This window comes from Lissotriton vulgaris, chromosome 5, assembly GCF_964263255.1.
Source record: "Lissotriton vulgaris chromosome 5, aLisVul1.2, whole genome shotgun sequence".
Lineage (NCBI taxonomy): Eukaryota > Metazoa > Chordata > Amphibia > Caudata > Salamandridae > Lissotriton > Lissotriton vulgaris.
The window spans coordinates 1,582,701,832-1,582,990,189 of NC_141693.1; the positions used below are offsets into that span (position 1 = coordinate 1,582,701,832).

Sequence of the window (288,358 nt, forward strand, 5' to 3'; positions counted from 1 at the left end):
GTCTTTCTCTCCTGCCACATAGTCAGGAGAAGGATGATGAAAATAACACTCAGGTGATAAAAAACCTATTGTATTTGTTACTGAGCAGTAGCGTTAATTGTTCTGATGAAGCAGCAGGATACCCTTTGGCTCCGTCTAGTCTGCAGAAACATGTTGACCTAACACACTCAATAGAAGTTATTTGTTTACACTACTATCTTCGCACTCTTTTATTGGTTTGGAAGTGAAGAGGTGCACATTAAAGCCTTCTTACCCCTTCACTATCCAATTTTATCTGCTGAATACACACTTTTTCACTTATTGTTTTTTCCACGTTCTTTTGCACTGCTTTACAGTTGTCACCTCATACACCATAGCAATCACTGGGCCTCACAGGCCAGATTAGGTTTATACATCTGCCAATCTGCTGTGGGTATTCAATCTTACCTTCATGGTGTGAAGGGTCCCAGATGATGAAGGGCATTTGGGTCGATGACTGATGGGATTTTTTTCACATAGAAGGAATACCCTAGGCGTGATTTCACTAGTTTATATTATTAGTTGAGATCTCTTCTCTTGCACAGATACATAGTTAGTTGTTTGCCCTTTTTCTGACCCATTGCTACTTTTTGTTGGTGTAATTGTTACGTTAGGGGCGGTAGCAATGTTTGGTCGTTAAACTTCCCCTAGGACCCTCATCTTCCCTGTTGTGTTCAGGATCTTTGTTTCCACATTATTCCTCTTTTGACTTTTCTCAATTGCTATGGCTGTTACTGGAGTTGGTTTGAACTAGGAAAAGGGAAGTGCGATCTAGGGTATGTATGTGGTTGGTTCTGTTTGATGGATTCAGGGCATGAATAGATGGTGATGTCTATAACCTCTGCTTTTGTTTATAGGGCGTGTTTGACCCATGCAATAAGAGAAGCATCTTATTACACAGAGAAGCAGAGGAAGGGTCCATCTCCGGATCTCATCGCTAGAGGTGTGTGTCATCTACTTAGCAAGAATTAATGAGAGCAACTAGTAATTTCCCATATGCTTAACCCTTGTATTTTCTCTATATAGGTATCCCTTACTTTGCTGCTCCCTCCCTTTCCTATCCCTCGCTTGATTACCTCTATGCTCTGTGCAGGTACTATTAGTCAAAGTATGGGGAAATCAGGAGGTGGACCCCTTTAAGCATCACCCTGATCCTGAGGAGTTCGACATCGTGACATTAAGGTTGTATGTGGACTACAGAGGTTTGAATGCAGTCACAAAGACTGATGCTCACCCTATACCTAGAGCTGATGAGCTAATTGGTAGGTTAGGGGCTGCTAAGTACCTGAGTACTTTTGATTTGACTTCAGGTTACAGGCAGATTGCCCTCACTGGTGGTGCAAAGTAGAGGTCAGCCCTCTCCATACCATAGGGTCAGTATCAGTTCTAGGTAATGTGCTTTGGATTAAAGAATGCACATGCCACTTTCCAAAGGTTGGCGAACAGGGTCTTGTCTGGATTGGAACAGTTCAGTGCAACTTACCTGGACGATATAGCTGTATACAGTTCTACCTAGGGGGATCACTTAAACGACCTAATGGAAGTGCTTCAGGCCATGCAGCAGGCAGCTCTGACTATTATGGCAAGCAAGGGCCGAATAGGGTCGAGTTTTGTAGTGTACCTGGGCCACCTGGTAGGTGGGGGCTAGCCTCTCCAAGCTAAAAACCAAACTATTTTGGATTGGACAGCTACTGTTACCCAGACTCAGGTCAGGGCATTCCTTGGACTGACAGGGTACTATAGAAGGTGTGTTCAAAATTATGGGACCATTGTGGGGCCCCTAACAGAACTGACTTCTAAAAAGAGGCCCAAAAGGGTGATTTGGCCCCCAGATTGTCAGAAGGCTTTTGACACTCTGAAAGCTGCTATGTGTTCAGCACCAGTATTACTGGCCCCTGACTACACAAAAGAATTTGTAGTTCAGACTGATGCTTCAGAGCAAGGGATTGGGGCAGTGTTGTCACAGCTAAATGAAGGGAGCCTTGATCAGCCAGTTGCCTTTATTAGCAGGATGCTTCTTCTTTACAGAGAGCAGAGGTGGAGTGCCATTGAGAGAGAGGCTTTTGCTGTGGTGTGGTCCCTGAAAAGTTGAGACCATATTTGTTTGGGACTCACTTTTGTGCTCAAACTTACCACGGGCCTCTCAGGTGGCTCATGCAGATGAGAGGAGAGAAACCCAAGCTGTTAAGGTGGTCCATTTCCCTACAGGGAATGGACTTTACAGTGGAACACAGACCTGGGGTTGCCCATGCCGATGCACTTTCCAGGTTTTTCCACTTAGCCGATGAGGACTACCAGGGTTTAGGTTAGTAACCCATCACCTTTCGTTTGGGGGGAGCTATGTTGCAAAGTCACCCTGTGCTCTGGGAACACCCCAACTTTTTGCTGACTGGAACTGGTGGTAACTGACTCTGACTGAGCCTGGACTCTGTTTAGCCAGGCCCAGGGCCTGTGCCAAGTTGAAAGGAACACATTAGAATACAATTAAGACACCCAACATACACTAGGGTACACCTTTGAGTGCAACCATAGATGCCTCTCAAGCTCTCTACAACTCCCTTGCAAATTTCTTCGAAGGAAAGGCAAATCAATTTTATTCTAATTTCTCAACCCAGGTCAGAATCAACCGCCCTAAATACAACACCATCACCAACGCCCCCACCACTGCACTTTCTGAATTTAGTCAAGTTTTGCCTATGCAGATAGCAGAAATAATCTCATCCATTAAATCAGGATCCCCCTTGATCCTTGCCCCCCTTCTATCCTTAAACCCATTTCAGACTTAATAGGACCTGCTCTTACTAATATCTGCAACTCAGTGTTCCACTCAGGTTCCTACCTATCAGTCTGGAAAAAGGCCATTATCAAACCCCTACTAAAAAACACCCAACCTCGATCCCTCAGAATCAGAAAACTACAGACCCATTGCATGCCTACCCTTCCCATCAAAAATCTTTGAGAAAATCATGAATATTCAACTATCCCAATTCATTGACCACAATAACCTCTTTGATGACACCGAATTTGGGTTTAGGAAGGGCCATGGGACCGAAACAACCCTTATTAAGGCATCAGATGAGATCAGGATGATCCTTGACCAAGGCGGCGTGGCAGTCCTGATGTTACTGGACTTGTCCGCGGCCTTTGACACGGTCGATCACACCATCTTTATCAACCGTTTATCTTCCATTGGCATTCATCACAAGGCTAAATCCCTTCTAACCTCCTTCCTCTCTGGCCGTACCCAGTCAGTTAAACTCGGCGACTTTTACTCCCTCATTTTCACCTTTCCCTGTGGAGTACCCCAAGGATCCTCGCTAAGTCTGACTTTATTTAACATCTATGTGTCGGACTTGGTCAGGGTGATCAAAGCTCATGGGATAAGACTAACCTTGTACGCCGATGACACCCAATTGGTGTTGGCAGTACATAACGATGGAGGAGCAGTTGCCGCCAGCTTCCAGGAGGGAATGCTAGCCATCAGCTCCTGGATGGCAAACATCTGCCTAAAACTTAATTTAGATAAGACAGAGATCATGATCTTTGGTAGTCTTACCCCTTTATGGTCCCCAACCTGGTGGCCTACCAACCTGAGTCCCCCTCCAGTATCTGGAACGAAGGTTAGGAACCTAGGTGTAATGTTTGATTACAAACTTTCGTTCAACAACCATGCGAATGCAGTCGTTTCCTCTTCCTTTTACACCCTCAGAATGGTTAGGAAACTTCTGCCTTTCCTTCCACCTAGCGCCGGCAAGACCCTCATGTGCACCTTAGTTTTGTCCAAGGTGGACTATTGCAACGGACTCCTCCTGAATGCTCAGGAGAAAGTCCTTAACAAATTGCAGTTCGTTCAGAATGCAGCAGCAAGAATTTGTCCTGCACTCCTAAGTTCACATCAATCTCCCATATCATTCGTCAACTGCACTGGCTGCCTAACAGAAACCGTACTAAATTCAAGGCATTGTGCATTGCATATAAAGCTATCAACAATATAGGGCCTGAGTTCCTAAAAAAGTATTGCGCACATACACTCCCGAAAGATCCTTGCGCTCCTCCTCGGCTCACCTGCTCACCATTCCCCGCACCAAGAAAGCTTCCTGGGGAGACAGACGTTTCACAGTTGCCACAGCCAGCAGATTTACTGCACTAGCATGTGTGCAGTGCTGAAGCCTGAGGTCAGTTTAAAACCAGCACTGGTTGCCAGGACTGCTTTTAAAAAGTAAATTGTGCCCAAACTCGACTTTGGTGGAAGGGGCACTTAAAAATGGAAAACCTGCAATGTGTTGGCATATTAAGGATCCCCTGGGTATCCCAGGGGTGGGGATCGGTTATCTATGAGGTACACCCTTATAAAATGAGTTTTTATATGCCTGGGTAAAGTGAAATTTCACATTTCACTCCCCACATTGTTTTAAAGTGGTGATCAAATTCGACTTTGATGCTAGGGGCACTGGTAAGGAGGATCTGCAATATTTCTCCAGATTCAGAACCCCTGAAGTCTCCCTTAGTTGCACAGGGGGTGGAGGCCATGGAAATAATCCATCCCAGGGGGTGTGTTTAGCCAGCTCTTACCTCCTTGCTGGAGAATCAGCCATTATGGATTTGGAAGATTGGTGTACTCTGGGACAAAATAATGACACACTCAACAAGATGTGGTCATAACAATGAGGAGTTGCCCTGCTCTCATTGGTCAGAAGTGACCTAGTGCTTGACCCAGAGAATTTTGAATAAGTATCTTGGAGGGGCAGAGCTCTCCAGATCATCTGCTTGAAACTTACTGAAGCAAGAAGTGCCCTGCTCAGAAGTGTTGCTGTGCAAAGATTTCTAAGGCCTGACCTCTGAAGATTGCACCAAGGGAAACTGCAGCCCTGTGGATTACCTTGCTGCAAAAGGACTCGGTAGACTCCCTGCAAACTACAGGTTAACAGAGCTCACCTGGACAGCCCCACAAGGAATTCCCAGCCTGGAGTACCAGTGGATTTGTCAGGATTTTGTTCAAGTGGATCGCGGAATTGTAGTTTCACATTTTCAAGGACCCTCTTGGAGATTCCAGAACCTTGGACTGTGTGTTGGATACTGTAGGATCTGCAAGCAGAACTTCAGGAAGGAGTTCTAACTGGACCAAGCCTGCTGGAGAAGGCTGCACAAGAGTGGTGAGAAATTCTCCAGAACCATTTTTAAAGGTGTGTCCCTGTCACCGAAAATGAAATGACTGAAAGGGGCACTGTTGGTTTCTAAGAACTAGAAAGTGACTAATCTTTCACAATTCATATCTCTGGTTCCCTACAGTGGATTTTTTTTGTTTTGGTGTCATTTAAAAGATACAAATATTACCTATTATTATAAATTGGTGTTGGGTTTTTATTTTGTGTTGTGTCATAATTATTTACTGATATTGTGTTTTTAAATGCTTTACATACCTGTCTTTGAAGTTAAGCCTGTCTGATCGCAGCCACGTTACCAAGGGTTGAGCATAGGAATAATTTTCTAAGACGTATGCTGAGTCCTGTCATGTGTTAGTGGTCTTATTGCCAGTGGCAGACCTACATTTGCCCCTACCAATAACCCAGTTTCCAACACAATCCATAACAATTTATTTGTTTACTGACCTCAAATCAATTCACATTCTAAGTTTTCTATTCTGTTTCTTAACTAAAACAATCAGAGAAACCCACAACTTTTTGATCATTTCTGCCAAATCATTTCTCACAGACAGGGGTTAATTCCTCAACTTGTGTTTAGAGGGAATAGAATCTTGAAAACAAATATTTTATGAGAACAACCTTTGACTTTTCCTAACCTAGCTTATGATACTTAGGATCACTTTCTGTTATAAAAACAATGGTATTATCAAAAGAAGGTTCATTGTTCATCTCCTCTACAACTCCCCCATCAGCAAGACTAGCAACTCTCCTATTGGTTTGATATAAGGCCCTAAAATGGCCTAATTATTTGCATTTACAACACTCTTTACTTCTGGCAGGACAATGTTTGAACTGGAACGAATGTGATATGGATCCATAACGAGTGCAGAATAGTTTACTTGAAGAATTGTGAGAAAATGTATTAACTGGACTGTATGATGTAGCAGGTTCATTAGATTTTCCTTTGGAAATGCCAGTTTTAATATTGGAATCTTTTACACCAAGGGCCGCTGCACTAGAAGACAAGCAATCTACATTAATGGTATTGAATGGCCTCTTGTAAGGATCGATTACATTGTCTCAATAGTTGCTCTTGAATTCTCTTGTTGGAGAAACAAATTAATAATTTATCACGAATATGCTTGTCTACTCAAGCCCCAAAGTCACACTCTGCTGCTAACACTCTTAAAGAAGAAACATAAGCATCAACTGATTCATTTATCAATTGGTGTTGAGTGTAAACATTACATCTTTCCATGACAATGTGAGGTTGTTCTGTGAATCTATTTTTCACTCTGTCTACTGCTTCTGTTAAACAATCATAATCACCACTAACCATACCCACTGGAGTAGGAGATGGAGGTAGATGTTCAAAAACATCTTCTGCATGAGTTCCCATCATATTGAGTAATAGGGCTTTCTTTTAGTTAGCATTAAAGCCATCACCATTTATGGCTAATAAATAATTATTAAAGTGCCAGAAACATTTTTCCCATTTCATGCTAGGTTGATTGGGACCAGAATAAAAGGGAGGATTTCCACAGACATTGCTCATTTTAAAATGTGTTAATTCACAAAGAAATTACTCAAGAAAGTTAAAAATAAAAATAAAATAAAACAGAAGATAAACTAAAATTGTGTCAACATTAGAATAATAATGGATAAAATATGAAGTTTAAAGAGAGAAAACTATTTTAGCCTTAGCATAAGTTAGACATTGTGAAAGAAATGAACTGAATACTGTGTATATGTGAAAGATACACAAAACAGGAGCAATAAAGTTAATCAGGTATGCGTGCCACCGAGGCACGCAGTGTTAATACGAAACAATCCCATTTCAAAATGAATTAAACAATGTGTATCTTAAACTTAAAGAAATAGGAGCAATACAGTTAATAAGGTGTGCATTTCTTCGAGGCACACAGTGTTAAATACAAACCGATCCCAATACAATATGGTGGGATGTGCTGATTTAACAGCGTAGCTGCAACGTGATGCACATATAATCCTGATTGACGCGGTGGAAGATTCACTTGGAGGCAGTGCGCGGGCATTCTTCACGAGATGGGTGTCTTCAAATGGGTGACCCTGCACTGGTTTCACCGCGAGTCAAAGTCACAGCTGAGGCACCTAAATTTACAGGACAAAAGCAGGGAAGAGCCAAACTATTCCACTAGAACAGCCAAACATGCATAGGTGCTCACCAGCCGGCAGATTACCACAGTGTACCTTCAGAACCAGAAATGCCGCTTTCACATAGAAAAGGGGAGGCAAACAAAGTTCTCGATATTCCTTTCCAACAAAGTCTCCTCGAAGCTGGTGCAGAGAAGAAAAGGCAGCGAGGCAATCCAAAAAGGCGAAGTATCACGGAAGGCAAACAGCAGGAAGTCGAAATTAAAAGTAAAATTTGCTTGTGTGGATGCTCCGGGGTTTTTATACAAAAAATCCCAGTAATCGTCGCCAATATGTAGTAGTAATAAATCCACATAGAGGATAAAGTTTAAGAGTAGTTTAACCCCTTTGCTGCAGGCGGCTATTCCGCGAAGCGCTAAGGGGGCGGGGGGTCAGCACGGCGCGCCCATGCCGGTGACGGAACCGCTTCGTCACCAGCCGCGGTCGCGCTCTGCTCATGGCGGAGCGGTTCCGTCACGGCCCCGCCCGCTTGATGGAAAGCTCAGCGCAGGCGCGGAATCCGCGCGGCGCAGGCGTGGAATCCGTGCCGTGCAGGCCTGCCGAGCGGACCGTGACGGAACCGCTCCGTCATCAGCACAGCGCGACCGCGGCTGATGACGGAGCGGTTCCGTCACCAGCAGTGGAGGGGTTAATGGAGCATCCACCTTCTGAAGAGCAGCAGAGTTACTGAATAGAAACTGCTCTCTAGAATGTGGAACAAATAACAGATTCGAAAGGATACAGACCATGCATTACAGATACAGAGAGAATGCTGTCATGGCAATAGAATACAGAAGAAAGAAACATTCTATTACCACACCTTTGCTTTGTTGGGAAACCCAATAAAAAGAAATAAAGAAAAAAACGTTCCCCAAAACATTTCAGGAGCACAGTTAGAAAAGTAAGTACGTTTGCCAGCATATTTTGGGAAACGATACACTTTTCCCTAAACATTCTAGGACTGGAGTCACAATAATACATTTGCCTTCCTATCGTGCGCAAAGATCTCTGCACTTTTACGAGCTCAGTGCGAGGCTAGCTGTATTAGTCTTCTTTCTTTGTCTACTACTCTTAGGTGGTGGTCCCTTTCCATATCGACACTAGTGTTGTCAGTCCGTTTTCCATGTCGTCAGCTGTCGCTTCATTCCAGTTTATGAGCGTCCTGCCCTGGCCGGAGTTAGGTAGAGGTGAGCAGGGACAGAGTTATGAATGAAGTAGAGACGATATTAATTAACCAATCTAATTGGTGACTGCAGCAGGACCGTGGGAATGATAAGCGACGCTGGGAACAAGTAACAGGGGGTAGGTGATGCTTCCGTGTAGTGGCTTCTGTTGATTGGCCAGGAGAAGGAGGGAAGTAATTGGCGTGGAGTGTAGGTTATAGTTAACGCTATGTAGTTTGTAGATACAAATGCCCCTTGTGGTTACCGTCGAAATTGTGAGGGAGGACGTTGTCTGTTTATGGATTTAGCTATGGAGGAGCCATCTCATGTTTTAAGGGGGTTTCAGGGTAATTGGGAACGGCTGTGCTAGTAACAAGAGGTTAGTCAGTGACAGTCATCCCATATGGTCAAGTTAGTGTACCTTCATTATGTGCTTAGATTTTGTTCCCGCACAAAAAAATACTTAGAAGGAGAAATGGTATAGAGAAGTTATTCTTCCATTCTTTTTGCTACATACAGATCGAGATTTACAAACATTGCAGTGCTTTTCCACTCCGTTTAAAACAAATAGCAAAATTACACAGTTTATGACTTATTATTTCACAGCAGCTTGTGTGAAGTCAGGCGTCATGTCATTTATCACACATGATACTACTTATTGTGACTTTACTTGACTTGACCCTGATGACACCACAGGAAGCGGCGTATTTGACCCTATGACGCCATAGGAAGCGGCTGAAACAACAAAATATTCTGTAGCTATTTTGTTTGTTCATCTTCAAGTAACTACCAATGAAATGACCTTAAATGAAAAATAATTGCACGTTAAAAACCCGTAAACAGTGCACAATTTAACATTGTAAAACCTTTATTGATTAATAAAATCACTGCAGATATATATGTGTGTATAACCAGAGAGAATCGAATTCTGGTTGGTGCAGTGGGGGGCATGTGTTTTTAGTGTTACGAGGACCCAGGCTGTGATATAAAACACCTTGAATATGTATCATTATTTTAAAGGTGCTTTAATTACACTTTTTAGAAGATAGGCTGCTACAAAGTGCACAAAAGATTTAGGTTAAAGATTTTAAAAGTGCTTCCAAAATATAGATCTGAGCAACGTGTAGACTGTAATTGTGCAAACATTTTTTACAACTCCATTAAAAGTACACACTCCACAGCTCATCGGGTCACCTTACAGTACTTTCCAAAAAGAATACACTTCAAATTTCTCTATCAATTAAAGCCAATACCGGCTTCTAAGCAACTCTTTAAATGTGCAAATTAACCAAGGGCGCACATTTGCATTTCTTTCAGGTAGCAGACACACTGGTAAGAAGGCCTGTTTCTTGTTCAGGTGGCTCTCTTCCCACCACTGCAGCAGAGTCATCTTAAATGTCAGAATTTACCTCCCCCTGGCAGTGTTGCATTTTAACCCTTTGGATGCGTGCGAAATTCGGGCGGCTCCGGCCGTCTGACGCACACGCCACGCGTAGCGTCGGACTGCCGGGAGTGGTCTGACGAATCCAAAGGGTTGAATTAAAGTTGGGAAACTGATTTTGTCAAATGAAAAAAGAATGAGCACCTCGTGCCCCTCAGACACGCCCACTTTTATCTCTGCTTATGGTCTGTGTCAGCACAGCAAGTTTCGCGACACATGCTATGCAACTAATCCTGCTTTGGCGGAACAGGTAGATATCGTTATCTTTTTTGATGGGAAATGTCACATTTTATTTAGGACACACAAACTATGGTTTGGTGGAAGGGGTTCCTCTGGCTGATTAGTGTCGGGCGCAAGGTGGCTTGTATATGAGAACGCAACATCCTCCCACATTTAAAATGAAAACTGGAATAATGCCTGGTTACTTACCGGTAATCTTCATTACTCCGAGTATTGTCTTGCTTGCCACATAAGTTACAAAGTGAGCTTCAGCTCCAGACCAAAACCCTCCAAAGCACAGTCAGCATTCCATGTCTCCCATCCCTCCCAACATGGCCGACCACTGTCACCCATGACCCAGTATAAGGGGCGGGTCGGCACACCCCACTTCCTGTAGAACTACCAAGCCCAAGAACCAAAGAAGCTGATAGAAAAACAGGGCGGGAGGGATGGATACTCATGTGGTGAGGAAGACAGTACTCGGAGTAATGAAGATTACAGGTAGGTAACCAGGTTATTACCACTTCCTAAGTCTTCCTCGCCACTAGAGTTGCAAAGTAAGCACCTATCCAAGCCCAGCGGCTTCATGGAAACATGCAAAAAACCACAGACAACGACGGCATGATGCAAAACAGAAGGTTTAATCCAAAATTTAAAACAATTGGAAAACAACCAAGAAGAAGCACAGAAGGCAGGGACATCTAGAGTCCGAAGAACCGCCTCAGAAAAATCCCATCTGAAGGACCACCCAACACCACCCGGTAGGTTTCTATTTACATGTGTGGAGAGGACCAGGTCGCGGCCCTACAGATATCTTCAGTAGACACCCCCTTGAAGGAGGCCCAGGAGACAAACAGACCCCTGGTAGACTGAACCTGCACCCGGGCCAACACCTCAGAACCCACTGCATCGTAGGCCAATAAGACAGCCTGCTTGATCCACCTTCTGAGGGTGGAGAGGAAAGGTTTATGAACAGACTGCACCAAAAGTGACAAACAAGTTGTCACAGCAGCAGAAAGACGCCGTCCGCTCCAAATACAAAACAGGATGCCGGATATCCAACAGCGAGAGAGCAGAATCCACCCCAGACCCAATGACCGGAGGGAAAGTAGGCAACACCACCTCACTGGAATGGTTGACAACTGTGGGTATCTTGGGCAGAAACTTAGGATCTGGGCGCAACACAATGGGGTCCGGCAGGGCCCGCAAGAACGGAAGAGAGCGCAGAAAGGAACCAGCTTCCTGATCCAGCCAGCAAAGACGATGGCCACTAAAAAAAAACACCTTCTTGGTGAGGAGTTTGATATACAACAACCCGAGGGGGTCAAAAATACCCTCCTGAAGGGCCTGTATCAACAATGGAAGATCCCAAGATAGCGCAAGGCAATAATCCTAGGACATGGCAAAAAGCAACTCCGAAGTAGCCGGGCCACCAAAAGATCCAACCCGTCCAAAAGACGACTGTGGAAAGCCCGCAAGGCCGCCCACTCAGCCTGCAGAGTAGAAGGAGCCAGGCCCAAGGCAAAGCTGTCGGAAAGGAAATCAAGCACCCTTATTTGATCCACAGACACAGAGTCCAATCCTTTCTAAACACACCACAGAGAAAAAGACCCCCAATGGAGAGAATAAGAAAGAAGAGTAGCCGGACGGCAGGAGCCCTGAAGTAACTCCACCACCTCCAGGGAGCAGCCCCGAGACAGCAGGCTCATCCTTTCAAGAGCCAGGCCTGAAGATCGAAGTCAATGCAAAACCCCCACAGGAAGTGGAGGGCCCAGCAATGGGAACAGAAGATCCTGGATCGCCCAGCACTTCTGGACTGCTATCTCCATCAGAAGAGGAAACCAAGGGCGGCAAACCTAGCCGGGTATCACCAACAGAAGAAACGCCCTGTCCTGGCGAATCTTACAAAGAACTTGTGCATTCAGAGGTATCGGAGGAAAGGCGTAAAGCAGGGAGCCCGGCCAACAGAATGGCAATGCATCCAGCTGTCACACCCTTGTGCACCGGGGAGTGCGCAGAAGCAAGGCAGGTGAGCATTGTACTTGTTCGCAAACAGATCTACCATTGGGTACCCAAACCGGTCCTGCAACAGATGGAACACAGCCACCGTCAGGGAGATGGAAGCCATGTGAGGAAAGACCCTGCTCAGGCCACTGCCACGCAGTTCTCCTTCCCCGGGAAATAGACCGCCCTAAGTGACAACACTGACATTTCTGCCCAGGACAGGAACTCCTGTGCCAGGAGCCAATGGGAGTGAACCCTGCAACCCCACTTATGATTGAGGTAGCCCATTACCACATGGTTGTCCGTTCAGACTAGAACATGATGCACCTGAAGGGCTGGGGCAAACTCCAGACAAGCCAGAGGGATGGCCTTCATCTCCCGGAAGTTGGACGAGCGATCCAAGGTCGCCCCCAGCCCAGGAGGCCAACCTAGATCAGAACGAATCTGCAGAGACACAACCAATGGCAGATCATAATTCCCGGAACAAGGAGCCCACCGAGACAAAAGATGGTTCACCAATGGGTAAAGATGGAGACCTGCCCAGAGAAGCACCTTGATAGAGTCCGACATCAACCCCTGCACCATCAACCACTGATGGACAGGGGCATAATCCAAGGCCAGGAGACAACCCAGGTCCCTCCACAAGGTTGGCCTCTGTTCCGCAGGCAAGAAGGCCATCCCCTTGACCATATCCAGGTCACCCATGAAGAACACCCAGTCCTGGGTAGTCGCCAGATGGGATTTCTTGTGGTTGATCTGGAACCCGTGACCCACCAGTACCTCACAGACCTTCTGGATGAGAAGAGTCCCCTTAGAAAAAGAAGAGGCAGAGATCAGCCCATCATCAAGGTATGGGAATACCCGAATCCCTTCCTTGTGGGTGACCCCGACTAAGGGTGCCAGCACCTTTTGTGAAAACCCTTTGGGCAAAAGACAAACCAAAGGGGAGTACCTTTTAATTGGAAGTGCTTGTCTCCCATGCAAAACCGGAGAAAACGCGGAGATGATGGGTGGATGGGCACATGGAGCTAGGCATCTAGGAGATCCAAGGAAGCTACCACTTCCCCCTGAACCATAATGGAAGGATTCCCTGCAAAGAGAGCATCTTAAATTTAACACAAAGGATAGAGGAATTCACCCTCTTCAAATCCAATACTGGACGGAACTCCCCAGAAACAGTATGGAGTAAACTCCAAGACCCCTCTGACAAGCTGGAACTGGATGAATGGCCCCTTTGTCGAGAAGATCTTGAATGCCTGCCCACAATGCGTGGCTGAAGGCAGCGGAGTGGAAATGGAAGCGTCCGAAGGAAGGGAGTCGAAATCATTCAAGTTGCCTTCTTGCACATTCCTCAGAGCCCACTGATCTGACACTGAGCCTTCCCAGGACTTGCCGAAATTCAAAAGTCACAACCCCTCTACCGAAGCCCTGACAGCCGGGACCTGAGAATAGTCCGTATTTGAACATGAGGGTAGATTCAGCCTGCCAAGACTGGGATTTGTTGGAGAACAGGGCCTCGAAAGGACATGCCCCCCCTAGAAATGGAAGTAGGAGCATAAGCCCTCTTGGGTCAAAGAAATGGCCTCACGAAGAATGGACGGTGCCAGCAGCTTCCTTTCCTCAGCAGATTTTTTCACCATATCCTCCAGTTTGGTCCCTGAAAAAAGGATCTTCATCAGAAGGGCCTTCTGGGCAGCATCCGCCTCGCAATGATGCAGCAACACCTGACAACGAGCCTGAATAGTCGCACCCCCAGCCGCGGCCCCCAAGGTATCGAAGGAGCTATCTTATAACAGCCTTGTCTGTTGCTCCATGACCGCTAAAGTAGGCACGACATCAGCTCACTGCTCTTAACAGCTCGGCTAGAGATTGAAAGTCTTTCAACAGAGACTGGACAGTATAAGACAAATAAGAGGAATCCCTAATGGAGAAGTGTGCGGCCGCATAGGAATGCTTAACTGCCGCCTCGACTCTTATCTACAGGATGTGAGAGAGAGACATCCTCCGAAATGATGGACCCATGACATGCCAGTCCTGCCATTAAGGCATCAACCTTCATGGAAGATGGAAAATCCTTGGCGAAATCCTGAATGGCGTAGCGCTTAGAGAGGTAATGCAGGAAAGCCTGCTTGTCCACTTCCTGCCACTCATTGTTGATCACCCTTTTTACTGAAGGATGTAAGGGTAAGTACTTGGGCTCCCTCGTATGATACTGCATGAAGAAGTCCTACACTAGCTCCTCTGCAGAAGATACAGAAAAGGCCATGCTGTCCTTGATGTGCTGTAGGGCCTCCTTTAATTCTTGGCCCTGCACATATCTTCCCCAAAGATCCTCCTCCTCACCCTCAATGCAGGGGGGAGGATCCAGGTGCTGTTGTTTGGTGTAAGAGGAGCCATTGCGCTCCTTAAAGGCTGCTGCCACCGCAGCCTGAATCATGGACTGGGAATCGGCTGTTGCCTGAGAGCTGGGCCCAGCCTCCACCGGAGGATCATCACCAGGCTCCTTTGTTTAGGCACACAACAAGAAAAACATCAGGAAAAAATAACACACAAGCGCTAAAAGGCAGCCTGAAAGAGGATATTCTTCCACTGGCCATTTAAATACTCCACCATGTCGTGAAGAACATTAGGGAAGCGAGAACCAGCCAGCAGCACACGTTGCTAGGCAATCCAACTAAGCGGGAAGCCGACCGTGTGACTTTGCTTTGTTCTGGTGTGGAGCTGAAGCTCACTTTGTAACTCTGTGGTGAGGAAGACTTACGAGGAGGTAATGGCTGAGATCTCATGGAGTTTAACAGTGAAGAGGTGCAGTTAGGCTGGATTGGTGGCGGGGACCAGATTGCATCAAGAAGGAAACAGCATTGTGGTGCTATTTGGCATTCCCGGTCCGCTGTCTGTGGTGTGAGACGTTAAACAGAGAGACATTGTGGGTAGTGTGAGCATTGCCCCTGGAGGCAAGTATTTAGTTCCTTCAGCTTTGGTCCCCCCTCCAAACGCGTGTAGCCGTGCAGTGTGTGTTCTTGAGTCAGTTGACTTCAAGTTCTGCAGTTATGAGTGACCTATTACCAATGTCTCTGTTGTTGCACTTGCTATCATATAGAGTGTACATGATGCGCAGTTGTGGTTTAGTGTGGGTAGGATATGACCAGGCTTGTTGGCAGTGCAATGGTGATTTCTGTAGGACTGCGTTAGTGAGTGAACTGGCACTTGTGCAAGACGTAGATTATGGGATGGCCAGGTATGCGTTAATTGGGAGACCAAGTCAAGACTCATTGCATGTAATTTGCAACAATGGTGCAGTAGTTAACCATAAAGATAGAAGGCCATCCAGTGCAGGCACTTCACCTCCTCGTGCATTTGGGATTCATGGCACTTATCCGTAGCATGCAGTTTTAGGCTGGAATGCCAACGCAAGGTGTAGGGTGGCACCTCTGTCTAGTCAGCCTTGTCACGAGTGTTTTGCTTGTTGTAGTAAACCACACAAATGCAGCTGGTTTAAGTGAAATTCTTCCTTTATTCGATCATCCTAAATGTGCATCCCTTAGCACCGGAAACATCTATTCAACAGCCAGTGCTTCACAACATTGCAAACTCAGAATAAATACAGTGAATACAGAACTTAGAATGTTCAGCACAATAAATTCTGAAAGAGTACATAAGAATATATACATAAAAACAAAGAGGAAAAAAACAAAGCAATATATACAAACTCAATACAACACGATCCCCTTTTTTACAGCATAAAAACAAAGTGAAAAAAACGAACCACTATAGAGCAATAGAAACACAAAAAACCCACAATCCAAATATTTCAAAATAATTCTTTACAGTCTTTTCACTCTTCTCCTACAAGATGTTCTAATTTGAACCCAGGAGAAGTGTTCTCATACTCCCTGGTAAGAGGAGTTTTTTAATTACTTCAGTTGACTCATGATCATACGTGGCACTTATTCCATGTGATGGCATGGAACCATTTTCATCACCTGAATACATATTACCAGAGTCAAGCCATCAATAACTTCTTGTGACATCGCTATCCAATGCGCACTTCTTATCACATTTCCCATTCCTTGCTAAGGCAAGACAACTTGTGTCATACACAACATCTTCTAGCACTGCAGTGTTCCTCATTACTTTAACAGCTCTTTAAGGATCACTAATTTTGTTCTCCTTTGCAATTTTCTTTGTTTTTCACACACCCACTCATTTCCCCCGCAGTCTTAACGTCGTACTCCATGTTTCGAATCATATGTTTTGTTTTAAAGTCTCGCCTACGCAGCGTGCATGCGGTGCATATGAGGACCTTTAGCCGTTGCTCTGGTTATTTTCAAGCACACACGTGCTTTGTGCGGCATCCACTTTGCGGGAGCAAGCAGAGGAGCGCCACAAGCATTAGTGCAGTGCTTGAAAATGAGCAGACTGCTCTCTACACGTGCAGCAGCGTGCACAAACACATGCGCGTGCGCACCACTCCTGGGCTTCTTCTCTATGTAATGTTTGCATACGAGCACAAACAGTCCCCCTGAATCACACTCGCAGCCTTTCCCTTCTTCTCTGTCATATACACATCGTCGTCTTTTTTTTTTATTTTGGTATCTCCCGCTCTACCGGGTTCTCACGTCCTCGCTCACCGCTCGCACTCTTTTATGTCCCCTCACCTCCGCATTTATCACCCCTCGCTGTCTCTATTTGTTTCTTGTAATTTTTTTTATTCTCACTTTTTCCCCTCTTTCTTTTTCTCTCTCCCTACCACTGTTACTTTCTCTCGCACTTTTTTGGTCTCATTCACGGAGAATGAAGTCTAAATATATGTTCGAATACATAATCTAAAGCTGGCGCAGAGATAACCAAATGTTCTTTTTAGAATGAATTGCAGAGTTCATGTACAGAAGCTCTCCCGATGCAGCTCTTAATAAATGGAAGCCTTGTGTGGAGCTATTTCAAGGGAAGACACAGGATGCTGTTCAGATCGGAAAGGCACATGACATGCTCTATGGTGCAGAACCATGTGGCATATCTAGTAAAAGAAAGCATCTTCTCAATCCTTGGTAATGGAAATTGGTTAACCATAATATTATCATTTAAGCATCTTAGATCAACAAGTACACACATTTTACCCTTGGCCAGTCTAGCAACAACTACTGGTGAAGTCCATTACAATGCTTTAGTTGGATCAATAATGCCTGCATCCTGTAGTTTTTTTATTTAACTTCCATCTTAACCTAGTTTCTCACAATAATCCGAATATTACATGCTTTATGTATTTTCGAAATGGCTAAAGCTTTGACTCTTATTTGGTTTGTGAACCTTTTGAGTTTTCTAACCTTGCTGATGAACACATTTTTAATTCCTCTTTGTGTTGTCCCCATCTCAAGCAACTAAAACATGCCCTTTGGTCCCGTCCATCCACAACAGATGGATCATCAGTTGCCATATACAGTTTACATGTAGCTTGCCTGTTCTTGAATTTGAATGCAAAAAGTCCATATTCTAACACATCAATTTTATCGCCTGTAAAACTGTCTGGGTTCACATCAGTGGGTTTTAAATGAGAACGAATAACGTGTACAAATTTCTTCTTCCTACCCAAACATGCAATAATAATAAACGGGGGTTCCAGAGGAAACATGTAGGGAGGGCGGAGAGGGGGAGCCTCAACATGGACAGCGGGAGGGCGAGCAACAACACAGACTGCTGGAGGGAGAGCAACAAAATAGACAATGGGTAGAGACAAGCAACAACATGACAAGCAGGTTGGGGGGATGGAAGGGAGAGCAACAAAATGGACAGCGGGAGGGGTAAGCAATAAAATTGACAGTAAGAAGAAGCAAGCCATGACACCGACAGTGGGGGTTGGCAAGTAACACTGAGGATTAAATATAGAGGGTGGGGGCCGAAGCAAAATGGAGGAATTGTACACGAGGAAGACTACTGGAAAAGACACACAGTCTAGTTGAGTGCTTGGAAGGAAGAATAAAATGTAGCTTCCGATTAAGGGAGCAGTGGAAGGACACAAGTGCTTAGGGTATGGACAAACGCAAAAAGCAGAACTGAATGTCACACCGCCAGCTTATGAGAGTAACAATGAAACCAACCAGTGGTAAGCAATGGGTGGCCTCCATGTCCCTAGTAATGAAACAAAATGTCTTGCAAGTTACCGCACATGCGCTGTTTCAAATGAGACCCAAGATGCGCATGATGCAGCCTGCGCCGGCTGTGCCATATCGCTTTTTTTTCCCATATCCTCTTTTGTCTGTGTTGCCTCCCACACACCTGCCCTCGATCTGTGTTGCCTCCCACCTGCAGTTGCACTGCATTATCCCGGTAAGGCTGCTGCCCAAAACGCATTCTGTTACAAAAGCGCCACAAAATCGAATCAGGACTTATGGCACAGCATTCCCTGCTAATTGCACGTTGTTATTTTGCACATTAATCGAACCTTAGAGAAGTCTAGGACCTGTTTTTACTAACTTATTTTAAACTAGAGAGGAAACGATTTAGGCTTTCCTTCTTTAACTTACCTGTCTTCCTGAATTTCATTCTTGGCTGCCTACTCCCCAGCCCCGGTCCACCGCGGCAGTGTGCCGTTTGAGTGGAGGGCGACCGGTAGACAGGACGACCAATCGCTGCACACTTCCGGCGGGTCGGAGGGCGGAGCCAGGCCCCCGCGATCACCACTATATCAGACCAATGTGCCAGCGACCGCGTGCAGCGGGCCCGCCGCTGGCGCGCCGAAGGTGCGCCAAAGGCGAGCCTGTCTGCGCCCGTCCGCGACCGGCCGGGGCCAGGGGCCAGAACCCCTGCACCTGCCGCTCCTGCCCAGATCAGCGCCATTCAATATTTACGAGAGGCGCTACTAACCCTTGCACATAACGCAGGCAACCACCTATCACGATGTGCCCTAGCCCACCCCGAAACCACATTCGGCCCGATCTCCTGTAAATGGACCAGCATGGGGCTCAACCAGGCAAGCAGCCAGGCTGCACCCAACCAACATTCCAAGGTCTCCTGTCTCTATTTCAACGCTAGGTCATTCCCCAAACACGCATCTGACATATGGGATCTCCTTTACGAAAGGAACCCCGATCTTGTCTTTATCACAGAAACCTGGTTGGATGACAACAACTTCCCTGATATTGCTAATGCATTACCAACCAATTACAAAATTACAAAGCAAGATAGGCATGGCCGCAGGGGCGGGGGGGGGTCGCAATTATATTCGAAGACCAGCTAACCTACCAACCAGTACAAGTGACTACACAGACAGAACTTGAAATTCTCCCCTTCCAAATACTTAACGAAGGCTTCAACATTCTGGCAGGCACAGTAATTTATAATCCTCCGGGTCATCAAACTGACCTAAGCTCCAGGTTACTCACTCAACTCCTCCCAATCTGCCTGAAACACAAAAACTACCTGGTGATAGGGGACTTCAATGTACACTATGAAAAAAAAGATAATCCGGTCGTCTCTCAACTAGAGAGTGACATGCAGATACTCCAACTCAAACAGTGGACTGAGGGGCCCACCCACATTGCTGGTCACACGCTTCACCTAATTTCTTCCAATATTGAAGCCACTTGCATCCATGAGATCAAGCCTCAAACCCCAATGATCGCAAAATTTACCAAACCCTGCATACTGAATACATGAGGAAAATAAAAGCGGCAAAAAAAACCCATATAGCTGAACGCATAAGTAAAGCTAAAAACTCGTCCAAAGAGCTCCATCACATACTAAAAGAACTTACGTCCGTTAAAAGTTCACAAGAGGCCCCTAAAACCCAAGAGTGGACGGAAGACCTTTCAATGTTCTTAGACGACAAAATCACAAAAATATGTCAACCATTCAATATAGAAAACACCTCTCTTCAACATCTTGAAAAAGAGCTACACATGAACCAAGTCGTCTCTTCCACAAATTGGTCCACTTTTGAATTGTTAAATGATGAAAAAATCTTACGTCTAGGGCATAAAATCAAATCCGGATCTCCTTGCGACCATCTAACATCCAAACTATTTTCAACCCTTGCCCCAGTGTTGGCCCATCCCCTCTCTTGCCTTCTAAACACATCCCTGATAGAAGCGGAATTCCCTCAAATCTGGAAAGCGGCTAGAGTTAGACCACTACTAAAAAAGCCTGGTGCGGATGCAAACACCTTTTCAAACTATCGCCCTATTTCCTTGCTACCCTTTCCAGGGAAAGTGTTGGAGGCATTCGTAAATGAGCAGCTGATAAGTTATCTTGAGAGGAACAATCTACTCGACACCTCACAGTCAGGCTTCCGCGCTGCACACAGCACGGAGACAGCCCTGATTGAGGTGACCGACAACATCAGAGGTGCCCTCGACAAACATCAGTCATGCATTCTGGTACTCTTAGACTTATCAGCTGCCTTTGACACCATCTCCCATCACATCTTAGTCAGACGACTGTGGGAGTATGGTGTCAAGGGGCAGGTTCTAAGGTGGTTCATCAGTTATCTGTCCGATCGAACTACCACACTACAAACTGATGAAACTCTGGCCAGTACACGGCCAGTTACCAGGGGTGTGCCTCAAGGCTCAATCCTCAGTCCCTCGCTTTTTAATGTTTATATGGCCCCTCTGGCCAAACTCATTAGGGCACATGGTTTTGACGTGTTATCATATGCGGATGACACGCAAATACTTATTACCCTTGACCATGATATCAATGATACAAAAAAACGTTTTAAAGAGTGTCTGATCAAGGTTAAAAACTGGATGAGTCTGAACCACTTACAACTAAATGGTGCAAAATCTGAAATAATGACCTTTGGTCAAGCGAGTGCACATTGGACTCAAGACTGGTGGCCCCCGGAATTGGGGGAATGTCCAGTCCCAAAAGAATCCGCCCGCAACCTCGGAATCCACATGGATAATAAATTATCCATGAAGGACCATGTGAACCATACTGTCGGGACCTGTTTTGGAATCATGCGAAGCCTCCGCAGAGTTTTCAAATGGATACCAAAAGAAGCTCGCAAAGTTCTAGTGCAGGGCCTCATAATAAATAGGTTAGACTACTGTAATTCCATCCTGCTTGCCATAAATGAGTGCCATATAAAGAGGCTACAAGTTGTTCAAAACACTGCTGCCCGTCTGATTCTTGGACTCCCAAAACGATCTCCTTCCTCTCCAAGCCTAAAAAATCTACACTGGCTCACAATAAAAAAGAGTCATTTTTAAAATCATGTGTCTAGTTCATAAACATATGCATGGCACTGGACCCAAATACTGGAACCAAAAATTGACCTGGTACCAGCCCGGACGAGAACTGAGATCCAGCTCCAAGTTCCTACTCACTCCATCTAGAGTACAAACAGTCAGAAATGGGGGACGTGCTTTTTCCCATATGGCACCCCTCCTATGGAACAAACTTCCTCTGAACATCCGTGCAACGATCGAGCACATGAGGTTCCGAAAATTGCTGAAAACATGGCTTTTCAGCTAGGTCTTGCCTTTTAGGATCTCTCCTATTTTTCTCTGGGACTGTCCGCATGCGCCATGAGACTCCCCCCCGGGACGTGATATGTTCTGCGCAATACAAATGTCCAGACTAGACTAGACTAGACTACCCTGGACAGACCACTCACTAATAGCCTTCACTCTGGGTCTACCAGCTAAGTCAACTAAACCCTACAAAACTCATCAGATATTTTATCGAGACTGGAAGCTTATCACTGAATCATCTTTTTTAGATTGCTTCACAAGCCCTAATGCACAAAACTTAGGAAACTCATCAGCATGCATAAGCGTAGACAATCTTGAGTCCGAGATCTGCACTACATTAAACAAATTGGCGCCAATACAGAAACGTAAGCAAATTCATAAACCTCATACAGAAAAATGGTACACCCCACAACTTAAAACACCTAAGAGGAAATGTCAAAACTTTGAACATCTGTGGAGGTCCTCTAAAAATGAGTTGGACAAACTAAGGTACAAATCCGAACTCAAATCTTACAATCTTGCCAAAAAAAATGCACAAAAATCTTACTATGCCCTCCAAATCAATGATGACTGCAAGTCCGTCAAAAAATTGTACAGAATAGTCAGAGAGCTCAGCAAACCAGCCAGCATGTCCCAAACCCTCCCTCTGTGGAAGCATGCGAAAGAATAAGTGACTTCTTTTTGGAGAAAATTAAGAAAATCTACTTCACCTTTAATACTCCCACAATCGCCAACTCACAAAATAAGGACCCCGTAATTCCCCATCCAGACGCCACATCTAATATGGACAGGTTCACCCCCTCACAGAAAATGAGGTCCTAAAGGCCATGGTTGAAATGAAATCTGGATCCCCACTAGATCCCTGCCCTCATTTTATCTTTTCCCGGCTTGCACCTATTTTGTGCCCACACATCACCCAGCTTTTCAATTACTCCCTCGAAACTGCCACCTTCCCCGACAAATGGAAACACGCTTCAGTAATCCCTCTGTTAAAAAAAGCGGGATCCGGCATCCTCAACCTAGAAAACTACCGCCCTATTTCGCAACTACCCTATCTCTCCAAAGCCCTTGAAAGATTGGTGAATAGGCAACTATCTACCTTCCTTGAAACCAACAGTCTCCTAGACTCTTCACAGACAGGATTTAAAACAAAAAACAGTACAGAAGCCACACTGCTGGCCGTATCAGACAACATTAGAGCCTGTACTGACCAAGGAGGAGCTATAGCACTGATACTGTTGGACCTGTCGGCAGCGTTCGATACGGTCTCACACAACAGCCTGCTTGAGACCCTTTATGCAAAAGGAATTCACTCAAAAGCACTGAAATGGCTCGGTTCTTTTTTAAAGAACCGAACACAATCAGTCCACCTCGGCCAATACCAATCCAAAATAAGGCATACTAACTGTGGCATCCCACAGGGAGCATCCCTAAGCCCCACATTATTTAATGCTTATATCTCCTCTCTGGCTAAAATCAGCAGGAAATGGGACATAGGCATCTACTCCTATGCTGATGATACGCAGCTGATGGTAACTCTGGATGAAAAACCTGAAGTCACTAAAACAAAACTACATAATTACCTCACCGAAATGGCTCAATGGATGCACGCGCTGTCTAAAACTGAACGCAGGGAAATCCGAGATCCTACTCTTTGGGGTGCCAAATTAGCCTGGGATGCCACATGGTGGCCACACACACTCGGCACTGCTCCAACTCCAAAACACTGTGTAAAAAACCTGGGCATCTTCATTGTGACACTTTATCCATGAAGTATCACGTAAGAGCTCTCTGCGGCAAAGGCTTTGCCATCCTGAAACTCCTGACCAGGCTTTTTCCCATGGATACCGCTAGATTGTAGAAGATCGGTCACACAAGCCTTGCTAGTTAGTCAGGTGGATTACGGTAATGCACTATTTGTAGGCATGAACGAACTCCTTCTGACATGACTGCAAGTGCTTCAGAACGCCGCCGCCAAGCTTGTCTGCAATAAAGACAGGCTTGGCTCGGCCTCTACATGCATGAAGACGCTGCACTGGCTACCAACACGACAGAGAGCCATATTCAAATTGCTCAGTCACGCACATATGGCCTTGTATCGTACCGGCCACTTCATACTCCAGGAGAAAATTGAGTTCTATGTCCCCACCAGGAGCCTTCGGTCACTCCACCTGGCCCTGGCAAGAACCAAACGCATCAAGAAAACGAGAACAGGTGGGCGATCATTCTCCTATCTAGCAGCGAAAAGATGGAACAAACTACCCTTGGACCTTCAGCTCACTTCCAACTACTTACTGTTCCGCAAAAAACTAAAGTCTCACCTGTTCCCCAAGTATTAGGCCCTAATTATTACACAGCTGAATCTGGATTCTCGCTATCAATGTCTTGATATCCCTTGGGATGAGTGTAGCGCTTAACAAATACAAATACAAATACAACATGATTAAAAAAAACATTGATAAAGCTAGTAGCTTTCATATATGGGAGACTTACTGGCTTTGCCAATGCTTGTTTTTACACAGTTGACACTGTCTGTGCAGAGGTTTTACGCGTGGCGAGCAGTGCATTATTATGTTTTGTTTGAGCTAGAAACTATTTTTTTTGTTCAAATATATAAATTATAAAGAAGATGATGGCTTATGTGGCAAATGCGCCACATTCATAATTATGTGGAAAGCACCACAAAATCACATCATTCTAGTGGCCATGGTTATGACCCCTTAGGTTAGCTCTGCTTACCATTGAAGACCTGCACTTATGTTTTACAAAATGCTAGTGAGTTAATAACCCACTTCTAGGAATATAGTGTGGCTAGCAGGTTACTGGTTCAAATCTTGGCATGGATAAAAACACAATATAAAGAACACGCTTAATCATAATGAATTGAGTTACTTTGTTTGTTATGAAGTATAATGGTTTTGTTCCTGCATGTATTTTTTTCTTGATTTAGTTGTAGTGCATTCACATTCAGTTTTTTAAGGTGTTGCCTACCAGACAGCACAGCTGTCAGGTGGCAAAAAGAATTCCTGGGCACATTATGAACGTTTTTCTGGGAATGCATTCTGGCCATTGCTTACCATTGGGTTTGAAACTCATATTTGCTTGCTTTCTCTTTGCTGGCTTCCTTTGTTTTAGGCTGTCCAGCATGTCTTGGCCCATCCCGTAAAAACAGCCTGTTTACCAGTGGTGCTTGTATTCTTCAGTGAGTGCTCACTTTCTGTAAACAGGTCTTCACATTTGGTACTTATCTTGTCACATTAAATATGCATTCAAAACAGAGGTCAAATGTCAGGCTTTGTCTACTAATGTAGCTTGGTGTTTACTTTTCTTTCCCAGACTGCAAATTGAGAGGATTCATGTGATTATCTTGCCGGATAATGGGGGTGGAAAATTACGTTTTTTTTTCTAGCACACAACGAACTTTAAATGTCTGTAAATGAACTGCACAAATATTTCAGAATATGTCAGAAATAAGAAAGTACAAATGAAGAACCATTTTTTTTGTATTTCAGAAGTGCGGTGGAAATGAATATTTTAATAAGATAAAACCAAATGAATACACTAGGTAATGCCGATTCTACGATGTATAGGTTTATCAGTAAAATTGTGTGTGCAAATGTAATGGTAATTTCAATTGAAAATCTATTGTCTGTAATGGCAGTGCGCTACCACATCATGCATACTCCACTTTACACCACTCCACGCCACTCTACGCTATGCCACTCTACAATGCTCCTCTCTACGTCCCTACACGTCACGCCACTCTACTCCATGCCACGACTTCTCTACGGCACTTTACTCTACTCTATGCCCCTCTACTCTAAACTACTCCATGACCCTCTGACACTCTACAACTCTATCATCCATTCTATGCCACTGTACAAAACTTCCTCTACGCCATTTTACTTCACTCTGTGCCGCACCACTGTACTCCCCTCCACTAAAACCATATTGGCAAAGCAAAAATGCGGTTGCATAGGTGAGAATTGTTGGCTCTACCAATGCTTGTTAGTTATTATCACTGATATGTTTGAGGTATTTTAATGTTTTTTAAGGCTACCCAAAATGCTCAATTTTACCTAATGTGTGTCATATTTAGGTCTAGCATATTAGGCAGCTCATATGCGGTCTGTTGCGAGTCTTATTGACAGTTTATATTGGGCTTAGAGCCCGCCCATTGCTTACCACTGGTTGGCTTAATTGTCATTCTCATTTGCTTGTTCTTTATTCGTTAGTGTGTGTGTGAGCTTTCCTTCCTCTTGTTTGTCTCTCCTCTGGAGCAAGGACATATTACACTGCTCACTTATTCAGGTACTACTTTTTATAAGCACTCTAGGAGAGTGCATGTGTTTTCAAGCTGTCACCGTGGGTTTCCTGGCGCTGATCTGGTGCTAAGGGAGGCAGGGGAGATTAGCCAGATTGTGGGAAGAGCCATGTTTTCAGAGATCTGCGAAATTGGATGAGCGAGTTGGAGGATTTAAGCAAGGGAGGAAGAGAGTTCCAGAATTTAGGGGCCAAATGTGCAAATCTCCGGCCTCCGATTCTGCAGAGTTTGAAAGAGGGAACAACCAGGAGGCGGAGGTGAGAAGATCTAAGGTTACGTGAAGGGCAATAGGGACTGATAAGGGATTTCAGGAAGGCAGGGCAGGGACCAGTTAAAGATTTGAAAGTGAGGCAGCCGATCTTAAAGGCTACCCTCGAAGTGACAGGAAGCCAATGCAAGTTGGTAAGAAGAGGTTTAGCGGATTGCCATTTCGGGATCCCGAAGGCCAATCTCGCCGCTTGGTTCTGGACGATCTGTAATCTAAAAAGAAGGCGCGAAGACGGCGCGCCCGCTGCGCCCGTCCGCTGCGCTCCCTGGGAGGGGGGACCATTTTGTAGAGCCGAGGGCGGGAGGGGCCGAGCGCTAGTCCGCTCGCCTGCTCCCTCACCCAAGGTGGAGGCACACTAGGTCACGACCCAGGCAGAGCCAATCTCGTCTGCAATGGGCGGGCCAGGAGGTGGGGCAGAGAAGTCCCGCACTGGAGTGCAGCGCGACCAGGAAGGGTCCCAGCGCGCACTTGGAAGCAAAGTGGGGGCGAGCAGGGTGATTGAATGAAATAAAATCCAATGTCAGCAGCTCCGGGACCTGCACAACAAAAGGGGTTAAAAGCATACAGAAATGCAAATACGGCAGGTAAGCGCGACTATGCTGCCGACTGTGTCAATGCGGCGCAAATTTTAAAAATAGCGTGCCCTAGTCCTGCTAGCGCCTGAGACACCCACTAGCACCTGATCTAGGACCCCACACAGTACTCTATGCTACATGTGATGGTACACTGCAGAAAACCAAAAACATGCACTGGCATGGCATCAGAGCACGCACAAAGCGCTTGTAAAACACTGCAACAATAGCAGTTGCAGCACTCTCTAAAGCATAGGCCTTTACGTGCCACATGTACAAAAGATGCATATTTTTGACACGTGTTGTTTTGAGGGTTTAATCTTATGTTTTGCTATTTTAATTTTGCTACAGATTATGTATGCAAACATTTTGCTCCGCCAAACACACATTTTACAAGTTGTCCAGTCAGACTGTTGGCAAGAGGAGCCAGCAGGAGGTTAGTGGAGGAGCATTTTGCCAAGGAAATTTTGGGAGCGTACGAGTAAATAACACCAGGTGTGTGAATTCGGCCAACAAATTATTCAAAAGTATTAAAATCGCTGATTTTAAAATCACCATCAGGGGCCTACGTGCACAGCACGATGATTACTTAGAGGCTTCTGGCTTAAAGTGTAAAAAAGAAATAACTGGGCCAAGTACAAGGGAAAGAAAATAACATTCATACATTGGGAGGATATTGGCAAAATAAAAATGTTATGCTTTGTAAACGGCCAAATGATCTCTGGTTTTCCGATAATGTCCGCTTTCCCATAATGACGCTTTCCCACATTAGGACTGGAAGTAAAAGGCGGAGATATATATATCACTGATGACCTCATCCAGCGGCTGTGTGTTTCTGTAAAGTTTCCTATGTAATAATAACGATGCAATAGTAATAATGTAAATGTGTTTGTATTATATAGCGCCTTCTACCCAGAGGTCTCGTAGCGCTGTATTCATACCGCTATGAAACCCTTCCTGGCTTTCCTGTGAGATGTCCACTCCTGGGCACCCCCAAGGTGAAGAAATTACTGTTTAATACTGTTTAATAATGTAAGTATTAAACAGTAAGACAGCCATCTCTATGTAATATTAATGATAATAATAATAATGTCATAGTAATGTATTAATATAAGTAATAAAGTAGTAATATAGAAGTCGTAAACTTAAACAAATGGCAGGATCAGGGAATACCAAACGTTCTCTACTGCACACACTATAATATACCGTCCAGTTACAAAGAACATCCTCTACTGCATACTATTGCAGGACCAGGGAAATTTACATATCCTCTAATGCACATACGGTAATGTTCCGTCTGCATACTAGTGCAGGACCAAACACGCATTAATACACAGTAACCTCCCAATAAGAGAACACATACCTCTTCGCTATGTTTATATATGTGTATACTATTTCATTTTGTTAAATATTATAAAGGGGAAGATGTGTAGTAATCTGCTTCTTATGTAATGCATATCCCTGGCCCTGGTTCTCTGTCACATTTTTAACAGCGGGGCTTGACGATTCTTTGAAAGCATGTGATCAAAATCAGCCCCCAATTATTTTCTACCATGTGCATCCACTTCTCATCAGGGCACACCGCAGCCTTGTCCGCATTCAAAACCGGGGCATGACCTCCGCCCTACCGGGGCTCGATGTGTGCCCCCGACATCACTACATCACAGTCCATTTCAACACTTTGAGGTTGATTTAGCACATACCTCTTCGTTGGGCTTCACAGTTTTAAAACAGGACTGCAGACACACTTTACAGTTTCATACACAGGTGGATCTGGCACCTAAAATGATTTAGGGCGACCGTTGTCAGGGTCACTGGTGGGGCGGGTGCCAGTAAGCTTAAATAGTTCAATGTCTTTAGTAATATTAATACCTTAAGTTCCAGTAGCCATCAAATAGCCTTCTTTTCTTCACGCGTAAGTTCTTTTACTTTTAAATCGTCGCCAATGTAGAAATGAATGAAGTCTGGTAGACAGCTCTTGTAGTTGTAGTTAATTCTTCAAGTTACAGCTTAGTAAGTTCCAATTTAAGTCTTAATATAGTCTTAATATAAGTCCCACCAGGAGCAGCCTCCGGCTGCTCAGCCCATCTTCTCCAACAGCTCCACCTTCAAGTACAAACATCCATAACATTCCAAATTACATCATATAGCTAGAGCATCAGGCAGAGAACCAGGGCCAGGGAGATGCATTACATAAGAAGCAGATTACTATACTATGTTATGGTGATTTCATCGAAAATGTGTTGTCTGTAATGGCAGTATGCTACTACACCATGCATACCCTACTCTACACCATTCCATTCTACAACACTACTCCACAACACACAACTTGCCTCTGTGCTATGCCACACAACTCCACAACACTGTATTCCACTCAACAATACTTTACTCCACTCCTTGATACTCCACTCTATGACCCACTACTCCATTTCACTTTACTCCACATTACAACACTCTAGGGTACTCCATTCTTAGCTACTTTACTTTATGGGCACTTTAATTCATTCTACCCTACGTTACTCCACTCTACAGCCCCCCTTTCAACAATAATGTATTCCACTCTGTGCTATGCCACTCCATTTGATGACAACTTACACCACTCTACGCTACTCTGTGTCACTCCACGATACTCTGCTCCACTTTAGGCCACCCTGCTCCACGACACTCCATACCACTCTACGCCACTCTGCTCAGTTCTATTCCACTCTGTGCTATGCCACTCCACTACACCATCAGCTCCAATCCTTGCTAAGTAACAGTACACCCCTCCACTGTACGACACTCTACTCCACTCCTGTATGTCACTCTCCTCCCTGCCATGCACTCTCCTGTATGCCACAAACTTTTAGCCATACTGAACTGCAGCAATGCTGGTGTACAGCATGGCTAAAATACATTTGCAATGCTAGTAGGGCTTGTATAGGTGAGATTGTTGCTTTGCCAGTGCTTGTTTGTCTTTCCTATGAAGCATACCATCATTATGTGTGTTCTCCCAATGCTTACTTTTTAGGCACTATTGCTTTTCATTTCTTTGTGGTTATTCTCTCCATGAGTGCTTGTGTTTTTCAGGTCTCTCCCTTGTGCACTTCTCTTCCTTGCTCTGTTTCTCTTTCGCCTGTGTTTGTGTCCCCACATTGCTTTCTCACTTGTGTGTTTTCCCTCGATTGCTGCTGCCCCTTCCAACCCTCCTCCTTCCCATTGCTGAAGTTCCCACACTCACACCCCCTTGCTGCACCCACCCCCACTGTCTTTTTTTCTTTTTTAAATATTTATGTTTTGCAGAGGACCAGGCTGCAAATTGTCTTACGGCCACATTTTTAAAAAACAATTTCCGTTCAATCTTGAAACGTTAAAAAAAAATGGCTTCCACATCATTTGGTAGAAACATATGCATAATAGAGCCGGCGCGCCTACAAAATGACATGCTATAGCTTTTTGCCATACTCCACAGCATCTTGCGAATGCTGTATAGCATAATAAAGGCATTGGGAAAGCCAATAGGACAAAAGGCAAGACTTGTTGACATTGCCAATGTTTGTTCGGTCTCGCGTTGGCCAAGGCCTTCTGTTTTTTCCTCAAAATCCTTAGAAGTATATATGTATACATACATATCTGGACCTTCAATCAGCCCTCTTTATCTGTTAGTCTATTGCAGTGTCCTTCACATTTTGTTTCCGACCTACAACATTTTACAGTATGGGGTATTTGGTCATGCCACTTCAGCCATTGGTTCTGTTCTCTGTGAGTAACAACGTTTTCCCAAGCACAATGTCGTCATCCACACAGATAATGGTCGTCCTTAGTGTTCCGCCCACTCTACGCCCAGCTTTTTCTTTGGCTTAGGTAGTGAATTCTGCCTTCCAATTGGTTTTAGGCTTGTTAGTCCCTCCTCATGATGACATGTCCTCATTTGTATCCTTCCACAGCTACTTGCCCCTTTACTCCAAACACTATTTTCTTCCCTGTCTTTCCGCCGCCGCCCTCTCTTGCAGTCTGTGACTTCTCGCCCCCCCCCCCCCCCCCCCAGCACCCCAACTCCTGTTTGTGCCTTCTTGCCTGCCCCCAGTGCCGTTTCCAATGCAATAGGTCTTGCGAAAATGCGAGTCCTATTGTATTGCAAATGCTTGTTCCTAGTCAGCATTTAATAGTCACATGAAGGAGTGAAACTGTAACTTTATGCAGCGTAGACGCTTCACACTTGAGAAAGAAATATTCAGCAATTTTCAGCAAGCACACATAATAGTGCGCTTCTGAAAACAGATCTTGCACAACGTAGCATGGAATTGAAGCTTAGCTTTCTGGGAGTTGTTGTGCTAGTGTGCCACTAAGTGAATTGCCAAAGAGTAGGAAAAAAATACATTTCCCAGGTATATTGCATTTGCAGTTTCCCAATACTAGGAGCTGTGTCTTCTTCCTGGTTTCATGCACAGTGGAAGGGAGAATGCGGGGATCCTGCACAGATATGTCAGCAGCTCGCAGCATGTTCTTCCCGTGCCCCCCCACCCGCCCTCCCGCAGTACGATGCCTTCTCGCATCTGCCTTCTTAAAGTGAAAGCGCGCACAGCGTGCCGCCAATTCAAACAAGTCACCGCTATTGCAGAAGGTGGTGTTCCCTTGTCTTACACTCCTGTTGTTTTGGTGGCTGCTTGTTTGTATTTGCAGCGCACCATGCCACTTTCACTTTAAAAATAGCTGACGTACCTCACAGCACTTGCCTCATCAAGTGGAAGTGCGCATGACGTGCTGCAGATAGAAACAAGCGGCTGCCAGACAGTGCCAGTGTTCAACAGGCGGGGAGCAAAAAAAAAGCAAAGCGGCTTCCGCCCCCTAGATTTGGGCTATATAAAATTGCATAAAGAAAAAAAACATACAGTACAGCTCCCTATTCTGCCATTGGTGATTTCAGGTGGTGGGCCTGCAGCTTTATTTTCCGCTGGAGAACGCCCAACGAGCAGTGGGAAGGCTTGCTTACATATGGGAGGCAGCTAATGGAAAGAAAATCGCTGAGGATCAAACAATAAGATTAAGGGAGACAACCTGGATCAGAAATCTTTTAACTTAATTCCGCAGGCACCAAATTAGCCACTAACTATAGCGTTGCGGTCTAGTCGTCCGTGATCACGTGACTCACCGCAAGGCATTGTGGGAGTGACGTGACGCGGACGACGGAGATCGGGTTGCCGCATGAAAACGCTTCCACCAGTATCTCACCTTTACAGAGAATAAACACAGTTTAGCATATACTGTGTCTTGTCATCATTGCGCCCCAGTGGGGCTAATTACCACACAACAGTGACGACAAGGGGACAGAACCGCGGAGTGCATCGGTCCGAGTGAGCAGGCAACCATGCAGCTGCCAGCGCGACCTACACACTACCTGCAACCATAGCTCCTTGAGGAGGGGGAGGGGCAACCATTTACATTGCGTGGGCCCCGAAGCGCATATCGGTGCGCGCCTCATTCCATCAACCCTGTTCTCCTTCAGCCATCAGTGTACTCCCCCCCTACCCAAGCCTGGTGATCCAGCCAAGTGCCTGCAGAAGCGTGCAGCCCACAAGACCACGTGGCGCCAAGACACTACAGCTGGGCACAAGAGCGCAGATTACTGACAAGGAACCACAAGGGCTTCCTGCCCAAGGAAGCATAAGGACTGCCCGCTCCGAACCGGGCACGCCTGTTACAAGGCCACTTACATCCTTCAGCACCCTGACACCTGCTCAAGGCATTTCGCCTCCCTTGCTTCTGCATCATGTGCGTGCAGACCTTCTTGCTCACCAACACGGTACCCTTCCTACCCAAACCGGGAGAACCAGCCATGAAGTGGGCCGACTGGAAGGCGTACTTCCTGAATTACTTATTGGCGCTGGAAGATGAGGGCGAGGAGGAGTTCTCAAGCAAACGCCGAAAGAAAATACTCCTACATAATCTTGGCCCGGAGGGCCTGCGTGTTTTCAAAAACATGGTGAAACAGACCAGAGCATCCACAGACAACGACGTGTTCCAACACGCCCTGGAAGACCTGGACAACCATTACCAGCCTGTAATATGCACAGCCATCGACGGGTACAATTTTTTTCCAGCGGAAGCAGACCGAGTCAGAATCAGTGGAGGACTATGTGGCATCCCTCAAGAAGCTCGCCATCAACTGCAAGTTCGGCACCCTACCTGATGATCTTATTCGCGACCAGATCATAATGCACACCACCCACTCCAGCATCCAGGAGAAGTTGAGGTCAGTGGGGAGGCGTCCCTCCCAGAGATCATCGCGATCGTCAAAAGGGCTGCACTGTCAAAACGGTGTGCACTCGCCGCCAAGAAAGAATCTTCCCAGCCACCTGTGGTATGCAAAGTGTTGGACCAAAGAAACCCGACAGCAAGATCGGCGTCCCACACTGGCACTGCCTCCAACAGACAGGCTACGTCAGATCCAAATGGCCCAGCCATGCCCACATAGACAATGCAGGGGCCCGGCTACAGATGCAGCAGCCTATCCCACTGTAACGGAGTTGCAGTACAGGATCACCCCGTATATATTGATGAGACATTGCAGGACGTTTTTCCACCTTCAACACCCCTCTTCTACCCTTCACAGAACGTCAAGGCCAAAGCCAGCACACAGGAGAACGAGGAGATACACTGGCCCTTTAACTAGGAGACAGCAGAGGAATGGGCGGGGCTGTATGATGAGGCGGAGACGTCTTATACAGAGGAACGCCAGCACCAGGTGTGCTTGTTCACACGGAGAGAAGAAGACGTGCGGAGAGAAGCTGACGAGGAGCGGAGGAGTACGGACGTGGAGGCAGAAAGGAAGGAAGGATCGGAGTGCGGCGAAGCTGTGGCATCAAGAACGGACGAGAAGCCAGGAGGCCAGCGTCTTTACGAGTCGCCCTGCCACACGCCCAGGGGAGGTGTGTGGCTAACTCAGGTACGCGAAACTATCCGGAACTGGGTGGGACATAAGGGAGGTTCGCCTAATTAATACTGATGTCGCAAAAAGTGTTACACAGGTTATTGTGTCCTCACTCCTTTTCCCCTTCACGTATATATATGTAAAGCACCCATCTCATGAAAGACTATTTCTGTCTGTTTAATCCGAGAGTCAAAACGGACCCAGACGTAAAGCCCCGACAGAGCCCCGACAGAGTCCCGAAGGGTTTCGCGGACTCGATCCATCTGAACGTCATCACAGGCGGCCCAGTAAAAGTAGATCTCCACGACGGAATACATCCTTAAGGAAAACGTGTACTGATCACCTGTACAACACAATAAAACCCGTTAAAACTAAGACCCGCCTATTGCCGATTCCTCTTGACCCCGTCACACCCACATGGCTAATGACAAGAAATGCCCCGCATTCCACGTAAAATGCTCATTCTGCGGCGTCACAGGACACTTTGGCAAAGTCTGAAGGCGGAAGCCCAGCGGTGCCGCAGTCAAGTATGTGCAAGATGACTCCGATAAACAAGAAGTCGCAGACCCTTCCGATCAAGAGAGCATACTCTGCACCGAGGAGCAAATCCTCGGCATCGGCGGTGTCGCCAAGAAGAAGCCATTGTGCAAGCTGTTGGTTGGGGGCATCCAGATCGTCATGGTGGCAGACTCCGGTTCGCCATACACCATCATCCAGAAAGAGACATGGGACAACGACTTTGCTCCCGTGATGGGGAACAACCTCCATCCCACCTACGTCCACCCAGTTATCTACACAGGGGAGCGAATCTCCATGGTGGGATACCGGCGACTCCTATTCGAATTTAAGGGCAAGCACACTACTGCAAAGTTGTATGTCGCACAGAAGGTTCCATCAGTCCTGGGGTGGGCAAACTAAGGAGAGTTGGGCATACAGCTCAACCCGGGCGGAGACACACAAGTGCTTTTGTTGGACGACCCATCCGCACCAGCCTCGTTAAAAGCAACATTTCCGTCAGTCTTCAGCGATCACATTGGGAAGATGTCCAAGTTCACCCACAAGATCAAGCTTAAAGAAGGAGCGGTGCACGTCCCCAACAAGGTCAGGAAAATCCTGTTCAACTGCAGGGAAGCAGTCCAGCTGCAGCTTCGACGGTTGGAAGACGACATTATCAAGCCATTATAGAGTGCAGAATGTCTCGCGCCCTTGGTGGTGGCGCGCAAACAGAGCGGGAAGATACACCTCTGTATAGAACTCTGCAAACTCAACAAAAACATAATTGTGGACAAGTTCCTGCTACCCAAGATCAGCGAACTGCTAGCCCATACCAAGGGGGTCAAATGGTTCTCCACTATCGACCTCAAAGCTGCTTACCACCAGGTGTCTCTCCATCCGTCATGCTGGAAACTCCCCTCCTTCATCACTCCCCTTGGCTGCTACAGGTTCAGACGGTTGCCCTTTGGTCTTGCGTCCGCGGCGGCCGTCTTCCAGAAGCTCATGCTCACGCTCTTCAAGGACGTCCATGGTGTCCTTTACTTCCAGGATGACATCCTCATCATTGGGAAGACCAAGAGGGCACACAATGACACCCTGCACACCGTTCTGCGCACGCGGGCGGTCAACTGCCTCACAGCTGAACTGGATAAGTGCAAATTCGGTTTACGCAAGGTGACCTATCTGAGTCACGAGATCAGCGACATGGGCATCTCTCCGAAGATGGCCAACATGGAAGCCATCATCTCCGCTCCTCCTCCCAAAAGCAAGTATGATGTTCGTTCCTTCCTGGGGATGGCGGAGTTCTATAGCAAGTTCGTCAGGAACTTCGCGTCCAAAACGCACAGCTTACGCCAACCGCCAAGACAGTATTCTTCTGGTCCGAGGAATCGGAAGCAGATTTTTCCGTCATCAAAAGAGACATTTGCGAAGCGATTCCCTTGCACGGGTTCGAAAGTTCTTCCCCCAGCATCCTGACCAAGAACGCCAGCGACAAAGGCCTAGGGGCGGTCCTCTCCCAGAGTGCAGCCGATGGCACAGAGACCACAGTGGGGTTTGCCTCGCAGTCCCTCACCACTAGTGAAAAGAAGTACAGTGTCATTGAGAAGGAAATACTAGCATCCATCTGGCCAATGGAGAAATTCCTACAATACCTGCGGGGATCTAGATTCACGCTCTGCACCGACCACAAACCTCTCATCAAGGTCCTTACATCTAGCGGCAACGTGACAGCCACCCCAGGCATTGCGAAGATGACACTGCGTCTGTTGGACTTCGTGTATGACGTGACATACATTCCCGGACCAAAGAACAAAGTCGCTGACTTCCTCAGCAGGGCAGCAGCTATGGAAGGGACGGTCACGCAGCGATTTTGCAGACAGCGACAGCACAACAGGGACAGGACCACCGACCACAGAACCTATGGGAGAAGACATGGAAGCCACCGGCTGGACTGATAACAGCACCACAGCGAAGGTGGAAAGACAGGCGGCCGAACGCGGAACACCGAGCTTGCTCCACCAGCACACGGTCATAGCGGGCTCCTCGCAAGAGACTTCCGATGCCCAAACCAGTGAACATATGGAGAGTACAAGGACGGCCGCAGGCAGCGGAGAAAGGGAGCATGACAGCAGAGCATCTGTCATGCACACCCGCAAGGGACGCCCAGTGAAGATCCCGGAACGCTTCAGCGGATTCCAGTTGTGAGATCTCTCTCTCTCTCACCCTATGATACAGTTCTCTTTGCCATTGTTGTTAAGGGGGAATATGTGTAGCGTCACGGTCTAGTCGTCTGTGATCTCGTGACTCACCACAAGGCATTGTGGGAGTGACGTGACGCCGACGACGGAGATCGGATTGCGACGCGAAAACGCTTCCACCAGGCTCTCCCCTTTACAGAGAATAAACACAGTTTAGCATATACTGTATCTTGTCATCATTGCTCCCCAGGGGGGCTAATTACCACACAACACTAACATGAATCATCTCACAGTTACAAGCTTTAAGCGCTTGTCCTTCCCCTTGCCGGACTCTCCCCTATACCCCCTCCCACCCCTCTCATCTCTGTAGGCACCCCGACTCAAGCCAACCTAACTTACTTTTTTATTTTATTTATAAGAGGATAGGAGCTGGAGGGCTCAGCCATGATGTAGGCCGTAACAGCAGGTGTTAGGACCCTGTTAGTCCGGTCCAAATACTCCCTCCCTCCACCTGCAGTCCCCATGCGTGTCCATCCACAACAGAAGTTTTCGAAGTTTCAAAAAGTCACAACAGAAGACGGCAGAGGGTCTCTGTTCACCTTGAGGGCACCCCCAATGCATTATCTATAGACTGGGCAAACATGTGTGACCCTAATAGCGTATCCTAAAGTGTGATGTATAAATTCCAGGCTACCTTGTCATACATTGTTTGTTTGTTATTATAGATATAGCACTCCACTGCAAGTAGTACTGAGTGGCACATGAGCGCTCCATGCCGATAATTCTCTGCATGATGACGTGTATGAAGTGGTATTGCCAAGTTTAATATCGCAATGCCACCTGTGTTACCGGTTTCACCTACGCAGAACATGTGAACTTCCTGGAAGGTACAGGGCCAAAGTATTGAAAAATGTAGCAAATATCCATGTAATACCGCACCCCTCCTGTTATTCCCCATTCCAGATCTCTAACTCGCGTGGACACGCCGGTGTGCGTAATCGCAGCGCTCTACAAATGTCCCAATAATAATAATAATAATAATAATAATAATAACTCGTATATGCCGGTAAATGGGTCATAATACTATATAATGGTCACACAGGCTCCATTTGACAGGCACTTGTGGTAAGAGCTCGGTACAGGCCGGTAATAAAACATTGCACCGTTCCCACACATCACAGTATTCCACTCTTCCTTTTTACCTCGGCTGTGTAAGAAGCAAAAGAACACTCAGAGCGGACTTGGTTCATAGAATCGCCCTGCTTGCGCTATTGACACATTCATTTGATTCTGGGCAAAACACTTAATCTCCCCATGCCTACCAAAAAATTAATGTGTCCTTGTGTAATGTAACTGGCGGTCACGTACAGCGCTCCACTACTTTCAGGTCGACTTCACGCTATATAAAGCTAGAAAAAAAACTGTGGACATTCTAGTACTCTCTTTTGCAAATAAAAGAAGAGCAGATAGTTAATGACAGCGTTTGACCATTTCAAATATTAATTGCACAGCTGGCCTGGTTACTCAGTGACTAATACATCCACAGCAGATGTCTGTGTTTAAATTGCCTGGATGGAGGTTCATAAAGTGGCAGGTTCCTTCATCCTTCTGATATATATAAAAGGAGCACTATTAAGGACTTCGTTACAAGGATGCTGGTAATCCCGTTTCAGACTGAAAGGGGACTTTCTGCCTGAATTTCGATAAGAGTTACTATAGTTTGGATGTTGGTTCACAGTCATTTCCAACCACAGAAAAAACAAGGAACATGGTTGAAACCTAAAGGTTTCTACAAATGCGGTAGTTGCAAAGTGTGCAGTATCGCCCAAGCCACCAAATAAATCATTATTGCCAACAAACAGGTGTGGAAAATTCAACAACTGATCAATTGCAAAAGTCAGTATGCCATATATATCATTGAATATCCATGCTCCTTGAAATATGTTGGGAGCACCAAATGCGAACTGAAAAAGCGCATTTTGGAACACGTTTGAGTGACCATCAACACTGACAGAAGCAACGCTGTTGCTAAACACATGGAAAAGGAACATGGGGGCAATTTGAAAGAACTTAAATTCTATGCAGTGGAGACTGTGGGAATACACCCCAGAGGGGGTGATCGTGAAAAAATACTGAGGCAAAAGAAATCAAAACATATCCTAAACTTCCGTACCTTAAGCCCGCATGGATTGAACCAGGATGAGGAGTTACATTACCACCTGTAATTTGAACCATTGTAGGCTCCCACAGATGTATTTTATAATTATGAGCGTGACAGTTTGACTTTCCTTTTGGTTTTATCACATAGTTTTGTTTTTTATTTTCACTAATTAGTTTCACACAATTACATTCCATAGGAGGGACAATAGTGAACACGAAGTTAGGGGTGATCATTCTCCCAATTAAAAAATGTTGGGATAGCAATGAAGGTTGCATTAATAGGAAGATTAAAAGGGTTAATAATCATACCATATTTTACAAACCCACCGGAGGGTCATCTAAGTGGACTAATGGACACACCAGAGGTTAATCAAAAAGCCCACCAGAGGGCTGGACTGAGGTACAATTTGATTACAATATTGGTTAGACAAATACCATGCTTCCTTATCGAAGAACCATAATGCATAATTGAATATAGATTAATGATTGAATTGCACATTGCACTACATGTCCCATATCACCCTCTGTTAGGAACAGGAAGTGACGTCATTGCTGAAATTTACTTTACTTTATTTATTCACTTAAAAAATGTGCTTGTTATTCTTCACCAATCCCGTGAGCAAGGTCTGTGTACAGACCGGAACGCCTAGGGTTCTGCTGGCTTGCTGGTATTAAAAAGCATATTTGGATTATACTTTCCGACTGGATACAATTATTTGTGTGCTTGGGAGTGCACGGGTAACAAACGCCCTTCGGGGCAAAACTGCATTAATGTGTGTGTATGTATGTATTTACATCCAATTATTCTAAATGGAACTCATTTACGTACTGAGGCGTTTTGGAAATCTGGCACAGATCTGGCCCTCCTGTATCTGTATTTGACAATCCTAGTTACCAGAGGTTAGACAGAAGGGGCACTTGGAGACCAAAGTTCATATTGGCCCGTGCTTTGATGAGCACAACTAAGTTCAGCACCCAGGCTAATATGCTGCATAGCTAAATACATACAAGGTTCCAAAGCCACGACTGGTTGCATTGCAAATGCTTGTTTGTTTTGCGAGGGCCCGGCAGCTCCCCAGATACTCCTAGTGGACCCTCATCAACGCCGTCATGCACGTGGTGCCCATCTTTGAACAGGCTTTAAAACTATTCAAAGATGGATGACTTCTTTGAGTATTTTTCATTGTTAGCTCAATTCCTGCCTCCATTCTTAACCTGCTAAAATAAACCTATTGTATATATTCAACCATGGTTCATTTTCTGCATGGCTTTTAGGTAATATCAAGAGCGGGACAACAATCTGAGCATTCACGACCATTGTTCATGCAACCCACTCTTTCATACTTTATTGGGAGACTGTCTTCAGCCCCATGTCAGTTCTGTGCAGCTCTTGAACCTAGTAACCCCTAAAGCTGTTGTCTTTCTCTACCGCAGGCCATGGCGCTGGCTCCGGGGGACACCGAACCCTATCATATGTCCTACATCACCTCCAATGAGATGAAGAGTGCCCTACACTGGTTCAACTGTTGGTCCCACTCTCAGAGGGAACGCTTTTTGCAAGACCTGGTGGCTAAGGCTGTACCAGGAAAGATCTGCCTGCTTTTGGAGGGTCTTGGGCGTCTGGGCATGGATGACCAAGCGCCCAACATTTTCCAGTGCCAGCTACGCCTCTGGGATCAGTGGTTTGCCAACTGGACAGAGGATGAGCGTAACGAATTTCTGCGGAAGCTGGAGGAATGTGATCCTAGCTTTGTTGCACGCTTCTATAAGGAGGTGGCAGGTACAGCTGGTAAGGACTGAACGGTTAAACTGCTATCTCCGTCAACAGAAGGGACAATTTACCAAACTGTGTGCCAGAGCACTTGATTAACTGTCTGTACAAACCATGTGTGAACATATTTGTGGAGTGTTCAGCAGCACGAAACCTCACAGTTTGAAGAGGCTACTCATGTAAAGACAGGAAAGGAACTCATCAATGACAAAGACAAGCAATTGCAATCTGTGGCACATTGGCCAGGAGGAGCAGAGCACTGGCCATATGGTCTGTTCCATTCGCAGTTTTCCCCTCAGCATTTTCCGGGATGTATTTTTTTTTTCTAAGGTGATTTAATAAATATTGTCTGTTTGAAATTACTGTTTCATTGAGCGTTTTACTTCATACATACATTAATAATCCCTGGACAGAGAGAGGCTGCAGAATAAAAGCCTATGGAATAAGTTCATGTGTGTTGAGTATTTAGCATACAGTAGATTAGATAATGAGACTTTTAGAAAACCCACCAAACACACTTTCTACACATGAAAATCAAAGCATTTTTTTGTGGTCGCCGGCCTTAGAGAAAAACAAATTTCCTCACCACTCAGACTCACGCACATTCTGGAAACCGCAAATGAAAATTTCCATTTTTATTTTTGCCATTTTCTGTATCACGGACAAAGTCTTTGTTGATGTCATGGTACTTTACAGACTAGTGCAATCAAAAGAAAACAGCAGCTTGCCATTAACCATTTATGAGATGAACATAATGTTTCTTTATGCACTACAGGCAATATTCTGTATGTATGTATGTATTTAATGCTTGTTAAGCGCGGCTGTCACCCGGGATGGTATCCTGGCGCTGAGACCGTATCTAACCATCAGGCGAGATGTATTTACATTGCTCTTGGAAACAGGTAGGTCTTGAGATCCCTTTTAATAGAAGGCAGATCTTGGCTGCTCCTCAATGCCAGAGGTAAAGTATTCCGTAGTGTGGCGGCCGTGAAACTAAAAGCACGGCCGCCCATCCTCACTCTATTAATCCTGGGAATTCTCACCAGGAACGCCGAGGAAGATCTCAAAGGTCTGGCAGCTTGATACCAAGAAAAAAGATTTTGAATTGGTATTGGTCCTAGTCCATGCAGGGCCCTGAATACAAGGCATAAAAACCTTGAAGGCAATCCTCTGCTGGACCGGCAGCCATTGCAAATCGGCTAGTGCTGCAGACGAAGAGGCAGATCGTGGCAAAGATAAAGCCAGTTTAGCAGCCATGTTTTGGATCCTCTGCAACTTTAGGATCAGGATCTTAGGAGCTCCCAGAAGTAGTGCGTTGCAGTAGTCTAACCTACTGAGGATAGAACTCCGCACTACCTCTGCTCTGGCTTCCCGGGGAAGTATTGGTAAGATCTTGCGTAGGGCGCGAAGCAGGCCCATGCAGGTCGCTGTAGTCCTATTTACAGAGGCATCAAGCTGTAAATTGGGTTCAAACAGAACTCCTAAATTGCGAGCCGATTCTGCAGCCTCCACCAAGCGCGGGATAGAGGTAGGCCAAAAGTTATCCGGTAACCCGCGGGGGAGACGGTCTAGGGAACAATGGAGTACTTCCGTTTTTGACCCATTGAATTGGAGTGAGTTAGCTCGCAGCCAAACTGCTGTAGCCGACATACAGCGGTGAAAGGTGTCCCTCGAAACTATCTCGGTGCCCTCAAATGAAAAAATCAATTGAGTGTCATCGGCATAATTGATGACTGATATGCCGAATGACTTGATTAGGTCTACCAGGGGTCGGAGATATAGGTTGAAAAGGATCGGGCTGACCGCTGACCCATGGGGGACACCTTGATTCACCTGTCGTGTGGCTGATCGAAATGGTGGTAATGCCACAGCTTGCTGTCTGTTGCTGAGGTAAGATGTTAACCAACTTAAAGCCAGACCGTTTACTCCCACGTTTTGAAGACGGGCCAAGAGGACCTCATGGTTCACCGTGTTGAACGCGGCCGACATGTCAAGCAGCACTAAAAATGCTGACTTGCCCCTGTCGACACACGTTCGTAGATCATCCAACACGGTAAACAATGCGGTCTCGGTGCCATGGGCCGGTCTGAAGCCAAATTGGGCTGCATCCAGACAGGAGTTTGTTTCCAGGAAGTTGGACAAGGCTCTCGTGACCCATCTCTCAAGAATTTTTACCGCAAATGGTAAAAGCGATATAGGCCTATAATTGGCCGAGCAAAGTGGGTCTAGAGAAGCCTTTTTTAGCAATGGAGTTACTATTGCCAGCTTCCAACTGTCTGGAACTGACGCTGTAGTCAATGACTGGCAATAGATGGAATGGAGTGGAGGAAACAACTCAACTTGAAATGCCTTCCAGATCTTATGAGGCATTGGATCGAGTAGTGAACCTGAGGATACGCCATTGTCCAAGACGCAGAATTCCTCTAACGAGGGAATGGGAAAACAAGATAACTGAGAGGAAACTGCCCTGTTATTATCCCATACGGGTACCGAGTGGCAGGGTGATTCCAAGGGGGGGGATAGAGACAGCGCAGACTGTCCGGACACTGAAAGTCCATTCAGGATGGTCCTAATTTTCTCCTCGAACGCGAGGGCCAAGTAATCACAGAGTTCCTGGGAAGCCGGAATGGCTGGCACTGTACAGGATGGATTAGATAAATTATTAACCAGCTTAAATAAAGTCTGCGATTTATTAGAAGCCTTTGCCAAGGTGTCTTCTAAAAATTTGGCTTCAGCGCTTCTTAGCTGGGTCTTATATACCTGCAGGGCCGTTTTATATGCTGCCCTGTCCAGCTCCTTATACCCTCTCCTCCAAGTACGCTCCGCCTGTTTGCAACGGAGCTTATGCTGTCCAAGATCATTAGTGAACCAAGCATTAGCTCCTCTTGGTCTGTCCTTCACCTTTCGCAAAGGGGCCAGCTCATCCAAGGAGGTCAAGATTTGTTGGCAAAGGACATCATAACTCTTGTCCACACTATCCTCCACCCGAAAAGTCCTGGGCAGTAGAGTGGGTCGGGTCGATTCCCTCAGAAGGCGGGACCATTGTCGATTAAACTTAGTGCCGCCCGAGTTACTTGATTTTAATGGAGCAGGCAAGACAAAAGACATATTGATCAGTAAATGATCGGTCCAGCACTGAGCCACGACCTCATTCACCACAACCAATTCCTTCTCAGCAAATACCAGGTCTAAGGTATGCCCCTTGTCATGAGTAGGTGACAAGACCAGCTGTACAAGTTGAATATTGCTACACGCTTGGCAAAGTACCCTATAGGCCAGATCATGAGGGCCAGAGGGCCAGAGATTGAAATCACCCAATACTAAAAATTTGGCATGGGAATTTGAGAGGTCGTAGATTAGATCGATCAATGACTGAAGGGCTGTTGTGGTCGACGAGGGAGGTCTATAGCATAAAAGGCCTGCTATCAAGGTACCGCTCTGGGCCATAATGGAGAAACCCATGAGCTCGAGTTCTATTAACTGTTATGAGTAAGGACGCTATGGTGGTAATACACCTTTCTAACTGAATTGTACTGCACATACAGTGTCTTCTGATTTTCTTCAAGAGGTTTTTGCCCCCCCTTCCCTGTCTAGAAGGTTGGCGAGAATTAATGTCCTTTTTAGGTCTCGCCTGTCAATGTGCTTGCGAGAGATATTGGGGCTTAACAAGAGCTTAACCATCGAGCGATTTCATGCTGTGCCCGTGAAAAGCAAGGCTCAATGCGCAAGCGCATTGACCTGAAAAGCGCGTGTACATGAAAGCCAGCCATCTCTGCCTCACTTCTCCTCCCCCCTAATTGCTTGCACTTTCACGGCCGCCAGGCCCTGAGCTACATCAAAGGGTTCCGCTGCCCCACCCCCTGCTTCATTGCCACCAGCTTTACTTGTTTTTACTTGATCCTAAGGCCAGCCCAAAGCCGAGCCATGCAATAAAAAAACATGTACTCCCACATCTCTTTACTGAAAACTGTTATGATCTCAGATTACAGGTTATTCCGAAGGTCTTCATAAGGGGTATTTCTTGGATTCGATGGGCACGCTTGTTTCTCTAAGACCTTCAAGAGGACAGGGAGTCGCAATATAAAACGAAAGTTGTTAAAATCATCTCTGTCCACAAAGGCTATTTTAGGTCTCGTCTACAGATGGCTTTAGATTTCTCACAAGCTTCTACAGTTTTCCAACGCATAATATATGCTTTTCGTCAGCATCGTCATCCTATGTCATGTTAAAGTGTCATTCACATTTCATTTTGTTTCTTCCCACCACATAAGGGAGCAGTGGTTCAGTACAATGAAACCATTGACACTTCACAGCGAGTTGTGCATTTCCACCTTGGCTGCCCTGTGTTGGTGCCCACTTGGCGCCCTTTGCCTCCCTCCAACTTGCTCACTTAGCACTGCCCCTCCCAAAGCTGCACTGCAACTCCAACCACTCCAACCACCCACCAATGGACACACCACACGCTCCCCCCCCCCCCAGACGCAGCCCTTTGACTCTCCTAGAGTCACCCCCGCTGCCCCATCCATCTCCTCACTTAATTCCGATCTCCGCCCACCCCATCTCAGCACCGCCTGCAACCCGCCTGTTCTGCTACACGCAAAACTTTATTTAATGATTTATTTTCTCTCCTCCCTGGATGTCTGCCAACCCCCCCACGTCCTGCGCAAGAGGGCACTGCGTTGGTGCCACAATCCCCCCACTCCCCTTTACCTCGCCCACTTCTTGCTCGCCTTGCACTGCACCATCCCCAGAGCCATCGGGAGCCCCTTAATGGCCGTAACGTTCTATATTCCAACACAATGCTCCAGAGCGGCCCATGCGGCTTACACCCCACCCCCATCTCACAACCTGTATCAGCAGCCCTCTCTTCTCAGACTGCACCACCATTCAAGCCGCCACGAGCACTGCAGCTGCCCGCATATCCCCCACCCTGGCACCTCGACTGCCCAGAATCAACCCCCAATCGCACCATGTCTGACACCTACCGTCCAGAGCAAGCAAACCAAGGATACCAACTCCCCCTCCCATCTTTCGATGGCCCCTTTCTGCCGTTGATAGTCAAGTGATAAATTACAAACGTTAAATCTAGTACCATTATAAATTACAACAAATATTATGTCAGTATTAATTATTTAGAAAAATTCTACGCCATTGGGAATTGTCAGATCAATACATGTAAGACAGGGAAAAACTAAACATGTACCTTTACTAATGCTATAGATGTCACATTTGCTAAATTTATAACTATTGCCATTTCAAAGAACAAAATTAATACTTTTATTATTGGAAAAACATAAACATAACTCAAAAAATAATTACATTTCCACAACACCAATAGCTCAAACTTTTCTAATGCGAGACCTATTGCATTTCCAATGCTGGTTATTGTGGTCAATTATTGCACTAAAATGAAAGAAACATGAGAATAAAGTTAGCCAGAACATGAATTCTCATGGACAAGCATTGATACAAAAAGCTTTTTTACTTTCAGCATCTCAACGTCTATAATATTAAGTGTGTTGTCTAGATATATCGTAAATCTTTACCATTCGATTATGACGGAAATACACTGAGCTTCTTGGTTTTATGACTTTCCCTCTTCCGTAGATGAGGTCTTCGGGGTTGGGTATTTTCTCTCCTTTCAGCTCAGACTTTACTTTCTTGAATGGTCAAGATTAAGTGATATCCTTCTTGATCAGGAAAAAGCAGGATGATGAAATCGAAGGGTAATGGCTAAAATTCCTGTTTTTGCAGATTTAAAAGGTTCTTTAGTGATAGTTTGCCCCTAAAGTCTGAATAGCATTCATAAATACACACTTTGAACAACCTGGTGGTGTATTTCATTAGCTAAATGGAGCTGCCTTCCATTAGGATAAAAACAAATGGAACTTCTCACTTGCCACCAAAGATTTAAAGAAACTGTTTTGATACCAAGGAGGGAAAGGTCTATTCCTTTAAGTCTAGTGACAAGATTTAGAGGCTTGCACAGAGATTATAGACCTTTGAAGTCATACTTGTTTGTTTTGTTCTGTAACTATTCATTTGTAGGCTCTTGGCCCTGCACACTGACTTCCTAGTTGTGCTTCAGAAGATGAAGTGCATTGTGACCGCTTTTTTTCCAGTCTTGTTGCTTGTCTCCTCTGTGCAGGCTAGGCACCGAAGGCAATTTTACAATTGTCTATGCACTTCCATGAGCTGCTGTGCATGCAGTTTTTGATGTTTCTCAAATTTAAATACAAACAGAAAGTGGGATGTCTGATTGTCTTCTTGCCTGTGTTTGTGTGGCTGGAACAATATTTGGTCTTAATCTAAGAAACAAAAGGGCCAATGACCTTGCAGGCTGCACACAAATGACCATTGCATCTGGCACCCAGGATCAGTCTGTGTAGATCAAGGAACTCCTATGATAACATCAGGAGAACTCTAGGCATCCTGTATCTGCGCTGTTATCCTGTGCTTGCGATACATGATGAAACCTGTGATCAGGAGGAAGGTGGAAGCCAATCCCAAGCTTATTAGGATAAGGGTGAGGTGACTCTGGTTGCCTGGTGTGAGTGTAGGGGGCAAGAGAGTAGCCTCAACAAGTCTGGAAAAGAGAAATGAAAGGTTAGTAAATCAAATCAAATCCTGACATATAATTAAGTCTTGCAACAAGTGGCAGAATTTCAGTGGGACAAATGGGTTACTTAGCTGTATCTATGATCTTTGAGCATTTTTGTCTTTTACGAGATTGCTATACATAATATGTAACAAATGTTGTATTCCATGTTTTATTAACATTTCAAATCTATAGAGGACATTCCTGGCAGCTCCCTCTTTGGTAAAGTCTCACACTTCATGGTTCTAACCTAAACCTTAGTGTACTCATCCTTGCCTCCCCAAACAACCGCATGCCGGGATAAACTTGTGTGGGGGTCATACACTTTGTAAACCTTCTCACCCACTAAAATATTTCTATTTGCATGGGCCTCAAAGGGATCACCATCCAAAAACACTAGACTTCATCCACCTTGAAGATTCAGTAGGTTGAGATGCATCACAGGTTGAGAGTACACGACCTTAAAGGTATAATCTTCCTAAATCAGTACTCTTCGGTGCAACAAAAACATACATCCTTTTAACACCTGAAGGAAGTGACCGGATTAGGGACACCCGGGTCACTCGCGACCACCTCTCAGCCTTCCATACAAATGAAGAGTACAACCAAAATACAGACCAAAGTGATTTATTAGTCATACACTCGAGCGGAGTCCATTCTGACCATTCTCCTTGGATTGCTGCAGAGGGAACTGACTTCAGACAACATGGTAAGGTGTAAAGTAAATTTCCAGCACCCCTAAAGACACGCCCAGACTGGATTATTTCAGTTGGGAGCTAATGAACAAAGGAGGTACAGAAAGATTAGTCCTGGTACAGGGCACACTTTATCTTGTATTCAAGGTTACTCTGCCTGCTATCACCGCTCTGCGCATTGGGAGCAAGCCTATCTAATCAGACAGGTTTTCGCTAACAAAACATTCTATTCATCAGCATAGCAAACTCAGCCTTAGAGAAATACATGAGGACACTTTGGCAGCTGCTTTTCGGAGAGGCAGACACAAAGTGAGACAGAAGTTAGTTTCGATCACGGCTCAAAATGGCAGCCAAGTACAAAATGGTGCAGCGAATGCTAACTTAAATCATACAGTGCACGGGAAATTCGGGAAAAGCAATTTTCTAATCCAACACACCCATTCTCACCCCACACCCTTATTTATCCTCTCTTTCACCAGTTGCCTCCATAAATTGACATGGGTTATTGGACTTCTGGCAAGAACTGCTCTGCACCATAGCAGTCAAAAATAGCTGTCCTTTCAAACTAAGTCAAGCTTCCTGTCCGCTTGCTTTCAGATATGTAGATCTACATATGATGAATATCCATCTGTGTCCATACCTGTTCCGCGGCCAACGCCAGCCATGCTATTCCTTTTTCCTCTGACTTCTCCACAAGAATTTTCTACTCTGCTCAAGAGCTTATGGCACTTCAGTTGCCCAATATGTGCATTAGGAAGTTGCCAGTATATTTTCTGGCAGGCCCCACTTCTTGCCTTCAGGTGCGTGCACAAGTTTGAGATACACTGAAGCAAGAGTGGCAAATTTTTATTCGTTTTAATTGCAATGTATGAGACATTGACCTAAACCATAGCAGTGGCACCGCCCACTTAAACCAGATCTCAGCAGATCTTTTGAGTTGTCAATCACCACCAAAGCATTTAGTGGGCATTTTTGATCTTATAACAGACTCTAGAGGCTGGACTTACTGTTACTCTTAGCAACTTAACTTGATGATTCAGCGAACCCAGACACTGCGCCCGCCCCCGTTAGGTATCCAATAGTTCATCAAGACTGACTTGACACAAAAAAGGGGGAGGGGGAGTGGATACGGTTATTTTTCACAACAACTTTAATGCTCCACCTTTCAGTTAAGCAATCTGTCTAATGCCAAAGGCCTTGGATTCTGCATCACACTGTACCCCAACTAGTCCTTTTCAAGGCGCCATGATTTATCAGCCACCAGGATATGCTAGGAACTTTGTCGACTCAATAGGGGAAGCTATTGCCCTCTACTGTGTTCAATTTTCTCTGGTCTGCGTGCTGGGAGACATTTGCTGCACTCAGCCTTGACTAACACAAAGAGATGATGGACCGAGCGCTGAAACTGTTCAGACACTGAACCCCAGGCACAGATCTGGGATGAATCCATCATCATTCTTTAGCTCACTTTGCTACCCCAGTTCAGACCCAGCCATATGCAAATCAGTCTTAACCCTATTCCTCATGGGAACAGTCCAGCCTGAACTGCCAAGCCAGTCCTTCCTTGGGACGGATTTTGAGGTATGCCCCTGACCAGCCAGGCTAGCTAGAATCCAGTGGCAAAGTGAGCAAGGGACCCATGTCTGGGCATACCCTGCTAACTTGGGGCAAACACAAGGAGATGATGGATGGAGCGCTGAAACGTTTATGACACCGCCTCGAAACAGCAAACTCCTCTTCAAAATGTCCAATTACCGAGACAGCGGCCATGTGCCCCTTGGTTCCTTCCGACCTTGGCGTCAGAAAAAAGGAAATGAAAATCCCTTGAAAGAAAATAACATAGAGGCTTTGTTGTAAATGACAATGAGACGTACAAAGCAGTGCTTAAGTTCTACCGCAAACTTATTAAAGAAGCCCAAGCGAATTTCTTTGCTCAGAAAATCAATGTTGCTAAAAACGAGCTGTAGCTCACGTTATTCACTAGCATTTTAGCCACTAGATTAAGCCCTCACATGTCATCTGTCATTGACCCAGTCCAGGTGGGATTAATTCCCCAGAGAAAAACTTGCAATAACCCGACTAAACGCATACTACATATAATAGAGAAGGCTTCGCGATCGATGGGAGAGCTTCTGTTCTTAGCGATCGACCCTGAAAAGTCCTTCAACAGAGTTCATTGGCCTTTTCTAGAGCAAGTCCTTCAACAGAGTTCATTGGCCTTTTCTAGAGCAAGTCCTTGCCCTGTTTGGAATTGGATAAAGATTTAGTACATGGTGTTAAACTGCTATCACCACCCCACAGCGACTGTTAGAGGAAATGGCCATGTATTCACTCCCTTCACTATTAGCAGGGGCACGAGACAGGGGTACCCATTGTCGCCCCTGCTATTTGCTTTCTTTATGGAGCCCTTAGCCCAAAGAGTTTGTGGCAAACCCAATATCACCGGGGCTACTTTTGGGGGTGGAACAGCACACTATTGGTTTATATGCAGACGATGTGCCGGTGGCCTTGGAAAAGCCCGCCACGGCGATCCCGGATTTTCTGACTGAACTGGAAACTTTTGGCCTGTCCTCAGGGTTTAGAGTTAACATGAGTAAGTTGCAGGCTCTTAATCTGTTGCTGTACTCCGCCCTGGTGGCACAGCTTGTGGCTCAATACCCTATCTAGTGGGCGTAGGTGGCGCTCCCTTCCCTGGGGATCCGACTAGCCTCTTCCACACAGATGACATTCACAATTAACTACCACACTCTACACAGACAAAAAAAAAACGGATTTATCCGCTGGAAACCCCACCAGATTTCATGTCTTTGGAGAATAGCGTCTCTTAAAATGGCTAATTTACATAACATTCTCTATCTTTTTCAAATGATTCAACTGACACACCCGAGAGGGGTGATCCCGAAATGACAAACCGAATTGCACCAGTTTGTTGGTTAGAGAAGAGACTGCGTATGAGGAAAGAGCTTAGCTACCTTCCGCCCCATGCTGGAGGCCTGGGTATCACAAACCTCCAATTATATTACCAAGCAATGGAATAGGGAGGAATACGAAAGACATTGGTAATTTCAGGACAGAGCGGTGGCTGGCACTACCCTATGGAAAATTCCCTTTTTGAAAAAAAGGCAACAACCCCCAAAAACTCTTCTCTATCCCCTGTCACGAAGGCGAACATAGACGTCTGTGATCAACCCAGTGTCAGGCACTGCCTCACGTCCTTTCCCTCTCCTTTAACAACGTTGTTCCACAACACAGACTTCTCCCCAGTGCTGGGATCAGGTACATTTGCTAAGTGGCGTCAGACCAGCTGTTGCTCAGAGGACCATATGAGTGACAAGGACGGAGTGATCTGCTTTACGCGACTACGCTCAGATTTTGTCCTTCCAGAGACCAAACTCTTACCTTACGTACAGCTTTGTCATTGGCTCTTGCACCCAGACAATAGAACCAATACTCAGAGACATCTCACTCCCTATGAGAGATGGCTGGTCACCAAGACTTCCGAAAAACGGCATATTTATGAATTATATGCCCTCTTGAATCAGCCCACTATGCACATGTTACGGCTAGACAAAACCGATGGGCAACAGAGCTCGATAGGCAGCTGACCACCAAGGATTAGGGAGAGATATTTTACAGAGCCAGTCAAACTGCTTGTAATACAGCTACTAATGAAATATTCACTAATGTGGTTACATGTTGGTACTTCTCTCTAGTTCACTGGGGGTCAATACACACGCCTACACATCTGTGGTATATTCTACAGTATCTCTTACCAATCGGGGCGCATCTTTTGGGGAATTATGGCGTCCTTACTTGCCTCTCCTCTTGCAAGACTTCCGGGATTGACGTGTCTGAGCTTGTCCCTACTACCCAATCACGGAATGACTCTTAGTGATTTGAATTGTGCTGAGCGAGAGTGCTATGAATTGTGCTGAGCGAGTTTGGGGAGGAGGGTAGGAGGAAATTCGGGGAGGGACTGGTTTTGTTTGTTATAATCCAATGCCAAGGATCGCATAACTCTGTTTTGTGCTGTGTAGTATGATGCACCTGTATTTCATTACTTGGCGTACTTGAATAAAAACATTTGAACCATAAAAATAAGTTGTGCAACATCTTTCACATTGCTAAATCTTTCTCCTACTCAGCTCATGCAGTCCTATAGTTCTGCCTTCTTGGAAACTTTGTGTGCAGTTTTTGGATTAGTTTGAATACAAAATTGTGAAAATCGGGAGGAATTTACAGACCTTCAACAGTTGACTTATAAGCAGGATTTGTGCTTTACCTCTTCGGACTGATTTAATCATATGCTCTCTGAATTCAGATTGCCTTACCATAGAGTCTAAGCAAGCTATCCTTCGCTGCAAGTCAGGATCTCCTTCTGACCCTTGCCTGCCCTGCATTTTAGCTGATGCCATAGATCTGATGGATCCAGTGCTGAACACCATATTTAAGACACCACTTAACTCCGCTGTGGTCGTCTGTGCATGGAAGCAAGATAAGGTTGTGCCATTGATTACAAAAATAAATAGAAATCTTATGTGGATTCGGCTATTCTGATCTATTTCTTTTCTTCTTGCTACCGCGAAAATGCTGGGGAAATTGTTCATCTAGTTACTGGAATACCGGGAACAGGATAGTTTTCCCCAACCAACTTAATCAGATTTTTGCGCCAGACCCATCCCTGAAACTGCTCTGCTTGAAGTAAATAAATCAATTAAAATCATAATAGACCAGAGTCAGAATGCTGCTTTGAACCTGTTGAACATGTTGACGGTGCTCAACACTGTAACTTATCCCATACTGATCCAATGGCTGGCGGATATGGGTGTTGGTGGATATGGGTGTTGGCGGATTAGCTCTTGGATGGTTACAACCCTTTCTTGAGGAGAGAGAGTAGTCAGAGGTGGTTTCCTTCAGGCTGTAAGCACCTTAATGTGGGGTTCTCACAGGGTACCTCACTAGGCCCACATTATTTAATGTGCGTAAGGCCCCTATGGTAGTACCTATTCAATCCTTCATGTCAGTTGTTTGATACGCCGTTGATATGCATCTGGGTCTGTCGACTGGGAAAGATACATTATTTCCTCACAAGCAACATTTAAAGCCAGTCTCAGGAGTGTCTTTGACTGGATGAAGCAAAATAGCCTCAAACGTGAAGCTGAAAAAAAGTATTGTTTTTCAGCTAGACTCATGCGGTTTGGTCCAACGATTGGTGGCCGGCTGACTTTAACACTGCGCTTCCACCCTAATGCCTTCTGTTGTAAGGAATCCGAGTGTCAATTTTGTTTTTGATTTGTCATCTGGTCCTCACAGTTGCTGGCTTATTTTTTGCACTACTTTGGTTGCTCAGGAAACTTCTAGATCTTTTTTTCGGTTACTTCACGAAAATTCATAGTGCATGCCCTAATTACCCCAAAGTTGGACTATGTGAATAGACTCTACCTAAGCCTGGTTATGGCTTAAGTGACTGCAAATCATGCATAATGTGACCGCTTGACTCGTTCTGAAGTTTCCTCCCCGTGTGTCTGTTTACAACTCGGCTAAAACAACTGCACTGGCTGCTGGAACCAAAGCGTTTCTTGCTCACATCCCTAGTCCTGGAGACAGGCCCTATCTAACTTAGAAAGGCTTCAGGTATATAGCCCCTCTAGAAAGTTGAGGTCACCTGAGATGCTCTTGCTTAAGATCCCGGAGTAAAACCATCAAGGGGGTTGCTCTTTAACCCTCCTGGAATCTAGAGCGTGGAAAAGCCTTCCTTTTTCTCTCCATCATACTGCTAATGTGATGCACGTTAGAGGAGCAGCATAAAATATGGTTGTTCACATCCAATTAACGCTGGCAGCTTCTGTTGTGGTTCCTCTTCGCCTTAGCGCCGGGAGGCCCTTCTGGGCATTCATGTGCGCCATATAAGTACCATCATTCATTCGTTATGTTGACCTTGTTTGTTCACACCCATCAAGTCTAACAAACATCGAGAGCGAAGTCTCCTAGAAAAGGTCAGCCATGTTAAACATAGTTGGTCCATTTCTGTGTGCTAGAAACAATAGCTTTTCTGCCCCTTTGGGGGCTGGTGGGGGGAGGGTTAAGGGTAATACCTCTAAATATGAGAATCCAATAGAGCGGCAAGCTTTCCGACTTAAGCTGTGTGCCTGTTAAATATATTTTTTTATTTGAATAGCATCTTCCAAGAAGTCTTATACGTAGGACATACATGCACATTAAACATTTGAAAGATTTCCTTCTATACCGTGTCCACTTCAATAACAAGCCAGAGAGTCACGTGCCAATGTTGCTGAGCCTTTCTCTGGAATGATACCATCTGAAAAGTCATGTGTTTACCCTCCTTTTTTTGTCTGAGTATTTCTAACCTGACTTGTTTATGGCTGTTATTTGACAACCATTGCCCTACTTAGCTTTTTCTCAAATCTTCAAGTGGGACCTACTCTTTTGAATATTCATACGGATATGCGTTTTATAAAGCACTGCCTAACACACTTCCTCTGCATCTAAGTCCTGTAAATAAACTATACTGCCGTAACCCAAGTTCATGGTACTGGATTAATAGTTCTCCCAAGGAAGGAAGGAATAGTTCGTCTTGCTAGGAATACAGCTTTTACCTTCCAAACCGCAGTGGCGGGCATTTACGTCACTAGCCATCCTACAGCAAGTAAAATCATGTGACCTGATCTAAAATGGCTTAGGGTTGTTACGTAAAACCATGACTAATTTTGATGGGAATTTTCACGTTTGAATATAGTTTTAAGAATTAAAACGCACGATTATGCAAAGAAACAATACAAACATCAAAGCTACCATCAAGAAAGCAAAGAGGCTATACTACATGACATACATTTGCAAAGCTACCTGCCTGTCTACAGAATTCACTGCGTAACTGAGATGCATGTAGGAAGCTAGCGGCCTGTCTGCAGAACTATTCAAATCACTAAATTCTGGAAATTGGAATGCACTTCCCCAGGCATCGTTCATTCTCAAGCCCTCTGTGATGTACTGCCAACTCGCTTTATCTCCACAGTTAGAGCCCTCTACAGACCCACATCTATCTAATAACGTCTATCACAGCCTCCACTATTCCAGATTTCTAACCTCAGTTCTACCTTTAGGTTTCTATCTTTCAGCCTGCTCCCCTTTGTTCTCCTCATAGACATTTTCAGTGACCAAGTAATATGGGATATTTTTCTTGACGCTTCTATAGCACTGTTGATCAAAGCAGTCATCAACCATTTCCTCACCACTGGAAACTTTCATAGTGACATTACTCCCCTCTTCAAACTACTAATTAAGAAACTAGCTACCAATCCTGCAGACTTCTCAAACCTTCTGTCGATCTACAATGGACCTGTACATGTACAAGGGAAAACTCGCTGAAAGATGAGTTTCTTTTAAGGAAATCACAACTTTTCGGACTACTAAACAATGGCATGGAATTAATCTTAATCACCACTTGGGACAAGAATCACTGCCATCCTATCACTTACTGGACCTCTTCTCTGCCTTTGACACAGTGCATCACCCAACCTTACAAAAGTGACTGAGCGATTCCAGAATCAAGCTAATGCTTAGGACTGGATCTCATCTTCTCTTTAAAAAATCTCATATCTTCATTTCCGTCTTTCTTGTCTCTGGGGTGTATCCATTCTCAATACTCGAATCACTTCTTTAAAACACTTACTTCTACCCCCTCCAGGACCTCAACAAATCAGTCCACACTCATGACGACAAAATCATCCAGAAACTTGAAAATTCTTCAGAAACGTGGAAACCGAAATCCCTTTTTGGGCATTCGATGGTGCTGAAGTGGCCTTCACATAAGACAAACTACACCCCTACCAACCAAGAAGGAATCCTTAATGTAGACTGTTCATGCTTCTGTCCTTCTACTGGTTCTGAAAGACCCCGACACCAGAGTCCTTTGTAATGTCAAACGTGGCTGTAGCTACTTTACACTCTACTACATCAATGATATACCTCACACAACCACCATCAAGAATGTGAAAATGCAATGAAAACAGAGTAACAAGCAATGCTTTGTAGTGATGATACTTGAAAGTGAAGTGTTTGTCAGCGTTTTTATAGAGAACCATTTCACAACAGTTATGTAATCATTTCAAGTTTCTATTTTCCCCCTGGATTAATATCTCCATCAGCACATCTATTTAGTGTGTGGGTTGTTTCAGGGTAGGCACTGCCAGTGCCCTCTCAAATTATTTTTTTAGATAGCCTGATGGGGGGGAAAAAGAATTGAAAAGGGAAGATCTCCTCACCTTACACGAACCAGTGCGAAGTTGGCGCCATTGAAAAGAAAAGTGTCTGGCATGTTATAGATGGCTTCCTGCAGTCTTTGTGAGAGTGTCTCCACCTTGGAGTCTAAACAGGTCACAGATTGCCACAACTCCACAGAGAATGCTAAACTAGGATCCAACTTCTGCCCCTCAAAGTGGCACCTACGGGGGAAACATAATTAATGAGACCTAGAAGGGCCCGAGAACCATCTTGATTTAAAAGTATAATTAAGTCCCTATCTTCATCCTGTCCTAGGCTTTTCCCCTCTTACACACAACGCTCCACCCATTGGGCTTAAGCCTGGAGGGTCCTCATATACCTGGAATTAGGCATAGAGTCTGTTTCCATGTTGATTTCGACCTGGGTATATGTCGACTACGATGACCACAACTCCCAACATTACAGCCAACTCCCTGCCCACCATAATAACTTCTAATAATATGAGCGATTAATTTAACCTCTATGTGTATGTCCTGGGAACTCGCTCTGCCCTTTGCTGCCCAAACACATACCCAAAACTCCAGAAATTAGGTTTAGTTCTTGTGTGTCCTCTTGAAGCTCTATCTTTGGAACACCAGTAGGCATCACTGTGAAAGAGAAACTAGTTTTGTCAACACTCACCTGGTGATTCCAGAAACGTTTGCCAGAGCCTGGACTGCCAGGTTTGCCAACAAAGATAGTGTTTTCTCTGAAATCTGCATGTGGCCTTCTCTTTGGTCTAGGTAACCCTGCAGGAATAGGAGTTTTGTTCTTTTCATGGCAGCCTTGGTTGGATAGCTTGAAGAATCATCTGCATCTTTAAAGATGTTGGTCACCGCCTGGCCAGGCTGGAAATCTTTGGTACGGGTGACATTCTGACAAAACAGACCATTTGGGCAGAGGATCAACCCTCTGTATCCTGGCACCTGCAGAGAACATCAGGATGATGACATTAATATATATGCTGGAGATTTAACAAATACTACAGCGCTAGAGTTATAACCAACCAACCTACAACATAGAATGGTTTAAAACCTTGTTGAGTGGGAGGCCTTTTGCACATCTTTAGGGAGCGAGTGTTCATGTAATGTGCATCAAGATATTCTGTGTGTGTGACGAGAGATTGGTATTTGCACATAATCTGAGTTATTTCTCTTAGTGCAGGTGTGTGTGTGGTAGAAGCGATTTGAGGTTCATGGACTTTTGAAAACTGGAAAAATGATGCAAGATGTCTTTTCTACCTTACATCCCACGTAGAATGCCTGCCTGTGTGCCTTTTATATTTCTCTGTGCCTTCACCACTCACAGCAAAACAGTCTGGTTCTCTCAGTGCATGCACCACGTGTGCTACTTCACATTAAGAACCGATTACTGGTACCCTACAACTCCTTGCCCCATATTGTCCACTGCATTCTTACAGGAAGACAAGCAGTGGTTGATATAGGTGGTGAAAGAAGACGTTTACAGGAAGGGAGAAGATTGGGTCAAGGTCAGCCTGGAGACCGAAGCTGTGGAATTTCAGCCTGAGATTCTGGGTTCTTCATACTTGCAACAAAACACACTATTTGAGGAAAACCCTGTCAAGGGTAAACGATACTGGCAGAGAAATTTATATTGACTAAGGTTAGTGCTGATAGTCAGCCAGGAGGCAGCTTAGCTAGAGTATTGGTCCTGTTGGAAAGTGGTTACAGTGAAGAGGCTTTAAGGTACTGTAGAGTCGTGTTGTGTTCCACAAGAGTAGGAGAGGGATATTTCATAGTGAGCAGCTTCAAGCTGTAGTATTGCCATCCATCAAGTGGTTGCAGTCATTTTGTTGTGAAATTAGTTTTATCACACCCACGTAGGAATGGCGAGGTTCCAACTAGCATCTTTTTTAGGTCTCCCCTGAGCCAGCGCATTTGCTACTCTGCGAGACATTTAGTAAATGGGTTTTCAAAGTGCTACCACAGGCTTTTGTTGACCTCAAGCTTGCGGTTACACGCGTGTGCACAGCCGCCATCTGTCTTTCCTCCGTCACGGGTCATTAAGTGCATCGCAATCACTTTCACGGCCACTTCACTTTCACGGTCGCGCAGCCAATGCTTGTTTCTCTTTGAACTATCGGTGCTGAAGTATTTGTCCCACTGCACCCTTTTGTCAATTTATTTTGCTATATTTACATGGCTGCTAATGTATAAAAGCAGAGAAGGGAATGCATTACTTTGCCTCGTGTCCCTAGTAGAACTGAAGATTTTTGTTCACGAAGAATTTGAGTCTTATGTAAACATGGTCGCTACAAGATCAAAACCAACTGCAGCCATTGCTTTTTTCATTTGATTGCTCTTATAAACAATTTCCAAGATAGGCGTTAATGTCTCAACCTAGTATCCTAGGGCGGGGCATGTGCCTGAGATAAGGATACTTACGCATTCCCACCAAATTCCCTTCTTGAGACGAGACACTTTGTGACGACAACTGTGGGACAATCTTCAAACGCTACATTCAAGATGGCATCCATTGTGACACCCCAGACGTCGGCAAGAGCCGCAGTGACCTTTCAAGATGGCCGCAAAAGTGACGCAAAAGGAGCGACGTTTTGACTGAAGTCAAGCCACCGCTACTTCTGATCATAGTCTCTTTTATACTTCTAGGGAGCGAAGCAGGCGCTGGGACACCTGTGGATACCGGCTACAGCGGGCGCTGGCGCTGTAGAGGCTCATGTGGCGGCACTGGTGGCTGCTCCTATGTACAGTGCGTGAAGCGACAGCCATGCCAAGCAAGAAGAAGTACAATGCGCGTTTCCCACCGGTGAGCCCCCGTGCTTTATCCGCTGCCTACCCCCTCCTCCAAACTTGTCTTAACCACGGGTAACCCACCCATCTCAAACCAGGTACTGCAAAATCAAGAGTTTCTCTCCCACAAACTTATCTTCTATACAGATTCCTCCCCATTTTAAGGAATCTCCCATACCACCCCTCAAATTGTTAGCTCTACTATAGCGTGATGTGCCCGGAAATTGGCCTAATTTACTGAGTTCCGTCTACTGCCTTTGTTGCCAGTAGAAATAACTTGGTGCCTTGAGAACAGTTACGGATCTCTGCATATGATTGATAACAAGGGTTTTTCCTGGTCCCTTTCCTGCGACTGTCTTCAGCACCCAATCTCCTTGAGAGCTTATGCCCTCTAAGAGACAAATCTTGTTTTCTAAGCATCCATCAATCGCTAGTCATCCTTCTTTTGAGACCCCCGCTACCATTTTTACCTCTAAAACCTTTCGACCACACCACATCATTTCCTCTTCTGAGACCGTCTCTCAGTCTCTTCTTGTGGACCTTCCCTCGCCAACCATACACCTCACTGTAGATTTGAGACTGGGGACCCAACTGACCCACTCTGTTGATCACCTCTAGCCCTGTTCCGTTTTAGGACACAAATTCTCAGTTCAAATGGTGCTGATTACTATACAAACCACTCTCTCACTGATAAACCTGTACTCATTGGATTACCCTTGGACATCTGAAGCTGGGCATATGACCGGGCCACCCGACTTGATCTATACATGTGACATCAGAGGACGTTAAGGGTTCGGGATATGCTTCCTAGTTGTTTTTTCCTTTAGGCAAGTATGGAAAGCTTGGCCATTACATTGTTAACTGTTTTTTTTGTTTAAAGCAATTATATGTGACTGGTAGCTCCCACAAATTGCCTGGCAGTAGGCTTGCTAAAGATTGGACTAAGTACTCTTTAAATTTATTGCTGTTAACACAGCCTGTGTTGGAAATTGTGGCCCACTGGATCGTATTCAGTGTATTGGCTTCTGAGTGTTTTAGCTTGAAGCAGCACTTTGCCTACTGATTTGTTTGCCTCAGAAGACCAAACTCTAAGAGTATCTGGCTGGGAGACAAACTGTGCTAAGTAAGACTTGCTGATGTGTCTTTTTATTGAAGTTTATCCAATAGGACCGCATCACGATCATGGAGGACCTCTTTGCTGTCTGTGAGGGTTGGCAGGACCTTTTCCAATATTGCCTTTAGTGGTGGATCAAACGTTGGGCCCTTAAAATATTTATCATACGTGTGGAAGGCTGTAATTAAGACACTGCACTTATTTGTGATTGCTTGCAGCTGTTGCTTAACGGATTCCTTGTTGTCCAGCAGGACACCTTGATATTTCTTTGCTTTTCTGTGTCCAGGGTGTGCATGCACAAGTGTCAGGAAGTGTTCTTAATGTCCTTACTGACTATCATCACCTTTGTTTTATTTCTGTTGATGGTTAGGTTGTTTTGGGTGGCGTACAGTTGCAGGGTGTTGATCAACCTCCGCAGGTCTACAACGTTGGTTTGACTGCACAAAACCACGTCGTCTGCATAAAGTTATTCAATACAGATGTTCCGAGGGGTGGGCCGTGGCTGTTAGTTGTATCGAAGGCTGGACAAAGGTCGACCATAAAAAGATTGAAAAGATATGGTGCCAACATACACCCCTGCTTTAGAGCTTGGTGTGGATAGATCTTTCGTGACAGAAGGGTACCACTTCCGACTATGATCCGCACCGAAGTACCGCTATTTAGTAACTGTATATCTCAGTTCTCTTCCGTATAGTGCCAATCCATGTGTAATATAAGCTAAGAGGGTTTCTGCAGGATCCCATTCTCTAAGTAATTGTGGTCCCGTTGGTATGCAGTAGTGTGTATTATGGTCAGAGGATAATTTACGAGTGGCCCTGGTCTAATTTTTAAGCGCTCTAAAGGCGTGCAAAAAATGGCAAAAGTGGTCGTTTGTGCTGTACATCAAATATGGTGGTGATCTTGAGTGAGGAAAGATCGATAGAAATGGGATCTTCAGGTTGTGAATTGCGTATAAAGCACATAAGAGGTCTGATGGTGACAATATAGGGAAGCCTGTGTTACAGGAAAATGGGGAAATGACAGTGTGGATTTGAAAATATGGGAGCGCCATGGGTGGGGGGGGGTACAATAGCGGAGGTAACCGTATGTCCTATGATGTCTGCTATCTTAGTGAGGAAATGGTATGCATGTTCAGGAACCAAGGGACATTAGTATTTATGACCACTAAAACAGGAAAAATAACGAATAATCAATGTTTATAATGTATGTTATTGAGAAGGTTAACATATGGTTTGCAACAGCTTAGGCTTGTCAAAGTTTATTATAAATAGTGAGTTGTCTAATTGGCAGCCATCTTGGAAAGGAATGACAGCCAGCCGTACAGGCTTCAATGGATGCGAGTAGTTGGGGAGCTATCAGATAATTCATAAAACTAAATGCACATGCAAGCAATTTTCTCAGGTTAGAAAACTATGTCACTGGCATGTCTCTGGGTGGTAGGTGTCCCCGTAGGGTTGGTTTATCAGGGGAAAAAAGCAAGTGATTTGTCGAACCAATCTAAAGCAATAGGTGTCCTAGTCTAGGTCACTGAATAGGAAAAAAGATGTGGTTGTATTAGGTGGATGATAAAGTTTGCTTCTTTGTGCCAGTATTTGTAAGGAAGTCACTAGAGTACTAAGATACGTTGCATTAGATGCATATCTCATATATTGAAGTCTGCTTAATGTGATCAGTGATAGTTAATTGATGTGACATCCGAATTTGTTAAGCAATGTGTCCAACTTTGTGATACATTATGAGGAAATGTTACACCAAATAGTATTTGGACAGTTTCCCAAAATAATAATAGTTTATGGTGTATTGTAGATAGGGTTAAGTATGCCCATAATTCTTAGTTGCAGAAAAGATATCATATATTTAATGATATTTCATAAAAGTGCCTAAAGACATTCTGGTTAGTGGCACATGGATTTGAAATGGAATTACACGTGAAGCACAGTAAAATAGACAAGCATAAGCATTTGATTTTGGGATGACATTTCATAGTTCCCCATGCTCAACTTGGCTTGTAGGGCCGGGGAGCTGGGACAGAGTTTATTGTGAGGCACAAAGAGTAAATAAATCAGTAAAAGCAATTTATAGAACCTATCATGATCTAGTCATCATTATCGTAATGGAAGGGAAGACATTACATGGGAGGTAAGAGAGATCTGAATAAGCAGTCCAATCTTGAAAGGGTATATACATATTCTTGTCGGGGTATTTTTCTGGGAATGTTAAGGATTCATATAGTTCATAGGAGAGGGGAGTCATGATGTGATCCAAATAAAGGTTAGTGGAGCCTGTAAAGAAAATAATTGGTGATGGGCTCTTGAAATCGATTTGTTTTTTAGGTCAAAAACGTGCACGCATTGCTGTGCTTTCAATGGCAACGTGTGTACGGTTGGAAATTCCCTTGCGGGAGCGAGATTTGGCGGCATCTGTTTGTAATTAACTTGCAAACAGATGGTGCCCCTGCTAGCTCCCGCTTGGGAAGCGCTGTGTGTGCTCTCGGCCTCACTCCCCACCTTACCATACACCCCTCCCACTTGTTTGATATACTTGACACTTTTGCTTCCGCGATCGCAACAATACATTTTTCTTGCCGATTTAACTTACATTTTCATGCTGTTTTTGCTGTTACAATATTAGGCTATTGTTTAGGGCAACTTACAGTACAGATTTGCTGGTGTTTGCTTTTACGTGTTTATAAGCAGCGCTCCCAAACGTGCACATATATTTCTGTATTGTTTGTTAATAAACATTTTACCAATGCACACATCAACACAAACACAGGCAACATATTCCTATATCTATGCGAAAACATTATTTTACAACCCTGCACAATACAAATAACAAAAACAACACAATTGCTCATTTTTAATATTACCTTCCCTTGGTGCTTTCCGTTGCGCTTGCTTAAAACAAACATAAAGCCATCGTACACAACCTTACCGATTTGTTTTGTACCCGCCATTATACACAACCTCATCATTTTGCTTTATAGCCGCAGTTAGCATATGCGCTTTACTATTCTCTCCTGGTTTTTACCAATCTGAATATGGGCAGTGCAGCCTGATGCATGATCACTGCTGATGTTGCGTCGCATAATTTTGTTAAGACGTTTTGAATATAGCGCTATTGTGCAAGGTAGATTAGTTGGTTAATGCATACAAGCGCTTCGACGCCTCGTCAGGGAGTTTAAGCGCTATATAAATGCAATTACAATACAACGTGTTTCAGGCGCTTGTGCAGTCTGGAGGTCCCAGGTTGGCTTCCAAGCAGGGCTGAGTTTGCTTTACCTCATTCCGAAGTCAGTAAAATTGAGCTCATAAATAGCATTACAAGAGCGTGGCGCCGCTGAATACTCTGCACGCTGAAGACACCTGTGGCGCTGTTAAAACGTTTGAAAAAATCTGTGTTCTTGCGGGTCAGATGACATGAGGTTTAATAAGCCGAAAGTGGCCTGCCTAAAAAATTTAGAAGTCGAACTTTTTCTCAGTTATACTCCCTTGTGGTTTTACCTTCCTCAGACCTTGCTTCCCCCACTTTGGCTATGTGAAAACAAATGTTTATACTTGGTGTCTTGGTTTGTACATTCCCAAAATAGTCAAATGCTGTTGCAGTTAACACTTGAAAAAAAGCCTTTCATACATTTCCGAAGACACCTGTGAATTCTGTGAAAGAGTTAAAATGATATTCCAAGTTTGTCACCACCCATCCCTAGCAGTTGTAAAAAAGAACACACATTGGCATAGCCAATAGGTCTCGCCTTTGGGACCTTAGTGTTTAGCCATGCACCAGTTGATGTTGTTGCACCAAGGATATTGTGCTGCATAACTAAATACTTATAAGGTACCAAAAGCGAGACTGATTGGCTATGCCAATGCTTGTTTAACAATGGATGGAGAAGAGAGGGAGGAGTGGTTGCTGGTCTACTCAACATTATTTAATGTTTAGTACTCCCTCACTATCTGGAACAACTAAATCAATTCACAGTCAATTCCGAGTAGTACTTTTCTTTTTAGGTTTCGCCTGGGGCCGGAGCTCCTAGCTCCGCCCAGGAGAAATCTATTGTCCCTACAGTGTGGAGCTTAGTCCCGCCCTCAGTTCCATTGGCTAGCTCCATAAATGGAGGCTAGCCATTGGAACAGAGATCTGTCCGTCAAGGCCGGACCAGATTCGTGGGCGTTCCCGAGATTTTTTCCCTCTCCACCCTTTTTGCATCATCATCGGGCGGTGGGCGTTTTTTTTTTTTTTTTTGGTGTTTGTTTGCGTCATTTCATGCCGACCACGGCCGCGGGAAGAAGTCCTGGTGAGTGCGTTCCTTTCCCGCCCCCCCCTCCCGCTGTCCGTGTCTTTCCCGCCCCCCCTCCCGCTGTCCGTTCCTTTCCCGCCCCCCTCCCGCTGTCCGTGTGCCTGCCCTCCACGTTTCTGCTGCTTGTTTCACTAAGTGTCCATATACCCTCGACTGTGGGGGTGGAGACTTGAAGAGACGGATCTTAACAAATGTGGAATATGACTTGTTTTGGGGTGCGAGTAATTCTCTAGCACTCCCCTATCGGCTTACCAGTCCGTGCCTACTGATGCGCGCTATATGAACTTCCGCCGATCTTCCGGTCCTTTCTCTCGACCCAAGGGCCTTCTTGGGCCGATCGTGATTAAATTATGCCTCATAAGGGAAACTTGAGGCGGAGCTTTTACGTTTCTCTGATCCAGCCCCGAGCTTTTTGTTTGTCCGCACGGTTACCGATCCAGCCCTGAGCTTATTGTGCACATGGGCCATGTGATCATTTACCAACAGGTAGACCACTCAGGAAGGTGTGGCCTATCTGCCTTTTTAAATCGGCAGTTCACTATCGGCGTATCTCTTTGTGAGAAGACGGGGCTAGGCTAGAGCCAGCACAATCTGCATTCGTTTGTACTCGGAGGTGAGTTTTGAAAAGAGAGGGAGTCTGACTGCGCAAACTTCAGATATGCAGCGGAAATATATGCATGTGTTCAAGTTTAGTCGTAGTTCCATCTCTACTCTTTTTGGAAAAGCTTAAGCGCCCTCGAGACCTACCCGCTGAGGGCTCACAAGCACTCCCCAGCCCCTCCTCCTCCTCTGTCCCGAGGAAGGCAGCTTGATTTTCTGGGCCCTCGTTAGAGGACTGTGGTTTTTGATTTACAACTAAACATTTCTTCCCTGGCAAGCGAGGCGAGACGCAGAGGTTCTTTCTCTATGTTGTTTTCGGGCTAAAAGATAAAAAAGAAGTCCACACTTGAGTTTATTTTTATGTCTTTTTTCGTTTCCATAGATAATATTGTGAAACCTGTGAACCCTCGACCTCTACCTTCGGGTCACATAATGAAAACGTCCTGAATAGAGTAACTCTGACTCGGGGAGATTAAACAATTATGCCTAAGTACTCTTGGTAAGCACGTGATTATGTTACGCCGTACCTTGATGTTTGGTTCGCTGTATACAACATGTGGTGCCCTTGTAGCGTCTCTAGTCATAAACGTTTGACTTATTACCATTGAGTATAGTGTTACATTTTGGCTATGTTCCTGGTTTGTATGGACGAGTATTATCCTCTTTTCTAAAAAACGACACAGTTGCCTGAAGCAACTAAGATGCATAAAGAATTACTGCTCGCCCTTTTCTTATTTCGATACCTGGTAATTCTGTTTACAAGTATTTACACGTAACTCGTTTTCACCGATTTTTTGAAAGGCATAGCTACTATCTGAACCCTCGCCCTGCGGGAACCCTTTCTCTTTGAGGCTCACGATGGTGTGCATCATCTCTTACCTGGATATTTAAGGTAGTTTTTATTTTGATCTGAAACAACCTAAACTAAATTGGCTGACACTGTGCATGCACTCGCGCGAGTGGACAAGACTTATCTGTCTGACATCTTTGGTTACTCATAGGCTTTTGGTCAGCACGAACTGAGAGAAGCTAGAGACAAGATAGTCCGATCTCGCCTGCAATGTGATTATTGATCGCAGAAAGTTTGAGGGAACTATCCAGTTCTCTACCTAAGAAGGTAAAATATGATGTGAACTGCTCGATGAGCACGAATAAGATACGAGGGATGGGCAGCTGGTTGAGGAGACCACCTGAGGGTGGAGGGTACTTGTTAGAGGTCACTTAAACCCCCCCCCCTTTTTTGTTTATCTTGGGGTCGACTAGCTTTAGATAGGTGAGATGGGTCTTGAAAAAATAAAACTATATGAATGTGATTGATATGAGGTGTGTGGGAATGAGTGGGTTCCACAGGTTGTTTTCTACTTATCTATTGACTTTTATCATTCTGTGCAAATGTTGAGCTCACGTTTTCTATGACCAAATGGACATGTAAAAACTGTTATAGATTGATTAGGAATTAGTAACTTCGTCTACTTCATATATTTAGAAAGGACGAAAATTTGAACTAGAAATGAAAGAAAAAGAAATTAATATTTGTTTGTGTAATGAAATCTTGCACTAGTATGATGTGTTAATGCGTTTTATTTTAATGTAGTCCATGTCGTAATGTGTTGTAATTTTGTCCATTACAGATTGGCCGTTGTGTATTAATGATTTGCCCCTCCCCCCACTGTCCTCTTATGAATGCCCTGATGAAGGTGCGGCAGTAGATCTGGCCGGTCACCGAAACGCGCGTTGGCGTTGTTTATCCTTGTCCTGTTTCTACCAACTGGGGTCTTCAGCACTGCACTGAGAAGACTCTACAGGATCAAGTCCATTTGTCACTCTGGAACCATCTAGAGGAGGGTGGATGATTGTGAAGTGTGTGGATTTAGATGAATGTAGACTGAATGAGTGAATGTTGATTGCATAGAGTGTGGGGTATAAGGGGTTGTTTTATAGACTTTATGAAAATTTAGTGTGTAGTGTATATCTCTGTTTTTTAAGTGTAATTTTCTAAAGATACAAGATGAAAACATTTATCGAAAGTTTAAATATATAAAAAATAAACTAAATAAAAAGACTGTTACTTGGCTGAATCTGATTTTTGGTTTCTGAATACTGTGAGCTCAACCTTGCTTAATATATGTGATGGACTCTGAGTGAGCCATAGCCTTATTTTGTTTGGCAGATATTTTGTTTGATTGTTGTTTTGCTTGTTTCACTAAGGCCAATGCATGCTGAACACTTCCTCTTTCATCAAGCTCAGTGCGGGTTCAACGCTTAGTGTGCACTCAAAGCAGTGTGTGTGTCCCAGCGCCGCACTTGCTGAGGAGAATCGCCAAAGAATTAAATAAAACTCTCCTGACACTGGACCTGCATTGCCGTAGAAACCGGCTTTCCCTTTACGATGCGGCTTTCCCTTTACGAAGTAACGTGTGATTTTCGGACTGTGTGGGCGTGTGCATGAGCAGTATGTTTACTTCCTAATGAGGGCTGTGTGCCTGTGTCTGTATCTGTGTGGGAGTGACGTGAGCAGTTCTGTTAGTACATGTTACTAAAGGCATGCGGAGTCGGTTCGGGACGTTATAGATGACCCATCCGTCCACTCATCTCTCGAAAGATATCAGGCACACCACCATCCCTTCATACTACACTGGAGTATATGGCAAGTACGTTTTTTTTTATAAACAGCGCAAACTCAACCTATCATGAGCACCAGTTACATTACAGGAGGACACATTCATTTTTGGTAGGCACGGGGAATTAAAGAGAGTTGCCCAGATTCACAGGATGTGGAGCCAGCGCCAAGAGTCCAAACTAGTTCCCAGCTCCAAAGTGGGCAGCTCTGGCCTAAGTCACCCCTTGAATATATAACGTGTTCCTTGTGTTTGTGATATGCTAATTGAACACCAGTACACTTTGTAAACAAAACATGCAGTTATTCGCATAGGGCCGGGCATATTTTAGTGGGGACGAGTTTATGATGTGTTTAAAGTGTCTGGGCGCTCAGCTTAAGTTTACTGCTCATTGGCCACTTTGGCTGCCAGTTCCTCTGAAGGAATGTGCACCGTAATAAAACCATTAATACAAATGCTGCGTGTGAATGCCTGTCACTAGCATCAAAGTGGACAGAAGCTTAAGAGGCGCTTTAGGTGTAAATACTGCAGTGTTGTGTTTGGTATAGGATTTAAGATGCAATATTAATATTTTTGTTTAAATCTTGTACAGATATTGTATTGTTTGCTAAGAGCTGATTTTCGATAATAATGTTTTGAATAAACACAACCTGTGTGATGAATCCAAATTAGAGATATTCAGTATTGTCAGTGACTCAGCTGAGTTGGAGGGTGCGGGATCCAAATTGGGTGTCTCCCTGGCCCAAGCAATACAGAGAGTGTTACTGATTCTTACTCAACTAGCTGGCTAACAGACATGTTGAAATGCAATCAACTTATCCCCAAACATCAGCTGATCAATTTTTGAAAATAGCCATATGTTGCTATCAAATACACATTTTCTTTTTGAAAAGAGCAAACAAAATGACAAAAGCTTATTAAGAAAAAATAAAATAAAATAAAACCTGTTTTGCCACAAATATCTTTTCATTTTTCGTAAATACACATTTGAGCAATCAAACTTCAATTTGTCATTTTCATCACATACTCACATGCATCACTGCCACACATGAATGCCATGTATCACTATCTCATGCCATGGAGGTCTACAATATGCCAAGAATCATCATGCTTGGATCAACATTAAACCAAGGGTCGGAATCCTGATGCCATGTGTGCCAACAACAAGAAGCAAGTAATTGCCACGGTTATACCTTGGCCACCACTATACTAGGTTGAGCAACATCATTCAGCGGTGGAAACCAATATTTCAAAAATTGACATCAACATGTCAGAGGTGGCATTTGCCAGCGGTTGCCATCATGAAATTGATTCTCACATTATGCAAAGCATTTCCACCTGTATGCCATGGCCACCAATACCAAAGGTGGGAACCATCAATACGCTAAGAATTCCAATCAATATGCCCGGGACAACATTTTGCCAGGAGTGGGAACCATCTTTTATATTGAAGCCCACAATATGCAAATAATGAGTGCTAGGGAGTGAGAGTGACTAGGCAGTGCTAGGGAGTGCAGAGTGACTAGGGAGTGCTAGGGAGAACTAGGGAGTGCAGAGTGACTAGGGAGTGCAGAGTGCTAGGGTGTGCTAGGGAGTGCAGAGTGACTGCAGAGTGCTAGGGAATGCAGAGTGACTGCAGAGTGCTAGGGAGTGCAGAGTGACTGCAGAGTGCTAGGGAGTGCAGAGTGACTGCAGAGTGCTAGGGAGTGCAGAGTGACTGCAGAGTGCTAGGGAGTGCAGAGTGACTAGGGAGTGCTAGGGAGTGCAGAGTGACTAGGGAGTGCTAGGGAGTGCAGAGTGACTAGGGAGTGCTATGGAGTGCTAGGGACTGCTGAGTGACTGCAGAGGCTAATGGCAATGTAAATGACAATGCCATTTATTTATCTGTTTTCAAACCAACACATAAATACAAATTTTGTCATTTACAATGCCAATAGCTCTAACTTTTCCAAAGGCGAAACCATTGCTTTGTAAATGCTTGTTATTATTAGTATAATTTTTTTTCCGCTTGCAATTCACAGTTTACAGATTACCAGAACAGTGTCCCAGCTATCATACATTGTCAGTATAGTATGCAATCATTTTTCATAATACAAAAACCAAACTTATCCCACCCCTCCCTCCCCTTCAACTTCCACGTTCTGCAATTGCTGTCCGTTGGACGTTTACATCTTACACAACACAGTTTTGGCATTTATCCCGGGCAGTATCTACAGGCAATCAGTCTTTCTGATGCAAACAGTTGTTCATTGCGTTTGATGCAGGTCCGGGTTACCAAGTAGAAACATGGAGAGTGGCGCCCAGAAGTTTCTAGGACGAGAGGCTTCAGGCAATTCCTCTACATAAACCCCCATCTGCTCTTTACAATACATTAAATCACTGACCCATTTCTGAATAGTTGGGCTGGCTCTCACTCCCCAACATTGTGCAACTGCACGTTTGGCGAACAGGGTTGAGATTGCGACATTTCATCTATTACTTGTCTTGAGCTCCTTCACCAGACCCAGCAAACACAATTCAGAAGTACAAGCAAGTCTCTGAAGAGCAACCTCAGTGAGCACGTCTGCAAAGCGCCTCCAAAACACATATATTTGAGCACATCCCCATGCCAAATGCATTAAGTCCGCTTCATCATGCCCACATCTTAGAAACCTCGCACATTCCCTTAAGCCAAATTTCTGCAATTGACTTAGCGTATAATACAGTTGGTGCAAGTCTTTAAAAGGAATAATGCGGAGATTGCAATTGACCAATAATCTACCCGTCAATTCACAGCAAAACGTCCACTGTTCCAATGACATTTGGGTCTCAAGCACATCATTCCACTTTTTGAGCGAAGGAAGTTCAAGCAGTTCGTTCTCCTTCAAGGAAGAATTATATAACCTTGTAATCAGACCTCTACTTTCTTCTCCCTCTAGCACGACTTGCCGTGCCTTCAATGCTTTCGGCTTTGCCGGATTGTCGGGAAATATAGACCTAATCGCCTGCCGTACCCTGATATATGTGAAGCCAAGCATTGCACTATAGTCCTCTCCTGCTAGCAGCTTTTCAAGAGATTTGAATGACCCTTCCTTATACATATCTCCCAGCTGCATGACCCCGGCAGCCTGCAGAGCCCTCACAGCCGCTTGCTACTCGGTCGCAGAAATACCTGGATGTGAGGCGATCGGCAGTGACTGGGCGTACAGATAGTCCAGTTGAGCCCGCTTGGCCAGAGTTTTCCATGCCCAAGCAGTGCATTTAACAGAGTTTATTTCATTTCTCGGGCCTCACCCCCTCCCGATAGTGCCACTGCCACAAGTGGGGCCGGATGCACAGTATCCGCCTCGATCGGAACATGCAGCAAATATCTCTGCGGGAAGTACCAGTAGTGCGTAAACTGAGCTTGGGCACATAAATTGTATACCCGCAGATCAGGCGCTTCAAAACCTCCTTGGTCAAATGGTAGCATTAGCGTGATCCAGCTACATCTTGGATGCTTACCAGCCCAAGCCAGAGACAATATAGCCATCTGGGGGGTATTGAATAGCGCCATGTTAAGTCTCGGATGGATATTTACAAATAAAGGAGTTTGGGCAATATTGACATTTTCACCACCGCAATTCTGTCTGGTCAAAAGGGCAGTCTAGTCCATCTAGCAGTTTACTCAGTGATGTGTGTGATAGCCCGTCCATAGTTCATGGAAAGTATAATTTGTGAAGCCATACCCCTAAATATTTTACTGGGTCAGTAGACCATGACAGTGGAAAATCTATCACCACCTCTCGTGTCCAATCAGTCAATGGGAAGACAGTAGATTTTGCCCAGTTAATCCCCAAGCCTGAGTATCTCTCAAATACCACATACTCTCGTACATATAGCATCATATCACCCGCGTATAATGAGACCACAAGAGGCCTCTGTCTGAATTGCAATGTGGCATTTGATTGCTTTTGACAGAGTTTACAAGCTAAGGGCTCAAGCCAAGAGAGAATAGCATCAGGACATGGGGCATCCCTGTCTTGTGCCTCTCTTAATTGGAAAGGCCTCCCATAGCCACCCGTTGACTCACACACAACCCACTGGCTCAATATACAGTAGTTTGATCCATTTGAGAAAGAGAAAGGGGGCATGCTCATTCTTTGCAGCACAGTAAACACATATCCCCATTGCAAGGAGTCAAAGGCCTTAGCTGCATCCAGCAATACTGCCACAGCCTGAAAATCCGACTCCAGGTTATGAAGCTCTGCAAAGATAGTGTGCAAGTTATGTGCCGTAGATCTCTTGGGCACAAACCCTGACTGGTCCGTGAGAACTAGTTTGGGCACTAGCGGTTGCAGCCTATTTGCAATTATTTTCACTAAAATCTTTGCTTCTATATTAAACAGGGATACCGCCCTATAAGACACACTTATTCACTTCTTTCTCAGGTTTGAGCAGTGTGACAATGAGTGCCTCTTTTAGTGTGGGAGGTAATATTTCTTTTTCATACACCTCCGCATATACATCTAATAATCTAGGTGCTAGCTCTTCTATGTATGCCTTACAAAACTCACTTGGGAGCCCGTCAAGGTCTTCTGATTTACACGTGTGGAGGGACATTAAAGCTGCCATCACGTCCTCTACGTCGAAGGGCTGCCTCAAATATTCTCTATGGACATCTGAGAGCCACCCTAGTGCAATATCATCCAGATATGAGCAGATTGCGGCCTCCAGCACAAGTGGCCTATACACATAGAATTCTGAGTAGAAATTCAGCAGGACCCCACTCATCTCTGGTGTAGAATCACGTGCAACATCTTCCCTATCTAAAAATTCAGTAATGTTTTCCGGACCCTTAGGTAGTGTTATCCTCTGAGCTAGAGAGCGACTGGGCCTTCCTCCCTCCCAATAATATTGCGCTTTGCACCGCCTAGATCTATGCTCCAATTCCTGATCTACAGTTTTGTTGTGCTCAGTCACAAGATCTCTGATGTTGGCTAGCATTTCAGGGGCTATGTTCCTTTCATATTCGCACTCCAAAGCTGTTATATGTGACACCATCTTATTTACTCTACGCCCAAGCTCTTTCAATACACCTGCTAGTGGACCTAGGCACTCCCCACGGATCGTCGCTTTAAACGCCTCCCTAAGTGTCCCCACACTTTCTTCTGTTCCCTTGTTCTCTGCAAAATAATTTCTGATTGCATTTCCAATTGTAGTCTTTAACTCCGGTTCTACCAAGGAGGACGGCTGTAAACTCCACTTAAATGGAGGTCTCGCACATTCAAAGATTAGCAGCTCCAGGGGCACCAGGGTGTGATCAGAGAGCGTCTTTGCTCGGTGACTAATTTGGACGACCCAGGGGTACGCTCCCTCAGATGCAAGCCAATAATCTAACCAGGACCATGACCCGTGCACCGAAGAAACAAAGGTGCTCTCCCTCAGCTCAGGGTGGTGAAGTCTCCAAATATCTTTAATACCCCCAGCGTCTAGCACTCCTGTCAAAGTTTCTGATGCCTGCTTCCCACGTGCGTCTGAGCAATCCGAGAGATCCGTATTCGCATCCAAGCAAATGTTAAAATCCCCACCCAGAGCACCTCCACCGGGGAATACATAGAGCTACATCGCCAAACATCATTGAACAATGCGGGGTCGTCACAATTTGGGCCATATAGGTTAAAAAGCAGCACCGTCACACCCCCAATTTGCCCAGAATCAATGCTACCCTGCCCTTCTCATCTATTTATGAGCTGATCATAGTAAATGGCACGCCCATTTTAATAAGGATCATCACCCCTCTGCTGTAAGAAGAGGTCACCCTCTAAAGGTTTCCCAAACAGCTGTTGGGCCTGCGGAGTCTTTATTTATATCAAAGAAGACTAAAGATTCAATTGAGAGAAAATTGACTTCTTCATCTTCTAATAGCAATGTTCGATCAAAAGACCAAGACGGGTGGTTGGCCAGTTAATTAGATTTTAAAGCGAATTTTATTGCAGAATGGTCTGAGAGGTGTGATGGTATATAGTCGATCGACTCTACTATATCGTTTAAACAATAGCTAAAAAAGACATAATCGATTCTTGATTTATGTTTGAATCGGCTGTTTCTTAGAGACACACGGGTTTGTTGCCGGCGCGTTCTCTCCATAAATCCGCCAGACCCAGATGTGTCATGATGTTTTTAAGAGTGTTCCTAGATTTGACAGAGCTAGGGATTCTAGATTTAGTAGATTTATCTAGTTTAGGGTCTAAAACGATGTTAAAGTCTCCCATCCAAATTATTGGTTCCTGTACTGATATTAATTGCTCTCTTACAGCGTCTAAGTGCGATGGGTCATCTGAGTTAGGGCCATAGTATCCTATCAATGTTCTCATTTGTCCATCAAGAGAGACTCTGACTATTAGCCACCTCCCTGTATTATCTTCTTTATATTCTTGTATTTGCGCCTTTACTGATTTTTTAAATATAAATATTACTCCCCTTATGTTTGCATTGTGATCTGTAGAACAAAATTTATCTATCCACCTTTGTTTTTTCATTATGTTAACTGCCTCTGACTTAAGAAGGTGTGTTTCCTGCAACACAATGACCTGCGCCTGAGAATCCCTTAGATATTGAAAAATTCGCTCTCTTCTTCCTTTCACGCGCAAGCCATTTACGTTCCAGGACATATAATTAACTGTTGTTAGGTTTTATATTTATTTCTTTATGACATCTCTCTTCCTTCCCTTTCTTTAAAACTTTGGTATTAGTTGTTTTTATTTTAAACGTATCACATATGTGATTAAAGGATTGAATAATGGTTAGATTTTTGACATTGTTTTCCAAATGAGGGCTTTTCATTTTTTCCCCCTCACCCCTCCCCCCACCCCCTTGGAAACCCTCCCTTATTTTTTCTGGCTTGGTGTTTAGCCAGATATACGTCACTCCGCAGTCTCCTTAACTCTTCACTGCTACCTCTGTTGCATAGATTGAGAAGGAAACGAAAGATGGGAGGCTTGATTTTATTATTAAGACTAAGGTATAGTTTTAGATCATAAGCTTAGCTCGAAGCTTGATCTATAAATTATTTCAGTAATATATATCAGTGTATATATACATTTCTTTTTTGTTTCTTTTTTATTTGGTTTTGTTTTACCCCTCCCTTCTCCTCCCCCTTTTTTTTAAAATATTTTTTTTATATTCTCTTTTCCTCTTTTTATTTATTGGTTTTAATTATTTAACCTGATTCCCCCCCCCTTCTTTTTTTTTTATATTCATTTGTTATTTATTTATTTATTTATTTATTTATTTTATTATTTCATTTCCGAGATTTGTTATATTAACTTGTCTGTTTATGAGCCAGAGCCTGAATTTGAGCGTGGTCTTTTATAGAATTTAACAGTTCATCAGTATCGTGTATAGACCTAACATTGTGCATCTTATTGTTGTACATAACTTTTAAGAATGCAGGGAATCTCATTTGTACTGTTGCTCCAAGTGATCTAAAAGAGTCCATGCGTCTTACAAGCTCCCACTGCCTATCTAGTGTGGTTTTGGATAGGTCCGATCGTATTTCAAATGAAAAATCCGGGCCTTTCATAGTACCTGCTTTCAAGGCTAGATTCAAAAAATGTTCTTTGAGCGTGTAGGTCAAAAAGTTAATTAAAATTTTCCTCGGCTTAGTTCTTGCTGGGTTTAGACAGAACGGATCTCTATGAATTCGCTGGATGTCTCTATCGAGCACCTCAGCCGATTCTTCCAATGTGAGAGAACTTTTTAATAACTGTACTATGAAAGATTTCAGATCGCTACCTTCTTTTCCTTCTGGAACTTTTAAGAGACGAATGTCACTAACAGAGCCTCCTATAGGCGGAAAATATATATTCAAAAAATAAAAAACTTAGAACAGGAAATGAAACTTTTGGAGCCTAAGATCGATCCGTCTCTAACAACTTCTGATGATCATGAAAAAATGGCTAAATTGAAATCTCAATTAGAAATTACTTTACAGGAAAGAATAAATAAAAGATGGGAAGCAAGTAAATCCTCTCAATTTGAATTCGGAGAAGCTGCAGGGAAGGTACTAGCGTGGAAAATAAGAGCTGAAAAAAATCTCAATTACATCAGAGAAATTAAGATACCTGGAGAAGCAGAAACAAGATCCACTAGCTTAGAGATAGGAAGAGCCTTCTTCGACTTTTTTGAGGAGATTTATAAAGAAAATCTCCCTAACGATCAGCAAGCAAGGGATAGTTGGCTAGAAGCCATAAATCTCCCGGCTCTATCAATAAGCCAGAGCAATTTTTTGGAGGCTGAGATCACTGAAGACGAGGTCAAGAAAGCAATTCGTCACTCAAAAAAAGGAAAGGCGGCCGGTCCAGATGGTCTGCCGGGAGAAATTTATAGAACTCTTGAAGATATAGTAGCCCCAGTGCTTACGTCACTTTTCAATGGCATTTTGATACAAGGGAAGCAGCCCCCAAAAACCTGGGGAGAAGCAACAATCATGCTTATCCCGAAACCAGGGAAATCAACACTAGACTGTGGGTCATACAGACCGATTTCATTACTAAACAATGACTACAAACTCTTCACAACTATAATAGCTACAAGACTGGCTAGTGTAATTGGAAAAATCGTTCACCCTGACCAAAAAGGTTTTATCAAGGGCAGACAACTAGGGGAGCTTACATATGAAGCTGTGGGAGCCATAGATCTTGCTACGGCGTTCTCGCTACCATTAGCCACATTAACCCTAGATGCTACTAAAGCATTTGACAGGGTTAACTGGCTATACCTTAACGCTGTCTTAAAAAAATTCAACTTCGGGGAGAACTTTTGTGGGATAATTAAACAGCTATACAGCACTGCTTCTGCCAGGTTACTGGTTAACGGATCTCTAACCGAACCATTCGAAATATCTAGAGGCACAAGACAGGGCTGCCCGCTTTCCCCTCTCCTATTTAATCTTTATATTGAACCATTCGCTCAGCTTTTAAGGGACGAGACTAATATTCCATCTTTTAGTTTCGGAGAGTGGGAAAGGCGAGTAGCAATGTATGCTGACGATATCATGATTTTTACATCTGACCCAGCTAGAGCATATCCAGTAGTTATTCACCGGGCAGAAGAATTTGGAAGAATATCGGGATATGACATCAATTCCAGCAAAAGTGAGATAATGGTTTGGAACATACCCAATATCCAGCTGGGGGCAAAAATATCCACATCAATGCGCTATTTGGGAATTAGAATAACTCAAGACGTGGCGAGAATTGGGCATATTAATTTGGAAAAGATACACACTGAGACCAAAAAGCTTCTAAAATCTTGGTCACATCTTCCACTCTCTACCATAGGTAGGGTGAACTTGGTTAAAATGTGTATCCTCCCAAAATTCACCTTTATGTTTAATGCTATCCCTACTGCCTTTGACTAAAAAATGATTGAAAAATCACAAAAAGAAATAAATTCCTTCATATGGAACTACAAAACCACAAGAATTGCGTGGAAAAAGCTAAGGAGAAGGAGAGAGAAAGGAGGCCTAGCACTGCCGGATCTACTGTACTATTCATGGGCATTCCAATTATCACACACACGAATGCTTTTAAAGATGCCATCTAATCTCGCAACTGACTCCATGTATAGGGCTATGCTAATCGGGGCTAATTTAACATCGGATAGTTTTATGTTTAAATTTGGATGTCAGAAATACTTCAAAAACATCAAATTAAAAATCGTACAATCATGGGCAGAAATATGGTATAACATCAGAAAGAAACTCGGTCTCTCATACTACTCCAACTACGCCCCCATTTGGGATTCACCAGGATTGCCACTTTGTCTGAGGGATAGTCTCTCCACCATAATTGAACAATCAGGTATTATAAGATGGGGTCAACTACTCAGAGAAGGCAGCCTTATAACCTGGGAAGAGTTATATGAACTGGTTGGTGTAGGATTGTCAAGATTTAAATATATTCAACTAAGTAGTTGGGTGAGATCTCAGACTCGCACTGATGCGAACCTAGGGAAAACGAGCTTAATAGAACAAAACTTGGTGGAAAGAGTTATGGGGGGAAAAGAAGTAACAACCTGGTATTGGCAGTTGCTAGAGGAAATTGACGGGGAATTTCAACTCCCAGACGACCTATGGAGAACGGTAATTGGTACCCCATGTGAGGAGAGATGGCAAAATTCTTTTTCCCTATTATACAAAACAGTAAAGCCTTCATGGCTAAGACGGAACCATCTATTCTCTATGCACCGTGCATACATAACCCCACTAAAACTATCTAAATTCTTACCAAATAAAAAATGCAATAAATGCAACTGGCCAGGGGCCTGTGACATACACATGTTTTTTGAATGTCCAGACATCCAGAATTTTTGGAGCAATGTGAAGGAAACTTTAAATTCTATCTTAAATACTTCTCTAGAAATAACTCTTTCTCTCGTAATTTTTGGATTGTAAGATAACATCAAAGGATTGGCAAGGTCCTTTCTCTTCTACGCAATTTTGCTGGCGAGAAGACAAATATGTATAAATTGGGTAGAGAAAACACCTCCATTACACTCTCGGTGGCTTTCCTCCTTATATGAAACATCTAAAATGGACCTTAAAAGAACAACTAGTAAGAGGCATATGGCTTTTTGGAACCTATTAATTAACTGGAGATAGACCTGGGTTTTTTTTTTTTCCCGGGTCCAATGATTATGCCTTCTATACTCCTGGACCAGGGTCAGGCAAGTCGTGTTAAAGGTCCTACAGGTTGAAAGACACCTAGATTGAGTAAAACATCTCCAATTCTTCTAATGGGACATCTCTACTACCAATATATCAAGTCACGTCTACAAGCCGTGCAAGATGGTTGGTATGCTCCTTATCGAAGAAAAGGCAAATGAGGACAAAAAAAAGAAAGAAAAAAAAAAAAGAAGAGACCACCCTCACCCCAGCACAACGCCCCCCTACATTTTTCTCAGAGAACTTAGTTAAGTCGGTTTCCTGTAAGAAAGCGACCTGTACATCCAACCTATCTAGATACGCCAAGGCAGATCGAATTTTCTTGGGGCTGTTGAGACCACGTACATTCCATGTAAGGAATTTTATATTACTCCCCGAACCTGCCATTCATCTCTGTCACTGTATACATTGCCCAGCCATATCGCACATGTCAACAGTATTGCACCAGAAGTAATGTCTTTACAGAAGTTTGATCTCCCTCTCCCTCCTTTACCCAACATCCCCCCACCCACTTCAGCACCCCCAACTTGCTAAAGCCATCCCTTATTAAAGAGAACAATCCCCCCTTAAACCAGAATAATGGAAGAAACATTCGGGGTACTCCCAGGAGGGATCGCCATAGTGCTATCTACCTCCCATGTAAGTAGGAGGTGGCTGATCTGTCCTATATCAAGTGCTGTATTGCCCCAATTGTATTTCTCGGAGACTGGTGTGACAAGAACAATAGTAGCTCAATGTGCGGCTAACCAGCCCGGTGCAGAGAGAAAACATCAAACCAATAAACAACCATCCTAAGCGTCCACAAATATATCAACACATATTGTTTCACAAACCAAGTCGTGTGCTCCAACGTTATTGTTCTTCATCATCTGGGTCATGTGAGGATTCATGCCGCTGCCGCCTTTTTAACGTTTCTAACATGTTCAAGCGCAGCTTTTGAGTTGGTGAAAACCTTGAATGCCCCTTCCGGGCCAATTTTAAATTGAGCGGGATACAGCATGGCATATGGGTTGCCCTCCGGCTGCAACAGTTTTTTTACCATTCCAAATTCTCTTCTCGCTGATTGCACCGCAACCGTGAAGTCCGGATAAAAGGCCAATGTGTGCCCTTTTCTCTTGCCATTCACAGAAAAGCATCACGGTCCCTATAGCTTAATAGACTGACAATAATGGGGCGTGGCATTGCTCCTGGGACTGGATGTGCGGTGGGCGAGCGGTGTGCTCTCTCATGTATCAATATGGGGAACAAGTTCTTAGTACCGAAGATATCTTTAATCAATGTCTCGACGTAGGTCTCCATTTTTCCTGTATTTGTCGACTCAGGTAGACCAGTAATTCTAAGGTTGTTTCGCCTTGACCTAGCCCCTAAATCATAATTTTTCGCCTGTATTAGCACTAAGACTTTTTCCATATTTAAGGCTTTATTCGTGACTTCACTTAGTTCGTCCTCAGTGTTGAAGATCTTTCGTTCAACCTCCCCAATTCTGGTATTTTGCTTTTCTAGCTTTGCAGACATATGGTTCATTCATTGATTTATAGCGTCAATCTTACCATCTATGGATGGTAGACTGCGCTGCATTGCTAGAAGCGTTGTTTCAAGTGAGGGGGTGGCCTTCCCCTGTGTATCCGCCTCCGAGCCTGAAGCCGCCTTTGATTGTGTCCTGCTAGGTTTCCGCATCTTGAATGTGAGGCAAGGTGGAGATTTATCTGTTTTACCTATGTTGTTATTCCAGACACGCTTAAACCACTATCTGGGGAGATACTCCTCTTCCTGCTTTCTGTATGTTCCACTCCTATTGCACCACTTTCCAGCCAATTCCACAGTTGAGCTTGTAATGCGTTGTTCCGTTATTTAGTGTTTGCAAATGGCCTGCCCGTACACCCTTACACCTGTAGCAGGGGCGGCTCTAGGCTCATGGTGGCCCTGGGCATGGAGCGTAGGTAGGGGGCCCCGGAAGAGGGGATTTGGGCTGGGCGGAGCGCGGAGGCCAGTGAAGAAGGGGGTCAGGGTGTTTGGAAGTGGAACAGAGCAGGAGGCTGCCAAATCCCTGCCAGGGGCCGCCAAACAAATTTTTATCCATCCTCAGAGGATTATCATATTAAGGATATATATTGGCGTAGTGGCCCCTGGGGTTTGGTGGCCCTGTGCAGGTGCACAGCTTGCAAATGCCTAAGGCCACCCTTGCCTGTATCGCCGGGTGTTACCACCAAGCACTGCCTGGTAGCCTCTGCCTCAGTCCAAGGCTAATGTTCATTCACAGAGACTTACTAAACCATATGCTATCAGCCAGCATATCTATCGCCTTACTAGGCTTCCGTTTTATGAAAAGAAAATTAAGTGCGCTCTTATTGTTCACAGGCAACCTCACTGCAGCCTTTTGAGGGAGCAGCACTGGGCATCCGCAGTGATATATATTTTTCCCCAACTTGGCTCACATTCGTCGACCCCTGGCATAGTATACGGCAGAGCCTCACCGAAATTAATTGCCACACAAACTTCCTCCTCGGAAATGATAGTCCGAACTCACAGGATCTTCAAATTTCTCCGTTACATTATTCACCCATCAGCATCCAGTGATAAAAAATACCGACGCGTTTCGTTGCACACAGGTATCTTGCTCACGAAACGCGTCGGTATTTTTTATCACTGGATGCTGCTGGGTGAATAAAGTAACGGAGAAATTTGAAGATCCTGTGAGTGCGGACTATCATTTCCGAGGAGGAAGTTTGTGTGAGATATATATATATATATATATCAAAGAGTTGCCCCTGTGAGGATGGCCTCTCGAAATGCTGAGTCCTATGCGGGAGAGTTGCAGCAGTATCAGTGCCCCAAAATCATTGTGCAATCAAAAATACATACAGCGACTGTATCTTGAAACACCTGCTTTTAATCTTGAAATCCCGCCCAACATGGGCGTGTCATTTTTTGCCACAGTGGGTTGATGAATATGAACCACTTATTCTGATGCAATATTCACACTCCTCGTTATGGAGCATTCCATTCCCTTTGTGCTGGCGTCAAGGTTCTCTCAACACCAAGGATCCGCTGACTTGCGGCGGGCTATCCTCGCGGCCGAGCAAAGCCGCTATACGTCCAAATCAAAGAGTTGCCCCTGTGAGGATGGCCTCTCGAAATGTTGAGTCCTATGCGGGAGAGTTGCAGCAGTATCAGTGCCCCAAAATCATTGTGCAATCCTGGCCCTACGCGTTTCAAGCTTTCGCTCTTGTTCACGAGCAATCAACAAAAAGACATACAGCGACCGTATCTTGAAACACCTGCTTTTAATCTTGAAATCCCGCCCAACATGGGCGTGTCATTTTTTGTTCCTTCACAACACATCATCGGTGCATTATGGTCTCAGCAGTTCAAGATTAGTTCAAACCTCAGTGGGTGGCGCTGTATTGACATCTTTTAAGGAAATTATGCCACAGTGGGTATATATATATATATATATATATATATATATATGCATATATATATATATATATATATATATATATATATATATATATATATATATATATGTATAAATATATATGTGTGTATGTATATATATATATATTCACTGAAAAAACCATAGGTTTCACACCAGTTATAGTTAGGAATTAGCATTTAAAAAACCTATTAAATTCACTGAAAAAACCATAGGTTTCACACCAGTTATAGTTACCTGGAAATTTTACTGACATAAAACCATTGAAATTACACGTTATAGTTAGTTGGACTCACTATAACTTGCGCGTGCAAATAAATATGTGTTATATATGTATATGTAAAAGTTGCTTGAAGAATAAATGTTTTAATAAGAGTTTACATGGATGTTTTTTAAAAAAAAATTTGATTGGTTAACTGGCTTGTTAAGTGTATCTTAGTGAATACATCTATTAACAAGTAATGTTTAAATATTTAAATATATGTATTTGTGTTTCACTTTGTGTATAAGTGGCTGCATGGGTTGGTGATTAGCTACATGTGTGTGTATATGGGTTATTAGATGTTTGTGTTAATATCATTATGAGTGTCTATATGGTTTGGTGGGGGTATTCCTTAGCACATAGATGCATGAGTGACTGACTCTCTGCTTGTATGTGTTTTGAAGAAAGCATATGTGCAGGACTGTATGGGTAGATGAGTGTGTATATGTGTGTGTTAGTGAGTGAATAACTGTCTCTAGAGTCTTTATCAGTAACTACATATGACTTAATCTACTATATGTGAATATTGATGTATATAACTGAGTATATGTGAGAGTGAGGGATTGTAAGAGTTCCTGTTTAAATAAGTATGTTTTTCTATAAATGATTGTTTAAGAGAGTAAGTATGTGTAAGTTTCCTTAGAAGTAAGGTGGTAGTGTGTGTATAGCTGTATATGCAAATAAATGGATGTTCAATAGTTTATTTGCATGTGTGAGTATGTGTGAGAGTATCTTTTGGATGATTGTCGGTGTGTAACAGGATGTATAGGTGTATCACTACATATGATGAGTGAGTATATGTATGAGTGACTATATAGAACTTTTGGTCAATGAGTGGATGTGTATATAGATGGTGGAATTATTGAATTGGTTGTTGTAACTGGTATGGGTATCTCCATTTTTTAAAAATGTTTCTATTTTGGAATATGTGTTTCCAGGGTTACATTACAGTGAAAGGAGGTCTGTCACTCTGTCACAAGGATGGTCTCATCAGTGATGTCATGAGTGATGTCACTGACCATGCCATGAGTGATGTAATATGTGACGTCATCAGCAGTGCATTGCACACGCAAGGTATAGTGAGTCCAACTAACTATAACGTGTAATTTCAATGGTTTTATGTCAGTAAAATTTCCAGGTATCTATAACTGGTGTGAAACCTATGTTTTTTTCAGTGAATTTAATAGGTTTTTTAAATGCTAATTCCTAACTATAACTGGTGTGAAATCTATGGGTTTTTCAGTGAATTTCAATGGTTTTTTAATAGCAAATATTTATAGGTATAAAAAGTGTAAAATTTTAAAACGAATTTTGTATTGTATAAATATGTTAATTTTGTATTTATTTTTTAAATTTTTGACCCCGAGGCGCTCCCGGGGCGCGTACCGGTGAACGCACCGGTAAGCGCAATGTTACGGCGCGCCCCAGGGCGCGTACCGGTGAGCGTCCGGATAACGCTATTGCCGCGAACGAAAACCACATCGTGACGTATCGCGTAGCCGCCACGCCACGCCTTGCGTCATAAGACACGTATCGCGTAGCAGCGAGATGCGTCTTATGATGCACCGCGTAAGCGCCCGAGCGTATACGATCGCGCAACGTAAGTGCCCCGACGCGCTTACGCTACGCGCCCAAGGGCGCGTAGCGTAAGCGTGTCAAGCCATGTGACTTTAAAATAACACTTTTCATTGGTTCAGAAGTTTTTTTTTTCAAAATTTTGAGAAACCCACCCATTTCTCTCACTATTGATTTGCAAGAGCAAGAGGTGTTCTGTGTATTTTCTTCTCATAATTTTCCTGATCTACAGCAATGGCTGCAAGGGAGTCATTCAGCAGTGATTCAGATGCTTTTTTGCCTGAGGACCCTCCTCTCCAGAAAAAAAGAACCACTTCATCTGGAAATTTTATGACATCCCTGAAGGACAAAAAAAAGTTAATGCTGGTAAAGTAACCTGCAAAATATGTGGCAGTATTTTATCCAGAGGCAATCCTCAAAAAAAATATAGCTTTGGAAATGCCAATTTAATTAGGCATGTCAAAAGAAGACACCCAAATAATGATTCCAGGGAGAGTGTCATGGAGCTGGCACAGAATTTACCAAGAGATGGCGGCAGCACCTCCACTGGTGGAGCAACACCTTCAGGAACAACATGTGAAAGAATGGTCCCTAACGTACAGCCGGTCTTTGCAGGCATTACATTTCCATGCGTGGACTGTGACAAACTGCTCTGTTATGGGGAGCAGAGCGTTGAACTCATTGCTATAAAGAGACAGGAACACCGCTGCTCTCCCAGACCCTAAATTTTCAATTTTTTTTGCTCCTGTTGAGCAGTTTTTGAATCCCTGTTTTTGTTTTTCCCCTGAAAAAAATCCCCAAAAAATATAAAAAGTATAAAAAAATATAAAACAACAAAAACCAAAAAAAGTTCTTTTCAGAACTACCTCCAATTTATAAAAAAGTGCTATTTAAAAAAAAAAAAAGTGTCATTCTTTTTTCTCCATGGGACGCTCCCCGGTACGCGTACTGGGCGCTCCCCCGCGAAAATCGAAAATTTTTATTTGTCCTACGGGACCCTTTTTTTGCCCCCACATCAAACCTAGGGGGTCAGGGGGGGGTGTACCCTGCCCCCTTTTGCTCATTTCCCCCTTTGATTTTTGCCACCTCTTGTGTCTATATCCTACCGAGACACAAGATGGCGGCCGCTCCGGACTGTTTTGAATGTTTACAGACACCCGTGAGCCAATCAGCTTTCCGTGCGCAAGTCGCGTGGCGCGCCCGGTGCGCTCCCTGGTGCGCGTACCGGGGCGCGCCTATAGATATATATATATTTTTTAACCTAAATTACTCAAAATCCACTGGAGCACATATCTTGAGACATAGCAAAGGCACATCGGGCTACCAGTCCCTACAATTTTGCAAAATTTGGTGGAAATCCATTCAGCCGTTCGGGCTAAAAGTGAGGTCGACCGCCCTATGGAAATTAACATGGGGAAAATGTGTTTGGGACCCCCCTTTTATCTCGGCCCCGCTTGACGCATCCCCCCCAAACTTTCAAGGAAGGACCGGAGCTCGACGAGGCCATTTTGAGGAAATTTTCAGGCAGATTCGTCAACCGGAGCCAAAGTTATTCCAAATAGAATTTTGAGATTTAACATTGAAAAAAATCCTAACTATAACTACCTACTGGCGACGCCCAGTAGGTAATATATATATATATCACACGAAATGGATCCAAAACTTCATTTTAATACCGGCAGCTTGCCAGCAGGCTCCCAGTCACAAATGTCCTCACACAAATAGCTTTGCCAGACGCTTTTTGAGAGACAAAACTCTCTTCTTCAATGGCATAGGTTTGTAGGAGCAAAGGGACGCCTTCTCTAATGCACATATTTAAACAGTTCCCGCCCCACTGGACGTGTCCCCCACTGTGGCTTTATGGGATACGTAGTGCCAAATAAATTCCAAGTGGATGTGTGGTCTTTTCCAAATGGGTTTCCTGCATTGTTGGAGATATATATATATATATATATATATCCACAGCATCCCAATCCCGAAAGGACAGGCGGAGGCCACTTCAGGGGAAACGTCAGGAAATCTTTAATGTATCAGCTCTGCATAATGCATTTCGGCCTGCCGGCCTTCTTCAGATGCTGCTGAGCTCAAGGAAATGCTTCTCACCCCACCTTTAATTAGGCCAGTGTCTCTCCCATATATATATATATATATATATATATTCGCCGCTCGTTCCTCCTTATTCCCGGTCCGCTGCAGCACCAGCCCTGCCTTCCGTGCCCTCAAGCAGGTCCGCAGCCTTGCACAGGAGCCCGCACCCTCCTCTGCAGCTACAGGCGTAGGTCTAGTCTTAACCGCACCCATACACACAGCGATTCTCACCCCCCGGATTCAGCAGGGGCCGCGCTGGGCCCTCGGCAGGATAGGTCTCTGTCACTTCTTGCTTCGTTCTGTCGAGCCTCCTAATATGATCCACATCAATTTGGGCGCACCTCTCTTTTTCCAGGTCGCGTCGCTCCGCCGGCTTACTTTTTTTAAAACATCTGTTATTCAGCGACTTGAGACCCACGAGTGATAAGTGCGCTTTACAAATACATGTGTTATGTTATGTTACTTTTCAGTGGCGTGGGTCGATGGGTAGAGATCGCTCCCCGATCCCTCTACACCAGGGCCGGACTGACTACCGGGCGTTTGGAATGCTGCCGAGCTGGGGGTTGGTTTCACTGCGGTGGGGGCTGATTTCGTTGATGGAAACCTGCGTGTGCTTTGAAATAAACAAAGCAAAACGAATTTCGTTCAGCACACGCAGGTCCCCATCAACTAAATCAGCCCCCAGCTCGGCAGCATTCCAAAACGCCAAGTAGCCAGTCCGGCCTTGCTCTACACTCATCAATATCCGCATCTACATGTACATCACTGTACTCACTGGCAGGGGCGTATCACAGGCCCCCACAGCCCACACTGTGCGGGGGGGCCCCTAGCTCAAAGACCCCCCCCACGGCACTGCACTCTGGACGGAGAGCTCCTGATTCAGCCCGGAGGGGGCCCCCCTAAGTACCGGCAGGGAGGCCCCCTCACTTTTCGTTACGCCAGTGCTCACTGGTGCCCGTCCCGATCAGCTATTCAGCAGTGTGCGGTTTGAGCTTTCCAAGCAGAAATGGCCGCCAACCTTACCTTGCGGGATTGGGTATTTTCACCTCCTGATTTTTATCGACGTGCCAGCTCGCAGCAGCTGTCAAATGCCTTAGGGCTGCTTTAGGCTGCTTAAGGTCACACTCCGACCCAGTAATCGAACACGAAGTAGCACAATTCAGTCGGATATTGGTCGGATTATTAATCAGCCAGGCAGAGCTGCACTACAGTACACGCATCTTGCCGTGCACCTTCTAGCGACTCAAAAAAATTCGGAGTAGTCTTGAAAGTAATAGTGTATAATACAGAATGGCAAAAAGACTGGGTACTCATCAGGGTTCTAGGTTACAAACGTATGTTCTTATGTAATGGAGAGAATCACAAGTGGTTCCAAACAACATGGGGACCAGAATGTCTGAGAGATTGCAGGCAGCCACATGTCTGTTATACCCTTTAACGATTAGCGATCAACTATACCAGGTGTTAGGTTGCTAGATGGCTGGTCTGCTCCAGTGCTACTGGCCTTTCCTCAAACTTCCTAATCTCCCTCAAAGTTTTGAAAATAGAATGTAAAAAACTGGAGCGGGGCTGGCGCCGGGAGTATTGTCCCCGTGTGAAGGCGGCACTCTGTGCCGCTCAGAGGGAGTACTATGCTGCTGTCAAAGAAGCCAAAGGCAACTTCTTTGCAGATAGAATTTCTAAAGCTAGCAACAACAGCAAGGACATTTTTGCCATCGTCCGCAGCTTTTTATCCCCCACTGCGGAACTCCCCCCCCCCCCTCTCTGAATTCACTCCAAAGGTGTGAGGACCTATCTAACTTTTTCACTGTCAAGATACAAAAAATACAAGACAGCCTAAGAACTATCCCATTAGGGCCGCCTCCTCTATCCATTCCGATTGCCCCCTGTCCTACTGTACCCAACCAACTCTTTTCGTATTTTACCATTGCCGAGGAGAAAGACGTCCTAGCCATACTCAAATCTTTAAAATCTGGTTCGCCGGCAGACCTCTGTCATGCTAGGGTCCTGAGTGGGGTGGCAGAGACAGTCGCTCCAGAGGTTGTGAAGCTGGTGAATAACTCACTTCAATCTGGAAGGGTGCCTGTGCAATGGAAACATGCAAAACTCCTCCCCCTCCTTAAGAAACCTTCTGCTGACCCCTCACTTCTCTCTAATTATCGCCCCATCTCCCTCCTTCCAGCCTTAGCTAAGGTGTGCGAGAAGGTGGCCTTTAAACAACTGGAGAGATTTGTGGAGTCCACAGGAGCCTTACATCCGGCTCAATCCGGATTCAGAACAGCATTTAGCACAGAAATCGCTCTTGTGGAAATTTCGGAGGCTATTAGGGAGTGTCTGGATGCAGGCGGCAGGGCGGCTCTGATTTTACTCGACCTCTCTGCCGCCTTCGATACGGTACCCCACCTCCAGCTCCTCTCCCGCCTGTCTGACATCGGTATTAATGGCACGGCCTGGGAATGGGTTAGATCCTTTTTGGATAACCGCTCCCAACAGGTGTGGATGCCCCCTTTCTCTTCATCAGATACTAGGGTAGCCACAGGTGTCCCTCAAGGGTCTACATTGAGCCCCCTTTTGTTCAATGTCTACCTCACTCCCCCTGATTGGTTTGGCGGAGAAGCTGGGTGCCAAAATTATGGCTTATGCTGACGACACCCAGCTTCTCTTTACCTGGAAGGGGAAGGATCTTCAAACGGAGGTGGCCCATCGCTGCTTGTCAGCGGTCTTTTCATGGCTGGCCCAGCAAGCCTGAAATGTAATGCAGAGAAATCTGAGGTGCTCCCCTATGGCCATTTTCCACCTGCCTTTAGAGAGTCTCTCTGGCCTCCCGGATTTCCTTGCCCCTCCGGAGATTGCGGTGTAGCCAAAAACCTGGGAATTTGGTTTGGGGGCGACTTAGGCTTCCATTAACAAATCAGGCGTCTGTTAGGGATGTGCTTTGGCACACTGAAAGCCCTGAGAAGATTTTTTCCCTTACTTGCCCGCGCTGCTAGGTAGACGGTGGTCAGGGCACCAGTACTGGCACGCCTGGATTATGCCAATGCTCTTTACCTTGGCATTCCTGGGTACCGTCTGGGAAAATTACAGGTCATCCAGAACGCGGCAGTTAGGCTTGTATTTAACATCCCCAGATGCCTAAGCGTGCGCAAGCAGTTGAGCAATCTGCACTGGTTACCTGTTGCTCAGCGTGTGCATTTTAAAGCACTCACCATGACTCACAAGGCACTTCACGGTCAGGGCCCTGCCTATATCAGTTCCAGGCTCTCCCTTTATACTCCCAATCGTCCTTTGCGTTCAGCTATGCAAAGACGGCTGGTAATCCCCAGATTTCGGAGAGTTCGTCTGGGGGGGATGTCCTTTACAGTCAAGGCCTCCACTCTCTGGAATGCGCTCCCTGGTGATCTCCGGCATATCAAGTAACTGTCTACATTTAAAAAAAGGCTAAAAACTCATCTGTTTAAACAGACCATTTAGTCCCTCCGGCCTCCCATGTTTACTGTTTCCCCTACGCGCCAGGACACTCTCGAGTAGCAGTGCGCGATATATAAATACCTTATAACATAATCTTCCTACTTACCCCATATAGGTAGGTGTGCAGCTGTACGTCAGGGTGTAGGATGGACGGGAGATACATTATCATTAAACTAGTAATATCTGCCGCTATCAGCTAAAAGTGGAGGTACCAACCACACCTCTATCAGATAAGAATGACTGACCTGGATGGATGATCCTGAGGGGCAGCAAAGCCATGGCGCCCCAGCCACTTTCACTTGATACTCCTCTTGTGCAACACAACGGTGAAGGTAACAGCTTCCATGGACCATCTCACTTGCAGAAGGAGGACCCTGAGGAAATGCACACAAAAATTAACATTGACGAATGTGTACTTTCTGCAAAGAAAGTCGTTGGTTTAGAAAGGATACCTCTGGTGAGAAAGGGACAAGGCAGAGTGTACATTCTTCCTCTTGTTGCACAAGGTAGGTAGTATCTTTTAGCTTTAGAGTAAAAGTACTAGATCCGGTTGTCAAATGAGTGTTTGGTACATACCTCCGATGGTGGCACTTCTTTGGTGAGCGTGGAGAAAAAGCAGCGGCTGTTGGCATGGTAGATTTCCCCGAAATTGTTTTTGGAGTCCATCTGCACCTGGTTGCCTTCTAACCAGCACTCACTCTGCTTGTACAAGGGGGGCATTGAGGAAGAGATAATTGGAAGAACAGGTTACTGATGGCCTTCATTGGTGGATGGAGCATATGACTAGGGAATTCAAGCACACTTTTGAGATAAGTAACGCACAGCTTAGGGGTAGAGGACATGTCTCTTTTCAGGTACACTGATGAACATTATGGAGAAATGGCAAAGGAGAACATGCCTAGGCAAGACAAGGACATTATAGGAAATCATGTGAGTCACATAGAAATGATCAATTCAAGGTTGAGCACACCCAAGGGTACAGCCTAGAAACGTGACTCGTGGATTTCCTTGAGATAAAGGCATTTTCAGGAGGTTTCTGCACATTTCCGGACCACAAGAACAGAAAAGAGAGGGAGCAAAATATGTGAAAGTCATTCGGACATACTGAGAGACTTTACAAATAAAAGAAGTGAGAGGAAGGGGTCACAAGCTGTCAAGCACATTTCTGTGAAGCATCACAGTGGACAGGAAGAGGTCAAGTCCAGTGCAACAACCATACTGGGGTGTTTTAAACATGTGGAGATGATATGTTCGGAGCACTAAAACACACTGCCCACAGTCTCCTCACATCAGCACTTCTTTTTGGGCAGGACCGAGGTTGTATGGTACATAGCTAGTTCCTTTCTGAGGTGGCATGGTGGGCAAAATAACCATGTCCTGGATTGTGGCCCAGAGTAATTACCAGTGGTTGAGATTATTTCAAGCATTCCATCCATCACTTTTGTGTTTTCCTGTTACACCATCAGCATGCTTTTTGCCCTTCTGGCAGACGGATCACACTAGCAATCTTAATACTTCATCAGCCTGATAATATCAGCATTTTTGCCCCACTGGTAGTCTCATTACATCAACTCTCTATAAATATATTGCCAATCTTATCACATGGCAGTCTGATCACATCTTACCCCATTAGCGATTGGTTTGTACATCCTACAGCCATCGAGGAAGGGATCTGTGCTACAGCGCCCCTTGTGGAGGTGCATATAATGGCAGCCGGGGCCACTAAAGAGAAAGAGAATAGCAAAGGTAGATAAATGGATGACAAGGAGAAAAACGCCAAACTATGTTCCTTTTTTGGTACTAGTGCTCCTCAACAACCTTCGTTCTACTAGGCTCCTCCAAACTCCCATCTTCCTCCCACTGTCTAGACTCTACTTTTTCAAAATTTCTGCTCCCCCTCAATTTCCCATTTATTCCTGACAAACCTTCCCTCTGCTTTTCCAGAACCTACCCTACTTCTCAATATCTCACATCCTTCACAGTGTCCCCTCTGCTCCGGAATATTCTCATCTCCCTTAGCAACAACTCACTACCTCTTCTCTGGTCATCTACAATTCCCACCCATCGCCTTTCCACAATATTTCATTTGCTCTTTAATATCCTTGCCTCTTCCATTTCTTCAACTGTGTTCCCGACAGCTCATCTTCATCCACTACTTTTCTTTACAACCTTCCCTTGCTCTTCCTTAACCTGTGCTTTGCCCAGCCACAGTTTATATTCTCTATCTCTCTTCCCCCCTCCTCTTCCCTTCCCTTCCCTTCTTCCCTTCCCACACTCACCTCCCGGTGCAGAAGTACTTTGACGCGTTCTTCCCACAGGTGGCCGTGAGTCCGAAATCAGCTCCCGCCCCTGAAGAGACACCAAGATCTGTCTTTGTAAATGTCTTTTTATTAAGCACCATCCTGTCCTCTGCTTCAGCCCTTTTTTCCTTCAACTGGTCTGCATTTTCAAATCCTGCCAGACTCCACCTCCTCTCTACTCTTCACAATGCTACTTCAGCTCCCCGCCCAGTATCCTCTTCTACTTATCCACATTGTACCCTTCTCTGCACCCCTTTTCCTTCCACACTCCTTCTTCTGCTCAGCCACAAGCTGCCCTCCTTCAGCTCCCCTCTGTTTATCCCTCTCCTGCTCCTCCACCTTGTATTCTCCACCACAGCCCCTCTCCTGCTCCTCCATACTGTATGAGCTCCTGCATATTCACACTGTCTCATCTGCTCCTCAGCACCCGTCTCCTTCCACCCCAGACCTTTGCAGCTTATAATCAGCGATTCCAGCACTTGTCTTGTTTCTACACTGAGTCCCATCGGCTCACCAAGCACTCTTCCCCTTTTGTCTCTTAATCTGATCTTCCACGAACGCTCCCTGCATCCTCCTCTCCATCCCCCTCTGCTCCTCCAACCACATCCACTCTCTTACTTCATAAAGGCAGATCCGTACCGCCTCATCCAACTGTACGGCACTAGACTCACTATTCCCTGCTTCTGTACATTCTGCCCTCTGCATCCGTCTTTATCCCTTACAGAATGTCTCATCTGGCCCCCTGTAGGCTGCCCTCTGGTCTCTTATAGGCTGCCCTCTGGTCTTCTATAGGCTGTCCTCTGGTCTCCTATAGGCTGTCCTCTGGTCTCCTATAGGCTGTCCTCTGGTCTCCTGAGGTCCGCATTCACAATCTAGGCAACTGCCTAGCGCTCTAGATCACAATACTGTGCAGTACTGTTGTTATGTAAATTATAACACGTCATCTTAGGGGTGCATGTTAGAATACGGAGGACACACCTATCAAAATATTGTGGCCAAAATATCGACAACCAGGATATTGTAACAGCACATATATATAGCTAAGTAACAAGTTACTGTTCTTAACTCATCTACGTACCATGACGATACACAGATCCGCAGGTACACCGATAGATAGTTGCGTACAATATCCCAATGCTTACCCATATAAAATCACCTTTATGATATTCTGGTAGTTGAAATCATGGCCACAATACTTTGGCAGGATGATATTTCAATGATGATATTCTTTTAGTAAACCCGCTTTCGGCCAGTCAATTCATTAAGCTTTATTCGATTGTGTTTCAAACCATAAAAGCATACAATTAAAAATATACAGTCATAATTTTAACAAACAACATACATTTTAAAAAGAACATAATCTCATTAGGTTAGGTAAAATTAGCTGACCCTGTTGTTATTAATAACTGTACAATTTACATGAAAGCACCCGCCTAGTATTAACAGTTGTTATATGGGGTGAGAGGGTTAGATTGAGGTAGGTTGCTATATTTAAAAAGACTATGTGGAAAAGAGTTGAAAGAGGGAAAACTGCGCTCATATGGTGGCCAGGATCTATAACCCAGCTTAGTGTTGTAATTAGCAGACTGTTTCGGAAAGGGGTTATGTGATTCACTTGGATAAAAGTCATGTAGGTCCCAAGTTGATATTGGACCATCACCTTCTTGGGGCTGCCACGACTGAAGATAGGGGACAACTTGTCTGCTCCTAAATCTGATTAGAATCAGATCCCCGCAGATATCTTTTCGAAGGGGACCCAACCATCCCACTCTCCTCACGCTGACTATCCTGCCATCGAGGTTATGGGGTAAGGGTCTATTTTTCGATAGCCAGAACTTAGCTTTATTTAGCAAATTGCTGGTTCTCTCAATTTTTCCATGTTTCAGGGGGGGAACCCCCGACAAGATGGACACGAATGGAGCGGCCTCTGGGGGAAGATTAATACGAGGGGTCTTAGTACTTTTTAATCTAGGCTCAATATTGCGATCTGGGGGGGGGTATGGGTAGTGGTTTAGGGACAAGTGGGCACACAGTAGTGGAGACTGTTGCTTGTATTGGGGGAACTGTATTTTGCATAGTTTGTTTGGGCAAATTAGGAGGACCAGCCTAGGTTGAACACTTAGATGTTACTGTGTATGCCTGATTGAGTTTAACAGTTTCCTCAATCTCCGTTAGTCTATCCCCCAAGATGTTAATTTTGTCGATCAAGGGATGGATGATAGTTTTGATCAACTGTTCCATCATGGTCAGTAAAACCAATTGGGGAGAGGATGCTGGATCATCTAGTTTTTTGCCCATCTCAGGAGTTAACAGAGCCAGGTTAACAAGCGGGTTTAAATCTGATGACAAACTCTGCAATTTTGGTGATTTGGATTGGGACCCACTTTCTCCCACCCCGTCATGTTTCCTTTTACCAGATGTGGCTTTAAGGGGAGTTATATTTTTTGCATTTAATTTTATGGGAGTCGGTAGAAGCCCCTGTGTACTAACACTGAGAGCTAGCGGACTGGCGTTAGATACCAGGTAGGGTGATGTGACAAGAGAGTATCTGATATTACACATACTGTTAAGGTCGTCTAGCCATGGGGGATTAGAGGCTGTACTAGGCGTTTTAGAAGGGGGATCCATACTGGTAGGAGTATGTTTAAAGTGAGCAGTGTAATAGAAAACAAAACAAATAACTGTACTATTTATTCATTCAGACCACAGTGGCGATGGCAAGCCCGTCTAGTATCTTAGGGCATAAATTCAACCAGGGGGATATATTGAGTAACCACTCCCTTATAGGAAGGGAAACAGAGTCAAGCCAAATGTGATAGTCAGTGGAGTGGGCAATCAGTGGCTTTACCTCTTCTTAGAAGACCAAGAGGGGTAGCCCGTCCCGGCCTCCTCTGGCCTCTGAGGGCCACAGAGGGCCCGCCCTTTGCCCGGGCTTAGCCCGGCGCTCCCGCGCGCTCTCGCGCAGCGAGTTCCTGTCTTGATTAAATTGGAGATCTCGGCGTCCAGGGGGCGGGGCTAACAGGGGGCACTGACCTGCTGTCAGAGGTCAGGCAGGGACTCCTGGGGAAGCGAGTCCCTGCAGCGCTACTCTCCTGTGCTGGTCAATATTCCTCTCGTCCCACGCACACTCCAGGACCCAGGGCAGTTCGTCCAGGCGGAGTCTCTGACCGCGCAGCGGCACCCGCGAAGCGGGTGCGGCCAGTCGTTGAGGGAAACAGGAAAGTGAGTGGCCGGCGTCCCTCGAAGGTCTCCCAGGCTGTAAGAAGGGGCTCCCACCTGCACCAGGGATCAAAGTCTGTTTTTGAAGGTGTGTGCCGTCCGGGGGGCGGGGCTAACAGGGGCGCTGACCTGCTGTCAGAGGTCAGGCAGGGACTCCTGGGGAAGCGAGTCCCTGCAGCGCTACTCTCCTGTGCTGGTCAATATTCCTCTCGTCCCACGCACACTCCAGGACCCAGGGCAGTTCGTCCAGGCGGAGTCTCTGACCGCGCAGCGGCACCCGCGAAGCGGGTGCGGCCAGTCGTTGAGGGAAACAGGAAAGTGAGTGGCCGGCGTCCCTCGAAGGTCTCCCAGGCTGTAAGAAGGGGCTCCCACCTGCACCAGGGATCAAAGTCTGTTTTTGAAGGTGTGTGCCGTCCGGGGGGCGGGGCTAACAGGGGGCGCTGACCTGCTGTCAGAGGTCAGGCAGGGACTCCTGGGGAAGCGAGTCCCTGCAGCGCTACTCTCCTGTGCTGGTCAATATTCCTCTCGTCCCACGCACACTCCAGGACCCAGGGCAGTTCGTCCAGGCGGTGTCTCTGACCGCGCAGCGGCACCCGCGAAGCGGGTGCGGCCAGTTGTTGAGGGAAACAGGAAAGTGAGTGGCCGGCGTCCCTCGAAGGTCTCCCAGGCTGTAAGAAGGGGCTCCCACCTGCACCAGGGATCAAAGTCTGTTTTTGAAGGTGTGTGCCGTCTGGGGGGCGGGGCTAACAGGGGGCGCTGACCTGCTGTCAGAGGTCAGGCAGGGACTCCTGGGGAAGCGAGTCCCTGCAGCGCTACTCTCCTGTGCTGGTCAATATTCCTCTCGTCCCACGCACACTCCAGGACCCAGGGCAGTTCGTCCAGGCGGAGTCTCTGACCGCGCAGCGGCACCCGCGAAGCGGGTGCGGCCAGTCGTTGAGGGAAACAGGAAAGTGAGTGGCCGGCGTCCCTCGAAGGTCTCCCAGGCTGTAAGAAGGGGCTCCCACCTGCACCAGGGATCAAAGACTGTTTTTGAAGGTGTGTGCCGTCCGGGGGGCGGGGCTAACAGGGGGCGCTGACCTGCTGTCAGAGGTCAGGCAGGGACTCCTGGGGAAGCGAGTCCCTGCAGCGCTACTCTCCTGTGCTGGTCAATATTCCTCTCGTCCCACGCACACTCCAGGACCCAGGGCAGTTCGTCCAGGCGGTGTCTCTGACCGCGCAGCGGCACCCGCGAAGCGGGTGCGGGCAGTCGTTGAGGGAAACAGGGAAACAGGAAAGTGAGTGGCCGGCGTCCCTCGAAGGTCTCCCAGGCTGTAAGAAGCGGCCAGTCCATATTGGTATTGTGTAGATGAGGCCCATAGCTGCCCCCATGCAAAACATGTTGGACCTCCTGTGATCCCACCTCCGGGAGCATTTCTGCTCAACAAGGCATTCCACCCCCATACAAATCTCAGCTTGAATGCCAGCGTAGCTCTTGCCGGATGCCAGTATCAGTTGCCTTAGAGGAAATACCATGTATGACCTTCTGCACCTCATGAGCCCCGGGGTGTACATTGCCCAACTAATGAGGTCTCATAAAGCTCTTTTTGGTTGTTGTTGTATTCCTTCCTCCTGCACTTCTATGTACTTCTAGAATTGTTATGACTCTTTTATGGTTCCACATTCTATATGTGGGAGTTTGGCAGAGCTAGTCTGTCTCCTGTACTCTGTGGATGTATAAGCTGTTATCCTTCAATAAATCTTCTTTCTACTACAACCTGTGCTTCCTGGATTACATCAGTTGTGAGCCCTCTAGGGTTCGTTTATTGACAAATTATGCTGGGGCATGCAATATCCAAAGGTTTTGTAAATGTGGAGAGCCCATAGATTGAACCTGAGGCCGAGGGCAAACAGTATCTCTCTTCTTACAAACAATTCCTCCAATTGTAATCCTCCCTCCTTTGCCTGTGAAAGGGCACTTTGAGAAAGAGGACTTCGTTATTCTTATATTCAACCCTTGATAAGAGCTCTGAGGGTCCAGGGGTTGATGGGAACGCAGATTCTGATACTGCCACTTTGCAAAAAACAAGAGTTGTCAGACCTGCCTATCACCTCTTCCGTGTATAAATGATTGGAAACGTTGCCATTGACTGCAAGCATCGGCTACTTGATGAATTATTGTTTTAGTTCGCCTTCGCCATTTTTCCCAGGCACTGCTGCTAGGGCCTGTGTGCCTGCCATAGGGTTTCACTGTAACAAAAAACAAAGTTTTGGAAGCAATGCTTTAATTATTCTCAGCTTCTGGTGATCGCTCGGGTCACATTCTAGTCCATTGTTTTCTCTAATTGTACCACTAAAGACAAAGACTAGCCATATGTAACTCAGTCTTGGTCCTACCCCTACTGGAACAGTCCTGCCTAAACTGCAAGCCAGGTCCCCTTCAAGCAGGAAAACCAGTAACTCCAGACCAGTTTCCACCAGCTTGGTGCCTGGTCAATGTGAGTCTGGTACAGTAAGCATGTGACCCATGTCTAAGCACACTTAGTGCATGTCCTTCGGGGGTCGATTCAGGCGCTATATAAGAAACATAATAATAATAATAATGTATTGCAGCAACTGAATGAATGGACTGATCTCAACCAAAAATGATTGTGTGGACTGTATTACGCTCTATTGTTTCTTTCACTGTGACGCTTTAGACTGAGAGCAGCCATACGCAAATCATTTGCAGCCCTGCTCCTTAACGATCACTTTAGCAAATATGTGGGCTGAGAGGTGGCAAGTGCAGAGATTAAGTCAAGCATTACACCAGTCACTTTGATAATTGTTGCATATGTTTTCCACTACTATACTGCAAATACGAGGGAGAACATAGGGGGCTTATCCTCCTCAAGCTGTATACAAATTAGAGATCCCTGCTCTACCACATGGACTGAGTAGACTTCTTTTTTAAACAGGCAAACAAAAATGTATTTATGTATTTAGAGTCGTCACCCGCCAGGGATGCCCCTTGCTGGCATGCTTCATCATTGGGTTACTTTCCGTGCCACTGTGTAACGGGGCATGCTGCAACCAAGGAGTTACACGGGAGCACTGAATCATATAACATTATTTGTAAGAGGGGTAGAGGGTTATTTTGTGTTATCTTGCAGATGCAGGCAGAGATGACAGTGTTTGCAGGTTAATGGGCCAGGCAGAGACCTTGAGGCTAGTGTGACTAGAGGCTCGCCTAGCATCAGTGGACCCATGAAGCACTATTGAGTGTTACTACATATACAACGGAATAAAAACACCAAATAGATGATAAACATCTTTGGCATGTATGGTGCGTGAGTGGAATGCACCGTGCACAATTCTTACAAGGAGTGTTTCCAGGTAGGGAGATTTTCGGTCCTGACAAAAGCCGCAGGGCAGGGTGGCAGAAACATGTTGACCAGATCGTGAACCCAGAAATTTTCCACTTTCTCTTTCCCATTTTTAATTATACCGACTGGAGCATTTATTAAAGTAAAAGTTGCTATCCACCAGGTATTTTTAAGGCAAAATAACCCTCCTACTCCTATTCTTTTACAAATAATTTGATATTATTCAATGCTCCCATGTAACTCATTGGTTGCGGCACGGCCTGTTCCGCAACGGAACAGGAAGAAACCCGATGATGACGTATGCCACCAAGGGTATCCCTGGTAGGTGAGGGTTCTACATATAACAAGCATTGGCATAGCCAATAGGTCTCGCCTTTGAGACGTAATAAGTGTTTAGCCATGCAACAGTTGATTTTTTTTTTTTTAAAGACGTTTATTAATGTTCAAAAGCGCAGTACATATAGCAAAGCCTACAACCCTGCGGGCCGGCTGCAAAAGAACGGCAAATCGTGAGTGCGCTGGTCTGCACAGGAGGGCGTGTTGTTGCGCTCCTCGTGTCTCTGGCATGTTAGAGCACAGGCAGTATGGTCACATTACCTTTAATCAGTAAAAGAATAGTTCCATAAATGACGACTTGTTTTTCAGTTTTTCTAGAACTAAACCATGAATTCAGCAAACTAAACAGTACAGTTCGTATCAGCATATCCCAATGTTCCTTTCGTGGCTGCGCCGCGTCAAGGCTGTCCTGTTTGCACAGTGCTGGTAGGAGACCCCTCTGGTCAGTGTGGTGTATGTCGATGATGCTCCAGTACATCAGGGGGCCAGTGTTGTGCATGCGCGAGTGATCTCGGACTTAAAGTGGGACAGCTCCTTAGGGCCGTGGTGCTTCGCCGGCCGCCGGCCTGGTTAGTGGCGCGTGTAGCAGTCAGGTGGATTAACCTAGCTGTTGGTGTATCAGGCGGCGTCTGCGCCTGTGTTCGCTGCCTGGGGCGCCGTTGGCGGCGTCCGTCCACCGTGTCGTGGGGGGTTGGAGAGGCCACCGCCGGTGAGCAGGGGGTCCGATACTACAAATGTGTGAACATATATGGGGAAGGGGGTGGGGGGGGGTGGAGTGCACTTGCGGGGGCGGTGTCAACGACTCTGTGCTGGGGGCGTGTCGCTGGGCGATGACTGCTGGTGAGCGCCTGTGTGGGTGGCCGGCCGTGTCTGAGGTCTGCGCGCTGGGTTATCTGTGTCTGGGTTGGGGGGGTGGGCGGCACGGTGTGCGGTGGTTCCGTCAACGGAGCTGTAGCCTCTGTGGCCCACTCCCGGTGGCGCTTACTCTATGTGAGCCCTCTGACAGCGCCCTCCCCCTGCAGGGACCCCAGGATGCCATCCCAGAACTGCGCGATCGGGAACTGCCTCAGACCTGCTATTTCTTCCCGGTAAAGTGCCGTGCCTTCTGCCCTGGCCCAGTTTGTGAACGATGTGAACCAATGTGCCGGGGTGGGTGGTTCCCGCCGCTTCCAATGCCTAGTGAGTAGCCGTTTGGCCGTGATGAGGCCCAGATCCCAGAACCGTGCCTGCGTCTTGTTTAGTTTGGTTCTTTTATATAGCCCGAGAATGCACGCCTCCCACGTGTCAGGCAGTCCCGGGCCCGTGCTGTGAATCAGGAGTGATATCACCTCCCCCCAATACGTGGCCAGGGTTGGGCAGTGCCAAAGCATGTGCAGGATGTCTGCACCCAGCAGGTCACATCTGGGACAAACGGCAGTGTCTATCGCGAAGTATCTTTTTATTCTATCCGGTGTTAGATATGCCTGGTGCAATATGTACAGCTGGATGATACGGAAGCGGGAGTTGCGGGGGACGTTCACAGGGCCAGCTAGGATCAGGTTCCACTCCTTATCTGTCCAGTCCCTCCCTCGGTGCGCTGCCCATTTAGCCCTGATCTGCTGTGTGGGCTGTTGCGTGTGGATGAGAAGCGCCTGTGCTAACCAATGCGTGGTGTGTAAGCCTCTGCCCGTTACATGTAGATATTGGATCAGGTAGTGCATCGGTGGCTCATCCTGGATGTCTCCCCAGGGATCAGTGTACGCCCGCAGAACCGACGCGTGGAGTAGGAATTGCCCAGCCGGCAGTCCCGTGCTTGCCGATAGTTCCGCAAACGGGAGCAGGGCCCCGTCAGCATACAGGTCGCCCATGGTCTCTACTCCGGCTGTGGTCCAGTGTTCCAGGTTGCGCGACGTTACCATCCCACTCCTCCTGGGGGTGCCTAACAGGGGGAGGGCAGGAGCATATGGTCTGACAGTTTGTGTCAGTTTCAGGCTACGGATAAAGCATTTGCGGGCCACGGCCATATGCAAGGGTAGAGGACGGGGTCCCTTGGTCAACGGGTGAAACAGGGCGCAAACCTGGGGGTGGGTCCATTGGTAGTCTGCGGAGGCCGTATCGTCTAGATGCGTACCGCTGAGCCAGTACGTTACCCATTGGAGCTGTGCAGCTAGGTAATACAGCTCCATGTTGGGGACAGCCAATCCTCCCTCCGCAGTCGGGGAGTACAGCTTAGCCAGCGCCACCCGTGGTCGACCCGCGTTCCAGATCAAGCCGCGAAGCATTGATTCCAGGTCGCGGAATATCCGTGTGGGGACATACGTAGGGGTATTCGCGAAGTGATAGAGTAGCCTGGGGAGCGCTATCATTTTGGAAAGAGCTATCCGGCTGGGCACGTTCAGCGGCAGAGTTTTCCAGAAGGACATCTGGGCTCGCAAGGAGGAAATGGCACGCACCAGGTTGCCCTCCAGTATGTCCTGTGGGTCTCTGTAGATGTGTAGCCCAAGGTATTTAAACGTGGTTGGGTACCAAGCGAGCCGGGCCCCTCCAAGGTGCACATCGCACTCCTCCTGGTCCCGGCCGAGCGAGTATATTCCGGACTTGGCCCAGTTGACCCTGAGTCCCGAGACCTCCGCGAAGGTCTGGAAGATGTCCGACAGCTCGGCTGGTACCGCGGTGAGGTCCCGCACATAAAGCAGCAGGTCGTCTGCATAGAGTGAGACTGTGTGCGTTCCGTCGGCCAGCGGGATCCCCCATTCCGCTCCTCTGTCTCGCAGTAGAGCCGCCAGGGGTTCAATGGCTAAAGAGAAGAGGAGGGGCGACAGAGGGCAGCCTTGTCTGGTGCCTCTGCGTACCCTGACCCTCTCTGACAGCAGCCCGCCTGTCCTCACTCGGACACTGGGTCTCTGGTAGAGTAGTCCGACCATGTCAGCGAAGGCATCGCCCACCTCGAATCTGTCTAACACTGCCCCCAGGTACGGCCATTCTACAGAATCGAAGGCCTTCTCCAAGTCTAAGACCAGACACCCCGATCTAGGCCAATGTGTCAAGGCCGCTTCCTGAATCCGGAAGAGGCGGCGCAGGTTACGAGAGGTGCTCCGCGCCGGCATGAAGCCGTTTTGATCCTCATGCACCAGGGTTGGGACCTCTAGGGCCAGGCGGCGGGCCAGGAGGGAGGTGAAGACTTTATAGTCGGTATTCAGCATGGCTAACGGTCTATAGGATCCCATGTGTGTACCATCCCTGCCCGGCTTCAGTAGTGAGACCAGGTTTGCCTCATTGAGCGAGTCTGGGAGCGCTGATTCCTCCATAGCAGTATGGTACAATTTGAGCATCTCCGGGACCAGCGTGTCCGAACAGGCCTTAAAGAATTCGGCGGGTAGTCCATCTGGACCAGGGGACTTGCCGTTGGACAGTGCGAAAATGGCTTCGCGCATTTCTTCCGGGGAGAATGGTGCTCCTAGAGCGTCCTGTTGCGAGCCTGTGAGGGAGGGCAACGGGATGTCTACCAGGTAATATGCTATGTAGGCCGCGGAGACCCTCAGTTGTGATTTGTATAGGGCCTGATAGTGTCCCACAAACGCTTGGTGTATCTTGCTTTGGGTGTACACTAGCTCTCCCTCAGCCGTGCGAATGGCGGATACTGGCTCCGTACGGTTCTCCTGCCTGACTAACCAGGCCAATAGCCTTCCGGGCTTGTCACTGTACTGGTGCACCCGCGCCGAGTGGGCCGCGAAGTTAACGTGCCGCAGCCGTTCCAGTAATGTTTCATGCTCCGCTCGGGCCGCCTGCAGCCGGTCTCCTGTGCCACCCACCGCCTCCTGTTCCCTGCTGAGTAAGTCCGCTTCCACCCTGCGCAAGTCCGCCTCCAACTTCCTCTGTATGCTTCCCTGAGTGCTCATGCAGTGCCCCCTTACCACCACCTTGAATGCGTCCCATTCTATTCTCGGGGAGGACGCTGTGTCTGAGTTGTCAGTGAAGTATTGTGCTACGCAGGCCTGCAGGGAGTCCCTAAAGGGGGCGTCTAGCAGTAGAGCAGGTTGCAGTCGCCATGTGGGGATTGGTGGGTGCGGGCGTTCCCAAGCCATGTGTAGGGTGTGGGGGTTGTGGTCCGAGTGTGTCCGGCCCAGGTATTGGGAGTCAGTGATGTGTGGCAACATTTCCGTTACACACAATATATTTAAATTATGATTGTTCTTATTGTGTTTATATAAGTTGTTTATATATATTTTTTCTTATTGAAATTTATCTTGTCTACAAAGACTGTGTGAATGTTTCCTATGATATTAATACTTCAATATTTATATATGTGGAAAATTGTGTGAACTTTATAGATGGAAATGTTCAAGCATATACCCTTGTTATTGCACAAAAACCCATCTGTAAATGGATTCAATGTCATTTATTCTCATTGAACCCGCAAAGTAATAGGTGGTCTAAGTTTATCACAAGTTGTCTAGCACAAAGATAATTCCATCTAATTTAACGGAAGACACGTCTCCCAATCCAAAATGGCCGCCACGTTTTGGATTTTTATATATATACAGGGCTCCTATAGTTAAATTGTATTATCAACATACATCAGGGGCAACAATTTCTGATGCTTCACAATACAGCGAAACATATGAAAGCGCGTATTTAAGCAGGGTCCCTTTGTTTATATATCTTAATAACTATGCCATGTACTTCCGGGTCATTCGGCTCACTAGCTCTGTAACCTCCGCGTTAAATCCAAAATCCAAACACTAACTACCCTATGGACTACTCGCTTTTGAGTAACAAGCTAGTTGCAATTTTAAACGCACATAATTGCGTGCATAAACTTCACAAATCAGTCCGTAGTAGGACTTCCGGGTCAATACTGGCAGCGTTGACATAAAAACGCCACCGACAATGGTGATAATTAGATCCTACACCATCGCGAAGATAACACGAACGACGGAAGCACGGAGGAGCAGGGAGGCCGATTTCATTAACTAAGGTAGGCACACACTCTGCCCCTGGGTGCTAGGAGAGATAGAATTTTCCAATAGGATCGTTTTTTTAGTCTTTAGTTCAAAAATAATACTTTTTTCTAATTATGTTAGGTAACGTTTTTTTTTAAATTGACAATAACATACAGAGTACAAGGGTCAGGATTCGCCCCATAGGATAGGAGATAAACATAGTGAGGACCTTGAGTAGGCATGTAAATACACCCACTCGTAGCCAGACCTTCAATTCCTAAATCAATAATGAGAAATCTAGGCATTGGTACAAGTACACTACAATTGTAGGAAAGCTCATCGTTAGACTCTTGGTCCAAAGACATGTATGTCTGTAGGTTTAAATATTTTTTTGGCATCCCAAACCGAAATAGTAACCCGCCCATGATTGGCAGCGTTCCTACTATTATTAAACAACTAGATACCAGAGAAGCTAGAGTAGATAGCCAGAGCGCGTTATATGATAACGATTAGAGATAAGGCATCTTTTCAAGAACCTTGACAGTGACACTAGACCATGCCTTCTCCAAATACAATAGTGTAGTTTTAAATGACTGATAACTAGGTTCTTTAAAATAACCCATTTGTATTAAAAAATTATTGTTTTAATTAACATATAACCATGTGATCTAAACATCGCTTCCTCCTCATATTTTTTCCATCTTAGAGTCACATATTGGGTTCTTGAATCTTAAGAAGAACCGCTCTATCCGACAATCTTTAAGAGTCGGGAAATGATCAGAGGCAACCTGAATTCAAAACAGGTTAGTAAAAAGAGGGAAACATCAGGATACCTACAGAAAAAATCTTAGAGAGCTTAATTTTAAAGTTAAGATATTTTGGTTCTATCTAGGTCTTTTAATCCAATCACCATCGGTGGCTCCTCCGGGCACTTTTGAATATCTGTATCTACAGAGAAGGTAATTCATGGCATCAGCACCTTTGACTATAATGTTATAATAATATAACCAGAATCGTTTGAACATTCTTTATAACTTCTTATCACACAGTTTAAGCGAGTATAAAACCGCTAAAGAATATACTGTCTGCCGGATGATAAGAATAGATACATTCATCCTACATCTTCAGCAGGTACTAAGAAATTATTCATATATATATAAACATCGTAAAGCCTAAAGATGCTACCAGAGTAATTATGGGTTATAGTGGTCTAAAAACATACAAATAAAGTGGCTGGTAATGTCCTTGACCTGTTCCATCGCAGTAGATTATGAGTACATAAGGGGCAAATAAATCCTTCTACTCAGGGATAATATGATGTAGCAAGTATACAGATTCTTTGGTGTGAATAAATTGCCAGAAGCGGGATAGCAGTGGTATGAGTTATGGAGCAATGTAGACAAGTAGTTTAATTATTCTTTTGTTTGATCTCTTAGACTTCAATTCAATTTTGTGAACGTCCTGAAGAAGGTGTGAAGATTAACTAAAACACCGAAACGCTGCGTCGACTGTGTACACTTGTTTAGATAGGTTTGTTTTTAAACTAATTGTGTATAATTGTCCACTCCTTGGTGGCTTGTATAAACTGATTTTAACCATGTTTTAGAATGTAACCCGTTCGGGAGGTAATAAATTTTATTCTTCAAGTCAGATATTTTTTGTTCACTTACTGTTATTAACTTCTTATACTCTGTCTCATTGTCTACTTTGTACTGCCCTGCTTTAGTTACCATTTCAGTGACTACCTTATTCATAGGTTTCCTAAGTACTCAGTCCTCTACGTTAGTGCTCGAGGATATTTGATCTATAATTACTAAGACAGGGTCTCCAATCCTTTTCTAACATTTCCGTTGATACCATGTACCTGTCAAGGCGGACGTGCAATGTGTGTGCCCCTGAGAAATAAGACTACACACTAGCGTCGGGATTGTGCGCGCGCCATGCATCTTTCAGGTCCCACTGTGCCGCCCACTGTGTGAGTGCCCTCATGGCCCCCTGGGATGTTGCCTCTGGCCTTGGCGGGCCCAAACGGTCCATCACTGGGTCTAGTACCGTGTTGTAGTCACCTCCTAGTATCCATGGGACGCCGTGCCAAAGCGCCAATTTCTCTGATATGCGCGCTAGGAAGGTGCCCTGGTCCGTGTTTGGAGCGTAAATGGACGCCAGGACCACTGGTTGCCCGTCCATACGACCCTTTACCAGGACATACCTCCCCTCCGTGTCTGTGTGAACTTCTGACATTACGAAGGGAGTGCCCGGCTTTACCCACAACAGTGCCCCGCGGGCATATGAGGAGTAATCAGTGGCATACAGTTGCCCCCTCCATCTTCGCCTCAGCGCTGTCACCTCCGCCCCACACAGATGTGTTTCCTGCAGTAGTGCGACCTGCACATTTTGCCTTTTCAAGTAGGAGTATATTTGATACCTGCGCGCGGGTGTGTGCATACCTCTAATGTTCCAGGTACATAGCTTTATCGCAGACATTTTGGCAATACACATTCCCCCCCGACATTCCTAACAACAGCGGCTCCACCAAGAGCTCTCGCAGTGGTTCTCCCAGCTCTCCCGTCTCCACCCCCCGTAGTACACTTAGCAATGTTCGGGAAGACATTAGGGCAGGGAAAAACAATGAATAACAACAACCAACAGCGGGCTATGCCCACTAAAATACCAAAAGGGCAGTGGCGGAACAGGCCACCGTCCATACTCTCAAGTGAGAGGAACATTCTTACTTGTCGAAGGGGCAGTGTGTGCTAAGCACAATCTCGGCAAGAAGGATATACAGTCAGTTAGAGGAAGCAGGTCACTTCCCTGAGCCACTTGATACAGGGTGCTAGTGGCCACCAACTATGGCCCAGTGCTCCAAGTTACTCGGCTTGCGTGCGGCCTCGCTTGCGTGAGTGTCTGCAGGTGAGGGGCAGAGTGCCACGTGGTGTGGGCTGCGCGCCCCCACCGGGAGGAGCCCCCTCATGCCCTGGCTCGCACATGGAGACGGCCAGGTTCGGGTGTATGTTGAAAGACAACCCCATCATTGCCCACCCCGCTGACCACCAGTGCCACAAGGGCATTACTCACTGTTCCAGGTGTCCACTGTTCAATCAGCTGGTAGGGGGGGGGGAGGGAGAAGCCCCCAGCAGTGGCGGGCGCCAGTCGCGCACTATCGTCCAGTCGACCACTGCCAGCCCCCCCTCGTTGCGGCAGGACCAATGCAAACATCGCCTATAGAATCAGTGGATCATGTCAGAGGTTTGTGGCGTGACGATAGGCAGTTCCACCGAGATCTGTGAGTTCGGGATCCCATATATGGCCTCGTCGTCGTCGCTTGGTACCGGCTGTTGGCCGTCCTCCGGGGCTGTCTCTTGGGAGGGCGAGTTACTCATTTGAGAAACCTTCCGTAGTGCGTCGCGTTGTTCTTGGAGCATCTGGTCTAGTGGGGGAGAGTGGCGTGCCCCCTCCTCCGCGTGTTGGGACTGCTGGGTTCCGTGTCTGCGGCGGCGTCGCGGTCCTCGTGGCCTGGTCCTCGTCTCGCCCCCACGAGAGTGCTTGGGTGCCGTGTCCGTGCCCCCGTCCAGCCACTCACTGGCCTCCACAGGTGTGCTGAAGAAGTAGGTGTTGTCTCCCGCCACCACTCTCAGCTTGGCAGGGAATAGCAGGGAGTACTTGAGGCCCGCGGTGCGTAGTCTCCGCTTCACTTCCATGAAGTCGTGCCTCTGGCGTTGTACCTGGATGGTATAGTCGGGGAAGAACATGATCGACGCATTGTCTATGCGTATCTCGCCCAGTCGCCTTGTCTCCCGCAGCACCGTGTCTCTGTCTCTATAGTTCAGTATTCTGAAGAGCAGTGGCCTAGGGTTGGGGCCGGTGGTATAGGGCCTCGTCGGCACCCGGTGTGCGCGCTCCACAACGAAGTGGGGTGACAGCGAGCCTTCGGGCAACAGTGTCCGTAGCCATTCTTCCACATGTTGGGCCGGGCGGTTCCCCTCCCATTTTTCAGGAACCTCCACAAGTCTGATGTTATTGCGTCTCGCCCTCCCTTCCGCGTCCTTGGCCCTATCTTCCAGGAACTCCACTCTGTTCAGGAGGTCCTGCACCTGCCTGTCCGTCTGGGTGACCTTGGGCTCGATCTCCTTTACTGCGCCTTCCAGGGTCTTGGTCCGGTCGGATAGTTTCCTGTGGTCGTCGCGCAGGAGGGTCAGGTCCACAGCGACTCCATCTATTTTGGACTCCAGGGAGGTTCTAGTTTGCTGAAGGGACTGTTCCATTCGTTCCACCGCTGCTAGCACGCTGTCAAGCCTCGAGGCCAGTTGTTCGGCGGCCATTTTGTGTAGTGATTTGCCTGTCTTCCCCTTCGGCGGGGCCCCACCAGTCCCGGTGCGGGTCCGCACTCCCCCCGGACATGTGCGGGTGGCGTCTGTCCGGCAGGGTCGTCGCCCGTGATGTCCCGGTGATGGTGTCCCCGGATGCGCTGCACTCCTGGGTGGGGAACTCAGCGGATGCCAGCGATCCCCTCAGTCGAGGCCGTCGTTGTTGCCCCCGGGCGAGTGGAGGGGGTCTGCCAGGGGGTACCTCGCCCTATCGCCCCATGGCTGCGCCTCACCGGTCCGGGCGTTGCAGTGGCCGAGGAGGCGTGTGTGGTGCGTGTGCCCGTGTGGTCAGGGCAGGTCAGTCTGGGCCAGGTCCTCTCTTTGCGCCTGCCCCACTGTCTCTCAGGCAGCCTTCACCTCTATGGGGGGGGGGGCCCGCAGGTGCGCCCCTCTGTACGTCTTCAATGTAGGGGGGGAAGGCCGTTCTATCCCCGGTAGCTGCGCAACTCCCCGGTCAAGGTTCCAGGCCCTTAGCGTCGGGCTTGGGGCTGCTGCCTCCTGCCGGCCTCTCAGTGTCCGTTTTGGCATAGTGGGCTCCCCGGGCGGCGCCGGTTGCTGTGTGGTTCCTCGGGGGAGGGCTGTCTGCCGTTGGGCATCCGCTGTCTCCCGCGTCCCCCCCGGGTCGATCTCTGCCTCGCCGTGCCTCACCTCGGTCCGGGCAGTGAGTGCGTGGGGGCCGTGACGTAGGCGGGGGGCGCCTGCTCTCCCCGTCGTCCGGGCCCGTCCTTGGTGTTCCGCAGCCGTTTGGGGCGTCTTCCGGACCACCGGTGGGCCCACCCGGCAAGGCAGTTGGCAGTTCGTGAGGCCCGGGCAGCTCGGCGCGGGTGGTCCGTCGGGCCTGTCCTCTAGGCCCAAGCCGCGGTCTCTCCTGGATGCTCCGCCGGCCAGGGGGCGCCCGGTCCCGCAAGAGAGCTGTAGGAGAGGTCGGGGTCGGCCCCGTCGGTGCCCGGGAGTGAAAAGTTGCCTGGTGTGCCGTGGCGGGTTCCGGGGGGGTCCGCTCGAAGTTCCGGGCGGCCATGGTGAAAATTGCCGGATAATTGGCTCAGGGAAGGGGAGCCGGTGGCGGAGCTCTACCCAAGAGCGTCCGTCGCCATTGCGTGCTTAGTCACGCCACCCTAGCCATGCAACAGTTGATGTTGCACCAATGATATTGTGCTGCATAATTAAATACTTATAAGATCCCAAAGACGAGACCTATTGGCTATGCCAATGCTTGTTTAACATTTAAGGACAGGAGAGCAAGGGTGCGAGTTATTATGCATATTGAAAGACACATGATGGCACTTAATAAGGGTGGAAAGGTCGCCATTATCTTATTAGATCTAAGTGCTGCGTTCGACACAGTCAACCATGTCACGCTTTTACAACGCCTGGCGGACATGGGTGTGTCGGGCGCAGCCTTAGAATGGCTGACATCCTTCCTGGCTGACCGCTTCTTTCAGGTCTTCGAGGGCGAGGTGACATCCCCTAAACACCCTCTCAGATGTGGGGTTCCTCAGGGCTCCTCCCTGAGCCCCACTCTGTTTAATGTCTACATGGAGCCCCTAGACAGGATAGTCCATCCCTTTGGTGTGCGTATTGTCACCTACGCAGACGATACCCAACTGGTGGTCTCCTTAGACCACCAGGAGGGATCGTCCAGCACCTTAGGCTCCTGTCTGGAGGCGGTTTCCAGATGGATGCAATCCTCATGTTTAAAACTCAACGGGGAGAAGACAGACGTCATCTTGCTGGGCAATTCCTCTCCCTCGGGTTTTGCATCCTCCTGGCCTCCATGTTTAGGCCCACCCCCCTCGCCCAAACCTCAAATAAAAAGCCTAGGGATTTGGCTTGATACCGACCTGAACTTTTCGGTACAAGCTACGAAGACTGCGGCTACCTGTTTTGGGTTGATGAGGATGCTACGGAGGGTGCTCCCTCTGCTCCCATTTCAGGCAAGGAGGATCCTGATCCAGGCCCTTATACTATCTCGCCTGGATTATGGGAATGTCCTCTATATGGGAGCTCCTGCCTATACCATCCACAGGCTCCAAGTCGCCCAAAAAAGTGCAGCCCGTCTACTTTACAACCTTCCCCGTTGGCAGTCAGCGAGGAATGCTTTGAGGGAACTTCACTGGCTTCCTATAGCTGGAAGAATACAATTTAAGGCCATGTGTATTTTACACAAGGCCTTTCATCGCACCGGCCCTGCAATTCTTCAGTCCCTGGTCACTCCCTATGCTCCATCTCGTTCTCTTCGGTCCAGCTCTTCTCAGTTGGCTACTCCCATCAGAGTCAAGAAGGCTCGATGGGGTGGCCGCTCCTTCTCACACACTGCGGCAAGGCTATGGAACACCCTCCCTCTGCCTCTGCGGGAAACTTTAAACCATCTCTCCTTTAGGAAAACTTTAAAAACACACTTGTATACCACATTCTGTTGACCTGCCCTGAGCCCTTGCTAATTGAATTTCTGTCACTAGCGCTACGAGGCCTCCGGGTAGATAGCGCTATACAAGTACTGCTTCATTCATTCATTCATTCATTCAGCTGTAATGCACATTTTAAGATAATAAGTGAGTAGTAAGGACGAGTTGAAATGCACAATTTAAAGACAGATGGCCGAGGTGCAGGTGGGCTGTACTGTGCATTTAAGTACAGAGGATTGAGCATGGTAAGAATCAGCTGTAATGGACCGGAAAACGTAGAGCAACAATTAGTTGTAAAGCATATTTTAAGATACAGATGATGCACTGAGCAGGGGTGGGTGGTAATGCACATTTTAAGTTAAAGAAGACTGCACTATGTAAGGATGAGCTGTAATGCATGTTTTAAGACTGGGAATGGGACCGAGTTAGGGCGAACTGAAATGCATATTTGAAAACACAGATGATTGCGCGAAGTAAGTGTGAATTGTAATACACGTTTTATGGCATACAAGTAAAGGTGAGCTGTAATGTATATTTGAAATCACAGAAGATGGCACTGTATGCATTCGCGGCAATGTACATTTTCAGACAGGATGTTGGGAAGTGCGGGTGCCCTTTAGTGCACCTTTTAAGTCCGGATAGCTCTACCACCAGGGGTTTGCAGGCATATTTAAAACCGGGTGGTGAGGGGCATGAGTAAGCTGTAATGCACCTTTTAAGAGACACAAGATAGTGAAGCGAAGGCTTTAATATGCATTGTAAGGTAGATGATGGCGTGGAATAAAAGCAAGTTGTAATGCACATTTTAAGACCGGTAATGGCGCGGTAGTGGGGGTGAACCCTCAGAATGACGAGTATTTGATGTCAATCACAAACAACCACACACTTGCAGGGGGTGCATACTGAACTCACTGCAACCAATAACCACTCTCATAATAGGGCAGGAGGAGAACAGATGGTATTTCTGGGGATGGTTTTTCAACCTGCCTGGAAACGTCCATGGTCGGGGCTTCATATAGAGCAGATTGAGAATCTGAAAAGCGTTTCCACTGAGCAATGCTGGGCTCATTTATCAGAGCTGTGCTGGGCTTGCAGCATGCATCATCATGATTTAGCAGAAAACAGTCACCGTTAATTCCCCTTCTGAAATGGAGATTTACCCCTTGCACACAATGACGTTCCGTTCACACTTGCAGAGATCTGTGTCTTCTACGCCCTACATAGTAAAACTGCAGAAAGTCAGTTCCAAGTGCAGACAAGCACGCGAGTGGTGCGCGCCCGCCACAGTGAAACATCTGTTTTGAATTATCGGGCACGCGCCTGGGCACGATAATTCAAAACAGATGATACCTGTGTGGGTAACCGCAAGCAATAGGCCGTGGGACATGCACCCGCCTTTGCCCAGTTGCATGCTGTCTTTCTTAGAAAGACGCACGCAAAGCCCAAAAGCCTGTAACCAAAAACAAAACACACGCACAAGCGTGTGGTGAGACTTACAAAAGTCTCGCCAGAGCAGCGCATGCACACTGCGTAGGCGTGACCTAAAAATAAGCATTTATTGCTTGTTTATAAAAAACCTACACAGTCCATATGGTAGAGTAGGGCTCTCCAATTTCTGTATAGTTTCTGTTTTCCACAAGCCAGTCTTTTATGAACAGCCACAGACTATTTGTGACTAAAATGGTCGAGCTACGGCCTTATTCTGGAGACTTTTTAGCTGACTGTGGAAGGACATAGTCAGGCCTGCAGGCAGTAGCATGAATCTGTGGCTGTTGAAAAAGTATTTTCTGTATGTGAACATGCAACAACTACTTTTCTTATTCAAAAACACTTAATCTTTTTTTTTTGTTTAAATAGCTCCCTGTGATGTTAGTATCAGTTCAAATAGAACACTCTGGCAGAGAATGGGAATGTCGGTCTTGCTCTAAATCAATCATTTTACACATCCAATTTTTTTGTGGGGGGGAGGGTTTTTTTTTTAAAGGGAAGTAAATTTCCCCCAGATCAAAAGCCTTATCAGGATTCCTAAAGAATTAAGTTTGAAAACAGCGGAGGGCTAGCATATGGAGAAATCCCATTCATAAACATCTTTTGCAGAAGCCATGCTATGGACCCTGTCTAAGTCCTTGCAGCAATTCATAGGCAATTCTGTCAAGGAGTCAGGAGATTTCCCTCCAGATCAATCTGTGGCAACTAGACTTTGTGCATGACCACTAGGAGTAGGGAGTACATACCTTGGCCCCATACTAGCTTCTCCACTGCACTGCTATTCACCCGGTACCACCCAGTGTCTTCAAAGGCTGCCAGGGTGATCTCATCCAGCTGTATTAAGCGTGCATCAGGAAGGGAGGCAGTCATGATGGATCCCTGCAGTACCCGTGCCTCCCAGTGAGAAGATGGGAGGCCAACTGTGTCCTGTGAAGCAAAGGAGAGTTAAAGGGTTACTGTTGGAGTGGCTCCAGAAACATTGGGAGGCTGGTCTATGTGGGCTTGCCTACAGCACGGGATCATTCTCAGATTCAGAAGTGTTTAATATTCCCCGCTTTGGGGACTGAGGAATTCCAAGTGGCTGGCAATATTCTAAGTTTTGAATGCAAAATGTTTACCCTTTTGCGAGCAGTACTAACAGTAGTAACCAATGAAAAGTTACTTCCTTCTAAAGGAAAGGTAATGCCTGTAATATTATCAGCAGCTATGCCTAGTTCCTCTCTAGTCATGATCTCCACAAGCCCTCTCGGGCTAAATAAATACCTGGGCGTGCTAGAAAGGTATCCATATTTCCAAAGAAAACCGCAGAGAACAAGACAGACTATCATTATAATAGTAACATAGCCCTATTAAGGTTTCCCAAATTGAAGTTTTTTAGAGGCAAATGTTCAAAACCCTTTTTCAGTCACAAACGGGGCTATTTGCAAAATGACAGGGTTTGCAAACACAAACTTGCAATTTCTTTTATGCACAACATTCTTTTTATGAGTTGGATTATTTTTTTACTCGTAAAATGGTTTTTGATGTTGTGATCCTTTCCATATTGCATATTAGGAGGGATCATGAAAGGGACATCCTCTTCCTATTAATGAATTGCAAGAAATGTATCAATGATTTGTGACAGCAATTGAAGTTGCAAACCATTTAGGAGTTTCTGACCTCTGAGTTAGAGTGGCAACGGATTTGGAAAGTGGACTTTGTAAATCATGTTGGTGACATTTGGAGCGGGGGAGGCAAGCCCCCAACATGATTTATTCTTTTCCCACCTCCTCCACAGTCTGCCCAAGCAGAAAACATTAAAAAAAGCTTTCCTCTCTGCCCCACCGTCTCTGCCCAAGCAGGAAACCAGACAAAAACAACCTTGTGCAATGCAATAGGTCTCGCATTTGTGAAAGCTAGAGCTCCTGGTGTTGAAAACGATAATGTTTTTAATTTAGTTTTTTGTATGTAGTGGAGTGATGATAGTTGCATAGCGCTATTGCCATTTGTATGACCTTGTGCAGCTGGAGAACCAGAAAATGGGACGTAGGAGTTCAGGGAGGGGAGACAAGAGTAATATGCTGGCTGGAAAAAGGGTAAGAACATCCTAGAAATAGAAAACACTGATAGGGATTACAAGATTAAGTAAAGCATGTGAAATGTAAGCAGGAACAATATAGATACCTTAACGCAGACCAAACTGCCAAGCCATGTCTTCCCTGGACCGGAATCAAGCATCCTAGGAGCGGTTTCTGGCTATCAGGTGTCTTCAGCCAGGATAGCTTGACTCCAGTGGCTTAGTGATCACGGGACCCACGTCTGGGCATACCCTTCCCGCAAGGGACCCAGTCCAGGGAAGGCATAGCTTGGCAGTTCGGTCTGGACTGTTCCCATGAGGCACAGGGTCAAGACTGAATTGCATGTGGCTATGTCTGAACTGGGGTAGCTTGGTGAGCAAAATAACAATGGATTAAACCCAGATCTGTGACTGGGGGTGAATGCTTTGCCATTGTGCAACATTCCGTCTATCATCTTGTGTGTTTTGCTGTTCACCCTATGTGGGAAGGGTATGCACAGTCGTGGGTACCTTGCCTCACTACGCCACTGGAGTCAAGCTATCCTGGCTGAAGACGGCTGATAGCCAGAAACCAGTCCTAGGATGCTTGATTCCAGTCCAGGGAAGGCATAGCTTGGCAGTTCGGTCTGGACTGTTCCCATGAGGCACAGGGTCAAGACTGATTTGCATATGGCCATGTCTGAACTGGGGTGGCTTGGTGAGCAAAATAACGATGGATTAAACCCAGATCTGTGACTGGGGGGAATGTTTTGCCATTGTGCAACATTCCGTCCATCATCTTGTGTGAGAATTATCAATAATGCTTAAAGCAAGGCACACATGCTCAACCCTACCTTGCCTGGTATAGAAACCAAATGTCAGCTTTTTTGCCTCCCCTTTGGGGTAGATTGTAAAATCCATTAGTACTCCTATTGAGGTAGTTAAAATGACTGGGATAAGAAGATTTGCTTCACCCTATGTTTGAAGAAGCCAATACTTGTGCAGTAACGACGACACCCTTTACCGTCCTTGTTCAACTACAGACAGAGGTTTGTGGGGTAATTGAGTTTACTGATAGCTCTGCTCCATTCCACAGAAAAGTCAATGGATGACAATGCCTTGGTGAAAGTCGGGAGGTAGGATAAACTGGAGAAGTGAGCTGCCACTGTTCCGATGGGATTCTGCGGACCTAGGATTCTGCAATAGTTCTACAAACTAGGCTCATTGACTTTGGCTCTTCTAGAGCAGGAGCCAGATTATCCTATAAAACGAGTATGTGCGCATGTGTCAGTAATATGGCTGCACCGGACACACGAAAACTGGCACAAGATGCAGCACAACAGCTGCTACAACTGATCATGGTATAATCATTCTCCAATGTTCTGAGTAACAAATTTCACACCACTATAGGCAGGACAGATGTATGTACTATCATAAGAAGGTTTCTGCATACATTTATCGTTGGAAATACACACTGGAAGACGAGCTTCACAGAGCTCTGTGGTCTGAAATCTGTGCCATGTCAGCGGTCTCAATGGTGACAATTCATTCATTTCAAACTTGGTCAATTATAGTTTTTGGGTCCCTGGTCACCAGTCCAGGAACTTTCCTAATGCATTATTTTTATTTTTTTGTGAACACCATCTAGGAGAACAGTGTTTATAAATGCACTAACATATCTTCATAGACCATTTCAACTCCTGTACTGGTCATGAAAGGGATCGTGTTGAGGGGCATGAACCTCACTTTAAAAGGGGGATATGTCAATTCAAGTGTTTCCCAAGATCTTTCCAATGAGTTGGCCTTCGGCACCTTGTAATTAACATGAAACATTCTCTATGTTATGAGGTTTACTTCATGTTTCCATGCCTCATGTAAATTTGTGGTTGAATGATCTAACAAATATTGGCAGAGCCAAATGGGCTTCACGTATGCAGGCTGCTGTGGAAAAGCATCAGCTGTTAGCCTCTTTCCTGTAGCACCTGCCAGTCTTTTCTCCCAGATGTACCTGACGCTCTATGCACGCCATGTGCCACCATGAAATCTCTTTCTAGATCGCAGCTCATCAGCTTCAAAAATCAAACATGTTCCATCCCCTAAGACTATGGGGAGAGAGGGAATAAGAATACCATACAGACTTTACAACCTTCCTCCATTATTTCTCTGCAGTTACACATCTAACAATGCTCCGGTACTAAGCAGATCACACTTCATCCGCCTGTGCCTTTAATAATGTCCGCTGCCTAAGCTTCACGAGCTTCTCATTTATAATCTAATGGCAGACTATGACCTAAGTGGCTCTCAGAGAGAACAGAACCAGGATAAAAATGCCTGGAGTAAAAGTCTTCTTTCAGGAGCTAATTGTACATCAACACCTCATGCCAAAATGGTCTCCAGCAATTGTCATACCTAGAACTGACTACATAATGGCATAAGGTATGTCATGATGGGACACATCTGATACAAACCCCTAGATGTCTATCCTTTACAATCATTGGACACAGCTTTGTAGTACGAGTTGGTCTAGCACTCTTAATGGAGCCAAGGATGATTTGGGTATCATTGGTTCCATTTTTAATGGAACAGACAAGATAAGAAACAGTGGAGTGGAATGTGCTCAGAGCAATTACCAGTGGTTCAGATTAATTCAAGCACTTCCACCAGTCACTTCTTGTGTGTACTGATAATTGCAGAACTGTCTCCTCCTGCAATTGTAATGTAATGTAATGTAATGTAATGTAATGTAATGTAATTTGACTTATATAGCGCACAAATCACCCGAAGGTCTCAGGGCGCTTGCTTAGGGAACCCGTCCTGGTATTCCCCTGTGAGATACCCCGGCAGGGTATCCACAAGGTGAAAGCCAGGCATCCCACCGCGAGGGGCCGTAGTGGAGATTAAGCAAGCTATTGCCCAGAGTCGCAGAGTGTGACCCCGTGAGTTGAGTAGGCACCGGCGCGAGAATTATCGAGTCCGTGGATTTTTTGAGCCCGAGACCCTGCCGCGTCGGGAATCGAACCCTGGTCCACGGCCGCTCTCAGCCTCCGGGTCTGCCGCCTCTAACCACTGAGCCACACTTCTCCACCCACTGAGCCACACTTCTCCACAATTCAGCAGATTAACCTCTGGGACACAAACATGCATGTTGCACTTGCTGTCTAGGGGTTCTCGCATCTATAGGGAAAATACCTCAGCACAAAAGAAAGAAAAAAAAGCCATAGGTGAAAACATAAGAGATACCCACCAACTATCCCTCCAAGAACTTCTCACATAACTCCCCCTAGTTATTGCATCATGAAACACATATAACATCAGCACTCTGATGTGTTGTAAGTAGTCCAGGATAAGCTATGCTTCCACAAGCGACAGTGTTGTAGCACTCACAGAAAACCCTAAAACTTGCCAGATAGTAGAGATGAAGGAATCCTCTTTAGAGACCAATCATCCGTCAAAGCCACTATTCTTACACCAGGTTCTTTTGCAAACTCTTTTTCTAAACATCTTCCACCAGGGACTGTGGTGAGTAGGCGGCTGCCTGACCTCACGTGACTCTGGAAAAGCGCGACCTTGAACTGCTTTTAAAGTTTAATTTTAGCGAATAAGGCTTTTTAAACTGTGTTTACCTGTACCTGTGATCACCTATGCACTCTGACTGCTAACCGCCTCGGTCTCCGCAGCTCAGCTGTTTGAGTGGAGGGCGTGTTAGCAGCAGACTGACCCCGGCCTGCACTTCCGGCCTAAGGGGGCGGAGCCGCATCTACGCTCCGATCCCTATTTAGATCGCTGGGACAGTGGGCGCTTGAGGGACTGTGGTGAGTAGGTGGCTGCCTGATCTCACGTGCGGTCATAATCGAGTTAATTTGGGTGACGCTTGACTCTGGAAAAGCGCGACCTTGAACTGCTTTTAAAGTTTAATTTTAGCGAATAAGGCTTTTTAAACTGTGTTTACCTGTACCTGTGATCACCTATGCACTCTGACTGCTAACCACCTCGGGCCCCGCAGCTCAGCTGTTTGAGTGGAGGGCGTGTTAGCAGCAGACTGACCCCAGCCTGCACTTCCGGCCTAAGGGGGCGGAGCCGCGTCTATGCTCGGATCCCTATTTAGATCGATGGACCAGTGGACGCGCGCAGCGGGCGCGAAGGTGCGCCAAAGGTAAGCCTGTCTGCGCCCGTCCGCGCACGACCGGGCCTAGGGGCTAGCTTTCCTGGTCCACGACTGGAGTATTCAGCTAAAGAGCTACACTCATTCGATTCTAAAGCTTATACCATCAGCAGGGATACATTGAGGAAATTAAAGGCAGTAAATATTCAACAAAACTACCTTCATTTGTCCTCCCAAAATCCCTCCGAACATAACACCAGCTTAGCTATTAAAACTCAGTCTGCACTGAAAGTAACAAGCCTTAATACACGATCTTATTATTATTATTATTATTATTGGGACATTTGTAGAGCGCTGCGATTACGCACACCGGCGTGTCCACGCGCTGAAAGTGGGAGAGGCAGTTAGCAGGGGACACAGAAACTGAGCGGACAGTTATTTAGTATAGAGAAATGTTTTGAGTTTCGCTCGGAACCTAGCCTCCTCCGGTTCCAGGCGCAAGTCCGCTGGCAGTTTATTCCAGTTAGTTGCCGCTAGGCATCTGAAGGACCTACCTCCCATGCGGGCTTTCTTAATTCTCGGGATCCTCAGTATGCCGCCCCCTGTGGATCTAAGCGCACGTGTTGGTTTGTACACTTCGATCAATTTAGTCAGAGGGTCGGGTGCCCTGCCATTCAAGATGCGATGACAGGTGCAGAGGGCTTTATATTCCACTCTTCTCCTCACAGGGAGCCAGTGCAGCTGCTGGAGGGCCGCCTTAGAAGGCGCCCTTTTAGGCAGTCTAAGAATCAGACGCGCTGCCGCATTCTGCAGCACTTGCAGGCGAGCCATGCTTTTTTCTGGAGCCCCCAGGTACAGCAGGTTCCCATAGTCCGACCTAGCTGTCACCAGGGCATGGACCAGGGTTTGACGGGCTTCAATCGGGAGTAAGTCCAGGACTTTTCTCAGCTTCTTCAGAATCCCGAAACAGACTCCCACCACCCGATTAATCTGGGGGCCAAAAGTAAGACCCGCGTCAAACCACACCCCCAGATTGCGTGCCTCTTGGCAGGGGGTTGGGGTAGGACCAAGGCAAGATGGCCACCATGCCGACGACCAGGCAGACTGGGCTCTCCCCACCACCAGCACCTCTGTCTTGTTGCCATTCAGCTTCAAACAATTGATGGCCATCCATTCGGCAAGATCTTTCATGCACGAACGGAAGCCATCGGCAGCAAGACAGGGCGCATGCGATAGGGAGATCACCAGCTGCGTATCGTCGGCGTAGGAGACCAGTTGGAGGCCATGGCTCTCCACAATCGAGGCAACAGGCGCGACATACATATTAAAGAGGGTTGGGCTCAATGACGAGCCCTGCGGCACGCCTTGGCCCAGAGGCACCCCCTTTGAATAGCAGTCTCCCTGCCTGACTCGGAAGCTTCTCCCATTGAGAAAGTCTTGGATCCATCTCAGCGCGGTGCCAGAGATGCCACCTCTGTTCAGACACTGTAGCAGGATGTTATGCGCTACAGTGTCGAACGCCGCGCTGAGGTCCAACAGGATCAAGGCCATAGTTTGGCCTGCATCCACACCCTCTCTCAGATGTTCCGTGGCCATGAGAAGGGCGGACTCGGTGGAATGTCGTGGCCTAAAGCCAAACTGCGTCGCATGGAGCAGTCCCCTCTCTTCCACGTGCTTCATAATTTGGGTATTGACCACCTTTTCCGCCACTTTGGACAGAAAAGGCAGGAGGGAGATGGGCCTCAGATTTTCTAGTACCTCGAAGCCTAAGTGGGGTTTCTTCCGGAGCGGGAGCACCACCGCCTGTTTCCACCCCTCCGGCAGCTTTCCTGATCCGAAAGAGACGTCGAGGATGTGCCTTATATAAGGCGCCAGGACTTCCAGGCTTTCTGCCAAGCGTTTTGGCGACACCGGGTCCCACGGGGACCCTGATTTAACAGAGCGGCACACCACTACTAATTCCTCAAGAGGAGGGGTGCGGAAGTATGTAATATGCCCTGCCGTCTCTGTGTCCCCCAATGCTACCTCCAGGTCAGACCCTGTCGGCGGATTAGGGAAAGTCAAGTAGATCTTCTCTACTTTAGCGGAGAAATATTCGGCGATCCGGTCACATGACTCCGTTGAGCAGCTCTCCGGCTCTGTAGGTGCATTTACCGAAGTCAAGGATTTATAGATGCCGAAGAGTTCTTTGGCGGAGTTTTCCGCCCCCTGAATTTGTCCAGCATAGTAGGCTGCCTTGGACTTTTTTTATCAGCCTATGGTGAAGGCGCCTTTTTTCCAGAAACAATTCCCTGGCCTTGTTATCATAAGACACCCTCCAGACTTTTTCTGCCCGCCTACAGTCCGCCTTTGTTAGCCTCAGCTCAGCACTGAACCATGGGGCTGAACGATCTTTCCGAGCACATGTGGATGTACGGCAGAGTGGGGCTGTCTGGTCAAGCGCTTCAGTGATGCGCTGATTCAGGTTGGGGACCGCTGTTTCTATGTCCTCGCCCCCAGGCTGACCATCCCTACTTAAGGCTTGATTAAAATCCTCCACCGAGAATTTAGCCCACTTCCTCCTAAGATAATTAGGGGGTGCCTGGCTGGCTTTGTTGGATTTTATGCTCTGTATGGAGAATGCCACCAGAAAATGGTCGGTCCAGGGGATGGGCTCAACACCTGACACCTCCACACCTCCCCAATTAGCATAGACAGGGTCCAAGAGGTGTCCCTGTCGATGCGTGGGGTCCACTAGCTTCAGATCCAGTTGGAGAGCAAGCATGTCCCGACAGAAGTCCTTGACCCCTGTGTCCTCTGGGCAGTTAAGATGCAAGTTCAGGTCTCCTAATAGGAGGAATTTGTCCCTGCGCAGGGTCGCCTCCATGAGGCTTTCTAGCAGGCTCTCCCTGAACTTAGTGCAGGCCCCTGGCGGCCGATATACCAAACAGCCATTAATCGTCGTGCCCCCATTGATTTTAATCGTGAAGAGGCCCGCCTCACTCTCCACGATCGGCGTGTGCTCTAAGCAACAGCCCAGAGTTTTCCTGAAAATAATCGCAATCCCCCCTCCCACCCCCTCTGGCCTATCCTGCCTGACCCAGGAGTAATTCTCTGGCGTGGCCTCGATAATGTCAGAGTCAGAGAACTGGTCTAACCACGTTTCTGTTAGAAACAGTAGGTCGATCTTTTTATCAGTAATCAGCTCGAACACATCAAGCCTATGTTTACGTAGTGACCTTACGTTCAGGAGACCACAGGACAATGCCTGCTCCGTGGTATCCCGCGGCATAGTAGTAACACGGAAACCACAGTGAGGACATACCCTATCTCTGCTCATCATACCGTGCATACATATGGAGGCAGTGCGAGGACGGAAACCAAGGAGTTGTTCCTTAGTCCAGTAGATCTTACGACCAGGGGTTGGCGCCCTAGCCCGCAATCGGCTGCGGACGGGCACAGACGGGCTCGACTTTGGCGACACTTCGGCGCGCCTTCGACGCGCCCGCTGCGCTCGTCCGCTGCGCTGCCTTGTTAACATCCGCCTTATATGCCCCAGAGCGAGTGCCTCAGAATGACTAGACCGCTAACCGGTCTCCCCCACTCACCGGAAGTGGCAGTCTCGACCTTCCACGCCCTCCGCGCAACGGTGCTAGTCACCGCGTCAGACCAGGGCGGGAAGGAGAGGAGAGAACAGCCCCGGCGTCCGCTAAGGCAGGTAAGCCTGCAATAGACTCCAGAAATTAAAAGTTTTGTTGCCACAAGCAAATTACGAGTAAAAGCGCAAACACGCTATTTTAAAAACTCAGCGCCGAGCACAGTGGCTGTGGACACTGCCACTGCCCACTCACCATCTTTACAAAAGCACCACCTAGAAATCTACTCCCTCCTCCAAGATGACGATATAGATATATTGGCGCTTACAGCAACCTGGTTAGGTGATAGTTCAATACCAGATATCATTGCTTCCCTTCCAAAGCAATATGAAGCCATGTGGCACAATCGTAGTGATAACATTAGAGGGGGGGGTGTGGCAATTCTGTTTAAGAAACAACTGACGGTCACAAAATTAATAGCAGAGACCGCTGATTCAGCAGACATACTCGGGGTAAAAATCACCTTTAATAATTCATGTCTCGCCCTCCTGACGGTATATCGCCTCCCTAAATCAACCCCGCAGTTCAATGATCTGTTCACGACCATTATCTCTGATATTCGTACACGCTATCAGAGAGTACTAGTAGTGGGCGATTTTAACCTACATTGGGACAAAAAACCTAAAGACTCTGCAGCTTTACAGCTGGAGACTCTTATGACCACACTAGGCCTCCAACAACTAGTAGATGTCCCCACGCATAATAAAGGTCACACTTTGGACCTAGTTTGGACCACCCACTTGGAGGTTACTCTCACAGATATTTTACCATGCCTATGGTCAGATCATTCCTTAATAAGTTGCTGTATCCCAATAGAAGGCCACCCGACCCACTCACCTCAAATATGGAAAATGGTACGTCAGTGGAAAAAAATTGACCTAGTAACCTTGACAGACCTTCTCCTCACTTCTTTCCCCCCTGCTAGCAAACAAGGGAATCTAGATCAAGACTGTGAAAACCTCATGAAAAACCTTTGCTCGGTCATTGACCAGTTTGCACCGGAGCGGAAACAGAAGCTTAAAGAAGAAGCTAGAGGGGCCCCATGGTTTAAACCCTCACTGAAAGAATCTAAAAGAAAGCTCTGTTATACGGAAAGACGGTGGCGTAAAACCAATGACCCCGCAGATCGAGACAAATGTAAGTCATCGCTTAACTCCTATAAAAAATGCATTCTGTCAACTAATGCTGAATACTATGAAGCTAGAATAAATAATGCGGGAAATAAACAGAAAGAAACCTTTAGAATCCTTACTGAGCACAGTAAAAAAAACAGACGGCATACCAGCAGAAGATCCTTTTGACTGTAATACCTTTCAATTTTTCTTTCTTGAAAAAGTCAGGTTCATTCTTTCAGATATCAATAATACTCCTATTAGTTATCCATTACCGAATAAAAACAGGTTCCCCCTCAGATCCATGCCCTCCTAGAATTTTCCGAATGGCTCTCCCAGGTTTAGAGGGACACATCATCTCCTTGCTTAACAACTCTCTAGATACTGGATATCTGCCATCCAGCTTTAAAGAGGCACGAGTTAAGCCCCTATTAAAAAAGCCAGGGGCAGATGTAACCAACGTAAAAAATTATAGGTCGATATCCCAGTTACCACTCCTGGCTAAAATCCTAGAACAGCACATACTGAAAACATTCTCGTCGTTCCTGGAGGTTCACCACCTCCTCCAGGGACGCCAAGCAGGGTTTCGAGCACATCATAGCACTGAGCTGGTGATGCTTTCAGAGCTTGATAAGCTTAGAGTTATGGCTGACAGTAAAAGACCTTGTGCCCTGATATTATTAGATCTATCAGCAGCATTTGATACTGTCAGCCATACTCTTCTACTGGGCACATTAACCGCCTTAGGTATTCAAGACCAAGCCTACCAATGGCTTGAATCTTTTCTCACTGAACGGTCACAAAGGATCCAATTGGGTGATGTAACATCCGACCTGGGTTCACTTGAGTGTGGAGCCCCTCAGGGATCTGCACTGTCCCCACTCCTTTTTAATGTTTACTTGCAACCCTTAATAACAACCCTTGTAAATATGGGCTGCAAAATTTTTAATTATGCAGATGATACCCAGTTGTTGCTCAGCGTTGACAACACGGGACCTGCGCAGATTCAAGCCCAAACATTCTTAGTTTTACTGTGAGTTGGATGACTGCCAACTCACTAAAAATTAACCCGGACAAAACAGAGGTCCTGGACATTCCTGCCACAGATTCGCCGTGGAGTGACCTCTTCTGGCCCCAGGACCTAGGTCCTACCCCTAGACCATGCCCAACCGTAAAAAGCCTTGGCATAAAAATCGATTACGAACATTCAATGGCCAGCCAAATTTCATCAGTGGTGGGTACGTGCACAGGACTAATTAGACAGCTCAGGAAACTGGTCCCCATCTTTCTTCTTCCACACTCTGTACGATAGTTTCAGCGATCATAATCTCGAGGCTGGACTACGGGAATGCCCTTTACCTGGGTCTCCCCCAGACACTGGCAAGTAGATTACAAGTAGTCCTAAATGATGCCTCTAGATTGATTTTCAGGTTACCGAAACGGGCCCATGCCACGCCACTGCTACACAAATTGCACTGGCTCCCTGTGAAACAGAGAGTGAAATTCAAGAGCCTCTGCATAGCCCATAAAGCTATACACGGCTTGGCACCTGTCTACATAAAAGAACTCCTTGAGAGTTATACTCCTGGACACTCATTAAGATCTTCTGAGGAACAACTGTTGTCATGCCCCCGGTACAAACTCTCTTCAAAAGGCGGGAGAGCTTTTTCAGTGCTGGTTCCGCAGCTCTGGAATAAGCTACCTGAGCATCTTCGCAAAGAACCCAACTTGCTCCATTTTCGGAAATCCCTTAAAACTCTCCTGTTTAAAGAAGCATTAAGCGTAGGTTAACTCACGATGATCTGCACTTTTTTCCATCTACTCAGTTAGTTGTTTCTTCTCCCCTGGTTCCAAGCGCTAAGGGACCTGACGGTGATTTGGCGCTATACAACATAACCTATCCACCTTCAAGTTCCAAAACCTCTGCCTTGCTTCTGACCACTCTGTGCATTACACGTCGCCTGCAACTCTGGTTTTCTGAGACCTTGTCGCATTACCCAATTCCTTAACATTTTTAATTTCAATATAAGGGTTTACTCAGCCATTGCATAATGTATTTATAAAGTCTGCAATGTTAATTCCACGTAGGACGTATCCAACCAGACCTCTCACAATAAAGGCTCCCCTTCACAAATAAACATTTTTGCATTCTTGAAATCACTAGGATGCTCTTGAAAAACCAGCACTTCAAAAACGTTTAAAGTTTAATATCTCAACTTAAGCGTCCCAGCTATCCACTCAAACCAAGACACTTCAAATGAAGGGTAGAATTGTTCTCCGTTTTTAAAGACATCCTTAGAAACAACACTTCACCAACGACACTGCTTTCAAAATATTTACCTTCTGCATACCTACTGCACGTCTTAAGTCCTCTAAATTCTGATTTCTATGCCCCAACTAGTTTCCTTAGAACCCAATGGCCTTCAAACAGAGCAGTCACAGCCTAGAAACATGTTGAGATTTATAAATGCAGTCACGCCTCAAAATCCTCAAAGTAACTCACGACTGAAATGTAAGTACTGTTCTCAGCCAAGCACATCTAATCCTCCAGAATCATCTGAGCTATCAACAAAACATTGAAACTATTATCCACTGTGGGTAAATGTCTCAATTATGTGAAAATCAGCTCTTGCATCACGAACAAACAAATTCAATAACGTTCACATGGATACGTTTCTTTACAAACCGAAGAGAATTCAAATTGTGCGACCATAACCAAAGTTTAGTTAACCAGCCTCCTGTCCACCAGGACACCTCCAGCACCCTTTTAAGAACACCAGTTCCCCTCCGCCCCCCATACGCACATATTCTCTCCCATCTGGTTCCTAACCTAACACCATCAAACGTTTCCTTCTGATACTCCAATAAAAACATTGCCCATCCCCATGATTAACACATCTACGGCTCTACAGGCGATTCAAACAATCACTGACAAAGCCAATAGATCTGGTATTCTCTTAGTACATGTAATATTGCACAAACAGGCAGTAAGGCAAAACATGTGCACAAAAGGGACAGGCCTACACGGACTATACACAGAGACCCAAACCAAACATTAAAACATACACATGTGCACATATGAGAATATTTGCACACACACAACCTACATATATGTATACATGAGTTATAAAACACACAATTTAAAAATAGTGATGCTTATTGAAGGTAATGTGCTCTGTAGCTTTACTGCCTAAGGGATAGTGAAAGGTGCTGGAAACATTTCGTGAACCTAGGAAATTAGAGGAAGCGTATACCTACTTAAGTAACAATTAGTAAGTGAGTACGACAACGTTTTCTGGATTTCTGAATGATCATTGCAGACTGATCTAGGGATACAGACTGACTTTAGACTTTGGAGTTATGGTAAATGTATTTGTAATTCACACTGCCACCCACGAGGATATACTGGCGCTCAGCAGGTGTGTGTGTCCAGCCCTGCCTATGGTAGGTTGGTTAATTGAAAAGCCAGACCTTCAGCTTCTTGCATAATTCATTAGGAGAGGAGTAGGCTATGATGTGGAGTGGGAGGTTGTTCCACACTTTAGAAAGAATGAAAGAGAATGTCTGTTATGTATGTGAGGAAGTGTGTGAGTAGGAGTACTGCGGAGCGGAGTGTCTGGGAGGTTGGTAGACGGAGATGCGACTGTTCAGGTAGGTGGGGCCTAAGTTGTGTAGTATTTTGAATGTGTGTGAGGAGTTTGAAATCAGCACCTTTATGACAGGGAGCCAGTGGAGCTAATTGAGGTGTGTTGTGCTGTGCTGTGAGGGAGGTTGGGGATAAGCCTGGCTGCTGTTTGTAGTCTTCTGGTAATTTGCTTGGTAATCCCAGTTTAGGCGGTGTTCCCATAGTTTAACTTGCTGCTGGGTACAGCGAGTTACTTTTTTCTACTATTGCTTGGGAGACAATTGAGTTAGCTCCATAAGTGCCATAACGTATCAGTGCTCTCTATAAAACAAATTAATAATAATAAATACTGGGAACATTCAGCTCAGGCAAATGTTGGTTCTGAAGTTAGCTGTGAAAGAAGCAAACCACGGTCCCTGCTAAGAAAGAAAAAACTCATGTTTTAAAGCCACCGGGAGTGGAAGAGGCGAGTGCTATCTGCAGGGCTGCCCTGCAGACTGAAGCTACACTTAGGCAACCATTGGCAAGATGTATTTTTATTGCATGCAGCATCAGCTCATGTGCTGCTCAAGCAATATTTCCAGAGTATCAAGCAGTTTATTCTAGTGAGGTAGGTGGTATGCAACACTATGATTGGGAAGACGGTGCACAATATGACGTCCCGCCAAACCAAACACACAATTGACCCATCGTCAACTCTTTCTACTATGCACAACTGTTGTACATTTGCACTTTTTTCGCAGCCACTCTTTTCTCCTTTAACCCGTTAAGCGTGCCGCAAATTCCGCCCCAGTGCGGAAATTCCATTGCGTGGGCAGAATCGGAACGTTCAGCGGCCGTGCGCAGCACTAGCGAGGTAGTGCACGCGACGTCCGCCGAACGTTCGCAGCACTTAACGGGTTAAGGCTTGCACAGTGTGTCTGAGTGTGCAATGTAGGCAATAGCTGAAAACATAGAAAGGAATCCCTTTTTTAACACTATATCAAGATATACTAGTGTCATGAATGTTAACATCCACAAAATGCCTTGGGATAGTCACAAAACATGAAAAACAACCCAGCAAGCCAATGACTGAAGAGGCCTCGCTCACATAAGACAATGGTTGAAGCAACTATCCGATGTCCTATTGTATTAACATATGATGTGGCATAGAGCTAAACCAATAAAAAGCTAAACATAAAAATGGTGGTCACCCACCTTCATTGTTCTTTGTACCCCAAACACTGTCAATCTACTTCTCACTCAGGGCACTGGCTTAGGAAAATTAGGTTTTCATATGTTACTCCTACTTCTTCCATGACTTTCACATAGTCAAGCGCAAAATCCTCCTACATCTAACTGTCCTGGCAACAGGAATCTTAGGCCTTGATTGTACTTTAAGATGATTCCATACCTGCTGTCTTACATGATGAACATGTAACCTTCTGCCACAGTTCAATCAGCTACCCAAAGGGATGACTTACAGGCATTCTCCTCAACAGGTCAAACATAACCGTCACCGACATAACACCAATCACTCTTTGAGTCTATTTGGAAAACTATCTGACATCCGTCATAGCCCCATTCAAAGTCAACACTGTGCCTCTTTTTCATCGTATGATCACAAATGGTCCTCCCGTTAAGGAGTACAACACTTTCCTAGAACCCCTGGCCTCCACAACTCCACTCATCAATCTTTGAAACTTTAACTTAAATGTCAACATGAAATTACAGAAAACCTTAGTCTCCAAGCTCTTCTCTGACTGCTCAGTGTTTAACCGTTATACTATGTCCAATTATTATGAATTACATGTTAACACACTCCCTGCTGATCATTGACCTCTATTATACCGAACAGGTCATCACACAACTCGGGAAGTATCCCACACTCTTTCCTCCAACACTGCCACACTTGTTAAAACATACATTCACTTTTGCATTTTAAACTAGGTCTGTCATGGTCTCATCTCTGCAAAGTATCACCACTAAATATGGTATTGGATCACACATCCCTCAGTCAAAACCAGTGTCAACCAAGCGCTACCTCCTTTAGAGAAATGGGTCATCACTAAAGCAGCTGATAAACGTCTCATATCTGATCTGTACAAATTACTTTGGACAGCATCCCTGATGTCCTCTCCAGCTCAGATGGAAGATGTGACGACTGCACACTTACAGACGACAAGTGCGGCAGACATCCATGACCGGATGTGCATCCCTGCAACCAGCAGCGCAGGTAGGAGGCCTTCAATAAAGTCACTCTATATTGGCGTGATACCTTGGCCTGTGTCCAGGGCTGGTCCCCCATTCGATCAAATGACTGCTGGAGAGGGTGTGGGCAGATGGGCACTCTAACGCATCTACTATGGTACTGCCCTAACCGCAGCGAACCTGAGAGGACATTCTGACTACCATTATTAGCTCTCTTGATATTCTGCGGTTACCAGCATATAACAAATTGACATTTCCTCTCCGCTTGAGCCGAGGTAAAGCTCTTACGCTAGTGCTATGTGCTGCTAAACAATTCATTACTGCACCATGGAGGAAGGAGGAAGTGCTTGTATACAACGCATGGCTCACTCAAATGTGGAAGCTTATGGGAATAGAAAATAATTCAGCAGGTATAGAAGGGAGGGAGGCTCACTTGGAGTGAGCTAAAGAATGATGATGGATTAAACCCAGATCAGTTGACTTGGGGTGAGTGCTTGATTTGCTTCAGTGATCTGTCCATCATCCCCTTTGGTATCGCTTTGTTCGCCCTAAGTTGGCAGGGTATGCCCAGACTTGGGTCCCTTGCTCACTTTGCCACTGGATTAAAGCTAGCCTGGCTGATGACGGCTGATTGGCCAGAAACCGGTCCAAGGATGCTTGTTTCCGGTCCAGGGAAGACATGGCTTGGCAGTTCGGACTGGACTGTTCCCCTGAGGCACAGGGTCAGACTGATTTGCATATCTCTGAACTGGGGTGGTGGAGTGAGCTAAAGAATGATGATGGATTAAACCCAGATCAGTTGACTGGGTGTGAGTGTTTGATTTGCTCCAGCTCTCCGTCCATCATCCCCTTTGGTATCACTCTATCCTGGGAGTGACAGGACTGGACTTTGCTTCCTATATCCTCCTTTCTGAGGTTCTCCAAAGGCTTGAGTTAAGCTTGCCTCCGGTTAAGAAGTCTAAGGGCCATCGAATTCCAGCCTCATTCCTAACCGGCGCATCATGGCAAATCTCGACACATCGCCGCTGCCGGCACCGGAGCGTGGCCTCCAGTTGACGCAATGATCGCACCTTCCAACGCAGGCCCCAGCTTTTTGTCGCAGCATGTCAGATGAAACGCTGCTGCCTGAGTTTTGTACACCGCATCACTCCTAGGCAGCGCCTGCTTCATCGCTGGGGAATCGACACAGCCAGACTTGACTTTGGATGCATCATCCCTGTGCGACAATTACTTCATTGCCACTTCACTCCAGTAAGGAACATAGGCCTCATGCCGAAATCGATGCATCACATCCCCTGCAACAGTAAGGAACCGGCAAGTCTCCTCTCCTGCTTAACAGTAAGGAACCGACGCATCACCTGCTTTTCGATGCCTCACCTCCTCTGTGCCTCACATCTTCTTTGATTTCTGATGCTTCTAAAATAGTTTGTCCTGATCAAGCGCAACCCTTGAATTTTAAGAACTGAACTTAATTTAATCTTTCAAAATTCGTATCTTGACTTGTATATGTTGGAATTTTGCTGTTTTGGTTCATTTGGATAAATATTGACTATTTTCCTAGGATGGGGTGGGGTGTGTGTGTGTGTTTACACATTTCCTCTGGGAGAAGCCTGACAGCTATGTGCCAAGCTACTAAAGCGTTCAGCAGGGGTTATCTTATGTTTGTAACTCACTTACCCTAACTAGAGTGAGGGTCCCGACTTGGACAAGCTGAAAACCATTGCTGATTCGAGAACCATTGCTAAAATATGTGAAATGCGAAAATTAAGTAGTTGTCAAGAAGTGCATGTTGGGAATTTTAGGTGTATTGTGATGGAATGCAGTGGAATAATTTCAAGAGCTATTACTATGTGGCTTGGATTTCTGAAGAGAGGTACTTCAAATTAAAACCTTGAACTTGCCTATTAAGTGAGGTGTACTGTGATGTGCTATCAGTTACACCAAAATAGAGACGTAATCTTTCTTGCATGAGTGTATTAACCAAGCTTGGTGGTGGTTCTTTTTGTAGTGCACAGGGAGTGGATACACTGAGAATAGTGACTTTCGCAGGTCGAGGGCTCACTATTGTATGGAAGAAAGTAGCATTCTTACTATTTAAGACACTTTTTTGTAATCGAAGCAGGTAAACAAAAACATTGTAAAGTGATTCAGAAGCTCTCTGGTGGTATTGTAGGGTTGTATCTTCAGGGGCGGATCTCTCCACAACATCTGACCCAAATAGCTCAACAAAAGAGTCTTCTTCCACGTACCCAAAAGAAACCTCCGCTCTGCCGACCTCGCCCTAGCAGAAACCCCGTGCATCCACAGAACAAAAGCGGGTGGAAGAGCCTTCTCCTACGTCGCAGCCAAAGCCTGGAAAGAGCTCCCAGTCAACCTCAGACGATCCCCTACTTTGCACATCTTCAGCAAGAGCCTCAAGACCTGGCTTGCACCAGACCTGCCCCCAATGCCTTGAGACCCTCATGGGTGAGTCGCACGCTTCACAACTCCTGATTGATTGATTGATTGATTGATTGTCAGCATGGAATTAGTGAAAGATTAAAACAGGGAGAGGCTTTGACTTCGTAAAAATGGGGAATCCCTTGTCAATGGAGTAGAAAGACATGAATAAGGAAGAGAAGTTTCCTCCTGATGGTACTCCAGCTAGAGAAATTACAGCAAAGAAAGGGTTACACATGTACATGTGGCTTATCCAGTGACATGAATATATGTCCAAGGATGGGGAATTTTGATTTCCATTGAGTGGAACATTCCACATCCATCGAAAGAGAATTTGAGAATAAGAATGTACAACTTAAAACCACACAATTTAAAGCCCTGAATCTTTGGGAACAGATGGCATACAAAAAGAAAAGAAAGGAATTTAAATTAAAAAATCCGGTGTAAGGCCCATTGATGGAGAAGCACGTAGGACGAGAGAAGACAGAGAAACGAGAAAGAGGATTTCATCAATACTGTTGGGGCTTATCCCTGCTAGAAGGTGAAGAGAAGTAAAAACGAAAGAACAAAAGAAGTAAAAACTAAAGAACAAAAACAAGGAGTCAGGAGGAAGACGCCTTCATAGATGAGCTCCTTCACACAAGACCATCATAATGTCGCAGCTGGTCCACCAAGCTCTACTGCATCAGCTGAGACAGGAACTGTTGCTGAACTTTCAACAGAGGTCTGTACACCCCTAGGTTATGCCGAAACTACTGTTCTATCTTGTGCTCAGACCCCCATGCCCATTGCATTAACATCTTCCATGCTCGTGATGGCCGTGAGCCGTCACGCGTCACGGTGGGCGTATGCACAGGACGGCCCCTGGCCGTCCGAATCCCCGCCCACTAATGAAAACGCCCGCACAGCGCAGGAATTCCCCGCGCATGGAAGGGGTTAAACACCTTGCTTCTGTCGGATAACCCGGTCATTTCTCCAGCTGAGGAACCTGTTAGTACCATCCCAATTCGACCTATCACGAGTACACCTCAGGGCTCAGCACTGAGGGCTGGATGAGTGGCATTAGCTCCTATGCAAGGAGGGAACCCAGACAGTGGGGGAACAGGAGGTCAAACCACCAGTACGGACTTATCAGTTAGGTCCTCGGGTATAGGGCAAATCCCACAATGAATCCATTGTTATTTTACTCACCATGCCAATCCAGTTTAGACCCAGCCATGTGCAAATCAGTCTTGATCCTGCTCCTCATGGGAACAGTCCAGCCCGAACCACCAAGCCAGTTCCTCCCTGGACTGGAAAGAAGCATCCTGGGACCGGTTTCGGGGCATCACCCCTCATCAGACAGGCTAGCTTGAATTCAGTGTAGCCTAACCAAGGTCAGGGTATACCCTTCCCATACAACATTCCTTCAAAGCCAGATCTACTGGCATTGCCAGTGCTTGTTTTTGGTGGCATTCACAGTTTCTACTTGGTTCTGAAAAAGACTCAGCAGTTGTGTTTCTCACCTGGTTTTCAAGTGGAGCTCCAGTATGCCCTCCACCGAGATGTGCCCTCATCTTTTCCATCACTGCTGGGGTGAAAATCCGGATCTGTCCGGTTTCATCTGTGTTTGTCACTCTTGCACGAGACGAACAGTTTACACCAACTAAAGCCACATAAAAGAATACACTAGTGAATGCATGCATCACTGCAGATGGATAAGGAAGGAGGCAAAGAGAGTAAAGGGAATGGGCAAGTGAACTGGAGGAAGTGAGTAAAAGCAAGGTATCAAATGTGAAAAAGGACAGCCAGATAAACCAACAGAGATACATGTCTTAATATATAGCATTAATATATAAGCAGAACTAAACCGTATGCAAGTGATCCTGTGGTAGGCTAGATCGTAGCTCAATGCTTTACTTTTAAGCCTACTTAACGGTATTGTATGAAACTAAGACGACTCTAAAATTAAGGAAGGTCTTTTCTGCTAATTGTACCCACATACAAAAGCAAATGCTCTTTAACTCATCATATGAATTGATTAAGGGCCTAACAATAGCACCTTGCAAATTGCATCGCATTTCCGACTCGCAATTTGCGAGGTGCTATTTGCCATGTACAACGTGTGTTTAACACTGTTTGCAAATTGCGAGGCTCATGAATATTAATGAGCCTGTCGCAATTTACGACCCCATTGGGAATGCCTGGCCCTCCCAGGGATGGTTGCCTGCTGTTCTCAGCAGACCTCCATGTCTGGTATTGCATTTCAATAAAGTTTTTTTTTAAATGCAGCCCGTTTTTCTAAAAGGAAAACGGGATGCATTTAAAAAATAAAAATGAATTGTTTTCGTTTAATTTTTTGAGGGCAGGTAGTGGTGCCTGGGACCACTACCTGCCCTTAAAAAAATATTTTTAGAGCCAGTCACAAAGTGGAAGGGATCCCTCGGGACCCCTTTCAATTTGTGACTGTATTACCACCCTACCTTGAGAGTGTTTTGCGACCGCAATTGCAATTGCAAAACATTCATACATAGGGATGCGGTCGCTATTAGGAAGGGAACGCCCCTTCCTAACAGCGACTCGCAATTCCCAAATAGCAAGTCGCAAATAAATTGCAAATAAATTGCGACTCGCTGTTTAGGATTTGTACATAGCTTTCACATTTTGCATGCGCAAATGGGTCACAAATCCGTTTTCGCATGCAAAATAGGGTCGTACATCTGGCCCTTATATTGTTAATATGCTTATGAAAAGCACATTGCAAAGAAGTAGATAATATAGAAAATCTATTTAAACAGACTTTACTGCTTAAGATAAGACATATTTTACAACACATTTATCACTATTGTTTTAAGACAGTTTTAATTCCTTTCTGGAAAGATTAAGACTATTGATAAAAGGTCAGTAGCACTTAATTTTATAGATACAACTGACAAAAAAGAAAGCACACACAGTATGCAAAAATGAGTGACATCGAGTAGCTCTCATGACAACCCACTTCTGCCACGCTTGGTGGGACCACCCTGCCCCCAAACACCTTTGCCCTATTCTCTACCCGCCACTCACTTTTTAAACTAACACTTTACTGAATACAATACCGTTAAAATAGTCCTTTTAAAGCAAAGAAACCAATTATTAGTTCCTTTACCTGGCACAGATTTTTGAGGCATTGTGGAATGTTGATAACTCGCATAAAAAGAATGGTTCCGTTTTACTAATATTTGATTCAAGTTAGTGCTGCAACCAAGGTATATTAAAGGGAATGAGAAACAATGCACCACATTTATCAACATATGGTGCATTTTTTCTCTCTCTCAATGCTGGTGCAGTTTTGCCTTCTATGCATGAATGCACAGACCCTTGTGTCATAGTGCAAGTGTTTGTGCATTCTCTAAAGAATAGGGTTTGAACTTGAAGGGACTGTTCTAGACTATCCTTTAATCACTTTTTCAAATTGCATATGTGCTGTGCAAAGTTTGAAAATAGGGAAAAATAAGAAAAGTTGCAGAGGAATCATTACAATGGGGGGATCTCGTTACCAAATATTGAAGCGTACTATTGGGCAGAACACTTATCGCCGATAAATGACTGGCTTCATGCCTCGGCGGATCACCTCACGTATAGACTGGAGAGAGGGACGATGGCGTTGCATTACATCTACGGGGGTAGAGGAACAGAGAAGCTGCTATCAGCAACACGGGTTACAGTAGAGATGTGGGTGAGAACGACCAAGGTGATTGGTTGGACACACAAACCAACGAAACAAACCCCAATATGGCACTGCACATGGCTAAGGGAGCTGCATAAGTTGAGGGAGTTTACAAGGTAGGATGACATTGGCATCTCCGTATTGGGGGACTTGTTGAAAAGGGGGGAGCTGAAGTCCTTCCAGGTGCTGAGGGTGGAACATGGACTGCATCACTCCCAATACCTGCAAATATGCTCAGCTGCGTCAGCCTGGAGGGCGGAGGAGGCATTATCGTGTCCCATACCCGAGTATGCCCCGCTTGAGGGTCGTCTACTGCAGGAGCACGTCCTCAGTAAATTAGTCTCCCTGACCTATAAAACTTTGATTAAGAATATGCCCGATAGACTTGTAAAATTGAGAGAAGCATGGGAACTAAATCTGGGGAGATGGACACCCTCGACTGGGAGACAGCCCTGATGCATCCCAGGGAGGTCGCAATAAAGTCCCGCCTTAGGCTTATACAATATAAAATTCTGCATAGGAGCTATTATGATAGACAGCGATTGCACAGAATGGGGCGCGCCAGTGATACCAACTGTTTGAGATGTGGACATGTGGAGGGAGACTTATCATACTATTTGGGAATGTTGTGAAATCCAGGAGTACTTGGCTAAGATCTTAAGAGAATTAAGTGAGATACTGGAGACGCCTCTGCCAGCGGAGCCTAAACTAGTTCTTTTGGGCATAACAACCGATGTGGATCTGACGCGCCCACTTCTGTTATTTGTGACACTGCCTCTGGTGGTGGCTAAGAGGGATGTGGCCCGGGGGTGGGGTGCTCCCACACCTCCCAAGCTAGATGATTGGAGACGGGGACATGGACATGTACATGGCTGCGGAGAGAGTCACCTACAAGGCCAGGGGGTGTCCCAAGAAGTTTAGTAGAGTATGGGGGAAATGGAGACGATATCATGGATTGGATGGGGGACTGGGATGAGAAGGGGGGAGGTCACTCTGTTATCCTAGTTACAAGCGGGGAGTTCCCTGACTAATGTGTGTAATATAGAGACAGGTGAGGCATCATGTTATCAATGTGTAGGAATACTGGTGAGACTTTGGGCACGGGGTGGAGGGAGGAGGGTGGATGGCGGCAGGGTATGGAGAACGGATTCATGTGACATGCTTGTTATGTTTATGCACTTTAAAAAAAAGCAAATGAAAATATAAAAAAAAAATAAGGACAAATAAAAAAATGTCTCCTCGTTGTGCCTTACTTGAGGAGGTGTAAGGGTTTGGTGCAAATCCCTGATTATGAATTTTACTAGATATGGATTGGCGTTAAAACCCATGAGTGGTTGCATGGGAATGTCCATGTAAAACACATAGAATGCCTTCTTGAGGCAAGGCAGTGCAAAGTAGTGCATAGCACAATTTTGAGTTACTTTGTGATACTTTGTAGCACAAATCCTGGTTTGCCTTGGATAGCTAATCCCAGACCAACACTCTATACCCAGTTTGCATCACAAAAGTGAATCAAACCAGGTGTGAAGCATTGGTAAATCTCAGCCTATTTTTCTAAAAATGTCTGAATGTCAGTACACATATTAAACAACATAGCTTTAAAGTGTTACTTAATATTCAAAATTAAAAGGTGTTTTTACCAGCACAAATGTTACTTATGCCTTTTTCCCCTAAAGATTTTTTGACCGATTATGGAGCCAAAATATTTTCAACTATCCCATACTCTTACTTGCTGGGGCATAGGTACAATCTTTCCACTTCTCAAAGAGGCTGCGGGAGAATCCAAGGGCGTGGAGCAGTTCATGTAGGGTGACCTGAGGAAGAGCCGAAGCAAATATATCAGAACAAATCTACACCCAAGAGGGAGCAGGCAAAGACCATCCGGACAAGATCATACTTTGGGAAGTAGAAAGACACCATCAGGGCAAGACCACACCTGAGGGAGAGCTGCTAGAGACCAACTGGACAGGAACACATTTTGGGTAGAGCATACAGAGACTACCAAGGCAATATCACACCTGAAGAGCAATTCCACAACTAAGAGGGAGCAGGCAAAGACCACCAGGATAAGACCACACATATAGGCGGATACCATCAGGACAAGTCAGCAGTTGAGTGTGAGCCGAAAGATATGCATCAGAGCAAGAACACACCCAGAGGGGAGTAGGCAGAGGGTATCAGGTCAAGACCCCACCTGAAGTGAAAAAGACACACCAGGACAATCAGTACAGAACCACATCCGAGTGGGAGCACACAGAGACCAGCAGAGCAAACCCACACCTAACGGGAAGCAGTGAGAGACCATGAGGGCAATATCAGACCCAAAGGAAGGGGAGCAGTCAGAGACCATCAGGGCAAACCCATATTTGAGGAGGAGTGTCAGAGACTATCAGGAAAGGACCGCACCTCAAGGGGAACATACTATGACCGTGAGGGCAAGACCACACCTAAGGAAGAGCAGACAGAGGCCATCAGGACAAGACCATAACCAAAGATGAGGATACAGAGGTCACCATGGCAAGACCACAGCAGAGACAACCATCTGAGGGGGAGCAAACAAAGCCCTTCAGAGCAAAACCACTCTCGAAGGGAAAGGAATATGACTGAGAAGGGCAGATCAAGCTCATCAAGGCAAAACTCATCAAGGCAAAACCACACTGAAGGAAGAGCAAACCGAGACCATCGAGTCAAGACTACATTTGAGAGCTAGCGGAAATATGGGACAAGACCAAACCTAAGGAGAAGCAGACACAAACCATCTGGATTATACTACTCCAGAGGGACATCCAGAGAACCGTGAGGTCAAGACCACACCTGGGGACAAGCAGGCAAAGATCATCAGGACAATACCACACCTTGGGGAAATTAGGTAGAAGTGATCAGGGCAAGACCTGAGGGACAGCAGACAAAGAACAGTCAAGAAAAGGCCACACTACAGAGAGGGTGAGCAGTCACAGAACCATCAGGGAGAATATTACCCCTGATGGGGAGCAGACAGAGGAACATCTGAGGGCTCAACCATTCCTGAGGCCCATAAAAGAATCTGTGGAATAATCACAGAACAAGTTCACACTTGTCATCATGGAGAAGAAAGAAGTGAATCATGGGTACCAGGCATATTATGAGGATGAGCATAGGAGGCAAATCAGAGCAAAACCTTACTCAAGGGTGAATCATTTTACATAACAATGTTTGAGGGGCACACAGAGAGTGCACACTCCTGACAACACTACATTATAAGCACGTTTGCACTGCGTACTGTTTCATCCCTTCTGTGTGAGTATTAGATTCAGTGGTGGAGGGAAAGCTGTCAACTGTATTGTTCTACCCAGGGATGAAGAAGCAGCAATAATAGGGATATACATTACATTGATTAATATTTTTAAAACAGGAAGAGTAAAGTCCAGGTCTAATACTTGGTATTCTTGTGTTAATCTATCATTTTCAACTGAATGGTAATTGGAAGTGTGGGAAAATGTGGGCCGTGGATTTGGCGATTCAACATTTCTGCATCCCAGTAATCAGCAATTTACTATTTTCTACGGTAGCTTATGGAGGCCTGGCCAAAGTGCTAAAAAGTGCCCATTTAGGCACAGTACACAGGCTGTAAAAAGGGAGCAGGGACTTTTATTCAATGGTTGTGAACCTGCAAAGGATTCCATACTTGCAGAAAAAAGCCAGTCGTGAAAATAGTTCTCATGTATGGGATCCCTACACTTAGTCATAGACCTAGAATAACTTCCTGAAATCAAATGTCCTTATCCAAGGAAAGAGAATCAGAGAAGAATGTTATGCTGGCTAACTTACTAATATGGGCGGCATGTAGAAAGTTCCTGAAGCTAGCAGTCTGGACTAGGTGATTTTCTCAGAATATAAATCTATCTAGGTTGGTAAAGTCTTATTCGTTTGACCTGGCAGTAGCAGGCATACCATAACGGCCCTCTCTCCTAAAGTAGGGGACATGTTCGTACAAGGGAGCTCACCTACCTGCACCACATCTTCATGGCGGCTGACGGCCTTCCCGAGATGAGCTTGGCAGAAGATGATGGCACCTGCCACAGGCCGTCCCATAAGGTCCAGTTGGCAGTAAGAGGCATAGGCAATGACAGATGGCTGTAAGGAGATGGAGATAAAGGGAGACAGATGCTGACCATAGGTATGTCATTCACTGTACAAGCCTACAACACGAGATTTGGTTCAAACATGGCAACAAATTTGGTATGGCTCATTGCAATGGATTTGCTAACACTGTGTATAATTTATCTCATAGCACAGTTTATTCTTTATCCAATTCACTTCTTTTGGTTTGACCAATGGCATGTTCTGTGCTACCCCCTTTCCACTAGATTTACTCTGCTCAGTGACATGATCTTTCTTTCTCCCTTGGCAGTAGATTTGTATCTGTGTTCCACTGCAAACTCTAGGTTTCCTCCTGAACATTGCATTTGCTATTCCCACTGGTACCTTAAGTTCCCAGCTGGGCTCGACATCTGGTCCTTAAATGGCACGGTATATGTTACTGGAACTCTGCACTGCATGTGCTTTGCTACCTGATACAATCTATGGTTTCCAAGCAGCAGTAGATTGTCTTTGCCTCAAGTCACAATTCTACTTTCCCCCATGGCACAGGGCTTGTTTTTCTCCCAGAACCATCTGTAGTTTCCTTAATGGCATTGTGTTTGCTTTGCCCGCTGCCCTTACCTCACTGTAACATTTGTTTGTGCTTGCCACCTTTACGTAGAGGATGAAGTCTGCTCCGGTCATACCAACCCCATCCTCCCTCATCACCTCTTTGGGAACATCTCCATACTCTGGCCAGATAGCGTACCCTTCCAGGTGCTCGTCTGGAATCTAGAGATGAGAGAAAGAAAGCACAGATTCATATTTGAAGAGATAGGTGATAATTGTATTGAATGTATATATTTGGTTGAATCTTTGTTTTTATTAATATTTGACTATGTATGTGGTTTGTAGGTATTTATTTTTAATAGCAGGCCTCTATGAAGATGAATAGATAATAGATAATCTCTTCTACCGCAACAGCAAACATTACAGGCCTGGGTTCACATAGCTTCGAGGGTCATGGGCCATGCGGCGATTTGTTTTGGGGAAAGATTGCATATGTAGGCTTGAGTAGCGTGGGGCTTATTTCGTTTACATTTATTCGTGTGCATTTCGAAGCACGTATGTTTTGCTTCTTCTAGTGCTTGCTTGTTTTGTCTGACGTAGCAGTCCTTGTGGCGGGAGGGAAGGGTGTGGAAGTTTGGAATGCAGGACGGAGGACGAGGGCGTGACCACGCTCCAGACTTATAAACAACCGTCACATGCTGCCCCCAGACCTGCAGAGCCACTGTTTGCAAAAACCGCATTCCCCTCGGAAGTACCCTCTGTTCCGGTCACCAAGCGAGACTGCCATGGTCCAGAGACACAGCCAGGACCATGAATTGTGCTCGCCGGTGCCCTCCCTGCCCAGACTTGTGTTTTCTCCCAGACGTGTGCTTCTTTCTCTCTCAAACCCCGCACTATCTGGCAGGGGACGGCTTATCTGCTTAGATATGGGCAAGCCTAGCCCTAGTCACAGCTGCTTTCCTTGCTAGGAGTAATATTTTATGTGCACGCGCCACCCTTTTCTTGTTTACAGCAGTTTACGAAGAGCTCAGGTGTGTACACAGAAAAGGTTTTATGAAGTTCAGACTCGCAATCAGAAAGAAACCAATGCGCGCTGGATCGGGTGTCACACAGAGATGGACGGAGAAACTAACTAATGTTATCGCATCCAAACATTGCCTTCGAATTGAAAGAAGTAATACAAGCAGAATTGAGTCCCCTTTCTGTGTTTTACCAAATGCGTGAGCTTGATTAGACCCTCCGTTTGCGGCTCTGCTGCTCAGGCTCGTAAGTCCGGCTTTGTCCGGTCAGTGACTTTGCCGGGCAGATCCTGGTTCAAAAACAAACTTCACCACCATCGCTTTTTAACCTGGTCCGGCGGGAGCTGGGGGCACACACAATTATTATATATATATATATATATATATATATATATATATATATATATATCTCTTAAGTAAACGGGAAAATAACAAATCACTATGGGATAGGTATGGTTGTGGAGGTCATTATTTTTCTGCAGATCTTCTTGTTTGGCAATGCAGACTTAATAGTCCTACATTCTTATCTAATAATGTTCCATTGAAGTACTGCTGGCGGATAATTGACCACCCGCTGACTTGCCACATACTGACGTGATAGATACAATGACCCAAATGTGAGGTTAATGGACGCCAGCGCACCGGCTGACCTGGACTGAGGGAAGCAATGGGTGTTGGTGGGGGTTTCGAATGACCCATTTGTAAATAAGGAGAGTCCCCGGGGTGAGGGTGTGTGTGTGTCTCTGTGGATCTGTGTGTGTGTGTGGCTCTGTGTGTATGTGTGTGACTCTGTGTGTGTGTGTGGCTCTGTGTGTGTGTGTGTGTGTCTCTGTGTGTGTGGCTCTGTGTGTGTGTGTGTCCCTGTGGCTCTGTGTGTGTGTGGCTGTGTGTGTGCGTGTGTGTGTGTGGCTCTCTGTGGAGAAGTGTGGCTCAGGGGTTAGAGGCGGCAGACCCGGAAGCTGAGATCGGCCCTGGACCAGGGTTCAATTCCCCGCCTCGGCGGGTCTTGGGCTCAAAATTTCCACGGACTCGATAATTCTCGCTCCGGTGCCTACTCCACTCACGGGTTCACACTCTGCGACTCTGGGCAATAGCTTGCTTAATCTCCACAACGGCCCCTCGTGGCGGGATGCCTGGCTTTCACCTTGTGGATACCCTGCCGGGGTTATCTCACAGGGGAATGCCAGGACGGGTTCCCTAAGCAAGCGCCGGGAAACCCTTTGTGGGTAGCTGTGCGCTATATAAGCTCAAATACATTTACATTTACATTCTCTGTGTGTGGGTGTGGTGTAAATGCAATAGGTCTCGTATTTGCGAGAGATTAAGCTATTGGTATTGTAAATAACAATGCCATTTATTTATCTGTTTTCCAAACCAACACATAAATAAAAAGTTTGTCATTTACAATACCAATAGCTCTAACTTTTCCGAAGGCGAGACCTTTGCATTGTAAATGCCTGTTCTAAACTCTGCTAATAGTTGAACATATCATCCTTGTGATTGGTTTTCTGTATGCAGGATATACAAGAAGCCAGCCTCCCTCCTGTAATACAGGCACCTGTTCTGAAGGGAGTGCACAACTGCACCACAGTTGGAAAGGAGACTTGAGGGAGATGTGGTGCTGTACTGGAGCCCGGTAAGGTGCCAGGAGATTCTTGGCTCAACATAATGTGATACTCTATTCAACATAATGAGAGCATCCGTACTGAGATCACTAGCCCACAGATAACATATGAGACTGCAGGAGGCCATTTTCAGTTCTAGATGCTGGGATTGCTTATTAAACACATAGTACAGAGATCAGTGCTGCACCAGAGCAGCAGTGAGGCACTAAGATCCAGGACATCTCCTACAAATACACCATCTAGCCTAGCAAAAAAAGTAGGAAATATATAAAACCAAGTGCTGCCCACATAGATAGGGGCATATGTTGAGGTACAAATGGGAACATTGTTAAGCGGAGACTCTGTACATCCCCTCCATACTATTCCATGCTGGGACCAGCCATTGCAATGCTCACCGTAACCTCCAGGCAGCTTTCTGTAAGGTAAGAGCGATCTGCAAACCCGCACCTGTGGATTAGAGAAGATAAAAATCACATCAGGCACATGTAATCTCCAGGTGCGATGACAGTGGTTGTGAATCTGTGAGGAAGCCCACCACTGGGCTAAACATGAAGGAGGTCAGGTTCCAGTTAGGAGGCCTGTTAAGAGATGAGGGACAGCGGTTGTGAGGAACTCTGCCGCAGCTAGGGCATGAGGAAGCCTTCCCTGGGATATAATTGTCTGCGGAGTGTGGTCAGTGATCCCTTTCCGCTTGTACTTTTAATTACAGGTCACTCGTTTGGATTTCCTTAAATATAATGTTGCATATACTGTCCACTGTCTCTTTTCCCACCCTGAACACCTGAGTGTGGCATCAGTGCCCTCTCCTGGATTCACTGTGTTCATAGAGACGCAGAAATTCGATTGAGGACTTGAGTAGTGGGGAAAGTCAGACCAATAATGGCCAATCCCCAATTGCTCCGATTGGTTCTAAGTAAAAACAGTGCAACCAAGCATCTTTACCATGGAGCCAGTATAGACTGAAGGGCAAGTTGAGCTAAGGAATGGCAGATTTAGAATTATATGTAAGTGTAGCTGGATGCCCTGTCAGCGGATACACCATATTATACACATATCTTAACCCAGGGTAGCATACCTCAATACAGAAACTTAGAGTAATGACATACCGAAGCAGTGATTTAAGACTCCTACAAATAATCAAGCTATGTGCCTTTTGAAAGTGCAATGTCTCTGATTTAGCAGTATTAATAGATTCGATTCTAGGGAGAAGCGTCTTGCTATCTTTGTGTGCCAAGAACAGTCCATTCTTGGCACACAAAGATAGCAATACGCTTCTTCCTAAATCAGAGACAAGAAAGTTGAGGGCAAGTTTAAAGGGCCTTATGCTGCCTCAGTTTTGTCTCCCAATCCAAACTGCTAAATGTGTGTGTAAGCCACTCAATCTCTTCTGAAGGGTTTCCTGCTGCAATATGACGAGGTACAGAAGGGGATGCATTTTTAGGCCGTCTGAGTACAATGAAGCATATAGTAAGCTTTCTGGCATACCTAACTTTCATTGTTGGGATGGCCTATGCTTGGTGGTTAACTATGCTGGAGCTGTCCCGTCACATTTTGGTGAGACTGTGGAGACTGGATGCAGACCAGACGTCCCTCATCTATATGTCGTCGTCCCTGGGTCCTAAACTTTTCAGTCCTCGACTAGCTGAAGTGTTGAAACAGATATCTCTTCTAAAGAAAGTCAAATATTTCTTTCAGAAAGTGACCTCAGAAGTACTGTACGCTTGCATCTGGATGGTGGTAACTTTCCACTCTAAGGCCTCCAAGACTCCACATAGGCCCTCTCCCCCTTACGGGCATCTTACATGCTGCAGCACATCTCATCCAGGGCCTGAAAAAATATTATCACATTACCCTTCATCCTGATGGAACTCCATTGGTTCACCTGCCAGCAGTACCATCTTTAAAACAAGCTGCATCATTTACAAAGACATTACAACCAGTATCCCTGCTTTTCTTGCAGACTCCTTCTGATGGTTCTTGGCTCACCCACAGCCAGGACACCATCAGACTGCTGACTAAGAAGTGTAAAAGAAAACAAAACAAGAAAACAGGGCTTTTCCATCTATACATCTAGGATCTAGAATACCATCTCTATATCTATCACAACCACCCCAAAGCTGCTCCAGTTTAGGAAAGAGTTGAATGTTCAACTCTTTAAACAATACTTCATCGCAGTGCATTAAGTTTGCAAAACCACAGCTCCTCTCCTATTGCTGACTTTAAGCTTTCCTTTGACTATTTAAATAGTAAGTAAGTAAATAAGTTTATTGTGCAGTTAATTAAAACCATTACAATAATTGACCCTCTCTTATAAACTGTAAAACCTCAGTTTAAAAAAAAAGGCTAATGGCCATAGTTAAAAACACACGTTAAGATTGCGAAGAAAATCCACACCCCCGGCCTTGGTGATCCCTATTCTTGTTCCTTCATTTCGGTCGGCAAATATTAGTAGCAGTCCGTGAGATAGAATGACCCCCTTATTAAAATCTTGGCTGCTGAATGACGACAGCCCAAGAGGCGCCGATTTAAAGTGCATAGTGCTGCCTCAACTTCAGTTGGTTTGTGCAAAGTATGTCACATCGTTAGCCTTTCGATGGTTTCCTTTGAGGCTTAGGTGTGCAAAAAAGCTTGACATTATGTGCTTAAAACACTATTACGGTTGTGTGCACTTTTTTAATAAAACGTAGGTCAGTTGCAGTTAAAAACTTTACCAGACAACAGCTTAGCTGAGTGTCTTGGCCAGAGAAGCTTGCAAGCACCACTTGTCAGCACGACCGAATTTGATTTTTGTTGAAAATGGGTATGAGTAGTAGCTGGCGCTCCTGCATCAGCTCACGGCAAATAGTTATAAAGTGGACTATGTCCTCCTCTCCTTCCCCACAAAGACGGCACATTTCTGGCTTTGGAGGGCGCAGCCAAGGGGGCAGATGGTATACTGTCGGTAACAGACCTAACTGAAATTTCAGAAACTTCTCTTTGGTGGTTCTGGAGAAGTTAGAGAGGAGGTAAGCTTGAGGAGTCGCTTTACTGTAGGATTGCATGATGAGCCAGCCATGCAAACGTTCAGTCAAGGCCGCTTTGTCTTGTAAGATAGACTCTTTTTTAACAATGTTATTTATGATTTTCTTGAAGCTTGCTATGGTCCCAGACGTTGCCCAGAGTTGCTGTAACCCCAACTGGTCCAGTGCAGTGTCCAAGAAATATCTGGCTGGGCAAGTTTCTTTCATTTCTACTTCTCTCCACAAGTAGAAATGTAACCTTTCTGGCTGCCCTTTTTTGATCTTGAACCAGGTTTTAACAAAGGCTCCTTTTCTGGCTAGCTCCTGTTTTTGTATCCCGAATTCCAGCCTCATTTGCGCCGGAGATGTGTATCCAGGCAACCCGATTATAATTCTTAGCGCTCTCGCGATGGTGCCATTTAATGTTTCCGCGTCCCTCCCTCTCATGGCTTCACTTGCATCGGTGATAGATGGTATGAGTTTGGCCTGTATCACCTTGGTCAGAGGGAGGAAGCTAGGGCCCAGGGTTATGTTCTTCAGGTTTCTTAGTGCTACTGCTGTCATTAATCCCCTCTTTTTTATTGCCTCAAATTGTGCTTTGTAATTGACTTTGCTATCGATCATAACACCCAGATATTTGTAGTCTTGTACGACTTCAAGCTTGCATTTTGCCAAGTGCCAGTTGTATTTTGTTTTTATTTTCTGGTAATTTATACACATGACTTTTGTTTTGTCTTGGTTGATGCTTAGTTTGTTGGTATCTGAGTATTGAGATGTAATGTCCAGCAGGAATTGTAATCCTATGGGTGTCCGACTGATGAGTACTAAATCGTCTGTGTATAGGAAGTTAGATAGCTGGTGACCTCCCAACTTCGGGGCATGCGCGTTGCATCCATTAAGTTGAACTGAAAGCTCGGCCATAAATAGATTGAATAGTGTTGGGGCTAATACACACCCTTGTTTTAGTCCTGAGGTTGTGTTCATCTTTTTCGATAGATGATCACCTGCCCCCAACTTTACTTGTACCCAGGTGTTACTGTGCAGAAGGATTAGTTGTCTTAGGAGCAATGATGGAATACCTAATATTTGTAATTTTTGTCACAGAATATTTCTGTTTATGTGGTCAAATGCTGAACTGTAGTCGATAAAGCAGATAGACAGAAGATGTTTGATTATAAGTGCTGCGTCTATCATTAGTGAGAGGGCGGAGATGTTAGTGGCAGAGTGCCCATGTCTCTACAGAAACTGGTTTGATTGTAGGGTATTGCTTTAATTTCTGTGGCCCATGTTGTTAATTCTTGAAGAAGTACCCCAGCATAATATTTGGCTTTGTTGCCTTTTTTGTAAATGGGAGAGATTATTGAACCTCTCCATGATGATGGTAATGTTGACGTCTGCAGGATTCTTTCAAAGATCGGTTTTTGAACTGTAGCCCAAAATGCAGGGTCTTGTTTGATTAATATGGGCGGAATACGGTTGGGGCCAGGAGCTCCTTCTCGTCTACCTTTCAAGATTCTTTTGTGAACTTGGGTGTTTGTGATTGTGAAGTTCTGTCCAAGATCTACATTGAGATTTGCCTGGAACGGTTGAAGTTCCATACTAGGCGCACGGGTATTTACACCGATTTGGGGGGTCTGAGCTTTGTTAAAGTGGGGTTCAAGGTGGGTTATCCATGCTTCTTCTGTGACATTGGAGATGATGCCTTGACCTTGCGGGTTTGATAGGGCATTTATCTTCTTCCAAAATTGTGCACTATTGTTGTTCTTTATATCATACAGGAGTCTGGCCCAAAGAGATTCTTCAGTTTCCTTTTTGTTTTGCCAAATAAGTTTTTTGCGAGTGGCTTTTAGCTGCCTCAGCTCTTGAAATGCCGAGGGATCTTTCTTTAGCCTCCGCAATGCGAGGTTTATCCGTGTTTTTAGCTTTTTTAATTTAGCGCTATTCCGTAGATTGGAGCCAGGCCGTGTATTTTGCAGGCACTTTATTCTCCCGTTTCCAGAGTGGCCCTTTGTATCTCCGTAGCTTTTACGTTGGGCATTTGTAAATGCCTCCCAGCCTCCAATTATGTCGGGGATAACTGCTTTCCCTTCTTCCCAGAGTTGTTTTGCTCGAGCAAGTAGTCCTTCAGGATCGTTGGTGCTACATTTTACTCTTCTCTCGTTGTTGGTGTATTCTGAGCAGATGATGTTTGCTCGGGGCAATTTATATAATGATGGCTCATCTACCATGATTTCCTAGGGTAAGTGGTCGCTACATTCTTCGCTCCCAATGCAATAGTTTTTTACTTTTGTGAACATGCAGTGAGAGCAGAAAGTGTAGTCAATTGTTGACCTCGTTACTGCATTATTAAATGTAGCTGTTGTCGGGCGATCTCCCGGGAATCTACCGATTAATGCACGTGCGCCCAGTTGCTCTAAGAACGGCATAGACTTTGAGGTGTTTGTGAGTCTTCCGTCTGTGTTAATATCTTGGGGCGTCTCCTCCCAAGCAAATGGATCCTCCTCTGATTTGATGTCGTCAGTTCATCTCCTCAGCATGTTTAAGTTGAAGACTCCTGTAATTATCCAATTATTTGTTTCCTCATCTGTTATTATCTTCACCAACTCCTCCTTTAGTTGTTGACTCCCTTTATTTTTATCGCGTGGGTGCAGATAGAGGTTTTCCAGTATTATGTATTCCTTGCTTGTCTTCCCCTGTAGGGTGATTCGGCTAACCTGTATTTCGTTTGGTGGCGTTAAGTTGTATGGTAAGAGTTCTGTTGCGTAAATGCTGCTTATGGAGGTGTATGGCGGTTGGAGACGGTGGCAGAGTCTCCATACCGCTTGCTGGCAGGAAATTGCTCGTAAGCTGCTGTGTAGACACAGCGATGCTGCTATACTAGTATTCTGTTTTAATAACTGATTTTAAAAGTGATTGTAAATATTACTGTGTGTTTTAAAAATTGCTCGATAGAATTTCCGCATTGCCTTACACCTTCACTGCACCAAGCACTAGTGTCAGGGCTCCTTCCTTAGCGCAATCCAAGCGCTAGTTTCCGCCTACCACCTCCCGTTCTGGCAAGGGGGAAGCAGGCTTTAACATCACTTCCGGTCCCACTAGGAGCGGTTAGCGCTCTAGTGGTTGGACGCAGGGCTACTTAGGCGGAGCACCGGAGGAGTTCGCTGCGGTTGGAGACGGTGGCAGAGTCTCCATACCGCTTGCTGGCAGGAAATTGCTCGTAAGCTGCTGTGTAGACACAGCGATGCTGCTATACTAGTATTCTGTTTTAATAACTGATTTTAAAAGTGATTGTGAATATTACTGTGTGTTTTAAAAATTGCTCGATAGAATTTCCGCATTGCCTTACACCTTCACTGCACCAAGCACTAGTGTCAGGGCTCCTTCCTTAGCGCAACCCAAGCGCTAGTTTCCGCCTACCACCTCCCGTTCTGGCAAGGGGGAAGCAGGCTTTAACACCATTTCCGGTCCCACTAGGAGCGGTTAGCGCTCTAGTGGTTGGACGCAGGGCTACTTAGGCGGAGCACCGGAGGAGTTCGCTGCGGTTGGAGACGGTGGCAGAGTCTCCATACCGCTTGCTGGCAGGAAATTGCTCGTAAGCTGCTGTGTAGACACAGCGATGCTGCTATACTAGTATTCTGTTTTAATAACTGATTTTAAAAGTGATTGTGAATATTACTGTGTGTTTTAAAAATTGCTCGATAGAATTTCCGCATTGCCTTACACCTTCACTGCACCAAGCACTAGTGTCAGGGCTCCTTCCTTAGCGCAATCCAAGCGCTAGTTTCCGCCTACCACCTCCCGTTCTGGCAAGGGGGAAGCAGGCTTTAACACCACTTCCGGTCCCACTAGGAGCGGTTAGCGCTCTAGTGGTTGGACGCAGGGCTACTTAGCCCTCGCACCTCCCTGAGCGCGCAGCGACCGCGCGCAGCCCCGCCGAAGACCCCGCCAAAGAGCTGCCCGTCTGCGCCCGTCCGTGACTGGACGGGGCCAGGGGCCCGCCACCCTGCCACTCTGCCCCTACATTATGGACACGGCTGCCCCCATTATAAGGTATTCAGCGCATACTCTCCTTGCCTTACAACCCCAGGACATACATAGATGTACCAACAGATTGTCCGTCTGCCCTGAAGGGCCGTTTTCCTGTTTACTATGTGGTTTCCAGGCTACTCACTGTAACATCATTATTGGGAAGCCTATCAATGATATAGACACTTTAGATGGCTGGAAAAGTTTTTTACTTAATGTGAGGTCTCTCCCAAAGCATTATATGCAACTTTGGGACTGCATACACAGTATAAAGCCCGAGATCTGTTTCATAACTGAAACATGGCTCAAACCCCACACTACTCCAACTATCACCCTGGGAATACCTATGGGGTATAAAATTCTCCGTCAAGACCGACTGGAGAAAATAGGAGGCGGGATCGCCATTGTTTATAAAGACAGTCTGAACATTAGGGTTTTAGAACAAGCAATGTTACCCACTATGGAAATAATTATTTTTCATTTAAAAGTTAGCCCTAAGGTTCACTGGAAAGGAGCACTAGTGTATCGCCCGCCCGGATCAAATGCTGGGTTCTCCCTAGCCTTGACCGAATTTTTAGCCCCACACATGAAAACAAATGAAAATTGTATCCTACTGGGAGATTTTAACTTTCATATTGATGTTGCAGACCATCCTGACACTATCACATTTCTGGCAGATCTTGCCTTGTTGGGCCTTCATCTTCGTAATAATGGCCCCACTCATACAGGTGGCCATACTCTGGACCTAATTTTTACCACTCTCCCTAATGTCCATTGTCACCCTCCTAAATATATCTATTGGTCGGACCACAAAATGTTAGATTTTTCTTTTCTCCATCTACCTGAACCCACTAACCGCCCCATCATGCAAACTATCAAACGCAGGCCATGGCACAAAGTGACTCCAGATAGGTTTATTCAGGTCTGGAAACAGCCAGTCTTTACAGATTCTGATGACATTGAGACAGCTCTTAAAAAATTTGACTCCTCCCTGATGGAAACCATTAATGTTCTGGCTCCCCAGAAAGCAGTCAAACAACCTACCATAGCTAAAAGGGAAGCATGGTACACAGAGGCCCTTAAAATAGAAAAACAGGGATGCAGGAAGCTGGAGAAACTATGGAGACGTTCACATAAGGAGGAAGATAAAGTGCGTTATCTAACAGCTATGAACATCTACTATAAAAATATTAAAAGAGCAAGGAAAGTTAGTCTTACCTCCCAAATAACTGAGGCAGGCAACTCCACTCGAGAGTTATTTAAAATCATACAGACTTTTACCAATCCTGCTATATGTGAGAGTCCGGATGCTTTTACTCAAGAACTCTGCAATAATATCTCCCAGTTCTTTGAAGAAAAAATCGAGGGGATATACAAGAAAATCATGAAAGTTACAGGTCCCTCTGAAATCTTGGCCCCTAGGATTCTCCCCCCAACAATCCCTGACAAAACGTTCCATGTAATTCCAGAAGTTACCTTAAAAGATCTAACTACCCTTATTGGTAACATCAAAACAGGCTCCCCCACTGACCTGATCCCTGCAAAAATGATTTCCCCCTTGGTGGAATCATTAGGCCCCACTATTCGGAAACTTATAAATCTTTCCTTTGCCGAGGGACAACTTCCACAACCTTGGAAAGAGGCGGTAGTGAACCCTATACGAAAAAACACTACCCTTCCCTGGTCAGAACTCTCTAACCTTCGCCCTATCTCCCTTCTCCCGTTCATTAGCAAGCTGGCTGAGAAACACGTCAATACCATCCTTTCCAAATTTATCGAGGCGACAGGGGGCCTGGACCAATCACAATCTGGGTTCAGGCCCAACCACAGCACTGAATCAGCCCTCCTATCTGTGACTGATAAGATCAAAATGTCACAGGATAGAGGAGGGTCTATGATATTAGTGCTGTTGGACCTGTCTGCGGCCTTCGATACCGTGTCCCATAATATCCTTCTCAGCCGCTTGCAGGGAGTGGGAATTGGAGGCTCAGCACTGTCTTGGCTGGAGAGTTTCCTTTCCGGGAGATCGCAATCTGTCAGCTTGGGCCCCTATTGTTCCACCTCGAAGGCGCTCACAAAGGGGGTGCCACAAGGCTCATGTCTCAGCCCTACATTGTTTAATGTATATGTGGCCCCCCTTGCTGAGATTGTGCGGAAGTATGGGTTCACACCAGTTTCTTACGCTGATGACACCCAGCTCCTCTACCCTTTCTGCTCCCTTGATCCTACGGTCAAGGCAAATTTTGCTGAGGGTATGAGGGCAGTGTCACATTGGATGGCCGCAAATTGCCTCCAATGTAACGTCACAAAGACTGAAGTTATGCTCTTCGGCAGAGCGAATCTTCTCTGGTCCCCTGAATGGTGGCCGCTGGACTTGGGCCCAGTCCCTACACCTAAGCCTCATGTTAAAAATCTTGGGGTTAAAATTGACCAAAAACTGACACTCAAGGAGCATACCAATCATATAGCAGGACTATGCTTTTATACCATTGGCCTCCTAAGACGAGTATTTCCCTATCTTCCTGATACTTACAGGAAGACACTCGTGCAGGCTCTGGTTACTAGCCGCCTAGACTACTGCAACGGCCTGCTGACGCTAGCAAACGCTAACGCAGTAGGTCGCTTGCAGGTGGTCCAGAATACGGCGGCTAGGCTGGTCATGGGTGCGCCAGCTAGGACTCCTTCTAAGCCTTTGTTGATGGAGCTACACTGGCTCCCGATACGGCAGCGTATCAGTTTCAAAATATGCTGCACGGTCCACAAATGCTTATATGGGGATGGCCCTAAATATCTCTCCCAATCTGTTGAACCATACCAACCTAGCCGCTCACTTCGTTCAAGCAACCAAGCACTCCTGAAACCCCCTGCAACAAAAAGAGCGAGACAGGGAGACCGAGCATTTTCGTCGGTTGGGCCTGCCCTATGGAATAAACTTCCCACAGAAATGAGGCTGAACACCAATCACCTTGCCTTTAGAAAGGCCCTGAAAACACTCCTCTTTCAGGAAGCATTTCAGTCCCATTAATACACCGGAAGATTACGACAACGTCCTGGCTAGCAAAGCGCGGAGATACCCTCATGGGATTGATTCCTGCGCGATATAAGAAATTAAAATAAAATAAATAAAATATGTAACTAGACCTCCCTTACTGTGGCCGAATTTAGCGCTTCTGATTGCCGGTAGGTAGAGCATATTAAAGCCGCGCAGTGCAGTTGGTAGTATGCTCCATGTTTCCTGGAGTGAAATTATATCAAATGTCTGCAGATAAGTTAGCAGTTCCGGGTCCGAGGTCTTGCCTCCCAGGCCATTGATGTTCCAGGAACAGATTTTCAACAAGGTCTTTTGTGGGGGTACATTATGCTTAGAATGTCACGGTCTTCCAGTTTTGGTATTTATTGTCCTGGTAACCCTGCTCCACTCCAGTATGGATCTACTTATGTCCACGTGTGCCCTAGGTGCGTTGTGTTCTCCATTACCCCTGTACTCTATACTGTTACTATGAGCCCCTCGCAATACTGAGAATAATCGTGGGCTCAGTTGTTCATAGCCATGTTTTTCTTCTTGGCACTTTGATTCGGCCAGTAGGGGGTCAGGATACTTTGGTTTTGCTAGTGGCTGAAGTTTAATGCCCATTCATTGAACCTATTCTGTTCCTTTAGGACTCTCTCGGCAAGGTCTGGTGTGGCCCATACTGTTTTCGTTAGCTCTAAGCCTGGACAATCGGGTGACTCTTTAAACTCATCTGACTCCAGGTCGGTAGTTTTTATGTTTTTTAGAGTGTTGATGGACCTCAGTAAACGCAAGATGTTGCCCCTATTTAGTATATCAGCCCGTCCCTTTGATATATACTCTGGGTGAAACATGATTGCTGTTGTAGCACCTGAGTACCCAGTTTGTTGGTACAGGATGGCCTCTGTCACTGTTAAGATCTCTGTTAATAATAGATGGCCCCCGTGGTGGCATAGTCGAGCCGAGTGGCTGGCTGTTGCTTACTGCAGCTTTCTCCATATTCGGCGCTGATGTTTTAATTGTCTCCCCATCCGTGCCAGTGCTGCTTTGTGGGGTTATTTTTTCTCCTACTGGCTCCCTCGACCCATTAGTTAATGGAGTAGCGGAGCCTGATTTTGCCTTATTTGGTGCCCAGACCTTTGTTATTGTTATCGGTGGTTCACCTACAGGGCTCCCGCTGTTGTTCCCCGGTTTCTGCTCCAGTCAATCCATAGTCAATTCATTGGCAGTTATTCGCACAGTGATTTCTGGTCCTTTTTCCTGGGTCGGACTCTTTTTCTCTCCCCGACCCGGGCCGTATCTTCTCCCTGCCTACATGAATAGACTAGTTGGTCATCCCTTGGATCATCCCTGGTTCTGTGAATTCCATCCTTGTTGTATGGCGATGCCTGCAAGGATTTTTGGTATTGCCCCTTTCTCCTTTGTTTTCTCCGCTGTTTGGAGGATAATTGTGCCCCTTTAATCGGTACCTGTTTTTCCAGGAGATTGCTAGGTTTAGTGGTATTGCTTGTCAGGGCTGCTGTTGCTCCTTCGGTTAGTGCACTGATGTTTGGCCCTGATAAGGGTGAGTCCTCATCGTTGCGAGACTGTTTGTTGTCTGATGTCTGTGCCACACTTGCAGTTTGCTTAGCCTGTGCTTTGGGTCTTTGGACTTTACTTAGCTTAGTCGTTTGTTGTCCACTAATGCTGGAGTGGACCACGCCTAGCATTGGTTGGGCTGGCACTGCTCTCCTTATGTCGACAAGGAGATTATCCAATGCTGATGGTAATGTTGCTAGCTTGTCCACAATTGTTAGGCAGGTGCAGCTAGCCTGGGCGAGTTTTGTCTCCAACTGTGCCCTCTTGATCAAATTGTAGAGGTCAGCCAGCTTGTCATCTATGCCAGAAACAAAAATGGAGAGTGAGTTGAGGACTGACAGCTGGAGGTCCATCTTATCTGATTGATACTGCAATGCGTTCAGATGTTGGCATTGTGTGCGGTAGAGTGGACCAGATATCCTCCTCTTCCTGTGATTTATCCTTTTCATTGTTTGGTTTTGGAGAGCTGCTATTTCGTCGTTCTGACACGTGTTGGGTATTAGATTTTGCCCGTCTTAGTTGAACATGCTCATCTTGTGATGTTGGTAATTTTTCATCCTCTTTGTTTTTTATCATTATATTGGAGTCCATGCTATCTGCTTTGCTCATGTTAGCTGTGCTCAGATTAACTGTGCGTGCCTCCAGGTGCTTGCGTGTCCCAAGTCTCTCTGGTGATTTCTGTCCAAGAGTGCCCAAATTAAGAGGGTTATTATTAGGGTTATCTTGTTTTTTGGTCTGCGGAGGCATGTATGGTCACTGTATGGAGCCATGAGAAGCTGGACTATGCTTCTTAGTTCCAGAAGCCTCCACCTCTCCTCCCAATTGCTGTGGTAACATTTTGATCAATAATCCATCCTTGATGTACTTATAGGGGGTGCTGTTGTTGGTGCTTTCCCCCTTTTTTTCCTCCCCGCCTTCGATTCCTCCCTCTGCCGCAGCTGCTCTGCGGCTCGCCGCCAGACCGGACGTATTATGCCTGCGCTCATTGCCTTTCACTTTGTTTGTAGGCAGGGCTATCTCCAATTGATTCATGTCATCGTACCGCAGGCGATTTTCTTCCTTGAATCCCTGGGTCCTCGCCTCCTTAATTATGGCTGATGCGTCTTTTCTCTCTTTATGGCTTGCACCAACACTACCATAGTTTTTACCGGCGGCTGATAGGCTTCTGCAGTCTGGCCCCTGCTGCTGACACTGCTGCCATTGCTGCTGCTGGTGTGCCAATTGATGTTCCGTTTGGTGTGCATTGAGAGGTTGGAGCAGCTCCGGGAGGTTAGTTACTTTACTGCTGTTAAGCACAGTACCGGCCCAGCATCTTTTAAGAATGACAATTTTGTATAGATTTTCGGTTGGTATGTTGACTTAGGCATGTTAAGGCCACTGCTTGAGCTACTTGAACTGCTTGTACTGCTTGCCATCCCGCTTGACGGGAGTTCAGGTGTGGTAAGGAGCGGAGAGATTAGGTTGTGGGCTTCGTCTTTTGCCCTTGCTTGCGTTTCGGGGCTATCTTTGTTTATTGACTTCTTATTTGCTCTCCTCGCTCTTTTGGCGGGGTTTACTGATTCCTGTTGCCTTGTCTTTCCGGACCGCATTGTTGCATGCGGGTTGCTGCGGGCTGTTTTGGGTTGAAGTGGCTACCTTGGCTGTCTGCTGTGGCCGCAACATTTTCCTAATGTCGCATTTTTCAAGATTGATATCTAGGGGAGACGGACGTGTAGTCTCCCGGCTCTCCGTGCATTTGTTTCCCACCGATAAATCCTGCCTTCTATCCGGGCTTTACGTGATAGTGGGAAGACGGCGAAAGGACGCCGAGGTTGTTGCTGTCTCTTGGGAAATCCTACCAGACTTCCAGCCCGAGAACCGGCCGATTTGCGCTGGCGACCGCCCCTGGACCTGGAGCTGAGACCCGGGCGGCCCCGCTAAGATGGCGCTTGCTGCAGCACCGTAACCCAGCCGAGCTGTGGGGAGGCCGGCGATCTGCCTTACTGCGTGTTGCGCGACGCTGCTTCCTGGCCCCCTCTGCGAAGATTACTCCTGACTGACTGGTGCTACGCTATCGCTTCGCTTTGAGGGGTACCCAGGTGAGTTGCGCCGTGCCCCCCCCCCTCCCGTACTGGTGTGCAGCTGACTGACGGAGCCTGCCTTTTGTTGTGCCCCCGCCCTGAGTTTGCCAGGGGGGGCTTTTAACCGGTGGCCGGGGACCCTGTCTCCCTCGAGGATTTCGCCTGCACAATCTTGGCTTGTCCGTGCGTGTGACAGTGATGGCGGGCGTCATGGAAGCGATGTTCCCCTACATGGTGACCCAGGAGTGTGACGCCGAACGGACACTGGACCGGTCTGCTGGATGGCGAACCGCGCCTCAAACTGCGGTCAGGGTGGTACATTCCCCTGACGTGACCTACAGTACTGTCTTGGTGGCGCTTGCCGATTTGAGGGCTGAGATGTGTACGAACTTTCGAGTACTGTCTGGGAAGCTTGATACTGTGATTCATCCAGCGGCGCTTCTGCCACCGACCTGTTCCCCTCGCTATGCCGCTCCACCTCCACGGAGTTCCACCTGGGATACAATGTTGCCGGCTACAAGAATGGTGGATAGCTCCTTTGGCAACGCTACAGTGTTTCCCTCTCTGCTCGTATCGAAGACTTCCTCCGTGACATTGCAGCCTTTGTCTACGGCGCAGTCGACGCCTCAACTGGCTATCCATGTGCATTGTGATCTACAGGCTCTCCTACATGCTCTGCGATGCCTGACTGCTCTGCCGATGATATTTCATGGGGACAGGAGAACTGTTTTTGCTGGGTGGCGTCCATTTTGCTCCTCTCTGCTTTTGTACTACCTAGGGGGGCCATCTTGTTTCTTTGTTCCATCTGAGGCGAACTTCTGCCGGGTGTCATGGCGGAGGGGTCGTCCGCGGTCTGGTCAGGGCTAGGGGCTTATGGGTGATGACTTATGCTGCTCTGTCTGGTGGGGATTCGGTCTGGGACGCCACATCGGCATGTATTGAAGCTGTGCCTCCTCGCAATTTATCCTGTTATTGTTGCTGATTGTGGCAAATTCTCATGTGGGGTGGAGGTGTGCATGTCCTGCTGTATATTTTACTGATGGGGTGATGGTCCATGTGCTGACTCGGTAACCTGGATGTGACTACTTCTGTTCCTTTTTTGATTGTATGCCTTCGAATTTATTGCTCCGCACGGCGTAGGAGTTGCACAGGGCTGGAGAGTCCGGGAGGCTCGATATTGGGTGGGCTCCTCCCCGCATCCCCCCTTTTCTTTGGGAGTGGTAGAATAGTTTACTCTTTCTTCCTCCCTATATTTCAAGTGTTAAAATTCCTTTTTCCTTTCTTCATCTTCCTTCTCTCTTCCCTCTTTTCTTGGTCTATATTTCGGGTTCTTTAATGGGCGACAGACACATTGCCGGGGGGGGGGGGGTAGGCCGTAGCCTCCGCATTGGTGTAAGGTGGGGGGTTAGATTTGGTTTTCCTCATTTCGTTTCTATGGGCCTTATTTTTCTATTTTTCTGCGCTTTCTTAATCTTGTTTCTGTTCTGGGTCCGCGATAGGGGTTAGCGGGGAGTGGGTGGCGCTGTGGGTGGGGCGTAAATGCTGACTGATGCTCTTGTTGTTTTCCTCTGCACCGCCATATTTCCCGGGGGGTTAAATTCCATTGTTGTTGCTGCCTGCTCATGTCGTGAAGCTCATGTACGGACTCAATTCTCCTTCGTTCCTATTCTTCACTGCTTTTATTCTGACCGAAAAAAACTTAAAAAAATTAACCTTCAATGCTCCTTCTCCTCGGCGACATGTTCCATTCTGTGTTATGTCCATTGATAGTTGCTATGTCTCCTGATGCCGCTGGGGAACCGTATTGCTTGCACTTGTGCTCCAAATGTATCGTGGCCGGCCTGACGGTTGTGGGCCCGTATTTGTTCTTTCTTTATGCACAATAAAGGTTTTCAAAAATAAAAAAATAAAAAAAAAGATTGATATCTAGTTCCCGCTCTCAGTGAGCCTCTCTGGGCACACCTCCTGACAGGACAGAGAACGGGGGAGGCGTACCCAGAATGTGGTTGAGCCTGGCTGATCAGGTAACAGCAACAGAAGGAGATAAGGGGGTGAGCAGTTAAGCCGTGCTCAAGACCGGAGGGGCTGTAGGCTTGGAGGCTCGCACACAAAAAAGGAAAGCCAGTAGGTCAGTTAGTCAAGATGCCTCAACTTACGCACCTTACGCCGTGAAGCCTACTGTGTCCTGAGCACCGTCCTCCGTTCAACGTTCTCCGTTCTCCTCTTACACCGGCACCTCCTCGGTTATCCTCAGGGCCCAGGTTTCCCAGTTCCGTGGCCCAGCTCCCAGTTTCCTGGCCCCTCAGCCTCTCAAGTGTCCCCAGGTACCCAGGTATCCAGGAGCGCACGACCACTGGTGTCCTGAAAGGGGCAAGCCCCTGACGTTGTTTTCAGAGTATCCTCAGTAGGTTTAGGATTTGATTGCCAAACTAGGGGGATGAGCAGCAGGAGAGTTCGCTCAGCTCGATCTCACTGCCCACGGATGTCACTCCGCTGCACCTAAACTTGTGGCTCAACTGTGGCTCCTGCCCCTGCCGTGACACAGAGGCACAAGAAGTACAGGGAGGCTGGCAGCCTTAGAGAGCTGAAGCCCCGATTGGAGGGTGGCCGAGGGGGGCCGGCACAGCCTTTTCTATTTGCTTGATGCGCAAAGCGCAGCCAGCAACGGTGACGGCCGACCACAGCCTTCTGCCCTCCTGGCTGGCGTCCTTCCGCTTACCGCTGGCCTGCTACAGGCTACAGGCTGCAGGCCTGCTGCCGCTCGCGGCTCGCACCCACTGTGTCTGTTTTCAAAGCGGTATGCTGGTGTGCTGTATTCTGTTTGGCGTACGGGTAAGGGGATCGTGGAGCTCCTATGGCGACCCGCACCGCTTCTGCCCTGAGCACCGTGCCGGAGTGTGTTATGCGTGTTGTGGCTGTGGGCTGTGAATCGCGGATCGTGGAGCTCCTGCCTCCAGCTGGACCGCCTCGCCGCCTCTGCTGCCTGCTCTCTCACGCCTGACCACCTGCAAAACCTTGACTGGAGCCTGAGATCATTTAAATCACTCTGCTGCCCTTTTGTCTGGGTTTGGGCTAGATAAATACCATATACATACATACATGGATAAGAATCAGCTTCAGCCCTTCAAAATCATCCTTTCAGGTTTAGATATTTCTTTTTTCCTCATTCCCAGCATCAGATTTTCAGCCTGATTCATCAAGCCGAAAAGGGCTCGCAAAAGGGCCAGATTCTGAGAATCTGGCCCTTTGCGAGCGCTATTTTTGCATTTGGGATTCATCATCCCAAATGCAAAAATCGGTAATAGCGATTTCGCTATTTTGCGAAGAATTACATTTAAGGAATCTCTATTAGAGATTCCTTAAATGCAATTCATCATCCATTTTTCAATTGCAAATTCGCAATTTCGGGCCGCTTTTTACCGCGAGGTCAAACCTCGTGGTAAATAGCGAAAACTTAGAAAAATGCTTTTAAAAGCATTTTTCTAAGTTGCATGTTGCACACACACATGTCCTTTGGACATGTGTGTGCGCAACACCTGTTTGTATTTGCATTTAAGGGGTGCTACAGGGTGTCCTTTGGACACCCCTGGCACCCTTTAAATCGCTATCTTATTTGCGATTAGCTAATTGCTAATCGCAAATAAGGAATACTCCCCATTCATTCCTATGGGCCTTTTGGCCCATAGGAATGAATGGGCAGTTATTCCTTATTTGCGATTAGCAATTAGCTAATCGCAAATAAGGAATATGTAGGAATCGCTTTTTATTTTGCGATTCCTACATGAATGCCGTTTTGCAAGTCAGTAATAGCGATTCCTTATGAATCGCTATTACTGACTCGCAAAACGGCCCTTTGATGAATCAGGCTGCTAGTAACAGAAGGATTTGTGGTCTGTTATGTTGGTGGGGCCAGGATCAACAAACAACCACTTGCTATTCGTCCACAGCCCCCTGGACGCCACTAAGGCTTTTGATACACTAGAGTGGCCTTTTCTTTTTAATCTTCTTCCCCGTTTTGGCTTCAGCCTGAACTTCGTGCAAAAGATTCAGCTTCCCTACACACTTCCGACTGCACGCATCAAGGTTATTGTGTAGGTTACCGACCCTATAGCTATCACGAGGAGCACTAGGAAAGGATGCCACCTGTCCTCCATGCTATTTGCCATTGCTATGTTGATTCTGGTGGCGCGCTCACATCAGCATCATACCCAGCAGGACACCGGCTTCTCATCCCTTGCCCTGGTTAACTGTATGTATGCAGACAACGTCACAATATAGATCTGCAAACCACAGGAGAATCTAGCTCCCATAACCAGGTTATCCTTTTCGGCTACTTGCCCGGGGTTCGGGTCAACTGGAGCAAATCTCTTCCCCATCACAGATGCCACTAAGCCGTTCTCAACAGGCTATCCATTCATCTGGGCGAATGGTCCCACTCCCACCAGATAGCTGGCCATTTGGCTGAGCAGAGATATGGACGAGTTGTGGAGGTCCAACTATGGCAAAGTGATGGACTGGCTTGAAACCAAGATAGGCACGTGGCAAACACTCCCCCTATCATTAACCGGGCATATAGCCATTGCAAAAATGATTGCGCTCCCAAAATTTCTATACTTATTTTTAAATATTCCCATTTGAGACAGACCTGGCCTCTCCCTGGCCACTACAGACAGCAGTATTTCTACCACACAGAATCCCTTGAGGCAAGATCGACACAGTGGAATCTGTACGCTGGGCCTGGGATGGACTACGCAAATACACTTGTGCTAAAGTACTCTTTGCACCTTCAATGGAGCTTGCCAGCAACCCCTCATTCCCCCCGTTGCAGACAGCAGGCATAGCTCGCCGAGCAGCAGAGTTAGACATCCGTACCAACGCCGACATTTATCCCAATAACAACTTCCTCACACTCTCTGATGATGCAGCACCACTCGACAAGCTGCTCTATTATTAGATTAGGGCCACATGCAAAAGCGATAACCCTGCCTTTACACTCGCTCCCAGCCCAATTCCGCGCTTTAATATATTCACTCCTCCACTTCCCCACGCAAAAGTGGTCACAAGGCTATTCGCTCTCACACTGGCGGCTGCCCCCATAGATACGAAGCATGCTCGTGACGCATGGGGCACAGACCTGGATGGTGGTTTTCCTCTCCTGCAGTGGCAATACTGCTGTAACCAAACCAAACGTCTCTCACCCCCAACTATCGCTTACAGCGCATTCATTTTAAATATCTACACCGACACGATCGCCCTCCTGTAATGCTGCACAAGATGGTTCTGACGGACACCGACAGATGTGCGCGCTGCTCCCCTCCCGGGGCAGGTTTTGCACACCTGGCCGGGACGTGCCCCAAGGTCTCTGATTTCTGGCTGGAGGTGTGCTCTACAATCAGTGATATCACTCTTGAGCGGATTGCTGTGGCCACCCTACTGTGCCTTCTGGGTCACGTCAGGACATCTCAGACGCTAATCGCAAACTAACTGGAATGCTGCTGGTGATCGCCAAGCGCCGGGTGGCAATTCACTGGGGCCACAAACCGGTGCCATAAGCCAAGCACTGGATAGCCAATGCAGTCCACTTCCAGACGCTCCTAGACGAATTCTGGGACCATGGTCCCTGTGGCAAACTGACCTCCAGATATATGGGACCCTCTCATATCCTACCTTCACCAACTAGCCAACCCAGATGAATCCACTGATGGATCCCCCATTAGTGATGCCCAGACTGCCAAAGACGGTCCTGACCAGACTGACCCTTGACACCTGACTGACTAGCCACACTCTCCACTGCTGTAACATCCACATCTCCCTTTTGATATGTTGTGCCGTGGTACATCCTGTTCAATATTTCTCTAGCTGTGTCAACTATATTCGTGATTGTAACAGATTTTATGCTACCTAATGGAATGGTAACTTGTATCATGCCATAATGTTCAATAAGGTTTTTGGGAGAAAAAAACTTCTAAACTTTAGATATTCTTAATTATATACATGTTGATATTCTCTGTATTTTCTATTCTCAATCATAAATTGAAACTTGATATTTCTTTGGAGATAAAAAACAACTATGGCTGATATAGTAACTGTGACTTACACTCTGTTATAATATATTGTTTGCTAAAGAAAGCTACAGTCAATATTAGGAAACAATGGCCTGTGATTTGTTTACTTTCAATGTAACGAGATGATGAATGTAACATGGAAGCCATTCATTAGTATTGCATATTTCATAATCTATGCTCTTGGTAAATAAATATCATCTGCACTCCTGGTAAATAAATACCGTATTTACTCCGCCTGCCAAATTTAGAGATGGTCACTGGCTTTGTGGACATCTCTATACATTGGCAGGAACTGCCATCATGGCAGTTCCTAATAACAAAGGACAGGTTTGTCAGACTGATCTGTCAAACTTACCCAAAGTTTTTTATGTTTTGAAAAGAAGGAGTTTGTTTTGAACCCAATGACCCCCTCACAAATGATGGTTCCGCTAATGGTTTGCAGATAATTTATTTTTTACCTGTCCCTCACAGCCAGGATATATACCACGATATACCTGGGGGTAACTGACAGTAAAAAAAAGGAGACAAAAACAATTCACTTCCTGGCTGGCTGCCTGACTGGCCGCCGCCTCTCCTCCGTCTTGGCTTCTTGAAAAAATAAAATTGCTATCTGACTATACACTCCAAATAGGGCAGACCGTCTGATGGCTTACCTTCGAAGGCACATACTTGTCAGGCCATCAGAGTAAGTTTTACACCGATGGAGTAAATTTCAGTCCATCAGTGTAAAACCTAGAGACCACCCGGCTCAAAAGTAGGTGGGTGAACCTTGAGTTTGGAAGACCAGGTAATCCCTCACAACAGAGTACCTGTCCGTTGAACCCTAAATTAACCCCATAGACTCACCTAATGGAAATCAGCACTGATCCTGCTGCTCATGGGGAAAAGCTCCATCCCAAACCTTGGTCATCTCACTCATTGACCCTGCCACCCACTGCTTTTTAGTGGGGACATTTCAGATTCACACCCCCAAATCTTACTAAGCTATGTCCCTGTTTGTGATTGCTTCTTCAGTGACACATCAGGTCCTAAAACTGGATTGGTAATCATGTAGGAGAGTGCATTTTTTTTCGGTCTAGCCTGACAGCGCATGTGCTGCCAATTTGAAACCAAACCACTTGTGAAGAAAAAAAGCTTAAAACGGGTAAAGAGCCCGCCCCTTACTTAGCATTGGTTGGCTTTGAGGTCTGTCATTTCTTTACTTCTCACTGGTCAGTTTTCTGCCTTTTTGATGGAGCATGAACCAAGTACTGATTGATTTTTTGCTTGATGTTCTACTGTGCTGCTTGCACAAGGATTGTGGTACTTTAGCTCAAAGCCTTCCCCACAGCCCAGCTGTCTGGTTTTCTAATGACATCTTGGGGTCATTTGGAAAGCTTCCCTCAGAATGCATTCCACCTGTTGTTTACTATTGGCTTTGTGGTTTGTAACTCACATTTGCTTACTTTCTATTTGCTGGATCAATTTATTTTAGGCTGTCCAGCTCAAGTTCAATCCTTCCCTTGCCCAAACCCTATTTATTGTATTCGTCCACCAGTGTTTGATTTCTGAAAACAGGTCTGTAAATCTTGTTCTTATCTTGTCACATTTGCGGTGCATTTAAAGACAGAGGTAAAATGTCAGCCTATCTCCTAGGTAGTTTGGTGTTTACTTTTCTTTCTCTGACTTTCAAGTGAGAGGATTTACGTGACAATCATGCTGGCACCGGGGGAGTGCTTGAGGAATGTTGTACGATATTATATATTTTCTAGCACAAAATAAAATCTCAAAGTCTGTAAATGAACTGTGCAGAAATTTCTGAATTAGAAAAGGTCAAATGAAGTACATTTTTGGTCATTCTGAAGTATGGTGGAAACAAATATTTTAAAACGATGAAAACAATACAATACACAAGGTGATAACATTTCCACACATTATTGTTTCTATGCTGTATACCTTTATCAGTAAAACTGTATGTCTGTGCAAATGTAATGGTGATTTCAATTGAAGATATGTTGTCTGTAATGAAAGTGTGCTACTCTTCTCTGCACCACTCCACTCTACACCAGTTCACTCTACGTCTCTCTACTATACACCACTCTACTCTATGCCAATGCAGTCTACCCCCACACTACTCTACTATGCATTACTGCACTCTGCCTTGTACCACTCCAGTCCACTCTACGCCACTTCATTCTACTCTGCAACATTGCACTCTCTGCCACTTAACTCTACACCGCTCCTATCTGTAGCCACTGCACTCTACTCTGCACCACTCTACACCAATGCACTATACAACACTACGCTCTACACCACTCTACTCTGCACCACTGCACTCTGTGCACTGCACTCTACTCTGAAACAAACCACTGCCCTCTACTGAACTTTGCACCCTTCCACTAGCCACAATCTACCCTGCACCACTCCACGCCACTGCACTCCATGCCAATGCATTCCACACCACTTTTCTCAAAACCAATACACTCCTTGCCACTGACCTCTACACCAATCCACTATGCACTACTGCACTGTACGCCACTATACTATAGTTATTAAAGCTTTCTTTCAGGCTTGTTGTACTGCGCCTGTCACCAGGTATTGATCTTTTATAGGCTCTGATATAATTCTCCGCCCATTCCTTCCACATATTAGGTGATATTGGATCCAGAAGGGAGACTGAGATGGTCAGGGCCATTTCTGCGCCTCTCCAGTACTTCTCTATCTTTCCCATTCTCTCCTGTTTCACTGCTCTACCAATGTAGAATATGCTGTGCACTCTTTTACACCGTACACCTGCTCTTGCATGTTTCCTGCATTTCTGCTGCGCTATCCTGTACCCCAAGAGTACCTCTTCTACGTCTCTGATGAACCTTTCTTCAGTGCCTCACTGGAATATGTCCAGACTTCCGCGACACATGAAGACACTTTCCAACTTTGGATCATAGACACCAGGAACATCTCGAAATTAGTGAAATAGAGCCACTTTCCTCTCATACTCGACATAGTTACTTTCGTAGTGACATAATTTAGTTCTGTGGTACATTACATGCCTATTTTTTATATTACGTACAAATCTGCATTTTGTATTTCTAAGCACGCAATTTGCTTGGGATCACGCAATGTGTAGAAGCAAGGAAGCCAAGATTATAGCGTTTGTTACTTGGGTTAAAGTCTAGATTCAACAACATTCACTCAAATCCTCAACAGCCCAGACAAACAGAATGGCAGAAATAAAACACACTAAAGCAACTAATCTACGCTAACATGGCTTCCTGGCACAGCAGGTTCGTGGAGTCCTATGTCAGGTGGGAGGGGTTCACACACCGTCCACTCTTCTATTTGCTTTCAGGTACTTATAGGACTAATTTATCTCAGATACATGAAAAACTCGAAGAACTAAAAAGCAAAAAATAGTACTGGGGGAGCTGAATACTGAGACGATTGAAATCAGTTCTTCCAGGCTCTGTAAACTCTTCAAACTAGCACAGAAATGTAGAGCATATAAGCTTAAAGGAAACGTAACTGAGGGCTGTAGGTTCAGCGGTATCAGAAGCTGCGGCAGTGAATGGCATTAGGGCAATAATAACATCTGGAGACTCGTTCATATGGCTAGAAATGGACCAATTCAGCAGATTAAGCCAAAACCAACTGTCTGCAAAGACATTTTGGGCATTGTAATATCCTGCGACAATCCCACTAAGTTTAGGCACATTGCTATCATTAATATTTACCTACACTCCCTCCCAGACAATTTACAGTCTGGCTATGTTGACCAGCTGATTGGCATGCTCGATCAATTACATCCCACCTGTTTCGTACTTTGGTTTTATTTATTGTTCCTTGGATATCTCTATTGAAAATTAAACCTGATTATTCCTGAGCCTTGTTCCGTACATGATTCCGAGTTGCGATACAATGCTGCCTGGCCTCCGGGATGTATGGCTGAATAGGTTTTCCAAAAAAAAAAAAAAAAATACATCCCACCTGGCCTAAAATATTTGCAGGTGATTGTAATTCAACAATTATGATTGGGGAACCATTGTCCTCCTTAATCAGTGATGAGGATGAAGCAGGGGTGTGCCCAACCCCTCCACCCACCATTAATTTTAGGCGGACTAAGGTTGCCAAGCAAATTATTGATTGACATCTTAGTGACACAAGGGCCCAATGCATTGAATGGTCGCACTGCCCCTGACATCCTCCAAACTCACTTTTAAAAGATGCCAAACACAAGCAATATAGATTATATTTTGCCTATCCTGTTTCAGGTTTAAACCTATATTAACAGATAAAATGCCACAGAAAGGAAAATAGCCCTCACCAGTGTAAACACATAAACACTGAAAAAACACCTACGCAACCCCAAACTAAAGGCTATTCAAAGAAAGGAAAAGATGAGTGAAAGAGTCACTTTTATTTCTTCCCAAAGGGGCCAATACAATGTAACTTTGTTATACAAGGCAGCACCAAGAAAGACTGGGCTAACATTATTCTGCTTGAGTTTTGTTTTTTAGGGATGTCACTAAAATATTGTTTCTTCTTCCTTTTGCTTGTTTCAGTGTTGTGGTCTTGGGTCTTAAGAATCAGGGGCTAGAAGCATGTTTTTAGGTCTTATATAATTATATTATAAACTGTAGCGAATCGGGAAATATAATGATATTTGATATTTTGGCTACGTTTGATTATTTCACTGAGAGGTAAAATGGCTGGTTTCATAAGAATCTTTCCCAATATGTACCATCACATTTACCAACAGACAGAGAATGGGTGAAACCCTTTGATACATCAGCCCCCTGTTCTAGTGAATTATTGTTCAGAATTGATAGTAGATGAATGACCAAACACCCCAGGCTTTAAACATTCAATGCAAGGTATAGTGACAGGTATATGTGAAAAAAGTGCTGTAACCAAGCATCTGGGATAGTGGTGAATACATGACACCAGACATGTGGAAAACATGGAACACAGGATCACTTGGAATACTGCTGAAAAAAATTTCTTACCAAGTTCAACAAAGATTGCAGTGATATTGTTTGTATTTGCAGTAATTCACCTACGTATATGAAAAAGTTGTGTGATGACCTCCCAAAATCGATACCTGAGCTGAAGTACTTCCCTGTAAGGGATCTTTGCCACTTGCTAGATGGTATGCTGAAAGCATCTTTACAATCTTCAGAGTTAATGAAGAATGCCATTGACTTTATAGTCCATTCTGGTCCCTGGTTTCATTATAGGCGGGAACTAAAACACAGATATTTCTCTTTTTGTGCTTTGTGTGGGATCAAAGAAAGAGTCATCCTGACTGTGTCATTTAGCTGGTGGTTCTCAGTCCCAGGGCCGTGAATGCTATATTATACATGTTGTGACCGTTTACAGAATGTTTGCATAGTGTAATGCCAAAAGGCAAGAAATGTGAGGATATTTGGTTGCATATTGCTGTGAAAATAAGTACACTCTAGTGTGTTCTTGGATTTTTACAGGAAAAAATGACTTGTGTGGTGGACATAATAAACAAATTGAGTCTGAAGATTCCCTGGTCTACCAAGAGTTAAACTAATTTGTGTGGATGTGGAACATCTCCTTGAGAATAACCTGGGTGACACTTTTAGTGACTTTGGCACAGCAACATGTTCCATGTTAAAATTCCTGCCACTTCGTAAGCAAATAAATTTTGAGGAGCAATTCAGGAAATGTTATTTTACAATGCATGAGAATTGGCTTGCAATGATGCATGGAAATGTCACACCACCACCCATGGCATTTGAAGTCAATGAAGCCTCATTGAAGAACTCTGTACAAGCTCTAGATCAATCAATCAAGGGATTTGTAAAGCGCACCACATACCCGTGAGGGTCTAAAGGCGCTGGGGGGAAGAGGGAGGTGGGAGCCGCTATTGCTTGAAGAGCCAGGTCTTGAGAAGTCTTCTGAAGGTCAGCAGGTCTTGGGTCTGTCGAAGGTTTTTTTAATATTTTTTTAATATTTTTTTTATTGACGTTCAAACTGCTTTTATTGAATGTTATAGATAGTACACTGCTTTCTGTGCCTACAACCCCGAGGCCGTCAGCATTGCATGCATCGGAGCAGCAATAGTATAGCAGGAAGAACACAGCTGTGTAACCGGCATCCCGGGGGCCCGGCAGCGTCAACTCTGTACCATACAGTAAATGTCCGACAGTTAGTACAGAAGACATGCACCATAGTAGGTACCGCAGCAGAACAGGGTTTTTTGTTTTTGTTTATTTGTAGTCCTTTTGAACAGTTCCCAACTTTAGAACAAAACTCAGAGGGTTCACGGCCATACTCAAGAGCAGAATACTGTGACGAATATGTGGTAGTACATGTCAAGGGTCTTCCAAAGCAATGCAATAACACAGTACAGTCACAATGGTACTCGTTTATCTAGAGGTTATAGGTGATGTGCAGCACCACAGATCCAGTAATGAGGGTGTGTGGAATTGCCAGGGCAGTGGGGTGTGCGCGCTAGGCAAGGGTCCGACGGCAACCCCCGTGTGTGTAGCGTCAGTGGACAATCTGCAGGGAAAGCGCCATGCAGGCGAATGGCCAGCGGGGTATCATGTGGGGCAATGTGGGAAGCTGAAAGTGATGTACGCAACTGCAGGTAACGGTCGGATGTCCCAGACGCCTCTGTTTCAGTTAATAACCCACAGACCCTCCCGCAGGGACATCGCCGTCATCCGCCCGAGCAAGCAGATAACCGACCAACGGACTCCAGATATCTTTGGGCTGGCTAGAGATCGGCAGTAGCTCGGTAAAGGTGATGTGTTGTTCCTGACAATAAGTCAAGTCAGTCAGCCACTCTTTGAATTTGGGGGCTCTACCTCTTCCCCAGCGACATGCCACTCGGCGCTTCGCCAGGAGCAAGGCCATGTCCACGGATTTCCTACAGGCTTTAGAGATGTGGACCGTATGCCCAAGTAGTGCAATAATCAGCTCCGCAGCAATGGTTTCCGTGGTCATTGCTGTAAGGGCGTCTGTCACCTTCTGCCAGTATAAGTGGACAGGAGAGCATTCCCAAGCCAGGTGTAGGAAGCCTGCACGCTCAGCGTGACAGCGCTCGCACCGGTCGTCATCGGCCAGGTGAAAACGGTGTTTCTTCACCGGGGTATAATATAATTGGTGCAAGAATTTGTAGTGGATCATCTTGAATCTGCTGCTAGTAGATATTCGGGTCTGTCGAAGGTTGGGGGGAGGGTGTTCCAGGTCTTGGTGGCGAGGTGGGAGAAGGATCTGCAGCCGGTGGTCATTTTCTGGATGTGTGGGACCGTGGCGAGGGCGAGGCTGGCTGAGCGGAGGCTGTGGGTTGGGCTGTAGAAGCTGAGTCGTCCGTTGAGGTATGCTGGTCCGGCGTTGTGTAGGGCTTTGTATGCGTGGATGAGGAGTTTGAAGGTAATCCTCTTGTTGATGGGGAGCTAGTGTAGGCCTCTCAGGTGGGGGGGTGTTGTGGCTGCGTCGGGGGATGTTGAGGACCAGCCGTGCTGAGGCATTCTGGATGCGTTGCAGCCGTCTTAGGAGCTTGGTTGTTGTTCCTGCGTAGAGGGCGTTTCCGTAGTCCAGCCTGCTGGTGACGAGTGCCTGGGTGACGGTTTTTCTCGTTTCGGAGGGGATCCACTTAAAGATCCTGCGGAGCATTCGGAGGGTGTTGAAGCAGGATGCGGAGACGGCGTTGACCTGCTTGGTCATGGAGAGGGTGGAGTCGAGGATGACGCCCAGGTTGCATGCGTGGTTGGTGGGTGCTGGTGCTTTCCCAGTGAGGTAGGGGACCAGGAGTTGTCCCAGGCTGAGGGGGTGGAGCCGAGGATGAGGACCTCCGTCTTGTCAGAATTTAGCTTCAGCCTGCTGTCATCCATTCGGCGACGGCCTTCATTCCCCTGTGGAGGTTGGCTTTGGTGGTGAGAGGGTCTTCGGTGAAGGAGATGATCAGCTGGGTGTCTTCGGCATAGGAGATGATGTTGAGGCTGTGCTGGCGGGCGACGTGGGCGAGTGGAGCCATGTAAATATTGAACAGCGTTGGGCTGAGGGAGGATCCTTGCGGTACCCCGCAGATGATCTCGGTGGTCTTGGAGCGGAAGGGTGGGAGGCGGACGCTCTGGGTTCTGCCGGAGAGGAAGGATGTGGTCCAGGCCAGTGCTTCCTCTTGGATTCCAGCGTTGTGGAGGCGTGCTGTTAGTGTTAGGTGGCAGACCGTGTCGAAGGCGGCTGAGAGGTCCAGGAGGATGAGGGCGGCTGTTTCTCCTTTGTCCATTAGGGTCGTGATGTCGTCGGTGGCGGCGATGAGGGGGATTTCGGTGCTATGGTTGCTGCGGAAGCCGGACTGGGATGGGTCTAGGATGTAGTTGTCTGAGGTATTGGGTCAGTTGTTTGTTGACGATTTTCTCTATGACTTTCGCCAGGAACGGGAGCAGGGAGATGGGCCGGAAATTCTTGAGGTCCTTGGGGTCCGCCTTGGGTTTCTTCAGTAAGGCGTTGATCTTGGCATGCTTCCAGCTTTCCGGGAAGGTTGCTGTCTCAAAGGAGATGTTGATCGTTTTCCGGAGATGGGGGCGATGGCTGTGCTGGCTTTGTTGAAGATGTGGTGTGGGCATGGGTCAGATGGGGATCCGGAGTGGATGGAGTTCATGGTCTTGATGGTGTCTTTGTCGTTGACGTTGGACCAGGTGCTCAGGCGGCTGGTGCGCCTGGTGGTCGTGGGGGTGGTGGGCTTGGCGGTGGATGTGGGGGTCGTGGGGTTGAAGCTGTTGTGGATGCCGGCGATCTTGCGGTGGAAGAAGTTGGCCAGCGAGTCGCACAGGTCCTGAGAGGGGAGAATGTTGTTGGTGTTGGAGCTGGGGTTGGAGAGTTCCTTCACGATGTTGAAGAGCTCTTTGCTGTTGTGTGCGTTGTTGTCTAGGTGGTCCTTGAAGGCGGTCCTCTTGGCGGTCCTGATGAGCTGGTGGTGTCTGCGGGTGGCGTTCTAGTGGGTCGTCTATCTGTTTGGTGTACGTTCGCGGAGCCAGTTCTTTTCCAGATTTTCAACAGGTGCGCTTGGAGGCCTTCGGTGAACCAGGAAGCTTTCTTGCTGGAGTGGTTGGCGGTTGGGGTCCTGAGTGGAGCGAAGGTGTCGGCGCAGTTGTTGATCCACTGTTTGAGGTTGAGGGCGGCGGTGTCGGGTCGGTGGGGTCAGGGGTGGTCTCAGGGCGAGGGAGGTGGTCAGTTGGTCTTCGGTGACCTTGCCCCAGCAGCGGCGTGGCATCTGTTGGGTGTGGTGGTGCGTGGTCGGTTTCCTGAAGGTGAAGTGGACGCATCTGTGGTCGGTCCAGTGGGGTACGGTGGTGTGGTTGAAGGAGACGTGGGGACTTGCGGAGAAGATGAGGTCAAGCGTGTGTCCAGCGGCGTGGGTGGGTGTTGTTATGAGCTGTCTAAGTCCGAGATTGCCGAGGTTGTCGATTAGGGCGGTGGTGTTGGCGTTATTGTTGTCCTCAAGGTGGAAGTTCAGGTCCCCGGGGAGGATGTAGTCCGTAGAGGCGAGGACGTGGGTGCTGATGAGGTCTGCGCTGGATCGCTGAACTGTGGTCGGGTCCGGGTGGTCTGTAGACGAGGGTTCCTCTGAGGGTGGTGTTGGGGTCGGTGTGTATCTGGAAGTGCATGTGCTCGGCGGTGTTGAGGGTGTCGTCAGTGTTGGTCGAGACTCTGATGGTGTTCTTGTGGATGATGGTGATTCCCCTACCCACTCTGTTGGTGCGGTCTCTGCGGGAGATCTTGTAGCCTTCTGGGATGGCGATGGCGACGGCGATGTCTGGTGCTGAGGTGGTGTTCAGCCAGGTCTCCGTCAGAAGGCGACGTCGGGGGCGGTGGAGTCGAGGAGGTCCCAGAGTTCGATGGCGTGTTTGCAAACAGAGCGGGCTTTGAAGAGGATGCATTGGAGGTGGTTGGGATCTTTACTTGACGGTTTGACGGGCTGGATGCTGGTGAGGCTGCAGTTCCGGCAGGAGAAGGGTCATTGGTGCGCTTCGTTGTGGCCTGGTAGCAGGCGTGTTCTCGTACGGGGTTGAGTGCATGGAGGGTGCTGGCATCGTAGTGCAGTCGGGTGCAGGGGTGTCTTTGGGGTCTAGGGGCTTGCCTTTGGCGCGCCCACTGCGCGGCTGCACAGCAGCCGCCATAAGAAGGGGAGGTGGGAGGGAGGAGCAGCTGGGTGGGGGGAGAGGGCCAATGGGGGCGGGGCCGCAGGAGACGTAGCGGCGGGGAGCGGGAGCGGCGAGGGAGTGGGCACAGAGGGGAAAACAAGCACAGGCAAAGGCAGGGAATAAAGTGGCAGAAGCAAATAAGTCACAAAGCAATACGGCGTGGGGAGCGACCTGCCTGGAAAACAGGGTCAAGGGCGCTCTCACTGCTGCGCAGCGGCCGCCACAAGAAGGGGAGATGGGAGGGAGGAGCAGCTGGATGGGGGGGGAGAGCGACCTGCCTGGAAAACAGGGTCAAGGGTCGCTCCTTCCGTAAAGGGGAATTTACTGCTTGATTCAATGAAGTACTGCTTCATTGTTGACCGCTTCAATATCTGAGGGTGTATGCGCCCAGTTCAAGGCGTATGTTGCAGAACCTGTCTCAGAGAATCGTAATCTTCTGGTGCACCAGTATTAACATGGAAAGCTAGGTCAGTGGACAGAGTTAGCAAATTGTGTACTGACTGTTTTGGCGTTGCCAGTCTCAAGTGCCAATGTTGAGAGGGCCTTCTCACAGATAAACGTTTACATGGGAAGGAAAGAGCGAGCGTGCATGACCAAAGAGTCACTAGAGAAGTATTGTATGGTACACTACAATAAGTTTGTTTTGTAAAAATGTATTTGGACCTCATATAGCTTGTATGCACTCTGTCTATACGCATGCACTTAAATCACATGGGGTTGGAATAGTGTATCCTAGCTTACTAGGCAGGTCATTTTTAACAAATTCACATATTCCACTCCATCACATCACTACCTTTGCACCACACATAGTCATTATGAAAGTGCTCCAGCGTAACTCATGAGTCGTAGCACGTCCCAGTCCGTAGAGGGCTGGGAGGACCCCCAGGATGAAGCATGTCACCAAGGGGCAACCCTGGTGAGTGAGGGGACACTAAGAAAAAGAGCAACTTCTCCATTTCTCTCATAGGATACACTATTCCAACCCCATTGAGCGTTGTGGATAGGACTACTAACAGCTAGGCTCTTGATCTCTGTTCCAGAGATCATTTGCGATTTATCTGACCTTGGAGGGCGAGCCTAAGCAATTCCCTCTTTCTCCCCCTTGTTTTGTTGATACTATACGCATGCACTATCAGTGCAGAAAGCAGGCAATATTAAAAGAAAAACAATCCATAAACAACAGAAAAACACTATTTCTGTTGTTTTTAATGGCGTGAAAATGTGTAACCACTGATAATCACTGTTTTTTTAAGGTTTTGAAAACGCTGGGGAAAAAAGGATCAGTATTCATAAAAAATAGAAACTGAAACAGGAAAGCCTTATTATATTTTTCTTGATATTAAACTTTGGCCCTACATAGAGGTGGTGCAAAAAATGGACAGTGACCATGAAGCCACAGATTCAATTTAACCTTTCATAAACACATACCAGAAACAAAACATCTCCACAAACCCTATTACCATTTCAAATATTCGAAGAAATGTAGGATGGGCCACAACTTCTAAAAATGAGGAATTTCAGTGGGATGACCTTAAAGAAACCCTCCAAAAAAGAATATGAGGGCAGTTTGAAACATCATAGCCAATGGGAGCTGATCTATAGATATTCCACCTCGTTAAGTTGCCCAGCTGGAACTGTGGGTGTCATAATTCTCCCAGCTGTACAGAGAGTGGTGTGTTGATGGATTGCTCCTTGGGGATGAGGCCAGAAGCGATAAGAGAGATTCTCAAATTGATGAAAATGAAGAGAAACCTCTGGGATTCAGGTTGGCTGAAACAGAGCAGGCCCTGTGCCAAATGAAGAGGGAGAAAGCGCCAGAACCAGGCAGCGTCCCCGGGGACCTGGATTTGTCTGAACCTGCAATCTGGGTCCCATACATAAATACTCTTTGTAATGCCATCATGAGAGGTTAAGATATTCCCCACTCTTTGCAAGGGGCAACCATCATCAAGAAGGAAATGCAGGATGACCCCACCAACTACAGGCTGCTGTGCTTGATCAGTAATACTCAAAACAATTCTGTAGACCAGTTCTCTTAAGACTTTTGGTATTCATCTCAGACCACCACATCCTTTCATACTATAATGCTGGAAATATATTTGGGCCAGGGCCACTTATACGTGGCCTTCATCGACATGAAGGCCGCCTTTGACCTTGTACCCTAGGAAAACATCTGGAAGGTCCTATGGAATTATGGCATTGCTGGTGACTTACTAAGGATTTTATTAACCATGCACTCAAAAACGTATATGCACAAGTTAAGTGGCATATGGATGGAGACCTTACCCCTAGAATCCAGATTAAGCTTGATGTAAGTCAGGGGTGTGTTCTGGCCTCCTCGCTGTTCAGTATATACATTAAAGGTGTGGTGGAGTGACTGGATAATTGCAATCGTGCACCCCTAAATCTGTGGGCATCAGTATTCCAGTACTCATATTTGCTGATGACACGCTGCTGTTCTCTAGAACTTCTATATGCCTCTTGGACCGGTTTGCCTCTTTCTGCACATCCAGGGGACTTGAGATAAATGCTGCAAAATCTAAATTTAGGGCAATCAAGCCCCACCGTTCTTTTAGGAGTATGATACTGGTAGGAGGGCGTCCCCTTAGAGCAAGTTAAAAGCTTTGACTATCTGGGCATTAGGCTTGCTGAGAGCTATTCTTGGGCGCCACAGATGGAACAAGCATTTACAATGCAATGGTCTCTGCATTATTAAAGGTAGAGCTATTGGCATTGCTCATGACATTTTTTTTCTTTTAAAAAAAAAACATAAATAAATGGTATTGTCATTTGCAATGGCAATAGGTGAGCATTAGAGAGTAGTAGAGAGTATTCGCGGACACAGAGCCACACACACAGAGAGCCACACACACACACAGAGCTACACACACAGAGCCACACACATGTTTAAAGCTATGACATAATTTTTATTTATGTTTTTGTTTTTAAAACATAAATAAATGGCATTGTCATTTACAATGCCAATAGCTTAATTGCTTGCAAATGCGAGACCTATTGCATTTGCACCCACACAGAGCCACACACACAAAGCCACCCACACACACATACAGAGCCACCCACACAGTCATTCACATAGAGCCACCCACACAGAGCTACCCACACACAGCCACCCACATACAGAGCCACCAACCAAAAAAGCTACACACACAGACAGACAGAGCAACCCACACAGAGCCGCCTACCAAAAAAGCTGCACACACAGACAGACAGAGCCACCCACACAGAGCCACCTACCAAAAAAGCTACACATAGACAGAGCCACCTACCAAAAAAGCTACACACACAGACAGACAGAGCCACCCACACAGAGCCACCTACCAAAAAATCTACACACACAGACAGACTGAGCCCAACACACAGACCCCCCCCACACACAGAGCCACACACACACGCAGAGCCACACACACACAGAGCCACACAAACACAGAGCCACACACACAGAGCCAAACACACTCACACAGAGCCACACACAGAGCCACACACACACACACACAGAGCCACACACACACAGAGCCACACACACACAGAGCCACACACACACACAGCCATACACACACACACACAGCCATACACACACACACACAGAGCCACACACACACAGAGCCTCACACACACAGAGCCTATCTTCCATAGGGGGGAGAGGAGCTGTACTCAAGGAAATAGTGCCAAAACAGGACCATGTGCAGTCAACGCCCCCACACTGCTGCTCGGTTAAGTAATGCCCCACTACATTCTCCAGTTCAGAGTACCAGAAGCATTTTCCAAGCACTAAACACCCATGCTTACAGCTCGGCCTTGGCAGACACTTCGTGATTATTTACTACCTGTAAAATGGACAGAAGTTTATATTTTGCTAATCCTCATTTACAGCACTAAGTGGGTTAAAAAAACAGCATTCTAACACAAAAACTTTACACATCACATATTTGCAAAGTCTACACGTACATCTGAATAAACGGGCGTTTGTTAGATAAATGATGGCATTCCTTACATAGTATGGTACCTGTGGTTTGGAGCCAAAAGAGATGATGTATGAAACTTAAAACTGGGAGGTAGGTTAGTAATACACAATAACTCTGCATTACACAACCTGAAAGATACAGCGCATGCGTGTGTATGTTAGCAGTAGTTGTTATTACTATTAGGTGCAGGAAAGGCCTATCTCAGCAGGTCAGATGAAGCCAATAATGTCCTAATTCACGCGCACTACGCATTTCCGGCTGTACGTGAAGGCTGGGCCTTCCGTTTGGTGCCCCGACCTGGCTCTGCAGCATTTGCTCTGCGTCTGGTGATACTTAGAGGTCAGGTGCCACTCCCCATGGGACTTCAAGCTCAGGGCTGGAATGCACGGAAAATGGGAAACAAAACATTTCAATCTCCAACGCACCCCGAGACAAATCACGCATACTCGACTGAACAAATCAATAACACTTCGATTTAAGACGGTGATGCACAGCTTTGCGCCACAGGGGTGTGTGCACGCACACAGCCGCACAAACTCACGATCGGAAAAAGCAACACAAAGAAAAGAGCTGCCATGTTCCCATCCATTACCTCAGAATTAAGTTAGTTATTGCTAATGGCCTTTTTTGGTTACACATTACAGCCGAGTAACCTGGATAACCCAGCAGTAAACAGACTCGAGCAGGACAAGGCTTTAAAAGGCACATGCTGCGAGGGCCACTAAAAGGGATCAAGCTTTATTAATAGGGTTCAATACAATCTCTGTCCTTCTGCAATAAAAGGGCCTCGCAGGCTTCAGGGCCAGAAGCCCTGATAAGCAGCCTCCAAGGAATGCAGGCACTCGCTATGCCATTATTGCTTCAGCAAAGCCTTGAGTTTTGACTTAAAAACTCATTAAAAGACAGGTTTATTGCTGTTTGCCCAGTGTAAAAACGACCCCAATCGCGGTCTTATTTGTTTTTGAACATCTGCCGATGCGTCACTGACATCACATGCTAAAGTAATACCATTTTAAAAGTACAGAACAAAAAATTTCGCTTTTCTCAAAGGTTGATGGAAGCATAAAAATAGCAAATGGCAAAATGTCATGTCTTTAAAGTCAGAACATCCAAAACTTACCTGGAGTGCTGCCATCGGGCGAAGCCGTGAGGGGAACGGCGCTAGTTCACCAGACGCCGGGAGACGCCGGGAAGCAGGCGAACCACTATCCCCAGTAGCCAGTGGGGCGGCAGCGCGCTCGTGACGCGCAGAGAGCGCCCGGAGGCGCCTGTAAAAGGCTGACCCCCCGGGAGCCCAGGGGGGAACATCCAAAACTTACCTGGAGTGCTGCCATCGGGCGAAGCCGTGAGGGGAACGGCGCTAGTTCACCAGACGCCGGGAGACGCCGGGAAGCAGGCGAACCACAATCCCCAGCAGCCAGTGGGGCGGCAGCGCGCTCGTGACGCGCAGAGAGCGCCCGGAGGCGCCTGTAAAAGGCTGACCCCCCGGGAGCCCAGGGGGGATCATCCAAAACTTACCTGGAGTGCTGCCATCGGGCGAAGCCGTGAGGGGAACGGCGCTAGTTCACCAGACGCCGGGAGACGCCGGGAAGCAGGCGAACCACAATCCCCAGCAGCCAGTGGGGCGGCAGCGCGCTCGTGACGCGCAGAGAGCGCCCGGAGGCGCCTGTAAAAGGCTGACCCCCCGGGAGCCCAGGGGGGAACATCCAAAAAACTTACCTGGAGTGCTGCCATCGGGCGAAGCCGTGAGGGGAACGGCGCTAGTTCACCAGACGCCGGGAGACGCCGGGAAGCAGGCGAACCACAATCCCCAGCAGCCAGTGGGGCGGCAGCGCGCTCGTGACGCGCAGAGAGCGCCCGGAGGCGCCTGTAAAAGGCTGACCCCCCGGGAGCCCAGGGGGGAACATCCAAAACTTACCTGGAGTGCTGCCATCGGGCGAAGCCGTGAGGGGAACTGCGCTAGTTCACCAGACGCCAGGAGACGCCGGGAAGCAGGCGAACCACAATCCCCAGCAGCCAGTGGGGCGGCAGCGCGCTCGTGACGCGCAGAGAGCGCCCGGAGGCGCCTGTAAAAGGCTGACACCCCCTCTCGCCCCGCGAGTCGCGCGCGGGAGCGTCCGGGAGAAGCCCGGGACAAGGGGGGGCCGTCTGTGGCCGTCAGGGGCCAGAAGAGGCCGGGCAGGGCCACCCCCCTTGGTTCGAACTGTGAGTACCTACAGGAGAGGTATTGTGGAAAGTTCGTTTTCCCCCATTTGTTTTAAAAACTAATCTTTTGAGACCTTATTGAGTAACCCCAAAAATGTCAGTCCAAAGTACCCTACCAGATAACTATCTATTGAAAGTGGTCTCCAGGATCAACAGTGACAGAAGGAAATCACTGGAGAAAAGTACTGTTTCTGACCCGCCACCGATCCAGTCTGCAGATGTTAACAACTGTAATAATTTAGATAATATTGATAATGAGACGGACGCTGTAGCGGAGCCTGACAATAATAGTATCAATGTTGATCTAACTATGGTCCCAAACAATTCGATAAGAGGGGACGATGACCCATGTGATAAATCTGGGGGGACTCCTCAGCAATCTGGTAGGGCTACCAAGTTTATGCGAGCCTGTAGGAAAACGGCTCCCAAGCGAGGCAGCCACATTACTAGAAAGAATAAAAAAGATACCACTCATATGGAGAATACCGAGGAAATAGGATCTTCGGGACAAGATAAATTTGTTTCCATTAAGCCTGACCAAATTGACCTATTATTGAGTACTATCTACAGTAAATTTAATATGGTGGTAGAGCCTTTGTTAAATAAAATTGGAGAACTACAGGCGGAAGTAGCTAGATTAAGGGGCGCGGTGGACCAGCATGCTGATAAATTGGAAAAGCCTATATTAGATATTAAAAAGCCAGCATGCACAGCTACTGTCTCTACAAAAGATAGGGTGCAGCCACTAACTACAACTAGTGCCCCCCCCCATTATTACCAGGAAATATCCATCTAAAGAGTCACCTGTATCGTTACCTACTATGACCCAGGAGGCGGGTAGATCTTCAAAGCAATCAAATGTTGGGGCGACAAGCTCTACGTCGGGTACTACACATAATGATAGACCTACATTACCAGCTCCTAAGACAGCACCGGCACCAGTGGTATCAGCTCCACCAGATGCCACAGGGGGATCCAATGGGATACCCATACGGATATGTAGGCGGCCAGTTGATCTTCCACCTGATTGTGTACCTTACGTTGTGGTTTTAACTAACGTCCCGATCCTAACCCAGCCCCCAAATGATTACGAGACGGCGGATTCTTTGAGGAATAAAACAATCTCCTGGTTAAATCGTCATTGTGGTTATCCAGTCGGCTACTCTGACCAAATCATCTCTATCAGAAGAGTCAACTGGATCGGTAACACCAAAAAAGCCTGTGGGGGGGATTGTGTGATTATTAATTTTAAGCACCCGCAACATGTTGCGACTGTCTTACTTAGAGCAGCCGCAATCACACAGTCAGAGACAGTAGTAGTCGCTAGACCACTGGGCTACTTTTATAATCATCTAAGCAGGCAACCTCCCGTCAGTTGTAAGGAGAGGGTAATGAGTAATTTTACCTATCCATCTTTGGTAAATAGACCTGCGATACCCAACTTCTGCCCTGGTTTACAAAATGGCTTATTCACCCCACCCATGCATATGGTGAATCCTATGTCAGGGGGGAATATTCGTTAATACACACCCCCAACCCATTTGTATCTTTTGGTCGTACTCCCTTGTTTGATAGTGGAATGGTCTACCAGGTCCCAATTCAGAACAGGTTTCAGTCCCTGAGCTACTTAGACCAAAACGATTGACATGAGATTGACCCGTTACGGGATGCGGTAAATAGTACTTTCAATGAAGAAGTAATTTCGTCTATAGATGGATTGGGCAATGATGTGTGCTTAGACTGTACGCCGATAGGGGGTGATGTCTCAAATTTAATACCTAACATAGAGCTTTTTATGTGTTTTTAAAATATTTAAATATTTTTAAATATTTATTCCATCCCCCTCTGGATATTTTGTATTATGTGTTTTCTTTAATGAAATATGTAATGTTTAATGAATTGTTTGTATTTGTAACTGTATGTGCTTTTATGGACATGTTTTTTAAATGTTCCGAATAAAGCTTTATGAATTAATTAATTAAGTCATAAATCACATACACCCCTTCTCCCCCATCTTTTACAAATAGGCTTGCAGCTTTCTTCGGTTAGTTCTTCCTACCTTGGTTTATTTTTTTAACAAAAATGACCGCCCCCCCATCGCCTTTGACTATCGTTTTCATAGTTAAGCTATTAACCCCGTATGCCCCTCCTTCCTCCCAGACGACATTTCATTTCATGCGGGTGACCCCACGGGGCTCATTCCAGCCCCCTCCATGGTTCAGGGCGGCAGCGGCTCCAGGACCCTCGAATATAAAACATGATAAACTGCTCTCGCAGCCTTGGCTTCTGCTGGCAGAACTGATTGGATCTGTCAGCGGTGGAATTAATTGCCGTTCCCCTTTGAGCGGAAAAAAGGTCTGCGAGGTAATTGATTTACCCTGGGCGACTGTCACTGCTGGAACCGGGACACCGAGCAAGCGGCTTTCCAGACCACTGAAACAAGTGCAATTGTCAACACATTCTGCATTCACCATCTCTCGTGCCCATGGTACCCGGGGCTGGTGGGGGCGTGGGCAGCCAGCCTCCACACCAGCCCTCACGCCTTCTCTTTAATCTGGAGAATATGCACGGCTGCCCTGGACATCCTCGGGGTAAACAGTGCGGACCCCTTTGTGTTCCTGACATTTACAGACACCTTGTGGCGTTGAGTACCCCCTTTTGCTTTTGGCAGCCCCCGGCTAGGGCTCAGTGACAGATTCCTCTGAATAACCCCTTACTTAAAGGGGCGGAGGTAGGGTTGCATTAGTATACCCCCATTCTTACCTCCACAGCTCCCGTGCTTGCACCTTCTATGTATTTACATCTTGGTCTGGCCCCGCAGAATGCTGCGTTGCTCTGAGAACATGGGCAGATCTCGATGTCCGGTAGACTCCAGCACCTCGATGCCGAGCCCTCTGCGCGCTTGTCACCGGTGGCGGGCATAGAACGAGCCCCCCTCCCCCATCTGTGACTTTAAGAACTTCTCTGGTCCCAAAGTACACCTTGTTTTCCTTCACCAGTTCCCAGCTGGGGCTCAGCGGCAGATTCCTGGTACCTCCCACCAGAAATGCCGAAATTAAGAGTCGGTTGTTTAAATCTCAGTCCTCGGCTGGCTCCCTGCTTAGCACACGGGGTGGCAGGGACATTGTTTGACAGAAAAGGCTTTGCAAATACCGTGTGGCCCTTTCAGCGCGGAATCCCTCCGGGAGGGGCCATCAGGGCGCAGTGGCTGCACTCGAAGCTAGAAGTAAAGTCTACCGAGACTGGAGGTCTGCGCCTGGCCAAACACGGCTGCCCTCTACCACGGGACCCAGGCACACTCGGGATAATAGGGGGGTAAGAGAAACACCGACACCTAGACGAGGATAATGAAACGAACTCCGCCATGACACGACCATCTTTCTCGGTCATTTTGGGATTCGGGGACGTGTTTTTCGTTCTCATCCCTTCCCATTGGCTGGAAGGTAAAATCCCATCCAATGGGAGAGGAGAGAAAGAAAGTAAAAAACACACCCCTGAATCCGAAAAAGACGGGGCTTGAAAGGAGTGACGCTCCTCTCCTCCAATGGCTTGCCAGCATTTACGAGGCCAGCCAATGGAGAAGAGGGGCAGGTTCAAGCCCCCTAACTAAAAAACATTAAATCTTCGGACCGAACTGCGCAAGCACAGCCTACGGTCCTCGACCTAAAAAAGCAGGGCTATATTGCAACACAAGGTGGCAGCTGTTGCAAGGAAGTTTAAGGTCCCTTCTAGTGGTAAAGGTCCAATAGTACTAGAAGTTTATACAGGGCAAAAGCCCTTGCTGGGGTTACCTATGGATCCAAGTTATGGGGCAGTGTGGAAACCTCTTCTTTGGTCCTAGCTGAAAACAAATTCATCAGGTCAATGTTTAGCCCGGCCCACAAGCACTCCTTTGATACCCATATTCTTCGATTTAGCATTGAACACGGGTGATTCAGTGGTACTCTTACAGATTTTAAAATACTGAATAAGACCTTGGTCAATAGCGGACTGGCTCCCTATCGGTACGCTTTAATTGAACTAAAAAAAAAAAAAAGTATGTACCTCTTGGCTCAGTAACAGCAAACATCTCTATGCACTTATTAAAACGTAGGAAGTATGGCAGACCGCAATGACAATGGGAAAATATACAGCTAACAAGGTGAAGAAACTTTTCTGGGACTGTATCCTATCCAGGCTATGGAATGATCAAAAAGAGGAGATTCTTACAGCAAACTTCCTTCTTCACAAATGTGTCCCAAGCTTTGAGCACTACCTGAATAGATCAGGCCCAGTAATGCAAAAAAATATGTACATTAGATTCAGAATTGGCTATTTACCCGTGAAAACATTTACAGCTACATGGGCTAAAAACACTATTACATCTGTGCATTGTCCTTTTTAGGTCTCGACCTACCCAACGCGCATGCGTTGCATAGGACAGAGACCTGTAGCCATCGCCACAGCTTTGGGGGCAAAACAGTGCACGTGTTGCATTGCATGCAATGCAACGCGTGCACATCTTGGCGATTTCCTTTCGGGAGCGCGCAGCGCCATATGGTGGCGCCATATGGTTGCACGCTCCCGAAAGGCAATCGCCCATGCCCTCTCCCCCTGCTGCTGCGCGGCCAATGCTTGTTTTTTTTGCAATCGCGCTAGGCTGGCCTCGCTCCTCTCTCTCTTTAAGCTTCTATATCACTCCACTGCCTGTCTCTGCCTCTCTCACTCACCACTACCTGGCTTGCCTCTCACCACTACCTGGCTTGCCTCTCTTTCTGTGACTGCCTGTCTCAGCTTCTCTATCTCTTTGACTGTCTCTCTCTCTCTCTCCTCTACCCCTCCCGTGCGCGCTCTCTCCTCTGTGTCTGCTGCCGGTCTGAGGGGCTTTGTAAGATCCACTAAGGTGCTAAAATTATATTTTTTAGGCTGCTTCTGTGAGCTCGGAGCGCGGCGTCTTCCCTGGTAGCGCTGCTATGATACCTCTGTAGTATATTAAACCCCGGCTCCTCTCCAGGGAGGTCTGCCCTGTCAGCTGCTGCTGCACAGAATTAGCGTGCTCCGAAAGGGTTCTGTTCCTAAGTATCAGTGTTCTTGAACTCTACCAGATTGAGGACATTAGTAACAAAAGCGAACAGCGACGAGGTAAGAGTCGCGACACGGAGAACACGCTGTACATGTATTAATGACGCTGATATGAGAGGAACAGCGCAGGCGCCAGCAGAGCAAGCTTCTCTCATAAGGAGTGTGTGCAGCGTGGGTAGAGTCCGTGAAAGCTTCACTGGCTTGCAGAGATCAGGTCGGTGTGATCAGAAACAGTGCAAGGGCCCCTGGCACAACTAATGAAAGCATGGGCAGTAGCGGGCCAAGCTTCCCTCACTTAGAGGGGTACAACTTGGGCAGAAAACTAAACCTCTCTCGCGTGCACAGGTACATCATGGGTAGCAGCAGAGCAAGCTTCACTCGCTCACAGGAAACGGGTACATGCCATCTTTCATCACACACTCTGAACAGCTACAGCTCAACCGACAGCAATAGAGTAGTGCAGATGCCATGCTTCAAACACAGAACAAATGGCAGCAGCAAAAACGCCGTTGCCTCACTTGCGTGGCAGGCCAAGCTTCCTCAAACTCAGTAGGAGCCAGTGGCGTGGCTTAGTCTGTGGCATTCAGGAGGGGGGGGGGGTTAATTTTTCATTTCACAAGCCTCATTATGGTTGTGGCAGGTTCAAAAATGTATATGTACCCCACTATTCCCTGCATGGGCTGAGCCAACAGAGAGGGCTGCCCTGGGCAACCGTTGGCAAATCTGTGCCCTCTCCCCGCATGGACATGGAGGCCAATGGAAGAGAGTTCAGGCCTCTGGGGGTTAAGAGTAAGGTCTGTACAGTCCAGCATAAAGGCCAGAGTGCGTGATGCTGTATGAGTGGTGAGCGGTATGCCGAGAGGGAAGAGGCTGGTTCAGTGAAATCAAGGTAGGTTCACTCCGGAGGAAGGGAATTCCTATATGTAATGTGCACAGTCCTCCTGGCATTATAAATAGGTATTTTATTTACCCTCCTGAGGACCTAGTCAGTGTTTTTGCCACTCTTGTTACAAAGGACCTCGAGAACTCAGTTTGTGTACCAAACTGTAAACCTTGCTTCTTAAACCAGTGCTTAATTTGAGCCTGGTGTACTGGTACTTAACCTTCATTTATGGCAGGTAAGTGACAATAAGTGATTTGCCCAGAATCACAGGATATTGAACCGTCGCCGAGACTCGAACCTGGCTCCCCAGCGCCGAAGTTGGCAGCTCTGGTCATTACGCCACATCCTCTTCTCACTTTCATGGTTAGTAGTTGGCTCTATTTTAGGCCGCGCTAACAGGAGAAATGGGCAGGTGCAAGCTGCCTCCTGACGAGAGCCCCGTAATTTTTGTTTTTACAAATTAACCAATGTTCTTAACATGGAAACAAGGCATTTTAACCTGGCACTTCGATGTGCTCACATGGCTTCAGGAATGTCTTTACACAATGGTCTTAATGACCCTGAGGGCGGGTTTGTGAACCATGTAATAACGTCAGACCTAAAATGGTGAGCTAATCTCAGCTGGTTCAGGAGCTTGCCCCGCCAGTTCAAGCACCTCACAGCCTAATCTTGCATTTCCATCCCTTTAGGTTGTGTTCTCGTCCCCCGAGGTTGGGACGTGCTCACTTTGTTACCACACTGCCCTGAAATACCTTATTCACAGCGAAGAGTGCACTCAACCGAAAATTGACTTTTAGGGCAAAAAATGCCTCAGCCATTCACATACCAGTTTAAGTTCACAGCACAACTGCCAAATATATGCTATTCTATTCATTTGTGATTATATATGAATATTTAAGAAACAACTGGACAGATTTATATCAAACAAAAAATATTTACATTTGGACGAAGGTCTACCTTCATGCCAGGGGTGGTCGATCCAGCAAGCACAGGCTCAAATTAAACACTGCCCATCCCATTTACGTGTAAGTATACTTACACTGCAAATTTCATGGCGATTCGTCAACCCGGATCAAAAGTATCAGTAATCAAAAAAGCGCTTTTCTTTTGGACTAATAGATTTAACCACAACCGTAGTTGTATTCCACGTGCCCCTAGAATGCAATAGAGAAAGAGAGAGTAGCTGCCAATTTTTGCTTCCTTATTGTCCTGTTGGTGGTGGAACGTTCTTGCACACCCATTCCTGGCATGTGACAGACTCATATGGGATGACAGCATGTAACTGACTCTGCCCCGACCCACTTGCCTTCTAGAGGAGAAAGCAAAAGTGACTAAGCTTCTCTTATCCCCTACAGATTTCAGTGTGGTCTGTGCATACATTTCTATAGAATACATTTTCATGAGGATGCTTGTGCATCGCACATGAAAAGACAAAACATGCTGCAGAAATTGATGACTCTTGTTTATATGATCTTGCTTAAAAGAACTGAACGATGCAATCCTTCTAATTGGCTCTCTGCACGGGGCGTGACTTGCAAAGGGTAATGTCTGACATTACAGGGTGAAGTAAAATCAAGACTGGCTGGCTGGAATTCCTCAGCACAAATTGTGCAGGTGGGAAGCAAAGACATGATCTGTCAGAGAGAAGGTAAAATACTCTTCCACCTGTTGATCATTCCCAGAGTACTTCCACCATCTAGAAAGTCCCAGAAAGCTACTTTTCCTGATTCCAGCCTGTGCCCCTGTAAAGTTGTCATGATCCACACAGCCTGCAAACATTTAACTGAAAATCTGCTCTCACTTATAGGGAGCATTTAGCTGTGTGTTGCTGAAAAGACCTATTGAGGACTAAATCAAACACGCATTTGCAATGCAATAGGTCTCGCAGTTACGAGAGTTTGAACTATTGGCATTGTAAATAACAATGCCTTTTATTTATGTTTTTAAAACAAAAATAAAAGGCATTATTTGAAATGTCAATAGCTCAAACTCGCGTAAATGCGAGACCTTTTGCATTGCTAATGCTTGTTATCTGTTGATACCCGAGTCGAAAGAATATATATTTTTTTTGCCCAGGTTATTGGACTCCAAAAAAGAGGTGGATTGCCTTTATCTGTAGACTAATGGGCATTTTACACTATTTGGAGAATGCCAGGCTCATGAGATGTGACACAATGGAGCAAGTTGCCTGTGCTACCTCCAGGTACTTCTACTGGGCTTGGAGAATTTGATTCGTGAAACTCAATAAGAGGCTGGATAGTCCCAAATAGCAATCTACACTACTTTCTATGCTTCCTTCTTTTTACTGACTCATCCAGGAAAGGCAGAGCACACCTTGACTCGCCCAGTGGCTGTTTGAAGAGAATGTACATCCCCAGACCCTGTCACTCCTTCGCCAAACAATCAATCCACAACCCAGAAGAGGAACACATGATGGCTAAGCAAGAAAAGACCTTCTTTCTAAAAGTGGTATTTTCAAACACAGAACATAAAAATCATCTTTACTAAAAGATGCATTTCTACATCCTGAGTTCAGGCATACTAGACTCGATTTCTCAATCTTGTCCCAATGGAAAGATATACTCGTAAAATGTTACCAAGTACTCCCCATTCTATCTTATGGGCCAGATAGCGTTTTAACAGTAAAAAATGAATTACACTGTAGTTCACTATCAGGACATGTCCTACCTTTCACATAAAAGGCATCCTAGGTACCTTGGGCCTACTTTAGGGGTGCCTCACATGTAATAAAAGGGAAAGCTAGGGTTTAGCAAGTGGGTGCACTTGCCAAGTGGACATGGCAGTAAAAACTGCATGCAGACACTGCCGTAACAGGTCTGAGAACCCTTTGCGAGGCTGCTCGTGTGGGTGGCACAATCAGTGCTGCAGGCCCACTAGTAGCATTTGATTTATAGGCCCTGGAACCTCTCAGTGCACTATACTAGGGACTTATCAGTAAATCAAATATGCCAATCATGGTATCATCAATCCATAATACAATTTACAACAGGAGCACTTGTACTTTAACACTGAACAGCAATGAGAAAGTGTGCAGAGAAACTATACCAGCAAAAAAAGAGTCAAAACCAGGAGGTCAGAAAGCAAAAAGACAGGGGTAACATGCCAAAAGATGCCAGATCTAACAATAGATTTCACCTACGTAAAAAAAACAATTGGCTTTGTAAAGGTTTTTGCATAGCAGCGTGGGCTGCTGTGCCAACATGGCTTATGGTAAAGAAAAAGAAAGCACTATGATGCATTCAAAACTTACCACATCATAGCTCTTTTTTCCTTCACTTTAAGCCATGTTGCACAGCAGCTGCCGCTATTATGCAACATGTTAAACAAGCATTTGCGGTGCAATAGGTCTCGCATTAGGAAAGTGTGAGCCATTGGTATTGTAAATGAGATTTTTTAATATGTGTTAGCTTTGAAAATATATACATTAATAGCATTGTTATTCACAAAGCCAATAGCTTACACTTTCCTAATGCGAGTCCTATTGGCTATGGCAAAGCTTGTTGGTAGCAAGCAAGGACAGTGCTGTTGTGGTGCTGAGTGATGCTGTTGTGGTTCTGAGTGATGATGTGGTTGGGCTGAGTGATGTGGAGGTGTATTAGAGTGATGTGGTGGTGTATTAGAGTGATGTGGTGGTGTCCCAGAGTGATGTGGTGGTGTCCCAGAGTGATGTGGTGGTGTCCCAGAGTGATGTGGTGGTGTCCCAGAGTGATGTGGTGGTGTCCCAGAGTGATGTGGTGGTGTCCCAGAGTGATGTGGTGGTGTCCCAGAGTGATGTGGTGGTGTCCCAGAGTGATGTGGTGGTGTCCTAGAGTGATGTGGTGGTGTCCCTGAGTGATGTGGTGGTGTCCCCGAATGATGTGGTGGTGTTCCCGAGTGATGTGGTGGTGTTCCCGAGTGATGTTGTGGTGTCCCTGAGTGATGTGGTGGTGCCCCTGAGTGATGTGGTGGTGCCCCTGAGTGATGTGGTGGTGTCCGTGAGTGATGTGGTGGTGCCCCTGAGTGGTGCTCCTGAGTGATGTGGTGGTGTTTCTGAGTGATGTGGTGGTGTCCCTAAGTGATGTGGTGGTGTCCCTGAGTGATGTGGTGGTGTCCCCGAGTGATGTGGTGGTGTCCCCGAGTGATGTGGTGGTGTCCCCGAGTGATGTGGTGGTGTCCCCGAGTGATGTGGTGGTGTCCCAGAGTGATGTGGTGGTGTCCCAGAGTGATGTGGTGGTGTCCTAGAGTGATGTGGTGGTGTCCTAGAGTGATGTGGTGGTGTCCTAGAGTGATGTGGTGATGTCCTAGAGTGATATGGTGGTGTCCCTGAGTGATGTGGTGGTGTTATGTGGCTTTCGGCAGTGTGAGGCGAGCAGCAGTGAGGCGTGCAGCAGTGTGTGGCATGCAGCATTGTGTGGCGTGCATGTGGTTGGGCTGAGTGATGTGGAGGTGTATTAGAGTGATGTGGTGGTGTATTAGAGTGATGTGGTGGTGTCCCAGAGTGATGTGGTGGTGTCCCCGAGTGATGTGGTGGTGTCCCCGAGTGATGTGGTGGTGTCCCCGAGTGATGTGGTGGTGTCCCCGAGTGATGTGGTGGTGTCCCCGAGTGATGTGGTGGTGTCCCCGAGTGATGTGGTGGTGTCCCAGAGTGATGTGGTGGTGTCCTAGAGTGATGTGGTGGTGTCCTAGAGTGATGTGGTGGTGTCCTAGAGTGATATGGTGGTGTTCCTGAGTGATGTGGTGGTGTTATGTGGCTTTCGGCAGTGTGAGGCGTGCAGCAGTGAGGCGTGCAGCAGTGTGTGGCATGCAGCATTGTGTGGCGTGCAGCAGTGTGTGGCGTGCAGCAGTGTACGGCGTGCAGCAGTGTGAGGTGTGCAGCAGTGTGAGGTGTGCAGCAGTGTGAGGTGTGCAGCAGTGTGAGTCGTGCAGCAGTGTGAGTCGTGCAGCAGTGTGCAGCATGCAGCAGTGGGAGTAATGCAGCAGTGTACAGCGTGCAGCAGTGTGTGGCGTGCAGCAGTGTGAGTAATGCAGCAGTTTGCAGCGTGCAGTAGTGTGAGGCATGCAGCAGTGTGTGGCGTGCAGCAGTGTGAGGCGAGCAGCAGTGGGAGGCGTGCAGCAGTGGGAGGCGTGCCACAGTGTGCAGCATGCATCTGTGAGTAATGCAGCAGTGTGCAGCGTGCAGCAGTGTGATGCGTGCAGCAGTGTGATGCGTGCAGCAGTGTGAGGCATGCAGCAGTGTGAGGCGTGCAGCAGTGTGAGGCGTGCAGCATTGTGTCATGCAGCAGTGTGCAGCATGCAGCACTGTGAGTAATGCATCAGTGTGCAGCAGTGTGAGGTGTGCAGCAGTGTGAGGCATGCAGCAGTGTGAGGCGTGCAGCAGTGTGTGGCGTGCAGCAGTGTGTGGCGTGCAGCAGTGTGTGGCGTGCAGCAGTGTGTGGCGTGCAGCAGTGCGAGGCGTGCAGCAGTGCGAGGCGTGCAGAGGTAGTGAGGTAGAGAGAGAGAGAGGAAGAGAGAGAGGGGGGTAGAGAGAGAGGGGTAGAGAGAGAGGGGTAGAGAGGGAGGGGTAGAGAGAGAGGGGTAGAGAGAGAGGGGTAGAGAGAGAGTTAGAGAGAGGGGTAGAGAGAGAGGTGTAGAGAGAGAGAGTTAGAGAGAGAGAGACAGGTGGAGAGAGAGAGAGAGAGAGGTAGAGAGAGAGCGAGGTAGAGAGGTAGAGAGATATAGAGGTGCAGAGAGGTTGAAATGCAGATGTTCACCCTGGTACAACAGTTCTAAATCTCTGCAGTGTTTTTTGGGCATTTTTAGGGCTCGTCCCTTTTCTATTTCGCAGAAATAGAACAGGGGGAGCTCTTATGTCGCTGATCTGCTTCTTTCCCCAAAGGCTCTCTTCAGGCAGCTGATTGGCTGTCCTCAAGGAGGATTCCCAACAGTTCACTAGCTCGTGGATGAGCTTGCCCGATCCTTCCCCCTGCCAGCAGCATTTGGCACATCAAAGGCTTCACTGCCCGCCCCCGCCGTCACTTATTCACGGCCGCAGGCCGTGCCTCCCTGTGTGTTCGTGTGCAGGAAAAACTGGCTTGGGCGGGCGCCCACAATCACACACACACACTCTCAAAGAGCATCGCGCTTCACACACAGTCACTAACTCACATGAGCAGAAGGCAGCCATAAAGCAAGGTCTGTCATCCATCAATGGCCTGGCTCGAAGAGACACGGGGCCCGCATTTCAAAAGGTAGGCAAACTGAGGCTGACACCAGCCTCTGCCTCAGGCCATGCCAGGCCCAGCCGGCCAATGCGTATTTATTTTATTGTATTTTATTTATTTTATTTATGCCGCCCCCCGCCGTCACTTATTCACGGCCGCAGGCCGTGCCTCCCTGTGTGTTCGTGTGCGGGAAAAACTGGCTTGGGCGGGCGCCCACAATCACACACACACACACTCTCAAAGCGCATCGCGCTTCGCACACAGTCACTAACTCGCATGAGCAGAAAGCAGCCATAAAGCAAGGTCTGGAATCCATCAATGGCCTGGCTCGAAGAGACACGGGGCCCGCATTTCAAAAGGTAGGCAAACTGAGGCCGACACCAGCCTCTGCCTCAGGCCATGCCAGGCCCAGCCGGCCCATGCGTATTTATTTTATTGTATTTTATTTATGCCTGTTTATATAAATTCCCAGCCGGCCCATGCGTATTTATTGTATTGTATTTTATTGATGCCTGTTTATATAAATTCACACAGTTCACGCTCCCTCGTATTTTTCTTTATTTATGCGATGTTATATAGCGCAGACTTTACCTGAAGGTGTCAGAGAAAAGTAACGTCAAGAGAAAGCCTCAAGTCTCCGCTGCCAGAGATTTAATAGGTTGAGAAATGTGATTTTTCTCTGCTTTGACTCCAGTTAAACAAAGTACCAGCAGGAAACCGCTAGCAGCACCGCCCGCCATAGCGGTGAGAATGACACTCCTTCTAATCATACAAACTGTTCTTTACATCAGGCTTTTACCACGGCATGCTCAAAAGAACATTTCTGTAGCCGTTTGTTGTCGCCCATTTGAACCTGGGCTCATTTCATGGATGTTTTAGAATGAAAGGCTCACCTGGATATTCAGCAGTGCGATGTGTAGGCAACAAGCGCTCAACCCACTGAGTTTTAATAGCACATTTATGAAGGGTTTCAATGCTCAGATCTCGCAAACAAGAGACCTGAATAAAAAGGTATTCGAGTTGTATAAACACATTCATCTACGTGGTCAGACTTGCATAAACATAAAACTAGACGTTCTCAGCGTGAAAAATAGCTTTACTTCCTGTGGCGCCCGTGGGCACTCTACAGCCGTTCGTATGTCTTTAGGACGGGCGCCCTGCTGCAGAGTGTCTTTCCCGGCACAGGTCTGTCTCAGCAGCGGCGTTCCACACTCACTGACTGGGCTGAGCAAAGGCAGTGTGTACACTGGGGGTCAAAGGTCACAGTTTCATCATTCTGAGATCAGTGCTATGCAGACTAATCATTTGGGAAATTAGAAAACCTGATATTAAGCATTAGGAAACCGCTTAGCTTAAAGTGTGCAGGATGTAAATGGTAAAAACTGAAGCATTATTCACCGTGGAGCCCGTCATTAAAGATTATTGTCCTTCTCTCGATTTAGGAGTCGAAAATGCACAGTAGGCCAGTGATGGAAATGAAACTATTGACTGACTCAATGGTCAGTAATACTGCTAGATTATGACTGTGGCAGTGTTGTCGCCCTCTTTTTTTCTCCGTCCCTCTCCTCAGTTAGACTTTGTGTCAGGAGAGCTTCTGCTGAGGGCGTGTCCCAATTGTTGTACACCACAGTGGGATCAACTTGATGGCTGTCACGCTCCCAACATTACATTAAATGCATTGATTAAGCGTTGTTGCTTTCTGCTGCAGGCTCATCATTTACGACTATTGAGTGTCAACGCTTAATTAGGGGCCTTAACTAACGATTAGAGCATGCAGTGAGGAAAGTGGAATGAGCAGGTATTGGAGCGCTTCACATGAGCACCAGTTATGTTACACAAGGACACTTTCATTGTGTGGTAGCCGCAGGGAGATAAAGTGATTTGATCAGAATCACAGGATGCTGAGCCTACGCCGAGGCTCCAACTCGGTTTCCCAGCAGCATTTGGCACATCAAAGGCTTCGCTGCCCCACCCCCGCTGTCACTTAGTCACGGCCGAAGGCCTGCCCTCCTCTTGCTGTCTGTAGTTCCTTTCACCCCCGCCGTCGTCCTGCTGTCCGTGGTAACTCTCACTCATTGCTTCTGTTGCATATGTTTAAACTTGCTGTTATATCGGCCCTTTGTAGCACAAGCAACGGATTACAAATGCTATAGGTGTCACATTTCCACAAGTTAACACTATTAGCATTGTAAATGACAAAGTTATTAATTTCCAAAATTTCAAAACAAAAACATAAACAATAAATTTGTCATTTACAATACTAATCCCTCAAACTTTACTAATGCGAGCCCTATTGCATTGCAAATGCTTGTTTTTAAAGTGATTTTCTTTTTTTTACATGATTGTGAACACATTCATGCCTCCCGCCCTGACAACTTTGCCTCGAGTGCACAAAAAGTCGATGTGGGTTAGACAAAGAATGGCAGCTCAGCTTTTCACTTCTTTCAAATGACAACATACTGAGCACGGGTGAATTTGGACAAAGCAAATCAAGTTACTTACTGGTTAGCGCTGAGAAAAAGCAAACTGCGGCATTTGGTGCTATCTTAAAAGCAAGTTATAATCAACCGCCAATGTAGCGAAGAACAACAAGCATTGGGGTTTATTAGTCAAACAAAGATGCAAGCACAGTGTGAGGTTGAGGGGTCAGGATTACAAACGCCACAGGAGAGGGGAGCAATTGGAGTGCGGCGGAAGCATCAAAGGGCTGGGAATGCGTGGGGGGAAGGGGCACAACACGGTGACATGGAGCAATCTGGCGTTGCGCGCATTCAGGCACACATGTACGCAAGCTTGCAACCAGGAAAACCAGGGTAGCACTTTGAAAAGCCCCTTTACAATGTCGAGGTAGCTATCAATAGTGCAGCAAGCGCAGTTGATGGGCCATTCCACAGGAATTCATTGCTGTTTTTTTTCTACTATTAAGGCATGGAATGGGGGATTGCGAGCACCTTGTTTGCATTATGGCACAATGCGCCTTTACTGCCCACCTTCTTTCTCTGTAGCTGGGCAGGGGCGGAATGCAGGCCCTTGCAGCCTATGGGGGGGGGTCCTTCATGACCCCCCTATCCTTCAGAGGGAGGGGCCACAGTTATCCTACTGCCAATAAATAGCTGTGCAATATGCAAGACACAGGGTGCCCTCATCACCTTCTACAGAGCGACTCCATCAATTTTCAGTACACCGTCGACACTGCAGCCGGGAATGGAGCCGAGAGCGGCTGAGAGTCTTGGAACCGGCAAAATGTTTTGTTTAGAGATAGTGGTCATGTGATTTGGGCGACATGACCAGATTGTATCTTCCAAGTACTTAGTGCTGTGCATGTGCATAGGTGCAAACATCACTGTTGAAAGCGGACTTTTATCCATTGCAGTGGTTCCGCCTGTGTCTCCTGTAACGCTGAGCGATATTAATCCTTTTTAGTAAAAATGTCAAATCATTTTCTCGTGTCGCGCATAAAAAAAGAAAACGCTTCCACTGAACCAGTTAGGAATCGAAAGCCTGGAATGGAATTGTGAGATATGAGAGGGTTAAGGAGCCGGAGGAGGGGAGGCAGAGAGAGGGGATATGTGGCTCACCGACAGATGGGCACATCTTTGGAAAAAAAAACAGCCAATCTGCAACTCTCAAGACGGGCTAGGCATGGGGGGAGAACAATAAAGGGAACGGAGGTGGGCTTTTCACTGGGATTGGAAGAGTCAAAACAGCACAGAGATGCAGAATGGCTGGAGGGGAGGAGGAAGGGTAGGGCGAGGTATAGAGAGGTTTAGGACATTGAGAGCAAAAAGAGAAGGACACGAAGAGACAAGAGGCAGCAGACTTTTATCCATTGCTGTGGTTCCGCCTGTGTCTCCTGTAATGCTGAGCGATATTACTCCTGTTTAGTGAAAATGTCGAATAATTTTCTCGTGTCGCGTATAAAAAAGAAAACGCTTCCACTGAACCAGTTAGGAATCTAAAACCTGGAATGGAATTGTGAGATATGAGAGGGTTAAGGAGCCGGAGGAGGGGAGGCTGAGAGAGAGAGAGGGGATGTGCAGCACACCAACAGATGGGCACATCTTTGGAAGAAAAAAAAACAGCCAATCTGCAGCTCTCAAGATGGGCTAGGCATGGGAGGAGAACAATGAAGGGAACAGAGGTGGGCTTTTCACTGGGAGGGGAAAAAATCAAAACCGCACAGAGATACAGAATGGCTGGAGCGGAGGAGGAAGGGTAGGGCGAGGTATAGAGAAGTTTAGGACATTGAGAGCAAAAGGGAGAAGGACACGAAGAGACAAGAGGCCATGGAATAGGGGAGGGACGGAGGTACAGAGCGCGTGAAAGTGCATGGAGGACGATAAGGGAAACAAGCTCTCTGCATTGCTGTGGCGGGGGTGGCGGAGCGGCAGCCTTTGAAGTCTGATGCGAGGCACAGACAAATGGTGGTGTGACGTGGCTGGCGATGGCGTGCACGTGCATAGCTCACATGAATTGTACGCGATCCGCAAGTTTGGTAGAGTTTTCGAACTGCCTACTATATACTCGCCTATCTATCCCTGCGGGATAGAATAGTCGAGACCTAAAGAATTGATGAAGTCAATAGATCTCACATAGACGAGACCTACTGGCTTTGTCAATGCTGGTTGATTTTCCTGTGCAGGTGCATGTCAACGGCATATGCAATAATTCTGTTGAGGAAACATCAGTGATTGACAGGGTGATAATCTGAAAGATCAAAAGGGTTGCAGTTGGATTTTGTTTAGCACAGAGGGACCAGTCCAATCTCTTTACTGGGCAGAGATGATGCCTTGGATGTGCAAGGCACTGGCAACATTCAACAGAAGCCCCAGGGCTTGCAGGGATGATGTCATCTTAATAAGAGGTGTATATGTTTTGAGGAAGTTCGATAGGTCATTATGATTGCATGGTAGAATTAATGGGATGATTGGGTCGTTGTTTTGGTAGTACTCAAGTGTTTTCTGATTTTTTTATGGCACTGAATTTGGAGCAAAATTAGGGTCTGGTGTTGGATTTGAAGGCCTTAATACTGTTATGCTTTTCCTGCTAGCTGTGATGATGGAGGTTGTGTGCTATGTGGTTTTTGCAGGGCTGGCGAATAGTGTGTGTGTGTGTGTGGTGTGTCACAGTGTTAAGGTCTTCTAAGTGAGTGTGGTAAATCATACTGTTATGATCTTGTAAGTGCTGGATTTGATTCCAATATCGCTCTTGCCAGCGGATGTTATACCATGAATTAATGAGAGCCTGGATGTTTAAATCAGTTTAGAAAATGAGGTTTACTCCAGGTTAGCATTGAGGTCTGCAGCATAGTCCAATGTTGCATCTACTTAAGAAAACTAATTAAAAGGACCACCTTGAACACTCTACCGAATTGTAGGCCTAGGGAGATCATCTTCAGAACTCTCATTCGAATAGGGCCATTCAAAGCACTAAAACGTTGCTGTCCCCACACTAATTATTGTGTCCTAGCATTTTGATGCTCAGTTAGCTAAATACTGCACTGACGCGCAGAGCTTCCCAAACTGTGTATCCTAACACAGTACTGTGTTGCCTGCAAATGGTGGGTGTGTCGCGGGATGACACTGGTATTAACGGGCACTTAGCACAGCTGCTGCTAATTAGGCATTCCTTTGAAAGAGTGTCTCGGAGTCTGCCGCAACAGAGCAGACTCCGAGACACTCTGCTCTACGGGGGCCGGACGAATCACAAGAAAGCCTCATTAACAAGTAAAAGGTCTATTAAAGACCTGTGAAGTACCCGGGTGCGGCTATGTGTGTGCCCGGGAACTTGTTGTATATATCGTGGCCTTTGACTGCTCCACAGACTGTGAAGGTTAACCATACCATAGACCCTTTGGGCAATGTGTCCCAAGGTAATGTAATAGAGGAGCCCTGGCACAGCCACAGTGCTCCTGCCGGCCACCCACAAAAAAATCAAACAAGCTATTTAAGTTAATTCTTTACTGTATAGATAATTAAAATGACTAAGCTAAAAACACCCATGCACACTTGTCCTGCCCTCCATAGTAGAATCTATAAGTAACATTAGTCACAGGTAAAGTAGCTTGATGAACGATGACATGGTTGTAACCAACACAATGCATGCACGAACGGTTCCTCATAAATTACATTAAATTCATAGCTTTTTATTTTAAAGAAGCTATATTTGCACTGCATCTTTGTTCACAGCTCCAAGGATTTCGTTACAGGTGTAAAGCTTGCTCCTAACGACCTCCATAAGCTGTAGATCTAAATTTTTACTGTTCGAACAGTATGAAATAGCTTGGTAATAAGATCGTACACCTTGTATAAAAGAGAGTGTGGTGTGGTAAGTACTACATAATTGAAAGTATAAAATAAACGCCTCAGTATTTTGAACTTCCCCTGCAGATAGTAAAGGATGCCGACATCCACACCTGGTAGAGTTTACCCTGTGATGACAAATGTAATCATATCCCAAAGTATTAGATTTTTAAACATACGTGCACTGATGATTTCTCGTAATGCGGCACTTGAGTGCTAATGTGGCATGGTCTTCTCAGAAAAGCCCTTTACATCTTCCTCAAAGCTGGGGTGAGGTGACAGAGGGTGACAGACGGGGAGACAGACAGAGGGAGATAGAGGGAGGGAGACAGAGAGAGGGGGAGACAGAGGGAGGGAGACAAAGAGGGAGAGCGGAAGGGAGACAAGAGAGAGGGAAACCGTGGGAGACAGAGGGAGAGGGAGGGAGACAGAGAGGAAGTGAGACAGAGGGAGGGAGAGAGGGAGTGAGACAGAGGGTAACAGACAGAGGAAGACAGACAGGGGGGGAGGGAGACAGACAGAGGGGGCGAGGGAGACAGATAGAGGTAGACAGAGGGAGGGAGACAGAGCGAGAGGGAAACCATGGGAGACAGAGAGAGAGGGACACAGAGGGAGGGAGTCCAGGGTAGCCAAAGGGAGGGAGAGGGAGACAGAGGGAGACAGACAGCGGGATGGAGCAGAGGGAGGGAGACAGAGGGAGGAAGACAGGGGGAGACAGAGGGAGAGGGAGACAGAGGGAGAGGGAGGGGGACAGAGGGAGAGAGAGAGGGAGTGGGAGAGGGAGGGAGACACAGGGAGGGAGAGGAATGGAGACAGAGGGAGGGAGACAAAGGGACGGAAACAGAAGGAGACAGAGAGCGGTAGACGAAGAGCGGGAGACAGAGGAAGCGAGACAGACCGAGAGAGACAGAGGGAAGTAGACAGACAGAGGAAGAGAGAGGGAGGGAGACAGGAAGGGAGACAGAGAGAGAGAGAGGGAGGGAGACAGAGAGAGAGAGGGAGGGAGACAGAGAGAGAGAGACAGACAGAGACAGACACAGAGACAGAGACTGCGAGGGAGACAGAGTGAGGGAGACCGGGACAGACGGGAACAGACAGAGACAGGGACAGACAGATAGAGGCAGAGACAGGGACAGGGACAGACAGAGACTGAGACAGACCGAGGCAGAGAGGCAGTGAGACAGAGAGGGAGACAGAGAGGGAGACAGAGAGGGAGACGGAGAGGGAGAGCGAGAGAGGGGGAGACAGAGGGTGACAGAGGGAGGGAGACAGAGAGGGAGACAGAGAGAGAGGGAGTCAGAGAGAGAGGGAGTCAGAGAGAGAGGGAGTCAGAGAGAGAGGGAGTCAGAGGGAGGGAGGCAGAGGGAGACAGTCAGGGGGAGACAGAGGAAAGGAGAAGGTGACAGCCAGAGGGAGGGAGACAGAGAGACTGTGACGTTTTATCACTTCCTGTTCATTACCTATGATTATTTTGTGACTCATATTAGAGAGCTTCTAAGCTGCCTGACTGCATTCTGCTCCCTCCATATCTTTGAAAGCAGTTTGTGATGTATCCAATCTACTTTTCTAGCCTATTCGCTCCATGGCAAATAGTCCAGCAAATCAGTCATACTGCTGCATTTTGTTGCTTGTAATTCTGTTGTTGACTGGTCTAGTTTTGCTTTCATGGGGTCCACTTACTTTACTGTGCCTCTGTTCCACCGATTCCCATGTTTCCCCTACCGTTCCACCTTTGGGTAGAGATTAATATGGCTTGGTATGCTAAACCAGACACCGGGACACCATGGTGTTGTGTGTCTTCTCGTCATTTTTTGCACAGGCATATGCCATGGTGACACACCTGAGAGAAAATCCAGAATAGTGTTGTATAAATACATTGCTTAACATTTGAAAATGCCTTTAAAATAGAATGTTTCAAAGCTTTGGGGATTTGTCAAATTAATATAGTTGGTTTTTTGTTTGTTCTGCTATGACGAGAGGGGGGCAAGATTTTAATTTACTAGCCCCTTACTTCTGGTGGATAATTCTAAACATATATTTCTTAGCTTGATAATATTCCTCAGAGGCCAGACAGGATCCGGAAACGTTTCATAACAAGGCTCCTGTGCGCCTCTATGTTGCCTGGTGCTGCTTATAGTAGTCTTTGTGCCACTCCCAGAAGGAACATGCACAAACCTAACCTTGCTTACACACAGTTTTGCCAGTCACTGTCTTTGTTAGAATAGATTCACAATTGCTTTATTAACCTTCCTGCTTTCTCAAATTTGCTTGAAAATGCACCATTTGCCCACTTTTTTTCAAGATTTTCTTGGGGGACAACTGCCTGAACCCTCATTAGGTGGTTCGGGCACGCTCCTGCGCATTACCGTGCCGCAAGATGAACATTGTCTAAAAGGTGTGTCACCAACATGAAAAGTTTGGAAAGCTGTGCTCTAGTCATAAGTAGTGCTGAATAATTACGGCAAACGAACACCACTTAATTCACAGGGTGACTTAGTGTGACTGGAACACAGACGTTGAGTAATTCTTGAATGATCAATATAGCCGATTGGATGGCTGTATCAGGAAGGTCTAGGGTGATGGAGGTTAATGGGAAGGGCAGCATAGTTCAGGGGTGATATAAGGTTAGGCATGGGAGAGAAAGTGAAGTCTCCTTTAATATGGGCCTGCAGCAAGGTGTGTTAATTGGAGTCAGCAGTGTTCAGAAGGTATACAACTGTTCCTGTACAGTGATGGTCTAGGTGTCTGAAAACCATCCTGCCCTCCTTAGGAAGTCATCTCCGCACTCGTAATCACTACAGCCTAAACCATCCCAGCCTTTATTGCATTGCCATAGCAGTCTTGATTACACAGCCACACACAACATATAACAACCACAGAACCACTAATAAACAACTTCACCATCCTTTGCCACACAAATATACAAAGCCTCTATCACACCACCATCCCAGACTGACGCATGCCCACACTAGCCCTCGATACACAATTACGTCAACCCATGTGTTGTAACCTCCTCAGTCCTCCTAAGAAAACCACAGACATTGCAGAAAACCCAGTCCTCAAAATACAACCACTTCTGCCGTTGCCAAACTACCTCACTTGTCCTCTTAACACAACCACCCATACTGTCATCATGCAATTACCTCAAGGAAACTGACCTAGAGGAGATGTACATAGATGGCCATGCTAATACAACATTTCAGGGTCAGGCAGCATAGGCATTTGGGAGGCATGCAAAAGATATTGCGAAGGTGGCACTTACTTGTTGAAGTTGGGGGAGGCAGGGTCACTCCAAACTGAACGACAGTACAAATTGAAGTTTCGGCTCAGAAGCAAACGACCAGGTACAGGACGGACTGGAAAGAGAGGGAATAAGAGTCACTTGATGTAAGAGGTGGTGGCTCCACATTTCTTCTAACACAAGGTGTAGCCCAGTAGGTGCAGGGAGGACTGTCTCAGCCCCAAATATTTCCTCACCTTACTGATTGGATCTCAAAGATCCCTGTAACCCTCTGGTTGCTGGTCACAAAAGCAGTCAGGCTTAATTTAGAGGCAATGTGTAAAACATTTATGCAGCTCACAAACAGCAATAAAGTGAAAACATAACACAAGAAAAAATATCCCACACAAATGTAGAACATATAGAGTACATTTTAATACATTATTTGACAACAAAATGAGATGAGAAAACTCCAATCAGTAGAACCGGAGTTATGATTTTTGAATAGTTTAATGTGAGAACTAGCACCTAAAAGAACAAAGAACAAAGCACCAACTGCAGACATTTAGTTGCGTGAGACTAGGACAAAGTCGAAAGTTATTGCCGACCGCAATGAAGCATGCATCATTACAAGGAATGGATTGGGCCTGGATTGAGCTTACCTTTGGACTAAGAAGACATTTAGTTGAAACATATCTGAGAAGGTAAACTTCAGCTGAACAAGGCTGCAGGCGATCTCAAGCAGGAGGCGTCATTGTCTGGCAGCTGATGGACAAAGTTGCAATGAAGATTTCTACATTTCGACTTAGTCTCTTTTTTGGAAGTTGAAAATCTCCAGAGGGACTAAGCTGTAACCGACAAGAGCTCCTCAAGGCCAGATACCCTTTCTGCGTCGAGCCACTGAACAGGATTTGCTGCTGCGGAGAAGAACATCACAGGAGCTGTGGTGACTCACCCAGGGCGGATCAATGAGCAGGTAGGTTCCGGTCTCCTCTCGGTTCTCAGAGCACCTTTCATCCTTTAGGGCCTCTTCCAAGAATTCAGGACTCGAGAGGCACCACTTGGAGGATTCACTCATGCTGAGTCAAGTTGCGCGTTCAAGATGGTTGGAGCCTTTACTGTTCTTGAGGTTCTGATGAGCAGGGCAGCCAACTAGCCCTAGAAGCCACTCAGTCTGTCTAGGGTTCCAGCAATGATATTGGGTTCAGTCAGCAGGGCAGGCCTCTGAGTCTTAAAGGCAGAATCAGGCAGTAGAGCAGCCCTTCCAGGTGCAGCAAAGCAGTCCTCTGAAGTACACAGCAGAAGGTATTTCGCTGAGAATCCTTCCACAGGTCCAGAAAGCAGTACTTTAAATGGGCCAGTACAAATTCTGCTGTGTACTTCAGAGGACGAGCACATGAGGTTCCGAAAATTGCTGAAAACATGGCTTTTCAGCTAGGTCTTGCCTTTTATAGGATTTCTCCTCTTTTCTCTGGGACTGCCGCATGCGCCATGAGGGATGTACCATGTTACAACGCATACCGTTACAACTACCTACTATTACAACGCGACCATTACAACGCATACCATTACAACGCATAGCGCTTTGAGGTGCTGGATAGTGGTAAGTATAATTTACTATTCTAACTCCAGTCCCCGTGGACACTAGGGAAGGTGTTGGATAGTAAATTATACTTATTCCCTATCCTAGAGCGCCCCCCAGCGCAATGCGTTGTAATGGTATGCGTTGTCAAAGATGCGTTGTAATAGTAGGTAGTTGTAAAAGATGCGTTGTAACGGGTCTATACTGCCATGAGACTCCCTCACGGGATGTGATATGTTCTGCGCAATACAAATTTCCAGACTAGACTAGACTTTCCAGTACTCACCGGTACTGAGTAGCGGCACTTCTCCGTGCTCTCCAATTGAGTACCGGGTCTTCTCCTTTGTGTTAAGAGAGTACCGGTACTCCCAGTCTCTGGGTTATGGGGGCGCGTGACAGTTAATGCCGAGTGTATTCCGGCGCTTTGTTGCGGTTGCAGCCCTGCACTCAGAGCCAGCATTTGTTAAGCTAGTGCGTTGGGCAGAGAGAAATTTGACGCCCTTGCTGATGCTAGAGACTTAAATGAGGCAGCAGGGGGTCTTTTTTGTTGAGTTCAATGTAATTTGTATTTTGTACTTGTAAAGCGCACTAATACCCCAACTGGGGTGTCCTGGCGCTGTAACGCATACCGCTGTGGAACCCTTCCTGGCTTTTCCCTGTGAAATTTCCACTCCTGGGCACCCCCAAGGTGAAGCCAGGCATCCCAGCGCTGTTGGGGCCATTGTGGAGATTAAGCACACTATTGCCCAGAGTTGCAGAGTGGGACCCATGATTAGAATAGGCACCGAGGCGAGAATTATCAGGTCCGAGGAAATTGAGCCCAAGACCCGCCGAGGCGGGAATTGAACCCTGGTCCCGGGCCAGATCTCTGCATCAGGGTCTGCCGCTCTAACCATTGAGCCACACTTCTGAATGGCCAGTCACTGGATGAGCAGTGACTGCCCCCTGAACCCAAATGCCTTGGGACCTCCCCCAGCTCACCTAAATCACCAATAGCTTAGCTGCCTCATGGTGATGGGTCTGTTGGGGGGGGGGGGTGTCAGCAGGGGTGAGACGGTGAAAGGAGCGAGAAGAAAGTGGCAATGAGGTGTTAAAGCATCGCCCAAAAGTCTAATCATAAAGGATTAAAACAACTCTAATCTGTTAAGTCAGACAGAGGCAGGGACATGAACAAGGCGTTTGCAAGATGACGGGGGTTCTGCTGCTGGTATTTGCACAGCTCCTTGTGCTCCTCGGAATACTGGCTCCCTGGGCTACAGGCCGGCCCTGCTCACACCTTGACAGTGCGACAGGACAGGAAGATTTGACAGCTAGAGCTCTCGACTTTAGAACTGTCACGCTGTCAGTTATAGGGAAAGGTTGCAGCACTGGAAATTGGAATACACTTGCCATTGTCTGTCAGAGCGCCTAACGCCCTTCGGCCAAGTTCGGCTCGTATGTGCAGGGCACATTGGTTCATTTTTGGCAGGAGGGCATTACAGTGCTTTGCATGAGAAGCACACGTTCCACATGAACGCATCCTTTTTAGGTCGAGCAGACGTACTCTCAATGCGCGAGCATTGAGAGTGTCTGCTACAGACCTAATGTGGCCCTTATTTAGGAGAGTGGACACGACTCAGACGCGCGCTTTTGCAGTCTCAGTTTTGACCGCGGGAGCGCGCGTCTGAGCGCGCTTGCACAGAGTAACTCACAGCCCCTGCTCACACACAGACACAGCCAGCCCCCACCCCTCTGCATGCACGCACACACACACAGGCGCGCGCGCACACACACACACACATACACACGCTGCCGCCCCCACCCCCCTGCATACACACAGACACGCAAGCACGGAGCCCCACTCACCGGGACACAGCCAGCCCCCACCCCTCTGCATGCACGCACACACAGGCGCGCGCGCGCACACACACACACACACACACATACACACGCTGTAGCCCCACTCACCGGGACTTCTACTCCGCAGGACTCCGACGTCAACGGGCACAGGGACACCGGCACTCCGCTCCTTGGCTTCCCGGGCGGACGCCGGCTGCACGCAGGGCTCTCCTCTCTCTGCACCGGAGCCATGCGCCAGCCACTGCAGCCTGCCTCCTGGGAAGCTCCGGTCGCGTGTCCGGCCCCGCCCCCGTCCCAACAAAGGTTGCCTGGCTTCCTGTTGAAGCCGGGCTGTGGCGGTGAGTTTGCTTGTTTCCTTTTTATTTAGAACTCCATCAGAAAGCATCTGCTTTCCACTAATCTCCCTCATGTTTCTTTCACCAACCAAGCACTCCTTGTTGCTCTGTCTTTACCATGCGCTTCTCCCTCCTCGCATTGCTCTTTCGTCTATATGCTTTTCTGCTCTTGCCCACTGTGTTGCTGTCTCTCCTGCATACTTCTACCCCTGCTCGAGTTGCTCTCTCCCTGGTGTCCTTGCCAACTCCTCTGATGCTCATCTCCAACCCACTCCCTTACTACCCCATACCTTCACCATTCTTTTATAAATACTTTTATTTTCTTTTGCAGCCAGGCAGCAAATGGTTGCCGACCCTCCACAAAATCACTTTCGCATACATACGTCTTTTTTTGTAATTGACCTATCTAAGGAGTACCCGCCATCTTTGATTGATAAAAAAAGAAATCTAAGTAAATAGTGCCCATGCCATTTTATAGGCGCATGTTTCATCACACATACCCTTGTCTAAAGAATGATGCCTCCATCAACATTGGCTGCACTAATATGCCTTTTTTGGAGGAGGGTGATACGAAGCTGCGGCGCAGTGGCTAGAGTTGCTGACTCCAGGTTGTGGGGCTCGCGGTTCGATCCCCGGGGACTGTGGCAGGTCAACATCATGTGGCCATGGACAACAGCTCACTTAATATCCCCAACGGCCTTGAGACCCTTAGGGTGATTAGTTCAAGCTTTACAAATCTTGAAATTTATTAATTTATACAATACAGCACCAGCAAAATACATTCCCAAAGGCAAGACCTGCATGCTTTGCCAGCGCTTATTTCATTCCTATTTTTTCTGGTGCAGATCTAACCTGGAGGGCATAGATTCACTTTACAGTGAGCAACGAACCGACCCAACCCTTTCAGATTGCAGACAGAGTTACAACAATATTTTTTTGAGTTACAGCCTTACGTGAAATGACGAAATACATACACTGTCATATCCATTATATGCATATGTGCATGTCTTTAAACATATGTTTTCACGTTGTTTTAAATAGATAGGTGCTGTCAGGTAGGGAGTATCAGTACTTCAATTTTTTTTAAAGGCGGAGGGTAGGGGTGACTGTACGCCTCAGCAGGATGCTTCCAATGGGAGCGGACCTTTTCCGGAGCAAACAGCCCGGTACTCGGATATTATGAGTGCCAGAACTTCATTATTTCTATTTCAAACACGGGTTTTGAAAGGCAGCAATCTTAGCATGGCCTTCACTCTCTAGAGCAATTTGATGATGCTAGGGTCTCCACGGGCCACTCTGCAGATGCCCAGGGTACACCGGGTCAGCTGTGTTTTAGAACCAACTTGCTTAAAATGAAAAAGGTCAAACTTGAAGCCTTTTTATGCAAAGTGAATTAGTAATATATATATTACGTCTGGATCAAAAAAACGAAAGCACATGGCTGCTAAGTGACATGCAGATTTCCCCTCTTCGAAATCGCCTATGGGGAGGCAACTCCCGTTCTACCCTCTCTGTAACTCACCCCCAAACCCCGTACCTCACACAATTACAGGTCTTCCCGGGGTGGTGGTTGATACCCTCTAGCGCCCTTTTATGAAAATCACACAACAATGCTACCCTCGACGCCTTACCACCCCATCCCAATGTCCAGAAGCCGCAGATCCCTCTGTCTTATGAGCAGAGACACCACCAAATCAAAGCAACTAGACAGTATCAGCTAATCGGTCTGCGACTCATCCGAGACATATTTTGCAGCCCCCTAATGAGAGCACCATAATGTGATTCTAGTCTTTATTGCCCTTTGCCCATACAAGTTCCCAGTTGCTCACATTCTGAGGCAGACTCCTTCTGTGCGCGGCCATCCTACGCCAAAGGTAACTTCAGCCTCTCCCTTGGGGTGATCTGCTCCCTCAAAATATAATTAAAGTTCATTGAACTTGACCAGGTAGACGCTTTCGCACCCACCACTGTCAACAAAATGCGTCTGTCTTCTATTTCTGCAAAGTTCGTCAGCTTTGGCGGCCATATTGAAAAAGGATCGTTCTCTCTTGTTACAATGAGAAACGAGCTATAGGCGTGGAACGGGGAAAAGGAGTGGGGACATTTCGACGCAAATACAAGAATGTCGGCCATCTTGGAACAGGTAAAATTACACGTGAACATTGACAAGAAGACCGGCCTACAGGGCCTTCGAACTATAAGAAATGTTCATTAATAAATGTCCATGCCCCGTCTAATAGATAATAATTTGTAAACATTTTATCCCCTTTTTTTCGTACCTCAAAGGAACAAACAAAAGACTTGTGATGCTATTGTTTAGAGGCCTTTTTAGGTCTCGCAGAGACCTATTGGGGTGAAACCAGAAAGTTAAACCAGGCGGATTGCGAGTGCGGATTTTCAACAGTTCACTTGAAATCACGTGACCACAAGCACGCGCATTTCCCCACATCAAAGCCTCAGCCTCCCTCCCACAGGCTTTCTTCAGCGCGCTTGCCATTTGCCTCCTAACCAGCCTGCCTCGCATAACTGCATCAGACCCGACACCAGGCTGCACACCCCTCACCCCCCAGTCACTTCATCCGCGCCCACTTCACACGCGCTCTGCAGGTCATAAACAGGACCATCTGCTCCACTCCCAGCACTGCATGACCATCTTCAAAGCAAGCTTGTAACACGAGCTGCCCTCAGACGTTCCAAGACACACACTTTTAATGCTTCTGAGGTCGATAACATGAGCCCCGTTGCATTGACACACACTGCCCTCACACACACAAGTTACTGTCACACACACAATGCTCTCAGACACACAGGCACACACAGGCACTGTTCACACACAATGCTCTCAGACACACAAGCTGCTCACACACATAGGCACTGTTCACACACAAGCACTGTTCACACACAGGCACTGTTCACACACACACAGACACAGACACTGCTCACACACACAGATGCAGCTCACACACACAGGCACTTCACACACACACCGGCACTTCACACACACACCGGCACTGCGCACACAACAAACCGGCACTGCGCACACACACCGGCACTGCGCGCACACACACAGCCAAGGGTGCCAGGTAAAATGTATAAATAGGGATGGTTTTAAAAGAAATTTGCACTTGTTGTGCCTTTCTGCCCTCTACATCACTACATCATCACTCAGCGCTACCCCAGCATCCCTCAGCACCACCACATTATCACTCAGCACCACCACATTATCACTCAGCACCACCACATTATCACTCAGCACCACCACATTATCACTCAGCGCCACCACATTATCACTCAGCACCACCACATTATCATTCAGCACCACCACATTATCACTCAGCACCACCACATTATCACTCAGCACCACCTCAGCACCATCACATTATCACTCAGCACCACCACATTATCATTCAGCACCACCACAGCATCATTCAGCACCACCGCAGCATCATTCAGCACCACCACAGCATCACTCAGCACCACCACAGCATCACTCAGCACCACCACAGCATCATTCAGCACCACCACAGCACCACTCAGCACCACCACAGCATCACTCAGCGCCACCTCAGCATCACTCAGCGCCACCTCAGCATCACTCAGCGCCACCTCAGCATCACTCAGCGCCACCTCAGCATCACTCAGCACCACCACAGCACCACTCAGCACCACCACAGCACCACTCAGCACCACCACGCGCCACCCCAGCATCACTCAGCATCACCACAGCACCACCACATCATCACCACATCATCACTCAGCGCTACCGCAGCATCACTCAGCACCACCACATTATCACTCAGCACCACCACAGCACCACTCAGCACCACCACAGCACCACTCAGCACCACCACATTATCACTCAGCACCACCACATTATCACTCAGCACCACCACAGCACCACTCAGCACCACCACGCACCACCACAGCACCACTCAGCACCACCACAGCACCACCCAGCACCACCACATTATCACTCAGCACCACCACAGCACCACTCAGCACCACCACAACACCACTCAGCACCACCACAGCACCACTCAGCACCACCACTCAGCACCACCACTCAGCACCACCACAGCACCACCACAGCACCACCGCAGCACCACTCAGCACCACCACAGCATAACTCAGCGCCACCTCAGCATCACTCAGCGCCACCTCAGCATCACTCAGCACCACCACAGCACCACTCAGCACCACCACGCGCCACCCCAGCATCACTCAGCACCACCACAGCACCACCACATCATCACCACATCATCACTCAGCGCTACCCCAGCATCACTCAGCACCACCACATTATCACTCAGCACCACCACAGCACCACTCAGCACCACCACAGCACCACTCAGCACCACCACAGCACCACTCAGCACTACCACAGCACCACTCATCACCACCACAGCACCACTCAGCACCACCACAGCACCACTCAGCACCACCACATTATCACTCAGCACCACCACATTATCACTCAGCAGCACCACTCAGCACCACCACAGCACCACTCAGCACCACCACAGCACCAACCAGCACCACCACATTATCACTTAGCACCACCACATTATCACTCAGCACCACCACAGCACCACTCAGCACCACCACAACACCACTCAGCACCACCACAGCACCACTCAGCACCACCACAGCACCAACCAGCACCACCACATTATCACTTAGCACCACCACATTATCACTCAGCACCACCACAGCACCACTCAGCACCACCACAACACCACTCAGCACCACAACAGCACCACTCAGCACCACCACAGCACCACTCAGCACCACCACTCAGCACCACCACAGCACCACTCAGCACCACCACAGCGCCACCGCAGCATCACTCAGCACCACCACAGCATCACTCAGCACCACCACAGCATCACTCAGCACCACCACAGCATCACTCAGCATCACTCAGCACCACTCAGCATCACCACAGCATCACTCAGCGCAACCCCAGGTTATAGGTGTGCCATTTGCGAAAGTTATAACTATTGGCATTGTAAAGGACAAAGCTATTAATTTACCTATTTTCAAAACCAACACATAAATAAAAAAAATCGTCATTTACAAGACCAATAGCTCAAACTTTCCTAATGCGAGACCTATTGCATTGCAAATGCTTGTTGCTTTCATGGCACAGCTGAAATCCCAGCGTGGGCTCAACATTGTGTGATCCAGGGCAAATCACTTAAATCTTCTTGTGCCATAAAAAAAACAGGTTGCTTTCGCCTAAAACTTCTGCTTCTCACGTTAATGCCCAAGGGTTAAATTCGCGCTGTATGTAATTACAACAAACACCAATTACACCCTGCAGCTAATGAGCAGAACATGGACAAGAACACTGGGGCACTTTACATTGAAGAAGAAAATGATAGTTTACAAGGCTGCCTCGAAGCCACGCCCCCAGACTCGCCCCTCCCAATAAATTTGGTGAGTACCGGCACTTCTCTTTTTCCATTTAAAGCACTGCCAGAAAGTGTACTGAAGAGTGGATCTGAGGGTCTTATTTTTATATCTGATGCCATTTTTGAAGTAGGGAAAGTTTCTAGAGATTCCCTTTGAAGCGTTTGTCATTTCCTGCCTCCATGCCCTCGGTTCAGCCTGACAGCAGGCACAATGGACTAGTGTGATTAAAAGATCCCAAAGAGTTATCACGTTTACTCAATGGGTACTGAGAGATAATGCTACTCCGTTAAGAATCAAGAAAGGCCAACCCAGCCTTTCCATCCTTCCAAGGTAGGTAAATTAGTAGCTTTTGTTATTTACATCAGTCAGAAATGGATGATCTACGAAGTGAAAAGCTAAAAACATAAGTTATAATGTACTGGACAAAGGGTTTTTGGAGGATCGCAGGCAGGTGAGGGTAAGAAATGACCTCATGGCACCAGGACAAACTTTTCAAGTCACAATGTATAGTTTTTGGTGTGCGGACTAAATTGGTTCTACTTATTGGATCTGAAACCACAACTTCCACAATGCACTGATTTTATAAACATAACCCCACGGATAAAAACAATACCCCTGAGACAGCAAATTATCTAGTAACTCTAATCACAGCATGAAAACTGACAATATTTTATGAAATTAGAGGTGAGTGACACGGAGGGGGGGGGTGAATATATATATATATACTTCCGTCCGCCCACTGCCAGGCCTCGAGGGAATACCTTGGGCGCCTCATCCACTCACCTGCCAGTGCGCGTGAGATCCTGGAGGTGGCCTCCTCCACGGCGGCCTGCAGCCGGGCGGCGGTCTCTGGGCTCAGCCGGGCGCTCTCCGCCGGAACGTACCAGGCCCGGATGCGTATAGGGAGCAGTGGGTCCGGGCTGCTCGCCCGCCGTCCCCTGGGAGGGGGTTCAAGGGTTGGGGCTCGGAGCACGGGGACTGCAGACTGGACATCGTCATGTATGCAGCGAGCCCTACAGGGATGCCCAGCGAGAACAAGGGAACATGCCAGCAAGACTAACCAACCGTGCCGAGGCGTCACCATGGTACCATTGACAACAAGCATTCTTGACCACTTAGCCCATCTGTCGCTTTCATCCCCACATTTACAACTTCCCCTCGCACTCCAACACCATTACATCTCCGCCTTGATTTCGCGCCTGCACCCTGACCCCCTTAATCTGTCCCAATACTCTCACACTCTGACCTCTAACCCTGCATAGTAATTCAGGCGCCTGTGTCCCTGTGCGGAGACCTCGCTACACCCCCAGCCCTGCTTGAACTGACTCCCTTGCTCTCGCCCCCCTGATCAGTAGTTTCTTTCACCCCTCTAACCTTCCGCCTCTGAGTTCACCCTTGCCCTGTGCTGTGATCCTTTCACCTTTGCCCTTGACCCGTGCGCTCGTCACTGTTCAGTCCTGCACTCCATCTTGCCTGCTAGTCCTCCTCCTCCTGTCTCACGTATGATTCCGGTCTCGTATGTTGCACTTCTCCGCTCAGCGCCGTGCGGATTCCTCCGCCCCTTTCATCCTCCAACCCCACCTGGCAGTCCCTCCCCGCTGAGTCTGTGTCCCTCTCTCCCGTTGCCCCGTACTCCCGCCCTCCTTGTGGTTGGCACCTCGGCCCTGCCTATCTCTCCATGGCAGGCTCGCCTGTTCTTTGGTGTCTCTCGGTCTCTTCCCGGGAGTCTCCCCTCTGGCAGCCGCTCTCTCCCTGAGCTCTCCTGGTCTCGGGTCAGCGGACCGGTCTCCCACCTCCTGGAGACATCTCTGGACACACGGCACAGAGGCAGGCGGCGTGAAGACAGGGCCAGGAAGTTAATAATCAAAGGAGTGGTGGGCCTGCGTCAACCCCCCTCAGAGCGATCCTTAGTCATGCAGGAAGTGGGGGTCCATGCTGATCACACCTTTCAACATGACGAGCGGGAACAGGTGCGGCTGAGCCGAATGCCCTGAGCAAGCCTCAAAACCGAGTTTAAAACTCTTTCAAGAGCGCATTTATAAAAGCGTCCAAGGCGCTTCTACACACCGCGGCATATACAAATAAAAACAAACACGGCAATCCAAGCATATGACAGTTATAATAAACGTATACTAACTGTTTCCAGGGCACGGCCAGAAAGAACGACTCGCACACAAACTCGGTCTAAAAAAAAAGCCTTGAGGGACATTTTTATAGTCGCTCTGACCGTCGCAGTTAAGTCTACATAGCGTTCGTGTGAACTTGTCCCCAAACACTGGCATAGATAGATACGTTTCATGCAAATTGTGTGCAAAACACTTTACAGAGAAAGCGTTAGTAAATACAGCAGCCACAACGGTTTCTATAGCACAACCCAGTAAACTACACAAAACGCATTTCACCGATTTAAAGTCTCACGAAATCGGTCCCCCAGATACAGAACATCTAATACTGAAGTACTTAATCCAAATAACGTCATCCACGTAATTTTTAAACAAAACTGAAACCTTAACCTTACAGACAAGTCCTGTCGGTCACTTTACTCACACAGCGCCTGCCATGGGAAGTAGCTTGGGATTGCAGAAGCAGGCACTAGGAGGCTAAGCTGCAGTGCTGGCCCTGCAAACCCAGGGGCAGATTGATCAAACTCTCATGCAGTAAGCCACCTTACCGTTCTGCACTGCGGTAAAGGGCAAGAATGGGATGTATTTAACAGTAGACGGTGCATTCCTGTCTTCTATTTTACAATGTGCTTCCTAGCGCTAATACAGGCACCCTTGTTCTGTGGTGCAAGGGGGCCTCTGCTGCAGACAGGATTGTTTTTGTGCCGGAAGGTGCCCCTTCCTATATAAAAACAATCCTCTATTTCTCCTGGTTAGGCCTCCCCTGGGGATGCGTACAGGGCTCGAGTCGGGGGTACCACGCTGGTGGACGGCGTCCCCCCACTTATATTACCGGAGGGACGCCATCCCCCCTGCCAAACAGCTGGACTTCACTCTTTGGCCTCTCTGAGACGAGGAGCTCAGCACCTTTCGTGACGTCACTTCCGGTCGTGACGTCACTTCCGGTGACAGCGTCCCCCCACTTCTTTTTTTACGACTTGTGCCCTGGATGCGTAGCATTTTGACGCATTCCAAGGTCTACCAGTAATGGTAATTCTGGGAATGCGCCAAAATCCATGAGTGGGCGCCTGGGAACACCCACCCTCCACCCATGGGATGTCTCCTTGAGCGAGAATAACGCAAGGCAGCGACATGAGCTGTTTTACATTACTCTAGATTTATCAAGCGATTCAGGGCTACACAAGGTGAGCCGTGCGTGGCTCGGTAAATCTGGCACAAGGGCATCCTAACACTATGATGAATTTGCCCGCAAGTGCGTTAATGTACCGGCCGCGGAGATGCACGCCTCGTCTGAAAGGAACAGGTCAGACAAGCATTTACAATGCAATTGGTCTCGCCTTTGGGACCTTGTATGTATTTAGCTATGCAGCTCATTAGCCTGGGTGCTGACACATCTACTGTTCTTTAATGTGGAGAGAAATTAAGCACCAAACTGTGTGACATGCCAGGAATGGGAACACATGGAGAGAAATATTGCCTTTTATATAGAAATTGTATAGTCCAAAGCTCTGTTTTTTATTAATATAAAATCGGTGTCTTTGGTGGACATATTACTGAAAATACAAGCTTTGAAAAAATATTATTGTCTATGGGTGCTCATGGAAGACAATTTCTATGGACTGGAATCTAGAGAATGCTAAGATAATTCTGATATTTTACTGACCTCTGCTGGTCATTTTCTATCAAGACAGTTAAATAGAGGCAGTTGAACAGAAAAAAATGTCCCTAAGTGGAAGCAGACAAGTCCTAGTGCTGATCTCCAGAGCCCACAAAGTACCTACACAGATAAGTATATGATAAGTATATACTAAAGTATACACAAGAGGTCTCAAATGCTCGACCTAAAAAACTGACGGCCCATTCGGCTCATTTAGAGTCAGATGCACCATAAATATTCTTTTAAGAAAGCCCCTGTTGGCTCAACCTCCATCAATGGAATACTTCCTCCGATGGCCCAACAGTGTCAAGGTAATTGGGGAAAGGACACCGTCTGCCCTGTATAGGAGAGGAACAAATCAATGGCCCCCACAGACAGGAAAAGAGTCCTGGGGCTTGGGGGTTATTAACTTTTTATTTTCCAAAAACAATATTCAACTTTAGGGGTTTGTTTTTGGAAAAAAAAAAACTTTAAAAAAATGTAAAGGCCATTCATTGTAGGTAACTTTTCAGACATTGACAGGAACCGCTGTGGCGACTGTTATTATGAATGCACCTAGTTGCCTGCAGTTCCAGCAGACAGCTATACATTTGGCAGGTAGAGGGTCCTTGGTAAGGCAGAGGTAATATCTGTCCTCAAAATGCTAAAATCCCTAAATACTGATAGATTACCGCTGCTGAATTAATACACAAACTGAGTAGCTCTTGTCTTGCATCTCAGTAAACCCGCCCTAGAGACTAATGGGGCATGCCATAAATTCCCTTAAGTAGGCCCTGCACGAAGATGACGTCTCATTTAAATTAGTATGCTTGCAAAAGATATTCGAATAAAGGAGTAATGAAATAGAAGTATGCCATCAGCAGTGTATATAACGTACACGCACAAACACACCAATTACCTTAATCATATTTCTCACTTCCAGCTGAGTTTTGCAGCTTGAAACCGCGCATTATTTAAAACGCGCTGTTTTATTTTAGCATTATTAAGTAATATTAGCTCATATGCTGACTAACTGTGTCTTGTAAGAAAACCATTTCCCCTGTGCATCCCAGACCGCATCAGTATTGGATGTTGAAACGTCTGCCATTAACTGGAAGTGATATATATAAACACAGAGCAAAAAAACACAGAAGATGCATTCAGTAAACAGGTAGACTTTAAAGTGATGTAGTTATAGGTTTGCGCGACCCTCACTTTAGTTCATCAATGTATGTCAAATGTATGCTGGGACTTTCTGAGACATGTTAAATATGCCTTACAGAATTAATTGAACTTACATTCTTGCCCCATAAACCAGGAAACATCGGAGTAACTGGCCTTCAATATTTGTTAATTTTCTTGTTTTGGAAAGTTTGCCGCTGATTTCTTTGTAGAAAAAAGTGCAAAGTATGTGAACGCTTATGAACGAATTCTTTGTGAAGAAAGAATCACTTGTCACTGAGAAAGCTAAAGGGCTCATCCTAGTTTAGATTGTGACATTCAGAGTGACAGGTGCACAGCACAACTGACAGGAGTAAATACCTCCACATGTCGAAATGGAGCTGATTGACAAACACATGTGAATTTATACACCCCCCTCCCGTTGGCGCCTATTGTTTCCAGGCCCAATTTACACCAGGCTGGCATGATATTATGTGTGAGTGAGTAAATGGATTTCTGAGTGTAAATTCACGTTTAACACTACAAAACACGAATTTAGACTAGAGTCTAGCTTATAGCCTGAAGTTTCACGTGCAAATGACTTTCTGTTTAGAATCCCCTGGTCCTAAATAATTTGCTATTGCGACGGCAAATGAGTGTTTTACTATGTTCAAGACCTCTATTGTGACTTGGAAAAGTGATTCTGACAAGTTAAAAGGGTTTTTGCGACCCTATCCCAAGCGTAAATAGGAGGGGGCTCTTCAAGATGCATCCACAATTGAATGTATGAATGAATATTTTGTGACTGCATTTTATCCCACACCATTGATCAGTTACCAACACTCGAAGTGGAGTGATAACTGATTCGCAAAGGGGAATCTGTGTTGGAAGGCTTGTTTCTGCCCACAGCAGGCCTTCTTTTCTACATTCACAGCCATTCATGGAGGGTCACAAAATGCCACCCCCACCAATATTCATCAAGCAGCAATTATTTTTCCCCTCTTGGTATATTCTTGAAACTGACTCTGATGTGTCTGGTTAGAATAACAGCTGTATCGCAAAATGAAGGAAAATTTGCCAACCAGTTAAGCAATGTGTAAACCTCTGGGTTGCAAAATGCCCTTACTGCAGTGCGCGCCTCATACCATGGTATCAGCGCTTTTTGAAAACGAGAGTTCTTCTTTGGACACTGGACAGTAGTTGCAGCCAAGAGCCATGCAGGATGTGGCATAATGTTCCCCGGTTTGCTTTAAAGCTCTGGCCTTGATTTACAACTTTTTTCTTAGCCTGACTTCAGCTTGTAAAAAATGTTGCCTGATTTGTAAAGCGTGAAACGCGTAAATGCAGGGAATCTATGTGTTTTTAACCGTGTCTGCTCTCCTGCATCTGACTTTTCCTTGTCAGAACAGTTAATTCGACTGATACCAAACTTCCTACGGTGTTTAGGTGCGTTACATGTTTTGCAAATGGGCGTTATTATCCATAAATCTATTAAAGGCGGATCTTACTCAATATATATGTAATTTCAAGATGGAGGAGCAAGTGACCTTGCCTCTGTCCAGCGACACCCATTATTGTAAAGCAGTAACCTTGCAACTATCCAACGTGCCATGGCTTTAGATTTGTTGGGTCATTAAAGTCAGTCACTTCAACATTTTTCCACTGATGGATTGTACTGGACTTCAAAGTTTACCTTTCAAAATCCCAATTTTCGCAAAGAACCTTGACATTCCATTTTTCGAAAAACAGACCGGTAACTTCCAGCGCAACCAACAGGAGAACACTGCTTTAAATGCCCCATAGATTAGAACATGGCTGCATTCTTTATGTAATCTGCAGGCTCTCCAGGGAAATGAGCTATGGTCAGGTTTCATTTTATTTATTAAAAAAATCAGGGGCGTATGTACAAGGAAACAGCGCATCGCGGCACTGCAGCAAATTTTCCGGCGCAGTGCTGCGCCATTTCCAACAAGCTTGCCTCGTGAGCCACTTGCTGGAGGGAGAGGGAGTTGATTGCAAGTGAAACTGAAGTGGCAGTATCACCAAAGAGCGGCAATCAATTTTAACAGTGGAAATCAGGCATACACTGAACACTAGAAGGTCAAGCAGCCAATTCACTTATAAAGGGAAAGGGTATACCTGGATACTGTTTCAAGCACTACACATATGTATTCTTGTAACGGCTGCTGACTCCTACGTCAGGATACACAGAAAAGGTCAACATATTAGACCATCTCATAAGTCAGTGTATATTTTGCAAATGCTGAAACAATGATTGTGTATATCGGGCATCATGCTACCAGGTGTAAATCGTGTAGAAAGAATTGATACAATAGTAAAGAGCACCTGCTGTCCACTTGTGGTGGGCCATAAAACTTTACACATGAGGCAACCTCCTGTACATGCTGGATCAGAATTTGAACATACTTGCTTTTTCATCATGATACGTGAATATATTATGAAAAGGGGATCCGAACTTCCGCTATGAACTTTGTGTGCTTTCCACAGTGGTGATTACAGATTTACAGATAGTAACTAACGTCAGATTGCAAGACAACCAATCTAGCACATACCACTACAGTATATTGACAAACAGATGCTTTAGTGAATGCAAAACACTTCCCTTGTACAAATATAGTCTCCGATTGAATGCAGCGTTTATAGAACCTGTCCCTTCAACACACATTCACCACCAGCCACGCATGGGAGGCTCCGTACAAAAGAGGGCTGTAAAGGATGCCACTCCCTTGATGATAATGAGGAGATAACCGCAACAGAATTTGGCCAGCCTGTAAATAATGATCACGCCCAGAGCCCTCATTCATGCTCTGGAAGAAAACAGGGTTACTTTAGGTGATGAGTTTGTCAAGAGTTAGGTTATTTTTTTTTAGAGAGTTTTAGTTTCCTCAGTAGGTTCTACAGTGTTGCACTGCTTCACAACTAGGCTAAGGCTCGACATAACCACTTAGTACCAATAAGCAGATAACACTCCACTTTAGGTGAAGTATTTTAGCATCAAGTAATACAACGGCGCCACCTGCTGCACACAACTGATATGACAAATGGAGAGTTTACCCAGCAAAAGCAACAAGCGCGGCCACGCTAATTACTAGCAAATGGCTCTAGCGCGCCACTGCTCGCTCCCAAGGTGGATGCCGTGGCATGCACAAGTTTGTTAAAAGTGCAGACCGATTGCAAAAGGTCATCTCCTAGACCAGCGCATGCGCTGCCTAGGCGAGACCTAATAATGACAAGCATTGGCATAGCCAATAGGTCTCGCCTTTGGAACCTTACAAGTATTTAGTTATGCAGCTCAAATCTTTGGTGCAACAACATGAACTGTTGCATGGTTAAACAATCATAAGGTCCCAAAGGTGAGACCTATTGGCTATGCCAATGCTTGTCATACCATGGTGTCTCACTTTGGGCCCAACCACCTCTGGCCTCAATATGGCATTACCTGATCAGGGTTTCAACCTATATCCCCTCTATGGAAATGTAAAGCAACTGCTAGTGTGGGGGAAACAACAAACACTGTCTTTGAGGCTTCAGGGCAACACTTCAAAGTAAACAAAGACCTCTTGCTCCACTAGCAGGTAAAACTTTGCTTCGTCTGCACACCTGCCATATGGAGAAATGGGCTTCAACAATAAACACTGGTTCTTACTGAACAGTGCTCTGTTCTGGAGATTCTAGCAGGTATTCCAGATATTCTCAGCTGTTGGAAGCCACAAGGAGAAAAAATGCATGCAAGTTTTGGAGGCTCGTGAAAAATGCCATGGGAATTAGACTGCCAGTAGCATAATCCAATATAGCCAAATGAGTATGGGTGGTCTACTTGCAAGGCAGGTTTATAGGTGTAAATGCGCTGCCAGCAGAATTAGATACAGGGAACACAAAAACGGACATCATCTCCCACACATCACAACATTCTTCTGACTGGAAAAAAAAAATCAATCTGGAAATAGTCTGTCACAAAAGTAATTACGGAAGGTCGCATAGATGAAACACCTGACCTTAACGGCTTACCACGGGCCATCTACAAAAATATGCAGTATTGGGCAAAATGTCTGTGTCGGCTTTTCAACCTCGTTCTTCATCAGGTGATCCCCGACAGCTGGCGGGGCTCGTGTCGCACCACAATTTACAAGTACCGGAACACTTCTTCGCCATCTAACTATAGGCTGGTCGACCTGATGTACATTACCCCTGATTTTGTTAATGTTCCACATATGTATTGTATGATGCACATTACCCATGAGAATGTTAATGTTCCACATATGTAATGTATGTGGAACACTAACAGTGTGTTCGCTACACATCACTTAGTGCAGTAGTTAATTAATTACATTTACACCAATGTGGCACTCTGTGAAGCAAGTAAAAGTTACACAGGACTAGGTTATGATATTTACCAAGAAATATGGCAGGCATACACAGAGGTAAATCTGTTTGAAACACACGAGAGTGGTCATGAAAGAAATCTAGCATTCCTGTCCCTGTTGCTTTGCCCCTTCGTGCACATGCGCTGTTTCTAGGGTTTCGACTATAAATGCACATGACGTTTGCTGAGTGTTTTCCTCACAGGACACGGCAATCAGGAAACAAGATAAGGTGTTCTGCTTTTTTCCAAGTAAATAACCTGAAAAATGGTAATATTCTGTAGGGCGCTCGTGTGGACATGACCTCAGCATTTCTGCAATATAATTAAGCAGCTCCTACTTAAAACAAGCACGAGCGCCTCAAGCAAGTAGGGGTGGAGGGAATGCGGCAGAGAGCAGGGACACCCAGCGTTTCCCTTGCGGGAGCGAGCGCGATAAGTGCTACCAAATGGTGCCGCTCGCTCCCGCAAGGGAATCGCCAAACGTGCATGCGTTGCATTCAAAGCAATGCAACGCGTGCACGTTTTTGCCCTCAAAACCGAATCGTTTACAAGAGGTCTTTTTACTATGTAGCGTAAGTGCGCTGCGTAGGCGAGACCTAAAAAAGCATCTGACAGCACCATTCCTCCTTCTCTGGTGCACAGTCGTACTGGTCTGTTGCCAGAGCCTCTGGAATTATGCGGCAGGGTAGGGCCAAATTAAGTGGTAGGGCTGAGGATAATATGTGGCAAGTAAAAAGCAACATTATTTTGTAATTTTTACACTTGCTGACATTGTCTGGGCATTGACTGCACCTCATAAGTGCCGGGTTAACACCCAACTATAGCACTCTGCACGGAATAGGGAGGGGTGGCATGCATGGCATTGACTTTGGCAATGTGACACCAGCTACATACCGCATCAGTCAAGTTCCCGTATTTAGAATGCACCTTAAATGTTGATTAAAGAGAAGAAAGTTCTAGTAATACTCAGCACCTGCTGCAGTTCATGGATAATCCCGCAGGGTGGCAGCATAGGCCATGCCAATGCCTAGCCTGAAAGCGGCGCACGGACGCTCAACAATTTATATGGGACCAAAGCCAAGCTAATGCTGAATAAATCCATCATGGACAGTTGCCCAAAACTACTTCAATCCTTCGGGTAAACCGATTGTAAAAATGGCTTGTTTGCTGTACAGTGGTAGATGCTTTATAGCACCAAAAATACCACGTTTTAAATTTATGACACACAGTCATAAAGTGCATTATTTATCCATCATGGTACTTAAAGTTGAGTAAAAACTAGGAGCAGTCGAAATCTGCAGTGCTCGTGTTTGTTATGCAGACAGCACAGATATCCAAGTGTCGGGCAGACTTCTAAATCATCTGCAGATATTGAACATTTTTGAAATTTCCCACAGAATTTCTAGTTTAACCTGAATTTCCTGGTAAAGAGCAAGTGCGCAGAAACGTAACAAAGGAATGTCCAAAGTGAGTGTCCAAAAAGTGGCTTTCTATTACAAACCAGTGACACTGTAAATTTCGGACGAAGGTATTCAGTTATTTTAAAGGGACTACCCAAAGTAGAGATGATAAAAACCCAGTTCAATTTACCCGAGCTGCGTCATTAACAATCACCAACAACAGGCATTCTGGAACGTTGTTTGTTTAATGTCCTTTTTGGTTTTTGAGACATCATTCACCGATGATCAATTTAATAGAAACTCATATGAGTTGACCCTGCAGAGCATAAAGCACAGACCAATAATGTTTCAATGTATTAGATTCCTCAGCATTTAGAGCTTTGAGAATAAATACTTTGAGCCCGATAGACAAAGAAAGTTATAAACTCATAGGTTTACTACCTTACATGGGTGTCGATTTAAGACTTTCCGGACAGTTTGATTACAGTTACGTGTACCTTTCTAATTTCAGGCACTGCTCTTAGAAACATTAATATGACTCTGCAGTGTTCTTTCAGCAGATTATACCTCCTTTCTTTCCTAATAGAAATGCGAAACATTTTTCCTGCGGATTTAGACCGTCTCTAGCAATAATAACCCGTTTGTATTTGAACCTGTTACTTGCAGGATGTATAGTGCTCTCTGCAGCAGGTGGTCGTGTTGATTTTTTGTACAGCCCTCTACACCAGCCAAGAGTCCATTTCAAATGCTTCACATGGCGCAAGCGAAGGAAGAGAAGAAAAGGAAGGCTCGGGAGACAGATGATGGACAAACATTATGGCAGATAGAGAGGGCGGGACATGATGCCATCTCAGCGGGAGGCAGCTTCAAAGCCGAAGGGAACCTTTCTTCACCCTCTGCCAGTGTCAGATTTGTCTAGGGGTCTTTAAGTCTCAACAATGAAGGCTGTGACGCCGAGTATATAGGCGTTGACTGTGGCTTGTGTTACCTATGGGAAGCAGATGAGATCAAACATATAGGACTTCTCCGCCTCTCCCCAAGCTTCCATGGTCATCCCTTTGTATATGGCTGGCTCCCAATGTCCATTGATAACTGAGGGCTGAAGAGCACGTCCTGTCACTGGGCCCTTGCTGGCCATGTGCAGTGGTTATGTCTTGATCAGGGCCTAGTGAGGCCCACAAAGGCTCCGTTCCCCTGCTGAGACGCAGCCTCACGCCTGGGACTGCTGTAAGGAGGGTTGATGCTCTGGGCTCCCTTCTTCACCTCCAACCGCAAACAATTCCATGTGGCCAAGCAAATACTGGACAATGCTTCTTACTTGGAAGATTCCATATACAAAGGAAGATTCTACTTAAAACAACTGCTAAAATGTTGATTATAAAATAACGTTTTGTTAATAATTATTTTATATTATTTTCTAATTACCAAATATATACATTTGAAAGATTTAAAGTAATTTCCATAGAGTATTTAAAATATTAAATTTTCCTAAAATGTATCCTTTTCACAGGTTTACCTTACGGGGATCTTTCCATTGCACTGAACCTCAGCATATTTGTTATTTTTGTTTTTAAGTATATGTTTTATATAGCTGACCAAGTGCAATAAAAAGTGTGGGAGCTGTGATCCTGTGAACAGTTGGTTCAGAGTCAGTAACTGTGGGGACGGGGTCAGGCACGTGGCTAAAAAGAAAAAAATATTCTGTAACTATTCTGTTGGCCTTTGAAACTAGTGTTTTAATGCATTGTTTTGGTAGAAAAGCTCAGCGGGATAGTGCGATCACTTCATACGTCTGTGTGTGTGACTGAAAGGCCATTGGGTGAACTGCAAAATAGTGAAGTGTATTTGTAGTCCTATGATGTCCCAGAATGCTTTAGAAAGCAATATGAAATTATATGTCATTAGTTTAAAGAATGTATTGCATACAGTTTAAAAATGTATGCAACAAGGTAGGTTGCACACTGGATAAACAGGCTGCCACAAAATGTGCAAGATTCAGGGTCCAATTCCCAGAGGTAAATTTACATGGATAAATATACTCACATGGAAATTTACTCTTGCACTAAGGTGTAAATCTACACTTTTGTGCTCTTCACCATTTCCAAGTGTGGGCTTACATGTCATCACTCCCTAAAATGAGGGGCAGAGATATGTAGGAATTTATGAATGTAAAGTTACTACTTATAACTTATCACAAGTAAGTGGATATCACTGCTACTGATATGGTGATCTCCATATAGGAACATATAGGGAAAATGAATAAAGCTTATAGTATTTTAACATATGAATGTGCAATAATTTAAATAAGGTAAATACATTTATTTAAATTATGAATAATATTTCTGAAATATTTTTTTTTAAAACTTCACCCCCAGTAACATTTTTTATTTACTATGCATCATACTCGGTTGAAAGGTTTTAAAGCTTCATTTAATGCTTACATTTTGTTTATTACATTTTAAAATAATAATGTTCTGACATTAATCCCAAAAAAATCTCGGAGCACTCAATAAATCACTGTTGAGGCCGCGGTATCAACTGTACTTTAATTGCTGTATCCAATTTTAGTCCACACATTTGAATCTACAAAATAGCCCAATTGCCTTGCCAACACGTGTTTTGTCTGAGCTTTATCCTGTCACAGCAGACCTCCTCAGTGCTATAACATAAATATAAATGCATTAAAAGCAGTGGAAATTCTAAAATTATGTAGAAAGTCTAATCACCAGGGTTTATGACCCAAAAGGACACCAAACTCGTGCTACCAGTGTCCCAAAAGATGTGAAAGAATAATTAAATTTTTTGGAAATATGACAAATACGATTTGATAAAGAAGAACGGAGAAAGGAAAAGGTATGTCCAAAAGGATAGTTCCCATGCTGTAAAATTCTAGGTGATGGATATATATATCTTATGCCAAGTATATTGTGAATCTGATTACATTACGCAACCAAGAGTGAGTTTACTAGTAAATTGGTAGAGAGCCAATGTCAAGCAATTTAACTGACCTTATTCATGAATTTATTCACATATCAGACATGTTCTGCGTTGTCGAGTATCTCTGCATTCAAATTCCAATAACCGTTATCAAATTGTGTCACTAATACTTTGTCACAAAAAATAACCATGAATTAATTAGTCTGGGGTTCTATCAGGACCTGCCCAGTGGCAATAAAGTGGTATCAAAATGTCTTACCTAAATTACTGTATCCTGAAGTATGGTCCCGTTATGTATCAAACAAAATCTGTAACAAAGATCTATTTGAAATTAAATTTGGAAAACAACTTTTTTCCACAAAGGGAATGATCGGGTGGCTGTTCCTCCTCCAGAGCAACATACAACTAATGAACATTTGAAACATGAACTTTTAGACAATACTATCAATTACACTATAATTGATGAGTGCACCGATGTACATAACCACCATTTCTTGACATTGTTTCTGAGATTAATATATATGTGGTCGCTGGTGGGTAGTTATAAGTAGGGCCTAGTTTCCATAGGAAAAGCATTTGTTTCGCCAATAACTTTGGCGCAGTTTCATGAACTTCATGACATTTTCAAAATTAGTACAACGCTCAGTTCAGCTGCTGTGTTGAAACTTTTGGGCTGATCCCTCATGCGGTGGACAAATGAAAGGGGGCGGGGTCCTAAAATGCATTTTTTCCAATGTTAATTTCCATTGAAATTTTAAACACAACAGTAGCCCGAACTGCTGGACTGTACTACACCAAATTTAGCACAAAGCAAACTCTTGGTCTAGAAAGCTTGCATTTTGTTATTTGGTGTAGATCGGTTCAGTAGTTTTAGAAATATTAACCGAAATCCAAATGTGCATATCTCAGGACTTGGACCCTACGTGTGTCTACTCGTGGAGGATCCACAGACACACGCGCCAAAGTTAGATTCTGATTAGCTGGCTGCACCTTCACAGAAAAATTGCTGCCACCATTTTATTTATCAGGAAAAGGTCCCCGGGGCTTAAAAGTTGCTTCTATAGTGAATAAAGGGGTCGGGTGACAGCTTTCCTGATCCCTTGTGCATGTGAAAAATGAGAAGTAAGCCTGTGTACTGGGTAGTAAAATGCCTGGAATGTTTTTTTGGGCCAAGTGCGAGATCCACAGATGCGTCGTGGGGCTCAGCGCAGCCCCCGTGTGAATCCGCAATGGATTAGCGGAGCTCGTGCCAATGACAAAAAAATATGTAAATATACTTCCACAATTACTCTTACAGCTATACACACACTCTCACACCCACTCACATACCCATACACTCACACTCACACATATACCATACAAACACTCTTACACCGATTCACATACTTATACAGACACTCTCACACTCATACAGACACTCTTTCACCCAGTCATATACCCATACAGGCCCTGTCACACCCACTCATACAGTCACTGTCATCCCCACAGTCACACCCATACAGACACTGTCACACCCACTCACATACTATACAGAGACTCACACACCCACTCACATACCCATACAGACACTCTCACACCCACTCACATAGCTATACAGAGACTCACACAATCATTCATATACCCATACAGACTCTCTCAAACCCACCCACATATCCACACAGAAACTCACACGCCCACACTTGTACAAATACAGACCCTCTCACACTCCGTAACACATACAGACACTCTCACACCTATACAGATACTCACTGCAAAGTTTATATCCATACAGACCTTCACATCCAGTCACACACACAGACAAATAAACACGCTCTCAACCCCTCACATACCCATACAGCCAGTCTCACCCACACTTACACACATATGGACAATCTCACACCGTATTACGTACCCATACAGACACTGACACACCCACTCACATACTCATACAGACATTTTCACATCCACTCACATACTCATATAGACACTTTCACATCCACTCACACACTGAAACAGAGACTCACACCCATACTTATAGCCATACAGTTTCACAGCCACTCACATTCTCATACCGGCACTCTCATATCCACTTGCACAATGATACAGACACACTCACACCTACTTTTATACCTATATACATACCCTAAACCCACTCACAAACCCATACGGACCCTCTTATACTCACTTGCATACCCATACTAACACATTCAGCAAATCTCATGGAAATTATAAACAAGCCTTGGCATAGCCAAAAGGTTTCGCTTTTGGGACCTTATAAGCGTTTAGCCAGAGCTATTGGCTTTGCCTGCGCTACCAGTCTCTGATGTCAGTCTTTTCAAAATTGGCACAGGTGTTCCCACTTGTCTCTGGAGGTGGGTGCACTACCTTTGATGGAGGTTAACCCTGCTGTTGTCACTGTGTTTGGTGAAAGGGAAAGGGCTTAGGTGAAAAATTGTTTTTTATGCTCCTTGCCGGATGAGTTCAGAGCTAAGAGTTGTAGAAATATTGCCAGACATCAATAAAAAATGTAAAATGTCTGATAAGGAGTATCTTTCAAAGTAACACAGGAACAGCCACTCACAGCTTTAAAGGTTTCCACATCACACGCTACTGCCTCTTTGTTGTCTCAACCACCTTGATAGTTGGGAGATAAGTTTAAATAGACAAAAAAGTTGACATTTTTAGTGCCTGTCACTTCTGGTCTTTCAAAAAGATTGACCTTTGGAATTCCTTGCCATGAATAAAGTGCAATTATCAGTTACTATCAAGCGCTGCCTTTGTACCTGCGACAAAACTTTCCATTTTGGAAGTTATCTCACTGTAGGTGTGTCGCAGGGTTTCCGTTCTCTCACAGAACTGTGCACAGAGATCTAGAACCTGGGTGAGCCAGGGTGACCCACAACTCACCTATGTTTCAGAAATCCCCTTACCTAGCTAGCTACAGTGTCGCATCGGTAGTATATACTTCCCAATGTCTTAGACAATCCAGAACATGAACTTAGAATACCTCAGGTATCGTGGAACACATGAACACTCTTTCGTTATATTATCATTCCAAACCGAAACTGGGAGGCAATGAAAACACGTGCAAGTTTGAAATGTTTATTTTTCAATGCAACATTCTCAAACGCAGTATCTTGTATAATATCAACATACATATTATAAAAATCAGAGTCAGCAGCATAGTCACTAATCCATAGTAAGCAAATGGTGATAACATATTATGATGCAAAATCTATAGAATTCTGTATCACCTATATTTCGCGCACCCTAATTAGCATATTATATTATATCTAAGAAGGTCTCATCTGGGCTCTTAGCTGGGCGGACCCATACCTCGAATTCTCAGTAGGAGGAGATCACATCAACAGCTACCAGCTCTCAGCATGTCCAGCATCAAGTGTAACTTCTCATTCCCTGTAACTGTATCTTGAACTCACGTAAAGCCAAAAGTTGGCACAAACATTATTTGTGTTATGACTAACGTAGTGCGAGGATCAGGCCTGCAGCAACCTTGTGTTAGAGTGTGCAGTTCTCAGTGTGCAGACAGTTGTACCAAGTGTTCCAGGCACGACTGATACCAGTACAATAATATATTATTCTCAAATAAATCACATCTTTCGTCTAGGTTAAAAGCTGTAATAACAATTAGGTGTCGTGTGCAAACCGAAGCAGAAAGAAAATATGGCGTTTAAACATTTAATAAGCACATGCTAACTTAACACAATATATAGAAACGTAATAACCATATGACACCCCCCCAATGATCCGAGGACGGTTAAAAGAAAAAATATAAGCCAATACTCTAAGAGAGGCAAGACATGAAAGCAGAGTTCAATGATATCGAGCCAAGCTAAATGTATGTAAATGTATGTAAAATTCAAAAACACAAAATTGTATGTATGAATGCCTATAGTGGCCACACAAAATATAAAAGACGATCATGAGGCCTAATTTCAACTAATAGGCCTAGAACATGTGAAAAAATAGAATGTTCGTATCGAAATTGGCACCATTCAGAATTACTAAAAAGTCACGTGCCATAATGATGGAAGTATTTAGAGTCATTCCTCGTTGAATGAATATGCAAAATAGGTAGCTACAGCTTCCAACATGAAATCACTGCCATCATCCGAAAACAGTTCAGCCATCCAATTAAGCACGGGAAAGAACATACGTGCTCCTCCAGCACCGAATCCTCTAGCAACATCAGAGGACAACTCAGTGGGTTCTCGAGAACGCTCTGTGCCAGAAAATCATGCGCCGCTGCGAATATGTCCCACTGACCCATTAGTCCATGCATCGCTGCCACAGCCATAACCCTTTCGCCAGAATAGACCAACTCGTGAGCCACTACGGGGTACATCAGCTGATCAAAGTTGACGTCAGGAGAAGTCGGTAAACAGAGACACAAATCAATGGCCCAGTCGAAATCACAGCTCAGGCAATGAAACACAGGCTGGACACAGGTAAAATAGGAAAATCTGAAGGATAATCCAAAAGCCGTGCTTAAGGTCGCAAGCGGCAGGGATCCATAATAATCAAGCATCCGGTTGCGAAACTGCATCAGTAGGGGCTGAGCGTTTCCTTGCGCAGGATGGGCATCCATGTTTTATAAAATAAAATATCACCAGAACGCCTGCAGCCAAAGCCAGCAAAACAGGAAATCCGCCAAACAGACTAGCGAATATAGAATGAAAGAACGCAGGGATAATACCAAATACTTTTTCAAATGTAGTCACGAGACCACTGCTAACCATTTTAAAAAAATGAGCGAGGCTCGTTGTGGAGGAGGCATTGAAGATCTGATGAACCAGCTCGCAAAAATGAAACGGCAAATCAGTACTTAAAAGTGCCTGTACTTCTGTGCGTGTGTTTGCTATGTGAAGGACATAAGTTTCACGGGCAGAGCTCAGGGCCACCTGTTTTTGAGACAAAAGGGCTCTTATACGGCCTAAACCATTGAACTCAGCTCTCAAGGTTGGTATTCTTGGCCAAATTAAAACTTCTGAATTTCCATGCGTGGGTGGATACAACACATTCTTGCAGCAAACCACCCTTTCTGACACGGTAACCACATACGCGATACCAGCCTCTAACCCACAACAAAACTCGTTATTCAAAAGCAAATAACTACCGTTGGACAACAACGTGAACGTGGGAACTATTGCAGGAACTGGCGTCCCTTTCAAAACACAGGCCAAATTAGGTTTGTCCTGATTACAAGAACCATGCAGCTGGATGTGTCTGCATATTAGTGAGCGGTCAGGCGACTGTGTACATTCTTCACCATTCAGATTCACTTCATTTCCCTCCTTAAGGCATCTGTAAGTGTACGGTAAAGACCATGTCTCATGGAGGAAAGAGCTGCCTAATGGTTCATATCGCCCAATGGCAATATATTTCATACAATTTGTAAATTTATACAAAGCAAAAGGTAATGTTATAACACCATGAATAAGCCATGTTGCTGCAGTCACTTCAGCCACCGAAAATGGCAGGGATTCCAATTTTTCAATATGTAACATAGAAAATGTTGCATCTCTCATTGACAACATGCGCTGTTTTTCAGTCAGATTAAATGGGGCAAATAATGATGAGACGTTCATAAAAGTCCATGGCACTCGACCAGACTTAAGAGTCTGTAGTGTCCACGCAAACTGCATCACAGAACGCAATTGATTTTGACCATGATATAACACGGACACTTCATCATGTACAATGTCGACAACAGAAGACACAATATTATTTAACGTGTAAATTCGGGAAGAAAGCGTGTTAATGCTGTTATCAACAACTGCAAGCACTTTCTCTAAATTAGCTTGATCAATAGCTCTCAGGCGTTTAGCAGCCTCAACCTGGGTAACTTTCCAAATTTCATTGTAAATCGTATACAGCCATCTTTTAGATCTACCTTTAGCCGGGCCTTTTATAAAATCGTTCAAATCCACATTATCATGTAATTGAGACAGATGTAGTTTAACTGCAGCTAAAGTGGAATGTTGTAACCAATTTTGACACAGCTTCCCCACAGAATAAGTCGTGACAGTATAGTCTTCTTCAAAACGTGGATCGGGCCTGAGTTTTGTGAACCCCTCAGCCAAACCCATATAACGGCGCTGGCAAGAATCAGCACTCTTTTGCCATATCAGCCAACCCTTGGAATCCAAACTGGAAATGTTAAAAGACGAATTGTGTAAAAGAGTTTGCAACTCTTGAATGGAGGAACCAGTGAAATTACCCCAACCTGTATATTAATTTAAATCTGGGATGGTCGGTGTATTTAATTTTTTAGAAGTAGCCAATCCAAAGCATGTTGTCTGGAAAATGGTCGAATTTAAAAACAACATGTGATTCGGGATGAGACATGCACGGTGCAAAGCCTCAGTGCCTTGTACCTGCCAATCTTTGGTACCCCAAACCGATTTAAGGTCAATTGTTCCTTTCCAGAACTCGTAGCCATCTACAGCTAACCTGTCTAAAAAGGACTTCGAATACAGCAATTTTGTATCGGTAAGTCTAACTTTGGAAATGGGCTTTTGTGTCATTTTAAAATAAAATGACTCGGGATTAGACTGATCAAAGTCTGTAAAATAGGTATATTTTTTCAAAAATGTATTGGAACTGCTACTGAATGGAGCAGGGCAATGTTCCCATTGTGTATAATTTACAGCAACCCTCCTGGAATTTGTCTTATGTAAAAAATGATTACCATAGTATTGAAAACAAAACAAATCACCATAATTAATAGAATCTGTATACAGATCCTCAGCATCGAAGGCAGCATAATACTTCAAATCCGAGAATAATGCTTCAACGGCCTGAATATCCCAATCATCAGAACGTATATTTTGTTTAATCACATCTCCCATGTTTACTCTAAGCACATTTGGAACATTAATCACTTCAGTAGGCCCATGTATCTGAAACCTAACCGCATCCCACACAATCCCATCAAGGACAGGCCAAGCAGTAATGTTAACTGTATTTAAGTTTCGTTTCAGTCTGTGCGCAGAATGTGAAGAGGAAAGAGGGGCCAATGTTCCATTAAGGTACCGAATTCCTGTTCTTTCTTTAACGTAGTGACCATCAATCAGGCGGAAAAAATAAAACACAAAACCAATTGACATAAAAAGATAGAATGAAAATAGGATCAACCAAATGTATGTCCAAGGCGGAATTAAAAAATGTTTTTTAAACAATGTGGCATATCTTGCAATGTTTGTGGGTTTCTTTGAAGTTTCCGAAACAGAGTCAAAAGAGAATCTGGACTGGCCTGCCAAACGGGTCTGTAAATCAGGCATCGATAAATCAGCAGGATAAGTGTAGTTTAGCTCATCAATGTTAGTATCAGGAATAGTATTTAATAAAGGACTGGAGATGGCAGGCATCTCGAGGGACACCTCCTGTTCTGTACCAGATGTAATAGCCAGCACAGAGTGCCTCACCATGGAAGGACAGGATACAGCCGGTGTCATGCTATGAAGAATCGGCCACCCTGTGTGTCTTGACATTGTCAATAGAAATAAATCTGTTTTCCTTACGACCTGGAAGTGGTGGTAAAATGACTGTTCTTGTACCCTTCACTCCAAGGACTCGAACTGGTGCTCGATACGAGGGACCAAACTCTTTGTTGTTATCGATCTTCTCTCGAACCAGTTCTCCAACTTGGGGTAGCCAGCCAACTACCGGGATCTGCAACGCATCATCCGATGTGGAGGGCAAATGTTCCTTTGCAAGACTGTCTCTGGTCTTTTGTAGATTCTGTAAAACATTGCAATGTTCATCTACGTCAAAGGCCCCGGCCTGGGCCTTGTAGTCCGGCCCATCAAGGTCAGGTACATACATCTTGATACCAAAGAGCATTTCGTATGGGGTCCGCCCACCCAGAGACCTTCTAGGGAGATTATTAAGCGCACGCTGCACGCCTATGAGGTGGGCTAACCAGTTACTGCCAGTGCCTATAACTCGAGCTGTCAAAGATTGCTTTAAGTCGCGGTTCATTCGTTCTACTACACTATTACCCTCAGGTCTGTAGGGACTCGAAAATTTGACTTGGACCCCCATCGAAACCATAGCATCCTTATACGCCTTAGAGGCAAACGCCGGACCCTGATCCGAATGGAAGGTACCACAGGCAAAAATTCCCACAAAGACTCGCAAATCCTTAATGACAGTACGTGAATCAGCGCTCCGATGCGGCCATACCCACACAAAGCGTGTGCATGAATCAACTGCTACTAAGATATACTTATACGCAGTATCAGAATAAAAATGGACCGCAGTGATCCAAATAAACACATCCAAGTGGTTTATTCGAGATGTACAACTGTGTCTGAGGCGGACGCGCAGCAGTCGAAGGTTTAATCTGCTGGCAAATGTCACATTGAAGAACATATTCACGCGTCTGTTTGTACAGTCCCCGCCACCAGAATCTCTGTTGTAGCTGAGTTACAGTGGCCGAGACGCCCGCATGCGCAGACGCCACACCTTCATGTGCCGCTGTAATCAAAGCAGCTCTGCGATCCGAGTTGGGAACTAAACGCTCGCCAACTTCAGGGATTTTCACATAAGGAACCTTATCGGGACTTAAGTGGTATGTGTGTTTAGAAGGGAATCCCGCAGGATATTTACTTCCCTTCTCCGTTGCAGCTACAGCTGCCAAGATGTCATCATCTATTTTGCTTTTGGACCTCGTGACTGCTGCAACTAAGTATTTTGATACCGCTGACTTCGCTGCTTCATCAGCAAGCGAGTTGCCAACAGCGTGGACCCCCACGCGCTGATGACCGAGAGTATGAATTACAAACACAAGTGACAGCTTCTCTTTAAGTTCCGCCACTCGGACCCAGATCGTTTTATGTTTTATTGTGCTACCTTTGGAGTCACAAAAATCATTCTGAATCCAAAAGAACAAGTTTTCATTGTAAGACTGGACACAGTAGTAAGAATCACTCACGATCAAAGTCGTCACACTAGGATCTGCGTACTCTAATGCAAGCATCAGAGCACGAAGCTCTGCTAATTGTGCGGTGCAGTCACCAAGCGTCTGCGTGTGCACGACACTGGACTTGAACTCATCGTTCACCATGGCACCGACCACAATGGCGCAAGCGGAAACGTAGGCATGTTTAGAGCCATGCGCAACCTGCGCTGAACCATCAGTGTAAATGATGCAATGGAAATCCTCCAACGGCCGCATTGCTAATGGAGCAGGATGAACAAACTCATACTGTAAATATTCCTGTGACCGTAAAGTGGCATCAAAAATAAACGTGACATCCTGGGACGTCAAGGACGCAGCCCATTGAATCCACCGAGGGTGCAAAGCTTTGGAATTAGGTACACTGGCTTTCGTAACCGCCTCTAAGGCAGGACACGGGGTAACAACCAACATGCGCTTTCCTTGTGACAGGGCACGTTCCTTAAGAATTGCCATCTGTACAGCCGTTAAAACTTTCTCCACAGTGGAAAAACGCAATTCAGCCGAAGTGTACAAGTGTGACTTGTAAGCAATAGGTACTGTATCACCTTCATTAAAAGTCAGGTACGTGAAACCCACCGCCCCAGGGATAATCCTTATCACCAGGTTGGTCTGGTTATCACGAGTCTGTATGTATTCAGAAGCGAGCAAATCAGCCTGCAAAGACTGCAGAATGGCCGAATGCTCTGGCAGCCAGCATGATTTGGAAAAAGATGGTTGTATCAAAGCATACAAAGGCTTGATACGCTGGGCATATTCCGGAATGTACGTCCTCCCGAAATTCAGAAAGCCCAGAAGAGATTGTAATTTTTTCAGTGTTGTCGGAGAGCACAATTGTGCGCATTTCTCCAGGAAATGGGGTGCTAAACCCTTCCCTTCATGGTTAAGCTCATAACCAAGAAACAACACAGTGTACTCTGCAATGTGCGATTTTGCAAAGTTAAACTTGTAACCCATGTCAGCAAAGTTACAAATTATGCTATTTAGTCGACACAGATGCTCCCAAAGATCGTCGTCTGTGAGATAAATGTCATCCACATACGAACAAGCAACTGGGTCGAAGCTCTCCAAAAGAGAGACAATGCGTGCGGAAAAAACTCCAGGACTGTTCTTGTAGCCCATTGGGAGTCGTTTAAACATTTTTTGCACACCGGCGCATGTAAAACTGGTCCATTGGGAACTTAGACCGTCTAATCTATGGGCATAAAAACCATTGGAAATGTCAAGCGTGGTTTTGAACCGTTTACGCTCAAGACTATTCACTAACGCAGAGCCGTGCGTATTCTGTACTGCACAGTTACGGCAATGCGAGTTCAAATGCCTATAATCCAAAACCAAACGATATGAGCCGTCCGGCTTGTTCACAGTAAAAAGGGGGTTATTCATCGGTGACACACACGTTTCAATTACACCTTGATATTCCAATTGTTCAAGGATAGCTGCGACTGAAGCTTTCGCTTCACGCCGTATGTGATATTGAGGTTGAGGCTGTGGCTGTGACCGTAAAGGAATCTCATGGCTTGGTGACAATTTATCCCAGCCACATTGATTGCGGTACACAGCCGGCGCAAGCGCCAGAGCCCACTCTTCTGCAAAATGCAGCGCCTCCACCCTCGGCACTGTGTGCGCGAAGCTGGGTAGGATTACCTCCTCCCCTCGCGGAGCTGCGAGAACAAAAGGTGGGGGCCAGTCAGCCTCCAAAAGCAAAATGTCATACGTAGACGAGAGATTTTCCCAAAATACCCCTTTTACAGTTCGCTGCATGTCACTTTCAATTAACAGGACAATTTCAAAAAGTCGTTCAGGGGGAGCAACATGCGTATCTGCTGTTTCAATCACAACAAAAGTGTCAGTCGCTGTCACCTTCAACAGTGGACGGAGGGCCTCTCTCACTATGGTAATCTCTGCTGCGCTGTCTAGCAAGGTCAGAGCCCACGTCAGATTCCGAAGCCGCGTTCTCACTATCTTCGGCATAACGATGCGCGGTCAGGGCAGCGACTTTCTTCGTGGTAAACTGTGGTCTCTTGGGCGTAGAGCCTTCCTGCTGATCTCCACTGGCACTCAGTGTAAGAATCCGGTGTTTATCACCCGGACTCGTATTGGGAAACACAGCTTCCAGCTGGCCGAATTTCTCAGCAAGCCAGAACGGAAAATCGTCCTTTTCCTGGGGCTTCTTACCCATCACGGAATTAACCATGACCGGGTTGATTTTCAGACCAGCATGTTCTGCTCGAAGCTGTGCGCCTCTAGGGGCCGCGTCCTGAACATTACGGCCAATGTAATGAACAAGCGCTCTAATCACTCCCACTGCGACTTCATGAAGCCGCCGCAGATTAGCCACGTTACAAGTGGCACGTTGAGGGTGAGGAGTAAATCCAGCCAAAGCAGGCCAAGAAGTGCCCGGAATGGACAAAGGACCTAACCTCGGAGCGGTTAAAGCGTGCGGTAGGGCGCCACCAAACCAAACTCCATGCTGCCAAGCGTCAATAGGAACCTCCAGTGCTCTGTACGGAGCGTACGCAGCCGGTACATCTGAAGCAGTGTATGTGTGGAACACACCAGAATTAGCGTCCACCGGCGGAAATGTCACCCACGAATAAAACAATTCGTACGGGTAAGCATGTTCCGCACTCACCACCAGAACCACAGCCAAGCCTTCCACAGGAACATCATACATCCGCAAATGGTCACGCACCGCAATGCGACTATGCTGCGGGATGTCCACGGCTTGAGCCATGTTAGCACAGGAACGAGAAAATACAAATTATACTTTGTAGCACAACTGGGTAGTAATTCAAAGAAACCGTTTTATATAGATTCAAGCTTGAAAAGGACCTATTTCAAAAATAGGTAGGTTTTTCCGACACTGCCGTTTTCCGGAAACGGGAATGTAGGCGTTAAGGTTTGAATGATATACTACTCGAGTGTCATGTTATAAGGCCAACCAACGTATGGGCGCCATGTCGCAGGGTTTCCGTTCTCTCACAGAACTGTGCACAGAGATCTAGAACCTGGGTGAGCCAGGGTGACCCACAACTCACCTATGTTTCAGAAATCCCCTTACCTAGCTAGCTACAGTGTCGCATCGGTAGTATATACTTCCCAATGTCTTAGACAATCCAGAACATGAACTTAGAATACCTCAGGTATCGTGGAACACATGAACACTCTTTCGTTATATTATCATTCCAAACCGAAACTGGGAGGCAATGAAAACACGTGCAAGTTTGAAATGTTTATTTTTCAATGCAACATTCTCAAACGCAGTATCTTGTATAATATCAACATACATATTATAAAAATCAGAGTCAGCAGCATAGTCACTAATCCATAGTAAGCAAATGGTGATAACATATTATGATGCAAAATCTATAGAATTCTGTATCACCTATATTTCGCGCACCCTAATTAGCATATTATATTATATCTAAGAAGGTCTCATCTGGGCTCTTAGCTGGGCGGACCCATACCTCGAATTCTCAGTAGGAGGAGATCACATCAACAGCTACCAGCTCTCAGCATGTCCAGCATCAAGTGTAACTTCTCATTCCCTGTAACTGTATCTTGAACTCACGTAAAGCCAAAAGTTGGCACAAACATTATTTGTGTTATGACTAACGTAGTGCGAGGATCAGGCCTGCAGCAACCTTGTGTTAGAGTGTGCAGTTCTCAGTGTGCAGACAGTTGTACCAAGTGTTCCAGGCACGACTGATACCAGTACAATAATATATTATTCTCAAATAAATCACATCTTTCGTCTAGGTTAAAAGCTGTAATAACAATTAGGTGTCGTGTGCAAACCGAAGCAGAAAGAAAATATGGCGTTTAAACATTTAATAAGCACATGCTAACTTAACACAATATATAGAAACGTAATAACCATATGACAGGTGCTGTGTAATTGTGAGGGAAAAAACGAATTGGAAACTCTTTAAAGACACCAGGGGGAAACAGTGTTTTCAGGGCACAGCTTGTGCACAGGCTCTAAGATGCGAGCCAGACCATTGGATTGGCTCTGACTCGGCTATCCGTATAAATGGGTTGACTCGCCCATCTCTAGTTGTTGCTCGGAAATACGAATGTTAAAAGGTTGGCCTTGTGTGACCTTGGTATATCGCTAGAAGCTGATAGATCATGGCGTACTGGCAGATGATTTTTTGTAAAGGCTCCTTTGTATGCATCCTTCCTGCTTTTTATCACGACTACTCTCATGTCTCATTCACAATTGTTTTATTCTTGTTATGTCTTGTGATATTTTTAAAACTTAGACGTGATTTTCACCTGAAGCAAGACAGAAGGAGGTGTGGAAAGAAAGTTTGTGCATCATTCACAAAGTGACCAGTTTCTCTGAAGTCTTGAAATCAGTGACACTTTCAAAACACACCTTTTTACTTGAATGATTTTTGTACAAAACTCAATTACCTGGCTGGAACAACACCCAAAATGCAGGGTATTATGTCGGTTATTGTGCATCCCTTTCTGTATTTAAATTACTTGGCATGTTGCCAAACTCTCAGTAGATTCGGGAATCTGGATTAGAAGGGATAATTCCACTCAGAAAAATTCCTGCGCTACCATAGGCAAGAACGGCGGCACAGCTGCAAAAGCATATACTTGGGGCAGCCACAGGTTCTTGTGCCAGTTCATGACACACTGATTATTCACCAATGAGAAGGAACAAGTATGGGTAGGGGGAGGGGTGAAGGAGAAACATTGAAACCAGTTATAGAGGCATAACTAGTCAATTAAAGTAACGTGCTGATCAAATACAAGCATTTTTGCTAGTACGTGGGTAAACTCACATTTAAAATCTTCTGACCTATGTGTAATGTTGCCTAAGTCCTTGTAAATTCGGAATTTGGTGCCATCCAGCTACTGCTCCTGTGCCCCAGCCACAACCATGATGGGCTGTTTTTGTAGAAGCTAGATTCTCACTGGGAGTGTTTTCCTTCTAGAAGTAGGCTTAACTATTATACTAAAAAGGAGGAGCAGAAATACCGAGATGAAAGGAGAATAAGTGGAGCACAGAGGTGAGCAGAACAGCAGGGGACGTCGCTTCACCCCTATATAACACCAGCATCTTGAATGCTGATGATTAGAAAACTTTCAGAGAGAGAGAGAGAAACCTTTCCAAATCAGGCAGGGAACATGTGCACAGCACGAAAGTGACAGCAAGACAGGCAAGGCAACTGTAATCAAGCGCGGCCACACTAATTACAAACAGATGGCCCCTGTGCGCCGCTGCTCGCTCCCGCAAGGTGGATGCGGTGGCATGCACGAGTTTCTGAAAAGTGCAGACCGATTCCTAAAGGTAATCTCATAGAGTAGCGCATGTGCGCTGCGCTAGGCTCAACCTAAAAAAAAACACACACAGTATATATATGTGTGTGTGTGTGTATACATACACACACACACACACACACACACACCCCTCCCCCCTCAAAAAACTCACTCAGTCACATACCCACTAAGAGACCCACACAGACATTGACAGTTTCAGTCACAAATGCACACACAATCATACATCTAAGTGAATGCTAAATGGTCTGTTTTCTATTGAATGTGTGCAAGGGAAAATCATTAAAAAGGGATTTAAAATGAATGTGAGCAAGTGTTTTAGCTAATACAGTGGCCCTTAAACTAGCTTTTGTGTTTATTGTGTGTACATGGTAACTACACATAAAACAGGATGCAGTCTTTCAAGTTGTTCAGGAACACCCTGTTGCCCTTCTCTGAGAAATGTGCTCCATCAGTTCTGTAGATGCTGTTCATGTCTAACCGTAATGTGTTGTTGTAGATAGAGCCCATGTCATGGTCACTGAGGAATGCAGAAGCAGTTTTATTAACATATTTCCTGGCTTTGTCCATCTGTGGACAGAATTTGTTTGCCCACTACCATTTCTGCCTTTGGCACATATTTGAGAATCCCAAAGCAGTTTGAGGGAAAAGTTTCATTAAATTGACTAAAAATCTCCTTCATTAGTATTTCCAGTCCTACTCCAGTCAGTGTGCCCAGGCCATGGTCACCACAAGGCACACTCATGAGGCCTGAATGTTTTGCAATCTATAATGGTTTCAACCAATGGAAGCAATTGATGTCACTTTAACGCTCTCTGGCCAATCCAAGTAATAGCCACATTGGGCAAAACCAGGCCCCTGTCAATGCCACGCTTTCTAGCACATTCTCTGGCATAAAACATAAATCTATGACCCACAATCCACACTCTAAACCTTTTGATGGAAGGTGCAGTAGCATAAAGGAGAAGGCTGCAGCTGAATGAGACAGATTTGAAAAAACAGGGCGTAAAAAAAGGAGCCTAGCAAGTACATTTAAAAGATCCAATTTAATTGGATGGTGTAAATATGCTACTTTCTAAAACTAGGTAGTGATATTGAGATGAAAGAAGGAAGATATGTAATTGGCTATGGATACATTATCAAAAGGTATCTGTGGTTGGGATATGGCTTTAATTCCAAACACTCAACCATACCCGCTACAGTTGTTTTAGAAGTTAGCATGCTGGCCACCATAGTAACAGAGCTACAGGTGTATGGGGGAAGGGTAAAAAAAAGACTGGAATGTGAAGGAAGAGTGTAAATAGAAGGAATGTTTAATAAGGACTGTTTGGGCACAAATGTGGGCATTAATAACATTTTTTTATTAGTGATATTCTTTAGGAGCCGTTTGAAAAATATATTTCATTTACAATGGGAATCTGCAGATCTGCTCTCTCTGCTCAGTGGGGTCACACTGAGTGCTGTGGCTGATCCGCAGAGAGTCTCAAAACTCTTACCAAATTGGGCTTTCTTTAAAGCAGTGCAAGAAAGGGTTAATAATGTTGACCATTCAGAAGTGGTGTATTACTAGTAAAATATGAAAGCTGTGATTATTCTACAGACTGTGTAGTCTTGAAAGCAAGGTTGAAAAGGTTGTCATTAATGGTTCCCTTGTATGAGAGTGGTGTTGCATTCCTGTGCTTGGTTTTTGTGTGCTTTAATAATAATAATAATAATACTAGTATTTATAAAGCGCGAACAGCTGCCTCAACTAGGAGGCGTCCCGGCGCTGTGAGGGCTCGACAAGAAAGCTAGCTGGGAGTCTGCAACTTATAGATGCTCCGAGAACAGCCACGACTTAAGCTGTCTCCTGAAACTTGTTTCTGATTGGGCCTTTCGCAGCTCAGGAGGTAGGGAATTCCAGAGACGGGTCACGTTGGCTGAAAAGGTCCGGCACACTCAGTAGCACCTGATCATTTGAACGAAGGGAGCGGGACTGTGTATATCTAGGCAGACGGGCTCTCAAATAATTAGGACAGGTGCCGTAGAGGGACCTATATGCCAGAGTAAGAGTTTTACATTTTATTCTACTGGCAATCGGGAGCCAGTGTAAGGCCCGAAGATGGGGAGAAATGTGCTCTTTAAAAGGAATATGTTTAAGCAACCTGGCTGCCGCGTTTTGCACCGTCTGCAGCCTTTGAACCAAGTATTTCGGGAGTCCGCTATACAGGCCATTAGCATAGTCCAATCTCGAGGTGATGGTCGCATGGATCACGGTTTTCCGGCAAGACTCGGGCAAAAGCTTCAGGACTGGGCGGAGATTCCTCATTTTGCTCAGGCAGCAGCCTGTGACCTGATGGATCTGGGGCGCAAAGGAGAGATTTTCATCCCACTTAACTCCCAGATTTTTAGCCCCTTGGGAAGGGGAAGGTGGAGTACCCATCTCAGTTGGCCACCAGAGCTCAGCTGGAGGGTGACTGCCTTTACCAAAGAAGATCACTTCCGTTTTTCCCGGATTCAATTTCAGCTTATTAGTATTCATCCAGGAGGCCACATCCTGAAGGCACCCCTTAAAGTTTGCAAATGCCGCCTCTGTCACCTCAGAGTAGGGAAAAACCAACTGGGTGTCATCCGCATAAGATATTGCGGTGACTCCCCAGTTGGCAATGAGGGAGAAAAGAGGGGCAAGATAAACGTTAAACAAAAGGGGGCTAAGGGCAGATCCTTGCGGGACCCCGCATCGCAGTGGCTTACGCTTTGAGTCACAAGTGCCTAGAGTGACCCTCTGCGTTCGGTTTGACAGGTAGGACTGCATCCAACCGAGTGCCTGATCTTGTAGGCCAATGTCTGCCAAACGTTGGATCCTCCTAGCATGGTCCACCGTATCAAACGCGGCCGAGAGATCCAGGAGCATCAGCAGAGCTGAGTCCCCTGAATCTAACGACCACCTCAGAGAATCAGCCACCTCAATCAACGCCGTCTCCGTGCTGAAGCCGGGTCTAAACCCGGACTGAGTCTCATGCAGGATGTTATTAGATTCAACATGAGCATTCAGCTGGCGATGAATTAGTTTTTCCAGCATTTTCCCGGGAGCTGCCAGCAGAGAGATAGGACGGAGGTTAGTTAAATCCTCCGCATCCCCGTTTGGCTTCTTTTTCAGTGGAAGAAGCGTCGCATGCTTCCAACTCTCCGGAAATTCCCCAGTGTCTATGGAAATATTCCAGATATGTTGAAGCATAGGTGCAGTAGCGTCCGCTAGAGGTGCCCACAATTTAGGCGGACAAGGGTCCTCTGGGGAGCCAGACTTACACCGGGTTATCTCTTGGCTTGCCTCAACTAGCGGGATAGGTTGAAATTTCCTCAAGGAGGCTGGGGGCCGGCCCCCATTCTCTCTATCCTCCTTGGCCGTAGGTTTATGCGGGCCAAAGGAGTCATAGACCATCTGTATTTTATTGTCAAAGTAGATAGAGATCTTATCACAGAGTGCTATGTATTGGGGGATATCCCTTTCGATACAGTGGGGCTTCAGAAAGGATTCAACCAGTTTAAACACTTCTTTACTGGGGTTCTCTGCCTGTTGAATAACGGAGGCATAGTAACTCTTTTTTTCTTTCCTGATATGCTTGTGAAACAGCTTGGTGGCCTCTTTAAATTGTATTTTTGCTAGAGGGCAGTAGTTTAATCTCCATTGTCTTTCGAGCTTCTTACAGGCTCTTTTTTCCGCTCTTAAATCATCAGAGAACCATGGGGCCGTGGGAGAAGTTCTCTGCGCTGTCACCCTTTTTGCTGGTGCTACCGTCTCTACCATGCTGCTAATCCAGTAGTGTAATGCCTGGGCATCCACGCTGGCATTCATGGTACGCTTGGGCGGATCATGGGACAGAATTGGGTTCATGATGGCCGGAGTAAGATTTTTCCATTGCCTCTTCATATAAGAGTGCTTGCTTTTTCTAGATTCTACACTATTTAATACTAGTGTGAATGGTATAAGCCAATGATCTGACCATACTACTGGGAGTGCATCATCCACTACTATGCTTTCTAATGTGGAGAAGATTAAATCCAGCTTTCTGAAGAAGATATTCAAATTGATACTAAGAAACAAAAATATATACCAACAATCCCATTTAAGGGGGGCGTGGCCGAGCGCGGAGCGTGATGGCCGCATAGTCCGCGAGCTCCGCTCGCCACGGCATTTATCCTGTTCATATCCTGCCTTCCCCGGATTGCACAAGCTCGGGCCGAGCTGCTACGGCGTCGGAAGTCGCGGGGATTAGCGGGCGGCAACTCTGGTGTCTGGCCGTGACCGGCAGCCCTTTCTTTGATCCTTTTTGCCTGGTGCCGTGGCGGTGTCCGACTGCTGGCTGAGGGACCGGATGCTGATGCCGGCCGCGGATGCCACTTGAGGACGCGGCTTTGCGGGCCACGAAGCTCATAGCTTGGAGCTGCGGGAGGCGACACTGGACCTACCCAGGCGGACGTGGTGAATAAGCGCTGCCCCAGATACGGACGCACACGCTGGATACTCGATTTCACCGCCTAGTAAGACTGTCCCTTTGTTCTTTATGCTGTGTGTGGGTCGACTGGACGGGCTGGGGTCGCCATTTTGGAATGGGCGCAACGTTGCTGGCATTTGCGGATCTGGGGCAGACCTGTACATCGTTTTTGGACCTCGGAGACGTGGAGGTCGGCACTCCTACACACAGTTTGTGGGTCTGTCCCTGCTACTAAGACTCTGTGCCACACAGCGCTAATACTGCCCGCGCTTCTCATGGGGCATCCTGAGAATGGGTGATCGGTGTACTGGCAAGGTGAAATGGCGGATTGCTCGTAGCAGCTGAGTGTGGCTCCGGCCCCCGTTTGGTGGATCTCAAACCAGCCTTTTGGCTAGGTGGTGCTGTGGGGGCTACTGGCGCTGGCTGGGGAAGAAGATACACAGAGTGCGGGAGAGTTTATACTGGCTAAGCAGGATGGAACCCACGGTTCGAGACCTCCTTGCTGCTCTGGGCTCTTTCCGTCTTGCTTGGGTGGATGGGGCCAGAGACCTTGGACGGCGGCTAGACGCTATTACCACACCGCCGAGGGATGAGGGCTCCGGCGATCCGGGGAAGAGTGGTGTCATAAGCGGATCTCTACCGCCACTGAGTGCAATTGCTACGTGTCAACAGGTGGTTCCGTGGGTGGCCCTGGCTAGTGTTGGTTACGGGTCCAACTCGACTGGCCGCGTGAATGTGACATCGGGGCTTGGTGCTGCAACGCAGGCGGATTGCCTCCATGGACCTGTTCCTCTACCCAGCCACCTTGCGCTGCCCCTAATGTGTCGCAATTTGAGAGATTGGCCCGGAGCCCTGTTTTTGTGCCTACATGTCTGGAAGAGTTCTCTTCTCAGCCCCTTGCTTCTGGGGTCTCTCACGGAATTGACTCTGTTCTGCCTGACTGGTCACCCTGTTCGTCAGAGGCTGTACTCCATTGCAAACTTCCAGTGGCTACGTATTGATGGGAGGGTCAAGTTGGGACAGGGGTGAACTCTTCCTCTATATACCGCAGGACGGATGCCCGGTCACCTATTATGATGTGGACGCTTTGCTAACCTGTACTACGACGCCGCCATTGCTTGTCGACCTGTTGGTCTATTTGTGATCGAGCCTGAGCTACTTTGTGCGAGTGGGGAGGGGCGGGAGTCTGGTTGTGTTGACTTTCCCCCGTCTGTTCCCTTATGTGGGTATTCCTGGGGCGACAGGCACGTTAGTTGGGGGGGAGGGCTAGCCTCTTCGACGTGCAGGGTGGGGGGTTGGGGGATGGGGTTCTTGGGTTTATATGCTCTTACTCTATGGCCTTTTCCTGATCATGTCTTCTCTCTAAATTTCGGGTATTCATTTTGCGGGCGACAGGCACGCTGCCAGGGGGGGGCGGGCCGTAGCCTCTGCAGGGGTGCAGGGTGGGGGGTTGGGGGCTGGGGTTCTTGTTTTGGTTTCCCTTAGTTACTATGGGCCCTTTTTCTTCTTCTTCTTCTTCTGTGTTTTCCTTCCTTCCTGCTTTTCCCTTCCCTGGATCGTTATGCTGGGTTAGCGGGGTGCCTTTCGTTGTTTTCCGCTTGTCGCGGTCCTGCGGGAGGTACTAGGGTTGTTCTATGTTCCTGAGATGGGTATTGACTGGTGTGTTACTAGTACAGTTTTCGTTTATCCTTTTGATAATCCTTAGCACTGGTGTCCTAAGTGTTTGCTGCTTAATTGCTTTGTTCTACGCAATTCCCATTCTGTACTTGTTGCTAGACTATACAGCATTTGATCCTCTATATTCTACAAAATCATAAAAATGAACCTTAATTCCTCCTGTATCTCAGTGGTCGCACTGGTTTTAGTGTAACTTGACATACTTGCTGTTCTTATCGACGTACTACTGAGTTGCCGTACATTTGCTACTGTGCTACATATCGTAGCCGAGGCCGGCCTGGTGGTTGTAGGCCCGTAACTGTTTGCTGACTTTGCACAATAAAGGTTAAAAATAAAAAAAATAAAAAACATTTAACAGGTATGTGAAGTAAGCTGTAGCCTAAAAAACATTTTTGATAAAGAAGGAATGAGTGCAGATAAGGTAGATGAACGTGAGCAGGATATTGAATAAAGTAAAGGGGAATATTAAAAAGAGTTTATGATTAAAATGAAGAAAAGTACGGTGATCATCAAAGGAGAATAACAATTTGATTAGAGTAACAAAACACAGGTGTACACCAATGTAGCCACTTACACAAGCGATGAAACAATAATGGATGCAATAAGACCCCCAGGCATTTCTTCATGTATATTTTGAGACACTCGGATATAGACTGGTATATAGATTGAGACAACCTGGCATACACTGATGCTTACAGTAACATAGCCATGTATAGTCTGATATATACACTAAGATGCATAGACACATCACTACATATACACTAAGACAGACATGCACACACTAATTTATACATTAACATAGTCAGATGCACAATGATGTGTACAGTAACACATCAAGTCAGACACTGATGCTTAAACTGACATAAGTAGGTACATACTAAAGTGTATCCCGATGTACCCAGACAGAAACTGATGCATATATTAACACATCCAGAAATACTGTTACATACAGATATGCATTAAAGTACACTATTATGTATGCAGTAACACACTTTCTCAACCAGGTACATAGTAATGGAGTCAGTGGTACAGTTGAGTACATACAGGTACAGGTACTGACAGAACCAAACCAGACAGAGTGTTGGAGGGAGAAACACACCCCGGTAGAGATTGAAATACCTAGGAAGAAGGCCAGCTACAGAATAATAACAATTCAATTCAAAAGTGCTTTATTCGAGTATTACTCATAAAAGCAGACAAACAAACACATAATAAAATACAATTAAATTACAAGATCGAATATGACTTAAGCACATTACACATTAAAAAGACAATTAGAAATACATTTCATCCTAGTTTATACAATCCAAGGTGCAAAGTTCATAAAAAACAGATTAAAAAAAGCAATCCAATATCACTATTAAAAATCAATATGATTTTTAAAATTATTCATCAGATAAGACACCTCGCGTGGGAACAGAGAATAGATAATCTAGCAGTCTCTGTTCAACTAAGCAGAGAGTAGTTACCCTACTAGCAATCTCTGCCTAATTACCCACGCCCACCCCAAATACTTTGCAGTCGCTATTATAATCCAGATTAAGGAGGTAGATTTTACAATGCGTAGAGCTACCATACTACTATTAGTACCCAGGTTTCTACACATAGGAGCCAACCAAACACGTCTGGGAGCGGAATATGCATAACAGGAGAACAAAAAGTGACCCAACGTTTCCTTTCCTTCCCCACATACTGGGCAAGTAGCTGGACCTCCATCTCTCCATTTTGATGTTAAGTTACGTAGAGGTAGAGAGCCAGCCCTCATTTGGAAAAACAGTTTCCTATCCATGGGTTTCGTTATGAAATCCCAATACATTTCATACGTAGGAAACAGCTTAGCTTCAAGAAAAGCAGTCGTCATAGACCCATTATTATTGCTAAGCAGACTCCTGTTTTCAACCTGTTCCCAGAAAAGATTTTTTATAATTAACTTAGATGGAAAGGATGACCCGGTTGGATCGGACCACAGTTCGTTTAACCCTAGTTCACATAATGCTAATTTTAATGATCTGAACCATCTGATTTTATGAAATCGGTCTGCTTTGATGACATCAGCAAACCCTGCTGCATAATGTGACAACTATGGGGTGGTCCAGATTCTACGCCAATATAGTATCGGACGAAGTTTGCACATTGCCGAGATTTCTTTCCTACCAAGGTCATATCTGAGAGGCAAAAGGGGGCTGCTCTGTGGGGTGCCTGTTAGTTTCCGAAGGAAGTTATTCTCTGATGTCTGTAACTCCTGGAGGTTTTCTTGCCCCCACATCTCTGCCCCATACAATGCTGACCCTATTGCCTTTGCCTCATATATGATCAAGGGAGGTTTAATTGGTTTGGTCAATGATTTACTATGCTCCTTAATGATGGTACCAGCCAATTGTTTGTGTATTAATACTGCAATGTTTAAATGTTGGTTCCATCTATCATCATTAGAAATGTGAATCCCCAGGTAAGTAAAAGAATTTACTACTTCGAGGTAACGCCCACTCATGGATATTTTAGATTTAAAATTTCTACAAGGATTAAAAACCATGAGTTTTGTTTTAGCTGCGTTTACCTCCAAGCCGTGGTCACTACAAAATTTGTCAAAAATTACCAGTGCCTTTTGCAGACCGCTAGGGGATTTCGATAAAATTAAGGTGTCGTCTGCGAACATTAAAATAGGAACTTTTACACCTGCAAGGGAGGGAGCATCCACAGGCTGGGATTGCATGCGGGAAACAATTCCATTAATAAAAAGTGTAAACAATGTTGGTGCCATTGAACAACCCTGTCGAACCCCACGCTCAACAGGAAAATCGACAGTGTCGTTACCGTAGCCACCCCATTGAATTTTAGCATAAATGCCCTCATGGAGTCTCATGATCAAGGTCAGAATGGTCATTGGGACCCCCAGAGCTGCCAGCACCTCCCACAATTTTGCCCTCGGCACCAGGTCGAATGCAGCCCGTAGGTCAACAAAGGCTGCGTAAAGACTGCATCCACCCAGTACCACGGTCCTCCACTGTATCAATTGAAAACGGAAGACCTGGTCCACAGTGCTGGTTGCTCTGCGAAACCCAGCCTGAAAAGGAGATAAAACATTCTGCTCCTCTGCCCAATCAAGCAAGTTGTTAATGATTACACGCCCTACAACCTTTTGAACCGTGTCAATTAAGCTGATTGGGCGGTAATTGCAAGGTTGGGCACGGTCTCCCTTTTTATATACTGGGATAATAACAGCACCCCGCCAGGATACCGGAATTTCAGCGCCCCTAGCAATGTGATTTAGTAAAAGGCAGATGTATTTACTCCACCTATCGGTGTCATTTAAAAAGACATCCGCAGGGACTCCGTCAATACCCGGGGCTCGGCCACTGTGAACAGATTTCAGGGCAGAAAGTACTTCACTCTGAACAAAGATGTCATCATCTGCGAACAGGTAAGTAGGGCAGGAGCTGTTAACAAACTGGTCCCTGGAAGAGTACTGCTCGCTGAAAAATTTAACCCATGCATCATGAGAGACATTATTATTGGGAGCTTCTGGAGACCTATTGTGACCCCATTTGACAATATGCCAAAATAGTCTAGAGTGTTTGCGATCACTTGCACATTTCAGCTTCTGCCAGTGGGCTTCGTCCCATTCTCTTTTTGCCCTAGCAATGCAGTTTTTATAGTGCTTCCTGGCAGATCGAATCTCACCCAAGTTGTTACTTTTGATCGCAGCTCCTAGATTGAGTCTTGCCGCCCTACAAACTTGATTATACCACTTTGCTGCTTTGTATGGGCAGACCCTCTTATTTTGTACAGGTTTTAAGAAAAAACTTTTAACTTCGTTAAAAAGAGTCGTGTGTGCTTTAGTGATATCTTCATATCCCTGTGAAGACCCAACTACACTCTCCAGTGCCGTAATGGCCTTGTCTGTCGCTGCTCCTATTTTTTCGAGGACCTGCTGATCTGTCTTGACACCTGACCACCTTAACCTACGCATATTATTAGATGGAATAATCGTCGGGAGCACAAGGTGGTCACAAGGGGTTGGTGCTATTTCATTAAATGTCCACCAATTATGTGAAACACATAGAGGGTCGTGGTCGCTTTCTGGCCTAGCTGTTACTACCATGTCACTGAGAGATGACCATATAGATATGCTACAAATGACATAGTCAATGCGACTTTTATTTCGCCCATTATTAAAAGTCATGGCAGGGACACGATCTGATTTAGTGCGACCGTTCAGGGCTCGTAGCCCATGCTCCAGACACATTGCATTTAAGCCTAGTATGTCAGCCGTCCAGCGAGTTATCGGTGGAGTATCTAATGTGGGGATGTCCCAAAGCTTATCTTCCTCTGCTCCGAGAGGAGAGTCACCAGTGATGAGAGGTTCAAAAGTGCGATTTAAATCGCCTGCAATTAGAATGTTTTTCCCTGCAGAATGTGTCTCAAGAAGATTAAAAAGACTCAAAAGAACCTCTGATTTACATTTGTTTCCACCTCTAACATAGATATTGTAAATATCTATGGAGATGGATAGATCGCTGGTCAATCTGATGAGCTGAATATCTTTTTGGTCAAGCTCCACACATTTTACAACAGTTTTTAGAGACTGCCTGATCCATATGGTAAGACCCCCCATCGGCCGCCCTTTAGGGCCCTTAGTAGCAGGAACATGAAAATGTATATACCCCAAGGCAAAGATAGGGTCACATGCCCAAGTCTCTTGAAAGATGCAAAGATCGTACTTATTAATAAATCCAAACCAGTCAGCACAATCCAACTTGGAACATAGTCCAGCCACATTCCAAGACAAAAAAATCCCTGAGTTAGATATCATAAGAGAACAAGGGTTTGTAATAGTCTCATGTGTCATCCTACCCCCAGTGTCCTGAGTAATAATATTTTCATTGGATGGGCCTGCTAAATCATCAAAGGGATACCCCTGAGTACAATCTTTAGTTGAATTGCTGACCGCACCAATAATTCTTTCGTCACAGACAATCAAAGGCATAGAGTTACAAATAGGTGGTTGTCAATCACAAGCATTCAGGTTAGATAATGCAGAGAAACGATTTTCCAACCCCAAGCCCCAGTCCACCGAAGCAACATCCTTCCTCCCCCTCTTAGTCACAATGTTCCATTTGGTTCTCAAGATACTTGAATTTGGGCCACTTCCCTTTCTTGGATAGAAGAAGTCCAGAGTCAATGGAACAATTGAGGTTGATCTCCGTTGTGGTGGTAAGATGTTGGGTAAGATGTTAGGCAAAACCCCTGGGTCAGAAAAGTGAAGGACAACACACTCCCCCTTAAACTTTTTCACCCTGTCCCCAATCCACTGAACCCTTCTCGCATTTACGAGCTCATCAGAGAGTTGCTGCTTTCCCCATGGAGAAATTACCATGTTGTTGGTCAACCATGATAGAGATTTATTTATTAAGGAAGATGTTGTTTCGCGCTCACCTTGGGCCAAGGGAGGAACATTAGCAAGAACAAGAACCAATGGGGAAGCTTCAACTACAAGCTCAAAAGTCCCTTTTTCAGTGATTGGGTCAACAGCAACAGGAACTGGGATGGAGGCATTAGGAGCATCACCAGGGAAAATACTCTTGGGTGCCATTTGAGGGTTTGATATAGGGGTAGGGATAAATCCACTGTTAACTACAGTGACTGATTTGCTCAGAGTAGCCTCAATCCTGGCGGAAACATTTTCCGGGAGTTTACCTATCTCACCCAAGGTTTTTTCTAGTAGACCTTCTAGTCGGTTGACCTCAGAGGTTAACTTATCTATTTTACTGACCAGAGGTTTAACCACGCCTTTAATTTTGGTATCAATCAGAGCCAGTAGTTTATTAAATTGGGCATTTGAAAGTGTAACATAAGCCTCGTTAGTCAGATCAGGCTCCTCTTCCTCAGAATGTTTCCTCGGGAGGTTTGCTACTTTGTTCTTGGCTGACCTTAGACCCTCCCGTTTCCCCGGGACTAAAATGGGAGCTGGAGGGGAGATTGAGGGCTCGTTACTAGTGGATATCTCTATCAGAGCTTCATTAACGCTAAGGTCTTCAATTCCAGCAACAGTACCACTAGGCTGAATGATAATAGTATCAGGAAGAGAATCGAGTATTTCACCACTTGAGCTACTATTAATCTGAAGCCCAAAGGGATCATCTGACTCAGTATCAATAAGGGGAGATTGGGTGGATGAGTCTATTCCCAAGGATGTTCTCCTATCACTATTGATTCTTTCTACAACATGTACAAGATAGTTCTCAATTGAGTTATTAGGAGTAACTAACTTTTTCGGAGGCATATTTCTCTATGCACACAGCCACAATTGAAAACACGAAAAAGAATAACCAGAGTGTGAAATGAACTGAAGCTACGTTTGCAACACAACAAACCAAGAGACCAGGCCCAACCCAACCTTGGCCAATCTCGGACGGCCTCAGACGGCCCGCCCTTTGTCCGGGCTTTGTCCGGGCGTCCCGCTCGCGTCCCGTGAGACGGGGGTAACGCGCTATTTCAGCGCCTCCTGGCGCCTGATGACGCGGCGTGCGCCGCTCGGGATGCTGGGGATTGTGGTTCTGTTTCCCCCCTCACACCGCGCTCCACTCGGCAACCTGACTCGAAGGTGACAAATGAGTCGGCTGCGGGAGGCGGGAGGGCGAGCTGCAGAGGGCAAAGGTCTCCAACGTTCTTCTCTGTGGCAAAGCGAGTGGCAGCAAGGACCGGCACAATCACTGTAAGAATAATAACAGTATTAGAGACCCAGGTATATAGTGAGACACACAATAATAGACTGAGTCAAACAGTAATACATGCACTAATACACACATTGATACATACACTAATATACTCAGCTTATTACTAATACCTATGACCAAGAGACATAGATGGAAACACAGTTAGATGTCCATACTGTCAAAACAGACAAATAAGAAAAGGAAATTATCACTTGTATAACTATTTACAGTATTACATATTTACAATGAGTATATTAGAATACACTAGCTACTCAGTCAATTAGTAATAACGTCACTTAATGTAGTTGTTAGTTTATTCTTTACATTTTGTCAGATATCCACTTTTATTTAAAGAAGAATTACAATGCCTGACAAGAGACAAATAAGAAAGAAACAGAGGAAACAGTATTACCAACTTCAAACTCAGAGAGAAAAAGAAAATATGACAGAGAATATCCAGAGGAAAAAATCAAAATTGGTAAAAGTACTAAGCAGTTTCTGAAAACATATGTCATAATATGCAGAATGAGGGAAAAGTCTTATTGAAAAACAAAATTTCTAAGTCAACAAAAAAAAAGCAAGGAGTGCATGTTTAATAAAGTAGGAAATGTAAGAAAACAAGGAGTTTGATATGAAGACAGAAACAGTGTGAAAAGCTGGCTTGGCATATGGTGTACACTTATGCAAGTGGGCAACTTGCACCAATCCAGACAACCCTTATGGTAATTTTAGTGGTCTTAGACAACCCAAGAAAGCTCTTTAAGTGGTAGCTGTGGAGAGCAACCTTCAGGCTTAGCCCAGAAGGAGTGTAAAGCAGCTTGTTTTACCAGAACATAATCCTGTCGGTATGGTTTAAGTGAAAAAGAACCACACAGTGTATTTATAAAAATATGTATTTATTATAAGACACTCACTAACACATACAGATATCTCCTAGCTGGAGATATACACAATGCACACAATACTTTTCAATAGAAACAGGTATGTAGTATAAAATGCACTGTGGTCCCCAGTGGGAGTCCAAACCATATACTAAAATAGTGGTTTGCGAACCATGTCTCGAGTTCAGACTATACCCAGAAGATGTAGAAGTGCCGGCGACCCAAAGAACCACCCAAGGTAAGTAACCAGGAGCCCCAAGGAGGCCATGTGCAAAGTGGGAACACGACTGCGGGACCAATGCAAGTCAATGGGTAAGTCGCGGTTGCAATTTTAAAGAAGAAGGACCCTTGGAAGAACGAAGATTGGAGAGCCACCCCACCTGTGGATACCCGAAGAACCAGGATACCTACACCAGGGAAGCCGGGTGCATAGGTGTGAAATGGCGGCGGAAACCGCCATCGGACCCTATGACTTTAGGAAGATGCTGCTGCTGGAGAAGGTGAAAGTGTCCAGTGGAACCCAAAGGTGGATTCAAGATGTGAAGAACAGAGTCTATGCCACTCAGGAGTGGCCAGGAGGCACAAAAAACAATTTCCCACCGATGTCCCATGTCGAGTGTTGCAGGGAAGCTGACGGTGACCTTGAAACTGCAGCTGTGCGGACCAGGCAATACTGTGGTTGACCAGGAGCTGGATACGAGCTGTCCCACATCGGCTGTCGAGAGTTGAGGGGTCGGAGTCCGTCGGGAGCACCAACAAGCTTTGGCAACTGCAACCAGCGTGGAAGTTGAAGAAGGTGCAATGTCGGGACCAGCATGGTCTAGGAAAGGAGGGGAGTCAGGACAGGCCCTGGGCAATTGGGGGAGCCTAAAGAATTAAAAAACGACCCTCAAGAGGAACCACAGGCTGAAGGCACTGGAGTCACGAGATGACCTCAAGCAGCTCACCAAAGATGCGAGCTCACGATGCACGTGATGTGGTGAGGATGAAGATCTTGATCACTGAAGATGCTTGAGGTTGGGGATACTTGGAGCCCGAAGATTTTGGTGGAAAGAAGCTTACAAGCTTTTGCAACTGCAAGTCGATGCAGTGCACAGGGGTTCCGTTCCTGCAGCTCCGTAGAGGGATTTTGTAAGTGGTGCTAGCTCTAATTTACACATCCTGCAATGGCAGGCCTGCAGTTACACATTGAGTGATTCCTCCATGGGTTGCATAATACATGCTACAGCCCATGGGGGACCTATGCCCTGGGTACCTTTGTGCCATAGACTGATAAGGTTACGCCAGTGTCCAATCTGGGATGTACCTAAGTACTTACCAAACCAATTTAGGGGAAAAAGCACTGAGACTGGGGTTCTGATTAGCGGGATCCCAATCAGACTAGTCAGAAACAGCATTACATCAAGGAAAAAATGGGGGTAACCATAAAAGCAGATTCTACTTTCCTACAGTTTAAGGAGTTACACGCTAAAATGTTTCATAGTAGAGTAATGCAGAATTTGCTACAGAGGATAAAGATATATAAGAGAAGAAATGCTGCACTGAAGCAAAAGCAACATATTGAGTGTTGTTGGGAAAATATTTGCTCTGAAAAGGAAACTATCTAAATATTAAATAGAATGAGGACACTCGACAGAACAGTATTTTGTATGAAGAAAATAACTCTTAAAAAAAGGCTTATTAATAAAAGTAATTTTTGAACACACTAGTGCATAAAGTTGATACAAGTGGACATTGTTATGAGGTAAAAGATGGTACTCCGGTTACAAAAGAGGAGATGGTTTCTAGGACTGTAGAGGAGCTGATAGCTAAAGAGGTGCAAGGAAGGCATGGACAGGCCTCTGTCTATGAATGGAATTGTAGTAGTATTTGCAGTGTTCGTCTGGAATAATACATTGATCGAGAAATTTCCTACGTGAGTTTTCATGCAGAAGTGTGGAAAAGAATATTGCAATTTTGGTGAGGAAGTATACAAATATGCATGGATGTTCACTGGCATGTCTATCTAGAAAAGTTAGCATAAGCATCTTTCATCGTTTCAGAATGTTAACTGTTCACCACTCTACAATGCAACATTTGGCTTGGAGAAATGACTATGTGAAAACTCCTGCCTTATGTTTTAGGAGAGATGAATGAAAGTCTATTGCATGGTACAGTAGCAGAGGTACAAAACGTTTGTGAAGATGTTCAGTTTTGTGAAATGAAGAGTTGGTTAGTGGATGTGTAAAGGAACATGAGACAGGCATTAGTACTGATATTTTTACACAAGAGATTGTAAAGTTTCTTCTGAGACTCCAAACTGGGGGGCATATTTACAATGCCCCGGCAGCTCTTTTTTTACGCCGAGGCACAGTGTGCCGGCCCATATTTACAAGGCAACACAAAGCCACCCTGAGTGGGTTTTCATGGCCTTTGTAAATATGGAGTGAGGCAATGCATTACTCTGCGTGGATGGAGCGTTCCATGGGTGTTGCTGTGGTTGTTCCCATGCAACACCCATAGTTTTTGACACTGCCCCAGATTTACAACATAACGTAAATCTGAGTCAGCACCAAAATGAACGCCTTCCCAAAGCAGGTGCAAAGAGGAGAAATGTTTACACTTCTCGTTTTTTACTCTATCCATATGTCCTGCATTCTGCAGCACACATAGAATGAGGGTACATCCTTTGATTGTTTTTGTGAAGAAAGACGCCTCTTCCTGCACAAAACAATCATTCAACAACACAGACACCATTGCACCATGGTGCATGGGTGCCTGCATTGGAGCATGGCTGCAGTTTGTGCACCGGCGCTGGCAGAAAGGACAGCAATGCGTCATATCTTGTAGAAATGGCACATTCTTGCCCTTTTCCTTTGATGTAGGGCAGCGCAGATACAAGGTAAAATATTGTAAATATGCCTCAGAAAGGCCTTAAAGGAAAAGTTGTCTACTTACCTATAGATTTTAAATAGAATTTTGAAACTGTAGGGGCAGAGAGAGATAGAGATGAATCACTTATCATTCTAGTAAATGATGTGCTTATCAAGAATAAAAAAATCTGGCAAGAGTTAGTAGATGTTAGTAAAGTTAAAAAAGTGACAGTATACAGGATACAAATAATATTGATTATGAAAATGTTGCTGTTGTGCGAGGTGTAACATATTTGGAGGATGAAACATTACCATCAAGCGGACAGATTGAAAAAGTGGATCGATTCAGATCGGAAGAGATTTATGAACACCACAGTATTCATCCCCTGCATTCTAAAGAAGTAATTAGTGATGCTATTGATCTCTTTCAAATGAAACAAGCAAAAGGAGTTCCCATGAGTGTGTGGGAGAAAAGTTTAGAAGCTCACTGTTTTCCACAACTGTTTCTCACTGGAGCAGGTGGCTGCTTTGATGGCCACCCATACAGACAGCAGCAGCTGAATACCCGTCAACCAGATAATACTCAGGGGATCCAAGATTTTGCCAGTGTATTTCCCACATATTCTATCTTCTGTTTGAGAGTGACTTGTCTGGACTTCATATGTTGTAAACCACATACTAAACTCAGAGTTAATCTTCAAAATCTCTCGGCAAAGGAATTTGTTGACAAAGTTCATGGGAAGAATGAGAAGTTAGAATACTACTTGTTTAATTTGATGACTTGTCAATGTGGCACCTACGAATTGCCATTATGGAGATCCGATTCGGAACCCACGTTTCCGACCTACTGATTACGATTTTCGGAAACCGGTCGGTTGTTCTGACTCAGTTCCGCTCGGCATTCGAAGAAACCGAGTCAGTCGGAGCTGACTCGTAGGGTTCTACAGACAGCATTTCTGACCAACACATTACAATGTCGGATTCGGACAGCCTTTCCAAATTGGTCTGTCTGACACGGATCAGCTGTCGGAATCCGACTTTGGGGGTCTGTAGCAGGCCGACCTTCACCTGGAGTCCTCAAGTTAGGGCCCGTTTGGGTACCCATGGGGCCCCTTCTTTAGAACCATGAATAGCATGGCATGCACCAAGGGGTGCCTGCCACAGGGTGCAGGGTTTCCGTCACCACCCCTTTTTTCAATGGGAGCCTGTGTTGTCGGTCGGAACACATGCTCCCATTGAAGTCAAAGGGAGTTTCACCGAACGGTGTTTGGAAACATCGGAGTCTGTTGGTTGGACTCCCCAAATCCGATTCAGTCAGAAACAATACCAAGAAGGGGTCGGTCAGAATGCTTTCCGACTGACATTGTAATGAGGCCCTCCGTTGTGCTGAGTATGCATGGGATGACTTGCTTGAATTTTCAAGAGAAGCAAACTCAAACATTAAGGATATCAATGTGAAGACAGCAGGAGACCTTTGCTCGTTGGATCCAGATAATGATTGTAGATATTTTAACCACAGGTTTCAAGCCATGCTGTCTTTCTTCTGCAATACATTGAAGAAGGGAATCCATAGTCTGTTTAATGCCAGTACTTCAGGAGTGCTCCAATTTTAAAGAGCAGTTACTAAAGCTGGAGAATGAAGAAATTTTGTAACTGACAGCTTTCGACACTAGGAAGTGATTGTACTGGCAAGTGGAAAACTACAAGCAAAATTAGATTCATTGGAGAAATCTATAACCAAGACTGCAGATTTAGAAATGTGTTTACACATGTGCTAAAACTGTGTAATTTTGCAGTGTAATTTAAATGTTGAGAAAGGATTAGTAAATGGAGCATTGGGTAAGGTTATTAATTTCTCGAATTTTCCAAAGAGGGATAATGTTGAATTTTTAGCCATAAAATTTGATCAGATTGATGTCATGAAGCAGATTGGTCGATATGATATATGTTTTCTGCTTCTGAAAGACTTATAAGCCCAACAGCAGTAGTTTCCACTCTCTCTAGTGTATGCAGTAACTGCCCATAAATCACAAGGTTTAATTGTTGATGCAGCTTTTATTAATATTGGAAGTATTGTATTTAAAGAAGGTATGTCATGTAGCATTGTCGCGAGTTAGAACTTTGTCTAGCTTGTTTTCATTGATTTTGATGACAAGAAAGTTAGTGCAGATGCAAGTTGTGGCAGAGAGTACAATCGGTTAACCTCCTCATTTAGGACTGTATCCCATTCATGAAAAACGTATAAGCTGTGCAAAGCAGAAGCTCACAAAAGAATCTAGGGATGTTGCTGAAAAAAAGGAAAAGAAGGGGAATGAGGAAGGTGTTAAGAAAAAAAACCTGGACATTGAGGGAGATATTGTAGGTTACCTGTTGTCAAACCCTTCTGATATCCACTGCTGTGCAAATGTTGTTCTCAAAGTAGTCTTTCACTTACCACATCTTATCAACACAATTCAACAGAAACCAAAAAGAGATTATATGCTGTACTGTGTTGTTTGATGTAACGGTTACATAGTGATAGGACTGTAATACATTATGCTTCAGGCATTCAAGATCTAATAGATATATGCAGTAGATCAGTAGTATTTACTAAAAACACTCATCAAGATGCACAGGAGTTTATAATGGTCATGCTTGAAGTTTTAGAAGAAGAAGTAAATGTTGAAGACATATTTGGACTGAGTTACACATGGAACCATGAATGTGTATATTGCTCTTTTACGTCTGCCACTCAGATCAATTCTGAGCGATTTTTGTACTCAACGTTACTGGATTAGAAAAGTGTGTCCTTCAATAGATTGATCAGAAAGGCTGACCAAAATATGACCTATTGAAATTGTAGATCAGATGTAACGTCTACATTGCATATATTGCGGAAGTGGGAAATATATTATATTAATGCTTCAACAATGCAGAGCAGATTGCTCAAAATTGGAAACTGAAATTACAAACTGCAAAGCTGCACACATTTCAATTTCTGGAGGAGCTTAAGCTACCATACTATACTGTTTACTTAAAAATGGTAATTGGAAGGACAGAATGCAATGATAGCAAGCTTACATTCATATAAAAACTGCCTTTCAAACTTCAAAAATTCAAGCTTTTGTTTCTACAACCAAAGTTCTAATCAGGATTTGTGTTCACAATGTCTGTTCTATGCAGATCATCAGTGTTTAAAGCATCATTTGGTCTTCAAAAGAAACTCATAAATTCAAGTGTGCTTTCATCTATCACTACTAACGGACCACTTGTAATATCATAACTTTTTTTTAAAGATACGTTTTTTTAGATTAGTTAAGTTCCTATATGCAGTACTGTTTTTTTATTTTTTATAATCCATATGATTGTTTTTTGTTTATGGTGTGCAAGTATGAAAGCTGGGAACAGCAGAAGAGGGAACATGAAATGCTTTAATGAAATGTGAAATACCAATACAGCATAAGAAATGTCTACTGTTTTGTTTATAATATGAACTTATGCATTTCAGAAATTAAAAGTTTGTGTATGATTTTGTAAAATGAAATACTAACTTAGATTTATGTTTCTTTTCTTTTTATACAGATACCACCATCTATTTGGAATAGTGTAATCTCCTAATTAGTTCTTTCTTTGTTGTTCAAAAAACCTATATTGTCAAGGTACACACCAAAGGAGGTGGTGCTACAGCCACTTAGGCATCCAGACAAACACTGATGCAGCCACACACCAGTTCATGTACTCACACAGCCACATGCACACCCATACAGCCACTTCTACACCCTCCCACTCACCCATACAGTCAGACACTGACACACCCATTCACTCAGTCATACAGGTACTAATACACACACTTGGTCACCTATACAGTGACTGACACAACCTCTCACTCACCCATACAGCCACTCACTCACCCATATAACCACTGACACAGCTACTCACTCATTCATACAGCTACTTACACACCCATTCAGTCACCCATCTTCCATTAACACACACACACACTCACTCACCTGTATACCACTTGTGCACTCACTCACCCACACAAGCACTTGACACAGACATTCAGACACTTACACACCCACTCAGTAACCCATACAGCCACTCACACACCCAGGCACCCACTGAGGCATACCCTGACACACCAGGCACACACTCATTCATAAGTTGATACTACCATGCATACAGTGACACATACACTGACACTCCCAGTCACAGACTGACACATATACTGAGACACCCAGGAACACACTCATTCATACACCAATACATTAATTACTCACACTAATTGATTCACTGACACATCCATGCACATACTGACACATACACTGAAACAGCCAGGCACACACTGAGACACCTAGGTACACACTCATTCATACACTGACACACTCAGGCATGCACTGGCACATTCACTGACAAACACAGGCACACACACATTCATTCACTGACCTATCCATGCACTCACTGATGCACACACTGACACACCCAGGCACACATTCATTCAGAAACTGACACTTCCAGGCACACACTGACTCGTATACTGATATGCCCAGGAACACACTCATTCATGCACTGACATACCCAGGCACACATTGACCCATTTACTGACACACTCAGGCACACAGTCATTCAAAACATGACACATTAAGGCACACACTGACGCATACACTGACACATCCAGGGACATACTGAAGCATGCAGTAACACACACAGACACATACTGATGCATACACTGACACACCCAGGTACACACTCATTCATACACTCATATACCCAGGCTCACACTCATGCATACACTGAGATACCCAGGGACACACTCATTCATACACTCACACACCTAAGCACACACTGATGAACACACTGACACACTCAGGCATACACAGATGCGTACACTGACAGACCCAGGCATACACAGATCTTTACACTGACACACCCAGGCACAAACCCATTCATACCCAGACACTCCCAGGTGCACACATATACAGCATATTTACAATAAATGAATAAAAGCAGAATCACTGCTGTTTTTATTCTTGAGGTAGTTCTAAAAAGAACCTTTTTTTACCTGTTTTATTTTTTTAAACAAATGTACCCAAAACAACATGGTACAGAACTGTAGTGAAACTACTAGAATGAAGACTAATACATTTTCTACCTCAAAAGTAGAGCTCAAAGATTTAGATGGTATAGTAAAAATAGAGGATTAGCAGGGAGGATTGTAAACTGCATGTAAATATTCAGCTACAGATGTAGTAAAGCCAAATGGCAGCGCAAATTGTGGGTGGTCATGTGTCCCAAATTAGGACAGTCAGCTGCCACTGTTATTGTAGCTGAAGTTGAAGCTGCTGGTAGAGTCACCAAAGATATGGAATCACAAGCACTAGCTTCTTTTTTTCAAAGCATTCTGTGGTATGACTTCTCACGAATGGCATTCAGGTGCTTCCACATTGAAGACGCCCCGTGACTGTATGTTCTACTTGTTCTGTGGGACAGCGCCTTCCTACAGATGGTACACTTCACTATCTTCGCTGAGGCTTTCTTTTCGCCCGAATGATTGTGAAGAACCTCCATACCTCACTCTGCTTTTTGAGAGGTGGTACGACAAGCTCTTCCTCCTCCTCCAGAAGAACAGAATCATCTTCCTGTGCAGATGATGTTGCTGCAGCTATTGGTGCAGATCACTAATTATCACAAAGTATAAACTCCAAAAACACCAGATATCAGTCTGTATGTCCTGCTCCTTCATTTTTTAAATAGAAATTACACATCCTGGATGGCGTTTAATTCATAATGAAGTGTGGTGTCTATGTGGCAAATGAAATGAGCATGTTTTGCCATGTAATCGTGCGAATCTGACATTCCTGAGGCCACAAAAAATGTAAACCGAGTGAGTAATTGTGCAATAACAAATATTTTCTAAAGTTGTTACCCTCAAATATATCTGCACTAATTGTAAATACCAAAATAGTGAACTGTATATAACAAATTTTACTTTTAAAATTATCAACAAATACGCGGATACATTCGATGACGTGATCACAATATGACTGCGAGAAAACCATGGACATAAAAAATTGTGGAAAAAATATATTATAAAATTACTACATATTTCTGTACCATTAATCTAGAAACTTTACGATAGTCTTTTAAATAAAAAAACATTTAAATAATATGTTTTGTAAATAAAAACTGTACAAAATAAAATACAAACAGAAAAACTATTTTAAATAAGCAAAAAACCTAAATTTCTAAGAAATGAAAACTATATAAAAATATAATATTTTCTTAACATTTAGATATAAGCAATAAAACTCCTCCCCCCAAAAAAATCATAGTAATAAGTAACTAACTTAGAAAGGCTTGAATTTGTCTCAGGAAACTACCAGTTGAATAGTCAATAAACTTTAGACATATTTTTTTTAAAACCTTGGAAATTCACTGAAAAACCCAAGGTTACAGGGACATTATAGTTAGGCTCAAATTTCACTTGTACAAAACCAGAGAAATTCAGCAGTTATAGTTACCTGAGCTAACCATAACTTACGACCCTGCAATGCACTGCTTATGACCTCACATATTACATCACTCATGATATATATATATCTATATATACATATATTAGTGCAATTTCTCCTCCAAGAAACCACTACAAGGACCCTCACTGTGGTGGCCCCTCTGCGTCCAGTGGGTCCATAACTACATCATCAGTATGAATGCAGACAATGCAGCACCCTCACAGTAGTGCTCAAAGTGAAAGTTTATTCATGCTGTAACGGCTGGCACCAACCGTGCTTCAGCCAGAAGCATTTATCGCGGGTATCCACCATAGAAAACAACTCTTAATTTAAAGTGTACACCAGCAATACATATGGGTTGGGTGTAATGTTTCAAGAGTGGCATTCCATCCAAATTTCGCCAGTTGCTGTATTGTGGATTTTTCCCCGTGAGGCTCCAGAAATGCCAGTAAGATTTGGCATTCCCAAGCATCATTTTCTAACACGGTGGTCAAGGTCAGAGGGCTGCTTCTCAAATAGATTTGCTGTCACTTGTGTAGATTTTCTACTTCAGTGGCAGCAAAATCAATTTGAATGGCTGCGTACTCTTGCACAGTGCATGGTGCAATTTGCACTGATTCTTCAGTGCTACTTGTGCTAAATTGTAGCACAACTGCATATTTCCATCCATTAGCAGAACTCCACAGAATTTTGCCCCCTCTACAATGCACAACAGACAAAGAACAAGAAAATGGGAAAAATACAATGCTGATTACAACCATCATATTGGAAAATTAACAAGTCACATACATCTCAAAATAAACAATTAAAAATACAATAATATGCACGGCATTGTTCATATCAAGAAGATTTAAAAATTGCAAAGTATAACCAAAATAATGATCACTGAAAATCTACACACAACTGTAATAGTCATAGGTACTTAATGTAAATATGCAAATATGCAATGTAACCATTGCCTACTGTGAGTGCACTGTGTTGACTGTATTCTTGCCACCGTTTTTCCTGATATTGATGTAAGTCAAAATAATAATTTTATAGGACATTATTTCCTATGTGCTTACTTTTCCGTTGTGTGTGCTTGGGTGTTTGTACCCTGCCCCTCCCTAAACTTATCCTTACTTTTCCCTAAATCGCTCCTATTTTCTATACGATAGTCCCCATTTTCCTTCCCCTGCCCCTCTCAGAATTACTAAGAAGTAGTAAACTTATATGTGTAGTTATCTTCTTATAGAAAAAACCTGAGATTGAATTTTGTAGTATGTAAGTAGTACTACTACTTTACATACTACAAAATGCAGTTAATGAATCTGGCATTCAGTGCTAAGTGTTTATTGTGCTTTCAAAAATATTGTTAGTAATACGCAAACTGTACGTGGTGCAGTTTTTTATAGGTTTCCATTTGAAGCCGTACAGGCACCTCTCAAAAAGATTAACATGTAGTCACCATGAAGCTTCAAAGAACAAGTTACCTTCCTTCGTTAATAATGTATCTGGTAGAGACATATGTTAGTTGTAGATTCCTTACCTTAAAATTTCCCCCAGGCATCAGTCTTGATCTGGAGATTTTTTCTTCAGCAGCAACCCTGTGCATTGTTAGGTGGCGTTGATTGGCTTCATGTCGGTCATGGGCGCTGGGATGACATTGCGGGACCTACATAGATGCTGCCCATGCGAGCTGATGTCAGTTCTTAACACGACTTTCCACGCCAGAAGCGCAGAGCCATGAAAGACACTGACCACTGGTGCATCACAACTAGGGCCCTTTAGGGAAGTCCCTATCCCTAGAAATCAGTTCGCAGAGCATGGAGGATGTGCGGGCAGTAAGGAATCTACAACTAACATATGTCCCTACCAGATACATCATTGCCGAAGTTAAGTAACTTGTTCATATGATAGAGTATGTTAGTTGTAGATTCCTTCCTTGCTGCCTGACAGATGTCAAGGACTTTAACTCCACGTACTAATAGCGTGGTTGCCGCCGTTGCTCTGGGGAATGAGCATGCAATCCCACAAGAGGGCCCTTTTTCGCCAAAGTATATTTTGATGCAGAGGACAACCCATCGGGAGATGGTCTGTTTTTGAACTGCCTGACCTTTCTTAGCACCCACATAGCCAATGAAGAGTTGATCATCCACCAGAAATCTTTTGTGGGATCAATATAAAAAGACACTGTACATTTTGGGTCTAGACGGTGGAGTCTCTCCTTCTCCTTGGTGGGATGCGGAGTGAATAAAAGGTAGGCAGAGTGATAGATTGCCCCACATGAAAAGACGTAATGATCTTAGGAAGGAATGAAGGCTTGGTCTGGAGCACCACTTTATCCAGATAGATAGTCACAGAGTCACACAAACTGTCCATGCTCTGTGTGACCACGGACGTGGGAGCGTCCTTGCGGGTCGGGGAGCCAGCGGGCAGGCCAGTCCACCCTTAGGTAGACTTAGAAGTGGGCTTAAAAGGGGGCTTAGAAGATAAAGTCTGCAGCTCAAGCGAGCTGCAGGCTTTATCTTCTAAGTGAGCACCCTGTGAGCAGATGCGATGTCAACAAGAAAGGCAGTTTAGAGAGTCAGCAACCAGAGGGGACAGGTATGAAGAGGCTCGAAGGGAGTGTCTTTACAAAAATTGCTGTGCTGTTCCTAGAGAAGGAAAGGAAATGGTACAGTCTGTGATGCGGATGATTAAGGCAGGGTGACGGGGAGGGAACCCTGGGAATCCATTTTGTTGGATTTAATGCCCTCACACACCCTTTCAGGTGTCATGCTTCATCATTTGGGCCTGCTCCTTGTTGGGTCGGCGGTGCAATACCCAACGGGCAACACCTCATAGAGGGGCTCTTTGGCGGAGATCTTTTTCCAACAGCCATATGGATGAAGTACGGGTATGGGGCCAGAACTAAAGGGTAGACGTGGGGTAGTGAGTTTAAAATAAAGCTAGTGGTACCGGGAATAATTTATTCAGAAGGGCCACTGCTTTAGTTAAAAACGATTTTCTAGAGGAGAGTGATGGAAAGTAATGTTTCCAGCTATCATCTAGAATTTATTGTAGTCTGGTTAACATGTTTCTTGCTACTGTACGGTTGACTAGCGAGTCTTCAGGACCCAGGAGACTATTTAGCAAGTATCTAATGGTGCAAATAACTGTCTACACTAATACCCTAGAGTGTGGTGTATGTATGCTCATGTGGCTACCACACTAGTGGGTGAAGGGAGAAACAATACTATATTACCCTTCTTCTAGTTGTGACTGTCAATACCTGTTAAAGAAAGAGGGAGAGCATATCACAAACAGATTGACAACAAATGCATCAGTGACTGTAATCCTTGTGCGGTTCGCATGCCAGTGGGACTCAGGCGTGTCACAACACCATTGCACAAGTGTACCAAGCACTCTCAGATGTGAAAATTCAGTGAGAGTGGCATGTGAATATCTAAAAATAGAAATAAAAAAACCAAATTGGTATGGATAACTCGCAGATATTCAAAACTCACCTAAAGTTAAAAACAGTCAGACAACAACAGTGTCCAGCGGGTAAAGCTTCAGGTAGATCTTCCACCGCAAGGCTATGTATAGGGAAAGATCTTAGTGCCTTGCGAATGATATTTACAGTGACTGGGTGGTGTTTACAATCTCAGTTCAATGGTGTAAACTCCAACAGTATTATACCTTAAAACACTACTGGAATCCATAATTGTATAGTATAATGAGGAGCCCACATAGTAAGGTGTTTATAGGTGTTAGAGGAATTTATGGTCTAGACCTCACATTTAGTTAACGCTAGTATACGCTGTCCGTAAATATCAGACTAGTGTAAGTCTGGAGCTGTAAAGTGAGCACCGCTTATCATAAATGGTTATCAGACAACTACAAGCTCCCAGAATGCCAAACTACCCAAACATACGGTGCCAAGTTGAGTAAATGCGTGGTGACATCGGGGTCGCATCTGACATCGTGTACTGTATTAGTGTGGGGTATCATGCTTTTCGTGCTGATATGCCATTCAGAATAATATCAGGACAAAACTTGCCGGGAAAATGGGCACATTCATATATGTTACCGTTAATGTATTTAGGCGGTAAGCGGAGCACGTCCCTGAGTGGAGGGTTAACTGGTAGTAACAGAGCCGCTCAACTGTATAATCTGTAAGGCCAACTCAGTCTCTCTTTGTGGGAGGGATAAAAACTCCAGCGAAAATTAAAGCGGAAATGTCAATACTAATGTAAGAATTAGAAAACCGCTTAAGCAACAAACAATTCATGGGTTTTACCGTAACTGTAGTTACGCGTGGTTAGAGGACCTCCTCTCTGGTTGTGAACCGCTAGAACTTAAGCAATGCGGGACCTAAGTATATCCTCGTATGTGCTATCGTTAATGTATTTTAGCGCGGTTAGGGGAGAACTCTCTGGTTAGAGACCGCAACAACTTTGACACTGCGTGACCTCAATCTCTCCTTGTGTGAGGGATCTAGCAATACCGCCGTATCACAATCGGAATTAGTTCTCTTACTTGGTCATTCCTGAGCTTCGCTGTACGCACCTACCCTTCGCCACTGGAACCGGGTGGAGGAGGTGGGAAGGGTCAGTTCCGGTTTTAAGGAGTATGTGGCAAGGACCTGATTGGTACACTAACATGGGGGCCATTTTGTAGTGTTGTGTAAGGTAAACAGAAAGTCTAGATCGAGCCCAGGGTCACCTATCTGTTTCGTAAGTGGATAATATAAGTGTGGCTCAACTCCCTATATAGCACATTTCAAGGATTGGAGAACGTAATAAACGTATTTACACCCAAATAATTTCAAACTCAAAGTTATTATGGTGGTCAATGATAAACGCCAGGATGTACATTTAAAGGAGTGGAGAACTTAGTAAATGTATTTACACCCAAATAATTCCAAGCACAAGGTAGTTACATGTTGGCCAGAGATAGACGCCAGGGAAGGCATTGCGTCGGCCATCTTGGAGTGGTCGGTTCATTAAGTTCTTAATGCTAAGGCAGAATGTAAGAAAGGTTCTCAGCTCCTCGTGGGTGTCTCTTTAGAAGTGTTATATCATGCTTATTCAGGGAAAGATACTCCGGTGAGCGTGAGTAGGGGGGAAGGAGGAGGTACTGGTTAGTAGAGATCAGCAAATTATTTAGATGCTAGTCCAGGGGATATCTTCATTTAAACCATTACTGTCAGAAGATAATCTATGGATCCAACATTGTTCTTTGTAGGATAGGCCTTCTTTGGATATCTTCTGGCTTGCCTCCAGGATAAGCCATTGAAGGGAGTCAGGGGTGTGATTCATTTCTAGGAAGTGCCTACACATTTTGGTATTGCTTTTCTTGCACCTGAAATTGCTGCGGTGTTCAGATGTTCTAGTTTTCATATTACGTGTCGTCATGCCAATGTAATAATAATTACAAGGGCATATGATCAAGTAAATACAATTTGTGCTGTTACAGTTAGTGTGCCTCTCATTTCCCACTTTTAAGATTCAGTCAGGGTAATACTTTTGTATTTCTTAGTGAATGGGCATGCCGCACAGACACCACATGGATAATGGCCTGTAACTGGTGGCAGATTCCATAGTGTTACTTGGCGATTGGATTCGTTTGTGTTCTTGGGTCTGGTATGTATCAGGATGTTTTTTATATTTTTTGACCTCTTAAAGCCAAACCTTGGTTGGTCTATATTCAGAGTTCCAGTATTGAGTATGGACCAATGGCGTTTCACAATTCTTCTCAGCTGGTTAGACGCTGGTGTGAAGGTTGTCACACAGGTCATGGGTTGGACAGCTAGGGGGTTCTTTTCTTTTGGTTCGAATAGGCCCTCCCTGTTATTGTTCTGTGCTCTTTTCCTAAATTTTTTGATTTCTCTGTTAGGGTTCCCTCTCTCTCTTAGATTCCTAGACAGAATAGCAGAGTCAGTCTTGCAATTGGCCATTGTGCTACAATTACGTCGTATTCTTAGGAATTGCCCAAATGGAAGGTTGGATCGCAGGGCTTTAGGGTGGTGGCTGGTATAATGTAGCAGACTATTCCGGTCTGTGCTCTTTTTAAATAAAGTGGTACAGAGGGATCCCCCTTTGATACTTATTTTCAAGTCAAGGAATGCTATGTGACTTTTGGAGGCCGTCATTGTGAAATTAAGGTATGGATTGATGTTATTAATCCACCCGAAAAATTTGTGTAAGAGTCTTCGTTGCCTGACCAAAAGATCAGGATGTCCTCTATGTAACGTTTCCATAGCTTTATATTCCTGTGGCAAGGGTTTGTCAAGGATGATATGTGACTCTCTTCAAAACTAGCCATGTAAAGGCATGCTACATTTATAGCTACCATACTCCCCATGCAAGTTCCCTGTATCTGATGGTAATAGGTGCCTTTAAATTCGAAATAGTTCTTGGTGAGGACTTTATCTGCGCATTCCATAACAAAGGCAATGGGCGTTGCAGATGTCCATTCAGTTTTTTCAAGTACCGTCTCAATAACACCTAGGGAGGCCCTCTGGGGGATGTTAGTGTAGAGGGCCTCGACGTCTAGGGTTATCAGGAAATTGATAGATTGGGCCCCATCATAGTCCTGCAATAGGCGTAGTAGATCTGTTGTGTCCTGGATGTAAGAAGGGATTTGCTTCACCAGGGGCTGCAGAAAATGGTCACAGAACTCCGATAGAGGTTCTAACACAGAGTCAATGCCTGAAACGATAGGTCGACCTGGGACCGGTGTGACCCCTTTGTGTATTCTGGGCAACGTATAAAAATACGGAACCCTAGGGTTCTTTTTCACTAGAAAATCCGCCTCCTTTTTACTCAACCAGCCGTGACATTCTGCTGATTCTACCATACTCACGATGGACATTGTGAGGCGTTCTGTGGGATTCTGTGTGATAGCCTTATAGTATCTTGTGTCATCAAGTTGTCTTTGGCACTCTATATCGTAGTCCACAGTATCCATTATTACTGTCGCGCCCCCTTTGTCAGCTTGTTTGATAGTTAAGGAGGGGTTGCAGGCTAGTGTGTCCAGGATGTTTCTTTCTTCCATGGACATGTTGTTTTGTGTGGAAAAATTAGATAAGTTGTTGACATCTCTTAGAACCGCTTGCTCAAAAGTGAGCACCTCACTCGGTACCATGCCGCTATGGGGGGTAAAGGTGGAAGGGTTGTGTAACCCAGAGTCATCAATGGGTTCTTGGGGTTTACCATCGAAGAAGGCGTGCAATCTTATTTTTCTGAAGAATTTTTGCAATTCAACAGTTTGAAGAAAGTTGTCGGTTCTGGGAGTTGGTACAAATCCGTGCCCTTTTTGTAAGACCCTCTCTTGTTCATTGGTTAACTGGTGTGAAGAGAGGTTAACTACAAGACGCATTTCTTGCTCGTTTTGCTCTTGGTGTCCAGTCCTTGGGGTGTCGTGTCTTCCCACTGAACCCGTTTGTCGGTTGAGTTCCCCTTCTTTCGCCCTCGCCCTCTCGAAGGGAGTGCACATAAAGGTGAGAACCAGATTTAAGTCCCATTGGGGTATTAAAAAAGGAGATGGGGGAAACAGATGAGTAAGGCCCATAAAGAATCTGTTAACAATAGGAGACTTGAATAAAGAAGGCTAATTTGTCAGCCGAAGAAAAGAAGAGATGGCTGAAAGATATCCTTTAAGAGTGCCCAAGGCAGAACTCTGCTGGGCCAAAGAAAGTAAATACAAGATAACCTCTGAAGGAGGAGCAGTAAGGGGATCAACAGCCTTTGCTGGGCACCATGCCACAAATTTGTTCCATCTACAGGTGTATACCGTTTTAGTGGAGAGATGCCTGGCTGCCGAGATAACATCACAGACTTCGGGTGGAAGGTTGAAAGCTGTCAACTGCTGCTGCTCGATTTCCACTCAAGGAGGTGGAGACTGGACAGGTTTGGTTGAAAAACCCTCCCCTGCTGCTGCGACAGTAGATCCTCTTGAAGGGGTAGTCTGATCGGAGGATCAATGCCCATGCTCAGAAGGTCGGGGTACCAGACTCTTCGTGCCCAGTCCCAAGCTACAAGAATGACTTGAGCCCGGGCTTGCTTGATCTTCTTGAGCACTTTGGGCAGAAGAGGTACAAGTGGAAAGGCATACAGGAGGCCGAAGCACCACTTGACAAAAAACATCGCCTAGCGAGCGCTAGCTTGGAAACTCCAAAGTCGAAAACTGCTGACATTGCCCCTTCTCTTCAGAGGTGAACAGATGTAACCAAGACTCTCCCCACAGCTGAAAGAGACCTTGCGCCACCTCCGGATGGAGAACCATTCATGATGCACTAGACACAGACGGCTGAGTTTGTCCACCCTGACGTTCAGAGAGCCCACCAGGTGTTAAACGACCAAGGCTATGTCCTGATGTTCCAGTCACATCCAGAGGTGGAGAGCCTCTTTACAAAAGGTCCAGAAGCCCAACCGCCCTGTTTGTTGAAGAACCACATGGCGGTGGTGTTGTCAGTGAACACATGCACCACTTTCCCCCTGACAGAGGAAAGGAATGCTTTCAGTGCCAGTTTGATCGCCCGGAGCTCCAAAAGTCTGAAATGGAGGCTGGACTCTGCCGGATACCAGCAGCCTCTGATCTCCACCTCCTCCAGGTTGCCTCCCCATGCCAGAACTGGTGTATTCGTCACCACTGTTAGATCTGGTTAGGGAAGGGAGAGGGATGTAACTTGGACCCAAACTTGGTTCGTGAGCCACCACTGCAGTTGGTGCGCGGTTCCCTCTGACATCTGGAAGTAGTCAGAGAGATTCCCCTGATGCTGTGCCCACTGGAAATTCAGGTCCTACTGTAGAGCCCGCATATGCCATCTGGCATGATCCACCAACAGGATGCAGAAGGCCATGAGGCCCAGCAGCCTCAGAGTAATTCTCACCAAAATCCGGGATGAAGGCTGAACATCGATATCATAGCTTGAATATCCCGTAATTGCTATTTGGGAGGATAGGCCCGAAATTGCACGGAGTGCAGAACTGCCCCGATGAAAAGGAGCATCGTCGGGGAAGCCAGGTGTGACTTTGGCACAATGATAGTGAACCCCAGCGAATGGCGAAGGTCTGCTGTAATCTCGATGTGGGAGGTAACAGCCTGGGGCAAGCCCGCCTTCAACAACCAATCGTCAAGATAGGGGAATACTGGAACACCTGATCTTTGCAGATGAGCTGTGAACACCACCATCACCAATATGAACACCCATGGGGCACTGGTAAGGCCAAGTGGGAGCATGGTGAACTGAAAGTGCTGGTGGTCCAACATGAACCGGAGGTAACGTCTGTGGGCCAGCAGGATGGGGATATGAAAATAAGCGTTCTGCAAGTCCAACGCCAAAGGCTAGTCTCCTGGGTCGAGTACAGACAGAACTTGGGCGAGGTGAGCAATTTGAACTTCTCCTTCTGGAGGAAGCAGTTAAGGGCCCCTTAGTTAGGAAGCTGGCCTTTTCCTTCTTGGGTATTACAAAGTAGCGAGAATAATAACCATGGCCTACTTCTGGCACAGGGACCCTATCTATAGCTCCCTTGGCCAAGAGAGCCAATACGTCCTGGCAGAGAAGTGCCAAATGATCCTCTGTCAAGGTGTCATGGACATAGGGGTATTCTCTAAGGGGAGGGAGTAGCCCCTTGGGAATATTTGCAGAACCCACCTGTCCGACATGATGGATTGCCAGTGGAGAAGGTGATGGCAGATCGTGCCTCCAAGTGGCCATTGATGAGCCTGAAAAGTCAGACAGAGAAGGTTTGGAGGCTGAGGCAGGGGGGAAAGGATGGACTAGCTCATCCGCTGGCTCCCTGAACCGCAAGGACGCAGTGTCCCGTGGCCACGCAGAGGCTGGACAGCTTGCGTGACTCTGTGGCTGGGCTAGACAGGACATGGCTGGGCACCCCTTCTGTAGCCACGAAAGAAAAGAAAGGCAGACTGAGATGGACGTGAGGTAGCCATGAGGACCAAGGATCTAGGCGTAGCTCAAGAATCCTTGATGGGCTCAAGCTCTGAGTCTGCCTTGTCGTCAAAAAGGTGAGTGACATCAAAGGACATGTTCATCAAAGAAGACTGGACATCCCCTGAGAAGCCAGAAGTCCTCAACCAGGCATAGTGTCTAACAGTGAAGTAGTGTGGCTCACTGGTTAGAGGCGGCAGACCCGAGAGCAGAGGACGGCCCGGGACCAGGGTTCGATTCCCGGGTTCGATTCCCGGCGCGGCAGGTTTCTGGACCAGGGTCAGCGGACTCGATAATTCTCTCGCCTCGGTGCCCACTCTGATCAGCGATCACACTCGGCAACTCTGGGCATTAGCTTGCCTCATCTTCACTAACGGCCCCACCAGACCGCCGGGGATGCCTGGTCTCACCCTGGAGATACCCATTAAGGGACCATCTTTCAGGGAAGCCAGGAAGGGTTTCGCAGCGGTCGAAGCGCCTTGGGACCCTACGGGTAAGTAGTGCGCTATATAAATGCCAATACATACACATACCGACGTGGCAATTGTTCAGCCCAGTGAGTCGGTGCTATGCATTCCACATCGTATGGTGAATTTGGCTGCATCCCTACCGTCAGCCACTGCTTGAGAGAGAAAGGCCCAGGCCTCCTCCAGGCACTGAGGCAGACCCTGCGCAACCATATTCCTGATAGTATGGGGCAACACCTTCATCAAAAGGAAGACCCTCTGGAAGACTTATCATTTGGGTTCGTGTATCCTTGCAAATCGAGATTACCTCCCTAGACATTGATTCCCAAGACATACTGGGTCTAAAGTATAGAGATAAAGAAGAAAAAGTTACATATCTCTTTAATGTTTACAATAGACCATCGCCCTCACAGGGTGTATCGAATGTTATCAAACAGCTCGACTGTGCTTTAGATACATTATCAAAAACCACAGGTGATGGACAGAATGCAGAACAATGTCATACATTCATCCCAGTACAGAGATCTGGGCCTAAATCCATCGTTTTTTTGCACTCCACACCACCCCAGTTCAGACATGGCCATATGTAAATCAGTCTGACCCTGTGCCTCATGGGAACAGTCCAGCTCGAACTGCCAAGCCATGCCTTCCCTCGACCGGAAACAAGCTTCCGAGGACCGGTTTCTGGCATTCCAGCCATCTTTAGCCGGGCTTGCTTGAATCCAGTGGTGTGGAGTGCATGGGACTCACGTCTGAGCATACCCATCCCACTCAGGGTGACAAATGCAAAAACCACAGGTGATAGACAGAATGCAGAACAATGTCATACATTCACCCCAGTACAGAGATCTGGGCCTAAATCCATCGTTTTTTTGCACTCCACACCACCCCAGTTCAGACATGGCCATATGCAAATCAGTCTGACCCTGTGCCTCATGGGAACAGTCCAGCCCGAACTACCAAGCCATGCCTTCCCTGGACCGGAAACAAGCTTCCGAGGACCGGTTTCTGGCATTAGATACATTAGGCCATAGCCCAAGGGTATTTATTGCCGGTGATTTCAACTGTAATTTTTGAGCCGGTGCATGGTTTTGGTGATCTGATGGAGCTACAGGATCAAGCATACACCATTCCATCCCTGGCTAGTGAAAAACAGGTCAAATTCACTGCAGCAGTGACTCAGCTCTTAGGACTAACCTTGGCTCACAATCTTAGATCCTGCAATGGTCGCCTTCCTTCTGACAGACCTAAGGCCCACACGTTTTGTAGAGGGAATTCGCAAAGTTATATAGATTATATGATAGTGTCACTAAGTTGTTGGAGCTTCTTGCGTGACCTTAAAATAATCACTAGAACAGAGAGTAATCATTTACCCTTGTCCCTGAGGGCTTCCCCAGAACTCTTTTCTATAGCGAATTCCGTAAAAGATAATTACGGCACTCTAGATGACCAGATAATGTTAAATGGGAACGATCGTGCTATAAAATGGCCCAACATCTTAGGGGATGAAGGGGCACTGATCAATATCTATTTAGTTTTCTCAGAAACATTACTATATCTGACCTACATGGTAGGTTGGTAGAAGGTCTCGGTCCCATACTAAGTAAAGCAACCCAAAGCAAGAGGGGAAAGGCAACTGATAGGGTCAGTCATGGAAAACCTTGGTACTCTAAGGAATGTCGTATAGCAAAGTCAGAGCTAATAGTAGCAATAAAAAGGAAGGACTTATCTAAAATAAAGACACTAAGGTGTGCATATAATCAAATAATTGATGCCGCCAAAAGAGCCTGGGATGAGGCGATATGGGAAGGTCTTATTAGAGCAGCCAAGACAAAGGACCAGGCAGGGTTTTGGAACCTAATGACGAAAGGTAATAGGGCTGGTAGCAAACAGAGAGATTTATTCCTGGATGAGGATACCTGGGTCAATCACTTCTCCAAGCTCTACTCTGAATCAAAAAATGAATCCAATACTAATAATTCAGAGTTGACGGGTGATATGATTGAGTCAGCGAAGGCAGCTAATTTACATTTCACATCAAAAGAAACAAACTATGTTGTTGGAACATTAAAATCTGGGAAAGCGCCGGGAATAGACAAAATCCCTGCAGACCTTTTAAAACACGATCTGACAACTTGGTTCCCTTATATGAATGGTTTATGTAACGCCATAGCAAACTTTGACCCAATACCGAAATCATGGAGGGGGACGGAGATCGTCACAATTTTTAAAAAGGGGAATAGACTGGATCCGGCGAACTACCTCCCGATCAGTCTTATAGATATTCCACAGGAAATATTTGCAAGACACATCTTGTTACGTCTATCGTCCTGGATCGAAGAGGTGGACTTGCTAACAAAATATCAAGCAGGGTTCAGGAAAAAGATTAGTACGATCGACCAGGTCTTTAGGTTTTTATGCCTGTGTTGGAAATATATTAAGGTTAGACACATTACATTGTATGTAGCATTCGTGGATCTAAGAGCTGCTTTCGATTTGGTTCCTAGAAACAGTCTCTGGATCCACTTAAGAAACCTTGGAGTGCCCATCGAACTGTTAGTACAAATAATTAGAATACATGAAAATAATTTTGCAAAAGTAAGATGGGGGCCCCGGGGAGAACTCACTAGAGAAATCCCAGTGAAGCGTGGGGTGCGACAAGGTTGTGTGCTTGCGCCAACCTTATTCTCCCTCTACGTAAATGACATTCCCTCCTTCCTCGAAGGAAGCAAAAGTGATTCACCTAAGCTAGGTGGGGAGGCAATTCCTGCATTACTCTTTGCAGACGATACTATTCTAATTTCACAAACTACTGGTGGACTCCAAAATCTGATAAATACTTTCCACTTATACTGTATTAAAATGGGTCTTGAGATTAACCCGAGCAAAACAAAATATATGTCTATTAACCCAAGTAAAATCTTCAAAAAAAAGTTGGAAATTCAAGGTGAAAGATTAGAATATGTGAACAGTTTTAATTACTTAGGTATCACGTTAGATTCCAAAATGTCGTGGAAACCTCAATTAGAAAAAACTAAATTAATCTTGCTCCAAAATTCTATGCCAATATTAAAGAAACACGGAGGGGGTACCTCGAAGGCTGTATCACCTGCCATTGAGGTCTACAAATGTAAGGCACAATCCGCAGCCCTCTATGGGGAAGAACTTTGGGGCCCGCATTGTAAAGATAACTAAGAAGTGGGTGAGAATGACTTTGTGCGAAGGTCACTATCGTTGCCAAGAAGAACACCATTGGTACCTATTATTTTGGACATCAACGTAAAGCGCACTGACAGCTTAGCAGCGCTACGCCCCCTCATGTACTGGATAAGGATCTGGACCACCGACGAGCTTATCCACTACAGACTGGGCCTACAACAGCTAATGCCCTTTGGTAATGTAAAGGATATCCCTTGCTTCAAACACATTGCCACCTGGTTTAAAAAATAGGACTACTAACTTATTGGGAAAAACCAGAGGAGCTAAGGAAATCCTGTAGCAAAATAGCAGAGCGTCGATTTTGGGACTATCAACGCGAAACTTTACTACTGGATGCCAGTTTAGGACCCTTATCCATAAGGTTCCTCAAGTTCAAAGATGAGCCCAAATTTGAATCTTTTTTAGATGAGGTTTATCCCCCGGTGGCAAAGTCATTATACCTCAAATTTAGATATGGGGTCCTACAGATCAACGTTAAAAAATCTAAATGGGCAACAAGACTCCTGAGAAAGACTCAGACAAATGCAGTTACATTGGTCAAGGAAAATGTTACACACATTTTATTTTCCTGCCCGGCGTACAAAATCCAGAAGGAAAGATGGATCAAACCCTTTGTAATACCCTCAAAGTAAGACACTATAGGGAGGCAGAACGAATTTTCCTATCAGACACTGCACGATTGATAGTATTTTGTGTGTCTAGATTTCTTATGCGTGTAATGTTCTACAGAGCCAAAAATGGCTTGAAACTGTAACTTTAGTAGACCATTATGCAAGCAGTTAGAGGATAATATGTAGACTGACTTAATATCTTAAGACAACACAGGTTTTTAATATATAATTGGCGTGCAGTAACAACGATTGGTTGTTTTAATAGTAATTTTTCTTTTTTTTAATTTTGTCTGAATAGTAATAGTTTTAACTACAATGGGGTGTATGAACTAAAAATGTAGTATATCCCCGCTTATCTAATTCTTCCTTTTTTTAAAAAATATATTTTTTATTTTTCAATTTACGCTCATTTTAAACATTATACATTATTCATCATTAATTAAATTTTCATTAATTCATGTCAATCACAGATATACAGATATACAGTATCCAATACATTTCGCTATCTTATTTAAAATTATATACAAAGACGACCTTACCCCTCCCAATTTCAACTCCACTTTCAACCTAATCCCTCCTTCCATCTCCTTATAGGATCCCATATTCTCAAACCCATCATTTTCCCTCTCCTTCCTTTTCGGGCATATATATTCTTCTCCATGTTATATGATGCTAATAAATTAGCGAGCCAGCTTTGCATTGTCAGCGGGTTATTATCCAGCCAGGCCCTAGCTATTATTAGTCTATATACCGCCATTGCCACAAATATAAATTCCCGCTGTACACCATCATTATCCCTGCCAACCCCTAATAATATCCAAGACGGGGTAAGCTTAATTCGGATCCCTAATGCTCTACCCAGAAACCCCTCAATGTCTCTAAGCAACGTATGGAGTTGCGGACAGGTGGCAAATATATGTATATTATCAGCTTCAGCGGCATTACATCTCGAACAGGTAGTTCCCGTGGTACCTCCCTATTGTGCATCCTGGCTGGAGTAAAATAAAGTGAATATATGGTTTTGTAGTGCTGAGATTGAAGGGGGGATGCACACAATATTGTTCGACCTAAATCTATTGATTCCTGAAACCAGCCTATTTCCCCACCTGTTTTCTCCGCCCACCTATTGCTGTATTTTTCTAAATCATTGGTTTTCTCCTTTACCAGGCTTGCATAAAAAGACTGAATCGGTTGATCCCCTGCTATTCTTGTTTTTTACAAAATGTCATTCTTATTAAATCCTGCTGTTCCTCCTTGTTTATTGACTAGAAAACTCCTGATCTGGAGGTACTTAAAAAATCTCTATAGCTCAGATCATATTTATTTCTAAGATCCATAAATTGCACCATCCCCTCCGATTTCAGAATATCTCCAATTTGTGCAATACCTCTTTCTGCCCAGTCCAACATAATTTGATCTCAAAATATTTCCAGAGGGAATGACCTGTTTTTATACAGTCTAACATACCGATTATATCTCCCCAGTTTGGACTTTTTTCAGAAAAACATTCCATACTTTAACACCAGCCAAAATTGTCTTGAACCTCGTCCTTTTGAAATATCCATAGTCTATGCAATTTAAAAAACAGTTTCTGACATCCAACCCTACTACCGCTGTATATATTTTTGTGGAAAAGCTATTAACTCTTGGATCACAATCATTTCCGCCTATCAACCCCTGCATATATTGCATGGTGGCTGCCATATAATAGAGTCTGAAATCCGGGGCACCCTACCCGCCCCTCTCTCTAGGTAGGGTCATAAACCTATTAGCCCTGCGTGTCTTAGCCTGTGCCCAGATGAACCTATTACAAATGGCCTCCAGAGTGTTAAACCAACTGGCCTAAAAAAACAAAGGGATCGATCTAAAAAAATAAAGAAACTTGGGAAGGATTATCATTTTAATTACATTGGTACACCCCACCAGTGATAAATGCAGATCATTCATCCTCTCCAAATCTGCTTTTACTTGTGTCATTAAAGGGGTCATATTATTTCCCACCACCCAATCCAAATTTGCTGATATTGCCACCCCTAAGTATATTGCTGAGTCAACAACCCTATCATCATTACAGTCCAAGTAGCTGTTCTCAATGATCTGTGTTTTACTTCTATTCAAACTGTATCTGGAAAACTGTCCAAAACACTGAGCCTCCATTTCCGTCGCCCTGATTGCATCTATGGGATTGGGTGTCAAAATAGCTACATCATCCATGTACGCCAGTGTTTTTACCCTACAACTATTTATGCTCATTGCCAGTATGCCTGGATTTCTTTCTAATTTACGCAGATAAAGAGCTCCTGGGGTAGGGATCACCGTAACCGGTTTAAATCCCAGGAATAGCCCGAAGACGAGCCAACCCCCTTGCAGAATTCGAAAAGATGAGGAGGCGAAGAATAAGCAACTAAAACAGTGTAACGGGCAGTGTAACGGGCGCATAGGAAAGACCGGTCAGCAAACAACGGACACCGGACACACACTGACCTGGAAGAAAGAGAACCTCCGGAGGCGGACTGCTCAGAAATGATGCTTGGTGGAAGCTGGACGAAGCCTGCTTAAAATGCCAGCAAGCCAGCCCCAATAGTAACGAGGCGGCAACGGAGACCCATCTGCGCGAGAGGAAGCGAACCAACGGGTCGGATACTTCAGCAATCAACTCCGAAGCCGCGATCAGAGGAAAGATGCGAGGCGGCAACTGAAGCAAGGGCCTGTGGAGGTTCCCGCACTCTGCGGTGAGGAGGAAGCGGGAAAGCGGGACCTTTCATGTTATTTTTATAAAAATAATCTCAAAGAGTAAACAACCCGGGAGCCAAATACCGCCCTGCCTGACCTTAAAATGGCGCCCAAACCGGACATGAAAAACAATAACCTGGTTAAGGCGAAATAAGCGCGCGATTAATCAAGGCTAGGGCTTTCAATTTCATTACTAATCATGAAAGGTAACATCCGGAACAGCGCAAATCTAGTACCCCCTGGAAATAACAATAACGAAAGAAAATAATAGTCGAATTGTGAAGAGGGACTCACTCGAAGTAGTGGAAAGAGAGAAAGTCTTCTCTGCTCAATGAAGGAAGAAGTGGAAAGAGAGAAAGTCTTCTCTGCCCAATGAGGAGAGCAGTGGAAAGAGAGAAAGTCTTCTCTGCTAAATTGAAGAACCAGCTCGTCAGCAGCCATCTTACAATGTCTGTTTACTTTATTGCTCAACCCAGAGACATTACAACTAAGTGATAACGAGAGAACTAAGAAATCTCCAAGTGCTACCACCAGGAATTACAAAGACAATAAGATAATCGAAAGCAAACGGAGGTGAAAGTGGAAATTGCATCCACCACTACACAACAAAATTTCTATCCATATACGCCTAGATTCGGAAAGAGAGCACAAAACTGGAACAAAGCATCACCAGTAGCCACTATACCCGGAGACAAGCTGAGGAAAGAGACACTTGAAGACCTGCTACACAGTGCTAAGATGAGCGGGCGATACCTAGAGACGGTAGGCTCGAAAGCTCAGATTATAAAATACCCACCTAATCTATCCAAAAATGCAGCCAAAAAATTTAAGCACGACACCTTGAGAAAAAATCACGACATACTATTTACGGACCTATATTTCAATATAACCAAAGGTACATCAATGAATGACCTCATATTCCACACGAACAAAACAACAACTTGGCGCAATGCCTTCTCAAGGATGCTTACCATAAAAACGACCACAAACATCCCACATGGCACAAAAATGATGACCTCACCATCACACAGATGTAGAGCAGAACTAAGTATCACCATATATAAATCGGGTATTGTGCTGATTCAAGCAGCAAACCGAGAACTGGAGAAATTTGCCAAGATATTCCAAATAATGAAAGATTCTTTAGAAGACCCAAGACACCAACTACTCCAGACCCCACCAGAAGACATTCCCGTCACCAATGATAACATCAGAGGAGACATTAGAATCAGGGAACACCATGCTCAAAGCTCTGAACGAGAAATTAGACCTGAGATGGTAATGTCCAAGCCTGAGAACACGACAGAAAGAACGGAGAGGTTTAGCAAACGCGCGAATAAGGACAAGGACCAGCCCCAAAGAGAAGAACAGCCCTCGCGCAGGAACGAAGAGACCCCCCAGGATGAGCATACATCGGACTCGAGAAGAATGCCCCAGGACGACCAGGAAGCGGACAAGGGAGAAGGAGTATACCCCCCTACACCCCCCTCGAGTACAATTCCAACGTCATGCAGACTATCACCCTCAAACGCACTCACAACAACACAGAACGGAGCGAACAATGACGACATCTCTAACAGGATCGGAAGGGCCAATCAAACATGGGTTACAAAGGGAAAGGAGGTTGAACTAAGAACAGATCCAAAAAAGAGAAGAACAAAATACAAATCCCGGATAAATAGATCTGTCTACCCTAAGAAATCACATCAGAACAAGAAAGATAGTAATATGCTCCAGAAACTAATAAACAAGATGGCACAAATCACTATAAATACCTCACAGGCAATTGAAAAAATCGAGGAGTTGACGGCGAGCATTCACGCCAAGGTCACGCACATCCAAAACGTCGTAAATTGTTCACAGAAAAAGAATAACGAAACGGTCTGGCAGCTGAAACATAATGACAACCGACCGAATAGGGCAAAACCATTATCAAAAGAGGAAACTCTGGCCTTAACCCGATCGTATGAAATACTGGACCACGAGAGAGAGGAAAGAATCAAAACAGTTCCACTCGACCCTAACAGAACATCGAGAAAGAATGATAGAACATCTAACCCCCACAATCTACAACAGATACAGTTCACAGCAACAGAGAATAAGATTGGCGACCTTAGCAACAAAGAAAAACCTCTGACATGTCTACTACTCAACTGTCGGTCGGCAACCAAACATTCCTCGGACATAGCCGACCTCATCATTAACAAGGATATTGATATAGCAGTCCTTACTGAAACATGGCTTACGGAATCCTCATCCCCTTCCATGGATCTCCTAGTACCACCCCAATACAACATTGTGAGACTTGATAGACCCATAAAGTTAGGAGGAGGTATAGCCTGCATTCACAGATCTGATATTGAGGTCAAACAAATCCTAACCGACCCTCTAGAATCCAGCGAATACCTAGGTCTTAATATAAGAACAACTAACAACCAAAGATGCAACCTGCACTCTTTTTACCATCCACCAGGAGACAGCGCAAAGTTTACAGAGGAACTAATGGAGATCATAACGACCAACTCCAACGACGGCGCTAACAACATATTTCTTGGTGATTTCAACTTACATTGGGAGGACCACAACGACAAACTGGTCAAATCGCTGAAAGACTTCCTTGATGAACTGAACCTTACTCAACTATGCACACATCCCACTCACTCGAAAGGAGCGACGTTAGACTGGATTATCTCACGAAACAAAGAGACATCAATCCTCTCTATAACACCATGCGACTGGTCGGATCATCATGCCATAACATTCGTGATACCTATAATGGTAAAAGGCATGACCAGACAACCCCTCAAGACCAAAAAATGGGTTAGAGACACAAGAGATGCAAACTTAAAGCTACTAGTTGAAAGCTGTGAAAGAGACCTAAAACCGCATAACAACCTGCATAATGTGAACGAGCTGACCGACCACTACATAACAACGGTCGAAAATATTGTCAACAACACCATGCCCCTAAAACTGAAAAATATCTCGGAGAAGACAAAAAATCCATGGTTTAATGAATCACTAAATGAAGAAAGGCGCAAATTGAGAATAGCCGAAAGAAAATGGAGACAACACCCTTCATCCCCAGAGCTGAAAGCACTCAGAAAAATTAGAAGCCAATATAACAAAAAGATCATCAACTCAAAACAAGAATTCATACGGTCAGAACTGGACAGTGCCAAAAACAGACCACGGAAACTCTTTGAAATCCTAAAGCAACAATCAAACAAACTAGCCAAATCAGTCCATGAGAACTCCAAAACACCGCTAAACTGTGAAGAATTTTCTACATTTTTCACAGAGAAGGCGAAATCGCTAGAAGTAGAGCTCAAAAACGCAGTGGCAAACCTTCCCATAGATCCAATGCCTACGAGAGATACTGCTACGACAACGGAGAGTATCATGACAAAAAACGAGGCAAGGTGGGATACGTTCGAACTTTATGACCAGCACAGTATCGCCAAAACGCTTTCCGAAATAAAGCCAAACAACCACTACCAAGACCCAGTACCTGCAAAATGTGTAAAAGAAATCAATCACGTTTTGGTTCCAATATGGACTGAAATTATAAATGCTTCACTATCACAAGGAGTCCTCCCAGACTGCCTGAAAACAGGTCAAGTTGCTCCCATAATCAAAAAACCCTCAGCAGATAGATCAGACCCAAACAACTTTCGCCCAGTGACCAACATCCCGCTACTGGCCAAACTAATTGAGAAATGCGTTCAGAACCAACTAAGCCGACACATCACCAAGTTCTCATTGCTCGATGAATGCCAATCAGGATTCAGAGCAGGGCACAGCACTGAAACAGCGATCCTCCATATTGTCGATGATGCTCTACAGGCACTTGACCAAAACAAAGCATGTCTACTGATTCTCCTAGATCTGTCCTCAGCCTTCGACACGGTAAATCACGAAGCTCTATTGACCAGGTTACGGGACAGGATGGGTCTGTCAGGAAATGTGCTGGAATGGTTTATCTCTTTTCTACAGAACAGGACACAGCGATTCCTGGTCAACCAGTCTATCTCACCTCCATGCCCTATTTCAATTGGAGTCCCTCAAGGATCATCATTATCCCCAGATCTGTTTAACCTTTACGTCGAACCGCTCACAGAAATTCTCCAAAAATCACAGATATCCTATCACATGTATGCAGACGACACGCAAATATACTTAAAGATCTCCTCCCTAAAAGACATGGAGATAATGAACGAGACTCTAAAAATGGCTCTACAATGGCTAACCACCAACCAGCTGAAGTTGAACGCTCACAAAACAGAGTTTCTACTAATCGCACCAGCTAGGAGCCATACGGAAATAAAGGAATGGACGAAAGTAGTGACTGCGCTAAACTGCACCCCAACACTAATCAAGTCAGCGAAATTGCTAGGAATCACTCTTGATGAGAATCTGGACATGAAAGCCCATATCAACTCAATGGCTAAAAATGCCCGGTTCCACCTGAACTACTTAAGAAAATTGAAACCATTCATCTCAGAAGCGGATCTCAAATTAGCAATCCAATCCTTAGTTATCTCGAGGATTGAATATGGCTGCACCACCTTAGCAGGACTACCAAAATTGTCCACAGCGCCATTGAAAGCATGCCTAAACGCGGCGGCAAGAATTATCACCGGATCAAGAAAATACGATCACATATCGCCACACTTGAAAGCTTTAAGCTGGTTACCCTATGAAGCGAGAATCCAAATGAAGATGGCATGTATCACCCATAAAGTGCTACACCACAACACCCCAAGATACCTAGCGAAGAAAATCCAGCTATCGGGAGGCAATCGACCAGCGAGGAGTACTGAGGAATTCCTACTACGGCCAGCACTTTTCCACAAGAAAAAAACCTATGACAGAGCGTTCTCAGGATCTGCCCCCAGAATATGGAACTCACTCCCTCCTAACATCAGGAAGATCCAAAATGTGGCATCATTTAAGCGAGAAGTGAAGAGCTTTCTGTTGAAGAAATACACTACCTAGAATAGAACATTCACGATCTGATAATGACCTATCAGACTTGCTTATTCATTTTACTTAAGAAAGTAATACACTCACCATTGACTTTCAACGCTAACTGCACACATGATATTGTATATTTATCATCTACCTCATATTTGTTGTCCGTATAATCTGTCGTATATATATGTCTTTCTCATATGCCTTCTATGTTAAGCGCTCTGATACCCACGGGTCTTGTTCGCGCTATACAAAACTTTATAATAAATAAATAAATAAATAAATAGGGGAGATGATGGACAAACCTGCCTGGTCCCCCTACTAATTCTAACAGTTGCCGAATGTCCCCTAGTAACTCTAATCTTGGCCATTGGATTTTTATAAAGAGTTTGTATAGCTCTTATAAAGCCTTCCCCTATGTCACTCCACCTCATGACTGACCATAAAAACCCCCAGGAGACCCTATCAAACGCTTTCTCAGCATCTAAAAATAGCCCTGCCATAGGGTCTCCTAGGGTACTTGCTGCGTCAAACATGGTTATTACTTGTCTTATATGCTGTGTTGTTCCTTTTCCCGGGATGAATCCATGTTGGGAGGGACAAACCAGACTTTCTACAACCGTTGATAATCTTTTAGCCAACATTTTGGAATATATCTTTACATCCGAGTTCATCAGAGTAATCGGCCGGTATGAGCCTGGAGCGGTTACCGGTTTCCCTTTCTTTGCAATTACTATAATGTCGACCCCTCCCCAGGACTCAGGTATCGACTCACCCTTGCCAATAGCATGATATTAAACATATCCCCCATAAGGATTGTTTGAAATGTCTAGAAAAACTCCAACGGTATCTGGTCCAGACCTGCAGCCTTCCCCGAAGGTAGGCTGCCTAGCGCCGTAACAAACTCCTCTAACTGAAATGTAGCTTCTAGTTGAGCCTTATCCTCCAATAAAAGCTTTGAGGGGAGTATCTCACTCAGATATCCTTCTATATCCTCCACACCCGCCGTATTATCTGCATCATAAAGATCTGAATAGAATTGCCTGAATACTTCCCTTATCTGATCTGATTCTTGAACCATGTTTCCCCGTGCATCTATGATCTCCTTAATATCCGCTGCCGCTCCTCTCTGCCTAGTCTGAACAGCTAAGATATGTCCCACCCGTTCACTGAGCTCATAAACGCTCTCCTTTTTGGCCAGATATTTTTCAACTGTTTTCTTGGCAATCCCTTCCAGCGCCTCTGCCCTGAGTACTATACCCTTAAGCAATATCTGATCTAGCGGGGAATGCTGTCTAATAGCCAATGCTAGCTCTTCTTCAGCTCTCAAGATGCTTCTACGCATCTCTTCTGCCTTCAACTTCTCCCTCCTCTGTTTTGAGAAAACATAACTCATTGTCTCCCCTCTAACCCCAGCCTTAAAGGTATCCCACACTACTCCTGGGCATGCTGTCTCTCTATTTATATCCCAAAAGCTCTTAATCCAATTTGCCATGGTTGCTCTATATTCCTGATCCTGCAGCAGGGCCCTTTCAAACGTCCATTGTATCTCTTTCCTTTGAGCTTGACCCAGTTTAACTGTTAGTACTAACGGGCAGTGATCCGATATAATGCATGGGTGCTTTTCTATTTCTGACCCTGTTACCAAACTGTTTGAAATTAAAAAATAATCCGGCCTAACTAAGACCTGATGGGGAGCTGAAAAAAAGGTACTGCCATCCAAATTTGGGTGCCATTTTATCCATGGATCCTCCAAAGCATTATTGAACACCATCTCTGACAAAGCTCTATGTTTTTTTTCTTCCTACCTAGATATTGGCTCCCAGGTTGCAAAAATGAGCTCACTGGGTCATGAAGATTAAAGTCACCACAGCATATAATTGGTTCAGGCCATTGTGCCAGCTCCCCATCCAAGTACTGAAAGACATACGGGTCATCCTCAGTGGAGCCATAAACTGAGACCAGGGTAATTGTCTCCCCTTTAAAGACAAGTTCCAGCAGTACCCACCTCCCCCATTGATCTTCTTTTTTTCTTTTCACCTCTGTGTCTTTATTTCTACCCAACACTACCACCCCTCTAGTTTTTGTCCCTTGGTTAGTTTTTTCTAAAACTACAAACCCCAGCTGTTCCATAAGATATGCCTTATTACCTTCTATGTGCGTCTCTTGTAGACAAACCAGGTCCAATTTCAGAGTATTCAATAGTGCAGCCACTCTAAGTCTTTTATTTATATCGTTCAATCCGCATACATTTATTGAGGCTATTCTACATGCCATTGGGGTTGATTCTGTAACCAATAAGTACCCCTGCTAGTCTGCATGATAGAGAATATGAATTTTGATACCATACATTTCTTTCTGTATCCTGTATATCTTGTACATATGTTACCATATTTCCTGTCCAAGTGTGCTGTGCCAAACTTAAATCACAAAACCTTTGTGAACCTTTTCTACCCCCCCTCCGCCCTCCCCCGCCCTTCCCCCTCTTCTCCCCCCCACCCCACTACCTCCCACCCCCTTACAGGCAAATAGGTCATGAGACCTATGTGTGGCTGCATCAAATTGTGCAAGTCGCTTCCCTCCTCTGCTTCATTCCGACTAACGCTATTCTGTGTTGTTTCATTTTAAGTTTTTCCCCAAAATCACACAAGCAGAATTGAAAGATAACCAAAAATACTCAAGCCCTTCAGCTAATATCAAGGATTCGTCATCCCTACCCCTGAACCAGCTTTCTGATTCTTAATCTGATCTAAAAATTGCTGGGCTTTGATCTCTGATGGAAACATCCAGGCCTTCCCTTTTACCACTACCTTAAGTCTTGAAGGATAGAGAAGATATGCTTCTGCCCCTAGGGCCTGAAAGGGTGCTATCATTTGCCTCATTTTCCATCTGCGCTCAACAGTGGTGTGACAAAAGTGGGGCCTAGTGAAAAACGTGACACCCTCAAATGATCACCTACTATCCGGCCTTGCTTTGTCCATGACTCTTGCCTTAACAAAAAATTCCCTATGTTGACAAGGATCGCCCTAGGTAATGCACCCTGACCTCCTGTAGCCTGCCCTTTTTTTAACACAAAGGGGAACCGATGTGCCCTCTGCACCTCCATATCCCATTGCCACTGGGATTCTGGAAAGGCCCCTTTTAACAGGTCTACAACAAACTGCCTTACATCCTACCCTTCTGTCCCTTCTGCTACACCCAAAATTCTGATATTGTTCCGTCTCTGTCTACCCTCAAAATCCTCCATCTTCCAGAGCAGGTCTTCCGCCATCTTTTCATGTTCAGTTTTAAATGATTGCCAGCTCCCAACATCATCCTCCAATTTTCCTGTGCGCTCTTCAACCTCGGTTACTCTGCCCACTACTTCTTTACACAATTTATACAATTTATTAACTTTCCTAAGAGATCCTTGAATGTTCTTAGTGTCCTGCCTTGCTCTGCGGCTATCTGCCCTTGCTTCAGTTTGCATCTGCTTAAGAGTGGTGAATAGAATTTCAAAAGAGTCACTTCGAGGGGGGCCTCCAGCTGCGCCGTTATCCTGATATTCCTGTTAAGTAGCCGAATAGTCCCATTCTAAACGTCTTTCAGGTTGTGATGGAGAACATTCTTTTCCATTGCGTGGAGTCTTTTCCAGAAGTATCTGAGCCTGAATCTGAACCCTCCTCCTCCTCCTCCTCCTCCTCCTCTGGGCTTCCTGAATTTATGGATTCAGATTCTGTGTCTTCATTCACAGAAAAAAAGCACTCCCCCTCTATTGAAGCACCTTCACCCAATTCTTTTATATTTCTTTTATATTTCTAACTCCGGTTCTCCCCCGATTACTTTTGCCAGTTAAGCTCTCCCTGCTGCCCCAAGTACTGTTTGTCTGCTTTATTTGTTTCTGGGCGTTCATCTCAGCCTCCATTAAGAGCAGGGCCCCCAGCATATCCGTATTCCCATGGTCTATATCCCCCAGAGTCTCGTGGTTACCTCGTATCACTGGTTGTATCGCCTTGGATGTTAATCGGATATATGACGGTACAACGCATACCGTCACAACGCATACCTTTACAACGCGGCCGTGACAACGCAAGTCGTTACCACGACTTGCGTTGGGGGGGCCCGGATTTCGAATAGTTTAATTTACTATTCTAACACCAGTCCCCGTGGACCCTAGGGAAGGTGTTAGGATAGTAAATTAACTATTTTTAGACCTTGAGCGCCCTCCAGCGCAAGTCGTGGTAACGACTTGCGTTGTCGCAGCCGCGGTGTAAAGGTACCGCGTTGTGAAAACATCGTTGTAAACGATGTTTACCATGTTAATCCTGCCGCACAAGCCTCTGGCGCTTCCTCCATCTGCGAGCCATTACCCTCGACAACCTGCTGCCCGGGTGTCCGCTCTGCTTCTGCGCCTCGCTCAGAATCCAAGCGTTGCCTAGCAACCTGGCTCTCCGCGTTCAGCGTTGCTTCCGTAGCGTCCTCGAGGACGTGACCATCGGCCGCCGGCTGCTACTGTGCACCTTCGGGCTGCCCGGGGACCTTCGTGGAAAACACTTCGTTCAAGGTAGGTTGCCGCATCGCTGATTCTTTAGGTTTCGGGGCATCTACTCCTTTGACTACTGTATCTGCTCTGCCCGCTTTTTGTTGATTCCGAAGTTCCGCAGCGTTCACCAATGCGCCTCCCGTTGTCTCTGCTGTCTTGCCGCGCAGCTCAATCTTTCTTTTTGCTGCGGGAGCCGGGACAGCCGGTACCTTTCGTATTGCCCCCATAGACTTCCCAGCTTTTCCAGTACCTGCATCAATGCTTGGTGTGACCATGACGACTGCCTTCTTCGCCGCTGATAAATCCGACATTTCTTTTCTTTTATCTGGCTTAGCAGATGGAAAGGGCATCTTGTGGGCCAACCCTAGATTCTTCTCGTTGTCCACTCCGCCAGTCCAGCGTACCAGTTTCTCTCTCAGCCAGCCCCAGTTTAGTCCAACCCTGGGAAGTTGCTTTATTAGCCGAATGTATTCCTTTAGTCCTTGCTGCCACCAGTATTCACCAGTATTCACCAGCCATCTAGCCATCTAGAGTCCACAGTGTTTAGGCATTCCAGATGAGCATAATCGGGAGAGGGAAGTGGTGCGACTTCTCATCACAACTCCTCAGCGGCCATCTTGCCCTTATCTAATTTTTCCTGATGTAAATATTTTATATTTTTTTATTCCTTTTTAACGATTTTAGAAATTATTGATGAATTGTGTAAACCTTTCCCCCATCCATGATATAGGGCCTAGTTAGTTATCAAAAATAATTTTTGCTGTGAAGATTAAATTGTAATGTGATGTACTTTTATTATGCACTTTGAAGGTTTAGAAAAAGAAAAAAAAAACGAAATAAAGTTTTGAATTGAATTGAATTGATAGTATGGAAGTAGCGGCCCAAGAGACATGCGGTATTGACCCACTGCAATGCCAAGCTGGAGGAAGGGAACCTTTTCTGCCCAAGCTGGTCCAGCTTCTTGGATTCCTTATCTGGGGGAGCAAAAGGGAATTCGGCTTTTGATGAAGAGGTTTGTACTACCAAGCTCTCAGGTAAGGGGTGTTTGGTCAGGAACGCTGGGTCACCAGGAGTGGGGCGGTTGAGCGGGCAATCGTCCTAGCCACAGGACCCCCTGAGCCGGGCTTGGACAAAGTGCCCAGGAGGAGGTCCATGAGGGCTTCATTTACTGGCAAAAGGTATTCAGAAGAGGAAGCTGCAGGCTGAAGCACCTCTGTCCGGAGGTTAGTCCAGACTGCCACAGAAGGGCGCTTGAGGCCGAGGACATTGGCTGCCCTCCTCACCACCACATCATAGGAAGCTCCCTCCTCCATAGCCACGGTAGGGGGGAGAAAGCAGGCCAGTGTCAGGGGAAGTGTCCAGACCACTGGCATCACCTATGTCCATTCTCCAGTCTGGTTCCTCAAGCTGGTCAGTTAAAGGGTCCAACAGTGCCTCCCAGTCCTCTTCCTCACCTTCTTGCCCAAAAGGAACTCCAGGAATGAACACAGGGATAAAAGTCCCTTCCGGCGTCGGAATTGACATTGATCTGGCTCCGTGTCCACTTTGGGGATGAGGATGGGGTCGGCCCTGACTTCCGGCATGGTCGACGACAGGAGTATTGTTGTTGGGATCGATATCTGGGAAGGTCGAGTAATATCAACCGGCGTTGATCTGGATCCAGGCCTGGATCCACGGGATACCTCTGGACCCCCGCCAGAGCTGCCAGCGTCAAAGTCCCAGGGCCCCTGACTGCTACTCGGTGCCTGAAGGCACGCCGGTTGAGCCAGGCTAACCAAATATGAAGTACAAGACCTTATTGAACTTTTGGATTTGGACAGGAGATGCTCCAGCTCCCAGAAAAGGAGGGAGGCGTAGAGCCATCACAGAAGTAGGCTCCAGACACTAAGCCTTCAAGCGACGACACTTGGGATCCTGTGTCGCGTCGGCCGGCCGACAGGGAGAAGTCGAAGAACGCCTGTGCTTCTTGGACTTCTTGTGTTTCCCTGACGTACCCGAAGATCTCCCCGATGACTTCAAGTGAGAAGAGTGTGGGCTCCCTGACCATTCTCGAGACCTTCCCCCCTGGAACAAGAACGAGAACTGGAGCGACGCGGAGCCGAGCGCCGGGCCTCCAGTAGATTTGGAGACCACTCCCGTAAAGCCTTCGGGTTTATGGCCCGGCACTCAGAACACGACTTCAGGTTATGGTCGCACTCCAAACACCAAAGGCTCACGAGGTGCGGATCCGTCATGGACATCATCAGGTGGCAAGAACTGCAGGGCTTGAAGCCGGTCATTTGCTGGGACATCCTCGACGCACCTGGAGTCTACAACGCAAAAAAGACATCGACAATAGTAGAAACAAGTTAGCCTAAAAGGTGCTAGGGGTATCTCTCTCCGTATCTGTGCTAGGATGGCGTGGAAAAAGAAATAACAAATGTCAGCGTGCATAGGCAACGTCTATTTAGGTCTCGCAAGGCCATCCTGATGATGGACGCGGAGTCGACTAATGCCACCTAACGACTCACAGGACAAAAAAAATCTCCAAATCCAGACTGACGCCTGGGGGAAATTCTAAGTTAAGGAATCTACAACTATCATGTTAATTAGATTAAAGCCTATACTGTATCCTGAGCTGGCTTTACATTTGCTGATTAATCAACTGCACACATTTACATTTCTTTCAGGTAACAGGCTTGAGGGAAGACGTGTTTCTTCTT

At 45.8% G+C, this 288,358-nt stretch overlaps 2 protein-coding genes across 4 annotated transcripts; one reads left to right on the plus strand and one right to left on the minus strand.

Moving 5' to 3' along the window:
* The first annotated feature begins 8,459 nt into the window (after positions 1–8,459).
* On the plus strand, positions 8,460–40,682 carry C5H14orf119 (chromosome 5 C14orf119 homolog). 3 transcript variants are annotated; one of them, XM_086920426.1, is made up of 3 exons: positions 8,553–8,636; positions 25,147–25,199; positions 39,996–40,682. In XM_086920426.1, the coding sequence occupies exon 3, from the start codon at positions 39,999–40,001 to the stop codon at positions 40,359–40,361; it is 363 nt and encodes a 120-aa protein (XP_086776552.1). In that variant the 5' UTR covers positions 8,553–8,636; positions 25,147–25,199; positions 39,996–39,998; the 3' UTR covers positions 40,362–40,682. The 3 variants fall into 3 exon arrangements, with proteins under 3 accessions (XP_086776551.1, XP_086776550.1, XP_086776552.1); XM_086920425.1 differs by lacking the exons at positions 8,553–8,636; positions 25,147–25,199 and adding an exon at positions 8,460–8,521; XM_086920424.1 differs by lacking the exon at positions 25,147–25,199 and having other exon boundaries at positions 8,504–8,636.
* A 4,906-nt stretch (positions 40,683–45,588) lies between these two features.
* On the minus strand, positions 45,589–209,375 carry CIROP (ciliated left-right organizer metallopeptidase). Its single transcript, XM_086920427.1, has 15 exons — positions 209,002–209,375; positions 199,090–199,183; positions 141,691–141,742; positions 138,724–138,873; positions 138,010–138,135; positions 135,752–135,836; positions 131,840–131,979; positions 111,943–112,123; positions 91,101–91,170; positions 90,447–90,543; positions 89,398–89,520; positions 89,067–89,195; positions 56,548–56,831; positions 55,908–56,087; positions 45,589–46,918 (listed from the first exon to the last, which is right to left on the minus strand). The coding sequence occupies exons 1-15, from the start codon at positions 209,321–209,323 to the stop codon at positions 46,756–46,758; spliced, it is 2,196 nt and encodes a 731-aa protein (XP_086776553.1). The 5' UTR covers positions 209,324–209,375; the 3' UTR covers positions 45,589–46,755.
* Between the last annotated feature and the right edge of the window lie 78,983 nt (positions 209,376–288,358).

Excerpts from the sequence above, each read along its gene's own strand:
- C5H14orf119 (XM_086920425.1), top strand. The coding sequence starts at position 39,999 with ATGGCGCTGGCTCCGGGGGACACCGAACCCTATCATATGTCCTACATC.
- CIROP (XM_086920427.1), bottom strand. The coding sequence starts at position 209,323 with ATGCTTGTTGTCAATGGTACCATGGTGACGCCTCGGCACGGTTGGTTA. Across the intron at positions 199,184-209,001 it reads GATCTCACGCGCACTGGCAG|TCCGTCCTGTACCTGGTCGT; the intron begins GTGAGTGGATGA and ends CTCTCTTTCCAG. Across the intron at positions 89,196-89,397 it reads AAGAAGTGCCACCATCGGAG|GGTCCTCCTTCTGCAAGTGA; the intron begins GTATGTACCAAA and ends GCATTTCCTCAG.